Below are 288,358 nucleotides of genomic sequence, written 5' to 3'. Positions count from 1 at the left end.
GTGTTTCACTCAAAGAAGAGAACATGGGTTCTGATGCCCTTCTTTTGGGCTCATGAAAGAACATTCACACAGGGAAATGAAAGGTATCTTTAGCAGGGATGCCAGATTTCAACAAATATTCTACTTCATCAGAGCATTCTGCATCATTTGTCCCAGTGGAACAAATACCATGTGAGGACTTACCTGTCCCCTGAGGCAAAGAGGAAATCTAAGGGAAAACTGAGTGAAAAAAAAAGCTACTAATGGCTTTACGGCTGACAGTGGTTACACTCCAAGCTGTGTTCTGGTATTTGAACTGACATCCAGCCTGGATGCTGAGTGGTATCAAACATGCATGCAAGGATCTGCTGTGGCTGATGCAAACAGACCTCTAGAAAAGGGACTGCTTTTTGTCAACTAAAACTTTTTTGATCCTATAACATGAATCTAGTGAGACTATCCAAGCTTTTTTCCCTGTCAAATATTTCATTGTTTTTAGAGCCTTTACTCCCAGTTTAGAAGCGAGGCAGCCTTGATCTTCCTTACCAGTTCAGTTTATACTCTCTCAGCAGACAAAACTTCACTAATTCAAAGTATCAGTTAGAAATATCCATTGCTACTCAACAGCCACTCACCTGAACTAGCAACAGCAGCTGCTTCTTCTGGGAAAATAAAATGTTTCTGGCAGAAAAAACAAAGAAAGGCTCCAGCTCTGTCATATCTTATGTCTGGAAGAGGAAGGAAAAAGGTGTCTTAGAGGAGAGAGGCAGGGCATTCCCTTAAAGGAGTATGACTGGAAGTGCAAGTGAAAGGCATGTCTGCCTGGAAATCTTCCTCCAGGACAAGTACTGCATGGAGTGCTGGGTCTGATTCTGGGGTCTCAAGTGCAAGAAGGACAAGGATGTGCTGAAGCAAGTCAGCAAAGGACTACAAAGATGGTGAAAGAATTGTAGCATCCCTCATAAAAGAGGAGGCTGAGATGATTTAGAGTAGAGGGGAGGATGCCTATGTGCATATATAAAAATATATATATGTACACACATACCTCATGGGGAGTAAAGAAAATGAAGCCAGACACCTCTCAGTGGTATCCTGTGAAAGGCCTAGAGGTAATGGGTAAAAATGAAAATACATGAAATTCCATTTAAACAGAGGAAAATACCTTTCACTGTGAGGGTGGTCAAGTAAAGGATTAGGTTCAAAAGAAGGCTGTGGAGTTCCCATACTTGGTGATACTCAAATCCTCCCAGGAAACAGTTATGGGCAACCTTCTCTAGCTGGTCCATCTCTGAGCCGGGGCTTGGACTGGATGATCTTCACAAATGCCAGTCAGCCTCAAGCTTTCTTTGATTCTGTGAAAAAGAGCACACTAAATATGTTCAATTAATCCTACATGTGGACCTGCTTGTTCCAGAATACAAATATTTCTGAATGTTTCTGGGCATCTGGCATTTCAGTAGGAGTGGAGGGTTAAATGACACCAAGAACCTGTTCTCACTCCAAGATTATGGAGAAAAACAAAAGGAGGCGAGATACAGTTCAATTTTGCTTTTATTAGATCCTTGCCTTTTTTTTTTTCCCAGGTTTTTAAAGGCAAGAGCCTTAGAGCAAAAGAAGGAATGAGTCACTGCAATAGCTTCTCATTAAACTAATGACAGGACATATAAACAGAGGGAGCTCACTTGGCTAAGGTTCCTGCTGTCCACAACACTAAGCCATAAGAAATTAAACCAGAGAAAAAGTCATGTAGTGTGGCTTGGACTGGGTGTTCAATTAACCTTAAACTGGAAATGCTAACATTTGATTTAAAAGCAAGTTATTCACTTGCACCAGGTGCCCTGTAGCTGGATAGGGTAACAAAGAAGTGAAATCAAGTTTCAAGCTCTGCAGTTTGCACCTTTGTGTGTACATGCACGGGGTAGTAGCACCTCTGCTGAACCACATTTCCAAAGGCAAGGAGTTTGTCGCTGTTCTCATTCCTCTCTTTTTAATACCAAGTCAATTACACAGGCACCTCCCTGGGTTGGTAGGTGCTGAACACTTCTGAAAAATACCCTCTCAGTAAAAACCATTACTTGGCAGCCTGACTCCATAAAAACCAACCTGCCAGAAAAAATGAACTCTGAAGGGCCCTATGCTAAAACACTTATCCAGAGAATATTCCCTGTTTAGTACAGACATATATAGGAATGATCCTCATCCAAGGAGATTATAAAGGAACTAAGAAAACATCTTATTGCGAAACTGTTCTGGGTCCACAGTGCCTGCCACAGATAGCAGGAAGAATAAGATTTTTTGGAACTGAGAAAATAATGCTGAAATATTTTTTAGAATTGCAAACAGCAGTGTTCAAACCAGACTCATTTTCAGCAGTGTTTCCTAGCTAATATTTACAAGCTAATCAAACTGAAATTTTTAATTGACAGGAATTAAAGCTGCAATCATTACTTTGAAACATATTGATAACATTTTATTTTAAATGCAAACCTGCAGTTTCTGTTATGCTTGACAGAAAATGTGGACATAGCAGTATTAATATAAACCAGTTTTAAAGCAAAGATGTGAAGATCAAGTTTTTCTAGCAACAATTGTATGTAATTGAGTAAGATCTCAATCCTCTCAGCCTGATAATATTAAGTGTTCAAGCAATTCACGTTGAAGCCAGCTTTGGCAAAAGCATCTAGCTACAACATATCTATTTGTTTCATAAATGCCTTACAAGCAACTGAAGCTCCTTCAGCTCCATGGTTAATGTAAGGGAAATGAGCAAAAATATTCCTTTCATTTCCTCTCCTTTGTGCAAAGGCCAAGGTTTAACAGACAAAGAAGAATAATTTAGAGTTTTGCCTATGTTTGTAACAGGCAGTCAGGAGAGCTCCTCTGTACAAAGAATCTTAACAATAGAAAACAAAAAGAACAGAATTTTAAAAGCACTAAAATCTGTAAAGAAATGTAAGGCTGACACAAAAACAGGCCAACGCATTAAATTACACAAATATGGGATCTGTCCATTAAATTTATCCACTAAAAACCAGACAGCATTTCTATACGATAAAACATGACAGTCGAGCAATCATTTATTCCTGGCATGTCTCAGTGTGCAGTAGAAGTACAAGTAGAACAATTATTTTTTCATTGAGTAGCCTTTGCTAATAAACAAGGCATTATCCTGGCAATGAGAAAACTGATTGTAAATCACTGAAGTTGGGTGGGGGCTGGGTGGGGGGGCTGCCAAAAGACTATAATGGAGATATTTTTGGGCCTGCAGGTATAAGTAATTTTCTCAACTGGTTTTTAGAGAGAGATGTTTCAAAAGTAGCAGCTAAAAATAAAAGGACATCATTATTATTAAACACCATCAAGCTGACAGACACTTCTGTATTAAGATGCAAATAAAGTCTTCATGTCACAGATGATGACTCCTGTTATTTTCAGTTCTTTGCCAAACTTGAATGTTTTAGGCCAACAGTTTTCACAAGAAGAAAGTGCCTTAGTTTGAACACATTTGTTTAAGCTCTCTGTAATGCCATTTCGCCTTTTCGAAGGGACGGATTAAGGAAAATTAATCTTTTGTTTTGTTCATCACAAGTTTTGCAGTGCTTTTAAACTAAGAAATACTAGTATTGCCCCATGACATACCCCAGATGACACTCATCTCTACTGACTTGCTGTCAAAGCTGTTCTTCGTTCAATTCCCGTACAAGTTCATTGCCATCTCAGCTTCAGTTTCAGCCAAGCCTGATGTGTTCAACACCTTCTTTACTTCTGTCTTCACCATCTGTGTCTCCCAGACCTCTGTGCTTGGTGGAAAGGTTAAAATGGGAGAAGGAAGAGCAGTGCAGAGGAGTTGGAGGCTATTTCAGAGAACATGAGCAATAGTAGACTTTTCTCTGTCATATTTGAAAGACTGTGCAAACTGGGGGAAGCCTTTGATACCTGAAAAACAGCATCTTTCTCACCAGAGAGTTGAAATCTGCATCAAAACAGACATGCAATGTTGTACAAAAGGTCAAAAGTCTGGTATTTCCTTAGTGTGTTTGCCATTATCCTCATGACCATTTTATGATATTGTTTTTGGAGTCTGGATTGGTGAAGTCTTGCAGCAAGCATGGTGCTTTACCCAACTCGCAGAAAGGCATCCCAGTGAACAGGGAATCTGCATTGAACACAGTTTGATATGAACTGAAAAGCAGTAAAGTTCAAATAGTGGTGTTAAAAAGGTAAACACCTTCTAAAGGTATTTTAGTTCCACCTGGATTAAAATGAAAGAAAATATGCTGTTCTTGCTAAAAGCCCACAACTTTGCTTTCTTAAATGCCAGAAGAAAAAGGAATTTCCACCTCCTTTCCCCAGGCTCAAATTCTGCACAGCAGGACAGACCCTATTCCCAAAGGAAAGGAGGTTGACTATCAGGTATCATTCCAAAGGACATGAGAAAGGCCAATGCTGAAGATAAAAAACCACCACAGTCCATTATGCAGTGGGAAAGAAGAGAAAGATGGATCTCAAGAAAATAAACATGGAAAATTGACCTGCAGGCCTACACATGATAAATTCCAATTTCCCAATCTTCTGAACTGCAAGTCAAAGAACACTTTTGAACACTTTCTAAATCTGGACTTTGTCAACCAAAAGATCTGATCTATGCAAGTAGTTTATTCACAGGAGACAAAAAGAATGGATGCTATGCAACTAGTAATGCAGTTACTCACACGTCTTGTTATCCAGTGTCCCAAGCAGGAGGAAGTATGAAAGTAATTGAAAATCAAGCCCTTCTGGATGCAAATACCAAGGCAATTGTTGAAAAAGAAATTTATGGTCAATAACCAGAAATACAGTAGGTAGCTCAGAAGAATCACTTCTTACAATTCTGAATTTTAGTAACAGTGAAAATGTCAAAGACTGAGAAAACCTTTCTTCTACCAGTAAACTGACTTAAAAATAAATGACTGATAGAGGTTGAATTGAATAGTAATTGCAATTAAGTAGTCTAATATGACTAAAGACAATATGTTCTTCAACAGAAGAGTAACCCACTTATTCATTATTGTGAAAAGACAAATTGGATATAAAACCTGTTTCTCAACATCAGTAACATTTATATAAATAGAAAAATTCTCTAAGTTCAAAATGGTATTAGTAATTATATGCTTCTGTAAAGGAATTCTACAACAGATTAACATTTAAAATACATTGAAGTTTTAAAATCTGGACATGTTACTTAGTGTGAATTTGTAGATGAACTGAAAAATACCCCACCATGTTAAACACATTCTTGATTATTCATTATATTGTCTGACTGCTCTTGATAAATGTGATGGCCTAGTTTGAGATGATTTGTTCACGGGCATTATATCTAATCTCCCTTTATTTATGAACAGTTTTTCCCTTGAAATTTTTTAGGAAAGGAAGTGCTGGGATTGGAAATCTCCAGAAGTGGACTGACAAAAAAAAAAATCTGTGCCATAAAACATACCAGTTTTGTGTGTCTCTATGCTGAATCCTTACATCGACTCCTCAGTCAAAATGCATCTAATGGACTTGCAGGCCTGCAATGGCTCTTCATTGACATTTGATTCCATCTCACATATGGATTTTGAGAAGACAAGGTATGACCAAGGCAATTAATCAAACCTCTGTGATGTAGTGCATAAGCAAAATAGGCCAGTACCATAACTGGACTTCACATGAAAGTGTCCTGGTGTAAATTCCACTGGTATGATTACAGAGAGGCCAGAAGATCACCAAATGAGGCAGTTCATCGCTCAACACTCACCATATTTATATTCTGCAATAAGCTGTTTTCTTGCTATATAGGGCAAGAAGCTATTTTCTCTTTTTTTTGGTTTTGGAATATTTCAGATTCCTCTACCAAACTGGGACAAAACCCCAGAACCTGAAAGAGAGCAAAGTGAAACAAAAAAATAACCTCCTTCCCCTACAAATATAGCTTTAGAGCAGTGGAAAATCTTACTTTTAGATGCTGATCTTTTTGATTTAAAAAATCTTACTTTTCACTGTAATTACATTTCAGAAGGAAAGTATTTCTGAAATGAAAAAGCAAAGCGCTTCTTTTTGAAGACACTGGAACAAGATATTAAACAAATGTCAAATTTTTTGACTTGGAATAAAATACTGAAAGCAATCCTTTGTCATAAAAAAGAACGGTTTTGACAAATTGGCATTTTCAAACAAAAAAAAAAGATCTTTCTTGTACATCACTTTCAGCTCTACATACCTCCAGGATGCATTGCAATGAGCTGACTCTTGTGTGATTGTGTACATGCATTAGAAGGAAAATAAGCCATGAGCTGACAACCAGATGGCCTCCTATGATCTTTGGACTTCTAAATGTAAAAAAAATAAACAAAATGAAGACCATCAAAAGGATATCTCATACTGTAACATCCATTTTGGGGAGTTTTGAAAATGTTTGTCCTCTCGATACTGTCTGGAATATTATAAGGTGATTATCAGAATATGTTCCTTATTAAATAGATTAATTTCCTGCGCTATCCCCATTAACTTTTTGATGTATATTCAATTACCCATCTATTACTAGGTGTATTTCAATTTTGGAGGATGATACCACAACTTGAAGAATTATGAACTGAGAGCTTAATCAGCCAACTAAGTACCTGTGAATATAATTTGTAAGTATAATGAGTTAATTTTTTCTCCACACTTAGAGCTTCCTGCCCCCAGTAATTGCAGTGTTCAAGTGGAAATGGGAGCTGCATGTGGCCCTGTATCCCAACAGCAGCCAGCAGGTCACAGCAGATTGCACAAGTGCCTGGGCAGGTTATCTCAGAGTAAGCTGACCTCTGCCTCTTCTTGCTCTTTGGGAAAACATCTAACACCTGAGCCAAACAGGAGCTGGATTTTTCTTTAAAAGGAAACCTGGGGAAAAAATATCAGCCAGTTTTCTACCCTCCTGATCTTGGGACTCCAAGAAAGAGGTCAAAATATCCCAAACAAATTTTGAATGCAGTCCAAATATACTGTTGATGAGGTGGTTTCACAGTGACTACCGAACTCTGGTGCATCCCAAGGCAGATCCTTGACTTTGGCAGGGATGGGAAGGAGTTGGCATAAGGAAAGCTGTGCCCAAGACACCCTGTTCTCCCTCAAGCCACAGGGTACTTGGCTCTTAGCCATTCTTCTTCTATATGCTCAGTTTACAGAATTCAACTGCACGGGAAAATTGGATGTCAGAGGCTACTGCACTCCCTATTTTCCTCTTTCTGCAAATGGAAATTTCTTATCAGTCTGATGCACAAAATGGCAGGCAGGGCAGCTTGCTCTCAGAGCTGGCAGGCTGGAGGAGCTGAGGATGTCTTGTCATATGTCACTTTGGACAAGGCAGAAATGGCATAAAACAGCAAGGTTAAAAGGCAATTTTCACATCAAGAACTCGGGAAAGGAAACCTGGCTGACAACAAATGGATTGAAGGTAGGAGGGAACACCAGTCAGTCACCACAGACACATATTATCTTCCACAGAAATGCAGTTGAAGAGGAGGAGGGGATGGAGGACCAGTGTTTGCTGAGAGCAGAGCAGATGGGCAATGGCAATGCCCAGACTGGGCAATGACACCCAGTCATCAAGAAGACAATTTGCAAGGTAATTTTAGAGTATGCCTTCACATTTACTTGTCCTAGTCATGTGATAAAATAAGAATAGCCCTTCTTTGTAAGTGATGCTTTGTTGTCATTTATCTATTTGCTTATCCAGCACAGCTGACATGGCTCTATAAACAATACACTGTGGCAAGGGATGAAACTATAAAATGTGTGCCAAAGCAAGGGGTGAACAACACTTTTAAAGCCACTAAATCTTCTCCGTTGAGTCTTAATTTGGAACAAATTTCTTGTCATTATCATTTTTATTATTACTTTATGTTGTACATTGTTATTGTATCTTTATGACTGTGATGTATAGAGCTTGTCACAGGATAAAAGATGTCCCTCATCCCACAGAAGGTCACTATTTAAATTTAAGACAAGGGATTGTTAACAACATCAGAGAGATGAAGAGGCTTCTTCAAAGAAACAAGTTCTAATTGGCAAGATGTGAGGGAATTTCAGATTTCCAAAAGAGAAAGCTTTTTTCCACAGCTTTTTATAGATATTAGGTAAAGGAAAATTAGAAGACGTATTCTGAATGACAGCAAGATAAAGTAGATGTTTACGGCATTATCTCCGCAGCATGGAAGAGAATGGAAGAAAGTCATCACAAATGTGTTGGGAATTTGGCAAGCAGGATATTGGAAACAGCAGAGCAATCAAAGATAGCAGTGTTCTTCGAAGAACTGAATGACAAGTGACAGGCAGAGTAGGGCCTGGCCATGACAGACTTTGAAAACAGACATGTCACTTAAATTTTGTGAGATAAGAGTAATAAGATGTAAAGCCATGGGAAATAGTACGTAAGTGGGAGCACTGTGAACAGGTAAGGGGAAAAATGTGTTTTTCAATGCTGGAGGAAAATATGTTGCAACAAGTAAGACAAGCTGATGATGAGAGCTGTAAAAGATATTAATCATGTGGATGGAGATTGCAAGGATGAAATTGATGCAATTGCTGCTCAGGTAAAGTTCAGGATGTCAAGAGATGCAGAGAAGCTACAGAAGAAGTTGATGATCAGGTTAGGGACCCAGAAAAGGGTACTACCTGAGGGAATTAATAATAAAGTAAAGGAGTGATAAATGACTCTGGTAAGTATAGGTGAAAGCTGCATGTCCATGAAGAGGTGTCAGAGAAAGAGGCTGAGATCTTAGTCTGTATCAACAGAGGAAGGCTGGTTAGAGACATGGGCTGTCTTGGTGGGGACTGAAGAAAGATTCAAGGGAAGTCAGTCACTGCAACCAGAGGAAGATAACGTTTTTCAAGGAATAAGTCATGTCAAAGATGACAGCAAGTCAGGAAAGATACTCCTGTAGCACAAATGCCAAGCTCCTCTGTGAGCATTCATTGAGTTACAGCTTAAGAAAACGGTGTAAAAGACAGAAACCACCTCCACAACAAAATACAATCAAAATTTAGGAGTAAGGTTCTTGCCAAAGGGCAGGGCAAAGGGCAAAAGTTGAAGGAGGCAAGTGAATTTGAAAGAAATGTTTTAAGATGAATAAGATGAAAAGTTTTCTGCTTGTTGAAAAAAGATGTCCCGGGAAGTGTGAGAAGAAAGAGTAAGTGTAAATGAAAGGATAATAAAAGTTCTGGGGTCACCAGTAAGGACTTGCCAGGAAAAGTGAATTTTAGCATTGTCTTAGGTGCTCTATTCTGCCTTAGTGACTTATTAGTCATAGGTCTGTGAGCTGTTTAACTTGACTGCTATCCAGTTTTCCCCCTGCAGAGCAGAAAGAAACATAAAAGTTTTTTAAAAGAGTGAACGGAGAGCTTTGCTAACTCTCATTCTGATTCAAAGTCAAAGGGAAGTCAGAGGAAGAAGATTGTAGAATATAGTAGAACCAGAACATTTGATTGCATGTCACAGTTTAAAGGTCAGTCATGATGCTGGATTGTCAGAAGATTAGATCCTATACTGGAGAAATAGAAATGATAAAATGATATTTTTAACTCCACACAATAGAAATGACAGTGTCTTCCATGAGTGGAATGCCATAATTTTTCATAAAAATTTCTTTCTTGGAGAAAGAAAATAGGAGGGCTTGGATCAATTACTATGGTTTCAAAATCATATAAAGGCATAGCTATTTTGCTCTTGAAGACCAAGTGCTGCAACGATAAATTCAGGGGGTGAAATACTACTGATTTTCAAAAAAAAAAATTATCCTTTGTGATCTAAGGTAATGTCTGCATGTTACCAGATGATCTGGCAGATAGAGAGATCCAAACAATATGATTAATCTCTTTCAAACTGGGGTGAGTTTCCATTCCATGCTGTCCTCGGTATCACCTCGGCTCTTGACCATATGGAAGACCCATGAAGTAGTACCTCACATCTTTTTGACTGCTCTGAAGCCAGGACAGAAACAGGAAGTTTCAAAGGGAAATTGGAAGACAAAATACAAGAAGAGGTCAAACTTTGAGATGTCTGAATTAAAGCAGTTGCACCATACATTCTGGGTGTGAATCTCTTACCTAAACGTGGATATGTTTTGCCATTTGAGATGCCTTAAGTGCAACTCTGTCACTTACTTAGCTGGTGGCAGTGAGGGCATGTGCTTCCCTTAGGTATGATGCCACATTTGCCAGTCCTGATGGAGGTCTCTGATATTCTGTGAAGCATCAAAAATCTCCAGGGCATATGTGTCGACAATTGAGTAGACCTCCTTCTCTCTGCCAAAGGAGGGGAATTTGGATCTTTCATTCTGGGACAAAAAAAACCCAGAAAACCCAAAACCAAACTGTCGCTGTTGAGCCGCTAGCAGAGAAAAGAACTCAGTTCTCAGTGGCAAGAAGGAAAAAGGTCTTTATTGTTTTGATTTCAATATGTATATGTACAGTTTTTTCAGAGGTCGCCCCGATTGGTCAGCCTGAGACTTCCCCCTAGGCCTGATTGGCCAGGCCTGAGCTGTCCAAATCTTGGGATACTGTTTTAAAAAACATCCAAACTTTATCTTTGTTTATAAAACACAAAAAGAATTCTCATGAGAAAGACCTGTGCTAGCCACACCAAACCACTTTTTGAAATCAGATTTTTTTTTCTCTATTTATTTTCTCTGTCCTTTTCCAGAAAGAAACTGGAGATTTATTCTTTTGGAGACTATGTTGTTTTACCCTGAAATAAAATGGTCATCAGGATTCAGAGTTAAGAGCTAAACCAGAACATGATGTTTGTCATTTCAGTGCAGGTTTATTCTCACATTTTAGACACCTAACTGGTACTTCTGGAATGTGAGCTCAAACTGGCCCATTCACTAGGTGCCTCTCTGGTAGTGCCTTTCCCTGCCATTTGATCATAAGAGGAGCCTATGTAGACACCCATCTTACAGATGATTGTGTTGGAGCAGAAGAATTAAATCTGTGGGTTTGATTCCCTTTTTTTCCTTTAGATATCCTTTAGATATCCTAGGATTCCTTTTATCCTTTAGATATCTATGGCAGAGATATTTATTTCTGAATTAATTACATTAGGCTCCCTTTGTGCTCACTGGGGAGAAATGAGGACACAATTAATTTACCCTATTTTGCTCTTATCTCATTTGATTAAGACAAATTTTGTCCTAGAGGTGCCTATTAAAGGAGCTTATGGTGACAAGAGCAGAAGTAAATGCCCCTGCTCTGGATATCTGAAGTGTCACACTTTAAATATGTATATAGATCTGCCTGTGGCCAGATTTCAGAGATTCATTGGGTCATTGGTAAGATCTGATTAACTCTGATACTCTGGATGGTCCACAGGGTATGGTGATCACACATCAGCACTCACCATGGGCTGCCACTGGACACAGCTAACTTTTGTTTTCCCTTTGTGCCTCCCTATGGCATGTCTGGCTTGGAAGAGGGGACATAGGTGGGCAGAGGGCACAGTGTCCACAGGCAGGGACAGCTGCTGCAGGAAGGTAAACCTGCAGGTGACCATGTCCCTGATCACAAAGGGTTTGATTAATGTTGGCAGGATTCTCACTGTTCACTCCAACAGTTACTACTCGCCAAGTGCAAAGCACTGTCCCCCACGGGTAGCAATGAGTGCCTGGGACAGTGAGGTAATGGAAAGCCTCTGGCTTGTGAGAGAGGAGAGAGGACACAAGCATTTCATAATGCAGATCTGATGGCTGTGACAAACCAACTACAGAAGACTCTTAGTGTGTCCCCAGTTCCTTCCCCTCTCACTGGCTGTGCAGGAGATGCCTTTTCAGCTCTCCTGGCTCTGTTGTTTGTGTAGCTGCTGAAGGTCAGAAACTTCCAGCATGGCAGCAGAAGTAATCATCCTTCACTGATTTTTTCTTAATCAATTATCATTTGTGCCCATAAGACAAAATTAACAACTCCAGCCGCCAGTGGATGCGAGCTGGAGAAAGTGATGAGCACATTAAACTATTTAGACCTAAGCTGGAAACAGAGAATTTAGCCAGACTTAGGAGATCTCTGCCTCACAAGGGACACAGATATTATTGATTTGGGTCTCCTTTCTGTGTCTTTACTCCCATTTTATTTGTGGGCCTTCTCACACACAGAACTCAAGAGAAAACTTGTATGGAAGTACTTCACAAGGAAACACTTGGGGAAAAGCAGAGGTTTTAGACACCTGGATGGTAGCATTTGTTGTGGAACTGCCCAGGGAATGTCTCATTAATTGAAGTAAATTGAAGTAAAGTGTACACTCTCAGCGGTATATCTGTATAGATATAGCAAGTGACTAGTACTTAATTACTTTGCGTATTTAAAAGGGAGTTGCTAACAATGAAAAAATACCCCCATGATCAAGCTCTTTCCACTGTGAAATAAGCCAAGCCAATAGGGAAAATCTTTTGGTGTTTATCAGCATTCCTATGTGATATTTTTGCATTCTATTACCTACATGTAGTAATCAGAGATTTCAGATTAATTTCCTCAAATTCACACGTAGCAGAGACCCTGCTTTGTTTCCAGCTGGATCAGTTCTTGCACCGGGTCACTGTTGATGCTCAGAGCAGGACAAGAACAAGAGCTTGGTTTCAGCTGAGAAAGGGAGACATTTTCTTTTTGGAAACTGTTAATTGTCAAGGTTAATTAAACCTGCTAACTAAACCATTAATTAAGGGTGGGCTGCCCACCACAGCCCCTGCCATGCTTTTGTAAGTATGCATATCTGAAGTTACTCACTAGACTATGATGTGCAGGAGTACCAATTCTGGTGTGTGGGAATTGATTGGGACAGGGAGCAAAGGGAGAGGCTAATGATCACACATGGCAAATGTGTGATCATTAGCCCAGAGCCATAGCATCATTTAGGCTTAAAAAACCCTTAAGATCATTGAGACCAACCATTAAACATGGTGTTTGCAGCTGGTTTCAAACCAAGCTTATATCATAACTTGCTTATATCATAATTAGAAATAGTATTAGAGATTAAAACAACCCTGAAATTCCAAATGCAGTTAGTGCTGCCATTCTCATTTATAATTTTTGATTTTTTCATTATTTTAAAAATAATGGTCCAAGGGTTAACAAAGTAAGCTGAAGTTTGTTTAGCCTCCCCTGCCCAACCCTCTTGTTGATTCCTAGTCCTATTCCTCTAATCTTCTCTCTTTCTCTCCCAAATTGCTTAATGTGTAAGCAGCAAAATGTGCAGAATTCACCTTGAATGTTTCCTAAGCCACCCTGGGGGTTTGCATGCACAGGGAGTTATGTGAACTGCAGACTGTCACGCTGTAACAGTGCTGGAGATTAAAATATGTTTTTATTATAAAATATTGTAAATTGTGTGGGTTTAAGTTTGATTGTAACTCACTTACAGCTTAGCATGAGTGGGCCCTGATCAAAACATAATGCAGATCAATTTTAAATTAATTCTGTTTGTTAGCATGGACAGCTGAACAGGAGAGTAAACAGAGAAAGATGGATATCTCCAGATAAGAGTTGAGACCCTGGTGGGCCTCAAGGCTGGCCCAAGCTGGAAGTTAAGAAAAATTAATGGCCCATGTGGACACAGAGAAAGAATCCAACGAGGTGTTAGAAGACCCCAGATGATAAATCTTGACTGGGCCAGGAGGCACATGAAGGGCATGAGAAGAGCATGTGAAGATTGGGTGCACGGACAGTATAAAGACCCAGAGATTTCTTTGTTTGGGGTTCCTCTCCAATGAAACCAGCCTGAGCTGAACTAAACCAACTCACAGAACCTAGAGGCTGAACTCTTCCTTAACAACCTGAGTACCCCTGAGTGGGAAGATGACTGGGGGTAAAATTAAGGAAAAAAATTGGAATTTTTAGTCACATTCTAACAGGACTTTTAAAAGTACAGAAATAGGATAAAATGCAGTTCCTACACCATGGCTGGAATGCTGCTGGCATGCTCAAAACCTCTTCCACAATGACTCCCCCCACACACAGTCTGCAACCTTAAGCACATGTTAAGGGGGATGGAACGGGTGTGGAGTGGAATGGAGTGGAGACCAGCTGCCAGGCTCTGTTGAAATCCTTGCAGGAATGGGAACTCGATGGTACCACGTAGCTGATAAAACACATAGCAGCTGTGAGCCAAGGGATATAGGAGAAGATGTCTTGCTTCTGAACCAGCAACCGCAGTGAAATCACTCTCCTTGGATGAACTTGGCTCATTATAACCTGTTTGAAACAGTAACACACACCTCCATCCCAAAGTTACCCATCTTCAAGGTATGACCACCCCTCGCTGGGCATGCACTCCATATTTTACTGACTATAACTTTCAGAGTAAACTGAGAGAATTTTACACAAAGCAGCAACAAAGGTATGTGTGACTAGAGTCAGTCGAGCTCCACCTAAATGTAAAGAAATAGTATAAAAGAATATTAAGAATAGGGAGAAGTTAGAGAAGATTCCATTGTAACTTCTGGGACAAGTTGAATGGGCAGAATCTGTCTTTTCCCCCATAGGGACACCTCTTGGATAAGAACCATACTCTATGTGTGCTGAATGGTTACCTTGAGTTATTTTTTGTTGGTGATTAGAGATTCTCTGTGTACTGGTTTGAATGTGTTTTTGCAGTCATTTACCATCAATGGCAATCTTCAACCCTTAACCTGTCACCATTTCAGGGTGTGCATCAATAAACTGTGTCACTCTGTAAACTGTCACAGTGACTTCTTCAAGGGGGGCTACCAGGCACTGGCAGTGGATCAAATACTCAGCTAAAAGTGGGGACACCCAGAAGGAGGTTTCCCTTATGCTACTGGTGTGTGTCCCTGAACAGGTCAGTGGAACCCTCCTTTTGTGTGACACCTTGCCGACCTGAGTTAGTCACTGCAGGTGCTGTGTGAGGTGTCACTGCACTGCAGAGGACAAACTGCTCTCACTGCTCACATAACATCCATGTTGTTGCAGTCTGCTGCTAGAAGTTGTAATTAACGAGACTTTTATTTATTCTTCAAAGAATATTGGGAGGGAGGGAGAGGGAGGCTGCAGGAAGGGTCTGTAACTACAGATAGAAAAACTTTTGGAAGCTGCCTGGGAGGAGAGGCTTGGTGGATTTGCAGCCAGCTTCCCCAAGTTCTTAGTTCATTGCATTAGAAGTAAACTCAGAGAAAAGAGAGCTTTTCCAGTTCAGTGGCTGCTTTGGAGAAGGTAAACATGACTTTTGGCTCTCATTTTAGTTCCCAAAGAACATAGAAGAGAGAATGAAGGATTGCCATGGGAAGAGATGACAGATGACTCCCCTGTCACCAGGGCAAGTACAAGACTGAAGGAAAGAAAACTCAAAACAACCCACATAAATTATCCCTACACACTTGTCCCTCAGCAACATCATACCCTTTTAGCAGCTTTTATTTTTTTTTTTTAGCTTTCAATACCCATTAAATTTAGGATTTAAGTAGACCTTTTAAAAATAAGCTTATCTGAAAGTGAGTTTTGGTGCACAAGCAGTCAGTTGGGCTTCTGTGAACATGCAGTAAACTTAACAGGAAAGCTCTGTGCTAAGAGAAATGAATGACACAATGAGCAGGATTAAGAGTACTGATCAAGCAGGTATACATAAGACTTCTTGCTTTCCTTTATTTGTGAGGAGCTTTTCCCCTCTTCTTGATGGAAAAATACTTGCAGACATTTCAATAAAATGTTCTTTTAGGCTGCTTTCTATAGCAAAGCTGCTAGCAAACCAGGCAGTGGGTACCTTTAGAACACTGGTGGTACATTTCCTTGAGGCACAGAGTGCTTGGCTAAATTTACAGCATAGTCCAAGACCTTCCAACATACCCCTTTTTTGGTAATCACTGTATCCCAATATGCATTCATTGCCAATCTAAGCTCTCCTACATTGATACTGAATCACTACACTATATAAGCCAAAAAGTTTCTGAGTATTTATACCTGAATGAAAAAAGTTTCATTCCTTAGGTTATCTTTTCTATGACTGATTCTGAAGGAAAATTGCCAGATAAACAGCTTCTCATCAGTTTTTGTAAGAGTTTATAATATCTGTTTCACTTAACTATTTGGAATTTAGTAAAGTGAGGTCAGCTAAAGAGAGAAGGCTCCACTTTGTAGCACTGCACCATATGGTACATGGGATATAGGTCAGTGACACCATAGGAATGATGTAACTGCCCATTTATTAAGCTCAACCCATATTTCAGGAGGTCTTCAAGAAAGACAGAACCTGATTTATTCAGATCATCATTGCTTGCCAGTGATTTAGGTTATTTATGTGCATTTACATTTAAAATACACAGAGATTGCCACATACAGCCATATAGCTTCCAAATGCAAATTGGAAAAGTTTTACAGAGAGGCAATTCCATGTATTACACCAGAATAACAGGCTGGAAAGAACAGTCTCTCAGGTGTACAGGTTTTTATTCAAGCAAACTGTGCTGAACTCACATGCCCAAAAGCCTTTCTGGGTTTCACAACTGGTATTGATGGGTCTGAGATATCACACCTTACCAACCAAGGAATAAAAGAAAAGGTAGCATTTTTGGAAGGCATGCACGCGTACAAGTACTTACAGTCTTTTCCTTTAGGAACTAAGTTGATACTTTGGACAGGGAATCACTACAACATAACCTCCAAATAGTCCCATTAAAAAACTTTCTTATCAAGATGGGATGGTTAATATGAGTGCCAGGAAGAGGGCTTGAGAGCACCAGAAATACTCTTGAGGAGACAGACCTCATCTTTGCCTCCCCCTTGCCCTTAAAAGCCTTCAACTTTGATGGATTATCAACATCCCACAAGAGCCAAAGTCACACAGCGCTTTGTGGCATCTGCAGGACAAGCCAAGTTTATTTTTTTTTATTCAAGCAGGAAGAGAACAACTTCTTCCTGTAAGAACAAGAAGTCCACAGAGGGGATGGCAGCAAAAGTTAAAGGGAAATGAGTAAGCTGAGAAAAGACTGAAATTCAGGAGAGTCACAGGAGGTTCAATGTAGAGCTCTTCTAATGAATAGTACAAATAACTGGATGCTTGGAAAGTTGCAGACAAAGCAAAATTGTTTTTCAACAAAACTAGTTTGTTTTTCAACTTGATAATTTTTACAAGCAGTAGTCGAGAGTGCTCAAAGCAACAGGGACTTGTGACCAGCTGTTATTATCAAACTCGGCAGATAATACTCTGGGACAACGAATTCAGTACAACTGTGCTATATATCATATCCCTTATCACCCACAAACCTCTGGAAAGATTGTTATAATGGACTGCTGAAAACTATGTTAAAAGAATTTGGTATTGAGGCATGGAAAAACTGGGATGCAAATTTAGTAGGCCTAAGGCTGGTTAGCACTGGAGGATCATCTAACAGGCCTGCTTCTGTCCAAACAAAATCCTTTTTTTTGTGGGGGGAATAAGGTCCCCATGCTACTCAAAGGGAAGTGACTGGGGAAATTGGTGTGGATTTCTCCTCCCATGGGAGAAGGCAAACCCATTTGTGGAATTGTCTTTGCTCAAGCACTTGGGTACACTTGGTGGGTAATATGGAAGGCTGGGGAGACCCAGTGTATGCCTCAAGAAGATTTAACTTTGGGGGAAAGATAATTTGTGGTGTTATGTCGCAGGAGATTGTGACAGTGACCTGGGCTGGGCCAGTGCCAGTGCCCAATGAGCAAGTGTGCTGATTCTCCTGTCCTGAGCACTCATCCTGATGGAATGGGGCCCAAGTCATGGCCTGGTTTTGAACATCTGCAGGGGTGGAGGAAGCCCATGAAATGGGAAAATAACATCTGTGGAAGGATGGGGAATATTAATTCATGAAAATGTATTAATCAGTATGTCAGGTATAAAGATGGTTTATGGGCATAGTTTCAATTGTATGTGTGGGTAAGAAGGGATTTCAGTAATAAGAAAATAAATACAATGGAATAGTTAGAAAATACATTAAATTATACGGGGTCTGAATATGATGCAAATGATAAGGGCTGAAGTTTCTATTGGGACTGGCTGATATGGAGTTAATTTTCCTCCATTTTCCCTCTCACAGCGCTATGCTTTGCTTTGGCAGCTGGGAAGGTGTTGATAACACACCTTTGGCTGCTGCTGAGCAGTGCTGGAACAGCATCAGTGCTGTCTCCCTAATTCCCCCAGTGTTAGGCCTGGGGGAGAAAAATCCTGGGAGGGGACACATCTAGGTCAACTGACCCAAATTAACAAAAAGAATATTCCATACCATATGACATCAGCTCAGATATAAAAGCTAAGAAAAGAAGGAGGAAGCAGTGGGGACATTTGTCATTTACAATGTTTGTCTTCCAGAACAGCCATCACACACATGCTGAAGCCCTGCTTCATGGGAAGTGGCCAGATATTGCTTGCTGATGGGAAGTAGAGAATAAATTAGTTGGGTTTTTGCTGCTGCATGCACAAACTTTAGCTTTTGTTTTAGTAAACTGCTTTATTTCAACCTACAAATTGTTTTCCATCTTATTTCTCTCCCCTGTCCAGCTGGGAAGGGGGACTGATAGAGTGGCTTTGTGGGCTCCTGCAGTCCAGCCAAGGTCAACCCACCACACTGTGACTGATGAATACGTAAGCAAAGTTATAAAGCTGTGAAGAAAAGAAGCACAGACTTTGAATTTGTTCCTTCATGATTTTCTTGTCTTTGGAGAAAGTAGCAACTTTTAAAGAATACTGGAAGAGAAAGACACGGATAATGAACTCCTACAGTATGTTAATCTCTCCTGACTCCCCAGCAGGTACAGTGATTTAAATACAGATCTAGTCATTGTGATCACTGAAACTGTGGGTGGGAAAAGGGACAGCTGCGAACTGACAGAAATGTTGCTCTTATCCTTGAAGTGATGGCTTCAGTAGGTTTGTTCAACGAGGAAGCCATTGCACACTGGTCTTTGGCAGTGGCAGTGATTATTGAGAGCTGAACAGGTACTGCTGCAGCTGCAGAGCACTAGCCTGCTGGCCTTGCAGGGCTGTTTCCTAAATGCTCACCTCTGCTCCCTGGGCTTTTATGTGCTCTGCCCAACTGTGTTAGTGCTGTTGAAGCTCCATTTGCTTCCTGCCACACCTGGACCTGTTTGCTGCTTCTGGATTGTCTGCAAGCACATGACAAGGCACACTAGCAGCAGCTGGCTTCACTCCCTGCTGCTGCTTGTCCATTTCCTGAGATACCTGCACCTCGTGCCCCTGAGGCCCGTCCCTATGAAGTTCCCAAACTTTAAACTTTCTAGCAGCTCCCAGCACTCTCCCTCATCACTGTCACCACGGGGTGTGTGTGGTTCTTATTCACATGATGTATTTCCCATCTGGAGACTGAGCAAAATAAAGAGCAGGCCCACACTCCCTTGCAGAGGAAGGGCAGATAGGTAAAGAAAGGAAGAAGCTGGGGGAAGTGAGATAAGGCCTGTGCAGCTAAAGCAAAATACACAGTCCTGTGAGCAGCAGAACAAATTAAAGCTGAGCTCATTGAGGATTTACATTTTGAGGAGAGTATTCCTGTGTGGATGCTCTGGTTTCTAATCAGAGTTGAACTAACCCACCAGTCCTTCTCTTTCTGAAATACTTAAAAGTACTTCTTCACTTAGCTGCCTATTTTCATGAGATAGGGGGGAAATTAATATCCTTAGGAACTTTACTCCTCTTTCCCATGTGGCTGCAATTGGCCTATTCCTTCAAAACATTACCAGGGAAAGGCAGACACATGTTGAGAACACCATTATGTACACCACATTTTCCTTTGAAACTGAGCTAAAAATACATGGATCTTTGCTGCATTTGGATATTTTTCTGTAAGGAATCTGGCCCATGCTATTTCAGAGCTCTCTTCTTGCCCAAAGGTTGTGCAAAGGAATGTGTAAGTTTTTCAAAGACTCAATACTACAGCTTTGGAATGTGTGTGTATGGATGTGTCCCACAGAGTCAGTGCTCATGGAGTGATCACACCACCTATCCAAGCCCTTTTTCCTGCTCACACATCTGTGCCACTATTCACTCCTACTCTCTTTGTATTGCCCATGGAGAACACACTCTTACTCTTATCCTACACTGCAGGTGTGAAACCTGAGCACTGACCTTCCTTTACTCCCACTTAACTGTGGTTAGTACAACTCATCTGGTATTTACCTGCGTGGTTTTATGCTCCCATGTAACTTGTGAAAGGCCCATCTCACTGGGATAGTGATGCAGAAATGGAAGAACTGGCATATGCTTACTTCACAGAAACACAGAATCATAGAATTGGTTCGGTTGGAAAAGACCTTTGAAATCATATTCTCCAGCCTATGACCTATGACCCAACACTCCCATATTAACCAGACAATGCCACTGGCTGCCATGTCCAGTCATTTCTTAAACACCTCCAGGGCCAATGACTCCACCACCTCCCTGGGCAGCCCATTCCAATGTTTAATTACTCTTTCTGAGAAGAAATTCCTCCTAATGTCCAATCTAAACTTCCCCTGGCACAGATTGAGGCTTTGTCCTCTTGTCGAGTCACCAGTTGCCTAGGAGAAGAGACTGACCCCTACCTGGCTCCACCCTCCTTTCAGGGAGTTGCAGAGAGCAGCAAAGTCCCCCAGACCCTTCTCTTTGCCAGGCTAAACAATCTCAGCTCCCTCAGCTGCTCCCCACAGGACTTGTGCTCCAGACTCTCTGTTACCCTTCTCTGGACATGCTCCAGAACCTCAGTGTCCTTGAAATGAGGGGTCCAGAACTCAACACAGCACTCAAGGTGTGGCTTCACCAGTGCTGAATACAGGAGGACAATCACGTTCCTAGTCCTGCTGTCAACAATTTTTCTGATACTTTTGAGCATTGGTAGTGATTCTTTCAGCATGGAACAATTCTCACATTAAAAAGCCCCACAATGTGATGAGGCATACTTAGTTTTATGAATCTTGGGACCCAAACTATGATTGGGGTATTTTGCAAAATTCTTTCTTCTAAAAACTGACTGAAAACTCATTCCAAGAATAAAGACTCCCAAGATTTTTTCAGGAATAAAATTCTCAGTCATGTCCAGTAACAGGAAGCTGACTCCTCTTTGAAACTATCCTTACACTATAGGGTAGAAAAAGCCAGTAAGGCTCTGTGTCCACCCTAAAGTTCTGTCTGGGCTTAAACAACACTGTTTGAGTTCCTGAGAAGTCGCATCTTTTGGGACTTCACCATTGTCTTTGAACTCACAAACAAGAGTTTCCAGAGAAGGTCGAGGATTATTCAGAGCAAAGTTCAAATCTGCTTGATCACGTTTCAGCGAGGATGCCATTCCCTACTAGTAATGTGGATCATACTGTGTGTGCAGTAGTATGCATGTGATCTTGTTGGTATGTGCCAGCCTCAGAGAGTTACTGGCAAGAGACAAAATTAATGGGAAAGAGAGAACATGTGAGTAGCGAGTGATGGGAAAAGGGAGTGAGAAAGATCTTTGAGCGTGTTTCCCTTCATTCTTCATGTGGGAAATATGCCATTTCCACATCCCATCTGCTTTTGCCAGGAATACATAAACTGTGTTTGATAGCAACAAGTACCTAGTAGTTGTGTTTTCATTTCAGCACATCAAGAATAGGCATTTCTAAATATTTCACTGTCCAGAGCTGGCATTGCAGAAAATAGTTACTAACGTCAGTCAAGCATGTTTACATTCATTCTCATGTCATAGGAAATCACAGATGATGTGGTTGCACTGCAGGCAACTGCTCTGGAGCTTGGAGGTACTTCAGCTCAAGTCACGTCCAGTTGAGACAGCAGTCCAGCACCTCTGCAAAGAGCTCAATGCAAACAAGAAGTCATTAATAACACAGCTTCTCACTCTGAAGGGTGAGTCGAGTTCAAAGCAGTGGAATAAAACCACTGCGGTCTCTCCATAAGGCATTGCAGTAGAATCAATATGGATTCTTGGTGGATAAGAAACCACAGGGCTTGAAACATTGGCCACACCCAAGGTGGAGTCAGGAGAATTTTAGGGTTGGCTTCGCCTTGTTTTACCTTAAATAATTAGCAGTGTAGTGTCCAGGCTCAGGTAATCATCTGTGGCATGATTCACTTGCCTACATATAGACACAAATGATGTGTTAAAAATCCTGCTGTATCCTCCTGCAGCCATTTTTAGGGAGTGTGAATCCTCTGTGCAGACACAATGCATCCCTCCAGTCAATGAAGGCAGAAAGACATCTCTGATGTGGGAGTAATCCCTGGTCCAATGGGTGTCTGTAGCACGAGTCAGGGATGTGAACACAGACATCCAGTGCTATGTGAGATGCCCCAGAGTAAACCTACATTCTCACATACTTAGGTGTTCTAGGAAATCTCCAGTTTCCTAGAGAACTGAATTGTGTCCAGAGAGGAATGGGATGAGTTCCTGCCCACAGGTCCCTATTCTCTCATCTGCTGGGAAGGGAGACTAAATGACTGATTTAGATAGGTTTTGGCTGCCTGAAGTTGGGTGAGTTGAATCCCCATGCACATGGTAGTGCAGAGTTCAAGGGCAGAGTAGTGTGGGTGCCAGAAACTGCTCACAGCATGTGTGCCACCGTGGCAAGCCACATCCTCAGCTCCACAGCTGCCTTTAGCCTTTGAATCCTTTTGTTTAGCACAAGATACTGGGCAAAGAAGGCTCCTCACCCAATGAGTTCCATATAAGGGAGAGCACGCTTGCCTTTGGTTACACACACAAACACAGGGACAACTTACCAAGATCAAACTGTAAAGAAAGGGAGAACTGGTTTGGAAAAGATCCAGACATCTCACTAATGAGGCTATTCCTCCATTAATTGCATTAAATGCTCTCAGGATTCAGTTGTCAGGAGCAGAATTGGAGCTGAGGGGCTGTGCATGACACAGAAGCTGCCAGCAATTACAGTTGGACCCGTCTGGGCTCTGAAATTCTTCCCCATCAAACCATCAGCTGACCTATGGGGAACAACTTCACACCCGAGTAGGAGATAGTAATGAGTCCTATAGTTCCTCTGCTACAGTTCTTAGGAGTATATACACAATATTTACTCATTTTTATAATAATTCTGTTCATTTTATTGCTAACATACTAACACTTGCTAGTTTACCTGATATCTACAATACGCTCCTTCTTCCTGAACTAAGGTTATTAGTGAAGACCTGAGTGAAGTTTAAGGGTGAGATCCCAGCAGTGTGCAACACAAAACTTCTTTTTTGTTGCTCTGTCCATGAATTTTGCAGAGATTTGATGGTGGAGGGACCAGTATCTGGCCTGATGGAAGAAAATGCCAACGACTCAGACTTCCTGTGTCACCAGCAGAATCAAGAGGAAAGGAAATGAAGGAGAGGCAAGGAAGCTTGGCAATAGCAAAATGCATATTTCTCTATGAACCCAGATTGGACTGATTGGCATGTTGGACATCAGGAAAACACTGATGGTCGTGTCAAAACGTACTGCTAATGGTAGTTTTGTTCAAATGAAGCAGGAAGCTCCCATCCTGAGTGTTTTGTGTCATCTCTGCTCCTTGGAGGCTGTCTGCCAAAAGTCAACTCCATTGCTCTAAGGTAAATTTTTATCACAGCAATAACATTTTCCCCAGTGTTAAGTAGATGCAGTAGTTGCATTTATTCCTATTCTAAGTATCTTCTTTGTATTTCAGTGTGCCACTCACCACCATAGCATTCCTCATTCAGAAATAATCTGAAGGGAAGACTTCTGCCTTTGTCTCTCCACGCCTTGAGCACATTAAGGCTCCTTTGGGATAAAGATCCTGCTGAAAGCCACTATGTTTTCATTATTTCATTATATATTCATCATGCCTGGTTATCCACAGTGCTTTGATGTATGTCAGGAGGCTGCATGGTATGTCCCTGTGATGGTACCTGTCAGAAACATCCAGTTCACAGCTGTCACATGGAATATGCCATCTGCTTAGACAGCTGGGCACTGAGCTGATCAAGAGCAAAGCAAAGGACAAGGAAAAGGCAGTAAGATTTCGAGGAGACTGAGCTTTAAAGAATTTTCCCTGCTATACACATGCACAATACAGGAATACAAAAATATAATTCCAGTCTCTCCACCAAAACTGCAGATTATTCTTTCATTCTTTAAAGATTTCATGTGTGTTTGTATCCACATCTGTTCAGTACCTTAGTTTACTATGTTTACTGCAAGCAGTTAATTTACTCCTTATAAGCAGATCCAATCAAGGGACTACTTCAATTTACCCTTCAGTGATAGGACTAAAGCAGTGGCACAAAAAAACACCTAAGAGTAAAGGTATTGGTTGAAAGCAAGTAGATTCTGGGAAGAGTTAAGCATAAAATGCACATTTCTTATGGCCTGGGTTACAAAATGGCCCTTGGGTGGGGCTCAGCAAGTGTCATGTGTGTTCAGAAATGACAAATCACAGCACTCAGGCTGCTTTCCATGACAGCCAGCAAAAGCAGAGTGCATTAGGATAGCAGCAAGGCAGCACTGAGGCAGTGCAGGATCCACACAGAATGTTGCGTGTTGCTCATCCAAAGTGCTTTTCACTCATTGCACAAGCTTAAGGTGAGGGAACTTGAGGAGGTTTTTAAATAAAGATATGTATATATCTTTTTAGGAAGCAGCACTGGGTTGAAAATGTTTTCTCCCTTCTGCTAGAAATCAATTAAAATGAAGTCAACATAAAGAAAAAAGGCCTTGACAAAAAATTGAAAATCCATGACATTCATTTTAATTTTAAAAGTTGACTTAATTATTGTTATATTTATATGATTAGTGCAATTTGTTGAACTTCTAACAAAAATACATCTTTGGGATTTTTTTTAATGCCAGAAATATTTGACATTGGAACTACATTAAATCTTCTTCTAAAGGGGAAATTAATACATTTTAAGCTTCTTTCCTGAACAATGAGACTTTTGCCAAATCAGAATTTTCTGGGAGAAAAAAAACAAAAAAAAGAATTTTCTCACTAGCTTTACAAAGAACTTTTAAAGAAATAGTAATTCTGTATAGAAAAGAGGCCTCCAGTTTAAGGAGATCGTAAACGACATCTGGCACTGAGAACTGTCAAAATGTAGTTCACCTCAGGGGAAAACTGTCCAGATGCAGAGATATGTTTGAGTGTATAATGACATCTGGTATGCAAACCAGTATTACAAACTTAGATCTTTATCTGTTAATGAGTAAGACAAAAATTAAGCTGAACGAAACGATAAGGAACAATTTAAGATTACAAGTTTAATTAAATGTGAGATAAATTGTTTCTTCCTGAACAGTAGATTAAGAAATGGAATCTGATCAGAACAAAAAAAAAAAAAAAAAAAGGCAAACACACCAACACAAAGGATTTAGGAAAAATGTGCAGTTGCAGCCCAAAAGCCAGCTGTATCCTGGGCTGCAACAAAAGCAGCGTGGCCAGCAGGGCGAGGGAGGGGATGCTGCCCCTCTGCTCCACTCTGGAGAGACATCACCTGGAGTGCTGCATCCAGCTCTGGGATCCTCAGAGCAGGAAAGACATGGACCTGTTGGAGTGAGTCTAGAGGACAGTCACCAATATGGTCAGAGGGCTGCAGTACCTCTCCTGTGAGGACAGGCTGAGACAATTGGTGGTGTTCTGCCTGGAGAAGCGAAGGCTCCAGAGAGACCTTAGAGCACCTTCCAGTACCTAAAAGGGGCTACAGTAGAGCCTTAATTTGAAAGAGGCTAGGTTTTTATTAGATATTAGTGAAAAATTCTTCACTGTGAGGGCGGTGAGGCACTGAAACAGGTTGCTCAGAGAAGCTGTGGATGCCCCATCCCTGGAAGCATTCAAGGCCAGGTCTGATGGGGCTTTGAGCAACCTGGTCTAGTGGAAGGTGGGAGGCTGGAACTCAATGATTAAGGTCCTTTCCAACCAAAACCATTCTATAATCCTATAATCCTATGAAATATTAAATTAATCAAGCGAAAGGCATTTCTGGTGCATTGTAAGATGGATCAGTATGGATGTACCCTGATGGATCTCAATGGCACTGTGATATTTGCCTAAAGCTTTGTGGACTAGCTCATGTAAATGGGGGACATAGGTGCATGAAAGTTTGCTAGAGACTAAGATAAATAACTATATTTTTATGGCTATAAGTTAAAAATCATAGCAATAAAAATCTTCTGCTAGATCAGACTATGGAAAAATGAAAACACAAAAGTTGGGAGGATCCATACAGAGAGTGTAAACTTGAGATAGACAACAGTTAGGCTTAATTATATGGCTTATTTACATGGCTTATTTACCCTTGTCTTTAACAGTGGGACAGATGAGAGGATGCTTAATAGGAAGGAATATTCAAAAAGGAAAATTCCAACAGACAAGGATGAAAAAAATACCAAAGTTCAGTGTGCTGAAACTTTTGGGGCAGATTAATCTTCAACCATGAAGTTCTAGATTGTGAAATTGCAAATCCTGCGGCAAAGCTTTTCTAAATGATCCTATTCATCTGTGGCTAGTGCATTAGCATTAGAAATTAGCAATCACAGCAATTGCATTTTGAAAAGAGAAAAAGGACCCATGCAATTGCAGGACTATTAGCCAGGTTTCCAGTGTATGCAAGGTGTTGGAACAAATTTCCGAAGAAAAAACACCTAAGAAATTGTAGATAAGCAGAAAATGCAATACAATACAACACAAATTTACAGCAATAGATTTTGGCAGATAAACTTGGTATCTTTCTGTGATATATTGGACTATGTTCAAATGAAGGAATGTGATAAATACAACCCAACCAACCTTCTGCTAAGGCTCACATACATTCCAAGGACAAATTATTAGTGCTTAAGGCAAAGACATGGGAAATTAGTACATTTAGTTTTAGAAAAAGATCTGGCTCCAGGGTAGGTAACAACAACTAACACTGAAAAAAGATGAAGCCAGCAAAAGGCTGGTTCTGAGTGCAATATGATCCTGATCAGCCATTATGTCGATTGTTCACAAAAACAGGGCACAAAAACAAATAATCATCATAATAATAATGACACAAATCTGAGAGTTAATGTTAACAGAGAGGAAGGTTAGAGCACCATATAGGAGAGACCTGATAATCTTGAGCAATGAAGCAATAAAAATCAGATTAAATTTAACATCCCGAGGTGCTAGGTCAGGCACATAGGCACTAATAAAAAGATTTGCTGTAAGCTGGAGGCTGAACTCTGCTAATGTAAGGAAAGGAGAAAGCCCAGACTGGAAATAATCATTCACAGTATGGCCATGAGTCATCAACGTGATTCAGCCACACAAAGGCTGATGCAGTTTTGTGGCATATCAGGAATGATGTTTCCAGTACAGAGTTGGATGAGAACAGTAAATCAATAAGGATTATTCCCAGAGCATGACACAAACCAGCCACTTACACTCTATATGGTCAGTCACCATAAATATCAATGGGTAAGAGGATCTAAACAGACCTTAGCCAAAGAAGAAGGAGGCAAAAAGAAGACCTGGAAATTCTGGCTGGAAATGAGTAATCCTCAAAGATGGTGAGATACTGAAGAGACTTGCAAAAATCTGTCTGCTGCTCTTGACAAAAAAGGCTGTAAGACACTGTCTGCAAGGGAACCTCCTAGAGGCTCAGTGCCAGGTAACAAACACAGGCAGTCAGGATGTGCTGATTTTTGCTTAAAAGTGGATAGGATCTAGACTTTGAAGCCCTCATTCTCATCTCAGATGCTTTTCTGTGAGCTTCCTCAGGGAGGGAGCATTAGTCAGTCATTATCTTTTTAACTCCACTAGAAGTGAGAGGTTCAAGAATCATAGCTCAAAGTGGCTTTATGACATATGACAGAGTTTTAAACTTTTTAATACTTGCTCCAGAAAAGCCAGGAATCTCCCCTCTTGTTTATGCTTTGAGGATTAAATACTTCTCTTCTATGACCTGCCTCAGTCTAAGCAAATACTCTTGCATCAGCCAGAGGCAGGGACAAACTGGGCTTTAGAGCTATCGGAGCAGTTTTTCCTGGACTGGGGAAGGTTTTTGCTTGCAAACTTTTCCCACAGATGTCATGCCCCTCCTCCCAGCTTCTCAGCAGAAAGTTTGACACAAAGTTGCCATTAAATTGCCAATAATTAATTTTATGTTGTGTTCCCTGGACTCATTTTACTGATCGTGCTTTGCAAGGAGTTCATTTTGAGGCTCATGAGTGACAATTCTTGTCACAAGGAGCAGATTTCTGATTAATTCTTTCTGCTCTAGATTAATTTGCATGACAATCATTTGTGACAGAGATTAATCTTTTGAAAGATTACTGTGACAATTTTCTCCACAGAGACAAGCCATCACATTTGTGCTGCTTTACTCTGACCTTGTTTTCTGACTTTGGGAAAGTTATTCTCTTAAGATTCATTTTACCTATCTAGAAATCTATATAAGTCATCTGCAGAGTGTTTATTACATATCTCAGGACATGGGAACTTAATGAACTGTGAAATGATCAAAGGGAAAAAGATGATTGGAAAACAATCTGGAATCTTCAATAAAAAAAGGTAATAGCTGTAAACTTCACAATTATTGTGAAAAGAAAAACAAAACATAAAAGAAAAAATTTTGCAATTTTTCTCTCGAGGATTTATATTTGTTTCTAAGAACTGAGAGTGTTTTCATCAGCAATTTTACAAATTTTCATGAAATCCACATTCAAAACTTCATAAAAAGAGTTAGTGAAGTGATCAAAGCTCTGTCTCTGGCAAATAAACAATATTAATTACATTGGGCAAGCTAATCTGGTTTTTTTTTGGCAGAACTGCAATGTTGACTATGTAAACAGTATTTAAAAAAATATTAAGTTTCAAATAAACTTTTAATTTAGGATTTTTTTTAACATCTCGTAAACATTGGCCCACATGGTCACTTTTGAAGCCTGCAGAATCTCTTCTTTACATAAAAAGAAACCACTGTGTAGAGAGATGGGGTTATTCTCAGAAAGACACCAAGAGGGTGTGAGCAGCATGATGGAGAAGGAAATGTCTTCTGTTAACAGACTCTTTCTCTCTCCTCTCTTGTTCGTATTTGAATAAAAACATGCTGTGCAGTTGCCTTTCCTGTTCAAATGCTGGTATCTAGAGGGGTATCCAACCGTCTGCAACAGGTGCTGGCTCCACAATACATTTCACAGAACAGCAAAGTGTATGGGATTCTTCTCTACAAATTACATCCACAATGTTAAGGACTCTCCAGCGAGGAATATCTCTTGCAGGCAACAAACACCTTGTAGATTTTCTACATCTCAGTTTCCAAAGTATTTTCTGTTTTATAAGAGGTAGATTTCATTAAACTGCAGGGTAGAGGTAGCGAGACCAAAGCTCAGATTCAAACAAATTGAGAAGAACCTGAATGAATTTTGCCCAATTCCAGCCACATGGTGCTTTCTCACTGAAAAGTCCTGTCCAGGATGAGGGCTTGAGGGGGTGATTCCATGCCCTGGCCTTCAGGACGTTCCTACTGGTGCTGTGCACCCTGAGCATACAGGGCCTGGCCATGTTTTCTTTGGGGAATAAACTCCCATGCAAGAGCCTCATGGCCAAGGCTGTCTTTAACCCTAGAGAAGACCCAGATCCAGACTTCCTACATGACACACCAACCAGCTAAGGCGGATGACACCTCCACTGCAGACCACTGCTGGAAGGCTTGAACTGCAACTGGCTGCAGGTCCAGTCCCAAGGAGCTCAGGGATCCCAGTCCTGGATAGAGAGATAGAGAGATGAGAGATAGAGAGATAGAGAGATAGAGAGATAGAGAGATAGAGAGATAGAGAGATGAGAGATAGAGAGATAGAGAGATAGAGAGATAGAGAGATAGAGAGATAGATAATTGATAGATAGATAGATGATAGATAGATAGATAGATGATAGATAGATAGATAGATGATAGATAGATAAGGGTCCTAAATCAAACAAGTATCCATCCCATTAGCAGAGAGGCACCTGAATGCAGATGTTACATTTGCCTCTCTGTGAATCTCAGTAGCTTCAGAGTTTACCTGAAACCTTTCACAGACATGAGAATCTCCTCAAGAAACCTGGAGTTAGGGATAAGTGTTCCCTTCTTGCAGGCACGTGTTAGCACTGCTTTCCTGCAGTTTTTGACTGGAATAAAGCTATTACTCCCAGTAGTACAGTGTCACAAAGCTGGACAGGTACAGTAGTGGACCACACTCTGAACAGCTACAAAATATGTGGTCAGTTTTGTGTTAGCTGGTTGCACAGTCTCTTCCTGGGTTAAATATCCTCCTGCTGCTAATGGGACTGTGATGAAGTCAGAAAAATCATGCCCAGTTACAAACCATGCAAATGGTATAGTAATAACAGAAAATACTGTGATTTTTATGGTAGATCTGACACAAAAAAAAGCCCATGTTTTCAACAAATCAGAGGCTACAATCTGAAGGAAGCTATTTCTGTATCTCGGCTGAAAGTTAATGAGCCTGATGCAAAGTGTGAGCAAAGAAACATGGTGGGAAATTAAAATCTTTCAAGAATCATTAAGTGTAGACATCTGGGTTTTCTGAAGTTCATTTACACTAAAACTAATTTTCCAGTGTAAAGCCTTGGCAACCACTTTAAGCAGTAAAACATTTGATGTTGCTGATGTAACCAAGGCACTTTAAATGAAAACTCTTTCTGTGAAATATTGTCTTAGTCCTTAATTCAGTTAAAAAAAACCCAAGAAATACGTCTCATGCATTTGAAATTCTGTAAATCATTGTAAACTGCAGTTAAACGGGAGACTGCAGATGAAATCATGGTTTGACAGGAAGCTGCAATGTGGGACATGATGGGAAGGAAGGAGGAATTTCCTTCAAGAGGAAATTTTGATGGGATGGAGTTACTGATGGATCTCCTCAAGAACCAGCCAGAAACAGCAGTGATCAGAGCACTGTGTCCAGGTCCAGGGTGACTTCCCAGCTCTTTGTGAGGCAGTCACTGAAAGACAACTTCAAAGCTAAGCTGGATTGAAGAGAGATGATTCCAGAAAAATATAGGGAATTATCACTTCCAAAGTTTTTGGTAACAGTGACACATGTCTTGAATCTTGTACAGGATTAGAACTTCCATGCTTAAGACAACCAAAGCAGAACAGATGCTGGAAATTGTCCATGTACAAACTTTTCTGGGATGGTACTAAAGGTACTTCACAAGTAAAACATTTGTATGATTATGGCCTCACCCATGCAGAGTTAATATGAGCTGCAGTTCATGTAGAATGAATACTGAACTGAGACTTTGGTCCCACTGTACTGCTTCACACAGACTCAGTGTTCTCACCTGCAGCAGAGACTAGTCAGTCATGCCAGGGCTAGAATCAGTACTGAGGTCCAAGGGCTGCTTCCCAGAAGGGGCTGATTTTAATTGCCACGGGGTACTAGAGTTTGCCTAGGAAGCTGAGCAACATCCACCCTGTATGGTCATGGTGAGTGTACAAAGCCTGGGGCAAGGAATGCACTTTGCCTTGGCTGTACTTCAAGCAGTGTTTGTACGTCTGGCATGCTTAGTTTCTAAAAACAAAGGTTATTTTCTTTTATAAAGGAGAACACTTAAAATATAAAGAGAAAGCTGAGACTGGCCAGACCTCTTAGCCTACTAATCAATCTTAGAGGATCTTCAGTGACCAGAAAAGAGAAATTTGACTTAACTGTCATCTAGAAGATGGGCAGAGCAAAAGTCATGCCTTTGTCATGCCGTGCAGTCCTTCTTGCAGCCTGTCTGCTTTCACTTTGCAGCTGTTAAAATGTCCTTGTCTAGCTGTCAGTGATTTTACAGAGAAATAATTGCAGTCCCCTTGCAGTCCTTCAACACTAGACTATCACTTAGAAAATCAATTACCTCAAGGAAAAATCTGTGGCTGTCCTGAGAGACACAAAACAAAGATCGTGGTATGTCAGCCAGGCAGAATTTGCACAGCCCTGGCTTGCCTTGCCCAGCTGCTGGATGTGCAGTTTCTCAGGCTGCCCTTTGATTCCTTGACATTCTGAAGCTTTGCAAAGATATATGCCAAATTCAGAATGAATATAATGTTTGCTACCTTTCCATCAAAGTCTGTGAGAATAAGTCAAGGTCACTGATTATTAGGCCTGGTAATATCCCAGTGAAGAAAGCCCACTGTGGGAGACAATACCTCCATTGGATTTGTCACTTGCCACACGGCAAATGCAGTTCCATTATGGCAGGACTTAGGACAGGTTTAAGGTTCCCCCTAAGGCAGTGTTAGACACCATTTTATCTCCAAAGCAGCTCAGCTGTGCTTGATTTGTGCCTGCAGTGCTTGGAGCTTATCTGTGCCTGGTAGACCTTGGGCAGCAAATCCACCAGCATCAGGCCCTATATTGGCTGCTCCTGGCCCTCTGACTTTCCTTTCTTTTCTCTGGCATCCCTAAATAAATAAAGAAAAGCCCAAGGGAACAGAGAAGCAAGGCAGTGACTGCTGAGCAGAATGACTCTACTTCAAAGGTGGTAAGGGAAAGCAGAATAATAATTTGTGACCTTAAACAACTCCATTGTTCATTCTCACTCTTCTCTTTCCTGCCTCCTCCATTGTCCACACTGATTCTCTGAGGACCCAAATGCTCTAAATCAAACCAAGGAAATATTCTGGCAAATAGAAAGATTAAAATAGAAGAAGTCTGGTGGTTCTGTTGGTGGGAGTGGTTTTTTAGCTATTGGCTATTTGGCTCATTTTGTTGATCCAGTCTATGGCACAGCCCTCATGCAATGCTGCTGGGAAGAGGCTGGGGTCAATCTACATCAAATAAACAGCATGCAAATATTCATGCAACTGTACCTCGAGGTTGTCTGAGCAATTAACAGAATTAAGATAAATTCAGAGCAGTAGTTCCTTACCTGCAAAAAGTTAAACTTCTTTTTTCTTTTTTGAGTCCTAGAAAGGAAGCACACTGAAGAAAATCTTCTAGATATTTTCCCCAGTTACATTATTTAGTCTAATAAAAAAATTAAAAAAAAAAAAAAGAGGAAATAACTACAAAACCATCCCAGGAATCCTAATATTCAGAAAATCTTTAAGCTCATTTCAGACCTTTGTACTCATATTACTCTGTGGGCTTTGTAAGAAACTCCTGTAACTGAATTCTGTGAAAGATCTTATGAAAAGAAATGTGATTTTGCAATAGAGAAATCCCTAAGGAAGTCACTTTTACACACTCCTTCTCAATCTCTCACAGATTACATTCACACACTGTCCTCTGTACTCATGAGTACCAAGACACCTGTGCCCAAGCAGTTTTGGACCACTTTTATGCAACAAGGAGGACAAAGGACATCAGCAGCTCTGGCCTCAACATCCATCTTGGGGGTTTGAATTGTCTTTTGTATCTTCTAGGAGTGGATGCTGTTTTGGATTGCTTGCCTTGTGATTTTGACTCACCCTTTGTAAATGCTGGCAAAATTCCTGAATTTCACAACTTTTATTTTCCTTGCTTGATAAGCTGTAATCCTGTTTTTTATCCACTTGTCAGCTTTAACTTTAGTTCGGTTTGTTCACATGAAACCACAGATACTGAGCTCCACAGTGATTAATACATTCCTCTCCTTTTAAACTTTGCTCTGCTGTTTCCTCTGGTGCTTTTGCACACACATTTCCATTCTTCCTCCATTCATACCAATCTTCTTATTTCATTACAAATTCCCACAGTGCTAATGGAGTCAATCCTAACTTGGGACATTATAATGGACAACTCATTAGGCCCCCAGGATGACCAAATTCACATGGTGAGAATTGAGCAGAAGCCCACTGCTTTTCTTTTTTTTTTGGTTCAAGAATTATTAAAAATGTATTGAATATGATGAAATAAAAAGACTAATCCCATGCCTCACATAGCACATTAATTTTTTTATGTGCATGCATACAACCATTCAGATAATTTGCCCTTGGTTAATGCTGTGAGTGCTGTTACAGTCTTTTGAAAATGCATCCACACCTCTATGGGATTTTCTAGTTCAAGCACACCACAGTTCTGCTTGGTTCTGGTGGAGGAAAATCACTGCTGAAGCACTTCTGCACTCTGTGGTTCAGCTCTTTTCTCCATGATGTACAAGCAGGAGTATTAAACAGCTCTTCTTAATCTCTGACAAAGATGCTTTCTCCTAACAGCAGGCTCGGAAGCAAACAACAAAATGTCATTTTCAAAATGATTATGGTGGGATGACAGAATGCATCTCCATAGTAACGAGTGGGGCTAATGCCACCCCTTGCAGCATCTCAGGCAGCCACATGAAGTTTCTTTTCCTTTCTCAAAAAAGAATTCATGAAGGATCTCAGTGGCTGCTCAGCCCTGGGAGGTGGAGAGCCAGCAAATGCCTCTTATGGCTCTTTAATGCCTGCCTCGAGTGGGTAGTCAGATATTGTCACAGCTATGAGCAGCACCTGATGCTCCTTAAAACTGCTTTAAAGGAAGTAGCAGGACGTAATAGCTCCCTCCATGAGGCCTCTTCTGTTCATCCTCAATGGAGCAAACACTGTCATATCCCCTGCAAAGTACTCTTGGTATTTACAGTCACTTAATTTTAAATAATTCTGTGTTTAATTTTGGAAGTGAAATGCATTAAGTGACCAGGTGAGGATGTGAACAGGTAGCTTTTCTTAGCTGTCTAACTACATGCTTCATAACTATCAACATTTTGACAATTAGAGATGCACTATGCTTCAGAAGCATTGAATACTAATAACTATTAATTCCTTGAAATTCATGCAACATGAAGAGGCTAAAGTTTCAATCCTTAGTTTAGCCAAGGTTAGAATTTTGCTCTTTTGGTTCTGTTTAAATCTGTTGTTCATCTCCAAGTTAGCATTTCAGCTGGTATGAACCAGAGTAGCTTTAAAGATTTCAGTACATCCGTGCCATTTTCTCCCCTCAGTGCCTTGTCCTACTGTTTGTCTTGTTCGCTTTGTCTCAAATCTACAAATGCTCCTTGCAGTTCCCATGACAAAGCTGAGAAATACATGCATGCATTTAGGAGGAAACATATCCCCAGCATGCACAATTCTCCTCTCTGAACAGCACTACCAGCCTCTGGGTGGATATTTTGATCCTAACGCATACAAACAATTTCCATAAATGTCACCACTAGGTACCTGACTCATCCCCCCAGGAACAAAGCAGACTTTCCAAAGAAAAGTCAGGATGATGCTGAAGACCAGCACAAATTTTCTGCTAAGTACTTTTCTTTGTACTTTTCTGTCATTATACATGAAAGAAAGTTGTTGCCTTGAGAGTTGATTCTCCCTCACTTTGGTAGATACCTGCTGGGGCTAATTCATGTGAAGCCATGGCATTATGTAGCTTGAAAAGATTGTATGCTCAAGTCTCCCAGGCTCCCAGCTTTTAGGCTCCCAGCTTTTCTGGAGAACGTGCGAGGTAAAATGATTAATGGGAGTCTGTGAGCTCTTAATATAACTCCCATTCACAGTTTATGGCTTCTTCCCTGCAATAAATTACTTCCTCCACTTCCATGCAGTTTTTCAGGCAGAGAAGCCATGTGAAGAAGATTTACTTTTCTTTCAGCATGAACTTTGCTGAAGTAAAAGCAAATTGTCTGCTCTGCATTTGCAGAAATGTTTTCTGATACACATCAGACATAGCTATAAAAAATAACAGAATATATCTGAACAGTAAAACTTAGCAAAAGCAGCACCATGTAGACACCAAACTCAGTGACGATACTACTAACAAATGTCTGATATTCCTAATCTGTATTTAAAGCAATGATGCTATAAGGAGATGGTAAAATATTGATCTAGATTTTTTTTAATGTGGTCTACTTTGATAACAGGCAGGCTTATTTTCTAGGTAGTGATTTTCACCTTAATAGTTGTCTGATTTGTTTCATGGATATTTTATGACTGATGGTTTTGTGACTGCTATTATGGCATTACTTCTGGAAGTTAAACTAAAGTTCATACCTTCACACACTGTGAGTGCAGCTCATCATTTTCGCTAGGAAAGCACTGGTCTTAAAGATGGACCCTTTTACATTGTTTCTACTGCAATTTCCTGATGGTAGAATTATATATGCTTAGCTTGATTCTCTGCTTCTCTTTCTGCCAATTCACACTTACTGAACCCACTGTCCAATTTCTACCTAATTTGACAGCAAATCTGACATGTACAAGTATAAAATTTTTCAGATCTTCATGGACGTTGATGGCTGGATATGTCAGAGTCACCACTTAGTAACATCTCAGGGTAGAAGATGAAGAATTCACACATGATCCCTTCTGCCTGGAATCAAGCAGCCTGCCAGTGCATGGCACCTACAGCACCATCACTGCAGTCATTGACTTTATTTTACTTATTTTACAGGTCATTTTCCTCTACATAAATCCAGGAACAGACAAACTGAAGAAGTGTGTGGGGCAAATGAAGTGGGGACTGGAGGAAATACAGGTGGGTCTGGGAGGGCTGAAACATGGAGACAAAGGAAAAACAGAAAGGATGTGAAAGTGCAGGGAGGAGTGAGAATATAGGAGTGTTGTAGGGGCTGGCAGGAAGTTGGAAAGATGAGAACAATGACATCTATTGTTCTGGGTCTGATAGAAGGTTTGGGAGAGAAAGGATATTCTTGGGGAAAGACACAAAACGAAGCTGAAAACTTTATTGCATCCTTATTCATATTGCTAATCTGATTCTTCCCTCAAGTCTGCCTTTCCAGGAGGCAAAGTTTGAGGATATATGGAACAGATCCTGAAATCTTCCTGTCACATTCTATCTAAAGCATTTTAATTCCTTTTTAAAGCTGTGATTCAACTACACACTCAAGCTAGCTCTCTATGGCTGGTCCAAGAATGCTGACTTTCCCATAATTGTATTGTAGTGCTTTGTAGGATTTTCTCCTTGTGAGTAAATAAAACAGTAATTTATCATCTGTTATTGTTGACACATATTAGTATACAAAGAAGAAAGGATAGAAATATTTTCAAGAGAAGGGAGAGAACATATTGTGAAAGTAAAATGCAAAATTGCAGCCAGGCTAACTCTTGTTTGTGAGAGTCTCCAAGGAAGCATTTTATGCAAGCATGAAGTGTTCCCAGTGTAACACATCAGAAGCTTTTTAGGTGTTCTGAGAGATGGAGTTACAGTGACATTTAAAAACCAGATGCATGGCAGATCTTTTTTATACTGTTGACTTAGGAATGAAAAAACTTCTCAGACAAGGTTCTGAACAAGAAAGGCCCAGAAAATTATTAGAAAAATTTAGTAGAAATAGATAGGGTCTGGAGAAACATAAGGAATAAACACAAAAGACAGAAACAATATTTTAGACTAACTATAATCTGTCACACCAATTATTAGTGCCTATACTCCCATTTTAGTAATATAATCACAATTCCTGAATAAATTTGTTTCTCCTAAACAAACACTTTGTGCGGATCCACATAATTCTTTCATCTAATTATAAATTTAGCTTCTCCAGGATCTCTTATTTGGGAATCTGTTCATTGGTAGTAGTGGGAACAAAAATACAACTTATAGGAACATGTTGAAAGAGAGGAGAAATGAAGGAAAGGCACTGAAAGAGATTTCTTGCCTCAGTGGTACCAAAAAAAAAAAAAAAAAGTGACAGAATCTGCTAGCAGGAAACAACTGAGGCCTGGCTACTTATACCTAGACCTTTAAATTATTCGCAGCCAAAGCTGCTTCAAATAAGTAAAATTTGAAGGACATGCTCTCAAAGAATACACCCTTTACTTCTCAGCCATCTCTGTGGGATGCTTATTGGCCAGTGCCCTTAGGGAGTTTGGAGACCAGGCTGGAATGATACCAGCTCATTCCCAACAGCCTGGGAAAAAATTGCTTGAGAGCTGCCTTCCTAGAACTGTCTCCCCCAATTGTGAAAGAAGGATTTGACTATCTATGAGCTTAACCCAATTTTTCTGACAGGCTGAGAAAACAGAGAGGACTTTATGCCCTATGTTGCTGCACTTGTACCAGACTAAAGTCAGCCACACTTTTGGGTTTAGTTCAGGCTTTAGCTATTTTCTGTGTGCTTTTCCTCTCTCCCTTGATCTTCCTTTGTAATTCCTGAGAGTTCTGTGTACCTCAGAGCCCCTGGATCTGGCCCTATCTGACCTTAAAGGGGCCTGTAAGGCTAATATCAGATAAAATTTCATTCTGATGTACCTCACTGAGACTGCCAGTTTTAAAACTATTGTCTTCTCAGTTAAAAAGAGATGAGTTGGAGAAACAAGCAGGTACAGAAGAGGGGAATAAAAGTGTTTATTGCAGATTGTTCTTGAGCACTCTATAAATCCTATTTTGCATGTTAATGTGGGACTTTGGTGAAATAAAAGCTTTGTGCTTCTCCTCAGCACCAGGAAAGTTCACCCATTTCTCTGTCTCCTGCACAAACATCTCAAAGTATCTTGGGAGTGGTCAGAAACATCTTCTGGATGAAAGGAAAAATAGTTGTTTCATGGTGTTAGGAAAATAATCTCTCCATTTGTACAGTGTCTGTTCTGTACATAAGTCAAAATGACCCTGTGCTGTGACAAACCTGGAACAGAAAGTTGTCTGATGGTACTGCTGGACCTAATTCCCCTCCAGATTTTGCAAATGTGGAAAGCTGGCCACCTCTCTGTTCAGCTTGAGGATGGTGGATTGCTGGGTTACCTCTCCCTCTTCTTTCTCACCTTGTCTGACTTTCCATCAAGAAAAAACTTTCCCCATTACATCAGGAATATGCTGTGTAACAACCTCCAAATATTCACCTTATATATGCCCTGCAGTAAGTGCTTCGCAAGCTGTACTTAAACCCCTTCAATAGCATGTAATATTAAGCCTGCATTTTTTCAGTTTCTTTATGCAGGTTTTCTCTCTTCTTCCTAATTTGCCTCTGAGCATGATCCAAAAAGGCTCAGAAACAGATGAGCCTCTTGGCTTCAGAATTTACTTTTTATCATGAGACCCTTTAGACCATGCAAAGAGACTATTTATCACCAATCTCCCTTAGAAGTTTCTCAGTGCTCTGAAAATAATTTTTGAGGCCTGGCACCCTCACTCAGATAGAAAGAAGAAAATGTGGATGTTCTTCTAAATGAGAATTCACACTCAATGTGATAAATACACTTTGTGCTGGCATTCTGCCATTTTAACATGTGGGATGCAAGTACTTGCTACTTAGACAGACCACTGTGAAGAGGCTGATTCTCAGCCAGGGATACAGGAAAGCTGGTCTCAAAGGCTGTGTGCCTATACTTAGTGATGAATAGGAAATGAGATTCTCTAATCCATCCATCTCTGATTTGGGTTACTTTCCGTATTCCTAGTCACCTCGGGCATGTTTGAAGAGTGTGCATTATAATGAGATGTCCCATTTGCACTGACATGTATTACTTTGCATTAGAATTATAACAGTTAAGGGTACCTAGTTATGCTCCTTAACAAGTCTTCTCAGCCCATCTGAATTTCTGCAAGCTGATCAACTGCTCTGAAGGTCATGTACATCAGTCTGTGGCACAGCCTGTAGAGGGACAGCAGCAGCAACTGCAAATATTGAGATTATAGAAGTTTGTGGAGCATTAGGGGAACTTTGCTTCCCAGAGAGAAGGAAAAAAGCCTTTAAATCTCCTGTTTCTGTGTGGTTTGGTTCTGGTACTCACTATTGAAATGAGTTAGAGACCTCAGCAAATGTCTCATGTGAGTAAGTGAAATAAGGCTTCCTCCTGGCCCCACAGCCTGCCCAAAAACACACTTGAAAAAAGTGAGACCTATGGAGCTGCTGGAAGAAAGGGACCAGGTATCTTTAGCTTGAAAGTCTGTTGAGTTAGTAAACACCTCTACTTAGGATAAAACTGTGAGCCCTTTGTTATTTTTCTCTTGAAGATTCATGAGGCAGCCTTCCATATAATAAATGTGAATCTTTTTACCAAAAGATACTGTAAATATATTTGCACAGTAAAAGAAATAATGGCAAGTCACCAATACACATAATCTATTAATCTTGATTGCTCACATATCTGAAGTGCTTGCTTTTTCTTCTCCTGCCTTTGATGCTAACATATCTTTATGCATTATTTCAGGTGTCAGAGAATTACTATAATTCTAAAAATAATTTATTATCTCCCAAGAGCAAAGGTCATTTTAATTTGGAACAAGTAAATGTCAAATAGTGGATGATGTACAGGATAATAATTCATGGGCAGCCAGCCAGAGGAGATAGCTGTAATTACATTCAAGTTCAGAATAACACAGACAGCCAAAAGATGAACATCTGAATGTATTTAGGCAAGTTATCAGAGTTCATTTTGCTGCAGGATGTGCTGTTATCTGATCCCCTAATCCTGCCTGTGCCCTGAGCTGATCTCATAAAACACAGAAAGCCTGCAAGACGAGGGGTCCTATAGAAGTCCCTCTGATCTGGGAGCCCAGCAGCCACCAGGCTGGCTTTGTGTGAGGCAAATGCTGGTGCTGGTGGTCCATGCTCAGTGGGGCTGAAGCAGGTTCCAGCAGAAGAGAAGCTTCTCAGTGTCTGTGGAAGCAAATTTGTTAAGGAGAGAAGCATGAAGTGCTCAAGAGGACCAGAGCTTTTCCCAAGACAAAACGTGCTGGATAGTATGGGACACATAAACACACTCTTTATTTCCCCTGCTCTGCTTGTTTTATAATTTGCAGCTTCACTCAGTTCACTAAGACACCAATTGTAGTTTTGATAGACAGAAATTCAAGAATCAGTGGAGAGCAAGGCTTCCATGAAGTTGGCAGTCTTTGATTAAGCCAAATTATTCTCATGGATTCATTGACCATGGGCTCAGTGCATGAGTCCAAATCTAGGCATTTTCAGTGCCATTTGGGATGCCCCCAGGTATCTGAGACACCTGTGGCAGATACAGTAGAAGACCTTCATACCTTCATACCTTTGAATTTGGTTCTGTAAATCTATTGTACTGTTCTCTTTCCCTGTACTTCTGCACAAGTATGTAATGTCTGTCAGTGCCACAGACAGTCTCCAGAATGAGACAGCTGCCTTGCCTAATTCAAAAAGGCAAATGTTACTTCACACAGCCCTGCTACTAAAGCTGTAATAGATGCTTACATCCTATTATTAGAGCTGTGGAAGGGGATGAACTGGAAAATGCAGGCTAAGATAGGGCTTGCTCAGACATTTGGGGGCTTTTGGATCTGGGAAAAGATGAGCAGTAGTTTACTACATTACTTCACTATACAGAGAAAATGCTGTTTGTGAGGCTTATCTGAACATCCAAGATTTGCTGCTATTTAAGGATGTTCTGATCTAGATTTTCATTCAGCCCCATTCACAGCCACAATTGAGTGACCAATTAACTTTAATAGTAATTAACACAAAATAAACAGTAAAATACAGTCATCTGTACTCGTGTAATAATGGGAGACAATTCTTTAGACACAAGAAACTTTTCAGTAAATCTGATATTACAAACTCACTTCCATATTGTGGAGGAAAATTAAAAATTTCTGGCTTCAGTGAAGCAAAATCCAACCTTCTGAGAGCTTGGTAAACACAGATTTTTTCCTTTTATTAGAAGTCTGTATATTACATGTTTGATCTATTCCCAGGGCAGCAGAACTGTGCACATGAATAAGTAGAAAACTGCAAATTGCAAGGCAGATGTTCTGCTGACCTCCTCCCACTGGAATCTGCTAGCTGAGCTGCTTGGCCTATTCTCTCTTTCGGCCATCAATAAATCAGCACATCAAGTAGGTGGCAACAGAGGAAACTTTTAACTAAGTAGGCAGAAATTTAATTGCACAGTTCCCAACAGTGTCGCTGAGAACTGATAGTTAAATGGAACCACATGCATTGCAGAAGGATTGCAACTTAATCCCTAAAAATTTTTTATAATGTTCATCATTATTTTCTTGATATTCAGCACTTGATAACATGACACTAGAAAAAAAGGATTTGGAAGAAACAGGAAACCAGTGTTTCAAATGTGGAGTTCATTAAGCTGAGGAATAATGTTCCAGAGAAATAGGATAAGTTTTTTTTATTTAGTGGTATAGAAACTACCTGGACAGAACACTAGAAAAATGCAGACTATAATTGTGAATTCCTTACCCTGGCACACTGAAAGAAAAGGGAACTTTTCAAATGTGTAAACATGATAATCTAGTAAATCATTTTAATCCCTAAATCCTATGATACTTTTGTCAAGTAAAATAATTTTCAATTAACCGTATGGCTAAAAGTTGTGTTGGATATGTGCCTATCTGATGCCATGAATATTCACTATGGAGGCCTAGAAAGTATCACAATCTATCCTGCTTCCCTTCACTAATAATAAATAACCCTTGTGGCATTGAAAATTAGGGGGGTTTACTGCTTTGAGATTCATGCCAATTTGTGTCACACTATTGATTCAGGCCATATTAGCAAGAAATCTTTTAAATGTGCCCTGAGGTGACTAATCTGCTTTTGCATTGTATGTCAGGTCTTACAGCCCCAAAGGTGTTAAAACCACAAAACCACCACATTGAGATTCAGTGCTGCATAAGAAAGAGATTTTGTAGTCTGAAGCAAAGCTGGCCAAGGCTGCTAATCACAAAGGCAGGGCTGAGGATCTATCACCTTGCACACAAGCAATCCTAAGGGGGTATATTGAACAGGTATCATATTTGCATACTTGTCAGTTGCTGCCCTTTTGCTTTGCTCATTGAGCTTCAGCTAACTTGGCACATCTGCTTTTCCTCTCACTGTAAGCATTTTATCCAACAGGGTATCAAAGCTTGTGTTGCTGTAAGAAAGACTCAGTGAGACTATTTTCGAGGTGCTGAGACTTAATAAAACATTTTTGAGAGTAATATTAGTCCGTTGTTAATTTAGGAAGTTTTTATTATGAATAAACATTAGATTACAAATTGCAGCTTGCTCTTTCAGTGTTAGACATTCCAGATGGAGACTGTGTGCTGGAAGACTGTGAAGACTATCAGACCACTATATTCAAAAGTATTTTCTTTCTCAGAGGAAGGATATCTTTATTTGTTAAAAAAAAAAACAAAAACATGAAAAAAGAAAAGAGACTCTTCTGTGTCTCTTCTCCTTCTATCCAAGGAATTGAGACACCTCATAGGGTGGAGAGGAAGAACAGTCATGCTGAGCAGAAAGCAATTTCAGGGCAAGGAAATTTACTCTAAAAGTTGCTTTCTTGTCAATCCTTTATGTTCTTCAACAATTACAGGGTATAGAAATAACTCAGGACAGCACAAGCAATGGATTTTGAAGCCTGATGTTGCTATAGCTGCACGAAAGCCAACACTTTACACAAATGTTCCCTTTCAGTCGACTGTACTGTGTACAGAGGCAGGTATATGGAATGTTGGTAAAAATGTCAGAATTTGACCTAGAATTAATTCCTGTATTATTGGCTATGAGATAATATAAAGACTTCCGGAATCCTCTTGCAATGAAGAGCTAGATAACTGTCACAACACAATTAACATCTTCCTTTTATCCATGCCAATTTTTCAAATCTGAATGTTTACATTCCTGACTTCAGGCTTGCAAAGCCTGTGTCCTGTGGCATAGGGAAATGAACAAACTGTTAACAAAGAGGCAATAAATCCTCCTTGCTTGATGAACATTGCCTTTCCATATATCCCTGAGCTGCAGCAGTAAGTCTCTTTCTTTCCTTTTGTACCGAGATCAGTATTTAACTAGCAGCCTGCTACAGACCTTTCTGTGCTGTGACATGAATTGGGAAGCACTGAGAAGTGGTCTAACCTCTGTTACGTCCTCTTTTGCTTGTGCTCCTCTTTCCCCAGGAGGAATGCCCAGGTGAATTTTTCCTCCATCCTTCCTCTGCATCACTTCTCTGGTGCTCTGCTACAGGGATGAAATCATGCAAGGATTAAGGGTAGGGCTGGACTCAGTACTAGAAGATGTATTCCTAAGAGTTACAGTGATGAATGGTGGAAGAGACCACCTGATCCAAGGTGATCTGTTTCCTGAGCCAGGAGCTTTAATACTGTTACCTCCATACTAAGCTGGATCCCTTGGGCCTGATTAAACAGTCTTGGAGAAGGGCATCTATCCTTGGCAAAAAAGGAAGCGACAGAGAATTTATCATCTCCTTTGTTCCCAGCAGCTTATCACCCTCCCTGTTCAAAGTTTGTGTCTAATTTCTGCTTTGAATTTGGCTTCACTTCCAGCCACTAGCTCTTGATGTGCCTTTCTCTCTTACATTAAAGAGCCATTCAGTAACTGGTATTTACTCCCCATGAAGGTTCTTACATGCTATAATCAAACTGTCTTCTGATCTGTTTGATAAGATAAATAGATTGAGCTCTCACTGTTCTCTCTTTTTATTTCCCCTTCCAGACATCAAAACATATCTGTGGTTTATTTCTATATCCTCTGTAGTATTTCAACATCCCTTTAAAAATGTTGACATCAGGACTGTATACATTATTCCACATCAGTCCCAATAATGTCACACAGAAAGGAAAGTCAAGTTCCTCCTCCTACTCACTATTCTGTTGTTTATACTGACAAGAATTGAATTAGCACTTTTTGCCTCTGTATCACACAGGAGCTCCTGCTACTCCATTTCCTCTCAGAAGCCAATGCTATTTTCAGTCAGTGCTTTCCAGGGTACAGAACACCTTTCTGCAAGAATGGTTTGCATTGCCAGCTTTGAAATGAATGATTTGGTTTGTCTAGTGTTCAGCTAACCATACCAGTAGATGACTCTCTTTCTGGTTTTAGCAGTCCTCTTATTCTTGGCAGTATTTAGTACTGCATCACTGGGGAGTTTCTTTTATATTCCTAAACAGGTGAGACTGCTAAAGACCATGAAATTTCTCACCAAACTCTACAGAAGTTCCTAGAAGTAACCCTGTCTGGTAAAGACCCCCAAAGACAATTTTTTCAAGATCTTTGAGACAGAAATTCTCAAAGATCTTTAGAATTGAGACAGTATTAAGCTACTCATTATTTACTTTATTGATACCCTAGAGAGCTCCTTTGTTCTTCACCATATTGTGTGATACTAAACAGAACACTTTGTGGAGGTCTGAATAATACCACATCTGTTCAATTGCCTCTGCCAGCAGAACTTGTAATCTCATAAAAGAATGAGAACAGGGTTGTCTGAAAACAGCTAGATCCTTAACATATATTGACTGTCATTAATTACTTACATTCACTGTGTACTTATTCTTAGATCAGCTGGTCTGTTACTTTGCCTGCAGCAGATGTAGTTAAAAGGCTGTACAACTTTAAGTTCAGCCCACTGCACATTTGAATATTGGCACAGCAGAGGCCTTTCAGGGCCTTACACACTTCAACTGATGTTGCAAGATTAGTGGGAAATTACTCTGCTTACAAATGTAAAATATATTTATTATCTCTTGATTGCGTGTAGGACTGACAGTTACAGAAATATATGGAATCTACATCCATTAATGTCTCGATTTCAGCTGGTATAGAGTTAATTTTCTTCCTAATACCTGTGTTTTGGATTTAGCATAAGAACAATGTTGATAACACACTGATGCTTTAGTTGTCCCTAAATATTGCTTACAATAAGGACTTTTTCAGTGTCTCATGCCTGGCCAGTCAGCGAGTCCACAAGAAGCAGTGAGGAAACATGTCCAGGACAGCTGATCTGAACTGGCCGAAGGGATATTCCATACCAGAGAACATCATGCCCAGTATACAAACTGGGGAAGTTGTTCTGTAGGGGCTGATTGCTGCTACAGAATGGGCTCAGCATTGGTCAGTGAGTGATGGGCAGTTGTACTGTGCATCACTCATTTCTCTTGGGTTTAATTCTTTCTCTTTTTCCTTTCCATTAGTGGTGTTGTTGCTGTTATTAATAACATTAACATATTTTACCTTATTTCAGTTAACAAACTTGTTATCTCAATGCACAGGTTTTACCTTTTTCCAGCTCTCCTCCCCATCCCACTGGGCAGGGAGGGAGAGTGAGCAAGCAGCTGTGTGGCACTTAATTGCTGTCTGGGGTTAAATCACAACAATTAAACAAGGCAATGCAACATCCTTCAGCAACATACACTTCGTAATTCTAAGACCTCACTGCTCTTTCTGAACAGCATCTGTAAAACATTTTTTAGCGTCATTGCATTTTCAGCACCATTATTAAAATTCCCATCTAGTACGTAATCTATACCAGTGCCAGGGCTTCTTTTTTTCCAAAAATATCAGTTCCTTGATACTGTCCTCTGACTCAGAGAGGTACAGAGTTCCCCCAATGCCTACCACTTTCTGTTGGTTGCATATCCTTGTGACGTATTTCATGGTTTAGCAGTGACATGCATGAAAGCAAATTTCCAGACCCCACAGAACCTCATGATTGGACCTGTTCTTTGGACAAGGTGATGAATGATAGCACATCACTTTCAAATACAGACTAAAATTATCAGACAAGCACTAAAATCTGATACCTGTGTGTGTTTTGTGCATGGAGCCACAGCAAATGCTGGGTATTTAACTTAGTTTACCATCTTGTGACGGAGACTTGATCTAGCCAGCAACACGCTGCCACTCAGAGTTTTTAGCATACAACAGGAGCTTAGACAACTGACATAGGTGTACATATCTGAATCAAGGTGTTTTGAACATGGACAGCTAAATTAATATGCCTTGTTTTTAACTGAATCCCACACTTCTGGTTCCTTCATGACAACCTGGAACTGAACCTTTCTTGACGTAGACACCTCTGCTGAGTTACAGGAGTGGAGATACCCATTTGAACCTTTGTTCTTTATTTCCTTATATTTATTTTAGAATGTTGTCGTCTCATATTGAGTTGATTGCCAAGATGGGCTAATCCTCTGAGGCAAAAGTAATCTCTGTAGTCCCTTAAAACTTTTCAATCTCATAGTGATGGTATGGTTTGTTTTTGCTTTCAGCTAAACCTCTCATTCCCAACATGTTTTGAAGAATTTTAGTTCCTTACTTTTACCCTCAAGAGTAAAGGAGTGTTAATTTTACCCTTTTCCATCTCTAGTCAGCCATGCAGTAGCACTGCAGATGTTGAGGCAAAGTCCCATTCTTTAAAAATTCAGTTCTGTCTTTGTACCACAGCATGAGATGAAACTCAAAAAAAATACATCTGTCATTAAAAAAGAAGTTTGGGCTTCAGTCTGTAAGGCCACCGATTTAATAAAGCTTTCTTCAACACAATCTGACAATTCTTCAATTGTCAAACCATAATTTTCAAATTATCTCTTATAACAACATGACTGAAGAAGGGTTAAAGCCCATTTGATCTTCTTGATGTTGAAAACATCTTTTCAGTTTCTCATACCAAGTCTCCATCTTATGTGTGATAAGCTACTAATAACCCATTAGACAGTGCACTTTTTCTCTCACTAGACCTCTTTTTTGTGTGCTGTTTGTTCCCATTAGCAAGACAAGAACAAAGAGTTGAGCTTTTTACTTGAAATGGTATGAGGTGTCCTGTGCAGCCACTCATATTTCCTGCAGATTTTGATCTCTGTGCCATAAGACTGCCTTTATCCTCTTTACTCCCAAACAAGTTATGTCATCTGTATGATGGGATATCTTGACCTAACACCTCTGCTGAGCTACAAGAGTGGAGATACTTATTTGAACTTTTTGTGTTAGGGTCCCCTCAGCTCATAGGATTGAGCTCTTTGGAGGCTGGGATGAGGCTGAAAATAAAGTGGGACAAAGAACAAGTTTGGAATAGGATAACACGGGTTTTGATGCGGTTTTTGCAATCAGCATCACTGTTGCTATTGAGGGCTGAAGGTTTTGTGATCAACCAAAACTCGTTGCAATACTGGGATTCCATGCAATACAGCTGCATGTAAAAGGCAGACTTTCACCACCCAGATGAAAAGAAGATGTTGGCCTATTGCATTTTCATAAAACAAGGTGTAGCATTAACTTTTCATTTACAAGCAGATTGGTTGGTCATGTACATTGAATATGCCATGTGCACAGGAAAGAAATTTCAACACAAAGCCCTGTAAGATGGTTCCTGTTTCTAGCTTTTTCACCTAAACTCTCTGCCTCTGGAAAATACAGTTTGGCAATATAACTTCTATTTTGGTCTTGAGCAAAAACTGGGGTTATTGAATATTCCCTAATCCTGCATTCCTCAGAATCAATGGAACTAGTGATTGGCAGAGTTTAATCCATAATTTTATGTTCACAGTTCAGTTTTGCAGTTCTGAAATTATAGTTTGATTCTATGCCATATCCATCAAGCAATTCTCTAGTAAACTGCAGGTAAATCTCTATTGAGGACTATTGCCAGTGAATCTCACTAACCCAAATATTTATGCAGCAAGCTCATCTTGAGTCAATGGAGAATCTCTGGTTCTGTTCCCTAGGAGACAAAATACAAGTGAGAAAATGCATTTGAGGCAAATAAAATTAATTTGAAATAATCATTAAATGATAGGCTGTAGGGGTTTGACCTTGACTAAATGCCAGGCATCTCGACTCTTTTTTGCTGGAAAAAAAAACTGTAAAAAACACACACTAATTTCATGAGTTAAATGAGATAGGACATTGGTAGGAGGATGCACAGAAGAAAAGGGCAGACAGGCTCTAAACTTAAAGTTGCAAAAAGTGATTTAATTACTTAACAGAGTTGGAGGATAAATGCAAGGCAAAAATAAACTTTTCATACACTATTTTGTTCACTCATGCCCCTCCCTCTTACGAACCCATTTTATTCACTTCCTTTCTTCTTTTTTTAATTAACAAGCTTGGGTAGGGGGCAGGGTGTGAGGTATTTTCTCAGTCCACAGAGCAGGTCCATAAATCTATTCATCACCACAATTTTTCTACTACACATACTCTTTATTTCTACTTATCTCTCTCTTTCTCCAGACAGTTTTTCTTTGCTCTCACCCCCTCCTTCTTAAGAAGTAATCTCTCTGCTCACTCCCTCTCCTTCTTTCCAAACTAACAACACAGGCAGGGGCTAGGGTAACAGGTTTCTCTGGTTAGTCCATCAGGGAGAGGGGTTCTCTACTTAGCCAGGGGTCCCTCCCACGAGAGTTCCCTCTGGGAACTTCTTTGGCGTGGGTCCAATCTCATGAGCAACATTCCCGCCCGAATTCTGCTGCCACATGAGTCTCTTTGTCCATAAGGAGCTGTGCAGACTCTCCCAAGCTGAGGCCAGGCTGCTTCCATGCCAGGAGCAAGGAAAAGGCCTTTGTCTCTTTTGCAAGGCTTTCGCAGTTTTAACTCTTTAGATGAGACTCCTACTGGTTCACAGCTTCCTCCAGGCATCCACCTGCTCCTCTGGCGTGGGCTGTGGGTGAATTTCTGCACTCTTGTGAACTCCATGGGCTGCCGGGGAACCTCCTGCTCCCGCCATGGTCTTCACCACAGCTAGCAGAGAATTTTCAGCTCTGGCGCCTGGAGCACCTCCTCCCCTACTTTCTTCACTGACCTTGGCATCTCCATGCGGTTCTCCCTTCACATATTTTTACTTCCACCTCCTCCTCCTCTTCTAACTACCCTACAAAGAAGTGTGTGCCTACCTTGTTTTGATTTTTTCTTAAATATTTTTTCACAGAGGTGTAACTAGCACCTCTAATTGGCTTACACTTGGCCGGCAGCATGTCCATCACCTTCAGAGCCATTAGAGATTGGCTCTGCTGGACTTGGTGAAAAACTTCCAGACCTTTCACTCAGGACACACACAGGAGCAATCTTTGTGCCACTCCCCACCCTTCAGACACTTCCCCAGGCCTACCACAACAGCTTCTGAGGGGGTCTAAATTTTTCTTAGATGTTAAAAATACTTTACTGATGTTTTGGGCCAATCAAAACTACCACATAGGCTAAATAGACATATTTGACCATTTGTTCCTAATTTCCATTTTACTATCTCCATGGTCATAAAAGAAAAGTGTTCAACGTAGTAATCTAACCTTCCTTGTTACACTGACAAAAATGGTGATTCTGAGGCTTCTTTTGGGTCCACACTTAAATTTTGCTTCAAATGGCAAATTTACTTCATAATTAGAAGCACTTCAAAATCCTCTTACCTTTATGATTTCAAAATAGGTTCTACATTCCCTATAGATATGGATGCTAATTAGGAGAACTTTTAACCTCCCAATTACACAGAATCAAAGTTTACAGGAGGAAACATGCCCACGTAAGAAGACACTGATTAACATAAACTCTCTGTCAAGCATTTTTAATTTTTATTCATTATTTGCAGGACTCTGGTAAATCAGACCTTAGATTTTTTGCTTGGCTTTTCAGGGGGAAAAGCAGACTTATTCTCTGCATTTCTCACTGAGATTGAGAAGAGTACTGATTTTTTCTCACTTGAGTAATTCTTGAAGATTAAAAAATCAGTGAAATTCTGGTTGCTAGTGTTTAAACGTGCATACAAGTGAGCCTCATCACAAGTATTTTTCACAGATTTAAGGCTACAAATGAATGATTCAAAGGTAGTAATCATGACTTCTTACACCCCAGCCATGGAGAAGGAAGGGGCTCATCCTTGTGTTCTGCTCATTCTTCACCTTTCCTTCTGTGCTGGAAAAGCTGTTGGCTGTTGTTTCTCTGTAAGTTACCCCCTGCTCATTTTTTCTTATTTGCACTTACTTGTCTCTTTCTACTCTTCATCCAGACCTGCTGCTGTAATGCTTCTCAGGCAACATGAAATTGTGAAAAATGAATTCATGCTGTTTCACACCTTTCAGCACAGTTTTTAAACAGGAGAAAATCAAAACAAAAGCTCTTTTTCAAGTGAAAAAGAGATGAGTTAACTAATTACAATTTTTTCTTATCTTTTTACTGTTCACACAAGTTCTTTCTTCTCTCTTTAGCTCCCTCTCTTGAATTTCTCCCTTCTATCTATAATAACTTATATTTAAAACTTAGGAAGACAAATTGCCCAAACTGTTGGGCTTGTTCATGGGAATGACTTTGCCAAAATAAACTATTTTTCAGCCTTTTCAGAACATAAATTATTCAAGCCACATTTCAAGGCCTGGCCAAAATCCAGCAGGATGTTTATAAAAAAGTAGTCAGACAGATCCTCTCCTCTAAGTAAATTCCAGTAAAAAAGAGAAGTAAAAGAGACATTTGAAAAAAAAAGGTACCTCCAGCAGCATCTCTATCATCCTGCCTGAGATGTTTTCCTTATGCCATCCCCTCCCCAGAGACTCATGAACAGAAGACCTTACCATTCCAGACCCTTGAAGGTAGAAATTCTGAAGAATCCTCTCTTACCCCACAATGTTGTATTGGATTAATCAAAGTACAGTGACAAACTGTGACAGACATAAGTTCTTCGTCATAGCCCATTGCTATGTTGCAATATTTTCAACCTATTCTTAGGCTTCCTCGTGCTACTGACACATTTTATTATAAACTCTTCCTTTTACAAAATTTATACTGTGGTTCTGGCCTGTATCATGGTGAGTGACACATGGTTCCAGGCTCTAACCTGAGAGAGTTTATAGTCTATTTGTGAAAGAATTTATACTCCAAGTTAAATATTTCAGTTGTAAATTATGCCTCAGCATCCTTCAGGCACCACATCGACACACAACTGTGTTCTCACCACTGGTCTTCTCTAATTTCATTGTACTACAACCTTTTGAACAGAGTAAAAAGATGTCACAAGCCACAGCTTCTTATAAACAAGTAGCTGATCCTGTTGGATGGGATGAAACCTGTGCACTGTGCTGTCCTTTTTGCGGTTTTCTCCTGCAAAATTAAAATCTTATAAATTGCACAACTTTGGCATCAAGGGAAAAAAAAAATCTAGAAATCTGGCTTTCCTGCTGCTTTCCTGAAGCCATGAATGATGGAGCCTTTCACCTCTATCTTAATGATGTCTGTGAGTAAATGGTCCATGAGTTGTTTTGTGTTTTCCCTTCACTCATGGCCTTCATCAATAATAGCAGCTACCAGCATCCCTCCAAAGAGCTGATATGGACTCTAAGGATCCTCTTCCCTGCTCCAGCATGAAAACACCACCTTTAAAACACTTCAGTGATTCACAGTTTTTAATTTAAAGTTTGTGTAGCTCTTCTCCAGTGATCTGCATCCTCCTCAACACCTCTCAGACCACAGAGAAGGTCCGAAACCACTAATCTTTGCCACAGAATAAAAAATTCTTCTCTCAGTCCTTCTGGGCATCTGTCATGTGCCTGAAATATAATAGTGACTAGAGAGATTCTGAGTACAGAACCTAAGCTGAAAAACCTCTTTATGGGAGTTCTCTTCCCTTTCAGTCATGCTGAGAAGTACCACAGTGCTTGTACAGCAAATTTTCAATTTGCATTGCCATCCATAATGCCAGTAATTAACTCACTGGCTAATTTGTTGCATTAGCTGCAACTAATGGATTCATGATGAAACTTGCACTTCTTTAATAATGAGCTGGTCTTTGATATACTTCCTTCTTGCACAGAATCTGAACAATTTTGCACAAATGTCCATGTGTATGAATTCCTTACAGGGCAAAAATGAAATGTTGCATGCAGAAATATTCTCACCTTTCATAAGGTCTGATGTGTTTCTACTGCAGCTCAATTTTCAGGTTACACCTATTATTAAATGCTACGGATCCTCTTTTCCTATTCCAATAGAAAATTCTGAATGGCTTTGAAATGCAGAAAGCAATGAAAGGCAATTCAGTTGCCATGAACGACCCAGAATTTGTCTCCTCTTGTTGAACAGCAAAAGTGGGTAGCAATATAAATTTCAGAGGTCAGTAATGCCCAGGGTCAGGAAGGGGCAAGACCTCCTCAATTTACAGGAGGAGGCTCTTGATCCCACTTTTTCCAGTATGACCTTTACTGGAGCATTTATTTCCTCCTCTTTCCTGTACACCCCTAAGATAATTTTACAATCAGCCACATCACTTGAGCTGTATCAGAAACCTCCCCTCTGCCCAAGGTAAGAAGGAATCCAGGGAAGGGCTGAGTGGGTTCAACCAGAATTATTCAGACGTGCTCAGAAAACACAAAAAAAAATTACACTTGTTCCAGAGTCTCACATCCCATTGCAAGAGCCGGCCATGAGATGTTTTCTCTTTAAATGCCACTTGTGCCTTACAAATTAATTAACAGAGGAATTTGCTTGCACTTCAGTTGTTCTGTTCTTTACGTAAGTGACCTTAGAGGGTTGCATAACCCAGCACAACACTGTGATTCACTGCAATGCTCTACCATATTTAGTCTTATTAGCAGCTATTTGAGAAACGCTGCTGCTCACTCTGGAGAGACATCATTTATAGTGCTATATAAAGGTCTCTATATTTTTCCCTCATGAAAAGGATTACTGCAGCATTCTTATCTGTAATGCAATCCAGAATAGGAAAGACTCATTGATTTTTGAGGAGGCGTTTTCAATATGGTGACCTGTTCCTTACTTTCATTTCAAGTGTAATTATAGAACAAAATACTAGGATGGGAAGTGTGTGTTGTAGAGGAAAAAATCAAATGCACATTTTTTCTTGACATTTAATGAGAAAGAAACCATGCCTGTTTCCTAAATGTTAATGAACAGCACACACAAGAAGAACCAGGGCATTTTTTCACAGAGTTAAATACCTACCATGCTTACACCAATTGCAATGACAGTATTCTGAAAAATAGGGTGAGGGCTGAATTTTTGCTCCTAATGTTAGCTCTTTTACTGGAGAGGAACAACCAGAAGGGAGATCTGCACTGCATGAGCATTTTAACATCAAAGTCAAGGAATAAATCTTGTCGCTTTGTCCTCCTGCACTATGAGTGTTATTTTCTGGATTTTGACAGAGCTAGTCCTAGTCTTGTTGGTACAAGTGGAAAAGGAAAAGAAAGCTTGGTGCTAGTGTTAGTCTGTTTGCCAGAAAATCCATAATTTTTGCTGCTTTAACCTGTGCATTTTATAATTCCTTCTGTCTCCCAAAATTTGAGACAATTAATCAGATTTTACATGCTGCCGATTTTAACAGGAAGTTGTTTTTCTTGGAAAAAGGAAACCTTTGATTCTGGTTAATCTTGATTTTTTATTTATGGGGAATGCCCATTTCCTGCCCCATCAGAGCAAACCTCAACTAGGCTCTACAGACTTTATCAGAAGCAACGTAATTTCAAGCTGTGAGACATGAAGAAAATCCTGAGAAGTGAAGAGCGAATTTCATATAAGAAACCTTCTACCAAGAGTAATATTTAAGGGCATTCCCAGGAAGAAGCCATCATATTTGGATATTTGAATCTTTGCAGCTTTTTCCTTCTCCTGGAGAAAATGAAAAAATATGTATCTATATTGGATTATTTTAAAATAAGTATTTTTATTCTTTAAGATCAAGTTACGCCCCTTCTTCTGCTATATATGATCTACATAAAACCTAAAAAGCTACATGAATTGCTTGGTAGTTTTATGAAACTTTTAAAATGAAGTATTTATATTTCACAATTATTAAAATTTTTGTATTATTCCAGAATCACTATTGTTTTTCTGAGACTTGTGGAAGAAAGAAGCTAAAAGGGATTTTTTTTTTTAATAGGGGTAGAGGATAAAAGAGGTGAATGAATTCCTAGCCATTTAAACTCAGGATTCAAGTGCAGTAAAAGATTATGGCAACTCTGGAGTAAAGACCCCAACAGTACTGTCAAAACCATGAAGATCAATGATGCCACTCTGTGATATGAGAGATGTCAAATACTGCTGGAAGACACACACACACAAGTATGTCTTTTATTTTTTAGCCTCTCCATCTTTAGGGGGAATATACTTGTCAAAACCAGATAGTCTCAAGCCAGCAGGGCAACAGGGTTGTCACTGTCCTAATCACAGCTTTACAGCCACCTCCACTGCCGCTGTCACTCAGGAGATGTTGTCATGTGTTTCCACCCATGAGACAAGTACCAGACCTCATCTTCAGAGCTTCATGAGCTTCCTGCAGTCAGAAGATTGGAGTGTGTTAGCAGGTCTAGATGAGTCAGCCCGGGGGCTATAGAGATGACAGATAGGATGGAACAGTGCTCAATCACAACCTTTCAGATCAGAGTCCTGTGAAGCAACTTGCATTTGTTGTAACAGCTGCCATCTGTGAACATGTTGATTCTGTTCAGAGTCCAACACCCCCCTCCATCACAGCTTCCTGGTGCTGTCTGTCTCAAGTGGAGACAGGAACATCAGGGGATTGAGCCAACAGGACTGGACTTAAGGAAGTACTTGATTACTAGGAAGGTATCACAGAGCTGGAAAAAATCTCTGAAGTAATTGTACAAACTTCACCCTTGCAGCTTTTTGGGATTTGTCTGGATGAAGCCAGAAGTGCTAATTCTGAATTGGTGCCCATCCTTTCTTGAGTGGAAGGCAGGGCTATCTGACCTCCTGAGGTCACTTCCATTTTTAAGTTTTTGTGAAATGTACTTTAGGCGTCCTGTAGGAAGCCAACACTTCTTTTCACACTAATTTATAATGGAATTGAAGCTACTCCAAGAACTGATTGCATGTTGCCCATCCAAACCTCACAATGCTGGGCTAATGCTTTCAGGTAAAGAACAGGAACCACATCAGACTGCTGTGTGACTTTGGTGAACTTTTCCTTGCCCAGTGCTGTGACTACTTCAGTGAGGATTTACAACAGCTTTCTTCTTGCTGCAGATCTGCTTGTTTGGCAAAAATTTCTGTTAAATTTCACTCTTTAATTCAGTCCCCTTCCCACTGTCCCTTATACCTGCATATCAGACAGAGCAATCTATGAGATTGGAAAGAGAATGGAAAAGAAAATTACTGTGGGGTAGTAAAGAAAAGGTAACTACAACAGCAAGCTGTAAACATGCACATTTAAACTGAGCTGAAAGAGTAGTTACCAGTGTCTTTTTGTCACACTGAAAAGAATGGAGCCCTGCAGAAACCTGCTGTGACCCCACTCATTATGTATTTTTGTGGACTCTTAATGAACTGAAAGTACAGATAAATTTGCAGATAGCATGAAGGAGAAAAATGTGTTAGCACTCTGGAGGACAGGTTCAAAATTAAAATTAATCTGGATAAACTGAAAAAAAAATAGCATGAAATCTGAAGGGTAGAATTCTGCAAAGAGAAGAGCAAAATGGTGCACTAAGGAAGACATTAAATGAATGAGTCCAAAATGGGAAATAATGTATCAGGGAGAAGTACTACAGAGCATAACGGGTAAGTAAGAAAATAAGAGTCAGCTATGTGAACCTGCAGGTTAGAAAGGACAACTCTATATCTCTATTAACAGGGGAATTACACATAAAACACAGGAAGCAATTATTCTGCTCTATTAGTGATGGAGGAAGCTACAGCTGGAATAGTGGCTCCAGTTGTGATCCTTGTATGCTGAAGAAATGTGAAAATATTGGAGCCTACAAGAGGGATAAGAGACTTAGAAAATATGATTTAGGAGGTAAGAATTGGGTTTGTTGTAGGAATTTTTCATTATGTGAAGGATTGCTGCAGGGATGGTGACGACTCACTTTAGTGTTTGCAATGTCTCTACCAAAGAGCTACTGAAAAAGAGTTAAGATTTGATTCCTCCCCAACACAGATGGATGGACTGCATGATATCTTTGATGTCCCTCCTCTACTCTTCCAGGACACGATGAGCTGGACATAACTGCATTATGTTCTAAGGAGTTATCTTGCTAATCCTCTCTGAAATCCCTTCACCAGTTTTGTGGATAATTGTGTGAGAGCAGTGTGAATGAAGCAATTAAAACTGAGGACCAGAGGGGAAAGAAATATTGCCAGAAACTCCTGCTCAGATCAATTCTACTGTCTCTATTTAAATCCTTCTTCATCTGACACCTTGCACCAGTATCCTGCATCATTCCCAGAACACATATGTATTTCTGGGAACTGCTTAATTCAGACTGTCCAACTCCCTTCCCCTCACACAAGCAGCACATCATGCCATGCACACTCGGGTATCTCTCCTGTGGAATTCTTTTGCAAAACCTGAAGTGGCCTCAGAAAAGGGCATGTTCTTGACAAAAGGTTTTCACCTTGTTGAATAAAACTTTATTGCTGGGTAGCCATGGGAACATGGCTTTCTTCAACTCCAAGTCTGTATAAATGTACATCTCATTGTTCTAGCTCCTGAGCAATGAGTTATGATTTCAGAGGTAGCACAGAGGGTGAGAAACCTCTGGAAAAAGCTCTTTACAGAAAAAATGTAATCTTAATATTTGCACAAACCTCATCACTGTGGTTTTTCAGCAACTCTGAGATTTTATTAGTTTTTATATTTTCAGTACTTCTCTTAAAATTTCCCCACCCCATGAGGAAGAAAAGCATTATATTTTTCTTCAGACTGGGATTTGGGTTGGAAAACTGAGCAACGTCCATGACTCAGAAAACAATGGCAAGTCTCTCCAGCTGCAATGCTCTGCTAACATGTCCTACCCTTCCAGGGCCTACTGGTGATGTACATCCCTTCCACTGTGTTGTGTAATTCTGATCCCACGTTAAATTTCTTTCTTGACCTATTCTGTCTGCAAAACCAAAAACTGGTCTGTGAGAAAGCATCATTGTTTAATGGCTGTACCAGTGAAAAATAGAAAATAGCATCATCTATCTCCAGGTGTTGGAATCCTACACCCCTTTATAGACATCCCTGTGATATAATTCGGATTTGCTATTACCCAAAATGAAGCCCTTTTTCTCTGAGTATTCCCCCTGCATGAATTTTTCCATGAGATTTCCTGAATAAATTGGACCTTCACAGGGGAAACTTGACTGACTCCGACCCCCATGATGTGGATAGTTTTTGGAGTGTGACTTGTCTATCAGTGATTTTGAAGTTCTGTTCCTGGGAACAGTTCGGTGAGTGCTGTACTGGTAACAGGCATGCATATAGCTAATAAATAAAGATGGTATTTGCTGCTTACAAGCTACAGTTTCCTGGTAGCTTGTAATATTTAAATAAATACTAGCTGTTACTATTAATTACTGTTACTATTGGTATATTTATATATATACACACACTTACTTTCTGGCACTAACTTTGAATAACTTTATAAATCAATTTGCCTTATTAATCACAAGTATACTTGCTTTATTAATAATAATTCACAGCAATCTGTGATAAAGATATCTGGAAAATGAATCTTATATTTCCTTGGATGTTATGAAATCATGCAAACCCAGTGTCACAGCAACCCTTTAAATCAAAACTGTTGCCAAAAAGCAGGTCTACAGAAATTACTATCAGTACAAACAGACTTATAATTTTGATCTTGCTTACTTTAGTTTCTAATATGCATCAGCAAAGTAGGAATGACAGCTGTGGAATAAGTAAAGCATCATAGGAATACAGAGTACAGCCTGGTTACTGTCCCTAGCAGTGGCTGTAACTCTCCTGATGAGTGTCACCATTTGGTGTGTTGTAGCCATTACAGAACTAGTTCCCAAGGCAGGATTTTAGGGGGAAATAAGTAGAAGAAATGTAAGTTGAGGGGTGGAGAGAAATTTTCTGAAAAGGCAAGCAGTTCTGGGAAAAAGCAACCAAATACTGTAGTTTCAAAACAGACAGCAGCAGAGGAGAGGAAACTGAGGCAAACATGAGAGACGGGAGAGAGAAGAAATTAAGCAGCAACCAGTCAAAGGCATAGAACTGGGGAGAACAAGGAGCTTCAGACTAAAGTACCAAAAAGTAAGGTGGGCTGTTGTGATCCCAGGCAGGAGGAGCACTGCTGGGAGCAGGACTGGGACAATGCTGTCCTTCAGCCCTCCTCTTGTTCCCATCCTCATTCTAGCCTGGGAACCTAGTGGAAAAGTCTGAACCTCTAGGCCACTGACTCATTTCTTTGCACACAGAAATGCTGTCCATTTACTGGAAAGACCTGTCCTCTCGGATCTCCACATCTAGCTGAAGTGGAGATTTGCATCAACATTTGCATCAACAGAACATGACACATGAAGAACTTGTACATCTCTAGAGCTGATGTCAAATAGCTGATTTCATCACTGTTAGATACACACTAGAACTAGCTGTTCCATCAATAGGGAATAGCTTTTCTTCCTGGCCTCTTTGGCTCCTTTCCCTGTCTGTAGTGACATATCTGCACATGCTGGAGCTCATTATACTGCCTGTGGGTTTTGATGTAGTTTGGCAAATAGATCATTGTGATTCAGCATTTGTGCCCATTTGTTTAGAAGCACTGTCTCACCAACAATGCAATACCTCTCTTTTTCTTTAGAGGTAGTCATACCACTGTGATGGGGAATATAAATGATGTTTTTAATTTTTATGGGCTTGCAAAAATAAAGGAAGGTGGTAAAACAGGCTTTGATTTCCAAGTTCTTCTGTCTGGATGAGAGGAGTCTAAGAACACCTAACTCTACTCATTCATGTATTCTGGTCCCAACCGCACTATAGCCCTGCCTGTCAGGACATGTCCCAGGCTTTCCTCTTTTTCCATGCAGTGTGGTTCATCCCAGTGTAAGCCTAAGGTGAGCCAGAGACTTCACAATCCATGACATTGATTGTGAAGCTGTGGCAGAAGCCATGCAGAAGCTCACTCTTCTTGCCATCAGAAAGGTGGTGATACACTTTTCAATCACACAAATCTCCTTTCATTGATAAGTGCTTGTTTTAATTCCCACTGATCTCATGCATAATCTAAGCACTTCCTTAGGCTAGTCCACAGGCTGGTCCAGACAGAATGATATTTCCCTATGCTTTAAATGAGTTTTCCTTGAAGAGCTCATAATAAGGAAAAATGCACTGAGTTGCATTCACTGAAAGCCTTCAGCTGCTCTTTCTTCAATTTATGTCACCAAAACTAATGAGAAGTTGATCCAATTTCCCCTAGCTTCATCTCACTTCACTTCATCCCTGAATAGTACTAAATCATCAGCAGAAACTGCTTTAAGTATTAAGGTTTCTGGAAGGAACAACAGTTTAGCAGTGTTGCCACCTTGTATTTGTGGGTCTAGGCGTGAATGATGTGTGTATGCCTGTCACAGGACAGCAGTCCTGGCTCCTCCTCCAGATCTATAGCATCCTGTCCCCTCATCCTCATTCACCCACTACAGGACTTTATAGTCATCACATACTCTGGCATGTCAATCCAAGAAAAAATCTTCAGAGATCCTTCCATCCACAATCATATCTTCCCACACACTCAGTGAGGGATGATTGTTTGGGCCCAAAGGCCCAAAACCCCAAAGATCTGAGCATAACAACATAACACCATCAACTTCTCTCCAGTCTTGCACTGTCAGAGTCTCCAGTTCTGCAGCCCTGGGGGGAAAAAAATGGCTTAATAGGTCTCTTGGGCTTAGATTTGGGAGTAGGCAGCTATGTTGGGTATTGTCACTACAGCTGTGGTTGTGAAAGCAGTCACAAAATGGCTGTTTCTAAAAGGCAAGAACCAATGTTCTGAGGAAAGCCTTATGATATGAAATTGTCTTGTTAAATTTTTCTGTATGCACAGGGGAAGCTGATGGGGGCACTGGCAGAAAATTGTTTTAAGGATCCCACATTGAAATGCTAGCAGTGCATAGATTTGCAAAAACCACAAGTGCGTAACTTGATTTTGTGGACAAATTATGTAACTGTCTGCATTCTTGCTCAAACAGAGATTTCAATCATATATCTAAGCCCTGCTTTAAATTATTTGCATATGTATTTTTCTTTAGAGGTAGCCATACCACTGTGATAGGGAATATAAATGATGTTTTTAATTTTTATGGATTCCAGTTTCATTCAAATTGGACTTAGCTGCCTGCTCACATCTCAACAGATATAAATTTTGCTGGCAGGAATACATGCAGCTTAAAATTGTGTGATCTAAATTTGGCTTCTGCTTCGTTTTGCTCCTTGATTTTTAAAAACCAATGAAAACCCACAGGGTGATCATTAGGCATATATCTACATTAGTTATTATGGTCATCTTTGAAGTTATCTTCAAGGACTCTCAGGTACATAACAAACCTTTTACCCACATTACAGCTATCTACACAATATTCCTTATCAAAGTGGAGCTGTAATACAACTTTATCAAGGATGCATTTTCACTCCTTCTGGACAGGAGAGGAATTAAGAGAGGGGTAGAAAGGTGATTGATGCTGGTAATCTCCTCGTGCTACATACTCCCAGAGGGAGGTAAGTTCAAGAGACCTGCCAGAGGATGGCAGGGGAGACAAGGATGGCCTACACTCTGTCCCTCAGTGCATGGACTGGATGAGATTGGTCTGGGTGGGTGAGGATTACTATGAGCCCACCTGCAGAGCTCTGACCCTGATCCTATTCTAGCCCTAGGAAGGGATAGGGGGGCTCCTTCCCTAAACAGAATAGGATTGCTGGTCAGGGGAGACATCTGACTTTGTAAGCACAAAAGAGACAGAACTTTTTGTCCATGTAAAGACTTTCCCTTTCAGCTCTTGCAAAGGGTGAATGTCCAAAACTGGAGAAAATAAATGATGGCAGGAGAGTAGGGGGAAGATCCAATCCTTAATGCGATTCTTGTTTTTTCTTCCCTGGAAAGCTCAGGCAGCTCAACAGCTGGGACATGAGTCATATACTGCACTTCCATTTACACTGTCACATTCTTTTCTAAGGATGCTTTGCATCACTACTGTTCAGTAGTGCACCTTAATCTCTCTGTTAAACCCAAGCCCGTGGGTTTCTGGTTCATAAGCAAGATTTCTAAAAGCTGAAGAACTGACACTCATTCAGATGACTAGTCCCTAAAATAAGGTTGTGAAAACAGATTTACCACTCAGCTCTGGGTATATTAGATCAAGGAACTATTAACATTTATTTACTATTGCTGAATCCTTCTGCGAAAATTAGGCTATCACTTCATTCAAATTAATTGATTACTTTGCTTCAACCTACACGTCAGATTTCATTACATTCTTATATTCTTTACATCAGTGATAATTTGAAGGAGAAAAGTACCAAAGATAAGAGAGAAAGAAACTGTGTATGTCCAACCTGGCACACCTCTGTGCTGCTGTAACCCATAAATAGGATGTTGATTTAAAATAAGCACTCAGCCAAGCTGAGCAGGACTTGGGCTACAGTCAAGTCAAATACAAAACCAAACTGGAAACCCATTCACTGCCAGAGTCATAGTAATTTACCTTATTATTAGACCCAAATTCCTTGTATATGTCTCATTAAGTAAAGTAAATTTAAAACCATCTGTAATATGACAGAAAGGATAATTATTCAAATTGTTTACTTTTTTAAAAAGATCAAACAGTTTTTCTTCCATCTTGAAAGAAATAGGAAGTAGGGATTTAAATAAAGAACCACAATGTTGAATCACACCCGCTTGAGATGTGATCACAGAAATTAAACTGCAATTTGGCAAAAGATCTTCCCATATTTTTCTTTGCAGCATTTTAATAACAAGTGTTTCACAAGGCCAGTAGTGTTGCTCTGAAGGTGGAGAAGCCAAGTCACAGATGAGTGAGATTTGGGTAATTTCAATGGGTAATTACTGGAGATGCCAAGGGAACCAGGGCCTCACTTTCTAAAGGTACAGATAGGACATCTGCTTGTGGAGTGAGCAAAGGTCTGGACCATTGCTGGTACTGCTTGGAGCTCAGACTCACCTTCTGTCTCTGGCACAGCTAGCAAATGTGTCTTGCCCTTGAGTAGGATATACAAGTTGATGTATGAGAAATCCTCTGAGATTCCTTAAAGCACCTCAGAAATTTTGCACAGGTTTCACATAGGACCAGCTGTAAACCCTCAGCTATTGAGTGGTGAGTGCTTTTTTGGCACCTCTGCAACTGCACATCAGCATACGGAGTGGGAAAGCCCAGCTATATACACAGACTCCTGCGTGTGGCTGAGTTTAACACAGACAAGCCTGTCTTGCACTGGGGAGCAGGGAGCAGACCCAGCACTCCAGATGTGTCTCACCAGTGCTGAGTAGAGGGGATCACATACATAGTAAGTTGCAGAATCATCTTAAAAATCGAGTTAATCAAAAAATCCCTGCAGTTCACAGGAATAGGAGACATTTTAATAAATATCGGAACCCCATGTTTATAATTATACAGTATTCAATTTATTTTTGCAACACTATATGTTTGGAATAAATACTCAGAGGTTATTTATTTCAGAACGGAATTTTATACTGAATATCACGTTATTATTATCATGAAACTGAAAGATCAATATTACATTGCCTTCCTTTTTGCACAAACAGAAATTTAAATATAAATCCACTTAAAATTTAGTACAAAGGGTGACCACTGGGAAGGGAAAGCAGAAAAAAAAGAAAGCAAAACTTCTACATCATTTTCTAAATGTTGCTAAATCTCTAAATGATATTTGTCTGAATCATGGTCAGTCAATATCAGAGCAGATGGTGCCTGACAATTTCAATCCTTTTATGAACAGTATCTTCAAAAACATTCAGTCTTCTGTATTCTAAAAAATATAGCACACAAGGATAGTTGCTCCTAAATCCTTAGTTATCATCTCACTTTTGGTACATACAATATTTTTGAGACCACAGGGCAGAAATTAACACAGAAGTTCATGGTGTTTCTGCACTATGAAACAAAGTAATTTTATTGAGTGTTTGTCTACAGTAAAGGACCATAATGATTCTGAAAGCAACACCATAAATAACAGAGAGGTGATGAACTAGTGTCAAGAGGGTTTCACTTTAGCCAAAAGTAGATCAATGTATTTAGAACTTTAACATTGATCAAAAGATGAGATGAGACATCAGATTTTACTTGTTTTTAGCAGGTCAAAAGAGTAGAGTGTTCAAATTATTAGCTAGATAAAAGAGGTACACTTTGCAACATTGCAAAGAACAGGGAAATAGATACTGATCTTCACATTAGCACTGAGCATAGTTTTCCTGAGCCACAATGTGAGGAAGCAGCTCACATCTCCGAGGAATGTTGTCTGCTCATGTAGCTGAGGGAGATTCAGGCATATTCCCAGTTAGCTTCTTGCTAACAAGAGGTTAAAGAGATCCAGCTAACATTTTATGTCATTGCAGACCTCAAAACTGAAAGTAAATAATTAGCAGCTGATAATTTCATAGAGAGATTCCTGAGCAGTACCTGGAAGCTCTTTAGGAGGGATGCTAAGCTTACAGGTCATCCTGTAAATCTTACCCTAAAACAAAGGAGCAACCAGACAAAATAACAATGTGGAATGGGCATAATGGTGCTGATTCAATAAACTACAACATCCCAGAAAGAAGCTACTAAATAGAATATCTAAGGAATCCCATGAGATGGGAGATATAGCACACCCTTAATACTGAAAATTCTTTCACATACACTTGTTCAGAAAAGGAACAAGCGTGTATGAAAAGAAGGTAAATGAAGGCTCCCTAAGACAAGCCTCTTCATTGTTGGAATTCTAGTGTCATTAATAAACCCTAAGCAAACAAAATGACAAATTATTAAACCTTCAATTAATCACTCTCAGATATATTATACTTACGTGGAAGCAATACCACACAAGATTAATTGTTAAACAGCTAAGAGAAACAGTGGATAAAGAAAAATTGTTTAATATAGGGTATCATGAAATTACAGATGTTTCAGTCAACAGTAATATGCTATGTATGAGATGATCAGATGCTTTCCTGTCACTGGTAAGTGTTCTTTTTACTTTTGTATTCCATACCTAAGGATGCACAGTAATGCAAACAGACCACAGGGGACCTCTAAAATGACCACAGACCCCTTTGCAAGAGAGTTGGTAGCCCTCATAAGAGAGGATGACACATCCCATTCTAGCTAGACTCTTCTTGCTTTTTAAAGCTGCTCTAATTTATCTCTGCAGTTCGCAGGAAACTGTCAAAATTCAGCAGACAGCCCTCAGGCTAAAGAAATACATTCTCCCATCAAATTCCATTTAACTTTGTTTGAGTTATAAACTGTTAAAAACCACAAGCTCCCCATTAAACCTTGAAAACCTGAAGCAAAATTATTTCTGGCAAAGTGGCAAAACAAATTAAAAAAGAGGGAAGGAAGAGGATTTACACACTGGTTTATTGCACTGCCGAGAAGCACCAGTGGGTTGTGGGAGACACCAGACCATGGGAGCCTGTGCCAGGCCTGGTTGCTCTGGCCAAAACTCTCCTTACATCTACACATAGTCTCTTCATATCCTGGCACATCAAGGAAAATCTGTTTGGTCCATGCAGTGAGGTCAGGCCCATCTAACCAGCCTCCAAAGACATGGCATTGAGCAGCAGCCTCGTGTCTGGAATGACAATCTCTTCTGGCCAACAGCTGGAGCTCTGGACCACTGTGCCAGCAAGGCTGAGTCCCACAGGACAACCTGCTCCTGAGAAGGTTAAGGATAAGGCTACAAAGATTTATTTCAAGTTTTTTCTTAAAAAAAAAAAGTTAAATTTATAACCTCCTGAATAATCCTGGTTCTCTAATTAATTCTCCATATCCATCATTATATAGTCTACTTTTATTCCTCTGTGCTATTTTTTCCCATGTTGTGATCTGATTCATCCCACATAGTGTAATGATATTCCTTGCAAATGGGAAAGAATACTGATAGCACATGCAGCCATGATATGATTTTTTCCTTCATTTATTGTGGCCTTAATGCAATTCTGATCAGGTCTTTTTCCCCCCACTACAAGAAATATTGGTGAATTGTTTAGCATTTGATGATTTTTTTTTTATAATTTCTGACCATTTTTTCCTAACTTCCTGTTTGTGGTGTGTCACAGAGTTATTTTGTTTAATTTAATTTTGTGTTCAAAACTTCCTTACACTCAGAAAAATGATTGTGTCATTTAATCAATGCCCCTAGAACCATAAAAAATTATTATTATTAAATTTTTCTCACTACTAACATATTTTTAAATGTTGCAGCCACCTTAATTGATAAACTAACAGAATTTTGATTGCAATATTATTCCCCTCCTTGAGATGCTACTTATGGAAATTTTTGTCTGAAAAAAATTCTTTAAAAAACAATTAAAAATTTCACATTTCTGTCTTATAATTCCATACATTTGTTTCTATGTCTTTTTTAAGCACATTCACCAGGTTCACTGCTGATAATATTCAAAACTTGGCAGGCAGTAAAATTTTCAGTTAATCAGCATATACACAAGTTAAAGCTTTAATTTAGGTTTAAAGCTTTTAATTCAGCTCCTCAATGTTTTCTCCCAAGTACTAGGCATTTTGACAGTGATATTGCAGGGGCTCAGACACTGCTAAATTCTAATGAACAATTAATCTGAGCTATATAATTTTGCTTCAGAGTATGCAAAAATCTGAATTTACCTACAACTGAGTACCACAGCAACTTGCTACAACTGTTAAAAATGTAAAAGCAGATAGAAGATTATTACAGACAATTATAAGATAGCTAGTGAGTCCTAATTTTATGAGATTTTTTAGCCCTTTTGTTTCTTGTATCAGGGAAAGGAGTATTGAATCAATGATCAATGAAACCTAGCCAGAACAACAGACAGTCATGTAACTACTAAGTGAGGGTTTCAGAATAGAATTCAGCATCATAAAATATAGCTTTTAAATGAAAATTTAAAAAAAGGTTGGGGAATCCCCCTCACTGGAGATATTTAAGAACCATTTGTATGCAATCCAGTGTAATGTCCTCTAGGATGAGCAGGGAGGTTGGACCAAATGAGCCTCTGTGGTCCCTGTCCACCTGACCCATTCTGTGATTCTATGAACACAACCACAGGAATGCCAAAAAGGAAGTCTGTGTTGTTCTAACACAGCTCTGAAATGCACACTTGAAATTAAGAAATTGCAGACATGGCTTCATGTCTGAGAACATTTAGAACATTGTATGGCATTTATATGCAAAACATCCCTTCACTTACAGCTCAGGCAGATTGCACACAAGTGAGAAACTCCTAAAAAGACTAATGAAGAGCAACAGCTGCCCTGCATGGATTTCAGATCTTTTATTGCAAAGGTTTAGTACATGGTGTGTGCACAGTAGAGCTTTGAACTTGGGAATAAGCCCTTTTGCTTGTGGAAGTAAAAAACTGGGTATTTTTATCCAATTTCTTCAGCTTGTGAGGACAGAAGGACTCCAGCCCCATCAAGCTCTGTACACTGAGTGTCAGCCTGTCCTTGGTTGATGAGGACGCTGGAGCCAGGGGGCTCCCTTCACCTTCAACTTCCAGGTAAAGTATTTCAGAGAGAACTCAGGTGGAAGATGACATGAAGCACAAAAATTTGAAAAGTGTCTCACAATTTTGCTGTCAAATCAAGAAACCCATTAAAAAGTTAGGAAGAGTTGAGGGAATTATTACTCCACGGGGACTTGGTACAACTGGAGTGGAACTGTCTGCTCCTGAAGATGGCTTTCATTCCTCCAAACCACATTAGTGTCTGAGAGGAGGGCCTGTGGGCATGATCTCAAACATCAGTTTACATCTACAGAGCACACTTAAAACCAAAGGATGTAGCACTTCCTTATAAATTGTTTACAAAAATTATTCCACCTGCCATAGCAATGCAAAAAGCAAAGAACTACAGCTGAATTTATCTCACACATGCAACTTATCATAGCCAAAGAGGTTTTAACACAATTACATAGCACAATGTGTATCAAAAGCGGAGTTAACTATTGGCTGTATCACAAAAACTCTTTATTATCTCAACATACTGTGAACTGACTGATTATATTCAAGCAGGAATCTGCACATTCTTGATTTAGAAGTAGTTATGGCACTGCTTTGTTATGTGGCTGGTGACACAGCAGAGATCATGATAACAGCATTTTATCAATTAATCAAAATATAGGCCTTAAGCTGAATCAGAGGAACAAGCATTCCTGGAATGAGTACAGAAGTGACTATGCATGGTTCAGTAGAGAAAGCAATAGCTCCCGTAAGACTTACTGTACTTTACAGGGACACATTTTCTTAATTGCTTGTAAGCATGTGAATGATCATAATTCCTAACATGAGACAAAAGGAAACTTTTGAAACATTTAGCCAAAGAAAAGAGCCACAACAGATATCTATCAGATATTGCATACAAGTTTTTTTAATCAGGTCACTCTAATTTGACAACAAAATGAATAATATTATTCCAAGTTTTCCATAAAATGTTTTATCTTCATAAGACAACAACTTCAGGCATTTTTCACAGAATATTAACTTGCTGTTCAATTGAGAAAGACTTTAAAGCCAATGTAGAAAATGACAACATTTTTGTATGGCCACTGATGATGCAGACCACGGATATAAAAAAATGTTTATAGTAAACTGTTTCTTACCTACGTGATCAACATGGGAATATTCCATGATGTTCAAGACACCAATAGAACTGGAAGAAATGCTTGTAAATGTGAAGCATGAAGTCGACTACAGTCAACTAACTTGACTTTGGTCATGCATCATGTGTGACAACATTGCAACTCTACTGCTGATGATGACTTTGGGATACACCTTTCTGCCCACATATAAATGGAGAAGGATAATGAATGGCTTCTTGCCAATTGCCTTCATCTAAAAAATACAGCAAATAATCCAAAAGATAAATAAACAGATAAACTTGTGGACTTCATAGCAGTGATTTTGACCTTTTTTCTGGAATTCTAAGTTTCAAAACTACTGAAGATCCTAAACTGGGTCAGTAAAGCAGTGAGGTAGGGTAGCCTGCACCATGGCTCCTTCCACGTCTTGTGATTGACAAAATATAAAAAGGTTTTCTGTTATGAGAAATTCCTACAGAACAGTGGGGATTTCCACCTTGAAACTTATAAGTTAGTTTAAAATTATACACTTTGGGAAGAAGCAGACATATTTTTTGTGGCTTTTATTTCTCTCAAAAACTGAATACTTCTTACAACCCATTCAAAATTAGAACACTCCATATGTGCTGAAGTTTATGAACTCACTGAGAAGTAAAATACAATAAAAACACCATCAGGTTTGTTGGTCAAGAATGCCATTCCTATTTAAGAGCATGACATGACAAAGAAGGTAGAAGTGAAAGTGAAACATTATTTAGAGACATTAAATCCATATAAATTTTTGTTTGAATTGATGAATAACAGCATATTATCTTAATCTATTCACTTTCTTAAAAAAATACAATTACTTTCTAAGGAAATCATAAGGATTCCTGAAAGGTTGAAACCTGACAAAAAGCTAGAACATAAAAAATATGTATATAAAAAAATGTTGTGCACTGAATAATTAAGTCAGAGATTTATACATATTTCAAGAATATTATATTAGGACAAAGGTAATATTCTACTTTAAAATCTTAATGTTTCAATTGATTAACACATATGGCTTATGAACCACTTTATTATGTCCAGCTTAAACTATACCTAGACTTGCTTTTCCAGTTTTGAGGGGATTGTCTCAGTGAGCTTGTTTCATTCTAGTTCTTATATATCCAGATCATAAAGCTATCCACTCTATCCTGTTCTTTGTTTTTTACCATCAGTAAACCTTTCACTAAGATATTCAGTGAAATATCAGAAACCTTGTCTGTAGAGTTAACAACTTTTTAAAGAAATCCTATTTGTTTACTTCTCTCTGTAATGTATCTATGTTAGCTTTTCATTGCATATGGAGAAAAACAGGAACTTTTGTGTTGACAGGTTCCATATGATGTAGTGACAGTTAATGGAGTGTGAAACATGCAAGCATAAAAGCAAACTAAATGAAAATGGCTCATGACACGTGTATTTATTTTGCCAGCACATGGTTTGAGAAAATGCACATTCATTTCAATTAGTTGTGGAAAATATCACTGTTTTTGTTCAGCAATATTTAATCCTTGTTTACAGGTATTGAGCTTTTCACTTGTAGTAACACTATGGTATAGTTACTGTTGACACTGTAATGGACACACAGCTGCAGCAAGGAGAGAATAAAGGAGTGGCATTTGTTGTAGAATATGGGATAAAAACAGCAAATAGGATAATATTCGTTTTCTCCACTCCCCCTGCCCATCTTCCCTTTCATATATGTTAGCACACTTCTTGTATATAAACATAAAGACAGATCTATGTATTTCTTTGAAATAAAAATAAATAAATTAAAGAACCTGAACTTGGACTTCAAATTTAAGTTCCTCCAAAGGTGTTAGCAAACTCCATGAATAAAAACTCTGGCTACCTGGGACAGAGCCCAGTGCTGTGTGTCAGGCATGAGGAGCATGGTCAAATTGTCCTGCCTACCTCTCTGCAGATGCCACAGGATTCTAGCAAAAGTGGCAAGAAGAGCAAGTAGTACCTTGTAGTCATCCTTTATGAGAGACTTTACTGATGGCAGTCTGATGGCAATAGATTTTCCATCACACCTTTTACATAGCACAACAGATCTGGTACTACAGCTCTTCTTTCGGCTGGGCTTTACTTTGTGAGACCCCTGACAGGGATCAACATTGTCCTCCTTGACAGCGCAAGATCCCCAAGGAGAACTCAATTACATGCATGGAGGGAAGTCATTAAGAATGGATATTTCAAAGCTTTCTATGTAAGGAGTGAGGGATTCTCTATTTGCAATTGTAGGTTTCTTTTTTCCTCCCCACAGAAAAAGAAAATACAAAACACATTCCCAGATTCTGATAGTAACTACAGCTTGAATTTACTCAGGCTTTCAGAGAGGCAGGTAGCAGATCTATTACTTCAATCGAAGTACCAACTGCTCCCTGGACAACAGAGCAGTCAGGTGATATCAGAAAGGAGTACTTATCACTGCTTAGTTTGTACAGTTTTGCTTGTTTTCCCAGTAAGTTTCTCCATTAGACTTCTACTGTCTCTGCCTTCACTGCCAACTGATTATTTGCTGTCTGGGTTTATCCTTTCATCCACAGCCATGGCAGCAAAGCACGAAAAAAAAGGGTGAGAGACCAGAAGAACAGCTTAGGTGAGGGCAGAGTTTCTTTCTTTCTAAAAGGAAAAGTTGTAGGTGACAAAATAGTAATTGTAGGACAGTGTTCAGTCAGTGGAGCATAGTTTCAAGTGCAAATTAAAGCTCAGAAGAAAGTGTAATGTTGAAAACAGGCCTGAAGCCAATTAAATAGAAATGCAGCCTGAAACTCTCTGCAGAAGAAACAACAGTTCCACAGCTCTGTCACTAAAGTCTGTTTCCTTCACTAGGAGATGCCTTTCCCATTAAAAAAGCCACATTGCCTTGTTCTCATCTCAAAATAACTCAAATATTTCTTCCTTTGGTTATGACTGTTCAGTTCCTTGTCATGGCAGGAAACCAAGTTAAACTTATGAATTGCTGTTGTAATTTTCTGGAGTCAATTTGAGGTTCATGCACGCTCATCAGGGAGAAAAAATAGAGCTCTATGGGGTATTAGCATTGACTCTGTGTGTAATACCCCCTCTTCTCCACACCTATCCCAAAATAGTGCCAGAAACAAGCCAAGAACATTGTCAGTATCCACTACTATTGAATTTACGACTTTGATTTCTCAATTTACAGATGATTGAAATGTTGTTAACAGCTCCAAAATCCAGCCTCCAAAATTATCGCTGCCAATTTTGACCATATGTGTACTAAATATAACTTGTTTTCTTCTATGAAAACTATGATTAGGGGACTTAGTGAGCCCTATATTTTTAAAATTACTCCACAATTATCTCCCTCTGTTTGCTACTTTGCAGCCTTTAGTGTTTCCTGCGGTGTGAATCTCCATTCCCTGTATAGGGACTTCATTTTAGCTTTGCCTTTTGAGACCCTGACTGGAGATTGCACCAGGATATACAGCCAGGTAGGTCCAGGAAGCAGCTTGTAAACAGACTACTTGTTGGTACCTCTGTCACTGTCTCTGTTAACAAAGGAAGGACATTACAGGAAAAAAAAGAATATCAGGAGGTTATAGTAGGTTAGAAACTGACTATGTGTCAGGAACATGCTGCTGCAAGAAACTTCAATCCCATTGTGTGATGTACAAACAGAAGCTTCTTAAGTGGCAAAGGATGAAATCTTTCTGTCCCACACAGCACTGTTGAGAACTGTCTGGAGCACAAATTTGTAAAAATATCATGAAAATCACAGAAGAAGATAGCACTGTTTCTGAGAGCTTTAGAAAACAGACTGATGAGAAATGATTTTCAAGAATTTTGTTGCTTCTATCTAGAATAGGGAGACTTTAAGAAAAAGAGAAACAGAGGTAAAATGTTTTCCATATCTTCCAAAATTAACAGTTTTTATAAAAGACTGCAATCAATGTTTTCATGTTGCACCAGGCATGGAATGGAAGGTTCTTTGCCACAGAAGATAAATAATCCAATAATAAGAGAAAAACACCTTCCAAAGATAGTGATATAGGGAAACAGAGATACTAGGAATATATGGCACTTTCAATGCAGTGCTAAGGACATGCACTTAATCTTCCACAGAAGAAGGAGGTGGCTGAAAGGACTTCTTCAAGACCCTTACAGTATTTATATTTTCCTTAGTTCACATACTCATATATGCGCACAACAGAAATTCTATACACTCACCTTTCAGAGTATCCCACCAAGCTTCCCCCACAGCCAATAGAAAAATGTTACTGTCATCACCAGAAGCTCCTAGAGAGAGATTTCATTCATCAGATATCTGTTGGTATTAGCTGCCAAGTAGACAGCTGTCCTAGTATTGAAGTCCTCCCTTTCATGGTTCCTCTTTTGCTGGTAATGTTTCATGCTAGTCTAGCACAAATTGTATATAATATATCACTATTCTCTCCCCATTGCTGCTTATAGCAATTTGCTGACTTCATAGAACTCAAGCACCTTTTGTTTTATTTTATACTGTATATAATATAAATATATCATCTCTATAAACCGTATGTTAAGCTGACTTTTACAATGGAACAGCTGCCTTGGATTTGGTGGGATGGTTCAAAGAGCTCTCAAGAGCACTTCCTCTAAAATCACTGGAGCAGGTTTGTATTCCTCTGACAGTCCCCAGTGAATGTTCAGCAAGCACATACCTACTCATAATGTGATATGAATCAGGTGTTAAGAGGAAAACAGGATGGACATTTGAATGGGGAAGTGTTGTTTCAGTAACTGAGACTTTACGAAAATAAATTATTTTTAAGCAGGAGGTGTTGATTGCTGCTTCAGTCCCAGCCTAGATTTTAAAAAAATTGTGTCATGTGCACAGTATTTTCCTGCCTTAGCCTCCTGACTGAAAATAAAATGAAATAAAAAACCAATGTGTATTGTACTCCTAATGATTTGTCCTGTAAAACTGTGGTACCCAAGCTCAGCTGAGATCTATAGTCATCAACCTGAACCCCTTATCACCTATAGTGTTCACATACAAATTATATTCCCTCCAATCTCATAAATCCTAATTAGTTTTAACTCCGATGCCTTAGAGTCTCTGAGTAAGGAGATCATAGTATCTCACTTTGCCACAGCATCCCTCAAGAAGCAAACTAGAGAATTTGAAGGATAGTCTGATTTAAAGTTAATACCCTACAACATTATGCTCAGTCCTGATATCCTTAATTAAGAAAATTCCAGTAGTCCCATTTGGAAGTTCCTGCGAAATAATAGGACAGATAAAAGTGAAAAATTTTCAAAATGAAAGCAGCCATTTAGCAACGCAGTTCTGATGACTACCTTTAAGAAAAACTCATATCACAATTCAATTTTATACTGGTGTAGTTCACCATAGAGAAATCTGGGTGCTGACATCTGAACTATACACTTTTGTTTGTAACTGGAAGAGTGATGAAGGGCTTAGTGCATTGCTGGTATGAAATGTTGCCTGCAACCAGGGGAACCTGCTTTTCCTTGGGTTATTGTTTGGTCTTTCTTTATCTAATACTGCCTTTAAAGATACAAAAGCCAGTTGCTCCTCCCATTTTACAATTCTTTGCATTAAAGATAATCATCTGCCATGCTCTGTGCTTTCTTCCCTTCTGTTCTAGTCTTGTCCTTTTTAACCCCAGCCTTTATGGCATGGCTGCCAATTTGTTTTGTATTTCCTGCTGGAAAACTCTTGTTCTTTTCTTCACCTATGCAGACTTACTCTGTTTGTCAGATAGGCTTTTTGAGTGCAAATTCAATTTGAATTTCCCTGCATGAAACTCAGTTTCACTTCACTCATTGACTATATCCCCAAATACCTTCTGCAATATTACAGTGCTCTATCTTAACTCCAAAAGAGACCTATCTTGTGTCAACAACACCCATTTTCACTACTGTAACTTAAAGCTAAACTGCTTGCCACATCTGTCTGCACTGAGTCAAGCCCTCCAGAATGATTTAGTGTTCTTGCAGACATGTAGGGTGCCATATACACAGTGATGTGCAACACGTTGAGCTGAGTTTTAAAAGTACCCTTTCCATAGGAAGTGTTGACCAAAAATTTAAGAACCAATATAAATTGCCTTATATAAAGCAAAACCTATAATGTGTGGATTTCTTGCCATTGCCTCCCTCACTTAATTGTTTTTGTTCACTCCCTCTCTCTTTCTTTCTGCTGGAAAGAAGTAGGAAAAAGAATGAATAGGAAGCAGTAGAGTGAATTGGGCAATTTCTCAAATTTTCTTCCTTCTAAAGAGTCTCATTCTCTGTTTCCTTCCTCTCCCTTCCTCTGTCTATCACAAGCACACTTCTAAAATAGAAAGAAAGAAAGTAAATTTCTTTCTAATCTTCGCTCTCCCTTACCGGTAGGAAAGGAAATAAACCAATGAAATTCCCGTAAGAAATTAAGGGATTTTTCATATTTTCAAGACAATCTACTTCAAAATCTTCCCAAATTAAATCAGTTCCTGCAATTTCAATCATGGATTTTTGTACAGTGAAAAGATACAGTGGTTTTCTCTTAAGTGAACAACTTGAGATGTTATGTTTGAAGTTTTCCTTTGACTTTGATATTGGTTAAAGATCTTCCCCTTGCAAAGGTGACAGAGAAACAGCAGCTGTGAACAGTTTAGTTACAGCTGAATCTGCAGTAATGCCTTCTGCAGAAATCCCCCTGCCTTACATATTCATGGAGTTTTTACCCTCTGCCTGTCTCTCTTCTCAAATTTAATTTGCCCTCAGCCCTTTACAGCACGACACATCTCCCCAGGGAGTTCGCCTCCGTATTTCAGAGGGATATTTGGCTTCCCTACAAGCACAGAAATTGCATCTCCTCTGCTGAATCAGAAGATGTTCAGAGCTGTGTGTGAAGTGGATTTGTTGTGGATTCAGTGGCTGCTCTGTGAAAGCTTCCAAAACCATGGAAGAGCAAGGGTCAATATAGAGTCCATCTTCAGGAGAGCAGGGCAGAAATTCAACCCATGGCTCTCGAGATGGGTGGCTGACACAGCCACCTGCTCATGGCCACATCACAAAGCAGGGAATACTCTACCAGTGGGGCCCCACACAGCTCATGTCATCCTTTTCCCTATAAAACCTGCACCTGTGCCAGACACTCACAATACCAGACAAGCATAAGATGGAGACCTGCAGCTCAAAACCACAGAGCAGTGAGCTCTGGCTATTTATGGTCCCCTCTGATGCAGCATCTCCAGTATTGGGCAGTGCAGGTGTCAGGCACAACACACAGCTGGGTGGGTTATAGAGGGAGGTTTATGCTGCAAAGGCACAAAGTACAGTTTGAGGTCACATCTGTACTTTCCCCCAGGACTCCTCCCAGGATGGCATCTGCTATCTCCCTATCAAAACTTCAGCATTTGTTCTGTTAGCCAGTGTCAGCAAACTGCGTGGTGATGGCCACATTCCTCCTTACATAAAGTAGAAGACTTTATCACAATAAATGACTACAGTACTAAACCAAGTGTCATGAATTGGTTCAACCCCTCTGAAGAATTAGATCTTAGTTACTATTTGTTCTCTTTCTTGGAGGAAAAAATAGAAAGCTAATTCTTTAGCTGTGACAGAAAACAGAACTGAGAAAATTATTCTGGAAGTTGAGAGGTTTTCCTTTTTTGTAATATTATAGCAAACTTTCTCAAACTGAAAATGTTACATTGAAAACGTAATGTGCTTCTGCTTGCTATGCTACAATGAAGAGTAATTCCTCCCAGGAGAGGACAACAGCACTCCAAGAACTTTTTCTGTCCTAGATACAAGATTTCAGCTATCACCTGGCAGCAGTGATATATTAAGAAATATATTCCTTCCTATATTAAGGAATCATTGCTAGAAGGGAGAGAAGAGAGCAAACACCTAAGACTCCCATAAGCTGCTCTTAGCACTTGTTGCAAGGAATTAATAGGTGATTTGATCCCACAGCTTCTATGCTTCAGCTGAGTTGGCTGTGGTTTCCAAGAACTAGTGGGAACTGCATGCCTGGAGGGTCAGTGTGGCTAGCACAGGTTTTTCCCATGAGAAATTTTCTTGTGTTTTATAAATAAAGTTTGGATGTTGTTGGAACAGTGTCCCAGAACTTGGGCAGTGCAGGCCTGGCCAGTCAGGCCTGGGGGAAGGCTTCTGACTGACCAATCTGGGTGACTTTTGAGAACTCTATATATGTGATGAAATCAAAACAATAAAGGTCATTCCTTCTTGCCACTGAGAACTGGTGCCTTCATTACTCTGCTAGCTGCTCAACAGCGACAGGTCAGGGTTTTATTTACATTTATATTTAAGTTTATTTGCCTCAAGCATTTTTCCAACAGCCTACCTTAGACCACTACCAAGGGGAATATGTTCTGCCCAATAAATACCATCTGGTTCCAGCTGCTAGGATACAAGACTCAGGTCTAAGGCTGAGCAGGTCAGAGAGGAACAGCCACTCACTAACCCCAACACTAGTGCAGCATTTCTTGGGAGTGGAGCAGCAGCAGACAAGTCTGAGGTCTTCTTGGGCCTGGTGACAGTCAGAGAACTGGCTGCAATTACCATCAGCTCTTCCAAACTGCCTCTAGAACAGTTTTGAGCCTCACCTGGACTTGTGATCTGACCATTCAGTGAGTGAATTCATTTCTTTATGAGTCAGAATTGATCAACTGCTCTACAGAAGCAGGTACAGAAGCTGGTATACGTATCCTTCAGGTGAGCTCAAAAGTAAAAACTTCAGTCACAGAAACAGAGATCTCATAGCATCTACATAAGTGTCCTGGTATTAATTAGTGTCTGTATTCTGCACCTCTAGTAGCTTCCTTTTGTATGCATAAATTCCTACCTGAAGTTTCTCATAGAATGCAAGACTGGGGTCTTACTCTTTTATGGTCTCATAGGACAGAAGACTACTTAGTTCCACAGGCAAAGGAAGAAATGCTTTACAAAGAAAGGATACAAGGTCCCCCAAGCCACTAATTCCGAAGTTTGGCACCGAGAAATATTTTTCATATATATATATATATATTTATTTATGCAGTATGGGCAAACATACTATACACAGGATCTATTAAGAAGTAGGGTACTGATTTGGTATGCAACTAGGAAATGACAAATTTAGTTTGCAATATTTCATCAAGTTCAATGTTTGAAGAGACTTGACTTGATTAAACCCTAGGCCAGCTTTTTTTGCTAGACTTCAGTTAGCTGTTTTCTTAAAGCAAAGTGTACTTGGTAATTAGACAAAGGATTTATTTTGTTTTCATTGCAATTTCCCAGCTTTACCAAAACTGTCTGTTCTCAGATGCTATTCAGTCCTATTCTACATGCATTCTATTCTATGAAGCTTATTTTGTAAAACTTATTCAAAAAGGAAGGGTCCCCTCAATAAAAGTGTAATGGAAAAAATAAGAACCCCCAAACCACATCAACTCAACCTCCCTTATACACTTTGATTTCACCAATAAAACACCAGTACCTTGGTCATAACCTTTGCTCTGACTCTGTGTATGATTCAAAGAATATCCGTAACAGCCCAGCTGGTTTGTAAACAAATTCTGAAAGTTAACGTAGCAAAAACTATGGAAGGATTAGATGGTGCACAGTAAGTGTACTCTTAACTTTAAGGGGCGTTACAATTGCTCAGCATTATGCAAAGTGTGAATCAGCATAAAGTAGGTAAGAATTATTTTTGTTTTCACCAACACTTGAAGCTCTAAATTATGTTGAGTGCAGCTAATTATAGGATAGTTGTTTGAATACTGAACAACATATTGGTGCACAGGAGTGCTCCTATTTATTATCACCTCTTGGCAAAGGTTTAAAAGGTCTGCTTATAAAACGTTTTCTAGTTTCCAGTAAAAAAATTTGTCTTTGTTTCTTATCAGTCTATTCTATTTCTCTTTGGCAAAAAATTATATTTATTTTCCCCAAGTTGTGTCTGTTTTATCCATCACAGTAATCAGCAAGCAATTTCACTGCCCTTATCCTGATCTATGAGATTTTCCTCACAATTTTCTCTCCCTATCCTGGTGAGGAGTGGGACAAATTGCTCAGCTGGACTTGGGGGACTTGGCATGTAGCCAACAGAATGTCTGCTGGAAAGACACTGTCTCCTCTCAGAAATGTTTAAGGTGATTATCACCATACACCTGCTCAGAAGCAATTAATCCTTGCAGGTGATGACCAAGGTGGTCATGCAAGTACTTGCAGGCATAGATGAACCCATCAAGGAACTACATGGAAATAGTCAAGTTTATCATTTATTCCAAGCTGAGCACTCCATTCCCAGTTTACCTCAAAGGCAGAAACTCTGTTTCAGTTCACCCTTTATTCAATAAAAGTTATTTTGCTTTTCTGTCAAGTGCAGCAAATTATTTAAGCCTCAACTTCAGTGGAAGGGCAATTTAATTAATTCACAGAGTTATTCTTTTAATTGGATTTGGGTGAATCAACTTTTCTGAAACTTAGAAAAGGGGGTTATTGGCTTGACTTCACAGATGCTATTCTTACATTTCAGCTAGCACCAGAAACAAGGTTATTTCTCTCTGAGGATGTCAGTCTGAGACAGTGGCATCCACTGCATTTTTATTATCTTACTAAAACAAAAATTCAAGAAAATGAAAAGTTAAAATCAAACTCTCTCCTTCTGGATGCATTTTTAAATGGTGGAAATATTAATTAGACTGGCCACAAATTGATCATCAAGCTATATCCTTAACTGTCAAGAAAAAAAAAGTCAATTGAAGTCAATTAAAGGGGATCACATTTTGGTGATGAAATATTCTTGTCAACTTCATCATGCAACTGTGGTGATTGATCCACCTGAACTCAGGCTGGTGGATGACACTGAAGTAATGTGCATGCAAGCATTGTCAGTTCCCTTTGCTGTATTAAGTGAATTATTTCACAGAATTAAATTCATTGAAACAGTGAAGAACAACCAGACTAGTCTACACTAAAATAACAGTTGTTTTCTCCTGTGTTCTGGCTGGACTAGGTAGTTGAGGACATACTACAAAACGAGGACTGAAACAAATAAAAAACTCTCAATAACATCCTTCTAACCTAAATCCACCATGTCTTGAGATGCAAGACATGCAAGAGATGCACTCTATCAACAAGATATGCCAGGGGAAGTATTTTTCTTTATCTTTTTTAGCTGCAGTGAATTCTTGAGTCATTAGGAAGCACAGATCTATTACAGGCTGAGTTCCAAACATTAGGAACTTTTGGATAGTGCTGCAATCAAAAAAAAAAAAAATGCTCCTGCTGTCACTCTCCTTCCCAGTGCACACACAGACAGGAGTGGGCAGTGTGTTTGTGTTTATACACCATGTATAAGTCTCATCTGAGTTTGGGACTGAGCACATGGTCCCCGATGGCCCCAGGGATGGTGTGAGGCAACAATAGGACACAGCTCTTTCCTCCAGGAGTTTCCAAGTAAAATAAGACATGAAATACTGTAAAAGAAAACAGAATGCAAAGAGTGAAATCATGTCACCCTGGATACCCACTGCCAGAGCTGGGAACTCTGCTTCTCTTTAAACCAGGCAATATGATTTGCACCTGCTTCTACAGGATCAGCAATGGACAGTGCCAGATAAAGTCCCTCACAAGTGGGACAATCAGTGCTACCAAAGAGATTATGTATCTGAACTTCTTGAAAAACACAAAAATCCCCAACCCCACGTATCATAAAGTTCTTCTAAAAGCAATATAAGACAAAACTGGAATTCAGGTAAGGCAATGAATTCGCATTCTATGGCTGCACTTGTAAACACCAAGGTAGATGTTGACATTTAATTTTCTCCCATTTATATTCCTAAGAGGAATTACACATTCAGTTTACACAGATTTATTGCCTTAATTGCCTAGCAGCTCTTGGTATAATATTTAAAAGGTCAAAAAATAGCTTTTAATACATATTGTAAGGTCCTGAGTCCCCATGAATTACAATTACAAAACCTTCCTCTAAAACAAAGAGCAGTTTGGATGTGAATGTGCACAAATGAAATGGCTTCAGAGCAGGGAAAAGGAAGGATGTTTCAAGACGGACACAAAAGTATATTTATGAAGGTAAATGCTGTCTTCTCTGGGGGCAGAAATATAGGTGCACTGTTGCATCTAAAGTCTTCAGGTGTGAATTTCTCATTGACTTTCCTAAGCAAAGACCTTGAAGGAAAGGGAGCTTGTGGTTTTGGCTCTGAAAAGATCATCCACTCCCAGACACTGGGCCTCAACTAATGTTTTCCATTCATGCTTTGTAGCAATGGGAAAACTGGGGGGTTTATTTAAAAAAAAACTTTTTTTGCAGAAAGCTTTGCTCTCTTTTAAATGCTTTCAGATTCTGTGGGAAAAAAACCTTTCTTTTTTCTTAATCAAGTAGCTATTCCTTTTTTCCCAATGAAATGTCAGTATTTTTTTAAGAACATTTCTTTTCCAAACAGTTCTAGAGGGTATCTTATGCCAATGACTAATTACATAACCGATGATCATTTAGAGGTCACTATACGATCTTGTGTAGTGCAGGTTAGCTCTGCTCAAGTCCAACAAGCCATGGTCAGGCAGCAAATTTTCCAAGATACTGTGAAGTCTTTACCACTGCACCACACCATTCTCTCTCTGCTCATGCAAGCCACTTAACCTGCAATGATTAATGTACTGAGTCATACACATCTCCCTCCCCCATTCAGATCAGGGCTGCATGCACCACTGGCCATGTGAGCATGGGCAGGAGTGTATTCCTTCTTCTAAATTCCTTTGCACATTTCCCACTTGCAAAAGGCCTGAACAGCTTATGAGCTGCCCACTGTGGCTAGATAGGAAATTGCTCCAATCAAACAATTTCCCACTCTGTGATGATGATATGTACTGCAACTTCAGTGCAGGACTCCTACTGTTAATTTAGCTTAATATGAATGTGCAACATCACAAAATCATTTGGCAACAGCAGTGTTAGGATTCCAACTAGAGCTGTTGCCATGACATGATGGGGAGTTTAATCTTCTAAACCAGGGAATGATGTTTTAGCTGGAAATGCTATAGACTGTGAAGAATTTAATCTGAAAATAAGGATATTGAGTTTTTCAAACTACAGCATGTACATTACCAAACCAGTATGACATTACACTGATCGTACTGTAGTTTTTACAAATCCTATCTTAATACTATAATCAGTACCTTTATTTTGAATTCAGCTTTTCATCTGATTTTGATGGAAAAAGAAATGTCAGGAATTGATATTCTCTGTGCTTCCTCGGACCAATATCGTTCTGAACAAAATTCACTGTGACTGTACAAGTAGAAAATACACCTGGATTTAAGGTTTTGTTGCCATCTTCTAGACTATCACAGTTAGAGCTGGATGCTAGAAATTAGTAAAAAAAACTCTCCAGACATTGAGTCTAATTGAATGCAAAACACTTGCTGTCATCTGCCTGTTTTCTAAAACCCTCATTCACAAGGTTCCCTGAGGTAGATTTCTCCAGCAAGGAAAGGAGGTAAGATGATGAAAGAAAATTGTCTCTTTGCTTCAACCTGTTTTTAGTCTGCCCATTTCCTTGCTTAGACTGTGCTACTTTCATTTATTCTGTGTAGAGTTCTACAGACACTTCATGTCTCTGTTCCTTCTTGTACACCTCCATTAACAACCCTATAAATTGAATCTTTCCTATGAAGCCCCCACACTTGGGGTTTGTTTGAGATCTGGTATATTTTGCCTCCATTTTACAATAACACTAAATGGTGTATGTCTGCAGAGGGATACCACATCTTCCATCCACAGAGCTCCACTAGGTAGGAATGTAAGCCAAATGGGACACTAGAACCTGTAGTAATGCGATATTCAGATCTCCATGTGCTTCCTTTGTTTCCCTGCTCTGTACGGTATTGGTTCATTTGCTCTGTTGTACCTGAAAACCTATTGGTGTGTACCCTTTTGCCAATCTTCCCTTCCTTCTCCTGGGACTGGCTCTTAGAGAGCCAGGCCCGCCCCCTTACTTTCCCCTTAAAAGTCAGCACCTGGGTCTGAGAGAGGTCTTCTCTCTGAGCTGGCAGCCCCTATCCTGTCCCTGCCTTTCCTTCCCCCTTCTCCTCCCCTGCAACCCCTCTCCCCGTTACCCCAAATAAACCTCCCTGCCAGAACAGAGAAGGAGTCCAGGTTCATTCCTTCACCTTACTTCGTTTCCTGTTAGAATTTCTGTGGCTGGGAGACTCGCGCCATGCCATGGGACCCCGGGGGCTGCCCGCTCCAGATCCGATGGGATTATGAGGACCAGGGACCTGGTCCGGGGGGGCAGCCGGCTCGTGCCACCCTCCCGGTCCCTGATACATCAAGAACCAAATCTAGGTGAAAAAGCTCTACCAGCCACCACATCTACATATGATTCAAACCTGCTTTCGTCTTCACTAAGAAGCACCTTTGGGGGACCAGCCATCTATGCAGATGAAATGTAAAGTTCTATCTGTAACTTTCATTCCTAACTACTCTATGCTGAATTTACTTAGGAAAAAAAAAAAAAGGTAATATTCTGTATTGATAAACTAGTCAGCACCTCTCCATTCACAGTAAATCCTCCCTCTCAGGGCATGGTTGCTGCTTTATCACTACTATTTCTCAATGCCTCATGTCCTCTACAATGGTTCTTCAACAGCAGCACTGTCATCCCTATGTGGCTTCCAGGGCGGGCCACTGCTTGCCCAATACCACTGTGGGGAGAGGATGAGGTGGTATCTCTCTTTCCAACAACACTGTGGCCAAAGAAGGTCACAGAGGAAGGTCTTGCCTTTTCCTAGCCTGGCATCTGTCTGCTGTTCTGCCCTCCCCCAGATCAGGCTAGCCAGAGCGAAGAGACTGGGAATCTTAAATCCTTCAGCAGACACCATCTAAAGTGATTACCTTCCCTTTAAGCAAGAAAGTGCTCTGTTTTATTATCAGAGCTCTGTAGTTTGATCAGTTGCTGCTGCAGACAGAAGATTTATTCATCTTAAGTGAGAAAAGAGACTTGCTTTTCAAACCAAAAGAGGATTTTTAAAATTTTATTTAACACAAAGCTTAAACTATTAAGCTGTTCTAGTGTGGGTGTAAAATATAGTACCAGACCCAGTACAATATTTTGTAAATAAATCTGAGAAGCAGAGACATGGGACTCCTTGCAATTTCAGATCAGTTTTTGAAAGCAATTTCTCATGGCACTTCTGTGGCAGGGAGTAGATGCACTCAGAAAAGCAGCACAGTGAGTGAACAAAGGAGTCAAAGCTAGGGTGGCCAAATGTACAGACATTTGCAATGAAAACACATTCAGTAACCTATAAAACATACTGATAGGGCTGAAATCAGCAGGTGCAACAAATATAGATAACAACATACCACAGGCCAGGCCCCCCGTAATCTGTCCTGTAATTCTGCCCAGGCATAGGTTCTTTTTTGTTTTTTCCAGGAGTCAAGAACAATTCAACATTTCTTGAGGTTCTGGGACATAAACAAGCCATCAGAATTACACTTGGGGGCAGTCCTACTTTGTTTTGCTCATTTATTTTTATGTGTAGGACAAGGTAAGCACCTACAAATATTTTCCTGCCTGGATCAGGAAGGGGGATAGTTGCTGGTTCAGCAGCTTGGCTGCTGAATTGCTTCACATGAAGGAACTGCCCTTGCTCCTGTGCTCAAGCAGGCATGCAGTTAACCCTTATGCAAATGCCTGTCCATGAACCATGGAACTTCCAGCTGAATTCTATGAAAAGGAGATTGCTTGAACTGTCCAAAACCCTGCCTGAGCATATACAGCTGGAACAAGGGATGGTGACACCACTATGACTAATGAATGCAGGCCATTAAGTAATTAAGGAACTTCCGACCTCAAACGAGTTTGGGAAATCCTACCACTGTGCTTTAGGAAATTATATTCACATTTTGTCCTGGATGTTTATGGGTGTGGCAGTGCCAAAGACTTAAAATGAGAAGGGTCAAGTTTGCTTAATCCTTAAATACTTGTTTGCTGGAGACTGTTTCCAGCAGCAAAATCTGGATTGCATATTTAAAGAAAAAAACCAAACAAACAGGAATGTGGCTAAAATTCTGTGAGTAGTAGGGCAGCTGAAGAAATGTGTAAAAACTGCTCAGAAACAGAACAAAACAATCGTTATTTTTACTCTCTGATCTGTCCCCAGTGGGTTGTTTGTAAACCCCAGTAGGCTGCTTGATGCTTCTCTGGCTGTTACCTGCTGGGATATTCCTGTGACCATTCAGTATCACAGAGCTAAAACCAAAACCAGCTGGCAGATAAGGTTGCCTTATGCTAACTGTAACAGTGAGTATTTTTCAGAATATCTGTCATCCCGGAGGAACAGGCAGGATCCATGAAGATGAGGTGGTTTGCACAACTTTAACCAAATATTGTAGATCCAACTGCATCCCATGCACACACTTAGGTTTCTCCTCTGGAGGCTTTTTTCTGTAATAGCAGAATACTCCCCTTCTAGTGCTATAAACCAAAAGAGGAATCCTTGAATAGAGATTCCCCTTGGAGTTTGGAGTCCTCTAGCTCCCCTAAGGGGAGTTTTATTAAACTTATTAAAGCCCATACCTTTGGCAATCTTCTTTGGAACAGTGCCATAACAAATTAGGCCGGGCACATGCTGGTGGAAGATGTTTCCATCTTAATGTCTGTTCACTCTGCTCCATCTTACCATGCCACACCATCCTATATCAAGCCATATTCTCAGTACAGAAGAATTTCCCAGATCATTAACTGTCTTTCAAGCTGTAAATCTAGCTATCCCATGTTCTCTGCTGCACCACAAGGGTTGCTTTTCTCACCCGTCATACCCAAAAGGGGATTAAGTCAGTTGGCAGTGGTACTGGATCACTTCTTTTCCCCCACTATCCCTTAGCTGCCACTGAGGTATCACTTCCTGCTACCTACTTCCTACTTGGCCTCCCCAGTTCAGCCTTCCAATATAATCACTGCTACACCTTCTCCAGCTACCCTACCTATTTTCCACTGATCCCCAGTCCTCCAAAGCATTTGTCTTGCTTTATCCCCTTCACCTGTCACCAACCTCCTCTTGGCCATACCTTACTTTTCCCAAACGTTTTTAACACAGATAGGGCTAAGGATTAAATGAAACAGCAGAGAAATGGGAAGAGCAAAACCTTCTCATTTACTTCCTCTTTTCTTGTTCTCCCCTGTTTTAAAGGGAAATAATCCAAACACAATTTAAAGGAATGAATATGGCTGAAATTACACTGGAGGGGACAGTCTGTTCCAGCTCAGAAGGTGGTGGGAAGAGAGTCCAAGCAAAAGCACATTGTCTATCTCCTATTGTAAAATGGAAGAACAACAGTATTAATTGTCTTCCATTCTGTATGCAAGGGTTTGGCAAACCTGTCCTGGCTGCTGTATTACCATCAAAGCTGAAATGCCAAGATGTATGCCCAGTGAGAAATTGTAAAAGCAGAGCAGCAAAAAGGATGCGGGGGCTGCAGGAGGAAAGATTTAAAAGGCTAACTATGAATAAAACTGGGCTTAAACTTACCTGCAAAAGAAAAGGGACAGCGATTTTCTTATCAATATTTGAAAGGTCTGCACACCAAGGGGAGTTACCTCCTCCAGCAGAAAGGATGCAATTAGGAACAGGGGATGAAATCACAAGGTGAATTTAAACTGCCCATTGTGAAGAGGAAAAAACAAAATGTCTTTACAAAAGAAGATATTTCAGGCAGCAGGCATCCCATTGCTTGGAGTGTGAAGAACTGATCCAACAGAAGCACATTGCTTGCCTCAGTCCTACACTGCCAGTAACTGACTTAACTGAGTTTTTGCATCTGCTCACTCCATGCTCTGGATTAAATGATCACAAACTCAGTATTTTCATGTATTTATTGAAACAGTTTAAGACTGCACTCCCTGGCTGAAAGAGTTGGGGTCATTCAGCCTGGAGAGCAGACTTTATAGCACCTTCCAGTACCTGAAGGAGGCAACAGGAAAACTGGAGAGAGACTTTTTATAAGGATATGTAGTGATGGGACAAAGGGAAAGAACTTGAAACTGAAAGAAGGTAGCTTTAGATTAGATATTAGGAGGAAATTCTTTCCTCTGTGTGTGATGAGGCACTGGAAGAGGCTACCCAGGGAAATTGTGGATGCCCCATCCCTGGCAGGGTTCAAGGACAGGTTGGACGAGACTTTGAGAAACCTGGTTTAAGGGAAGGTGTTCCTGCTCATGATTGTCTGTACATGATCTTTAAGGTCCCTTCCAACCCAAACCATTCTGTGGTTCTACAGATGATTCTCTGCTCTGTGTCCCTCAGCCTGGCACTACTTCACTTTCCGGTGTTGCCAGCACAAGCACTGCTTCAATTATTAACAGAGGTGTGGGGTTTTTAAAGCTTTTCTTATCCAAATATATTAAATCTGTCTTGGAGTTGTACTACTGTGTAATTAAATTTAATGCATTTGAGTTGGAGGCACAAATAAGGTGGATGCTGTGGTAGCAGTGTAATGATGGGATTTTTCTCCAGCTGATGACACACGCTGGAGCATTTCCAGTTTTCAAATTTTGACTCTAATGGTTCATTCCTGTTCTTTAGCAGGGGGCATGTGTAAGACAGAGACACAGGGTGACACTGAGCTCTTGTTCTGTAAAAGTCAGTAGCCACACGGTGTAGGTGAACCCAGACCAATAGCCCACCACAGAAGCTGGGTGGGGGACATTCAGAAAGCAGACTTCAGGTGGTAATTTGCTGTTTAGTTTGGACACTACAGAGCTTACTGATCTCCCTTGTCAGCACACACAGATGTTACTGGAACTTGGAAAAACATATCTAAACATCTAAAGAGCAGCAGTAGGATGGGGAAATTAGGAGTCCTGTCCCAGACAGCTGCAGGCAGGAGGTTCATTGTTCTTCACCTTCATGTTTGTGTTTTCCTGGAGCTGAGGAAATTTCCAGTCTGGACAGTGAGGTGAGTAGCACTGACTTACTTATTTTGGAGAACTGCCTACAAGTCCCAGTAAGTAATGTGCTCCCATGCCAGGACTCGCTTAGAAGAGTGCATCCCATAAAAAAGGCCTGAATCACATATTTTTAGATTCACAGAGACAGTTCATGCATTTTGAAGCAGGAACTTCTGCCCCGCATTTTACAGATTACATTTTGTAGGAGCTCAGCTCTCCATTAACTTCACATTAATGGGAACATTAATGAAAAATCAGTGAATTCACTGTTAGGAAAATGAAGCTCTTGCTCTTAAAGAGTCTTCCTTTGTTTGTCTTGGATCATGCCATTTGCTTTGTTCACGTAGCACCAGCACAGAGTAAGTCAAGCCGGATGCACCAGTTCAGCAGCCTGGTATTTAAGCACATATTTACAGGAAAAAGGTATTCCCTGAGCAGCCCTTGACTCAGGACTCAGACTCTGCCAGGCTGGTTTCAGCCATTATCCAGAGCCACAATACAAGGCTCGTCTCCTGTCAGGCGCTTGGGTGGATGCCCGATTTACTTTCAGAAGCAAATTTCTGGCTTGAATCTTGCATTTTAATGCCATGCATTAAATTAAACACCACACAGAGAGCATCAAGGAAGCAATTCAGCTCTCTTGTTATGTACTGATTCCACCTACCATGTGCCAGGTATGTCTCACTGCCTTGAAATTTTCCAACACCACAGAACGTTTTGATTTGTGTTCCCTTCATGACGGGCTTCTTGGGGACAAGGTATAAAGCACAAATGGCAGAAGTGTCCTCTTTACAGCAGGAGTGTCTCTTCAAAGTCAACATGCTTTAGGCATTTCTGTCATTTTCACTCCCAAAATGCCCTTCACACAACTCCTTCACACAACTGACTTCAATAAACAGTATGTTGCTAAGAAGTGAGTTGTGTTCATAACTCTATAAGGCAACCAGGAAAGGAGATGCATTTTTCTCACTGCCCTTTCTCCCTTGGATTGTGCAATCCCCAAATGCCCTATAAATAAAAGTAGACACATATAAACATGCAGGCTCCAACCTCTGCCAAGCAGTCCATGATGGGACCTCAGTGGCACCCAGAGCCTGCCTCTGCAACCAAAAGATCAAGAATCCCTGTTCTGAATTTGCTCATCATTATAACCTGTGCAACTAATTATAACTTCTTGTCTACACATAGTTTATACTGAAAGCTCACCTGTCCAATCCAAGCCTTTCTTTACAAAGGCAGGTTCTTCACTGTTTTGTCTCAGATTGTCATGGGATTTCCATCATTCCAGGTATTAAAAGTCAGTCTCAGTCAGGAGAGTACACTGGCAGAGTGCCTCAAGAAATGGAAGTAAGAAGATCACTCAGGACCAGATTCTGGACTGGCAAAGATAAGCTGTTTTCCTCCTGGAAATGTGTTAGAGTGAAAACAGGAGATTTTCCATTTACATTGACATACCAGCGGTTTGAAGGACATTATGCTCCCTTGCCAAGCTCTCCTTAGTACAAACAGGGACATTGGTCTAAGTCACTTGGAGCAGTTTTCCTTCTACAGCATGCCTGACAAACATGTGGAAACAAAACATTCTAAGAAATATAGAAGATTAAGTGGGCATTCAAATTAGTATTTGATAGTGTATGAAAGCCAGAAAAAGACTAAAATTTTAAAGAAAGCCCCACAGGACCATGAAGACTCTTTTGGAGTTTTTTTTCTTGATGATTTTTTGCATTTGAATTAATGAAGTTCAAACCATGGATGTGGGAAAGAGTCATTCCTTGCCTTACAAGGGAGTTTTTGTCAAAGATTCATCTGACTCCGCATGCCTGATATCTGACATGAATCTGCACATCAGATCATGATAGATCTTCCTTCCCATCCCTTTCTTTCCTTCATCCACCAAACACCAAATCCTTCTCTATCTTACTATACACCCCTCACTTCCTGTTCTGCAGGTCCTGTCACTCTGCAGCAGTCCCTGCTCCTGGTATCTCTTCTCCTTATCAAACTGAATGTCTACTTTCACATCAGCATTTTGAAGTGCCTTCCTTTCTGCCCATGGCTCTCACCATGTGAGAGCTGTGGTACAGGTCCCAGTTAGTCACTGCTCACATCTCCCAGAAATTGCTGTCCAGGCATTCCAGGATGCCTCCCACCCTTCCTGTGGGCAGCCCAAGGATGGCCTTGCAGCCACAGCACTGCCAACCTTGAATGAAGTCTTTCACCAGTGGTACCTCCCCAGGCATAGCTGCCAGGGCTTCACCATGGGCCAGCAGCAATCCTAATGAGGAATGTGTATGCTTTGGGAAGTACTCTGATCCACATTAGTCCTAGGCCTAGACACACATATCTTCCTTGCTCTGGGTCATGCCAGCACATCTCTCAGGACTTTCTCACAGACGACCAGGGCAGAGCAGCAGCTAACTAGGATTTATTGGTGTGCATTAGCTCAGCATGTACTACAGAAGGCTGCAGTGCTCTGTAATGTATTAATAGACACTATAAAAACTTGTTGCTGGAAGAAAGGGGATAACTTTCAGCATTCAGCACTTTCATACAGTAATGACTATTCCCTCATTCCTGCCTCTCATCAGCAGCTCTCAAGGAAGCGTCATTAAGAAGGCATATTCCAGTACAAGAAAGACATCAGGCTCGGTTCATTTAAAAGACATATTTCAATAAAGCTAATTTAACATTCATATCAGAGGTGCCCTCAGGGGATCTTGTGTCTGCCCTGTATGGCTCTAACACTCAGCCATAGCCCATGTTTTCACGACATGGGTGTGTAGGATCTGGAGATGCCCAGTGCGTGTGGATTGTCCTAAAAGACCCTTAACATAAGTCAGACTTTTATTGCACTTCACAATAGAGTGGTATTCTGACATATGTTACAATGGTATAAATTAAATTACATAAAGCTATCAGTTCTTCACTTATAGTCCAATTTACAGTACTTGCCTCCCTGGCAGAAAGTGATAGTAAACTTGAAATCTGGATCCTCAGTGGACTCAAAGATGAGTCAGAAGAAAATGAAATCCAAAATGTTTACAGAGATATCAAACCTCGCTAGAAAACTATTTTATATTTTAGTAGTATTCCACTTGTTTATTTAAGTGATTCAGTGTTTTAAGTAAATACTTTTGATTACCTTAATTGTTCTAAAGAAAAACATTTGGACTCTAGTGATATTTAGGAACCAGAACACAGATAAAGCAATATCTAATAAACTAGATAAATGATAACAGCTCCTTTTACAGATCAAGTTGTTGAGTTTTGTGATCTCTCTAGGACCTTCACAGCAGAATTTTGCAGGCTCTTAAGAGAGTACTTGCTCACATATTGTGTCTAAAAAAGAAGGTGGGAATTAGTTCCATCACTAAGCCAAAAGGAGGCTACATTTCCTCCAGACGACCTTAAATTATATAGTAAAATCATTCTGTGAGAAACACGGTACTTAAAATACTTAAAATATGAGCACATTCATTTGAGTCAACTAGTTCAGACAGCACAGTGTCTAGATGTAAAAGACTATTTACATACCTGGAGATAACGTAATCCTTTCACTGTATTTTGTAGATCTGTCTTGGCTTATACTGTTTTGAGAGTGAGACATTACTATGAAGATACCATCAACAGCTTGACAAGTGAATTGCCACCTTACATGAAATGAGCAGAGGGTGGATCCAGCTGAGCAGCCCACTGAAAGACTGGCCCTAAATTCACTGCCACAGTGGAAGCAATTGCCTTTCCATGGAGGGAACTTTTTGCACCTGCAATTTAGGTGGACACCCATCTTAAGCAGGCAAATTGGATCCCAGTCTGTAATGCCAACCAACACAAGACAATACCATGACTGATATCTAAGGGCTCCATCAGCTGGTGTGTCTCTGTTACTTGTTTGCACCTCCTTGCCAGTCTACATTGACCAAACAACTTTTATTTAATGCTGGACTATGCTTGCATAAACAACTTTGCTTATTTTACAAAAAATTAGCTATATTGGGGATTGTCCTTTACAGAACTCCTGCATACACCCATTAAAGCTGTTCTAACCAGTTAAATATAATTAAATAAAAGCTGATAGCAAGATTCTTAGGTTTGCCAATGAGGAAAAACTGTATATTTCTAGAAAGATAGTATATATTCAATAACAGACATTAATACTGATGATAATTCATGCAATGGATAATGTTTTCCACTTTGATGGTTATAAATTATATAGTGTGACTTAGTAACTTAGAAATATGCTATCTCAGGAATAACAGAAGAAAAAAATAAGAGCAGTCACCTGCCAAATGTAACAGAGAGCTGTAACAAATAGCAGCTCTATATATATATATATATATATACGTATGTAAAACTTTAGGGCTGCAGCTGTTTGGTTCTGCCATATTTAGAGAGCAAGAAATGTAAAAGTAGAAGTATTTTAATCATCATTCTTGTGGTGCCCACCTATTTCACAGCTCTGCCATACACTAGTGAACCCTTGAGCCTCTGGGACGTACAGATCTATTGAGTTAATCCCTGCCACCACCCAATGCTGCAAATGCAGAAGAGATGACCCACATCCTTGGATACAAAATTGATTTTTTTTCCCTGAAATGCTTCTCCATCCATCAATGTCCAAGTGTTAATGTAGGAAGGTCCTTATGGATTCATTTTTACTCTTGCATTTCTTCTTACATGGTACTAGAGAAATAAGAGTAAAAAAACAGCCCAGAGAAATATGGACAAATCATTGTCTGGAACTCAAAAAGAAATTGCAATTTCTTTTGTCTTCGCTTTCTTTGTATTGATCATAAAAGTGATGGAAGTTTTTTGAAGAGAGGAAAAGAAGAAGTGCCCCCTCTATCTTCTGCAGGGTCTATCACCTGAAAAAAGGCTAAACTAGCTTTTAAGCTACAAGACAGGGATAATGCTGTCTTGGCAGAAAGTTTCCACAAAGCCACGTTTGCAATACGGTGTATGGTTTTGGTCACCCCATTAAAAAGATGTTATTTCACTGAGTAACAGCTGAGGTGAGACAGGCTTTGGATGATGACCAGTGTTAATAGTGGGCAGCAAGTGCATCTTTAAGAAGTAAGATGAAGCAAATCAAGTGGAAAATTGCTTGGAAATTTAAACTGAGGAAAAAAACAGTGGAAGAGATTCAGTTATTAATGCATGAAATATGGAGCTTTGTATCATGGTATTTGCTGTAATGTGGGTCTGGATGCAATAAAATTTTACCTACAGAAAAGCTGCCCAAATTGTAACTCAGGTGACCACATAATATTGTCTCAGAGCAAGTCAATCTATCAGCTTATTCCTGGAAGAGCTGAAATGAAAATATTCAAAGCCAAACAAGTTTCAGTGAATCATATATCTGCAGGTGCCTCTAGTGATATAAAAGGTCTTGTCAGGTATATAAATAGTTAATATTTACAGCTGAGAGCAAGACATGGAGAAGAATTTTCCCTTCAGGTTTCACTAAAACTAAGCATAGATTTTTAGAGAGGTTTCTTTACATAAGGCTGCAGGGTTCCTCCTTAAAGTATGAAGAGGCCATTTATTGCTTTAGCACAAAAGCTTAGGGACACTCCCCAACAGTTCAGCCTCTAGTGGGAAATCAAGTTTCCACAAAATCAACTTTCTATTCAAGGAAAAAATCAATTTTGCCCGAAGCATTCAGGTTTCCTTTGGGAAAATCAAAACAAAATATTTTCTTCTCTACATGAGCTTGACCCAAACCAAATGTTTCAGTTTATTTTTTAGCTGAACAAGAATATTTTATTTCAACTCAGTTCAGCTTGAAACCGCCTCTGGGTGTGCTGTCATGGTGGATATAAATTGCCCAGGAGAATCTGGGAATAAGACAATTTGCATCTCAGTCAGTTATCTGGCTCATAAAAAAATATTATTAATTCAACAATATTAAAACATCATATTTAGAACAACAAGACTGAAGCAAAATGTTTGGATACTTCCAACTGAAGTCCTTCATAACTTTTCCTCCCATTAAAAAGTTTTGATATGGGGAAAGAAATGTTTGAACAGTTAAAATCACACATGAGAAAAATAAATAATTCTGACTCAAATTTCCAGCCAACTAATTATTACATCAGTTTTATGCCACAGTAATTCCATTAAGCTCCACTGGAATGACACCAGCTAAAGGGATTGAAGGTACAATGTTACCAATCTGACCTCGGTGCACAGATTTAGACAGATAAAAGGTGTATTTTATGGTGCTCTGGGTTCTCTCTCACATTTAGCTTCCCCTTAGGACTGTAAGTATGCAGAGGGACTTGTAGATCCTAAAATAATAACATGTGGTTAGAAAGGATGACACCCTACAAATCCTCAGGAGTATGGCACATCTTTCCAAAACTCACAGATGACTGAGACAATCAGGCTTTTAAAATCAAGATATTAATTCAGCTTCACCTGGGATTGAGCAGTGATTGAAACTAGCATTAGTGTGTGGGATAGACATGAAAAGTTAGAGAACTTCAGTGATATATTATATATTCTTACTATTTAGAAAGTATAGTTAAACTGAGTTATTCCAGCTTTCCCTTCAGCCTCGACCTCTAATATTCAGTTGTGATTCAAAGGCAATCCAGAGCAAGTCAATACAGACAGCCACTTTCACAGAAAAGACCCCTACAACACCACACCAGTTACCTCAGGTTTACAGTCATCAGCACACAGGGCTCTGGTGCTGCAACACCCAGCTTGCTCGGGATCATCACCTGTGAACAGCAAGGCTGAGGGATGCTGCTCCAGAGTGGTTTTCAGAGGGCTCATGTCAAGTTGCTCTCATCTCACTGCAATGGCATGAGTCTCAAAGGCTAAGAGGTCCAGAATGAGCTCAACTGCATCAAAAAGAGAGTAGGGGTTTTTAGTTATTAGTTCTGGTTTGTAATAGCTAGCCTCTGGTTCATGTCCAACAGCCCCTGATGAATGCAAACAGAGACACCAAACTCAACCACAACACAAATTATTCACATTCCACTTGCCTCTCTTTTAGATATCAGAGTGATTGATTAACCTCTGCAGTTACTACTACATTTACTGATTACAAAATCTATTCAGAACACCAGAGAGCAATGGAAAACTCAGAAACCCAGGATTTTTACACCTGAAACAATCCTGAGAGCACCAAATTTGAATTATGTAAACCAGTAATTTTTTACTTCTCCATTTCAGATGAAAATTGTTGAAAAGCAGCATTTCTAGGAAGTGTTTATGTGCACTATGCCAAGCATAAAAACCCTGCCCAAGAGAACAGAATAATGTCCTACAAAAAAATTCCAAGCAGAGCTGGGCAGCAGGGGAGGGGCTGTCATGAATTTGATATGTTGGTGCCTTCCAGAAATTAAAAAGCAATATGTAGTCTGTTCCCATGCCAGCTGTGTTTCTAGAGACTGCTTTCTGTCTACCACAGACCACATTATTGCCATTTTAAGCTAAGATTTCACTTAATTTACATAGGCTGGGACAGACCACAGCTGTCTGCTGTTAGCACAGATGCTCTGCCTGGGATTGCAGGTCACAGCGTGTGAGGCTCTGCTGCTATCAGCTTGCAAGCTTGTTTGTTTAAAATGGAACATCATGGGACCTACATTTTTCCAGAGCTTTCCACCTTTAGGAAAAGCAGTGGTCAAGGCTGGCTTAGACATAACTAATCACCTAGGATTTGTTCCACACTGCACTCTTAAGGTAGAGCTCATGCTTGGTTTTGCAAAGGGATGAGAACCCTGGTACCTTCCTGTTGTTGAGTTCTGCAAAGGAATATTAGACACTTTTTTTGCTTGATACCTGCAATGATACTACATGGAAGGAAAACAATTTTCAGGTTCTTGGAAGGAGGTGAGATGACTTTTGCAGTTAAAAAAAAAGCTGAGATAAATAATACAATAAACTCATGACCAGTTGCACATCCAACATATTTTGCTAGAAGACATAAGATCACTGATTTGTTTCTGATAGATAAAGCTACACAAAAGAGGTTTCTGATTTATCCATGCTTCATGTGCGAACCTTAAAAAACTTTTAATATACCTATGCCTCAGTTTCACATATGGTCAAATTGTTTTCTGGGAGGACAGCTTAGTTTTCAGAAGGCTCTCAGACCATGTGATAGACACTTTGTGTGTCTACAGCTACACTAAAGTAGACACAGTGGTGCAGTCCTTATACAGAGAGCTTATGACTGCAGTTGCAAAAGTCTTAGGCAAGGAAATGTTCAGCTTTTTGCTCTTGATGTCTAGAGTAGATTTGCAGTCTTGAATGAGTCATTGTACACACCCAATCATAGTGTTTGTCAAGGTCCAACTCAGGCCAAGTTCGGAAGAAATTAACTTCTGTAGTTGGTATGCAAATATGACTATAAGTCAATTATCTTACTTCATAAATAGGGGACAGCCAAGGCTCATTGATCTCCCCTGCAGGGCAGTGGACTGTTTGCCAGGGTCCTTACTTTGAACAGTATCTCTCAAGGCTACTCCTCAAAGTTGACAAATTCCTTGACTCAGGAGATTCTCAGTAAGTGATTAGCGACATGCTAAGCTTTAAAATCTTAGCTAAGTGACACAAAGGATTGATTGTGCACATATAATCATTGGGACATAAACTGCTGACCAAGCCTGGGACTAACTTTGGAATTAGGCACACAGAAACTCTCTTCTGAGAAGGAGCTTAGAACACAAGGATGTTTTTCCTAAACATCATGACTCAACAGGAGAGTCTCTCTCCCTGCCTGTTTTGTCTGACCCTGTCCTCTATGCCACAAATAATCAAGTGCAGCTAGTCACATTTACGATTAAGCTTTGCAAAATCACTGGGTTATATCAATAAACATATTGGTACTTCTTTCTGGGGAGTGACATCCATGACACACCCATGACTGCTGCATTATAGCTGTCAGGGCCCAGATCCAGCCTTCTAAGAAAACAACAGGACATCTGGGCTCCCCACAAAGGTTGTCTGTAGCCCTAGCCAAGGGGTCTTGACTCTTGTTTTGGACAGTAGATGCATTCAGCAGAAGTGAAGCCCACCTCTGCATCAGATATGCACTCTCATGCTCATGGGAATGGTTGCCAAGCCCTCTGGAGCATGGATGCCGAATTCACTTGGTCAACACAGTAACCCATTTGCTTATTGTATGAAAGGAGAGAGGAAAGCACCTCTTCTGGCTCCTGGATGAGACTGCCAGGGCTGAAACATTTCTTGCTAAATTCAGCATTATCACCATTTTTTACCAGTTTGTGTTGTCTGATAGTCTTCTGACCTCACCCACGGGACTGGGAAAATTGAGTATTGGGATAACATATTTCCAAGTCCCACATGGGCGTGAGGGGGAGCTACTGCCTTGTCTTCCTTGTCTTGCTGGGTTTATCTGTGGGTAAAACTGGGTCCAAAGGAACTTTGCTGTGAAAGGCTTCCTGTAACTGTGCCACACTGATCTGAATGGGCTCCAGTGTGTCCTCTGAGACTCACTTTGGTAAGGTTTTGGTCCATGAAGAGATTAGCACATGTCAGCGGAGCTCCATGTGTTTGAAGCTCCCTGGGATCTGCGGCAGAGTTAACAGTGCTGCACACAGAGCTGAGCTACGGGAGCAGCCTGCAGCTCCCAAGGGCCTGCCAGGACCCATGGGTGCCCAGTGACACTGGCACCTCTCTGAGCTCTCACTGCAAACTGCCTGAGCCTGCTTGTACAAATCCATTGCCCTCAGCATGAGGGAAATCTGCAATATATTTCAGGATGCACAGAGGAGCAGCAGACCCACTCAGATGAAATTTTGACAACCGTACGTCTCAGAAAATCTGGGAGCAGGTTTTGTGTAAGGTGGCAAATTGAAGAGTTGGCTATTTCTTCATGCATGTCCTGGTAGCAGAGGTACAAGGCAGAAGCAGTGTCAGGCTGTTTTGTTTCCCCTTTGCTGTATACATGCTTTGCTTTACTGAACTGCTTCATCTGGGACACCCGCTTGGGACAGGCTCCTGGGATTAGCTGTTACATTTAGCTCCTGACAAATGAGCATGACATCAGAGGGACTTAAATTTTTTATAAATATCTATCGCCAATTTGATTCACACGTCAGCACAGACCTGGAGTTAAAACTGAAGGGGACTGAATATTATGCCTGCCTTTTAAGGCTGGTGGAATTTCCCCTCTATATGGAAAAAACTTCTCACATATATTTCACTAGTATCTACAATCGCAAGCCTTAGGTTTTGTCTCTCTCAAGCCTGCATCCTGTAAATCCCTGTAATTGCACGCAGCTGTTTGTGAGCCATCCGCTGCAAACTGAAAGCGTGCACTGAAAAAGCCCCCAAGCAGAGAACCTCTGAAATACACGCGGAAAAAGCTGCTGGTTTACTGAAAAGACCCTCTCTGGTCTGCCTTCCCCTGCCCTCCTCTGCTGTCGCTACCTTGCAGTTTATGACATCCAGATAGTGGGAGGTCTGACAATCCGAACAAGGCAGCAAGCAAGAAATTCCATTCCTGTTGAAATCAGTAATTCCTCCGTGGAGGCTGCTTTTTCGTGAGTGTGTGCGCGTGTCTTTCTTCTGTGTCACTTCAAGAAGGGGTCTGATATTATTACTACTTTAAATATAGCTTGCCCTGGGGCGGGGAAATGCACAAGGAAAGAGCCGGCAAGCAGCCTATCTCTCAGAAGAAAAGAGCAAGCCTCGCAGCACAGGAACTGGCTTCACTCAAGTGTGCAGTTTAGAAGTCAAAAAAACTATTTCAAATACCACCACTGTGGAGGTGACTGAAGAAAAAGGACACGAAACTGGCTAAACACAGTGAAGAATACGGTAAACCAGGGTGCAAAGTGCATCTAATTGCAGTTTGAAAGTGGGCTCTGAAGTGCAATGTAAGTCTTCCTTTAAATGTATTCTTTTATAATATCTAGTTGTTTGATTTCCATTCCGAAGCCATGCTGGGCCAAAAGGTACAATTAGCTACAAAAATCAGCATGGAGCAGAATGTGTAATCTCTGATATGAGGCTGAAAATGATACTGAAATACAACAGAAGACAGAGAGTATCAGCCATATTATGGAAGATGCACTATAAATAAGAGCATATCTAATTATTTCAAGAGAAAGATGCTGGATGGAATCATTAATCAACTTTCTTAATAGGGAAGCGAGAGCTCTGCTGTTTAGTACGGCAAGCTATTTTAACACTGCTGTGTTAAAAATTATGTGATTACAGTTACCAAGAGCAATAAGATGTAGCTTCAGAGGGGAGTCCTAGTGGTTGCAAAAGTTTTATCTCTTATTTCTCCAACATTTTGCTCTCTGAAGCCTCAAGTCCACATTCTCTATCCTACAGCCTGGTTTTACTTTTCAGCTGGGTTTTCAATATATGCCAACACTGGACATCCTATGGAACTGAAAACAAAACATTTCAGCTTTCGGAGTAATTCTGGTATGTTTTTCTACATCACACTAGAGGTAAAAATATAGTCGACAAAAGATTGTGCTCCCTCAACTTCTGGCATGGCGACCTGAGGAATACAATGCCCAATGGTGACAAAGGGTGATAATTTCCTGTTTTTCACTATTTATCTCTGTGGTTTTGGACTTAACAATGGATATTCTTTGTGTTGAAGAGAGCTCTGTGAACCCAACTGCAAACTCCTTCATACAAATAAATCATGAGAGAAGATTCTACAGAAATGTTTATGGAGCTGGAGAAATTAATATATCACATCTCTGCAACTTGACTGTGAACTCTGACAACCTAACCAATCTTTCATGTGAAAGTAACATGAGCCCATCGTGCTGCCCTTCACAGAAAAACTGGCCGGCTCTGTTGACAGTGATAGTAATTGTTTTAACCATTGCTGGAAATATTCTTGTCATCATGGCTGTTTCACTGGAGAAAAAACTACAGAATGCCACTAACTATTTTTTAATGTCACTTGCAATAGCTGATATGCTGCTGGGTTTCCTTGTCATGCCTGTGTCGATGTTAACCATACTTTACGGTGAGTATTAGCTGTGTAACCTACTGCATGTATTGACATGCCTTAAACATTGCATGCAATAACATCTTGTTGTTATTATGATTTCATTCTCCTACCACAAAAACTTGTTATCATTCCATATAAGTTAAAATATATGTTACTGGTAAATGGATGGAGCAAGTGAAGCACTTTAATCTTTCCTACTTTATATTTCCAGCTACAGGCATTTTAAACACAGTCCAGAGCATTAGTTTATTACTCAGTTGTCGGATGAATTGTCTCAAAGTGTATATATGAAGAGGCTTTGTTCTTTCTATTGCTTTCAGGTTTTTTCCCTGGCTCATAATTTTCACATTCCTAATGACAATGTAGGGTCCTGCCAGTTTCTTTGCTCTGCAAATACGCACTGAAGCACTAATGACTACTTTTAGATTCAAAGTAGGCAACCCCTTCAATTATTTTTAATGAAGTAATACAAATGTAAATAATTTTCTTATCACCAGTACCCTGCTTAGACATCTACTTACCAGCAAATGCTGGAAAAAATATTGAGGGAGTTAAGAAATGGATGGGCATTATTTCTACCTGTTTAGTAATATTTAAAAATGCAAAGCTATAATTTCTTAAGAGAAGTTATTTAAGTTAATAATGACTCACAGTTCATGCCCTTGCAGGTGATTAATAGCAGATCTTTCTTCCCATTTTCACCAAAGTCTTTTGCAGCAGAGCTCACATAGGAAAAAGCAGCACCCTGTGTGTTCAGCACCAATTTTGTCAGGCTGTTACTATCCCTAAACTTCAGAAATTAGTCTTCCAGTGCCACAACTGAATTGCTACAGTGCAAAGAGGAGCTAGACACTGTCAGGAGGGAAGTGAGATTGTTTGGAAAGATTTCTATTACTTCACTATTTTGGGGTATAAGGTCCAAACATGAGCCTGTGACTTAAGGGAGATTTAATCCAGAAACCTGGAAGTTTATTTTCCATTTTCAGTGTCTCTACACAGATCGCCCTCAGTAGCATTTGCACGCTGCATTTGGCATCCGTGATGCCGCAACACTGTGATTTACCGTATTAGTGTGCGATTACCTTTGGCGGCAGAAACAGCGTGAAACACAAATTGTCCGATGGGTGAGATTTAAGTCGTGCGTGATTCCCTGAGACAAGCAACAGGGACTCCTGCTGGCCAGGCTCCGCTGCCGAGGGAAGAGACGCCCGAGTTCCGTGTCTCGGAAGGGATTTGGGGGCTGGGGCTCTGGATGCCTTTCCCGCCCGCCGGGAAACCGGCGCCCTCGTCCCGGGAAAGGCTGCGCTGCCCTCCTCGGCCACGGCCGGAGCACAGGAGCCGCAGGGCACGCGAAGGCAGAGAGGAGGGGCTGGGTTGGTTTTGCCTCCTCTCCCTGCTTTTTTCCTTGCAAGATCAGGAATGGAAGCAACATCGCTTGGGGTGAAAAGTCCTCTGGTAGTGCACAGAGGTACCAGGGCAATCACTTTGGTGCACCATCAAAGGTTTCCAGGATGATCAGTGATGGCTTGGAGGGCAACACTGAAGCATTTTTCTTGGCCTCAGCTGCTCAACTTCAGCCACATTACTGATGTTGACAGTCTTGAGCCCAAACTGAAGGCCTTTGCACATCCCTGCTCTGCCGGGACACCCCCAAGGCTGTGGAATAAGTGTGCTTCACCACCCCTTCTCCAGCCCCCTGGAGGGGTATGGAGATTTCTTTGCCCAAAGGAAAGATGATTTTCTTGAGAGCTTTATAGCTACTGTGGGAAATTCTGCTTCCAGTGCCCAGCCATGTGCCTGTCCCAGTCTGCACCCTTTGGGCTAGGCAGGGTTCTCCATCCACCCAGCAGATCCAGACTGCTGGAAAAGGCAACATCCAGTAAGTCCTGCCAAGGTGGACATGTCTACAGAGCAGAAAACTTCCTGGAGGATGTTACCTACACCCTTTCTTAAGGGTACACCTTATTGCACCCAGAGTTTTCTCCGCTCATGTATTTTCTCCTTTCTTGAACCTGTAGTCTCTAAGGAAGTTTATCTAGCAGATGCTGTTTTATCCCTGCCCCATCCTGGTTTATAGCAAAGACAAGAAGTCTAGAAGGACATGACAAATGTGTTCCCAAAGGTCACTGAAGCAAGAGAACAGATGTGTGTTGTCAAGTGTAAAAATACTTTAATGGTTTTCCCTGTGTAAACTGGCCTGGCCTGACAGAGAGGTGTTACTGGGAAGTCATGCCCCTGAAAGCCAGCCATCACATAACACACTCCAGGGACCAGATTTCCCAATACAAGACCAGAAAACATTATAAAATACATCTATAAATGCTGTATGGCTTGTCAGGGTTAGCTCATATTACAGCAACCCAAGAGCACCAAAGTATAGGTCTCCTCAGAGCTCACAGAGACTAAATTTATTTAGGCACAGACCTACCTCCTCTGCCTCTCCCTCCATTCCTGCTGTTGCAAGTCTTGTACTGTATCTCCAAAGGAGACAGGCACTCCCAAAAATACTAGCATATTCTCACAATATGAGTTTTGGCATTGCCTCATGCCACACCATCATGGGCACCTTAGGTAATAAGCTCTAAATTAAATCACTACAAGATAAGGACCCTGATAACTGCAAAACTTGCTCCAAGGAGATCTATTAGTGGTTCCCTGCAGGAATAGAAGGGCTTTTGAATGGGGGTCCTGCAGGGCTCTGCTTAGCCTGGGTCTGCTCAAGACTGCTCCTAACAACTTAAACAGTGTATGGAGTGTGAGCTTACACAGCTTTCCAAAAGCACCACACTGGGAGAGGTTACAAGCACTCAGAGAGACAGGATGAGAATCATCAACAAGAATCTGGATACCAGAGGAGAAAGTCTGAAACCAACAAATAACATTCAGTGAAGATAAGTGCAAGGGTAAAGGGAAAATCATAAGTCAGGCTTTAAGAATGATGAACAAGATCTGGCTGTCAAAATGTATCATTAGCTAAACATGCTTCACTAGCATGATGTTTTCATACAAAAGGCACTTACCATTCCAGGTTGTATAAGACATTCCCTTCAAGAGCCATGAAGAAATCATGTATTTCACTTAACAGTCAGGAGGCCTTTGCAAGAGAACTGAGCCCTGTTTTAGTCAGTGAATGGTATACAAGATGCAGATAAATTAAACAGATTCCAGGGCAGAGAAAGTAGAAGTACAAAAGTTTTAAAAGCATGACCTGTAAGAATAAGATAAAGTACTTGGCTTTTCTTAGACTGGAAAACAAAAAAATAAACACAAAACTAGGCAAGATGTGATAGCCATCTCCCAACAGCTTCGAGAAAGGAAAGTAATCAATTAATCTTCATAGGTAGTGGAAAGAACATGGAAAAAGTAAGGGTTTAATTTGCAGCAAAGAAGCAGTAGGTTTGATATTGGTAAACACTAATGCATCTGGTTTGGATTGCATTCCCTGGAGGAGCCTATCAATATTCATCGACAGAGGGAATATTCTTATTTAGGTATGTGGTAGAGGCCTAAAGACAGGTGAGATAAATATCACTGGTATGCAACAATTATTTTTTCTTTAGCTGCCATTAAATCTGAAGTTTTACTTTCAGAATTAAGGCAGCTTGGCATATCAGCAGGTGTTGATAATGCAGTAATTACATGGATAAAAAGTCCAAAGACAAAATTGAGAACTTGCAGGTTTACGATGATAAAATTACTTCTCTTTCCATAGATTTGCTGCCAAAAAGGTTTAATTATAGCATCAAGCACTAGCATTATGCAAATAGAATTAAAAAGAAAAAACATATGCTGCCTGTAGCCTGGGAAAGAAGCAGAGTTAACCCCAAAAGCTACAGTTAAAAGGCTGCAAGCAAATAAAAATGTTTTCTTAAAACAGCGTCAGGCAGCTTCTAAATGTATCACTTACTACTACTTAGTACTTACTACTATCCTAGAAAGATAAATGCACTAAGACAAGTGTCACAACAAAAGATACCTTCCACATCTTTAGCTGATGCCAACTTTCTCTCGTGCAGGATACGAATGGCCTCTACCTAGAAAGCTCTGTGCCATTTGGATCTACTTGGACGTGCTCTTCTCCACTGCGTCCATCATGCACCTCTGTGCCATCTCACTGGATCGCTACATTGCCATTCGAAATCCCATCCACCACAGCCGCTTTAACTCAAGAACGAAGGCTTTTGCTAAAATAATTGCTGTTTGGACCATATCAGTTGGTAAGTGAGGCAATATTTCAGCATGTAATTGCAGATTTCCAGCTCTTGAGAGGATTTGACATATATACTGCAGTCTAAAACTTTATTCTCTGCCTGCAGTATTTTGCTTTTCACAGTCCAAGTGCTGTAATGTAGTAATTATGCAATGGAAATCAACAACAACAGTGGGAAATGGAGGAGAACTGAGCAGCACTGAAAGAATATATATCAGTGATAGCATGACTGAATTCAAGTTTGCTTTAAAGATGTGTTTATTTCCCAAACTGATTATCCATCATTTCCTAAAAATCTGAAAAGGAAAAAGTACATCAACTGAAAACAGTATTTCCCTGTTTTATGTAAGTCAGTTGTTCCCAATTTCCTATTAGGGTCATTTGCTTAGAGATTTTTCTCATGGGCAGATCTTCTCTGCCTTTTTCAGTGTGTGTGGTGGGGAATTTATGCATCCTATTTAGGAGACAACAGATACTGTGTATAGTGTGAATGAGAGGAGTCTCTCTAGAATACAGTTCAGAGTTACAGTCTACAATAGGTATTCTGAATGACCCAGTACATGAATCTCTTTCTGCACTGGCAAAACCCAGAGCCTCAAAACTAGGCATGGGAACACTGATCTTTCATTCCCATGGTGGCAGCCCATCCAGAGCAGTGTTATGGCATGGGAGTTGGAAGAGTCTGGCATCTGATGCCATTAGGGATCTCCTCATACACCTGGTGTGGAGGTTCTCAAATACTTTGAAGACACAGTCCTCCTTCAGCTCTTGTGGTTTTGTAGACTCTTGAGTATTGGCAGCCCACTTATTCAGAGGCAGGAAAAATTCACTGTATTGCTCTGGAAGAGATGTGAGATGTCAGCAATCAAAGGTAAATAGCCGCTTCCCTGGCTAATACAAATTACTGAAAGTGGTAACTGTGATCCCTCACCACTCTTCCAAGAGAAGGGAAAGGAGATGATGCCTAACACGCTGCCAGCCTGGCCCACAGCCTGAGAAAAAACAGCCTAGGATTGTTAGGATTTATAATAGCTGTATCTTCTGCTGCACAGGAAGAAATACTGGGAGTCCTCACTCAACAGGAGGAAACTTCTCCGTCCTCCACAACCTGATGAGGTTCAACAGTGTGTGGCTCTGGGGTGCATTCTGCTGATCAGATGTAGATGCCTAGCAAAGGCCAGGTGAATCCCACCCTAAAAATATCTAGCTCTCAGCTGTAAAGGATGTCTATGGGAACTCAGATGTAGATGTCTTCATTTACATTAAATGAAATATATCTTGTCTCTTCTACAGTCACATTTTAATTAATTCAGTCAAAAATGTATTACTCTGTCCATTTTTCCCAATTTTTGACACTGCTAAGTGCAAGTATTTTCAGTGTATTTCTATATATAAGTCAAGCATTTCTTAAAATTGTGCATACTGTGTTTGTCTGCACTTATGTGTGGTGCCTTGTGCTTGGTGTGTGTGAAATTACTGTCCTTTTTAAACACAAATTCACAGAAAGATCAGAATGACCATTTCAGGGGCAAACCAGTGGTCCACCCTGCTCAGCATCTTTTCTCAGACAGGGACTTATTGACAGAGTATCTGAATTAGCTCTGTATTAAAAGGAATCCAGGGAAAAAAAGTGTTATTTTAGCCCTATTAGTTAGAACATGATTTATGTCCTGTAGCGGGAGGGTTCATTTCTTTGATAGCTTGATATTCCTTTTCAAAGGTTATAGTTTTTCTTTGCAGTAATAACTGATATCATACCCATTGTAAAAACACCTTTTCTGCTCTCTGGAGAAACTTTCTTCTAACAGTGATGAGTCACAGATGTTACTTGTTGTTATTATGGCAAGTGATAGCAACGTGGTCCCTATTTATACAGCTCTGAAAAATACAACTCCTTATTTTATTGGAAATCACTCAAGTGTGGCATGAGTGAAGAGGATAGAGTCCTGCTTTACTGCAGCTGGATAAGGACATGTGTAAGGGAACAGTGGATGTCAGGAAAACAGGAAGAGTTATAGGGTAAACTCCATCTCATTCACACATCACGTGTCAGCAAAACAGTGAGAAGGTTAAATAGGTATAAATGAACGTAGGCAAGCATATTTAGGTGGGCAGGAATGAAGTGATGCTCAGATGGTTTCCAGTCTCATGGAAGCAAGGGGCACAGGGAGACCAGCTGAAGGGAGACTGGTCTGTTTCCAACCTGGCAGCAAGCTATGGCAAATGGGATGTGCTCCAGAGGACAGGTAAGAAAGCAAACACATAGGAAGCTGTAGGAAATTGATGAGCCAGTCACTGCCAGGCTGGACTGAGTTTGCACTGTGCCATATTGCTGTATCAACAGAATAAAGGAAAATTCCAGTACTATAAGGAACCTTGACAGATCCCAGATTGCCCAAGCAACCTGCTGCCAGTCATCAACCCTTATCCTCTGATCTGCCACCATCCAACTAAGAATATGTAGGAAATGGGTTTCTAAAGGTGCTTTCTATATCAGTTACTAATACGAAATGCTTTCTGAACAAAGAGGTACTCCATGTATCATTTAACAGCCTCCAGGCTCTCAGTGCTACTTAGAGTGACAGGGCTATAAATTATTTAACTCTTTGTATTGTCACATAGCTATGGCTGAGAACTCTCACTGGGATGAGTGAAATGAGGATGGTAAGACACTGGCATAGGTTGCCCAGAAAAGCTGTGGATGCTGCATCCCTGGAAATGCTCAAGGCATGGGGCTCTGAGCAACCTGGCCTAGTGGAAGGTGTCCCTACCTCTGGGGTAGGGGAGCTGGAATGAGATTATCTTGAGGGTCCTTCCCATCTCGAACCATTTTATGATAGCGGGCACAGGCAGAGCTGGTGTTGGGCACAACACACTCTCCACGGCACACGGTGTGCCTACCATCTCACTCACAGATTCAGATCCAAGGTTTTGCTCTCCAGCCTCAGATAGACACCCTTTGACTTCCCCATGCTCCTGTAGTTTGCAGCTGAGCTGGTAACCTGTGAACTCTCCTGATGTATGAGATGGAGTGTAAAAAGCAAGAGAAAAAAATGAAAGATGTTGTGTTCCCCCGTGTATAGGTTCATTTTAGCAGAGGAAAAGGGGGGGAAACAGCCAACAGCTGTGTGCTGGCAGCACATTTAATCAGTTCCACTGACCATGCAAACAGCTCAGGCTGAACTGAACAGCACTGATGAACACACAGGGCTGTCAGATACTGCCTTCTACTACCCTCAATATGGAAACAAACTGCTTAATCCTACTACTTGTCTTTCAACCCATTCTTTTTCTACAAGAAGATCTTTCTTCTATTGTCATTAGAACTTAATTACACTAACAGCCTTTGACAAAACAGTATTTTCAGAACTTTCTGGAAATCAAGCAACATTATATCAGCTGGATTGCCCTTATTCACCTGCTCACTGACTCCTGAGTTCTAGCTGGAGCTAAAACTCCAGCAGGGGTTCTAGCTGATTTGGGGGCCTGAAGAAGCTCTTCTAGTGCTTCCCAACCCACCTAGATTATAACTTCAAGTGTCCCTAATTATTTACACTTTTGTTCACCAAATTTGTAATTTTCCTTTTATTCACTAAATACACAAATATATTCAGTAGATTTTAACCAAAGGCAGTCAGTGATCTTCCTTCCATTGGCTTCAGTGACATATGAAGCATTTAAAAAACAGCAGAAAAAAAGCACAGATAGTTTCATTTACTTGACTTCTGCAATCTTGATTTTCTCAGTTTAAAAAAACAATTGTGCTAACATTTGTTTTTACATTTAGTGGAAGAAGAGCTTTTAGCCAGAAGCCTTTGTTTCACTAGACCATGTAATGCCACAGGCAATTGGTTTAAAATAGATTCTAATTACTGTAACAGATTCTAATCATGTCTTTAAATCTTAAATCATCCAGTATGCACAGTGGCTAGATAATTAGATTATTTGTAGCTGTTGAAGGCAAAAGCTCATTAAACCCTGAAAATTATTCAATTTGTTTTAAAGCACAGAAGTCATTATTGAGAACAGGTGTAAAAAGCCCAAGCATTTCCCCCTGCTAGAAAAAAGTAGAATTTTGAATAGAACTGGAATCTATCGAATTGTAAATAGAGCCTATACTAAAAAATACATGTAAAATATCTTTGAGTCCTAAATGGGCCTAACAAACGCATTGCTCTGCAAGAGACCAACAGTGCATCATTTCCTCCTTAAAAGGGTAACATAAAAGAATTACAGGCATGAATGTTAAGTCCTTATACATAACATTCCTCAGTTCTTATTTCTCTCTATTCCTCTGTTAATGGTCTAAGTGATGTGAAGTCTGATGAAGCCCAGGCACTCTAAGCTTTCTCTTATCATTTCTCACTCAGCCTACACATCTGTTCACTGCCTTCAGGCAGTCTCTGCACTCCCCAGTCACTAACAACTTAGATTTATTCAGTACTTTTCATGCAGAAAAAAAAGCCCAACATGGATCTGGATGAAGCTGGTAAAATACCTCCCACCACATAACTCTAAAATTTTGCCATTGCTTTTGAGACTTCACAAATGAGAAACACTGTAGCATGTGAAACAATGTACTTTAAAGAGCAGAGTGAAGTTAGCTCCAGGTGTAAAAATCAAGTCCAGTGCAACTGAGCTCACAGATAATTTGGCAGTGTGATATTTCATGCTGACACAGAGGCTTACACCTCCTTCACAGGCAGCCTACAATTTCTCTGCATGACTTCTTACTGCCTTACAACTTAGGAAGGGCCAGGGAAGCAGCAGGGGTAGGGAGAATTCAACTACCAGTGCCTCTGGATTGTGTTTTGCTGACAGCTTTGGCCTCCTTAGGCTCAGTCTTCTTTCTGTGAAGGACAGCTTTCATTTGAAAATCCCTTTACAGTTTTCAAAAGGCACAAAGAGCCAATCAACTGCAGGCTCTGAGTTCCTGTCCCGAATCTACTACACATCACTTTCTTCCAGATGACATCATTTGCCACTTGAGTCAAGTCTAATTTAAGGGATGCTTTGGCATAGGAAAAGACCATTTGTTATAACATGGAATATACTGCCAAAATATATAAAATTGCAAATAATTACACACTGACCTGTACTCTGACAATATAGATTTAAAGCTAAGCACCTAAATTTGGAAGTGCTGGAACTAAACTTTAAATATCTGCTACACTACCTTCTTTCTCATCTAGTCATTCACTCTGCTTATATTTCTTTTTTTGAAGACCTGACTTTGCATTCTTAGCAGTTTTTATAATAATTTCCCTAGGGAACATTCCTTTTATTTTTATCATACTCATGAAACCATTTCTCAGAGAGTAAACATACTGTTTGCTCACTCCAGCTGCAGGATCTCAGGGGCAAACATTGTAGGTTTTGTGTTTGGGCAGCCCTGGGACCTTTACCATTCGTGGATGTAGATGCCACCATAAAAATAAAATGAAGTTGTAAAAAATCATTGCACAACATATAGAGAAATTTGCATAAATTATAATGAAGGGTGTCGGCATGAAATTTCATGAATAAAGTATTAGACCTTCAGAACCATCTCAGAAATGGAATCTTCATTGTATTTCTTCATAGACACACAATGTATGAGGCTCAGTAGTAAGCAACAATTACATCAGCAGAAAGTTCATTGCCATACTAATGACTCCTTCAGTAGTGACAACTAATGAGAAAACAAACCCTTCATGTATAGGTTGTTTGGGGGAAGGTAATGTTCAGTTCCATGGGAAAGGAACATTCAGGGCTGTGATGCACATTTCTGACTTGACTAGCACATGTATTCTGGTTATGAGGCATTACTTAAGATTGTTCTAAGAACAAGACATAAATATCCTATCTACTTTCTTCATTGATGTAAATTATTCTTGTATTTCCCATGTAACAGAACCCTTTGCTTCATTTGTTCTTCCCAAAAGAGTGAACACATCTACCAGACCATCAGCTTGCCACACATATCTCCCTCCCATAACAGTGAAGGTTTAAAAACCTTGCATTTTGAACTTGTATATGTTTTTTTCATCTGACAAGGAGGTGTTACTAACATTATACTTTTCATTATGGAAAAAATGCTGAAAGGAATATTAATGATTGAACTGCTTTCTAAATTCTCCAAATACAGAAACACAGAGATAAAGAAATGAGTCACAGGCATGTGTCCATAGTGACACATTTGCAAACCAAAGACATTGAGCAACCAGACACTCATCTGGATAGGGGGAACACATTATACAAGAAAATATGTGTCATCAAAGGAAGAATAATTATTATGTATATATTTACCATATTCATGGAGTAATTACACCACAATGAGATGAACGGTTTTGTCTAAAAAGGCACATACTCATTCTGTGAGAACTTCTTTTGCAAGAAGTCATTCTGCCTTACAGGTGAAAAAAAAAGGAATGAATAGTGGTCATGACATTATTGTGTAGCATCTCTTTCTACGTTGGTTTTATTTTTACAGGCAAGTTATAAATGGTAAAGCTGTATTTTTAATAGCACATCTATGTGGAAAGAACCTGGTTAGTCAAAGTGCTAATGAAAGAATTTGTTGTCTTTTTTTTTTTAAACTGGTCTTTGTTTTGAAGACCATAAGGACCATGTTCTACTTCCTCTTTAAGCTACCAGGAAAGAAGCATTAAGTTCATTTGGACCATGCCTGTCCTATTATCAGGGTTTTTGAATGAGTAAGTAACTGTTGGTGGGTGCCCATATGACCTATAATCAGCCAGACTCTCTCTGTAGGGTACATCAGTGTATATGGAACATTTTAAGAAAAAAGGCAGTAACAGCACAGTGTCTATTATAAATTGCTCCCCTTCTCTGCAAGGTTGTATTTTTTTAGCCTGTCATGTTCCCGGCACAGTGTGCAATACATACAAGTATTCAGAATGGATTCCCCATGCAGAGGGGAAAGGATGAGACTGGGTCCTGCCTCAGGATACCCTTTTCTGCAGGAAGTGCAATGTGAGGTGTTGCAAAGTGAAGAATGGACTTGTTCACAAGCTTGCTCTAGTCTTTCTCCAGTAGGTCTCTACAACAATACATACTCAAAAGAGGATGCCATATTCACCAAGAAATTACTTGAGCATTTCTAGTCAGAGGAGTTGGGATTTCTGCATAGACCACATGCAATACAAATGAGAACAAAAGAAGTGTACAAGGAATTATCTTGAGATTCATAAACTCTGTCATCTGTACACTGTAATTGCATTTAATCACCTTCCAAATTAAAAATTGTGCTGTTAAAGTAGCACTATGTTGCATAAAAGAAAATGTCAAGAAAAGAGAAAATTTCACTCATTTTAAAATTATACAGAACCACTTCACAAGTTCCTTTATGTATTAAATTTGATTAAGCCAAATGTTATGTTTTATGATGTTAAGAAATGTTCATGTATCACAGAATTCTTTAAAATTAAATCTTTACATTTATCTTTATCAGCAGGAACATTGCAAACTATTGAACATTTAGGCTGTGATTAACTTTCCCCACACATTACCTGGCTGGTGCCACTGGCATTCCTTCTAAGCCCAGCTAATAAAAGCCAGGGGTTTTGTCAGAACTGAAATAACATATTCCTAGTTACCTGCAACAAATTTAGAAACACCTGTCAGGTGATTTTTCATATGATGTCCTCCAGGGTCATTGATGGAAAATAGCTTGTTGAGCTCCTGTGATGTCCTGAAAGCAGGCTGTAGCATTGTGATAAAGGCTCTCTTTTCTGCCTGATCAAAATTGGAATCTGTGTATTTCACAGTATTCAATCCTGCCTCTATGATGGAAGTAAATCACACCCAGTGGGAAGAGTTATTTCCTTTTGGCAGAACATAGCCCTTGTTACAATTTTTTGTATTTGATCTGAGTTTTGAAATGTCAAATTGACAGCTATTGCCAGGATCATAGACTGAGCTGAACTGTGAGTATCCTGAGAGAAAAACTGTGTGATTTTAGGTCCCAGGTGCACTGAGTGAGCAGTGTAAATTTCCCCTTACAAGCACAGAAGTACTCAGAAGTATTAGATTGAAAGTTCCCCAGTTATATGCAGATCCGTCTTGCATAACACTGCAGGACATGAGGAGGTCACTTCTGCATTTCTTGTTGCAAGGACAGTTCATATATTTTTTTCATTTTCAAGGTGCTTTGTGACATTTAACAGAAAGATAAGCCTAGGGATCATGCTGTAGCACCCACACAGACACCAGCAGATGGGAAATATGGGCTGATACAATCCCTTTTCATCTTTTCTTCAACGCTGTTATCTTGTAAATGTGACCAGAGCCTTGACTGGTTTAACAGAGTTCAGAAAGGGTGAAGGGCATTAGCTGCAGGGCGGAGAGTGAAACATAAAGCACAGGATCCTGACTCATCATATTCAGACCTGTGCAGGTCTCTAAGCTGCTTCTCATTCTGTTTTTCCTTCCAAATTATCCATCACATCAAGACATCTATTCCAATAACTGTCCAGCCATTGCTGCAGTCTCCTTGTATAACTACTAAGAAGCTGACCATTTGCTTATTAAGCAGCTTCTGCAAGCAACCACAAAAAGAGGCATGGAGAAACAACTGGGACATGATCTGAGGTCTAGAAACTCCAGAGGAATTACATTTTTTGTTATCTGTCCCTTCAGATGGAGTGTGAAATTACTGTAAGAAAAAAATTACAATAATTAAAAAAATTATCTGATAGCTACATTCAGTCTCCTTTTAAACTACACAATGAGGCCAAGTAGCACTGCTGAGGAAATCTCAGAGATACTAACAGAAATCTCTATTCAGTTCAGTGAAGGATTAAGGCAGAGTTAAGTAAATTATCAGCGTTCAACAAATCACACCATGTAATAATTAAAAGACACAGACATAAAAGCTGGGATATTAGGGGATCTTGTTACTTAGACTGCTCTAGGAGGCATCACATTATTTGCTTATGGTAGTGGAATAGCTAAGATCTTTCCATAATTTCTAGCTTATTGCTCCTATAAGTATTTTTTTAAGCATTACTGTGCATGTAGCATGTATAGCACACAATAAATTAGCCCCGAGGATCCTTTAGGAGCTTTATAGCTAAACAGACAAACTGATAATGTGTGATCTAGGAAGATCCTATAACAAAGGTTTGGTATTTCTTTCTTCTCAAAGCACTATTATCCTCAAATCTGCACAGTGAACACTGCGAGGACATCTGACATGGAATACATAAAGGTCCTATGCTAAACAGAAGGGATATCAGAGGTTGCTGGAGTTGATCCTTCACAGAGGCTATTTTCCTTTGCAAATTAACATATTTACCTAGGCCAGCGACAACCATAAATTTGTAACTTCTTTTGAGTAGAAATGAAGCCATTGATACCAGGAACTTAAAAACACCAATGCAATATAAACAACATTAATTGGGTATGCAGAAACAAAAAGAGTGTTTGATGTCTTTTGTTGCATTTTGCTGAGCCACAGAAGTAGCAGCCTTAAATAGAATGAGGAGAACCTTCTGCCTCTGTGCAGAGATAGGCTGGAGACCCGGAGATAGGCTGGAACCCCTTGGAAATTTTCAGATTAGATATTAAGCTCCTTGTTGTAAGGTCAGTCACTTTTCATCACTTCTAATCGCCGTGGATGAAGGGGTTACACAGCTGTCATCAGCCTCCATCCCCTGGAGGAGAACATCAAGCACAGCTTCCTTCCAGCTCCCAAATGGCAGCAGAATTGTAGCTGCTGTCCACCTTGGACTGGGCCAGCATCCCCCAGGCAAGCTGCTTCCTCAGCTTCCTGTCCACACTTAGCCAGACACCACCTTACTTTCCACTCTTTCCAGATTCAGGGACAATCCTAAGTCTCAAACTTACCAAAGACCAGACTGCAAGAGGAGCAATTTCATCTCAGATGCGATGTGGCAATGAGGTGCAAAAACATTGCCAAATCACTCCCATTAATGTTTCTTTATCCCATCTTTAAGGATGGGCTAAGTTTTCACAGGGGGAACAGAGGGCTGGTGCTGTCTCATGTGGGTAAGTTGGCTCTGCATGGTGTGGTAGCATGCTTCTTACCAGAGATCAGGTTGAGTGGGTTCCTCTGGATCAGTAAACAAGAAAAGGAATTTTAGACTCTCTCTATTATCAGCTTTTAACCTTCTAGACATCCTGGAGCTTAACAGCTCTGGCTCACCATCTGCTACAAAAGCAGGCCCAGATGTCTTCTTGTCTCCCTCTTCTTCACTGTAGATGCATTTATAATTACTTGTATTTACATAGTAATCTACACAAGGCAAAGACATTTACTTTTTGTCTAAATGTTGGCATACTGAGTTTAGGGCTGGAGTCTTTTGACATCTTTCTCCAGGTTTAATGTCACTAAAATATTCATAATCAGACCATGAGGTCTAACCAAGCACAGTAAAAAGGAGTTTCAACAAATCCATGGGAGACCTGGCAAAAAATATGGCATGTGGTACACATTGTTTTGTCCTTTAGCCATATTGTAAGAAATTTCATTTACTGGGCAGTTTGGTATTTCTTACTTATCTAGGAAGAGTTGTGTCTCTCAGTAGATATAAATGTTATAGTAAATTAGCAGTAGATTGAACGTAAGTGCATATCATCTACAAGAATATTTCTCTATAAATTGATAAAATCATTCAATTTTCTGAGGTTTCCACATATTCTCTCTATTTTCTGGCCCTAGAAGTGAAGGTTTTCCTGCAGGTGTCCCTTACAGAAAGTGTGCTAAGTCCAAGCAAGACTACTTTTACTCTGCAAAGATAGAATCACTTCAAAGCTTCAGTCAAAATGAGGCAATGTGCAATCATAGGTCAAGGAGGTCATTACCTGGGAATAACTACAAGTACATTAAGAAATAAATAAAAGAATTTATAAAAAATGAGATATGAAGACTAGCTTTGGGATATGTGACTGCATCCCTGCATATGAAAAAACAGACCAGGCAGCAGAGTTTTGTCTGGCAATTTCTTACCCCTGAAGGCCTCCCCTCTGCCCACTGCAGTCAGCAGACAGTGAAGGCAGCCTGTGCCAACCTGTGCTAGCACCAAATTTAGAGGGTTTGGTTGCAATAGCAAAATTTCCTCTTTGAGCTTGTTCAGTTGAAACCACCAGCATCTGAACACCATTGCTCCCTGCTGCACACATGAATGGCATCATCTGAAATCCCCAGTCCCTAAATCCTTTTTCAAAATAAATTTCTTCAGGACGTTTATAAACCTTTTTTTAATTTATTTTTAGCTGTTTGATAAGTGTAGACTTCTGTACGCCTCTGCTACTCCCTTTAGTGACTGGGTAACCATCTTAGACAGAGGGATAGCAACTAATCTCAGTGGGAGATCTCTGTGAGAAGCCAGTAAATACCTTGGAAGAAGCCTCTGCCCAAATAAAAAATAGTATCACTAGTTGAAAAGCAAAGACTATAGTGGGGAAGAGGCTCCACTGGAAATTGCTATGCAAAAGGTTATGTCTTCCTCAAATACTCAGAAGGCTTGAAAAATCCAACAAGAAAATTAGAAGAACCAGAGCATAAACAAGTCCTGCAGCATAACTAAGAAAGAGAACTTAAGGAGTTTTCCTGCATAGGCAGGAAAAGCACTTAAAGCCAAAAGCAAAGAAACTGCTTCCTGCTGTTGGATTCTTGGTGCCTTTAGGAAATAGGGCTGTGTGCACATTTTGAAGATTATACCAAAGCAGAAAGCAACTCCATCAGCAGCTTCCTCTCTCACAGCTCAGCCCACTCTGAAGCCTGGGGTTTCTAATCAGTTGGGTCAAAAAGGGGCACCTGTCCTTCATTTCTTTCACTGTCCTCCCTGTAATTCTCCTCTAATCCTGTTTCTATTTAATTTATTATCAGAGTTCTACAAATTAATTTGGAGACACATATTTCTGTTCTTGTATGAAATAGGCTTTAGAACTGAGGACATAAATGAGAAACATTAGGAGACACAGACTTCTCTGATCTTGTTTTTCTAAAGTGAAATAGATGATTTATGGTATAAATTATCATTCACCATACTTTTCTCACATAAAAAGAATTGAATGTATCTCCATACTTTTCTCACATAAAAAGAATTGAATGAATCTCCTACTAGGCTAAATAATATGTTTCCTCAGAGATTTTCTGAGCTGTCAAGAACAAAGCCATTTCAAAATTAATAGAATAATCCAACTGTTACCTGGCACCCCCCTATGTGACGTTAAATTTAAATTAGTTTTCCTTTCACTTGTATTAAATAGAACATGTGTGACCAAAAGAAGTGTTCCAAGGGAAAGATACATAAATTCAGCTCTGTGTGTGCCCTTGAATAAAAAACTAAATTTGGTCTATCAGCAGTGATAAGGAAAATGCCTCGATGCACTCTGATTCCAGTCCTGTGAGTACAGACTCTTGGGATGCTGAAAGGAGACAACGCTTCTCCAGCACTGTGACTCATTTAGCTCTTGAGGAAATCCATCTAAAAACAAGTCTTATGTGGGGATTTGTGAGAGAAAGCTCCTCATCCACTTCTGCCTCTGCCAACACATGTACCTGCCACTAGGGAAGAGTTCTGTGCTGGTCTCAGATGCGAGGAGAAATTCTAGCCCAGGACTTTGGGGACACTGCCACGCTGATTAGGAAAGGTGGAAGCTTTTTAAGATTCATGCTAACTAGATGCAGCCTCAGATGGTGATTCCCAATCCACACAGAGGTTTGCAACATCCTCTTTTCCCAGGTGGAAATTTCTGCCTTTGTACTGCCACACATCAGCAACCTGCACATATTGGAAGTATGGCTGGCACTACTCTGGGAGCAACAAAATTGTAACAGTGAAAGGTTTGTCATTATTAGAGATGGGTCAATAGGGGAATATCATTTTCAGGTGCATGCAGAGAACAGCTTAGTGTTTGCAGGTCTGGGGAAATGATGATGTAATGACGTAACAAATAAATGTAGTGATGTAACAACCATAATAGTGAGTGTCAAACACCAAGCAAACACAAAGCCAGACCTAGCAGCTCCTGTCTGTATTTTCAAGTGGAAGTAGCTGTTGCTAAACTCCAGCTCCTCATATAAGATCCAGTCACATTTTCATCCCTGATACTCAGAGGAGGACATAGCCCATGGTCCCCCTGCCACAAGTGGCTCACTGTGGCTCATTTTCCTCGAGAAAACATCCACACAGGGCACCACAGTAGCCCGAAGGAATAAATATTATTTTGTGTGGTTAATTAAGTCAAAACTATTGAAAATAATGTGATGGCAGTGTGCAACAAGGAAATTTTTATACAACATGAAAAGGAAAGTATGCATTGTGTGCCTTGAGATGTAGCAGGCGAGTATACATGGACAGCTGTTTGTTGTTTGAATGTGTAGATGTACAAAAGAAGACATTTTCTGAGTACAAAATGGTGCCAGATACCAGCAGGGGCTTTCCTAAAGAAATTAGACAATATTGCCACATTGAGCTGCTTGAGGAGACAGAGACCTTCTCAAGCAGCAATCCTTTCTGAGGTCCCCAGTGTCACAGCACATCTCTATGCAGTGGCCCATGAGCTGGCCTGTGACCTGGTATGTCTGAATCAAGGTGACTGCTAAAACCTAAGATGGGGAGGGCTTTTTGTTTTTTGTGACCAGGTGAACAAAGGTGCCAAATTTTCTTGAGAAACTGTAATGACATTTCTAAAAGGTAGTTCCTAACCCTTGGACATTTATTAAGGCAGAGAGTAATGCTCATTTATATTAAACACAATTGAAATGGATATATGCGAGGTGAAAGCATGTGACTGACAATTTCGGCTTGAAGGAGACTTCACAGAAGGCACCTTGACCTTAGCAGTTCACTCCCCGCTCCTTGTCTTCACCCAAGTAATACAAGTGTGCCACCCTGCACGCATATTGTAAATTATGGCTTTGATTTATTGATAGTCTCAGCAGCTCAAGGTAGCTGCAAACCCAGTTTACCTGTCTAGTTAAAGTAGTTTTATAGCTGTTGTATACCTCTGAAGCTAGCAATGTGTACCACTATATCAACTTCTGTCAATTTTCCCAAGCTCTTTGAGAGAACAAAAAGAAGGATGCCATTGCTTTACTTCTTAACCTTTGGTGTTTTCAAGAGCCTTTTGTTATTCTGAAACTGTGCCCAAATGCGTGAGGTTTAATGCAGACTTTATTACTCATCTTTATTGTTTGGGATCTGTTGTGCGGTTTATTAAAATCCACAGTTTGAAACAGCCACATGTGTATAAATCAAGCCATATAAATAAACCACCTTGTACCAGAGCAACATAATATTTAGGGCTTGTCCACAAGGGAAAATGTTCTAAGTGGGAATGTCAACTAGAAATGGAGTGGCTAATGTACCTTCAGTGCTTGAATGGATGCTTCTATTCTGTGCTGGATACTTCCTGGTGTCTCAGTTTAGTTTTTTTGAAAGGTGAGAAAGATAAACCATGAAAAAGCCTTCAGGGGATAACAAGATTTTTTCCAGACTGACCTTGAGCTATTGGGAGTATGGAATGGGCAGGATGTGCAATAGCTGTTTTGTTACAGCCCTTCTAGGTTGTTTCCTCCAGATCTACTGTTTGCACATGCTTCATTTCCCAAATACCTGCTTGTCTCTACCTGGCAGCTCTGCATGATCCTTACTTGTGAAGCTGATTTTCTTCTTATGATGTTTGAATGCACAGGCACCATCTGTGTTTTCTTAAACATCCAGTCACCAAGAGCAGGGAGCTGGAAAGCAAGGACAAGTAAACCAGCAAGGAATTATACATCTGAAGCATCAAGGTGAAATAGATTGTTCAGCTTCAACTTTTAAAGAATTAATTCAGTCAGCTGCAATAATGCTAATGCAACTTTAGACCAGGACTTTTTGTTATGGGTTTACAGGAGCAACTTGATCTTGATCAAACGTGAGTGACATGTGGGTGATATTTTTGGCCATATGTGGTGCTTCCTAACAATCCCATCAAAATAGTGGATGTGAGTTGCACATGGAAGCTCCTTTACTTACAGTTTAAATGTGACTGCCTTTGACTCTGGTCCTTGTGTCCTCATGGAATTCACCACACTTATGTTGCAGAAGCCAGAAGCCACCTGGGACAAACCCTTTCAGGAGGGGAGCAGAAAGTCTAGTCCCTGCAGAAATATGAAAAGAGAAAATTGGGCTGGACATTGATTTATTCCATGCAGGAATGCCACAATATAATTTGTGGAATGCTCTGCATCAGCTGAACTGAGGTTACACAAAAAGCAGTCTACAGCTGTCAGGGTTCTCTGCCAGAGAATGGGATATCTCTGTTTCCAAACTGCATACAGGCCACTTCCCTGTGTCTGTAGGGGAAAGATGCCTGGAATGGTCACTCAGAAAAACTTACACAATTAGCAGTGCCTGGTACAGCTCTACTGGCTACAGCACTTTAGTGCTTCTTAAAGGAATGACAAAGAAATGCAGGAACTTCTACACGCTGAAGCCTATTCCCGTTTTTCAAAGCCAGAAATCTAGATTGAGAAGCCAGTCTTCACAAGCTGCTAAGAACAAAACAAAGCAGTTGGGGAATTGCTCCTCTTGTTTTAGGTGAGAAGCTGTAACAGACTTTGGCCCTTGACTTGAAAAAGCGTGCAATTACGCTTAAATTTTCCTCTTTCTAGTGCTGCTGCTGCCTCTGCTCCCATGCCTCCTCATGTAGCTGAACCATAAAGTAGTAATGAAAGGCATCTTTTTACTCTGTCAATACCATTGTTTATTTTATCTCTGCAGCTCACACTGGGCCTTTGAATGAAATGAAAAAACAGCCTCGCTGTTATCAGAACCAGGCAGAAGCAGACGGGAAATTTGTGGTATTGCTCTGACTAATGCTGTGTCTTCGTGCAGCTGAAGTATAATGCTGGGGGGTGCTGGATGCCTTCAGCATCCCTTCAACTCATCCAAAAAAAGAAAAGAAACTTCAAAGCATTCCTCATTTCCCTGGAGGTGTTCAGCACCCCAGATTACTCAGCCACAGCTGGACAGTCTGGCTTCTGATGGTGACCTCTTTCTTTGTGCTCGCAGTGAGACCGACATGGACCATTTTAGCCAGCAGATTTCCTGGGGTCACTGGAGGTTTCCATCAGCTCAACTCAGGAGGAGCCACACATCGCATGTTTGTGTCCCACTCACTGGTTTCTCTTAGCCCAAGTTCATGCATTTAGAGCTTGTGCAGGAGAAACAGAAAGGGTAATACCACAGGCTCTCCACCAGCTTCTGCCCTGGGCAGATAAGAACAGCATTTTTCTAAACTGGCCTGAGGCAATGCCATGACTCAGTTCAAAGTTGCAAAGACAAAATAAGCTACAGTGTTCTTAGGAAAAAAAAAAAGAGAGATATCTTCAGTAGCTCCAGAATAACAAAAGAATGAAGCACTTGAATAGAATAATAATAATAATAATAATAATCTAATATTATTATTACTGTTATTATTATTGTTTGGTATTGAGCCTGTACTCCACAGCCTTCCTCCAGGACTGGAGCTGTTATGCTGGGCACTGGCTATGTGTGAAATGAAGAGACAGACTATGCTTTTAAAGGGCTCCCAGTCGAAGCTGCAGAGAGGCAATAAGGGAAAGAAAGAGAAGTAGAGGAACGTACCATTGAAATTATGATGTTTTAGGACTCTGTGAACCAATAAGGACATTCTTGGGCATACACTGAATGAAGTAGGGCAGAGCATCCTCCTCACCTCATAAGAAATTCTTCTCTAGTTAATTTTTTTCTTTCTCATAAGCCAAATACAGCAACTGGGATTTCTGTTCAAAAATGCAAACAGGACTGAAGCTCCCAGATTATGCTAACCTTCCACAGGAGTCAGACTCCTAGCTACTTTATCCAAACAGCATTATCACCCCCTGCTTTGTAAATTCACTTTTATTGTCTTCACAGCACATAATTTCTGTCATGGTCTGAACACTGCCTCTATTGGAGAGACAGCATCCATTTGGAGGGGAAGAGACAAATGCTGAAAAAGCCCCAAAACCAACAACCAAAGAAACAGCAGCTGTTTGATTTTACCCAGACTCTAGCAGCATTTGCAGAAATCCCTGAGGAAATGGCTGAGTAGGCTTGAATCAGACAAAGCAGCCCTAGGAAAATGGACTTCATCACCTTGCCTTGCCATTCATAAAAAGGCAAGGATGCAACACGTGCTTCAAGCGAAGACAAAGTTTGAATGGCTGTGCACAGAGAAGGCAAACTCTAGCAATTGGAAATACAGTGAAAGGACCTCTGCAGTACTGCAGGGTAAACCGCATCTCAGGCTGCCTCATATCCGTGTCTCTCAGTGTCCCCATTGCTCATCTGGCCATTGCCATGTGGGAAGTTGGATTTTGTGAGCATTTAGCCTGTGTTGACTATATGGACATTACAGCAAGAAAAGAGAAAGACACAATGAAAGATTACTCTTAGACCTATGATAAAAAATTATCTTTCCTCCTAAAATCAGTATTTCCCAGGCCATTCAGAACCCAGAATACTTTTAATCCTCTACGGAAAAGCAGCCCAAGATCACTCTTAAGCCACTCCAGAAAAGAAATACATAGTTCATAGTTCATAAAAGCCTTTGCCAAGGTGGCAGGGACCAAGAAGCAGGTCTGGAGATCATTACAAGGGGCCCAAGATCCAAGAACATATGCTTTTATAGCCATAAAATAGGTATAAAAATGGTCTATTTTATGACCAGATGCCATAGGACAGTTGGATGGAAGCAAATGTGCTCTACTATGACTGAGGTAAAGTGTATAGCTCAGATCACCTAAACCACAAGGAGAACACAAGCAGAGGTTTGTTTATTTTTTTTTTCTTGGAGGCTGGAAGTGTTTTTCATTATTGTTTAACCTCTTCTTTCTCTCATCCACCTTCAGGTATCTCCATGCCTGTACCAGTCTTTGGACTACAAGATGACTCCAAAGTATTTAAGAAAGACATTTTTAAGAAAGATATCTGCTTACTTGCAGATGAAAATTTTGTTCTAATAGGCTCTTTTGTGGCATTCTTCATCCCTCTAACCATCATGGTAGTCACTTACTTTTTAACTATCAAGTCTCTGCAGAAGGAAGCTATGCTATGTGTGAATGACATTGGCCCTAAGACCAAATTTGCTTCATTCAGCTTCCTCCCTCAGAGTTCCCTGTCCTCAGAGAAACTCTTTCAGCGCTCCTTGAACAGAGATACGGGGACTTCAGGGAGGAGAACCATGCAATCCATCAGCAACGAGCAGAAGGCTTCCAAGGTTCTTGGCATTGTTTTCTTTCTGTTTGTTGTGATGTGGTGCCCATTTTTCATCACCAATGTGATGGCTGTTACTTGCAAGGAGTCATGCAAAGAAGAGGTCCTTGGAGGACTACTGAATGTATTTGTTTGGATTGGCTACCTTTCCTCGGCTGTCAACCCACTTGTATATACACTGTTCAACAAAACCTACCGCTCAGCTTTCTCCCGCTACATTCAGTGTCGCTACAAGGAGGAGAAGAAACCTTTCCAGCTGATTTTAGTGAACACTATTCCGGCACTTGCATATGATTCCAGCCAGCTTCAGCTAGCAAAAATGAAGAGTTTGAAAAAAGAGGCCAAAATGATGGCTAAGGATTACTCAGCGGTCACGATAGGAACACATCGTTTAGACGGTACCTCTAAGGGAAGTGTCGGCCCAGGGAACGAAAAGGTTAGTGGTGTGTGATGGTCAGCAGCTGCCATGACAACCACTGAGCGTGTACTGAAAATTTCACCTGCTGTGAGAAGCTCTGATAGCTTAGGAAAATCAGCTGTGTTCAAGAGACCTTCCAATAATATCATATATTCCTCACATTATCCTGTGGATGAAAAGCAGGGTTGAAATGGTATCAAATGTGCAATTTTTTTTCATACAGTACTTTGGCTGTTTTAAGCACAGGCTTTATTAAACTTATTTTTTTAATATTCTAAAGGATATATTTCTTAAAGAAAAAAAATGCAATTTCTGGTATTATAATATGGGCTGTGAAGAAACCTACGCATTTCTTTTCTCTTTGCAAAGAAAAGCTAAGCTGTCCTTTCATGTTCTTGCAGAGTAGGCTCCAGCTAGTTTGTCTTGCTAAAACTGAGTTTTGTTATCACTAACTGAATGAGCACTTTACAGAATTTTAAATAAAATGATGGTTAATTTGCTAATATATATTTAAAATAAACCTAAAAGTATTAAACAAAACCTATTAAAACTGCTATAGATTAATTATATGGGCATTTTGTTAACTGGTTTTATGCTATTTTTTCTTCCTCAGTAACCATTCTGAAATGTCCCTGGGCTTTTCTGCCATTTGTTCTGTATTTCAAATAAGCAATCTTCACAGGTAAATTATACTTGAATAATCCTTTGTTTCTACCACCCCTTGTAATCTTTATTTCAGGACTTGTAGTTTATTTCCATTAGAAAATTTCATGTGTTCAGCTTACAAATTGAAAGTAATGTTTTCAAAATTATTGGTCTTAATTCCCTGCTTCCCCCCCACTGGTGTTGACAGGGAGGTGAAGTCAGAGAAGAGTGGAAAATCAGGCACAACATTGCTAAATAATTTCTGGACCAATTCCAGATCCATGTCTCCGTTCCATTCCAACAAAGTCTGATTTAAGTAATGTCAGAGGAAGCTTTGCATGAGTAAAGCCTTCAGTAGAAGGCTGAAGCAGATCCTCTCTCTTTTTTTTTTTTTTTTTTGGTTAAAAAAGACCATTTTGAAGAATGTTCTGGTTTTGTTTTAGGGTTTGCAAAGCCAGAATTATTAGAAAACTGTTAGTTGCTAAAAATTGTTTTCCCTGGTTTTGCTGTATTGCTGTTAAGGCAGATTGCTCAGGAACGGTCAAAAGATTGCACTACTAGGACTCAGCCTTAATGAAATATGTATGGGCAAATAGGGCTCACTTGAAAAATAACAGGACCTATAAACAACACTGCATTTCACCTGCATAGATCCAAGGGCAGAATACATTGCATAAAGAACATAAAATACATTGCTTGACAGACATGCCTAGTCATTAAACACTTTTTTTTCAGGCATCATAAGCATTGTCACTGAAGCCAGTGGGACCTTGCTGAAGAGAAGAAATATAGATATTGCATTCACCTGCAAAGCTTAAATCCAGTCATTTGATTCATTCCATTAATTTTTCAGCCATAATCTCATCAGAACCAGGATGCCCATCCAGAAGCAAAACTCCAATGCCTTCATCAGTCCTTCTATTGAAGTTGTTCAGTTTTTACAGAGCAATTAAATTTTCACTAAGTCGAAAGAGATACAGAGAAACTGACTCTTATTCAAGCCTACCAGGTAGGAGTCTTTGGAAGAAGAAGGCCTTTATCTTCAGATACTGATCTATGGCAGACAAGGTCTTACAAGTTGGCAGGGTACTTGAATGATTTCCATGAAACTGTTTTCTTGTCATATGTATATTGTATACTTAAATCTGCTAGTTTAATGAGTCTTTTCCTCTGCCATGGGACAGGTAGGAGCCACTGTGCACTGGTCACACAGAAGCTCCACATGCACATGCTGACACTGATAACCCACAGACCTCAACCTCCATGTCTGGGTCAAAGTGTCATGCTGTAGCCCAATTTGCAGTGACGATGCCATGCATGTCTTCTATCACCTCGCAGACATCCATGGTTTTACCCCCAAAACTGGTAATTTGAGATCAGCTGATAAATCAAGTGGAATAAATGCTGTGCTCACCAGGTGCTTTCTGTGGTCTCTCTGGCTCTGTGCACACTTGATCACCACAACAAAACTGAACAGCTTCAGCAGAAGGAAGAATGATGTCGCTGCTCCTATCTCCCTGTGCACACACCCTGCTCCCACACAGCACTGTGTGAGGGGTGCCACACCAGCACAGAAGGGATTCCAGAGGGAATCTGCTAAACGCAGCTGAGCATGAGGACTACCATAGTAGTAGGTGGGAACAGTGACTTTCCACTGTTCCTGTCAAGTTTGATATAGACCCTAAATCTGGGACTTTGAACTAAGGATCATGTCAAGCTTGTATCCCACAGACCATATGTCCAGATGTCTCCACTCCACAAGTGGGGTGAGAATTTGCCCTTGGAAACAGGTACCTCAGGGAATAAGTAGGCAGGAATAAAAGCAAAGGTCTTTTGTGAGAAGAGGTCTGAGGCTCAAGATCTGCCACCAAACTTCATTGCCTTCATATGATGAATATTAACAGGGGACTGAAGGTCTCTAAACCTGTATGTGAGGGGAAAGCAAACACAGAAGTTCCACCAGTGGAAGGAATTGCCACATTTTTTGCCATTTATGCCTGACTTGTTGCAAGTTTATTTGGCCTTGCAAGAGAAGGAAGTAGGTGGGAGGATAGCTTGGCTCTTATTGTCCACTTGTGCCAGGGAGCAAAGCCTACCTGCATATGGTCTGATGCATATGGCACCCTGCACTTCTCTGGAGCTCAATTCCTCCCAAACCTCCTGAAGGTCCAGTTGCTGTTCTGCATGATCTCCTTCACCAGCTTGCAGCTGATAAACTGTTACTGAACATCTCACATTCAGTGTTTTTGCTCTCCGCTTACTGTCTGCATTTTGCCCACGTGGGAGAGCAGATCAGCCCTCTGTTTCTCTTGCTTTTTACCCTCCATTCCTCTTTCACAATGCCAAATTGCTCAGGCTGCAAATACTGACAGGGAATGTTTCACTACAATCACAGAGGGTTTCAATTATTGGCTTGAAGTTTCATTACAAGATGACTCTGAACAATCGTTTTTCTTTTCAGTTTATTAAAATAAAACCTATGTTTTGGACATAAGAGACTTGACAGCATTTTATTAATTGACAGCTGGAGAGACCATAACACTCATTTCTTGCTTAGAAGCAGGGAAAACTGATGCCTGACATTTTGATTCTGTGAGCACTCAGATAGGTGGTTTTATTGAGTGATCAGCAACTTTTGCCTAAGAAGCCTCTCAAAGCCAAGAATGAACAGCAGATAAAGACCAATATCTCCAGCTCTTTATAGATGTTTTTGACAGCTTAGCAAGGTCTGATTCTGCCACCTTGCTTCAAAATATTAATATATTTTTGTGCAGTTTGCCTTAGCGAGGATGACAGAGTCAGGATAGGAATTTGTTCTAGCCACCATGCCAGATCTGCTAGAGGTTGTTCATCAGTAGACAGCAATTAACGGACTCATTATACTGCGGACAAAGTTCAGCTGTTTTAAACTAGGATTTACAGCACTTGGCCCATGCTTGGAATGATCACCATGGTTTAATATGACCAGCTTCAGAGCAACACTTCCATCTTCCAAAAAGATGTGTTTTCATTATGCATCAGACTGGAATGGAAATTTTTGTAATTTTTCAGGTAGAAAAAAAACAAAGAGAAGACATTCATACAGACTGGTTCAGAGGTTAGAGCCTTCCCCCACTTCACAGGAAAAGCATGCTGAGTCAGTCTGTCGGAATCCAAAAAACCTACATCATCTGAAAAAAATTCTAAGCATCAATTTTTCAAGTAGATTGACATTTTATTACTGTTAAGACTGCATCTGAAAAATGTCCAAAGACATGAAGCTCACCATGTATCTCCTAAGCTGGTGTGCATCCTTTATACACTTCAGGGTAAAAATTCCTATGTATCTATTCCATTCAGTCAACCATGCACTGTACTTATGTAATTATTGCCAGACGGTGAGATGCATTCTATTTTGAATACCTACATGTTTGCTTATGTAAATACATAGAGAAAAAAAATTGCTGTATTTTGTAATGTTAATGTAAAATGGTGTTCCAATGCTTTACTGTTTTGTCTGATCGCACTGCTAGTAAAGCAGATTAAAATATTCAAATGCCATCAGTTGTTTTATAAACTGGAGGTTTGTCTTAAGTAGCTAATTTCATTTGGTTCTATTTCTCCCATAAATATTCGGTGCAATGTCTGCTGAAGGCTAAAATAATTTTAAATATTTTGCTGGACATGAAAAAAAGAGCATGTTGCAGATTTTAACTATCTCGGTAAACTGGTCCAAAATGCATGGTCCAAAATCAGCCATTGTAATCATTCTCTTTTTCTAAGGACAGCCATCCTTCTATTGAAGAGGTACTCTTTGGGTAAGTACATACAGCTTAATGCATTTCAGTCTCAGAAACAGTGTATTTGCAATACTCCTAAGACAATTAAATTAATTTCACTAAGAAGTAGAACTATAAGATTAAAATTAATAAACTGTTGGTTTGCATGGTAAGGTTTTAGTAGTGGGGAAGCTACAGGAATGAGTTCTGTGAGAAGCTGCCAGAAGTTTCACCCATATCTGACAGATCCAACACCAGCCAGCTCCAGGATGGATGAGCCACTGGCCAAGGCCAAGCCCAGCAGCAACCATGATAGTGATAGTGCCAGTGGGCTAATAAATTTAAGAAGTGGGGAAAAGCTGCACCAGAGCAGCCAGAGAGGAGTGAGAATATGTGAGAGGAACAGCTCTGCAGACACCAAGGTCAGTGCAGAAGGAGGTGCAGGAGGTGCACCAGAGCAGAGATTCCCCTGCAGCCCGTGGTGCAGCCATGGTGAGACAGCTGTGCCCCTGCAGCCCATGGAGGTCCATGGGGGAGCAGAGATCCACCTGCTATCCATGGAGGAGCTCATGCTGGAGCAGCTGAATGCCCAAAGGAGGCTGTGACCCTGTGGGAAGCCAGTGCTGGAGCAGACTCCTGGAAGGATCTGTGGGAAGTCAGCAGAGAGAGACCACTCTGGAGCAGGTTTGCTGGCAGGATTTGTGACCCTGTAGGGACCAACAGTGGAGCCTGTAGGGACCAACAGTGGAGCAATGAACTGCAACTCGAGGGAAGGATGCATGTTGGAAAAATTCATTAAAGGCTGTTTGCAGTCACACCTCATGCTGGAGCAGGGGAAGAGTGTGAGGAGTCTTTTCCCTGAGGAGGAAGGAACAGCAAAAACCACATGTGACGACTGACCACAGTTTCCATTCCCTTCCTTCTGTGCCACTGCAGGAGAAGCCCAGGAAGAAAGGAGCAGAGTGGAGAAGTGAAGCTGTTTTAAGATTTAGCTTTTATACCTCTTTAGCCTAGTCTGATTTGATTAGCAATAAATTAAACTAATTTCCCCAAGCTGAATCTGTTTCGCCCATGACAGTAATTCGTGAGGGATCTCTTCCTCCCCTCCTCTTGACCCACGAACCTTTCCTTGTATTTCCTCTGCCCTGCTTGGCTGAGGAAAGGAATGGGAGTTTGGTGGGCACCTGGTGTCCAGCCAGGGTCAGCCCACCACCAGAGCAGCACAGTGTGGCACAGCTACAGAGATAGAAATAACCCCCGGGTCACAGATCCACAGTGCCATCTATTGACGGTATTTTCTTTCACAAAGAGCATTGAAATTAGAACCCTGGGTGGATTTTAATAGTTTTAATTTTCTCTGTCTTAAAACCAAAATAAATTTATTCCTCCAACCGATCTTACCGCATACAATCTCCTGTTTACAATGGCAACACGTAGCAAAGTAGTACAGCTGTTAATAAGTAATCCCTTCAAAACCTTGCTCTAATCTTAACGTTTCATCAAGCCTTACAATGTGTAGAAAAAAGCATACAGAGCTGTATTTTTCAGAAGTTATCAGACATAGGGAATCAGATTGTTTTAGCTGCAAATATGTGACATTCCACAGGGCAAAAACTAAGTGTATTTTCAATTCAGGGATCAGATAAGATGCCTGAATTGAAAATCCACTCAGTTTTACCTCAGTACTACTAGACTACTTACTGTATGTAGACACCAGTATATCATAATTTCTTACGTTATTTGGAAAACTCCCTGACAGATTTGCCTGTTTCCACATAATTTGCACTGATCATTGAAAGGGAATATATTTTGTTTATCAATATGGCACTTCAAGACATAAAAGCAAAGATGTTTGGAAAAGAAGATTCTAAGTTCCACCTACAGATGTATTCTCTGAAGGGAGTCAGCACTGTATATGCATCAACACAGTCCCTTATCAAAGGCTCAAAAAAACCCAGAAGTTAAGACAGTTTCTTGTCAGTATAATCAGTTGTCACCATGAAGGCAGGATACCCACTCTTCCATAAATATTTCTGCAAGTGCATTTGCAGCTGACATTAAAAATCTCTATGAGTTTATTTGCAGATTCTTAGGTCACAATCCACTGACAATATAAATATTAGCATTTTGTGAGTTCACTTTTATTCTTCCTGTGTAACAGTAGAAGAGATTGTGAGTTTCAGAATCCTTAAACACTTCTTCACAGCTCTCAGGAACACAGTAGTAAAAATTACATTCCTGCAACCACACAACTACTGCAGGAAATGGAAGCAAAGAATCAGTAGTTAAAATGATGGTTGCTGAGTTTCCAAGCAAGTTTACAACACCCTTTTATAAAGTCTCTCCTGCTGAATAATTTGAAATAATAAAGATGTTTGGGTGATCCATGTCTCTTTGCAGAAAAAGCAAAAAGTGTGCAAGTTGAAAAACTTGTGTTGTCATTGAGTCATTTAGACTGGGAACTGCTGACAGCTCCTAGTTAAATGTCCAGGCCTAAACCAGCTGAGCCAGATCCTAAAGGCAATAGAGAAAGAAAGGCAGTCTAAAATTAGTTTTTCAAGCAAGTGGAAAGCATTACCCTTTGGAATTGCCTACTGAAGAAAATCCCAGTCTTCAAATCCCACAAGTATAAAATATATCCATTCACAACTAACAGCAGACGTAATGTAGCCACATAAATTTGCTTTCAAAACTAAATACTTGGGGCTTACAGGGCTAAGGCTAAGCCTGGAGATAAGTATAGGGAATAAACTGCACCCTGAAAGGGGACTATTAACAGTCACACTGGGGATCCCTGAGGAAAAACAGCTTCTTTGCTGAATGGGTCTTTTGAGGTACAACCACCTGGGAGAAGGTATAAAGACTGAACTGTGCCATCTTCTGATCTGCCCAAGAAGCCAGTGGCTGATGAAAGAGGAGCACACTGCAACATATTAAGTCAGGTTTCACCTTACATATCTACATCTAAGGATAAAAAGGGGGAAGGAAGCATGTTAAACACATTACTGCAGTCACTGTCAGACTACATTCACTTTTATTTATTCTTACAGTTGTTTTCAGGAAGAGACAACTACTGCTGGACACTTATTTGCTGATGGGCAACTGAGGTACAGTGACATAAAATCAGCAAAAGAAGCCATTCAGTGAATTAGGAACAGAACTCAGAAGTTAAAAGACACAGGTGAAGATCCCCTTCCTATAAGCCTCTACATTCTGATGCTGGGGAAACAGATTTCCAAAGCACATCTGCAAATCTGCAGTTCTTATTGACCCATTAAAAAACATTCCTAGCAATGCACAGTTATCACAATTGAGATTTATGAGTTTGAAATGAGCCAGGTTTACTTTAGGTTTGTAGAACCAGCAAAAATATGGATCAAAAGCAGTTTAGAAAGGCACTTTCTGAGATGAAGTACAGCAGCTTGAGACTCTGAATGACCCAAAGAAAGACAGATTATCCTAAAATTCCTCTTAGATACTTCCCATGAGAAAAAAATGATAGCCATTTGGGAAGCAGCACACAGGGACCTGAAAATCAATCCAAGGCATGATATCTACTTCAGAAATTTTTTGAAAGAGATGGAACTATTCAGGGTCAAACAAAGGTGGAAAATCTCAGGATTCAGAAGAAGACTCATACAACAGTTACTCCACCAAAATATTTGGAATTGCTGCCTATAACTATGCATGAAGTAAAGGATGAAGTTTCCACTGGAGCATAACCATCATGGCTGCACTCTGGAAATCTACATTTCTGCTCTCCCCATTAGAAGTGTAGATAATATTTTTCCCTCTTTTTGTCTTGAAAACAGTGGATCCTTCAAGTCAGAAGGTTTGCTTCAACAGGTTTTTCTACAGTGCTTTGCACTCTGGACCCAGTCACTGTCCTGGCAATAAACTCTTCTCTTTTTTTTTAATCACCTGTATTACCAATAGTGCACAATAGCACCTCCCTTCCTTACTGCAACTTAGATTTTTTTCCCAAAACTCCAACATATGTTTCTGAATTGAAGTCTCTTCACAAATATCTAGTATCCTTCCCTCTTGATCTGTGTTACCTCAGGTAGTAATATACACTGGCTTCTTCTTACCTACATATCTCAGATTATACTCCATCTCATCACCCAGGTCATTAATAAAGACACTCAACAGTCCTGTCTCTCTTATCGATTTCTGAGGGCTGTCACCCTGACAGCTGGACTCTGTACTGCTGATCAATACTCTTTGAGCCCAGCAATTCAACCAATATTCCACCCACCTTATTATCCACAAATCAAGCTCATGTTTCTCCAATTTTGTTAAAAGGATACAAGGAGACTATTAGGAGTTATTTCAAGGCCCTTGCTAAAGTACACAACTTCCACTGCTCCTGCTTTGTCCATTGAAGCAGAATTCTCTTCAGAAGGTAATTAGACTGGTCAGGTGTGCTGTGCTCTGTAAATCCATGTTGGCTATTCCTAACCACCTTCTTGTTCTCTGAATACCTGGAAATGGTTTCCAGGAGGATCTGTCCCATTACTTTCCTGGGAATAGTGGTAAGGTTGACCTGCCCTTAGTTTGCTTGATCTTTTAGACACTAATTGTAATTAAATATTCTCTGTATTAGTGACTGAAAACTTGTTCCCTTCAAGGTTTATTATTTTTTTAAACCTTCAGAAGACTGTTATCTTTTCTTAAAATTCAGATCAATTAAGTTTTTTGCCAATTGTGGTTGGGCAATATAAGCATCTACTTTTTAATCTTAAATGATGTTTGGAATCTTCTGACCCTTTCATTGCCTGTACTTCCTCCAGGAATCAGATACATTATTGAAAAAAATAATCTTTCTGCTGCAGATCATGCCAGTTGTTCCAAAAGTCATGTAGGCATGTTACCATACTCATCTTTGACAGCAATAAATTACTGCCTTTTCCTCAGCATTTCTAAAAGCCATGCTCTTTAAAATAATCTTTTATTGTAATTTTGCATGACTCTCTTGTCTTACCTCATTATAGATAACAGATTTAAATAACACTCACAGGAGAAATTTATGATACACCCAGAAATTCTTTTTGCTAGTTTGACCCTAAATTTGACAAATGACTTCAAGTCTGTGGCCTGAACTGTACACCAAGACCAAGAAAGAAAGTCTACTGTACATGTATTACTTCAAAGCTCATGTAGGGATCAAGGAATTGTAGGAATGCCAGCTGGTGTTGCTGATCTTCATTCATTCCATAAGACCTAATGAAAAGTCTGCCTCCCTTGGAAAGATAACCACAGGCCTAAACAAATGGCCTTCATGCCTCCACCTCTCCTTGCAGCTCCCATTAATAAGACAAGCCCTAATGTTCTACTATATTATTTATTGGCTTAAATTGAATTTAAATTTGTCCTTTGGCATTTGCTAAATCAGATCTTCACCATTACATTCCTGTCAGCCAGTATCTTTCCTGAGCTGCAATTATACATCAAAGTTTACTTAAACATCTGAATTCAAAATGCCAGCCTCAAGGGCTCAGAAAATACATGAGAAATTTAAAACTGTATGTGGAAAAATTTCTTAAACAATCAGACTCTTCCTAAGCCCAAAATTAATCTGTACTAGAAAGAAATTGAAAACAAAAGACATAATACAAATATGTGCAGTTAATTTACTATGAAAAAGCAAGACTGCTTCATTTTTAATTACAACACATTAAGAGGAAAATCTTTCTGTCAGAATTATCAGGAGCATATTCTTCACTGGATTTAATATCAGTTGTAACATGCTTAATTTTACTTTTTTTTTAAGTGATATGAAAGTATTACTAATATTTCTTACATTACTGTAATAAAAGAAGGATGCTAGGGTTCTTTCCCTTGGAAAAGTTTTAAGTGTTTTAACAGCTCCAGGGACAAAGAATTTTTCAAAACCCATTATTTTTCTATTTTCTTATCACAAATGACTTGTTTCTGCAACTGCAAATCTTCTGTGTCCATATTTTCCGCAGCCTCTCTGCAAAGAGGATTTATGAACATGCTCAGCCTCATAGCAGCTCAGAGCTATTGAGGCCATTCCTGGCCACCAGTGCAGTGCTGCAGAAGCACCAATGCAAGATAAAGCCAAGTGAAAGAGAAGCCAGGGGAGCTACATGACTTGGATTACAGTGCAAGCAAGACCAAAGGACAATGCTGAGTCCCCAGAAAGACCTAGGGACTCAAATGACACATTAAGTCTCTAACAAACAAAAAGGAAATAATGAAATCAAGAAATGGAACAAAGAAGAAAAAACCTCAATGTACATAGATAAAGTAAGTGAGGGTGTTTAAGAAAGAAAGAAAATGAACTCAGATCTAACTTTCATCTAGGAATAAAAGGTAAGATAGCTGGATGAAGAAAGAAGGGGAAGTGTAATTAATAACAATGCAGTGTCAGAAAATTCTCCTTTCCCCCGTGAAAAGCTTTTCCCTTGAAAATCTAAAGACTTGAAACAGGTTGTGTCAATACAGTTAGCATTAAATATACTGAGCATTTATGTTTCTTGAAAATGACAGACAGCATGGCATAAGACAGTTTAAGGTAGTTTAGATAAATATCACATTAGAATTATAAAAGACTAAATTATAAACAATTGCTATAAAGAATACTGGAGAAGTTCTTTACAGAAAAGAACAGCATACAAATAATCTCCTGGGAGAGTCGACAATGAAGTGTGAATTTAGAGCTCTGAATAACTGAAGATGAGATCACATACAAAAAGCTGAGAAAAAATTACTGAAAAGCAGGCAGGAGGAAGTTAGTAACCACTACTCTTAATTCAGACTACCACAAAAAACCATTAGAACATTAGAAAAGTGTGTACCCAGATGCATGGCTGAGGGAAGCACTGTACTTACTAGAAAGAAAACAGGAAAGGAAGAATTTGGTGCCATAACCTTAAGACATACAGGTTGTTTGCAATTCAATGTGGAAGTTTCTTGCTGGAAACTTTAGCGCAAATGTGTTTGAGAGTGTTGAAGCTAACAGTTTCCCCAACTACAGTAAAGATGGTGAAAAGGCAAAAACCTGACAGAATGCAAAGACTTTCTTACTGATACCAAAAGAAATTCTAGGTAGGTGATGTGAAATCGTTTCTCACCACTGGATTAGATCAGTGGTGAGATGGTAAAAAGCACTATCAGTGTAGGAGGAACATACAGAAAATATGTTGGAATAGAATGTGCTGTACTGGAATACAACAACAAAGTAATACATAAAGCAAGAGTACATAAATCAAAAGATTTTCTAAAGTATCTGTCATTCTTTTCCTTTAATATCCTTATTTCTACTGGTTGCCCTGCTGCACCATATAAGAAGCCTTTTGATGATGAAGAAAAGGAAGCCTGCTTCACATCTGGTATTTTTTAGAGAATCTGAAATGATAGGCAGAATGCTAACAAAATGAATTCACAGGTGAGAACTGCAGACACTGTCTTAAAGTATACAGAAATGGAATTACAGGTAAACAAATGTGCATAACCAAAGATACTAGAAATAACTATACCATAGCACAGAAGAGACTGCACCAGCTTGGCTCACTCTGCCTTACACTGTTCTTAATACTGTCCTGGTGTGCTCACCTTACATCTTGACATCATGGAGATGTGGGGAGGCCAGAGAAACTCATCAGCAAGCTGTCAGGTGGATCCTTCTGAATATATCACTATGAAATGGGAACAAAGAGGGCAGAGGTTATCTAATGAACTCCGATAGGAAGACCAGGAACACATCAAATTCTTGCCAGTATCACTGCCTGAGTTAGGCAGATTTTATACTGACAGTTGATAAATAGATAAAAACAATTGCAGATACCAGGGAAAAGAAGATCTGAATAACAACTTCTGTCTATATATACAAGAGAGAAAACAAACTGGCTACAGTTCAGCTCAAATAACTACCTGGGCAATATCTTGCTAGTGAGAGACATTTAGAGAGCTACAAAATGCACACAGAGATAGAAAGAACAACCTGAAGAGTACTTGAGAAATACTAGTGAAGCAACAAAATTTAATTTGATTAATGGCAACTTAAACACAGCTTGAAAAAGAAAAGCTGAGACAAGGAAGCTTAAACAGCTCAGAGACAAACTATTTATACCAACTACTTCCAAGTAGAGAGATAGGATCCAAAAGCTGCTCTGGAAAACAGGATGCAAGGCCCAGGTCTGGCATCCAGCAGCTGCAGTCCAAATGGATCTGCTGGGGAAGAACAGAAAGTAGTGGGGGGGAAAAATTGTCAGTACTGTGCTTTGGTGGTATTATGGGTCAAAAATATAAAAGGAATTACTGCCACACTGGAAAAGTCAAGACTGCAAAATGTTAAAGCCAAAATCATTAGTGCCAATGTAGTACGTAGTACAGGATTACAAAGCAGGAGCAAGCCTTGCTGAGGACAGTTTTTGATAGCTGATAGGCAGGTTTAACTGCAAATTAATAAATAAACAAAGAATAAAAAAAAACAGCATAAAATGGCATAAATTTGGTTATTAATAAGATGGAAGTGCTGCTAAGTATCTTTTTTACTTCATGATCTTGCAGGTCAGGTGTAAAATACCTACACTAGAATTTGGGTTTATTCTAAAATCATCAGCCTGTCTGTTGGCAGCTGCTTGAAGAACTCTGAAATCCTGAGGGCAGGAAAAAAAGCATTTGGAATGTAATGATGCAGTAGTCCCTGCTCAGGCCACTTTTTTTACCAGCAAGTTTTTACCCCCTTAAAGTGATCAAGGGACAACAACACTAACAGAAACCCTGCTTTGAATTGTTCACTATTATCAGATTCTCTGGAATAACTTTTTATTTCCTTCTTCATTTTTTACTGCTCCAGATTTTCTTCTGCAGAGCTGGGAGAGCCACCTCTGCAGCATGGAGCTTTGGAAGTGCCCAGGGCACAGCTGCTGAAATGGAATTCACAGGGCTGAAGCGCTGAGAAGCAGCTGCAGAGGTGGGAGCAGCACCACTGCTGTCCCAAAATAGGTTCTTTTATCTGGTGTGCAAGAGGCCAATCCACACACAAAGTCCAGGCATTTGATTTATTTACAGTTTTATGCAAAAAGGGGCACTGGGCAGTAAACCCTCAAGACCTGCCTGATAACTACCATAATTCTTCATTATTTATACATTTTAGTTGACAAAGGCATTAATGTTCATTGGCTACAAGTTATTTAGTTCTCTAATCAATAAGTATTTTATCTTCTCTTGGTTAATGGCTGTCTTGCTTCTCCTGCTCATTAGCCGAATATTCTCAGTCTCAAGATCTTGAGTCGGTGGGTTTCTCGAGTCACTGGGTTTAGAGTCCATGGCCACAATCTTCAGTCACAATTATCTCCTACCCAATTAGAGCTGATTACAGCACACTTGATGGGTTTTCTTTGTTATTTTCTTCCCTGTCCCTGGGAGTTCTGCCAAATGTCCCAACGGCCCGTAAACTGTGCATTCCTTGTGCCCACAATCAGCAGCACATCCCTGTCCCCAGGCTTCGCTAACCTCCCCCTAGCTCTGACACCACTGAAGCATGTCGAGCCCTGAACTTTAATGAGGCAATTCCACCGACAAGCAATTTGTCTTTCTAACATTCGGACATCAATTAGAGCTTGTTCGCTGCTGTTTCACGGGTTAAATCTCCTTTCTCGATTAGCCTTGTACGGATATAGAGATCAAACATCACACGACAACGTTCCTTGAGGAAATATTTAAACATGTAACCTTCCGCAGGCCCGGCGGCCCTGCTGAGGAGGCCGCGGCCCTCAGCGCCATGGCGAAGGGGCGGTGCGGTGCGGGCTCAGCCCCGGGGCGGCGGGAGGAGCCGCTCCGCTCAGGGCCGCCCCTTACCCCGCACCGCCCGGCCCCCGTTCCGCCGCGGTAAGGAGCGGGAACGGGAATGGCAGCGGGAGCGGGCTGGGAGCGCTGAGAGGGGGGCGGCAGGGCCGTGCGGCCCGGCCGGAGGGGAGGGATCGCCCCCTGCGAGGGCGGCAGGGTGGAAATGGAGGCAGAGCAGAGCAGAGAGCTGCGGCGCAGCGGGCAGGACGGGCTGTGTGGGAAGGAGCGCCCGAGGCGAGCCGAGGCGAGCCGCGGCCTTGTGGCTGCCGTGCGCTGGGGTAACGCTGCTGGGCGGGCAGCCCTCGGGCTCAGCCCCGCGGCGGCGGCAGCAGGCAGCGGTGTGCCCCGAGGGCTCTCCGGGTCCGTGGCTTTTCCTGCCCGGTGCCCCAAAGGAGCGCGCAGGAGTGAGCGGTGGAAGGTTTTCGCTTTGACACTTGTTACCTGGCCTGATGTTTCGTGCGTTCTCCTCAGGATTTTCCAGTGTGCCGGTGGCAGGAGCCCAGGGCATGGCCTGCAGCTGTGTGAGAGCAGCTTTAGGTTGGATATCAGAAAAAGGCTCTTCACCCAGAGTTGACTGGGCACTGGAACAGGCTCCCCAGGAGAGTAGTCACAGCACCAAACCTGGCACAGTTTTAGAAGAGTTTGGCCATCACTGTTAGGCACATGGTGTGACTCTAGGTGATGGTGCTGTGCAGGAGCAGCAGTGGGATTTGTGAGTCGCTTCCAGCTTGTCCTGTTGTGTGGTTCTGTGACCCTGCAGGCTGTCCCCTTTCAGCTGCCGGCTTGGCCTTGCTGCCCCCATGCCAGCTGAGAGTGTCCACTTTTGTGTCAGCCTTCCCGAGTTTCCTTAGCACATGTGCTACACTTGCACCACCAGCTGTTCTAAAACTCCCATGACTCTCCTTTGCTTGTATTTTTCATACTGGTTGCCCTGGAAGTAAGCCTTCTGCTCCTCTGTTTCTGCTGTCCCACAGGCTGTTAGAACATGGTAATTAATTTCCATCAAAGAGGAGAACAACACTCATTACTGTGGTAGTCAGTGGCTGGATACTGTCACACACAGAGAAGGAAAGGTGGGACAGGTTTTTCTCCTGCACAGTCATTGTGGAGGTAACAGCCTGACAGAGGAAGCTCCAGGTTAACCACAGCACATGGGAATGCTTGTTTGGTAGCCAAAGAGCAAGCCACACAGTTAGTGTGTAACACAGTTAGAGCTGAGGTAAAGGTCCTTGGAGATGTGGGTCTGTAGGAAAGCAGGTAGGCTTTGCCCATTCTGCTCACAAGAACTCAGCCTCCCCTGTCCCTTTTCTGTGGGGAAATAGGAAGTTAGTGAAAGATCAGAAAGTGTTTGCAGGAAATTCTTCTGAGAAACTATAACATTGAGCAAAGATACTTCAAGTTGTATTCAACTCTTCTGTTCTCAAAACTCACTCTAAGACCAGGACTGTTTTATTTTAAAATTTAACTTCCTCTTGTTTTTTGCAGTTAAAATCATGGCACTGAAACAGGTTTCCAGCAACAAATGCTTTGAGGGTTTTCAGAAGGTGTTTGAACATGACAGGTAAACACCACTAAACCAACTGAGATGTTTAGGTTGGGGCAGTGAATCCATACTGTCATTGCTGTCAGTGTTTTCAGTCTGCAGGAAAATAGCATGTTCTCACTAATATCCATATTTCAGTAAGGAATAATGTCTACTGCTGCTTTGGCTGTGCTCTTGAATTTCTGTGTTAATGTTTAACATAATCTAGTATACTTAGTGCTGCAGATCTGAGGTGGAAGCCAGTATTTTTATCTGTGAAAATTAAGCTCCATTACTTTGGGTTGTCCTGTTTGCAGCACAGAGAACCACTGTCTGTGCAAAGTTCCACCGGATATCATTCTACTGGATATCTCACTTTTGTGCATTCTGGAAAAGTGCTATGTGCAGACAGATTCAGTAAATGGATTCTTCTTTGATAAAGTGAACAGAAAAACAAGCTTTTAAAAATTTTTTTATTCAAAATACAAAGGAAATCATTAGTTGTGCTGAGATAAGAGTTTATTAACAGTTTTAGGCTTTAGTATTAATTGAGTACCTGACTGGTCTGTAGACTTAGCAGCTTGTAAACCTCCCTTTCTATGGCATGCTGGGCAGTGTATGTTGTACAAGTCACGTGGGTGTGATCTTTAGTAAAAATTACATTGCAATTTAATAGCCAGAGCTCAGTCTCAATATTGGTGGGATTCAAAATTCAATTTTCAACCTGTTCCTGGTTAGCAGCACTGTGAAAATGTGGCTTATTTATAAATCTCTGTTTTAAGTATGTTCAGAACAAGGTTGGAGAGTTCTCTGTGGCCAATTCTAGAGTCTAAACCTGACTTAAAAAATTTATTCTCCATTCTTTTAACTAAGTTGTTACAATTCACTGACCGGATCTCTCTTTGAATGAAATGCATTGATCCAACTTCTTTTTTTTAACGTTAGTGCCATTGTTAATTGAGTAGTGGTGATAACAAGAAGTATTTTATTAACACAGTGCAGAGCTAAAATGCAAAATGAAATTTGGAATCTACTTGCCTCCAAAAGCAGAAACTGGAAAGTGCCCTGTGCTGTATTGGCTCTCGGGTAAGTAACATGAATTTTAATAACATAAAAAAATACAACATTAAACATGTTTAAACTACTGCACTACAGTTACTGAAAGCCTAATGTAGAGGTGCTGCAGTGGCAGCTCTTGAAATCTACAAAAACTCATCTTCTGGCAGGTGCATTTAGTTTGAAGGTACTGTGATAAATTAGGATGCAGCCTGGGGGTAGCCTACCAGATTGTGTTCTAAAATGCTCAGTGTTCAAAGTGTTCTACCCTTTTGTTCTAAAATGTTCATGCTTTTTGTTTCAAAGCTTGTATATATAAAGGTTCTGTAAGGCCTTCCCATTGGGACACCTGTTTCTCTTTGTTTTAGAGAAACTGCTTCAGCTAACAGGGTAGGGATGTGAAATAGGGACCATGCAAGCCAGCACATTTGTCCTGTGGACTCCACCTTATTCCAAGTGTTTTTTTGCAGGGAGCAACTGGTGAACTTGAAAAGAGAGGGGCTGAACAGGCTTGTACAGCAGGAGTGAAGTTGTCTCATCCACAGTTAATTAATTAAATCCTTTCTTTTTGTATTATTCAAAATAAAAAGCAGGAACTCTGTTCTGTAATTCTAGGAGTTGCTTTATTGACAGTTGTGTTTAGAAAGCTGGAGACTGGACTGTTAGTGTGGAGACTTGTCTTCTTTTTATGTATTTATTTCACAAAATAGCTGGTGGGTCTGATTTGTATCATGACAGCAGGTTGGGTGAAAATGTTTATCCTTGAAGTTTGGAACATCAAAATTGCCTGAAGAGCTCTAAGCCATGCAGCACATTTATTTTACTGAAGGTAAACCATGTTGTCTTGGCTATTATATGAGTCAAATTAGGTTACTGGCAGCTTGTTCTCAGAGAAAACTAGAGTCATTAACGCCTCTCAAATTCCACAGTGAAGAAAAATATAAATATTGGTGTGAAGTATAATTTATTTGTAATTGGACTTTATTTAGACCTGCTGCTGTACAAAAGGCATGTGTTGCTGTGGGTTTTGGGCCCAGAGTGCTTATGGGCCCTTTAGCCTGTTTAAAGGATGTAGAATTTGTCAGACCACATGTGTGATTCTGTAATGCAAACAGCTGAGATGACAGTAGAAAGAAAAATGTAGTTGCAGGGTTAGGTGTCAGAAATTAACAGTGTCTAGATGTGACAGTGCAACTCTGTTTTCTCTGAACTGTTAAGTATTGTTGAGCCTAATGAAAGGACTTTTCCCTGTTTTTGGAGATAGAAATTTTTGTTTTTCAAAACCTTTTCTGTCAAAAAGAGTTTTCAAACCAGTATGCTGTGAGCAGTGAGTAACCAATGATATTTTTATTTCCCCAGGGTTAACCTGCACAGAACAGAATTTCATAACGAAAGCTGGGTTTCAACAAGCAGCAGCTGAGCATGGCCTTATTGTAGTGGCACCAGACACGAGCCCACGTGAGTTTAACAAGGGACAGGATGACAGTCATTGCACTGAAGTGACTGTCTCTGTTCTCAGAGAATGGGGTGCTGCAGTGTGCTGACAAGTGTGTTGCCCACCTGAGTCAGAATATGACCTCACCTCTGCATCTCGCATTGTTCACTGGATTATATTGTGTATGTTCTTAATAATGGGGTATGAGGGTTCTACATTTGAAACTCTCCTATTGTTGGGGCACTAAAACTAGAACAAAGGGGCCCTGGGGTTCAGCACAGATGAGGAAAGGGAAGAAAAGTGAAACAAGAAATGTGTTATTAGAATTCTTGCTGACATTTTGTGGCTTGCTGAGACCCTATAAAACCTGCAGAACTGTGTTGCCACACAAAGCTGCAATGCTTGCTCTTTATTGTATTCTGTCCTCTAAAGCAAATTAAATACATGTTTTCAGAGAGTTCCACTGCTTGGAAAAGCAAACCAGAAACCTTTCTCCCCTGCAGCTACAAAAGACTACTGATGAATGGATTTTTTAAATGATGTGCTGTTATTTGCATAAGGCTGAGCTTATGTTATGGGAAACCTGAAAATGGTGGATCTGCAGTTATTGAAAATACTGTTATTTGGGGATTCGCAGTTTTGTGTTCCATATTCATTGGATTCTGCCAAAGTCTCATTAGGTGGCAGCCTTCTAATATTTCCCAAACTTCAGTGGGTCACATGTGACTACAGGCAATATGGGAATGAAGTGATGTTCTTTCCATAAAGTATTTGTTACATCTAGGTTTGAAGTTGTGTCAGGTCCAAGGACATAAATAGAAGTTTCTAAGGAAGAAGAGGAACAGAAGAGCAAAACTTGTGTATGAACTTTACATTTGGTTGTTGCTATTTGCTGCAGGCTAGAGATGGGCAATTAACCTTTGCATTATTCACATTTAGTAGTTGTGCTGGAATTTGGTTTTGTGTTGTCTGTGTAAGTTGTCTCTATTAATGGGTAACTGCTTTTGCATAGGTCATTGCTTTGTCCATTTTCTTTTAAATCCCTTGTGGCAGCTTCTCTCTTGCCTTTTAGTCTAAAAACTATAAAAGGATTGTCTTACTTACTTAGATAGACTTTTTGCATCCAACATGTTGTTAAAGCACCCCAGTCCCTGTGATTGCTTTAAGTTACAAAATCACTCAGTGTTCAAGGGCATGTTGCTGGAGCAAAGTCAACTTTGATCCTTGTACAAACCTGATTGCACACTGTGGCAGGGTGGCAGCTGTCTCTGCACAAATTGTGAGGCACTGTCGAGTTACACATGCAGTGTAATCTGACAGGGGTAAAAGCCCAAGTAATTTTGGATTACAGAAACTAGGAATGTTTTGGAGAAACAGGGGACATTATTTCCTATTGCATATACCCTGAAATATTACATTCTGTACTGCAAACCAGGCTGGCAAATCACAGACTAATCAAAGGGAGGACTGGATGGGATGTACTTACTTTAAAAACACATCTGCAAATTTAGTTTGAAAGTGTAGCCCTAGAAAAGAGGATACACTCCTGCAGTTATTCAAAGAAGAAATTATTTAAATTTCATGGAGTTATAGGTGGGAGCCATGAAATGAATTGCAGAAAAGGTAGAGGTATAGATTTGCAAAATTATAGGGACAGTGAATGTTATTACTCTGGAGAATCTTAAAAAGGGAGATGTAGCAGTCATTATTTGAAGCACATAAATTGGCTTGGACACACCATTTGGTGTACATGGTTCTGTCATTCTGGGGGAAAAAAGAATTTTCTTCTGTTTCTTACACAGTTTCTTTGTACTTGATAGGATGAGGTCTAATGACTGTAATAAGCTGATAGCACCAACTAACAAGTGCCAACTTTTGATTAAGTCCTTGGATAAATTGGACAACTGGACAGAAGTAATTTAGGAGGCATCTGTTATATTTATTTATGAAGAGGTATTGAAACTATTTAGAAATTGAATTATGGGTATTATATAAGTGACATTTTGAAAGTGTTGAAATAACACTTGAAAACACTGTACTAATGAGTGAAAATCTGAATTGTCTTATAGTTGGAGGATTAGAAATATGATTGAGAAACTTGTGTCCAGAGTCTGATTTGTATGGCAGGTTCTCCAATTTTGAACATGCAGTAAAGGGAAGATTTTTCATGCTAGGTGGCTGCAATATTGAAGGAGAAGATGAAAGCTGGGATTTTGGCACTGGTGCTGGTTTTTATGTGGATGCCACTGAAGATCCTTGGAGAACAAACTATAGGATGTATTCCTACATAAAGGATGAGGTAACTGCTGTTGGCTTCTCCTGGTGTTGCTGGGTAAGGTAAGGGGGGTGGCTCAGTCATAGGAAATTCCCACATCTTGTGTTACGAGGTTGTGGTAAATTTCTATAGAGATACTTCGTGTTACTTGTTATCAGCTGAAATGTTTCCTTCTGGTTTCACATCCCCCTTCAAATTGCTGTCAGGCCATAATGAGAATGTCAGGCTAGAACCAGAGATGTGCCTTTGGTTTCATTTGCATTAAAAGGTGATAGTTGATCAGTTGTGTGTTTTTTCTTAAACACATACAAGTTGCTTTAATATTTTTATTACACTGTTGTTTCCTTTACAGCTGCCTAAACTAATAAATGCCAATTTTCCCACTGACCCTGAACGGATGTCTGTTTTTGGGCATTCCATGGGAGGTCATGGAGCTCTCATTCTTGCTCTGAAGAATCCTGGAAAGTACAAAGTAAGATGAAGTATAGCTTATATGTAGTATACTAATGCCTATATAGGTTTCTATAGATGTGATGGAAGAAAACATAATAGAATTCTTTTAGGGCGTTAAATGTTTAAATAATTTCAGTTGCAGCAGTTTGTTGTTACATAGTATTTTTTTTCCTGCTGTCTTTCTGTACAGTCTGTATCAGCATTTGCTCCTATCTGCAACCCAATTCAGTGTCAGTGGGGGAAGAAAGCCCTTGGTGGATATCTGGGACCAGATACAAGCAAATGGGAGGTATGTGTTGCAGCCACAGTTCTTTAATAACAGATGAATGAGTGACCTGTAAATACATTGCAGCAGGAGCCTGGAAAAATACTCTGGAGTGCCCATGAGCTGGTATTGTTGTTTTGTTGCACCCCTAAGCACGGAAAAGCATTGTTTGTTTCTGGCAGGAGTGACTTGCTGTTGCCTTGTGGTGCTTATGAAAATGTAATGAGATACAGGTCTCTCATCAAATCAACTACATTCCTCTCAGTTTTATGAAGATTTAAAAATCTGGGCTAAGAAGAATTATGACCAGTGTATTCTTTACTAGCCTGAAGAGAGAGACTGCTACAAACTGTTCAGACTGATGAGCCTCATGACATTTTGTAGAGGTAGCCTGTGGGAGGCCTCCAAGGGGAGCCCTTTGGATGCTTGGAAATTAGTATCCTGCAGAACACCATTAAACTAGACAAAGTTAGATTGTAGCTCCAGGGCCCTAATTTTGAGCTGTCAGTAGCCATATATGAATGGCTAAGATACAAAAATGATTGTCTGCATGGTTGCTGTATTATTTGGCCAGCCCTTCAATATTTGTAATCTCAACTTAAACATCGCACTGTATTTTTAGAATTAAGTTAGAAGGGATAGTTGTGCCATGTACTCAGATTTCTTTGTAAATAAGCACAAACTGCAGTTCAATCCCTTGTAATTTGGAATAAAGTTTCTCTTAGGAAAATGTCCAGGTCTGATTAAAACTTTACAGGATTGGAGAGTGCTCTCTGCTTTCATAATTGCTAATAGAGTAGTTTGTGCACGTGGAAACCACCAGTTAAACTTGTTCTTTTAAAAGGAGTTACTTATTTTGAGCATGTACCAAGCACAGGACCTCATGGGTAACATGTTCCCCACCACAGTTACATTTTGATGCATGTCTTTATAGACTTTAGTTTTTGTTTCCCAGTTGCACCAAGTTTTCTTGGTCAAATTATCGTGGTAACCTTCAGGTTAAATGCCTTCTCTTAAGCATAGTTGTGTTACACTGGTGTTTTGACCTTTGGTTGCCACAATGATTACACCAAGACACCAGGGTTTTTTAGCAGAGTCTAGTTCCTGCACAAAAGTGTGAATTAGCACTAACTGTATTGCTGTTCTTCCATGCTGTAGAAATTTAGCCCTGGGCTGGATGTTCTGTTTGGTCAAGCTGCCAACTTGGTATTTCCCTAGCTCATACAATTTGCCCTTTTTAAAGCAGTGGATATTACTTTTCAGTTGCCTGGAATTCTCCTTGTTTTTTGCTCTTCCAAAATGCAACTTGGTGTCCTGACCAATGCTGCCCAGGACTCTCTGTGTGCCATTCTTTTCCTGTAGTCAGCAAACTGAAACCAGTTGAACCAGTGTAACTGAATGTTGTTTCTCTTTTATTTCTGCAGGCATATGATGCTACACAGCTTGTGAAGTCCTACTCAGGCTCTCGCCTCGACATCTTGATTGACCAAGGCAAAGATGACCAGTTCCTGTCTGCAGGCCAGTTACTGCCTGATAACTTCATCGCTGCCTGCACCGAGCGGAAAATCCCAGTAGTCTTCAGACTGCAGCAGGCAAGTGGCTTCTGCAGTCCTTGATTGTGTGATTCTTGTTTGTGATTTTTGGTTCTATGGAGCAGGCGGTGACGAGAGTGTCTGTAATGTCTGGGCAAGCTCTCACTGCGGGTCTGTGCCTGGCCACGTGAGGAGGGTGAGAAGTGACACTTTCCCGTTGCATCGCCAGCAAGGTGTGCATCAGCCGCCCGATTCAGCCGCCCGATTCAGCCGCGCTTCACCACTAGGTGCCGTCGTGCTTCCAGCTTGGACAGGCTGATCCCTTCATGGGAACTCGGGCTGCCGGTGCTCGGTGAAGACACAGTATTAATCACTTTTGATGACTGTCACAGTCGCTGTACAGCCAAAGTGACAGATGGTCTTTTGCTGCATCCCTTATTTGTGCTGTGGGTTTTATGTTTACCATAAAACTTCGTGATTTAGTTTGCATGTGTTTGTGTAAATTAGGGAAGGGGTGGAACTGCTTGACATTCCAGATTCATTTAAAGACCAGAGTGGAAGAATTGCTCTTTCCTGTAGCACAGTGACCCAGAACAACACTGCCCTGAGAGCACTGGAGTCTTTGTAAGCCACTGGCAACTTCCACCCAGACACAGTGAGGGGCCCAGCTGTGGAGAGGGAAGGATTGTCCTCTCTGGTTTATTTATCATAAAGCTTGCACCTAGAGTTGTTGCTGATGAAGGGGGCTGGGTCAGAGGGTGACATTACAGCACCGTGATGTGAGCAGTAACTCACCCCTGGCTGTGCTCTCCTGATACCCTCCCTGTGTTTTACCAGGACAGTGCCCGTGAAGGCAACTGTTCTCTCAGATTGCATCTCACTCTGCAGCTGACACTTGCTGTTACCCATCTCTAGTGTACAGGCCCAGATTTGGGCAGGTTAAAGTACTTGCTGTTTGTTTGGCTTCCTAGTGCTCATCCACACTTAGCCTGTAACATATCCCTTGCCATTTTGTATGTATTCCAGGTATTTCTCAAAATGGATCAAATCAGGAGAGTCACTACCTTTCCTTTGAGAGCTTAGCATGATTGCTTTATCACAAACTGTATGTTCTATGCTGATTTCTTTGTTGTTCTTTCCTAGGGTTATGATCACAGCTATTTTTTCATTGCTTCATTTATTAATGACCACATCAAACACCATGCAAAATATCTCAACGCTTGAACCATTTGGATGTGAGTGTTGCCTGGCCAATATGAATCAAGGACAGAGGTGAACTAAACAAAAATCATTTGCTGAAGTAATGTTTGTAAAATGAAGCTCTTCTGATTGTACTTAGAAAAATAAAACTCCCACTTAATTTGATGTGTGTGCTTTAGAGTAAGTATTTGGAATGTTCTTGTTCTTCTTGATGCCGTGAAGTTATATCTGCTGCATTTTGGGTCAAAATGTAAGCCAGCAGAGGAGTGAGTTTCAGACCATGAGTGTGGATGTGTACACAGGACCTCCAGACAGCTTCTAGTGCAACTGTGATTTAACAACACAGTCATTAACAACAGAGTGCCCCTCCAGCTAATTAATTACTGGGGTTTACTTTCCAGTAACACAATCAGAACACAATCCTTTAATTGTGAAGGAAATTGTTAGTGGCCAACAGATCAAGCTGCTTAATTAATCTGAAGCAGTAGGTGTTTTTTTCCTTGGCCTGTATAATTGCCTTCCAAGGACCAAGTCCAGTGGAGAATACAGACAAAAGCCTGCTCTGCACAGTAGGTTACTGTCCTGTGCATTACCAAACAAATGATCTGGAGTATTTAATGGATGGTACTTACAGAAAAGACCTATTAAAAAACATGTGAAGGAAGCAGTCTGTAGTAAAGGGGATTTTTTTCTCTACTTGCCTTTGATTCTTGCAGAGTGTGAAAGTCTTATACTGTGTTGCTTAGATTTGACAGGACTGAGAGGAAACTGCTAAACAGATCTGAAAAAAGCAATTGCTGTCTAGATGATCTGATATCTCACTGCTGAAAATCAAGTGTGCTTATTTTACAAAAGACGGCAGAGTTTAGTCCTGACAGTTGTAGATCTAAATAGCTCCTGGTGGTATAATTCTGCCATCTACCTTGGATAAGAGGACAGATTGTTCCCGTGAGCTGCTTATCATACATGCAAGTAATCACTTGTAAACTCAGCTTTCTCATGGTTCAGCTGGACCTGAATCATTGCTCAAACCTTGACTCACTATTGCCAGAGGAAATACTTAAGAGATGTAGGATGAGTTGCCTTTTTTAAGCACTGCTGAAAGCTCTCCTGTCTCTGGCTCCTGCTGGATTTGAGGTTACAGGGACGCTGGTGCTGATGACAGGCTAAAATTATGCATTGAGTTTTATCAATCTTGCATCTGTTTATTTAGGAAGAACACTTGCAGTTACCCAACAGTTACCAGCTGGATCTTATTCCTAGTTCAGCTGTGAAATTCCTTTATCTGCATCACATCATCATCTCTCATCCCCAAACCCATCATTTCCAGTGTTCAGCTCTCCAACCACCCTCTCTTTTACAAGAAATCATCAGTCACAGGGTCAGGCAGTAAAGGGTTTCTGCAAATAATATAGTTTAATTGTAACTACAGTAAAGATTTTCTATATACATTATGTTCACTGTGTAGGGTATTATAGATTTGCCATGCATGTTTTATTGCACATACAAATATTGTACAAAGGATCATGATGATTCTCTTTATAGCCGTACAGGTTAAGACTGCATTAAAAAAGCTGTATTACAAAATACTTAGAGCTATTTATTTACAGCAAACTTCAAGCAAATACTGAAAGACACTATCAGGAGAAAAACAAAATTTTAATTATGAAAAAACAAGATTTGTCAAAATAATAATAATAATTACAAAGCTTCATGTTGCCATATATACATTGTAAAAAAATACTCAGGAAACCTGCATTTTATCGCTCAAGATGCAGAAATCAATATTCCTATTTTTATACTTGATCCTTGAATGCTTTTAAAATTTGATAAACTCTGACTTGAAAACTTATTTTCTTTACATTGCTCGTGCTTTTTGACAAAACAGATATTTGTGCAGCTCTGTAAAATATTAAAATACATTTTCATTTAGTGTTAAAGTGCACAGTACATTTTATAGGAAACAATATGCTAGCTGCCAATCAAATTACAATTTAAGTCAATGTTCCCTCTATAAAATGAATGTTTTTGCTTTGGTTGAAGTAACTGGATATTCCACACATATTCTCTGTCTCATTGTCTGCAAGTCCACTTTCCTCCTCCTCACATGTTGCTGTCACTACCTCCCAGCCCATGAGCAAGTGGTGGTGTAAAGTGTGTGGTCTGCACTCAAATACCCTATGAACCAGAAAAATCTGCTGCTAGAACATTGGTGGGTTTCATGCAGTGCCTGTGAACATGGTGTAACTCCTCGAGAGGTGGTAGTGACAAGTATGCCTCACTCAGCCCAAAAGTCCTCAGACAATAGTTCTCTCCCCATACCCTTGCTTAAATATTTAGTCCTCCCACCCCCACCCCTTGCCTCTTTGTTTTGCCACTCTACATTTCAACCTCCCTGCTTGTGTGCCTCCAGCCAGCTTCCCTTTTCACCACGTGCAGCTGCCCTGTCCTGCCTGCCCAAATCCCATCACTGGCTTGTGTGAATGAAAATGAGACGTTCCAGATACCACAAGAATCACTGTGCTGGAACTTTTTTGATCTAAAATGCATGATGTCTTTAAATATATTTTTTAAAAATGTAAAGTGGTGATTAGGAGAAGAACTTTATTTCCTATTGCTGATGTGGAAGTAGAGGTCTGTTGCTGCAAATGTGCACTACAGAACATTGTGCTTAATTCTGTGGAGACTTTGAAAGAGAAGCACTGTACCCAGGCAGGTTGGATCTGGAAGATCAGGTCTGTGAGACTGCCTTAGGCAATTTTAATCATTTTATCTCCTCTTCAAGGAATCACTCAAGAAAACAAATTAATTTTTGGCTAGCTGGTAAATCTTGTTAATGTTCTTGTGCTATTTTTTATTATATGTTCTGTAGTGCTGTAATCTTTAAAAGAAATCAAGTTACAGTGCAAAATTACATTTCAAGACACATGATCCTAATGCACATAATTAATTTTGTTGTGGCAAAAGTTAAATGTCTTGTGCATAGTAAAATAAGCAATCAAAAATATTTGTTCACATTTATTTTTCAAGTTTACATATTTCCTTTTGTTTTTAAACTTCTATATACAAATACAATGTGTGTGCTTTCACTTTCAGCCAATTTAGTCTAGTGAGGGGAGAAATGTTACTGGAATGTAGGAAACTCAATGGAATGCAGACAATTTTTTACCAATGTTCCACAGATTCGAGAAAAAAAGAATGCCATTCCAGCTAGCTGTTCTTTTAATAAAAGCACCTATTTTTTTTGCTTTTTATCTTACATATTAGAAAATACAATTTACGGAGATCTAGAGCTACTGCACACCAAGTAGAATAAAAAATAACTAAGTATTTATATTAAAATAAAGTGTTTAACCACAAAAAAAGCAGTAATAAAATACAGTTTCCTAATTTACATTTTGCATCCAAAGGATGAATAACAACTCACTAATAAATAATATTTATATAAATATTTTATGTCTGAATATTTTTAAAAGGCAATAGCCTGAAGCAACTGCAGAAAAACCTAACATGGTAGCAGTCTGATTTACTCTCCCTTCTCCCTCCCCCCAGGTGATTACAGTGATTCTTAGTTTAATAATACAAAGGTATCTTGCTGCAAGACAGCTGTGTACTCCACACATTTTTAAGTGGCAGAGAGGTGGCTGTTTTAGTAAGTACTGTACAAAGTGAGCTATAAAAGCAGTGAAGCGCCAACTTCCTCTAGAAAATGTTTCTGTTCAGTTTCTGCTTTGTAGTTGGACACAAACGTACAGCCTGAAACATGGGTTTAAAATCATAAGAATACTCTTGGAGTACTGGAGTTGTTTTCAATGCAGTTTGAAAAGATGGGCAGTTTTTTGATTCTTTCATGGCACAGTGTAGCTGGTAACAGCAGAGAGAGTAGTTTCATGTGAATAAAGCTTGTTTCACTGTGGTTACATCTAGCAATGCTTGAACTGTTATGCTCACTTTTACCAAGCCCTTTTCTTCTAGGATGTGATGTGGTAGGCAGAGCTTCTCCTAGAAAAAGACAAACAAAGGAGTAAAAATTAGAATATTCAATACTCACTGCAGAACCTCATTTTACATGAACACATTTGGAACACAAAGCCCAGCAAGCAGGAATCATTTCCTATTTTTAATTAAAAAGAACTTCCTGTGATTTTGACAGAAAGTCTCTGATTTTGCTCCCATTACACCTAAGAGTTAGTGAGAGATCTGTTAATATTCTGGGCCCCAGAAACCAAGTTGTTGTGTGGTCACTACAGCATGTAAACATCTTAGCTAAGAGTGAGGGCACACACCAAACTTTCACCTACAAAGTAGGACAACATGGCATTTGCCTTGTTATGACAAGTGTGAGATGGGGGATGGAAGGCTGACTTTAAAATAAAATAAAATAAAATAAATATATCCCATTCTCCCACCGAGCTTTAGACAGGTCCCAGGATATGCACCTTGAAAACCATGCACTAGCACTTACAGGGAAGTAAGTGTGTGCAATGTTGTGCATTCAATGGGCAAAGTGTTTCATTCTGAGTATTTGCACCTTATTTGAAACACCCAGGAATCAACTTTATTCCCCATAAGGACACAGCAGTCATGGCCAGGATGGAGCTCACTAGCTGTCCACAGAGGCTGTTAGAGCAGAAGACAGTCAAGCAGTAAATACTATGTCTCCTACAGGGACCAAGACACCAACCCATGAATAACTAGAGAAAACCTTTGAGGGGCAGCTTTGTGTCATGACTGGCCCTCTCTTTAAAACAAGCTTTTCTCAATGTAACTGTATATTGTTGTAAAGGAATCAATACAATTATGGAATCGGGCAGCAGGTTTATAATAAATAAATGGAAAAGCCAGACTACATCACACAAACCATAATTACAACTGTGAGACTCATTGCCACAACATGGAAGCCAAAAGTGTAAGTGGGATGACAAAAATATACAGCTAAGAGAAAAATCCAAACAATGCTATTAAACACAAACACATGGAAACAGTGTCTTGCTCACGAAGTCCTGAAGTTGTATGTCAAATTGTTATAAGCTTGAAAAGGCACCATCTGTGTGATCTAACCTTTTCATTCCCTATGCATCCATACATGATCAGCAGCAGCCTTGGGATTCCATTTTTTTGGAGAGGGTGGTTTTGATATTCTCCCTACTGAATATCTTAGTTATTCAATAAACTTTAAGCTTTTTAAACTACTGATGCATTGAGATTCTATTTTAATTAATTGCCTGTCTTCTACTGAATATTCTTCTTGCTTCTGTAACGTTAACTAAGAGTCCCTTATTTTATCTTTATACAATTCATTGTCCTTTTCCACACTTCCTCATACTGATTACTTTTTCAGTTTAAACCTCACTGATCTCTTCAACCTCTCTTCTCATGACATATTTTTTCAGATCTAGTCCTTTCCTTGACTCCTGTGGATCCTTAGAACTCAATATACTGGAACTGGTACAAACAAGAACAATTCACAGTCTTTATTACATTTTGTACCTATGTTTCACTCCTAAAAACTCCTAAGGAGTTTTTATCTCCTTCCACTGTTGTCCAATCCTTACTCAAAACACCTCCTCCAGTGGGCCACAGCTCCATCAGAAAAATACCAATATTAAACAGCTGTTCCACTGTTTCTGATTATTACTTTCTTTTGTTAATGAGTATTTCCTTTATGCATAACCAACATTTAACTTGCTTAAATTTCTTGCGCAGTTCCTCACACCCTGCTCCAGCCTGAATGAGAGGAAAAACTGCACAGCATACCTATTAACTACTGAATTTAAGAGCCAAACTTCTTTCACAATCATGGCATCTGATACTGGTAACTGTAATTTACTTGTATTTTGTTTACACTTTCTATTTACTACAGAAGTTGTTTTAGTATTTGTTATTTATAAGATTTTTTTTTAAGAAACCAAGAAACAACTTCAAACAGGTAATTTTCAAGGAGCTTGGCTGAGTATGTCTACAGGAGCTAGACAACACACATTTCCCCACATGAAGATGCTGTAATATTCTTGCTAATGCTGGGTTACCACTTCACTGAATTTGTGGATTCTAATTCTCTTTGACCAAACTATTGTGGCAATTGCCTCCTGTTCCTGTCTGCCACCCTGCCCCTCTCTGCTCCAGCTATGTGTCCAATCAGGCCAAGGAACTGCCCCTACCTTGCAGCCATTCCAGGTCATCATCCATATTTCTGTTCCAAACCTATCTACCATAAATTTATCTTTTAAGTTAAGACACTGAATTCTCAGTTCATTCTTGTTTGTTCTTCTGACTGAAACATTGACCTGCAAGCTGTCAGAGATGGTTCCCCCCAGCTTTTATTCCTCTAGAAAAAAAGTGTCTTTCCCTGAGAAATGTATATTTTAGGACGCAAACTCCTAAACTGATACCCAATTAGCACTGGAATAGCTACATAAGAAGGTAGATATTGTGATATGAAATAAAAGGGGAAAAAAACCCCCCAATATTCTTCTACTTCAGGTGTGTGCTCTCTATTAGACATTTTGCCAATCTATTGTCCTGGGGACCAGTTCATCTAAAAATCCACAGTGCTCTGATTCTGTTTATAAAGCAAAAAATTAATCTTATTTGAGAATCCAAATCAGACACCTGAAGTGAAATGTTATTTTTTCCACTCTCTTCTAGTTCTTTCCACTGTCCTTGCACAATAAGCTCTTGTTTCACAGATTTGGTGGCCCTTAGCATGCCAGCATTTCATTATTCTTCCATGCTAGACAAAAGGCGTTTAATAAGAAGGCCTGCTGAATCCAGTATCTGAAAACTTAGGGATTGATACTACATGGCTGAAAGGCAGGGACTGAATCCAGAAAACCAAACCTAAGAAAACCTACCTTGCTAGATATTTGTTTGAAAATATTCTACATTTTGCTATTAAAGTCAGATTTGCTTGAACCTCCACAGTTAAGGATGTTTGCTTAAGAAAATTCTAAATTCCAAACTCACCATTTTTGTGGCACCTCACTGAAATATTGTCATACTCTCTTGCTAGGATTTTTGCAGATGTTCATAAGCATATTTTCACTAAAATCATAAAGGAATCCATGTATTTCATATAGAAACCCCATCCAATATGAATTTTTTCCTGATTTTAAAGGCAAGCATTCTCTAACTTGTTTAAATACAAGTAATAGTAATTCCATTTGTATACAGCAACCTCTCTCCACCTGCTGTATTTACAAGATGCATACTCCAATCAGGAAAGCTGTTCTAGGAGGCCTGTAAAAATTAGGACCATACAACTGTGTTGTAGGAGTGAAAAGTTTCCCAGCATGTAACTTTTTTATATATATAATTCTATGTTAGTGCTCAAAATATACACACTTGACAGCCTTCTCTTATGAAGCAGGTTGGAGTTGGCTAATATTTTATAATTCTTCAGCTAAACATGTGGCTACAATGAGCTTACTAAACTTGACATTGAGACCAATGCCATCTCCTAAGAATGATAAACTTCTCCTAATGTGTCACAAATCAATTCTGATATCTAAGCCCTAAACACTACCTTAAAAGCTTTGTAAATGGCTTTCATCAACCGTCTCACATACTTTTCAGATCAGAGTCTTAGAGTCACATATTTACTTCTCAGACTAAGTCAAAGCCTTTTAAGGATGGAATCCGAAGTACATACAACAGCTTTCCATACCAGCAGTTACATGCCAGGTGTCTCTCTACATAGGTTCAGCCTGTCCCTACTTTTCCATGCTCTTCCTCATTCCCTAACCAGCTACAGCTGCTCTCTGGAAACCACCACCAGCAGAGCTGTGAAGCTGCAGACCATGAAGGTTTCAAAGCTTTTCTTAAATCCTGACATTTTGAAGCAAATGCCTGACCAGCCAAGAGAAGTTGCCCCTGACTCTGAGGAGACTCAACCTCACCACTTCTCCCCACATTTAATAAAACTTTTGTCCCTTTTACAACAGATTCAAACCCATAACACTTCTGTATAAAAGTGTGAATTCTCTCTCTAAATTAAACACCCCTGTTGAAACCATCAGTGAACAACCCCCAAAAGAACAGACAGAAGAACTGGCTACTAATTCTGCAGATCAGCCTAAAACAATTGTGGTGGGAAAGCAGCACCAATCTCTCTATTCTCCATCTACTATAAATATGAAGATCTAATAAATTTTAATGTCTTTTTTTTCTCTCTAAGAACACAAAGGAACTTAATTACTTGTTGCAAGCAAACCACCTTCTACAGACACACAGCCATTTTGAATGCATAGGGATGTTTTCAAACTCATCATGAAGCAAAAGAACAAACTCCTCCTGAATGAAAAAAATATTAAGTGCACAAAAAGGAGGCAGCGCAGGAGGCCAAATCACAAAGCAGCACAAAGAGACAGCACAACAGGTGTACCCACAAACATGCACGTGTGCATGTGCTTGCCAGAGCAAGTTTCTAATCCTGGAACAAAATGCCTGATTTAAGATAGAAGAAAGCCAGGAATACACAGCGACACTAATTCCTCAAAAATATGTTACCCACTTCACATACATATCTATTTTCTTTGACACCAGATAACTACAAAGTCAAGACAACTGTTCGAACTAGTTTATGGCAGGGCAAGCAGCTTGGCAATTCAGATACAGTAAGTATTTATAAAAAAGACATTTCTGCCATAATATCAGATTGGTAAGTGGTAAAATGACCATGTCATGATCACAGCAGGGCCCAACTGTCTGTATTTGTTAGTAAAAATACACAGAAATGGAGTTCTACAATTTGGAAAGAGCCTTTTTCTTTCTACCTTGTGTTTGTAGAATACGAGATTTCAGATCTACAGGGGGAAAACATTAATAAAACTACAAATACTGGAATGTTCAATTTTTCAAATTGCAAATTAAAAAACCTAAGTCCATGTAATGCCCATCATTTCATGTTTGAAGCCAACTACTTTGATGTGGGAAGTCACTAAAAGAAACTTCAGGGCATTACACTTGAGCAAACTTATGTCCAATATAGTCTAACTTGACATTTTGTCAGGTCAAGGCCAGTTTTGTTTCTAAAGAGTAGGAAAAGAAAGCTAGCAAATATTTACTTATATCTAACGCAATTTAAAATGATGTAATTTTGTATTTTTTTTCCCTTTTCCACTATTACTGTTGATGTCTGTATATGGCCAGATGCCCTGGACTACCATTTCAAATACAAATGAAAAGAGATACAAAAAAGCACAGTAATTCAGGCTATAGTGCAGCTGCAAAATTATGTATCTGGGATCATAGCCAGTTAGACATCTAGATATGTGCATATTCTGAGTATTTAATAAATTGGAAATATTTATAAAACTGTAATTGTGGTTGGTGGGCTTTGGATTCTTCAAGAAATATGACCTTGAGCCATAAAATTTTAGAAGTAGACTATATATTTTACAAAATCCTTCACAGTTTTATTTTAACATGTTTAGAAAACAGTGACCTGAAACTGCAAGGAACAAAAATCTTAATAAAGACAAGACACACATGAAACAGTAAGAAAACATATACTTACAAGGGAAATACCAGTCATACCATAAACTTATACATTAAATTCTGAGAAAGTGATATAATGAGTGTTTTGTATCATCAAAGCAGAATAGATCATAACTTTGCAGTATTTTTCCACTGCTCTTTCTGCATAATACAGTTTATGTTCTAGAAATGAAGGAAATGGCCAAGATTCACAAAACCAGCTGTAACTTTTTTTTTTCCAACCAGCAGGTACAACTGGGTTTTGGTTGGTTGGTTGGTTTTTTTTTTTGTAACAGGAGTAAAATGTTTGTGAAAAACAATGACATGGAAATACTTTGGAAACTTACTAATGGATATTGAGTAGAAAACTCTATTGAATATTTGCTCAGATCTAATTCAGTCCCCATTCAAACAGAGTTCAACTTGCAGAACACTTCTTAGGAGCACAACGGGATCTATATTCAGCTTTCAGCTGTAAAAACTCGTTAATATACAAGAGGCATTTGAAAGACTACTACACCACATTTTGCTGCATGTGAAAATATTTCTTTTTTCTGGATCAAGGAAAAAGAAAGCCAAATCCTCACATCAAAATGTCTCTTGTAATCCAGTGCAAACACATTTTACCTGCAAATATATCCACTACAAGCTGTATTTATTATTTTATTGCAGTATCGATGAGATGACCTCCACAGGATATAAGAATAATTAATATGATGGGTACAGTACAAATTGGAAACCAATTTATTAAGAAATCATTGTTTGAAAATCTCTGATGATCACTGAAATGGAAAAAAAGTTGAATGGGAAAAGAAAAAGAAGAGCAAATATAATTGATGTTATTAACGTATACAGGGGTGAACTACATCACACTTTTTTTTTTTAACTCAAGATGATCAACTTAATTATGTGACCAGCTATGAGCAGTAAGTACCAATTTTATCTAACTGGATGTCTCAATATTGGCATCTCCTCAAAGGTGAGGAACCTCTAAAGAGTTAAACTGTTTGTTTCACAAGTACTAAAGCCACAGAACAGCAGCACAGAAACAGGACACTGAATTTAGCAAAGAACCCTTAGAATAGATTAATAATTTAGTTTTCAGTTCTCCATTTAGTGGAAGAATTACTGACCTCAGAGATGGAAAGACAGATATTTTTCATATTTGCACTACATTCAAAATATATGTTGAGAAACTTCATTATATTCTCACTTGAAAATGTAAGGGTAATTTCACTATTTCTTTCCCTATAAGATTTATATATATTTGGAACTGTAATCAATAACAAGCCCAAAAAAATACCAAACTGGATAAGCTTCATGTATGGTAGCACAACTGTACTTGTCATGAACCAAGGATGTTTGGTTTATTTCCCAGTTGGTTATAAGATGGCTTCACCATCTCTAACTACCAGAAACTGTACATAATGCTACTCTTTAAATACCAGGTATTGTCATAGCTGAGAATATAAAGAAAAGGTCCCTAAGTAACTGTCAACTCTGTTTGCATGGTAAGCATATGCAAAGTTAGGACTTCAGATAAGTTTGAGTCAAGTGTCACTGTGAGTGGGGGATGTTCACTTGGTCTACGCTGGCACAACAGTGGTTCAGTTTCTGAGTGTCTGATCTGATAGAACATTCAAAGCCACTGAAGACATGAACTTCCATTTCTGCACACTGAAAACGCCAAACACACTGATCTACTCCTCTTACCTCCCTCCAAACTACTGGATACAGTGGATAATCAGATGTGATATTAGACAATGAGACAGACGTGTACTGTATGATGGTAGCAAAACCTTTCCCCACATGATTTTTTAAGTGCAAAAAATGTACTAACACATGTAGTCCAGTTCTATATAAAGAAGGCACAACACAAAGCATTGACAGGAGACCTGTTTTCCACTTATGGGAGCAAAAAAAAATCCAAGCCCTACAGAAGACATCACTTTTGTCTCAAATGCCTACACTGGATAATAGAGAAACATATAATAAATAGATTCTGAACTGATTCAAGCTAAATGTCATTTACTCAGTTTCATTAGAAAAGTAAAATAATTAAAACAAGACAACCAAAATCAAAACAAAGATCTGTTGAAAGTGGAAGCTTAAATGTCGGGCTCTGAGTAAACAAAGTGTCTAGTGTTGGAATTGCTGAAACTAGGCACACAGTTAAAAGACAGGCCTGCACAGGATGCGGGCACAAGTCTATAGCTACATACCCCAAATAAAGAGCTTCAAAGCACTCACTGAATTCTTGCCTGGTCACAGATGATACTCTTTACAATAAAGTTGTTATATGTATGCACTGGAAGTTTCTGGACACCAAACTCTTTAAAAATTTTGATTTATCCATCATCTAAAATTTTTTTTGCCATCTTAAAATATGTATCTAATAGTACATTTACTACTTTTTATCAATGTGTCTATGTATATGTATGTCTCTATATCTATGTATTTAAGCCACATAAACCAGGAATAGAACTGCATTTAAAAGTTTTGTAATAAAATTTTACAAGTATCTGTGGAGTGGGAATATTTACAGTGCGGCATTAAATCATAACTGCATGGCCAGAATAATCAGTAACATACAAATTCTCACCATAGTAATATTCTAAAAGTCTATAGCTAATTTTATCATATACTAAACAGGGGGAAATTAATGCATGGATTTCCAAGACACAAAACTGAGGTCCTTTGGTTAGCTAGCCTGAGACTGAATTACAAATTTAGGGGACAGCATCTAGGCCAATATTGCAATGTCAAGAGTAGATTTATACTCGAGGGGTTGTATTTTTCAATCACTTTTCATTTGTATATTTCATTTCAATAAGGAGTAAAACAAAAATTGTCTTACTTTAAGTTTTAGAACAGATGAACAGAACACAGAACTGGAAGGGAAATGGAGGTCATCAGTCCAGCAGTCTAACCACAGGCAGAGTTCAAACATACCAAAATAGCTCCTGGCTAATGTATGTCTAAGTTGTTCTCTAAAACTTCCTAGGATGGAAAAGCTAGAGTCTTCCCAGAGGATCTGTTTTCCTACCTATATAGTCTTTGCTCCATTGGTTACACAAACAAACGAACAGCATCTGCAATTTCACAGGTGATGAAACAGAGAAGATAATGATGTGACTTGCTTGATGCCACACAAAAGAATGGCAGGCACAGGAATCTAACAGCTTATTCCCAAACTATCTCACTGTACTGCATTATCTTCATCCTGAAACATTCTGAAGTCCCTTGGATTCTATGGCTTACTCACACCCACTGCTAATTTACAGTCACCTTCGGGGTGCAATGTAGCAAGTGTTTAAAAGGAGTTCAACACTGTTTTGTGTGACAGAAGATTATTCAACATAGGAAAACATAACTACTCTAGTATGGAATTTAATCAGAACAGTACAGACGAACAATAATCCTTAAAGTTACAGTACTCTAGTTAATATATAAGAATTAAAAAATAACAGTAATCTGAAAGATAGTTCTCTAAGTGTTCTTAACACAGTATGTGCAGAGATAATTGGCACCCACTCAGAAAATACTATCAACTGCTGGAAGTGCCACGTGAAGCTGTTTCAGTATCAGCAGCGTTCTTGGATTTTCACAAAAAGTAAGAGGTTCAGTTCTGTTTAGCTTGTGATACACATCTAGCCTTCACCCAAAAGTGGAATAAGAGGAGCTTCACTGCTTTAACACATTTAGTGTGTAGTCCAGGCAACGTGGAAGAAAAACTATAAATAGAGGTACATAAGTTCTTTAACTAGAGCTGGAGGGGATAGAAGACATGGGAGTTGCCTTCAAGATGCTACTCTTCTTTTCTACTTCAAGAGATTAATAAAGATATTACAAGGAAGGGAAGCAAGGGAAAGGGAGAAGTTTGTAAGGCAAAGGAAGGAAATTAAGTACCTGTAATTTGCCAGAGACAAAGCAGAAAGTTTGTGCGCACATGCGAACAGGTTATGCTGTTAGCAAATTCCAGTGATAAGTTATATACATCAAGACTATAAAAAGTATATGGAAAAGACAAAAGCCTAATAGATCCCAGGAGCGAAAAGTAGAAGTTGATTGTGGGGGTTTCTCCCCGAGGGCGAGCAGAGTGTCAACAGTCTTTCGAATGTGACGAATATCCGACTGCAGGATGTCATACGGAGAGCAGAGGTCAGCCTATCCCGAAGGGCAGCCATTAGAACAGAAAAAGAGTGCAAAAAATTAAAAATACAAAAATAGAAAGATATTGATAAATTATCACAATATTCTAGCATAAACACGTAGGAATAGTTTCTTCCTAGTATTGCCTTTGTCACTAGACATCTGTGTTTTTTTTTATTTCCTCTAAATACTGAAGCTATCACATAACATCAGAATGTTAAGATAGAAGAGCTCAGGCTTTCTAATCCTTCCAAAATTATGCCCAAGTTCACAAGGGTGAGGAAGTGCATGTGATCCGCTCATTCCAATGAGGTCTGCACACCTCTGTCCATCTGGACTTTATTCAAATGCTTAAATGGAACCAGCTGTAAAATCTACCTTATAAAATAGCAAACGGTGGGTTAGAAAGCTGTTAAAAGCACAAGCAGCAGCAATATGAAGTCTCAAGAAAAAGTACTTACAGAAATCATGAGAAGTATGCAAAATTCTCTAGTACAATAATCTAAAGCTTGGTATTCACAATCACCTCACACAATACCCTGGGATAAAGACTTATAAAGTAAAATGTAGCACTAACTATACTTACGTTAAATAAAGTGTCTAAACTGAAGAATTGGACACTAAATTCCTTATGCAGCATTTTTGAAATTATTAGCAGTTTAGATTCCCATACCTTTTTTGGAAAGCATCAATGACTTGATGTGGCAATTTACTCTAGACTAGCTATACAATATGAAGTGTACTATGTAATAATATCAATATGCTCACATGATATTTAACATTAAAATCAAACCAAGAAATACTAATACTTTTGAAATGCAATCTAAGATACACTATTTTGCATAGCAAATAAGGCCTTACTGAGATAATGAATACTTACTGAACAAAATTACATGCAGTAAGAGTTTGAGAGAACACTGTGCTCCTGTGGAAGCTTTTTGCACTCACTTCCTTAATGAACTGACAGTACACCAAATAAACCAAGACATGGAAGTTCAATGTCTGTTTTCTGTTAGTGCAAAGTTTCAAGGTACAGTTTTAAATAAATTAAACTTGAAAATATTTAAAATATCTTTCTATCCTGAAAAGTGGCAAGTGAAACTGGAAGTCAAAATGGTCATTCATACACGAATTAAAAAATGACACTTTTTTTTTTTTTTTTTTGCTTACCATGACTGGTTCTAGCTTTACCAGGAGTCAAAAGCTGCAAAATTTTTTTACTTAGGCCAGCAGATACAGAGCAGGGAACCAACCTGCCTAGCAACAACACTATATTTGCAGTCATTTTACAGAGTTTTGTTTACTCAAAGCTCTAATGTGATAATAAATTTCAATGTAACTGTCATCTTTTAAAGTATGAAAACTCAGAGAACAAAATACACTGATCTTGTTTAAAAATGGGAGAGAATTCGGACTGTATTCGAGAACACCTACATCCACAAGCTGCTTACCAGAGAAACAAGTTTTGGTGCAAACTATTCATAACTACCAACTACATGATATATTACACTTTTACCAAAGACACCAATAAACCCAGTAAATGCTGGATTAATTTCGGAACAACATACAAGACTCAATTCCTACTTAATGCAAATACATGCCAAAAATAAATATCTAAGATACATTCAACTTATATTTTAAAAACAAAATGCCAGAACTTTATAACAAGGGCTTCTTTTTCTTTTTTTTCCCAAAAAGCCCCAAAACAATGCCAATAGTACCTAGTGCAGTCAAATGGAAAAGGGAGTAATTTCAGAGTTGAGAGATTGAGAGCTGCTAATAGGCTGACTTTTTACAGATACTGATGAACTTGCTAACCCAAGATTAACAACCTAAGCAGCGTAAGGAGAAGCCAAAGCATACAAAATCAGCCAACACATGCAGAAGAAACTTCCTACAGAAACTGCCATGCTGTGTTTTAGTTAAATTCAGTGAAACCTGGGGCAGCCTTGGGAATGCCTGACTAGTTTTGTGTGTTCTGCGACAATGGATAATTTGGTGTTTTATTTGCACCTTATTATAAAATATGTTTATATTTTATATATTTTAAATTAATGTAACTGTAGATGAAAAAATACATAGCTCTTCTGTAACAGTAGAAGTATTTCCACTTATTGCACTGATATTGTGCAATAAAAATACAAAACTAAAACATGACATCATGAAATAGTGAAAAAGCACATGACCTCCACACAAAGTCTCAAAGATAACCAGCCACCCACACACCCATCTATGGACAACACTGCCCCTCTCATTTAGGGGACTGAAATAATTGCTAGTAGAAACTACAAAAATACATCTATTTAATCATTACATTTATGGACTGACATTTTAAGTCTACGAAGCTGTATGATTAAATCATACAGCTGTCAATCATGCACACAGAATAAACACAGTAAGACAGAAATGGGACAGCAAAAGCATAACCAGCTCTTTGTGTGCACAAACCACCTGCATCCTGCATGCCCCTGGAGTGACTAAAAACAGCATTTCAGAACTGACCTCCTCAGATTTAGACTCTGGTAAAAAAAGTCAAAAGTAAGTTTGCAGAAGTGCATTAAAGAATGAAATCTGTAATTCATATGCACTATAGTCAAGACACAAATAAAAGGAATCTCAGAATTCTGCTTTCAGGACTGTAATTGAGAGTGCATTGAACCACCTAACTCCATACCACAGGTTGAAGAGTGTCCATTACCAAGCCCAGAAAAATAACGTGGAGAAAGGAGTCATACCTGATAAAACTTACTGCAACTTCATGGATGTCTCATGATGAAACTATGGAGAAGTAACTGATTATGTGAAGTGATTAGAAAACAAGCGTAAGTGGCAATGATAATACACCTTGCATTAAACTGAGAAACATGATTACCAGTTGAACAACTACCAGGTAGATAGAAGGTAAAACATTTTCTAGTCACTCCTTGGTTGCCTCCTTTTGCTTGTTTTGATACTTTCAGAATACAAAAGCCTCCTGGTTTTGCTTTTCTTTATTATTGTTTTACTTAATTTGCAATTCCTGCACTAACATGAATCACACAGATTTTTAGAAAAATGGTCTGACATTGCCACATAGTGGACCTTGTTTTCAGAGGAGAGGTTGAAACACAGTAATTGGTCCCATTTGCAGGACTCCAAAGTCACTCAGAAGGGGCACAGCTAGCCCTTTTGTAATCTGCATCTCCATATGATGACATGAGATCCAAAAAACCATTTCTTATCATCAAACTCTTTTCTGCTCAATATGTTTACACCATGTTAATGACCAAAAATTTAACATATCTGGCAGAAGTCTCTCATTTCCACCCAAGATATAATTTGTCCCACTAAGTCATGGTGCATCTCTACTGATGTGCTGGAACACAAATGGTTGATAAACCTGCTGGAATATTTGGCTGTGAAAGATTTCAGTTTTTCACTACCTTTTATCAATAAAAATTACCATTCTAGTACTAATCATGATCAGTCTACCATTTTTTTTACCAAACTACATGAAGATTGACAAGGTGTGTTATGCGGGGAAAGTCTTTCTTTCCTTTTTAAAAAAATAAATCTAACTTCTCTGACCTAACCCCATGTAAGGTGAAAAGACACTCAAGTGCCTCAACTGTTAAGCAATTAGTGTAAGCTGTGTATCATAAAAATTCATTCATTGGTAAAAAAAGCTAATTTCCCAGACATTAAAATTACTTCATTTTCTTTTTCAAAAAATGCTTAGAAGATCCTACTTCTGATACACCTAGTTTGTTCATAACTGAGAACCAGAGAAAATGCAGACCAGAACTTATCACTTTTGTCTTTCAAATAACATATTCCACGCACAGCTTTGTTTTGGTCTAAATTTTACTTGTAGTTAAGTGTCATCCATCCCACCACAGATCAATTACTTTTATTTTTGGAGAGAAATATTTGTTAACACTACTGAAAGTGCATAATACTCTGTAATATGGATTATCAGGAATAACACTGACCAAGAATAAAAGCTCAAGTTTAGTTAAGTTATTAATTTGCAAGTTAAAATGGGAAAGTCTATATTTTTGCTCTGAGTATGAATACTGATGTGGCAATGACAAGTTGAAGAAATGTGAATGAACACTTTTGCCTTTATTTAAATATATTGTTACTTGTTTTATGAAAGAGCAGTTGTAAACAAATACTTCCACAACTTCACACACAAGATAATGGGAAGATAATTCATTCTTCTGATAATTTTTAATACCCCTGGGATGAGATGTCACTAAGAAGAGTAAAAGTGTACTAGAAGTGTTACATGTGACACTTGGGTGGCCACAATTCCATGCAAAAGAGAAATTAAAAAAAACAGCTTTATTATTCAAACCCACAAAGTATGAGAGGGTGGGGACAATACAGGTGACCTGAGTAAGCAGTAAGGGTGGTATCATTTATTTTAGTAATTTAAATCCGGTGAATGGCACCATCAAAGTACTGCATGTCACTGAGAAATGCAGCAGGACTGCAGCCCTGCTTGTCATGCATCTACTGCCACTTGCTTATTCCATCTGTATCAGCCAAAAAGGAATGCTTGCCACTGTTGCTACAATAGAGGAAATTAGATGGATTTTAGTTAACAATGTAAAATAAAGTATTCTTTTGCAATTTTCTAAGAGACAAAATTGTGCCTTTTTGTTATATAACTCCTGAGGGGCACAGCAGACATTTTCTGAATCTTCAGGCTTTTAGATACTTACCTGACAACATCCCTTTCTCACATCAAACAAAAAATGTTGTTTTGTCTCCAAAAGTGATCTACAAGGTTGTCTGATAAGGTGCTATAGCAAAGCTCAGTGGCAAAACTGGACACAGCTTGATTGTCCTACACTTCTCACACTTTTGACAGCCTCCTGGTGCAGCCAGAGCACTGCTATTTAGTTTCTTATTAAGGGTCAGACTTCAAACCTCCTGTTGGCATATGATCCAGCACGTCCCTTCGGCATACAATCAGGAGCATCATGTGGCTGTTAACAGAAAGTGATTTCAATATGTCCCCCATTGTATTGGAATTCTCACCGGACAGGTAATGGCTTTTAGAGTCATCTACACACCACATCATTATAAAGACACTCACGGTCCTGAATTTTGTATTTGTGACTCTTTGGTCAAGATGTCAACTTCAGGTGTTCAGTGTGACACATTTAGATACCAGCTGCATTGTTCTACATTTGTATGAAGTTTCCCAGGATCATTCTGGGAATGTCATTTTGGTCCAAGAATTGAATGCTGAAAACCACAGAAGTAAGAGACTATACACATGCACAGCATAGCAATTACTTAGCTATTTTCTTGTTTTCATTTTACATGACCAAACAGGATATTTTTCCAAACCTGTGGAGTTCAGGAAACAGCATGTATTCTATTCCTTAAATAACTGAAAACAAACCAACATGAATTATGACCATTTTAATTCCTTTTCAAACCCATTCAGCAGAATTTCAAGTTAATTCTTAGGAACTAGACATGGACATAACTACCACAGAAAAGCCCAATACCATGGGTATATGGACCCAAAAGTAGAACCTATCACTTTCCCACATAAGGTGCTTGTTTAAAAAAAAAAAGAATTCATTCACTGCAGTCCTTTTCCTGGTTTCTCCAGATAGTTAGGCACTGTACAACTCATCAATCTGAAGCAGCATAAGCATGCCAGCTGTATTTCTTTAAAAACTTTGACAGCTGATGTCATATTTGCTATTACACAACTTTGAATTCCTAATCCAAGTCCCTGCAACATACAGCAAAGTTCTAGCATCTAGAATTCTAGTTCTAGCTAGCTCCACAACAGGATGCATTTTCACAAAATATAGCAAACATATACATTTGCAAATTACCAACGGCTAATCAAACAGAATATCCTCAGAGTACTTAAAACCTATTGTAAGTTTACAATTGCAAGCAATTCATTTAATGTTTAAGTGAAGGAGTTTTTCCCTTCAAGAGAAGTTAATGCTTATTCAGATACATAAGGATGGTTAGTTTACAAATCAGGTGGGTAAGATGTGGGCTTTGAGCCCAAGCCTCCATGCAAGTCTTCAACAAATAGACTTTATTAAAATTTTTTTAAGTCTTGAAGAATTCAACACTAATTTCAATGAAAGGATTAAAAAGGAGGGGTAATAAATATGTATATTGAAAGACGTATTTATAAAATATCAAAAAGGTATTTCTCCAGAGAGCTTACTTATAGAAATCCAAAATTTTAAAAAAAGTAAATTTTTCAGAAAGATCGCATAACAGCAATGAAAACAGCTCTTGGCCTTTTCTTTCCCAATAGGCTACAGCCAAGAAAATCTGACTTGTATTCTATTCATAGATAATTTACGATGCATCAGAAAAATTTGGGGGTAGCTTAACAAATACTCCATGTCTGCAAGTCCACAACAATGAGACTTTAATCTTCTCTGAAGTGAAATTTTACCTTTAGTATTAAATCATTCTAACATAATAAATTACGTAACTACAAGAACTAAGTGAACCATTACAATTTAAGAGACCCAGCCACTACATTGAATTGTCAAATTAAATTTATGATTAACCATTCATTTGAACTGTAAGAAAGTCTCCCCCTCAAAATTCCTACAAATAGCAAAAATGATCTGTCACTTTTGCTGTCATCCAAATCAAGTGCTAAAATATAGATAAAACAAAGAATTCAAATTGGAATTCTTTCCCAATGTGAAATTTTTGCATTACCATCTGCTCCCAAAGGGGATGGTGGTAGAAATCACACAAAATATCTTTTCATTCCAGCATTCTTGAAACAGACTAAAAAGAACTCAGCCTTCATTATACTATCATATGTAGGCATCAGTGAAAATACATAATGCAATTTTCCTCTGTTCAGATAAAAAAAAACCTTGTATAACATTTTACCTTCTTTTAAGGATCACGTATTTGAAATTTAACTTTTTCTTAACAGGGTCTTCTATGCCATAAAGGAGTCTTTGAAATAACCCCAAGGCAACTCCAGTATTCATTAAATTAGTTATGAAGATGAGAATAAATTATGAGTGCTACCAGTCTTAAATGAAAAGCAAAAAACATCAAGCACTGCAATTTCCCTGCTTCCATCTCCTGAAACACTTATACCTACATTATAGAATCTTCCATATACGTAGTTTCCATACTTAACACACAATGTTTTTCTTCAATTCATTGCAGAAATGTTTCAGTACAAGAGATGAGTCTGTTATTAGTCACCAATGCATAGAGTACTTAACATTGTAAAAAAAGGAAATATTGCAAAAAAAAATAAAATAAAAAACTAAAAGGAATGACATTCATATTCTAAAAGCACGAGGTAAGAAGGCAGTTATGTTGTGCAATGAAAAAAATCAGCAAGCTTTCGGCTACTTACATAATATCTTATATTATCATAATTACCTATTTTCCATGGCAAAGATAAGAAGGTATTAGAGAGAATACTGAATTACTTCTTTAACACAAAACTTGCAATTTTTAAATGTTATGAAATAAGCCATTTAAGTGCACTAAAATAGTATGAAACAATACGATTTAAATCAATTTTTAAATTCTGTGTCCTTATTGCTAAAAACCTGTAGTTCACAAAGTTATTCTTCAGCTTTCGTGTAATTAAGGTGTTTTCATTTTTGAACATCTAGAAATGACAGACTTAATTAAATTACCTCTGGTATCCCCAGTTTTCTACATGCATCCAAAAAGTTTTCCACATTTCTCCTGCATTTGGCCATGCTAAGTTTAGGCTGTAAAACAAACAAACAAAAAAGTCTATGGCAAAAGAAGTCAAAAATATTCATTTGGTCAATTCACCTATTGCATTATTCTTGTACAGATGCATCATTTCCACATTTCTCCTGATAACAATGCATAAAATTCGCCTCAACTTTTTTTCTACTATTCTAAAAAACATCTTGCCTACAAATACAAACTGAGTACATACATCATGGATGCCACGTGCTTCTACTTAGCTCTAAATGTCACCAGCACATTTAGATCTCCATTTGTTCAAACCCAGCTAATGAGGTTCTAAAACCTACCTATTAGAAAGATTTGTAACAGACATCATTGATGCTCTGGACAGCAAAGTAACTGATGAAGGATTTTAACATACATCATGGAGATCAGACTTAGCTGTAATTAACAGGCTCACTCCTTTTAAATGTTTTATGTGCTCACAAATTTATAGTAACTCTACACAATATTAATGGCTCTGAAGAACAAATTTCCCATTACTTTAGAATCTCAAATTCTTCTGTAATTTGTCTCACTCAGGACTATTCACCAAATACTTACAGGATTACCATGTTACTAAAAAGAAAAACCAAAACTCCTCACTGTTCTAGTTTTTCAATACCGTGAAACAACAACATTAATTCCTGAATAATCACTTAAAACAAGAATTCGCTATAGAAGCAAGGAATTCAAAGAACTAATTTTCTCAGCTAAAATAATTTGAAGGCTGTTTCAAGGAAGAGAACGCCAATATAAAGTTGAAACAAAATGAAAAAGAAATTAAAGTATGCGCTTTTTGTTACAGTAAACACCACAAAATATTTCTTTTAAAACATCAGCATGAAGAGTTTTTACCCCAGAAATTCAAGTTTGCATATTTTTGCAATGTCACATTATTACCAAAGATAGAAATTATTTTAAATCAAGGAACAGCAAGAGAAATTCCACCAGACCATCTGAGAAAGTATCTTTTTCTTCAATCTGTCTTCTATGGAAGTTCTTACAGATTGCCTCCAAAATCCATATGGTATTCTCAGAATCAAGTATCATGGGGTAAATGGGAAATTTTTACCAACATGTACTTTAAAAAGAGAAAAGGCAAATAGTCTGAAAACACACAGAACCTCTTCAGAACCAGACTGTTACCAGAAATTTGGAGCAATGATCTAATCAAGAAATAGACATAAACAAGCAGAGAACACACAAGTGTTTTCTTAAGTTTCAAGAAGTACACACAGAGATTACATCAGTTTTATGTCCTGAAATCTTCAGGTCCTTAGATTTAGGCAAGCCAATATTAAATCACTACAGTGAAATTTTCTGTTCTGTCTGCAGGCAAAAGGAATCATCTCTACATTTAACTCAACAGGACAAATATGCTAATAAGTGTTTTAAGTGCTTTAGTAACATGACATCTGCAAAGCCAGACACTGCTGAAGCTAACCTCTCATTTTTTCAATCAACAAATGAGGGGCTTATTTTCTTTTTAGAAGGTACACTAGAATAAAAATTTGTAATCAAAGAATTTCAACAGTTCTGAACAAAAATGCCATTATGAAAATATCTGATCTTGTTGCTATATCAGAGAAAGGCAGGATAACTTTATTATCTGTAAATGTGCTTGTATGTATATGCATGCATACACAATATACATATAGATGTATCATATATAAAAATTAATGAGCATTTGAATTTGCAAACACAACTTACTACTGCTGGTGAGGGGACATGAATACTCCCGACAGACCGAGGGCGAACATGATTTACCAAATGGCAGAGAACAACACCATCCATCAGAGCTGATCCCAGGTCTTCAGGCAAACAAATCTTTAGTCTTGTTTCTATGTTCTGCAAAGGAAGAACACATGCACAGTTTGATACAGAAATGGATGAAGTGGAAAAAAAGGGAATAAATATGCTTATTTCTGGCACATAGCCAGTTCTGGAGTTTTGATTTACTGAGAAACACAATTCCTTTATATAACTCATTTTTTAGAAACTAAAACACAACCTTCTTTATTCTGTGTTGGTCGCTGAATTACATAAACTTCTTTAAAAGAACTCAACACTTCAATGTTGCTGCCACAATATGCATATTCTTTTATATACAGATGTACAAAACCACATCTGTATCCAAGTAGCCATGTGACTGAACTGCAAGTCGCTCCTTCCTTTCACTATTCCCCCAAGTCTTCTACTTATCCGTCTTAAATTATCAACAACACATCGAAACAGAACTACATTGTGTTAATGACTGTCCAAGCAGAGAGTAAAAGGCAATCTTTTCTTAGCAGCCTAAAAATTACTCAGGAAGCATTAGTTATCAGAAAAATAGGTAAGGGAAAGAAAAACATTCAGGTGTAAAACAGAAATTCTGGATACCTGCTAAGAAAAACAGAAGTCTTAATGAACAGAATTTGATATGACAAAGTAAAATACTTTTGAAAATATTTAAGAATTAAAAAAAAAAAACCCCAAACCAAATAGATTGTTATATATGATGAGTTTCCTGAATTGTGTTCCAATCTTGAAAACATTCCAACTCTCCACTTAAGAGAAAATTGCTCCCATTATCTTTAAATAGATATTTCTTATCCCTAGTTGAACCTTTTAATGTCCTATTCTCTATTAATATGTTACCTCAACCTATACTGGTTGGATATGAGTATCTATAAATAGAGAATTCTTTTTAAAAGAAAAGTAATAAATAGGTTGGAAGGGATTTTTGAAGGTCACATAATCTAACAAGTGACACCGGAGGCCTGGTTAGTTAAGTTTTGGATATCTGCAAGAATGGAGAGCCCTCAAAATCTCCAAGTAACTTTATTCAGTGTTTCACTGCCCTTAAGGCAAAGAATTTTCTCCATCTAACTACTTGAAATGTCTCTCTCTGCAATTTGTGCCGCTGTCTTTCATGGGTCCATTGTTCATCTTGGTAAAGCCTGGCTTTACCTTCTCTTTTACTGCCCTTCAGGCAGCTGAGGACAGTCATATGATATTCTCAGCACCCTAAAGCAAGAAATCCAGTCGAAAGGAATCCAGCTCTTTGCTTCTTCCTCATACATCCTTTATTTGAGTGGCCTCACCATTAAATAGCTTCCACTGAAGCACTCTGGGGTTTCACTATACTTTCCCATTTTTTTTTTACTAGACACACTACTGAAGTACTTGGATGTAGGTTTCACAAGCAGTAAACAGGGGAGTGCATGATGTTCATTAATATAATGTTTTGTTTTCATCTTGATTCAATTCACAAATCAGAAAACATTTTTGGTATATGAGATAAGTACATAAATTAATACACTTTGAGACTGTTTTTCCAAAACTTGTTACAAAAAGATTTGTATAAATTAATGAATTAAAAGTTTATCTGTTGGAACACTGACTTGTCTGTTGGGAGACTATTCAGCATAGATCAGGGTACGCTTCTTATAAGAGCACAGTGCTTCTACAACACCAGCTCAATGCCATTTCATACTGGAGTTAACGTCTCTATGGAATCTCACTAAATGCTAACTTACCATGAAACAATTCAAAAGCAAAATTTAATAATATATATATTTATTTATTGAGTAAAGTATAAACTTAATGACTTAGATGTTCTGGGCTATTTTCTTGTGCAGTACATAATAAAAGGCTCTGGTGGTTACTAATGTCACTAAGGGAGCCAGTATAACTCAGTAAACTTTATTAATTTTAAAATCTCACTATGTGCTTTCAAACACGGTCACTCTTCTCGCTCCTGTCACCGCTCTTTGACTTGTAATCAAACTTCTCACGTGAAACAGAAGCATTTTCATTCCAGGACATGATGTTTCAGGGTGAGAGCAAAGAAAGATAGTGCATGGAGCTGAGGGTCAGTAACACATTAAATCAGTATTACAGGTAATACCTAATACTGTGTAGAGACATCCTTATTACTTCTCCACAATCATACCTGACATGGTGAATAACCTTGTTCCACTTTTCACTGTGAGGATTTACTGAACTAATGCACAAGGCAAGAATCTTGGCTTTTTTAGGAACTAGGGGACTTGCTACATACTTGTGGTAACTCTCAAATGAAATGTTAAAAATCTGCATTGATGCTGCTGAATACACTAGGCTCAGAATAACTACACACTAGTGCAGTTTATTACTGCTACTTCTATTTTCTTCCCCATTATCAGTAAGTCTGTCTTATCTAATTCCGGCATCTTATCCTTCTGGCATCATTCAAGTTTAGAGTTTAGTATTAACTACATTCTATCAGCTATGTTAAATCTTCAACAAGATCTGTTCTGTTAAAAAAAAAATCAGTTAGGTTAATTCATAGTTAAAACAGGTGAGGGCCTGAGGTAAGACAATGAAAATCCAAAAGACCACATCATTCTACATTAAAAATCCCACCTTTTGAACACTATTGGGTAAAGAGAAAAAAGTGAACCCTCTTGCTTTAAAATTAAATAATAGAAGACACGCTATTGAAAACAAATTGGTAATTTTTCAGTTAGCCATTCCATGAAGTTAATGAGACAAGAATGAATTGTCTTGTAATTCAGCTGTGACGTGAAAATCACCTATCACTTTCAGGATTTGCAGTGATACACTCTGTTCTGTTAACATAACTGCAAATGTTGACAAGTTATGACATTGCTTGCCGCAAAGTTTGTCATGTTTTTAAGCACAATCAGGTGTCACACAAACAGTTCTACTAAGGCATTAGTTGTGTAACACAAACCCTATGCACCAATTTTTCCATCAGGCTCTAGATTCTATGTTAAAGACAATGTGTCAGGAAACCACTTCTGTATTCAGATGTTCCAGCAATGAAATATTGATTTCATTTCTAAGAAAGACATTTCAAGCATTAGTTATCTACTTTCAGCTTTAACTAATAAATTTCCCTATGCCTTTTACAACCAAAACTGAAGATTTCTCCAGTTGTTTGGAAAGTCTTTGACCTCTCTCTCTCTCTTAAGTGTTTCTGATTAAATTAACTAAATCATTAATTCCACCAGTGCAAGGCATGTTGATTAACTGTATGTTGTTCAGGTAGCTCCCATTATTATTTACCATTTTTTACAAAATCTTTTCTGAAGTACAGACATCTGATTGTGATAAAGCACTTCAGCAATAGTCTCATCAATGTGATTTGCAGAGGCAATATTGCCTCATTTAACCTTTCTTATATTTCTCCTACTTAGACAACTTTCCCAAAAAAAACTTCAGAAAGACATTCCATCAGAATAAATTAATTCCACCAACACTCACATACCTCACGTAGCTGTTCCACAAGCTCTCTCTCTTCTCTCATCTGCTCCATTTTCCTTCGAATTGTGAACTGCGGGTCTATGGATTCCAAATTTCTTTGTGGTCTTAAGAACACTACGATTTTCAAAAGGAGAGATTTTAGCTTAAGAAAAAACACTTAGATTTATTTATTCCTAAATTGAGCAAAATCCTTAGGCACTGTCTCCAAGCAAAACCAGAAAATTTTTTTGTCCTTAGGAGGACAAAACCTGAAAAATCTGATTTTGGGTTACAATCACGAATGGCTATTTTCTGGATATTGCTCTGGACAGCATCCTGAAGCATCAGTAGCATGGATAATTTGTCATCCAAATCCTAATCTGAACTGGCAAGTTTTGTCAGATGGTTAAGCACTCCCAGTGTCCCTTCGAGAGTCCAATCTGTACAACACTTTGTATTTAACAAGGTGGGAAACACTTCTTATTCTTTTAAGAAGAACTCTCTCCTAACAAGATGCTGAATTGTGTAACAAGCTGGGACAAGCTTCCTACACAGAACAAAATGCTTACTAGATAAGGTAGTCCTAAAAAAAAAAATTACAAAAAAATCACCCACCAAACAAAGACAAATGTAGGAAGACTCATCCATTCAGTAACTGCCTACACTAAAAAGCTGTATTGCAAATGCAGCACTGCACAAACTCTTGGCAGCTCTCCTTCCTGCCAGTCCTGTCGACGCTATCACTTTGCCCACATATAGTTTCTTGAAATAATTACATGACATTTCTGCAAATACGCACCTCTACCCTCTATTTTTGTGATCAGTGACTGCTTGGAATGGTTTGGAAGAACAAGAAGACGTACAGTCAAAATGCAACTGTCACCTGTTTGTGACTTTGTTTGCCATCTCAGACGAATCTAGTCATGAGGAATCTCACCTGTGTGCAGGCTCACCTGCATGCAGGCTGCTTAAGGAATGAGATGATTGACCTAAACTACTTCTCTAGCCAAAGGGACAGACAGAGCACCTATGGCACTTCAGCCAAAAGGCAGAGAGTTCTTTCCCCTAATTACTATGAAAAGGAGCTTAAGGCAACAAATTCCTTGCATATCTTTAGGCTACTCATCTGAGACATCAAGATAGAATAAACCATGGCCAGTTACCAAACTTGCTTCCTTCCAGTATTTGACTCACACGGTCCTAATTTAACTTTTCTCAGGCAACTGAAATTTGCTACATTGCTGTTAAATCAGTGATTTCTGGAATGCCATATTAAATGCTATTTGACAAACAGAACTGCTTTTAAATAAAAAACCTAGTATTATAGTTTTATATTAGTAAACTGTATTCTTCATAATGTCATCAGGAATCCCCGTGGCAGTGGGAGAGCATCCCGCAGAGGATACGCAGGAATGAGAACTACAGAGAGTAACTGCAGCTCAGTTCCCTTCCCTAGGTGGATTACTCATCTTCATCAGTGTCACCATTCAGAAGGATCTACACACAGGTGCACACATCATAAATAAGAAACCACTCTTTATACTGACATGTCACACAATGCATGAGAATAGCAGAGCCATGCCTTCAGATGCAAAATGCTCACAGTTGTAGTGACATTTAATGTTTGGCTTTGTAGAAGGCAAGCTGGACATTTGGAATTGAATTCTATATTCAAAGTAGAGTGTATGAATAGATCCTTGTTTGCTAACATTTTGTAGAAAGGTTACATGTGACTATGACTGCACGTGCCCAAATATATAAACACTGTTAGAACACACATATATGGTGAAAAATACCTAAAATGTTATTTAATTAATTGTATCATTTAGGAAGGCTACAACAAAAAAAATCAAATCCCAAGTTTTTCAAGAGCAGAAACCCTTCTGCTCAGGACTTCTATTAACTGCAGAACTGTAGTGTATTTTTGCATTAGCAACTCTGTAATAATTTACTGGAGACTGCTTCTAAATTTTTAAGAGGTGAAATAAAAATCTCTTATCACATTAATTAAAAACAGTAGTTGCGATTTCTAAGATTTTCTAGTTCATTGTACAAGTCTAATAATTGAGCTTTGCTGCATCTCACAGATGAAATAGCTAGATAAAAATCCTTCTTGAAGAGTAAAAGCATATTTACTTTAGCACATTCTAAAGCATTAAGTATAAAAGTATTAATTATTAACTAGATTTTTTAAAAAGTGTTCCCATACAAGAAGTTTTGGCAGTCCTAAGTGTTGCTTGCTTCTCAGCATTACACACAATATCCAGCAAGGGGAGCTCATACCTCATAAACACTGGAATGTCTTTTTTTTACTGTTTCAAAGAGTCAGTTTCTGCTTTTTGAACCCATGGTCAAGCCAGGTTACTATGTAATGCTTGTTCCAATAATTTTGTCTGAAAGTATTTTGCACAAGTGTCAACAAGTTAGATAAGTAATAGTTAATAACACAGTATGTATTCAATGTATCACTGTCAAGGACGAAATTCCTTGTGAAAATTTTCATTTCTACACTGAGTTCCAACGCACTAAGTGCACTGTTACTTTCCACATCAAGGAATCAGTGTACTGACTACTTAGTCTGACAACAATATCCTTCAGGCAGACCACAAAATCACTTAACCTGACTAAAAATAACAGAAAAAAAGAAAGTTGGACTGACAGGCAGAGATTAAATCAGGCCAAAAGTTTATAGTTACATTTCTCTTTGATAGATTTATCTAAATTTAAGTCATAGAAATGCAACAGCTCCAATTAAAAAAATATGCAGTTGTAAAAGCACTGTCTACCGTAAGAGCCCAAGATAAAAAACACTAACATTTACATTTGGCTTAATTTGAACGACAGGAGGCATCTATCTGTCCCAAGTCCACAAGCTAGTCTGTGTCATTCCTTTCATTTACAAGATTAAAATAGTAACAAATGTAAGTTAACACAGGTCAAATTCTGTACTGATAGAAGCACCTCTAGGTTTCTCTGTTATATCATTCATCAGTGAAATGTTAGCTTCACACCACCATGAACTAAATTCAGTTTCTTCGACTTATCAGTATCAGAATTCTTATATTCCACTCATTTCCCTTATGGAGCTGATTCCTTACATATGCTGTCTTTTATGGTTTTATAATCAAGAACAATGAGGCAAATAGTAAATATTGTCAACTAAACAACTGAACTAAGAAAGAAATGCCCCGTGTGAAGGGGCTTCAGTCCTGATGTCTTAGGTGGTACAAGTGTGACTCCCGGAGTGGTTTCTGAATAGTCAGACAGGAAAATTTCATTAACAGTAAGCTAAATGTTTGCATTTATCATTCAGTATTTTTAGTCTTGGTTTCAATCTGATGCTTTTGACAGTTTCACCAACTTTTAATACCTAAACACCCTTCTAACCCACAGCAACTGGAAAAACATGGTCCACTTTGCATATTAGTGCTATGTCTCAGTACACTATGACAATAAACCCCTGAAGAAAAACAAAAGCAGCAGTAACAAAAGTCCACTAATGTGCTTGACCTTTACTATGAACAGCTTACTAACAGTTTCTATTGGACAGAAATCACTGTTTTTGCTTAGCTGATTGTTTCAGCTTTGTTTCTTTATGGATTCTTCTATTAAGTTAGTTATGCACCTGCACCAATAAATGCAGATAGAAGCAGGATATTTTAATAGTCAGTATCTTTCAAAAGTAACAAATTTAAAAAATGCAGAAGATATGGCAACAAAATTAACTGCTGTTTGAGTACAACTTTTATAAACTGTTGAAAATGGAGCAAGTAAATAAACCTACACTGAAAATAGTTCTTGGAATTAGTATCATGGGAAAAGTTGCTTTGCCAGAATTGAAAACGATGAAACTTTACTCATTGACTTTTGACACTACACATTCCAGAGTTAATTAAAGTACATCCTCTGAGGTACTTAGTCTTATAAACATCCCCTGAAGAGTACTGTATTTTGTCCTTTGCCACGTGGGGCATTCACCACATACTCATGTTTCTGAAAACACAAAATCAAGGAAATGATATACAGAACACCTACCATTGTCACTGTCTCCTTCAGATGGGATACTGTAGCTAAAGTTGTCCCATGTTTGTGCCTGTGTAAGTGTGTTGAAGGAGATAGGAGGAAAACTGAGGGATGGGTCTGCTGGAGGGGAGTGATAACCAGTCCAACCACGGTGGTAATAAGGACCGGAGTGGGGATAAAAGTGGGCAGCAGCATTTCATATATGGCGTTAGGATTGTATGGTAATGGCAAAGATGTAATTCAAAGGTGATTAATACAAAATGCATAAATTTTGAGAAAAGAATGAAAGATGGTGCAGAATAAAAAGAACGAAAAGTTAAATGTTAGTACTTGCAAATTATACATTGTATGTGCAGTTAAGGCTGTTAAGCTTAGCAAGATCATTGTAATTATAGCACTTCACAAAACTTGTTACAATCAAATTTTAAGAAAAAGTACCCATAGATTTTACATTATAGCCTGAAAAAAACCTTGACTCTGAATCAGAAAGTAAATATACCAGCTGCAAAGTTTCAATATGAAACTTCCACAGAATAAGAATTTTGACATATTTGTGTAACTACATAAAAAGAACAATTCTCACAAAGACAAAGAAAATTTACACATCCCAATGGAAATATTACTACAATTTCCCAGCTGATTTTGGAAGTTGCAACTACATTGTCATTTGGATTCCCATTTTGTTGAAGGATCTTCTGTAAGTACATGTACCACAGATGTCTCCCTTTCATTTTAATTCACTTAATAATAAATAAAGTACTATTTATTTCTTGTTAACTCCCCCAACAATATATTCAAATCTACAATGGGCCCACCACACTATGTAAGTACTGGTCCTCCACAACTTTTACAGGCTTTCCAGGGACTAGAACAGGCATAGAATCCCCACAAAGGGTGATTCTGAGTTTGTCAACAAGCCTTGGCAATCCTGCACCATGGATGGTCTTCTACCAAACCTAACTTAATTAATGATTTGAAGGGGGTCCCTGAAGCACACAAAACTGTACATTTCCACAGAAGATACAACAGTCTGGAAACTATTCAACAGATGACTATAAAAGCATGTCATGTCTACAGTTCATGACCACCCATGAGCTCATTATGGAACTAAACTTGGGCAGCAATACAGCCCCTGTTCTCCCTATCCATTCTGCCTTCTCTCCTTCAACTAGTCACGACAGCACTTCTTACTGTTCCTCAAATCCTTTGGAGGAAATTTTTATTCCTTCCCCACCACATCTATTCTGCACTTCCGTCTCTTGTCTTGATTGTGGCAAGGATTTCTGGCCAGGCTTTCCTCAAACCTGCATTCTACAGTGTTTGAGAGCTGGATACTGACACCCTTAAAATATCTGCTTCCTGAATCTGCTCAGCACATCATTCACCCTTTCAAAGCTTCACACTAGTTTCCTATTTTTTGACAGAGATTTAAATCTCTTTTCTGCCTTTCACAATGATCCTGCTCCTCAACAAATTCTTCTTCTATCTGACCATGAAGTTCCTTACCACCTCTGCAATAAAAATTATGAATTCCCTCATTTCTTGTTTTCCTACATGTATCTCCATGTTTATCAACTGAATCCTACACATAAGCAACATTCATGATCTTCAGACTAAACTAGAGATTATAAACTACCTCCGCTCAAAATGCTAAGCCGTAAACACAAATAAATTTAAGATTATTGCGTAATCTTAAAAGCAACTAAAACCACTTTATATTAGAAGAAAGTCCAAAGTAAACTTTCAGTAAGCACACAAAGTCCCTCTTTTCTACCATTCCAAACTAATATTCAGAAGGAACTTAATCATGTAGGATTTCTCCTTCCCACAATTTTGGAATCTGTATTAACATGATGATAACTCAGATAGTGCCACATAAAACTTCACCTTAAACTTCTTTTCAGAGTTCCACAGCTCTCTCTCTTTAGACTTTTCCCAAGGCTGGGTCACTGCTTCTGGCTATTGGGACACCAGATCAGCTGAACCCAAGAGTCAGCACAACTTAAACTCTGAGCAGAGTCAACACTGGGTAACAGGACACAGATTTATGGCAAAAGATAAACAGTCTGACTCTGGTAGCAATTGGGATTCTCAACTATTTTCCAAAGTACACAGATAATGCAGCTGGGGAAGAAAACAAATGGAAGGAATAAATATCCAGAGACTAGAAAAACAGTGACTAGCACTCAAATGAGAGAAAAATACTGTCAAGTTTCAATGATCATTATGTGTTCCAACTAACTTGAAATACAAGCAAGTCTACCATAGATACTAACATTGTGCTTCAAACTCTCTACAAGTCACCCAAACTGAAGGCTCTAGATTCACAAGTAATACTATGCTATGTAAACAGTTGCAAGGGAACAACTTCTCACTTCAGAAAACAAAATGCTTTGTGACTTCGAGTTTTGTCAGTGCTTGTTTCAGCCTCTGACAGTTCAAATTTTTTTGTCTGTATTGCTGTCACTTTGTTCAGCAGAAACTAAGAAACACAGTGACCTAAAAATGGCACAGAACAAAAGCAAAAACTACTCCAGATTGCAAGATGTATTAGTAGGTGTTCAGACTTGAAGATCTGGCATGTTAAAGATACCATAACAAGACCTTGGCAACACTCAATTTCAACCATTAGCACCACTCTGAACATTTTAATCAATTCACGGATGAAGGAGGGAGAATTTAAATCTATTAGCTATTTTGAGTGGTTTGTTTTTAGAAAATTAATGCACTTCCTGAGAGCAAAACTACAGCACTAAGAAAATTATTGTTTCTTTTCAATGGTATTTTTTTAAGGTTTCCAAAATTAATGTGAATTTGAAAAGTCCATACCCTCTGAAAATACTTAAAATACAGAAGGAAATAATCTGAAAAATTTAAAAAACTTCTGTTTATTTGCCTTCAATGTAAACTTCTGACCCTTGAAAAAAATCTTTCAAGAAATCTAAGAAATCTTCCAAGAATTCTAATCATTACCTTTCAAAACATTTTCTTTGGGTACTTTGGGTTCTTTCTGTCAGCCATCAGATAAGTATAAAAGGACCTTCAGTCCTGAACACATATCAGTATGTACTAACACAGAAGTTTAAACCACTGTGGTTTATCCTCTGGAAGCATTTTCATTTGTGTGTCTAGCTGAAAAAAACAGAATCTTTACCAGAAGTCTAGAACAGTTTACTTTCACCTTTCCAAGAGATATAAACCATTATGAAACTATGAGGAGGGAAAGTCAAATAGAAAGCAACATTCATTTTAAAGAGATGAAAATTAACACAGTGAAAATAAACTCTCAAATTTCCAAAAAAAATATGGTTGCATATATTTTCATTGAAAATTTGCCACTGTTTTTTCCACAGAGCATGATGGACTCATTTCAGTTAGAACACTTCAATGTTCTTTCAATGTTGCACTTTGATTTAAGATATTTATAGAAGCAACTAATTCAAATGCAAGCTCTAATGAATTTAAATAGTTAAAACTCTTTAAGGCTATTCAACTTCATTAGAGCTTACATTTCCAGTAAGTTTTAACATTTCCCCTGAGGCCATTAAGAACTGAAATGAAAAAACCTATTAAAATAAACTAGAAACTAAGATGAAAAACTTTCCTGGATCACAGAATTCTGGACCTCTGCATTAGCTCAGGTCTATGACAATAGAGCAGCATATAATTAACAAGTACAAATTCCAACCAGTGATAGAATGGCTCTAAAGCACAAAATATGCACAAAGTTTTCAAGCAAATACAATGAAGAAACTACAGACCTGTCAAGCAAACCAGCTTTAAAAGGAAAAACATGCAGGCTTCACAAACATGCCAGTATTTTCAGTCATGTACTACTTCTATCTGTAAACTTTTCTTACATGTTAACAAAACAGAAGATGAAACAATATGCAGCTTTACTATGCCTTTGCAAGGTTTCATTTTGCTGCATGGTGCTACATAACTAATATACCGTATTTTTATCTGAAACTGGATATAAAGTTTTATTACCGCCAAGTTCCCCTGTCTTATGTTATAAATTTAAGGTAAAATGGCTGAAAGTAGATGTGATCAGGTGAGAAACTGCAGTTATAGGTCTCTCTTAGTGACTGTAGCATCTCATATGGAAAAGAAAATAAAATCAGGGGAAGAACTGTAGGACTTGTGCCCATCTGGTCTTGAATCCTGTCACTCTGAGGTTTCATTGCAAAGGACAGCAAACATTGCAATCCAGTCTTTCAAGAAATTCTCTTAAGAATTACTAGGCTATTTTGCCCTGAGCTATTCTAGTCATTAAGTACAGGAAATCTGGGCATGGATATGACAAGATTCAGAAGTGCACGTTAAACTACTAACAGTTGAACAAGAAGTCAAAATCTTGCATATTCCTTCTTAAGGCAGCTTCAGCAGATTTCACTGGTAATGGCAGCTGAAATCTTCAGCAGCAGATTTCACTGTGGGCTCAGAACAGTGAGCTCAGAACAGCCCACATCCCGTGAAAGCAGCAACATGGCATGGGGGCCCCTTTGCTTTCACACATCTTTTTCCTAGCAGTGATATTGCAATATTGCCTCTGGACTATGCAATGTTACTCAATGCTTTATTTTCAACAAATCCTGAAAGGACCTATTTGCTTATCATTTAACCCATATTGTAAATACATGTAGAAATATCAACATTTCTAAATCATCAGGAACAAGACACAGCCAGAACTTAGTATTCCAACAGCCTAAGTAACGCAACTCAACAGATCTGTCCAACTCTCTATCATAACTATATGACAAACTTAAAGTATCTTCCTTCATAAAAAAAAAGCTTTCTACCACTTTAAAAAATAAACAACAAAAAACAACTAAATCTATGGGTACAATTTCAAAAACATTTTCACAATGTTTCACAAGCAGTTTCACAAACTGCTGCCATTATTGCCAAGTATTTTGTTATGGAAACTATAGGCTTGTAGGGGTTTACCAGCACTTGATTAAAAGCACTCATGGTGAATGATAGAAACCTGAACTATGGTCTTAGGATGCTGAAACATACTGAAAACCTACAGCTATTTTTTAGAGGTGACATAATATGACTTATTATTGAATACCTCAGCACAGAGAAGATAAAAACTATATTAAATCATGTAGCTACTCCTGTTTTTAAAGGAAGCTGTTATCCAAGTCATCAAATACATCTCTAAGTTTGGGAGTTTTTTTGTTGTCACTTGCTTTTAGGTTTTGCTGTTTTGCTTGTTTGTTTTCAAATCAACTGCTGCTTGTTAAAAGTCTGGTTATGCAGATACTGTGCATTGCAAATTCATTGAACTCAGTTGCTGGCTGAAGTAAAGATCTAACCTTCCAATAAAGCTTGATCTTTACTCAAGCAAAAGTACTGACAGAGTCAATGAAGTGAAAAATTCAGAGCAACAGAAGTGTCTTCCAAAATAACCTAGTTATTGAAATATATTATTCAACAAATCTAAACTGTACCACTACATACCAATCAAGCAAAAATCTTACTTCAATTAGTATGTCAGCAGACATGATAAATATGTATATATACAAAATATGTGTAGTTATATCCAAACACATATTTTTAAAAATATACATACATATAACTTTATAAAACAACCAATTCACTAGCAATGGATGAAAATTGATCCATATATAATGTGCCAAATACATACTCCTTACAAATTCAATCTTGATTCAAAACTAGAAAACCTTAAAATGTTCTAAGCTTCTTCTAACTGTTGCACAGAAAATGTTACATTGCTTACTTCTTAAGGGGAGAAAAATAGAGATATCTAATAATAACAGAGATGGAAAAAAACCCAAAACCAATGGTTTCTCACTCAAACACAAACTGGTCTCTCATATTACCTGATCGTGGCTTCAGGCCAAAAGGGATTGTGGTGTTTGTAGTAGGAGACGTTGGACTTTTATCCTTATTCTGTGTAATTCAAGAAAATAAAACAAAACAATAAATCAAACAAACCCAGAATGCTTCAGCATATTTGACTACAGAAAATATAAAAGTTAACAACACTGCACACTACAGCTATTCTACCATAATCTGATGACAATATAGCCACGAACCTATGATAATCTCCCTTTTTTATTGCGTCCTATTCCTCTGCTGGAAAAGATGAGTTTTCGACAAAAGACAGCAAGATATTTCCCCTAGTTATAAATAAGCTCAATCATTTCTCAGTGTTCTCCTATGTCATCACTTGGTTCCATCAAACATACATTTTGTGGCAGAGTACATTAACAAAAACAAAGCAAAGGCATGTTTTTTCCTTAGACACGTTTGTTTCTTTCACAAAATTAACTACCATTCTGCACGGTATTTTCAATGTAACACTGAATTCTGCATTAAAAAGAGGAAATTAGGCATATGCCTCCCCTGACCCTGAACTAGGCCAAGAGTTGCAGTAGGAAGGATGAAGCAGCACCATATAGGAAAAGGGGAGGTATAATTATCATGGTAACACAGCAAGTGTCCTATGACCAAATGCCATAATGGGAATCCCAATTAAATAGTGATTCCACTGGGAGCTGGGACCTACAGAAGTCCCATCAGCAAGACTGGTGGAAGGCAGCTGGGTGCTCACGAATTTGCAAGATGCTTATGCCTAATGCCATATAGAGGGAGAAGCCCTACTTCTGCCCAAAAAAAAAAAAAAAAAGTCTCTATAAGGAGCTCCATGCGGTTTTTCCCTTTCGCACTAGAAAGCTACAGGATCAATAAAATCAGATTTCTCTCTGAAAACTAATCAAGGACATGACACAACTGTGCAAAAAGAAATTGCATCGAAATCAATATAAAATCTTGGTGAACAAGGAAGAACTAAAAAAAGAAAAATTAAAAAAATGTGTCAGAATGAAGAAAATGTAAAAAAATTAAATGTTTCATACTAAAGTGCATAACTCAGAAGCTGATCAGAATGTATATTTTTATATCCTAGTAAATCTCTGAGATGACAAGATTAAACCACATGCCAAACAAACCACATACACAGTTCTGACGTGCTCAGTTATATATTCTGAGAATTCAGTCATGTTTCATTTAGTATATGAAACATTCATATAAAATAGATAAGAGACAAACAAATGACATCTTACCTCATTGTGAGAGGTGTGCCCACTCGTGTTCCAAACAATTAGATCATTCTGCATGTTTGGAAACCAAAAAAAAAAAAAAAAAGAAAGGAAAAAAATGCAATGGGATATTTTACTAATTATAGTCAGATACACATTAATACTTAATTCTTTTTCTCACTGAAACCATTAATTTGCATGAATAATAATTTTATTGCTAGCTGAAGAACATTTTAAGAAAAGCATGTGGAAACTATTCACACAGATTTGTCATTAACTTTTTAGCTTCAATACTAAGGGATTATATCTGCATTTATAACATTTTAACGTTTGTTGGTTAAAATGCAGCATATAATATTTTAAAATTAAACTATCACAAAGGTTTAATTTGCAAATATAGATTTTCAATACAGATTTGAAGAAAGAAGTATTCTGTAAGCAATTAAATTTCTAATTGCAACATAACATACCTTTTGTTATCACTTCTGTATAGTTACATTGGAAACATGTACACCACATCGATAAATACGACAGAAAATCATTAATTCAGCATCAATCATAACTCAGCAGAAAGGCAACAGGCATAAGTAAAAGCAGATTATAGTTCAATTCAAACAATTTCCTTAGGGCCATTTTTTTTTTTAATTCACAAAAAATGGAAACAAAAGAGAGTGCTTGGAACACTAGGTCCCAACAGTCACAGAGCTTTCCAAAAGTTAGCAAGATGGGAAGGAAGATTACCCACCCATTTTGCCTCATGAGCTTTCTTGGCCACTTTTCAAGATTAAAAAAAAATTCTGCAGCTTTAGACATCTTTCATAATATTACCTCAACCACTGTATTACCTCGAATAAACTGAGAGAAATCTTATTTATCTGATCCCAGCCGGTTCTACTGGGGGACTTGCATGGTTGAGCATTCCTATTTTATTCTAGTCAGAATTTTGAATCTATGCTGAATTGAATTCATTTAGTAACACAAGCAGCAACACAAGTGCTTACTGTACTGCACAAAACATAGCGTGATTAAAAACTTGCTCTTGCAGGATGCATTTCCATTTCACAGAGTGTGCCTAGTATTTTCACCTGCATAAGACAGTCCAGATCAGACCCCCACAAGTGTTAGGAAGATTTTGCTTCTTTTGAAAAGGTGAATTAGTGGTGTGTCTTTGCTAAACAGCTCATAAAAACACAAAGACCACACATTTTGACACTGAATTAGCCTTATCTGTTAATCTCAACAATGAAGCAAGATCTGCTCCAAATAAAGTGTGCTAAATCCAATGTACAACATTATAACAAAGGAGATTAATGAACTCAGTTTTTTGACATTTTAAAGAAAAAGAATGGACAAGATTAACAAAGTCACAAGTTTATCACAGGAGTATTGGATAGTAACGATGATTATACATAAGAATATTTGAAAACCATCAAGATAAGCAAAAAAAATATTTCTGGACACAACAGACAATATTATGGTACTGCCAATATTGGCAGCATCTTGCTATTTTGTTGTCACAATCTGCTTTTGCAAAGAGCAGTCACAAAATCCCTATATAGCAAGTTCTGAAGTAAAAACATATGCCCCAAATATTTAATTATTATTTTAGTTCTTAATTTCTGGATCACTACAGTGTACAAATCTTAAAATATTTATGAAACTTTAAAACTATCACCTCAACCTATATACAGACTGTTTGCAATATTAAATAAAATAAAAAAGCTGCTGTTAACATAAACTTAGAAGCTTATATAACTATTAGAATATTTGGGGTGAGAAGGGAAGAGGAATAAGGTATTTCATTTTCTTGAAAATCTAACTTTGAGATAACATTTTTTCCAAGGGAATGAAACCCCTGCAACTACTATCCTTTACATTGGATAAAAATACCTTTATTAAATGTATTATATCAGTTTTTTTCCTAAGGGATAGGTCTTAATTAACTTTCTATTTACAGTCAAGCCTTGAGACCTTGAGATGCATGCTAAGGCAAAAAAAAAAAAAGGAAAAAAAAAAAGTCAAGCTCACTCCCTGCAGTGGGCCTAAGCCCATTATCCCCACTCACAAATTGACAGAAAGCAATGATTCATTCCAAATGTTTCCATATTTATTGTGTCTGGACACCTCCATACCTGGCTCAATGACCATTTTTCACCCTGTTCACAAGTTCTCACTTCAGGCTTTGCTTTCTCCATAATCAACTCCCTTCTCCTCTGGAATTCTAGCTCTTCTTCAGCATTTTCTCTCTGTAAGATAAATAACTATTCCATCTGTGCACCACTGGAAACAGACTTTTTTTTTTTTTTTGCACAGCATTACCTTGGAGTATTTCTTACAAATACTGTGATGAAAAGCAGACAGAGAAGTAAATAGATACTGTCTAAGCACAGTTTCGGCACTAACAGGTGGATAATATAAATCTAAACCAACTACTTCATAAAAAAGATCAGTTCACAAGACAGGACACAGAGCAAATAAGCAACATATATCACACCCTGAAACTCAACCCCCATAGTTTAACTCTTTAACAATAGTGACAGTACCCTGGAAAAACACTAATTTTTAGCTTACAAAATATTTTGGGGTTATCTTTAATGAATATTCTGTTTTCCTACACCAAAAGGTGAAGAAAGGGGGTACAATGGTGGATGCTGATGCATAGCTGAACTGGCATACAGGGAGAGAGGAAGGGGAAACTAAAATAAAGAAGTTAACTGATAAACACAGAAAAATTTTACACATACAGAAACACACAGACAAAAACCCCCAACTAACAAACAAACAGAACCCACAACGATCCCATAAATATGTTAAAGTATTAGTTTTGTCCTTCAGCCTACTTACTTTACCTTCCCTACTTTGCAGATTACTAATTGATAAAATTTTCTGTAACAATACACTGGTTAACATACCTGACCAAGAGAAGACATCTCCATCTGCATTTGACAGCTATGTATAAAGACAAAGGTAAATATGTAATTCATTGTGTAGCAACTTGAACATGATGCATCTAACAAATACATTTTTTTTCTAAAGAATGCACATAAACACACTTTACTGTAGACTCCTGAAATTCTAAAACTGTTGCTGGTTCTGTGGGATACAGATTCACAGCACTGCTCTCTGAAATATCCATGCTTAATCTGCAAGATTTGAAATAAAAAAATTGCACTAGGCTATAGCTTTGGAAGCATTCTGTTCAGTATTTAATTTCAAACAAATGGATACATGAAATACTTTCATAGTTATCATTTTAACCTGTTCAGTGCCATCTCTTAAGAGCTTTTGGAAATGCCTCCTGATGCTTCAGTTCAGTCAAAGCAACATTCATGGTTTCATCTGCAAAGTGTCACCCTGAGCAATGGCTTGTATCAAAACAAAAGGACCTGTTTACTACCAACAGCCACGTCATTATCTACAAGACTGCAGATTTCAGTATCTAACCTCTGGAACCCAGAGTCCACAAGGAAGCCACAGCGCTGCCTAGATATTCCCACTTAATTTACAGTGGCCGAAAATAAAGCAGTGAAATGAAAGAAACAGAAAATGAAAGAAAGAAGAAAATACAGGGAAATGAATAGAGAAACACAAAGCAAACATCTGAAATGTTAAAAAAAGGTTGAATCTGAAATCTTCTCCCTACCCAGAAATCAAATGCTGTCTGTGTGCAATAGGGTATGCGTATTTTAAATTCTGCAGAACACTAAAACAACAGTAACTGGACAAGCATTTTACAAGTTTAAGAATGACACCCACTAGCAAAAACAGCTTGAACAGAATTTCAGTCAGTGCACATTAGGTGTGCCAGCATCACCAACTGCTTCAGTCCCCTGCAGTGTTTTCTCTTTAAAACTCCCAAAGAGCCTTCAGTGTGAGATAAGGATAATCTTGGCTAGAGTTTGTTATTTTAACTAGGTTATCCTGAGTAGGCCACCAGAGTTATATTAATGCACAAAGGAAATGTCTTTGGGAAAAGTTGTAATGCTTGACATGCTCTAGGTTTAAGTAAAAAAGCAACTACCAGTTTTGTGCATCTTAAACTAAGCAGCAACAGAAGCATTTAAATCCCTTCATGGAGCTGGATAAACACTAAACCTCCTCAGTATGAAAAAAAAATCTCACATTGCTTTATATGAAAGCAAGTGTAAAACAAAATGCCATCTAATTCAGTAATTATAAAAGAAATTATGAGGAACCCATGGCCCAGAGGACTGAAAGTCTATAGCATCATTTGACAAATACTGGGTGCCCAGATATATCTTGGTGCTTAGGTCTGGGTGCTAACATACAGGAGGCATATATCAAAAAGCCTATGTGGAGCTCGGAAAATTAAAAATAAATGCTCATATTTTAAAGTTAGAAAAAGAAAGTGAAGCCACATACTGTAAAAGAAACAGAGAAATACAAACATGCATGACATGATTAGCCAAGTTTAAAAGCCATTTTTTCAAATTTACAGTAGTGTTACTTATGAAAGTACATCTACACACAAACAAAACCCCAGATTTTCTGTGTTTTATTGACCTTTTAAATTAAATAGAAGTATTTAAATAGGCAGGAAATATTAGGGCGATGTTTGGAAACAAAAAAAAAGACATAATTTATTAGGCTAACAACTAAAATATTTTTGCTGGTGCTTTTTTCCACAACAAACTTTTTCCTTTTTAACTACAACACTCTTCCAAGTAATAAGCCTCAGATAAGATACAGAAACAATGGTACTAGGAAGCTAAAGGAACTAAAGAGATTTCCTAATCCACATTTTATTAAGCAAAAATATTTTTGATTCAAATATTTAATATATGATTCAAGAATTCAAGTACTCTTTACATGATGCAAAATAAAGCCAGCTAACTCTGTCTCTAGAAATAACAGGACTTAATTTCTGTCCTAAAAGTACAGAAGTCTGTTAGGTGAAAAAGCAGCTCAAAATAGGCATTTAAAGTAAAGAACAGTGTAGTCATGAAAGCAAACAACTGTCAAGGGAGGAAAGAGAAGCAAATATACTTAAGGCTGAAGAGACAAGGAGGTTTCTAATGTTCAGAGAAATTAAGCTGTAAACCAGCTACCTCATAGAAGTAAGAATTAAAATAAGTTTTGAAATGAACTTAATTTCTGAAGGTGATTACACTAAGAAAAGCAATAGCAAGCATCTGGACAGACAGAACTACTGAAAACACTATTGTCAGACTTTTCCATTAGGGCAAGCACGCACTTTCTTTTAAACACTTATTCCTTTGTTTAGCCACAGATCCAGATTCATTCCACCTGACTTTAGCCACTTAATACAGGCACCTGAAATACAAAATCTTGCTTTCTGTAGACAGGGGAAATCTAAATAACTTTCTGTGCCTCTTCCTCTTCCTCCTTTGGATTTCAGAAGACTAAAGAAACTCCACCACTAATTCAGGCACTTCCTTTATGTGCTTCATTGAATTGGCATGAAGATGGGTTAGACGACCTTCTCATTCCAACAAAATATACCAAGCATGACTAAGGGGAAAATTTATAGTCCCTAAAACAAATGTGACAATCCCAGGCAAAACTTCAGAGGGTAACAGTGGAGTACACAAGATGAATGGTTATGGGGTGTCTCCACCTCTAATTTTAGGTTTCTTTTATACCTTCTTAATTTACTGGGAATCTTGTCTAGATACTCAAGAGAGAATGCGAGTTTCCTTCTTAAGTATCTTGCACACAATGGTATGCTAACAAAGCACTTAGTAACTCCAGAGAGTTTCCAGTTGTCTGTTAAAAGAGAACTCTAATGTAATTCACAAAAAATTTAAAATATACTACATTATATTATTATATATATCAGCTATTGTAAGCATACCTGCTGGAATCTTGTAATAAATCTACTGCTTCTCTTAGTTGTTCTATCATTGCTATATCAATAGTTTGTTCTTCTGATAAATTTATTCTATAACAGAAAACAAAAACATTAAAAAAAAAGGTACAATGGCAATTATCAAGGGTAGTCTGAATATCAAGGTGTGAGCTACACCATCCAACTGGCATGCAAAAACTATAGGGGGAAAACAGCCTCTTTGCACACTGGTATGTGATGAATTTATGGAAAGAGCTTCTTCTGAAAAAACTCTCCAATATTTGGTTCTTAACAAAGCCCCCCAAAATAATACATACACAAATAAATGTGATGGAGTAAAACTTTTAGCATTCAATTAAACAGAATGACTTCTAAAATTGCAATTTAGCTACCAATACCTGACTCTAAAATGCTCTCATCACATGTATTGTTTCAGCATGAATAGCAAGTACTATGAATTTTTGTAAGGGCCAGTTTGCTTTCTTTTGCTTTTCGACATTTCTAATTCTTTTTGTGGAGTAGAAATATAACCTCCCATTAGTTCTGCCAATAAGGCTCTGTCAGAAAGTACTTATTCTTTCCTCCCTTCAGGTTTGGGGGGGTTTATATCATATAGGACTACACTGTTCTGACAAGTGACAACTTCACAGTACACTGTCATGTTGAATTTCCTTTCCTTATGCACTTGTCTCAGCAACTGATCTTCACTTGTTCTACTCTGGAATTAACTTCTATAAATTAATGATTGCTTCAGGGTTAAAATTATGACAACTAAGAAAAAGACAATTGTTTTCTATTTAAATTGATTTCTTATATGTACAATAAATTTAGATCTTGGAAGTTTTGATGATCTTTTTTCAGCAATGCCTTTAATAAACAAAATATCAAACTAATACAAAAAGATTGCATTCTAAATAGATTAAAAATTATTGGGGGATACAAATGAATTAGTTGTAATATAACATCCACTCTATTCAGCAATAAAATGTAAAACACTGAGCAAACACAAAGTGCAAGGTTATGCTTTTGTCATGCCTCCAAACCTAAAAAATTATTAAACACCAAAGAAATACCAGTCCTGGTCACACTAATTAAATGACACAGCTAATTATTTATAGATACATAAAAATACTCACATTTCGTCTGCCGGCCATTGCGTGTCTTCTTCTATTCTCAGTAATTCATCACACTCTGCTGCTCTGCTCTGTGAGTGAGTGATAATGAGAACTGAACTTTGCAAATAAGTAGGCAGATAAATTTTGCTTTCTGACTCAGCACTGACCTAATTTATGTAACAGATTAGGCTGGCTGGTTGAAGCAATCCAACACTTCTGCTCCATTCCTCACTCTACTCCCTTTTAAGACACTGATTACAAGATCTTCTATTCAGAAGATTTTATTGAGGTCAACAGCCCTTACCCTCCTTTAACGGTAAAAAAGTCAAGCAGCACAAGAATTCTTTGTTCTATGTCCCAGATTCCATTTGTGACTTTCTGGCATATAGAAACAATGCTTCAATTAACTACAACCCCGAATCTCCTCCTACTTGCTCCTCTACTGCAGGCAGATTTGTTTACAAAGCAAGGAAATTCCAAACATGCAAACAGTGGCAATCATGTACTTCATGTGTAATTATTAACAGCATTCATATTTGACAACTCTGACACTCATGAATCATTTCTCTTTTAAAAGGAACAAATTGGAACAAAAGTTGCATCCAGGAATTCATATCAGTTAGCCAGTTATTTTGGGTTCAGTGTAGTCATAAATTAGATCTCCCACACCTATAAATATGAAGTGATACTTATTTGAAAACTTGAGTCTCTTATGTCAGTGTTTTGCAACACTTTCATCTCAGACAGGGAGGAGCACTGATGTAGTTCAGCTGCCAGTAAAGACAGAAGCCCTCTGAATGTGTATTTGTATTTGTAGAGAATGAGCAGCAGAAAACAGAGGCTTAATCCTCTTCTGTGTCATGTATTTGGCACATCAGTTGCATCATCCTGTACCAACAAATTCTACCCAATTTTGCTGTATGTGACACTGAAGAGTGTACAAGCTTCTCTAACATTCTCCAGTGATGGCTCATTTCCCAATGACAATCCCTAGTAGAACGAATAAAGCCATTATTTTTCATCTTTCTTCACCTTACAGGAATGAAGACCGTGATGCTTTCCTATAACAAGGCGACATACCATAAGACAAAAAAAATGCAGCACTTATTCTAGAAGGTGATTTGATATAACCTGTCTTTATGGATCTGTCAACTGTTACTATCATGTTTAAAAAATTAACAAAATGTATTTTATCACCATAAAATTACTTCAAAACTTTAGCCACCACAGCTAACACAAAGTCATTTCGCATTTGAACAATGTAACAAATATAATAAATCTCTCAATTCAAAATATAAAGCAAGTAAATGAACATACCTGCCACTTTTTTCTTAAAGCCTTAAACATAGTTAAGGGACAACTCTCACAAATCCTAGAAATTGTCCTAGATCAATTGTAATAATGTTAAACCTACCTGCTTATTTTTGCTTTCTGTATCTTTTTCAAACAATGAATATCAGCTGCAGTCTCTTATTCCTTAAAATATTTGCTGTTTATCCTTCCTGTTTGCTCTGCACTTACAAAAGCAGTGAAAATATTTTCCCCCACTTAATATTGTCACAAACTTGCCTTAATGTAGCTCATAAATTCAGTAGTAAGAGTATCTGATTCATCAAACTGGTTTCCTGTTTCTCGTGATTTATCATTGACAAACACATGAGAAGATCCTTGATGGAATTCCACTAGGAACAGCAATGAAAAAAGAAAGATAGAAGAATGATTTCTGGTTCAGCTCAACATTTGTTACGCAGCGTATTTTACTTGTATTAAATTACAGAGTTCAAAAACAAAGTTTAAGTTTGAACCACATTAAAAATTTCAAACAGGTTCAGATCTTTGCACTGTAAACAGTGATGCCAATTCATGTCAAAGCTGTAAATCCATTCCATAAATCCATTCCCTGGGCATATACAGCTGTATATCAGAAGCACCACAGCAGGCATTGATTGAGCCAGCTTTGAACTACACCAAGTCTGTCTTTCCTGTACCAATACAAGAACACAGTTAGACCACTGTGTGGTGTTTTAAGACATTCAGATGTCTCAGGCAGTGACTAGCAGTTGAATGCAATTTCAGAGTTACCATGCGACACTAAACCATCTAACTAACCAACTAACAAGTTTTTTGGAATTGCTGTGGAAAATTACTAGACAGACTCAATTCAGTATAGTAAAGATTTTCTAAGTAGCATGCTTTTTTCATTTTTACACAACTGTATATGCATGCCCAAGGCCTTCTGGGTAGGTAGGCAGGCATAGAATCAACAAAAGAATTTCCCTGTATTTAACTTCCATGTTTTTTACATTCCAACCTTTTCTTGAGTTAGCATGGTGACCTGAATCATCCTTTATAATATGATCTTCTTCCACAATGTCTGACATAGGAACATTAAAGCCGATAGTATCTTCATCAGATGGCTAGAAAGAAAATAAGAGAAACACTAGTTCCTGCTCAAACCAAGAACGATAAAAATGCGCATATTAAGAAGAACGCTCACTGAAGAGCTACAAATTAACATGGGAGAGGATACCAGAGCATCTAACATGACCACATCCTGTTGTAAGAAGTTGTAGTCATGCTGAATACATCCTCACAGGAAGTTTGCCAAGCAGAACAATTCATATGGCTTCTTTTCCTATCTTCCTCACTGCACTAGTCCTCTCCTGGCAGTGACACCACTACACAGGGCTGCTCTCTGTGCTTTCCTGGGGCAGCTGAAAACAGGCGCTCCTTGTAGCCACTGAGGTCTATAGAAACACTGAGCCTCATATCACACTCCTTTATTCTTTCCCTGCATGACTTCTTCCCTGCTTTACCATGCAGTTTCTGAACTGAATGCCTAAAGCAAGCAAGACTAACTTTTTAGACCAAGGCAACACCTTTAACTATATTAACTGATAAAGCTGATAAAAAAGCACAGGCTCTCGAGTACACTACCTCTTTCAATTTAAAAGCTCTTCAATTTTTTTTCAGCTGTATTATCTGGTGCACTAAAACACATTACTTTTATCTACAAGCCTATCCTCTCTATGACTTTACAGGCAACAGTTGCACAAAGAAGCACTGACACACTTCTGTCCCAGGCCACTAGGGCTCTGTTTCTCTGCAGGGCCAGCAGTGACCTGCTAAGTGGGACCTTCTCACATCCCTACCTGAGGTGAACTAGAGCAAAACCACAGCTTGCAGAAGAGGCCAAGTTTTGATTCTCCCTCTCTTGAGATAGAGAACTTGCCACTACAACAGTCTCGGAGCTTTGCAAATGTATTTCCCAGCAAACCTGTGGGTGTTGCTCTTTGTTTAAATGCTCTGTATTTCTGTAACTTGCTGATCTGTGCATACATTTTCCATACATGTATTCTGTAATTATAACTGCTATCATACATATATCGTAGTTTGTTCTCTATCCTTGAAGAACTCACATTTTTAAGGAAACTATATACCCCATTTTATTAGTTCAGACCGTTGCAACAAAAAAGATCTGCCATGAAATAGGACTGTTACATATAACCAGCTATTTAATTCTAGCTAGCTTCTAATAGGAGTTTGCCATTCTTGCTACTCTTATATGCTCATATTCCAGGTAGAAAGTATTTTTTCTAACTCCTGAAGCTAAGGTTTGTGATAAAGGATGAAGCAAATCTATCCTGCTCTTAAAAACTGTATCAAAGATAGATGTGGTTATTCCTATTTTCCAAGAATACCTTGGACTTAAAACATGTTGTAAACATGGACCACAATGAATATTCATTCTGATGAATAATCTGCATGTTATTAAGTCTATGAATTCACTGGCAGTATTCTTCTGTTGAAGGAGCAAAAAATTCAAAAAGGTGTTCAGAGGCTTCATAAAGCCTTTTCAAAATAAATTTTAAAATTAATGATATTTTAAAATTAAACAAATTAGTATCTCAAATAGAAAATAAACACTCCAAGTATTCTAAGCACAGAAGTCACTGTTCTTTTTGAACTGAAGCAATGACAGTCCAACAGCTTAAAGTAAAGAAGATAGGTACAGTATAAATTCATTCAGACAACTGAAGTTACAGTGAAGTTCCTTCTCTTTCTTTTAGGCTGTATCTCCTGTGACATTTAAGCACTAAATTTAATTATTCTAGACCAAAGTTCCTGTTGCATTAATTTTTCAACCATCCTTTGAAAATAGTACAGTAAAATGTTCCTACACACATTATTAGAAGTTCTGGATCCTAAACGGCTACTTTTTTTTTTCTCAGCAGAGAACACAGGCTTTGAGGAAAATATTTTGAAGTTTTGGTGTAAAAAAGGGAATGGGCCATTCAATTTGGAAATAGAAAAATATTCCTTTAACAGGCTATGTCTCACTTTCAGGACTTACAGAATTCTGCAACTGATTTTCCAGGTGTTTCCTGCCAGTATAATATGAAACAAAAACTATCCCAATAACTAGCCTTGAATAATACAAAAGTATCACTCTTTCACAGGTATCCAACATCCTTCTTTATTTTTTATTCAGACAGCAACAGAAGACAATAGACATACAAGCATCAAAAATACCTAACATTAATCTAAGATTCTTCATATATGTTACTGCTGGTACTAATGCATCACTCATATGTATAATAAAGCAGAGACACCATTCTATTCTCATTCTAATGAATTTCAACAAAAGAAAAAATAAGGCCAAAGGGATGGGGGAAATTATTCAAAATTATACATTTCTCATAAAAGATGAGGTACATGCTACACTGCCTTAAGGTAGAATTTGCCTTCAAGTTGCAATGACCAATTTTACAGCAACACTACATCTTCCACTTAAAATGCCCAAGATGGCTATAGCTGTGAAAATTGAAGCTGTAATGACCCCCCCAAATCAGAGAGAGATACATAAACAGTTCATTTCATCAAGTACTTCATCCTATGTGTATTCATCCAAAGTCAATTAGCAAGCTTCCTAAAATTACTACATTAGTGTTCAAACAGCTGACTTACATTATTAAGTCACACACAGGAAAAAATATGTTGTAGTATATTCCGTAAATGAGTAGAAACTCAACATCCACTACCCTTCAGACTAAACAGTAGTTTGTATTCATAAAAAAGGCCCAAAAACATGTTTTAATGATGATTTTATGACTGATCACTTAATCTCTATCCAGTGTTTGGTATGTAACTTTCTGACTGTAATTAACAACGTATGTGAACCTGTGCTTGCATCATGCTAATATTTCTTGCACAATTATCATGTCACACAGGTATTAAAGGTCAAATCAGAAAGAAAGTGAGTGGTAAATTTACTACCAAATGCATTTGGGATTACTGATTTCAGCATCTATTTCTCCTTAATAGTAGAGCAGCAGTCAGGTGGGGATGGAATGAGTAAATAATTCTCATATAAAAAAAGGTTTGTGCTATTAAAAATGTATTGGTTCACTGCTGGTAGTCTTTAAAGTATTTTTTGCAGCATTTCAATTGTTACATTTTGATCACAGGTAAGATCTGTTTTCTAAAGGTGATATTTATAGCTAAGGAGGAAATTCTGGGAAAACAGCTTCGTTAACAAGCTAACTGAGCTTTAGGATGTGTTAAGACTGGCAAAACAATTTGTAGGCGTCTCTGAACGGACTGCATGCTCTTACAGCTACAGGAAAAGCATTCGAGATTTGGCTAGAAATCATAACAATTCTGCTTCACTTCCATCTACCAAGAAACTTGCCCAAACACTTGGAAATTCACATGGGTTTAAACTGCTATTCTATTTAAAAGACCAATCAGTATGTAAGCGGATTCATGTTCAATTTGCTTTTTAGTAACTGTAAATTCAGTACCTAAGCTTGATTCTTCACTCATTTGTTTCAAAAGAAACAGAATCCCTTTTCCTCAAAGGAGGAGAGAAATACTAAAGAATCAGTGTGAAATTATTTTAAGTAGCAAGAAGGTCATCCTTTTACTGTGACCTAGGTATTTCCCATTAGGTCATACCACAAATCCCATAATTCTACATTTCAGAAAGATCATAATCACTGATTTATACTGCTAATTATTCACTCATTTATCATTATGCATTTAGTTCAGCTCCACCTAGATTTAGTGCCCTGTTCAGCTGAGCAGTGCCTCAGAAAAAAAACCACCCAAAACTTTGTGAAAGTCAGTTCTAATTGCTTAGGACAACACTACTCCCACAAAGCTATCCTTTCTCTTTGCTCAGTCAGACAACAAAGTTCAGGAAAATATCTGAAGGTTTATTTTCAGCATTGCCTAGCTGCCAGAACATTTAAACACATTAAGATCTGCAAAGTTTCTGAAGTTTCTACACTATAGCAATCTGCCATAAGCACATCACAGAACATATTGGGACTGGGCACTGTTAATTCCCAACAGGAAAGAGTAATCAGTCAAAGAGAAAAATATGCAAGAAGTCATCAGCTTGTAACCTGTTAGCATAGTTACTTTGTTGAAAACAGCAGATGTGAATTCTGGTTTGTTTCTCATTCTCTAGTTTATGTAAACTGCCTGAAAACTGTAGAGGATTTTCACTATTGGTAGGTCTGTAACCATTTGGAAGCAAGTATCTCACTGCCGTCTCCAGACAGCATACAGAGAAAACATAAAAAAAAAATCCAAAAAGTCCCAGTCTCCTTTTATCTTTGTTTTATCCATTTCTTAGCGTAAAATTCATGTCAAGGATATGGTTGCAGAATATTTATGTCTAAAAATCTACTCACATTATTACTCAACTTAAACACAGTAAAAATATGAGTGCTGGAAGAGGAGGTGGACACAAAACGCAGGTAACTTACCTCTGTTGCTGACAAACGTTTATCACCATTATCACTACCAACACCTGAATCTGAGTCCTTTTTACTTGGGTAGATATCATCAATGCTAGATGTGAATAAAAAAAATTAAAAATCAGTAAAAAGCTATCATAGCATTAACATTCAAATTCTGTCCTGGTTTCACTTAAATCAGAGCAAATTTTGAACCATTCTTAATGGTAGAAGATGAAATAGCCTAATACAGTCAAATACTAAAAATTTGCAAACTGATGATGGTAAAATAGATCATATTGAATGGCTAGTTAGCCTAAGGATTAATCAAACAACAGAAGTCATCTGCTATCTGCTTGCTTTTGTCTATATGCTAGGCAAAACAGCTTAGTTACTAGATAAGCAGCACAGGAATCCAACCGAAGCAATTTAGCCATGGGAGAAGCAACTAAAATAGTACAACTCAAACTGGAGTCAACTGATTTAATTGTAACCATTGACCCATTAAAAATGAACTAATATCTCCCTGAGGCTTGAAGTAATTATTAACATAGAAACCTCCTTTTGATGCCTTAAAATAGACTTTGGAATTTAGGTTTTAATGAAAATTACTGTAGTAGAGGCAACTGCTCTCTGTTCTGGTTTCATTACCCAATATGACCTCCACTCATTTTAAAGTGCACCATTAGATGCAATACTGTCATCACCTAACTTTTTTAAAACATAGTTTTTTATCCCTTTATTCCTTATCCTGAAAGCTGTAATACTGAAATTAGCTTTACACAGCAATTTAAGAAAGGAGCTTAATCAGTCTTCACATGAATAAAGTATTTGATTAATTAATCCTAATCTTAAATTACCTCTTATCAGTAAACATTGAGGATTTTTTTGTAGAAATTGCCTTTGGAAATCTACCCTGTACATCCCCTTACCCTAACCTGTATTCTTCAATATGACCAATATATCAGACAGGACATGACCTCCCAGTCAATTTTCTTGTATGCTGAAAGAACAAAACAGAAAACCAGCAGGTGTTTCCTAAATGGATCTCCAAGAGTACATGGAGAAAAACAATTTGAAACCTTATTGCAATGACTGAAAGGGAGATTCCAAAACAGCTCTTGGATTTTTTCCCCCCAGGGTTTTAGCAGCAACATCTCTACTGTTATTCATATCAACATTTTGTTTTCATTAAGTACTTCTCTTCAAAGATATCATAATTTCTCTGATGGTTATATTACACTACCCATGTTAGCAAAGAAAGATTGGGCTAAAAGCTGATTTCCAACCAGCTATGGATATTCTCATAGAAAGGAGCTGCTTTGTATTTAGTTCCTGTCCTTAAACCATTGTACAAGATAACTTTTCCTACAAGTCTGAGGCAAGATACAGAAGCTTTTGCCTTATCTCAACATTCACGTGATCCTCTTTGTTTGCTAGATGACTTTGGATGAATTAAAAAAGATTAAGATAACTATGTCACAAATCTATGAGAACATATAAATCACAAAATAACGCACAAAATTAAAATTTATTTAATGTGTAGATAGATAGATAGATAGATACAACACCTAATGTAACTACCATCCGATTATTTTCAATGTATTCCAGGAGTCCACTAGGAAGAGGTAAGATTTAAACTAAGGTTCACTTTGAAACTCTAAATTAATGCGCTGCTAACTTTAATCAGAACTGATTTTTAATTTTCTAAACTCTTACGCGGATTTCGTTAGAATAAAGGAGAATTTGCTTAAATTAAATCAAAACAAACAAAATCTCTGTGCGAAAAAGTACACTCCAAATAAGAAACAAAACTGTGGAATATGAAGATAAATACAATTTCACTGTTTAGAAGTGTTACACAAAAAAAAACAAAGTGAGATTTTCACACATACCTCTCTTCCACAGGTTGTGGCAAATGCTGTGGTTCTATGGCATTAAGATACAGTGAGTCTGCTGTTTTAATCTGACAGGCTTGTACAGTCAGATATTTGAATATATGCACCTTACCCTTTGTACAAATCTGTCAGACAAGGAAAAAATTAGGTTTATAAATGAGAATGAAAAAAGTCATTTATTCCAAATGTCACTTAGTGTAAACCTTCCTGAAATTCACTAATATTACAGATTTCATTTAAAGGAAAACAAATGTTACTATTTTTTTTAAATTACTAAGTATGTCAATTATCTACTCAATTATTTGTGTGTACCAGTCTAAATACCCTCAAAAACTAAGACAAAACAAAAAAATAATGTATTCTACTTTAAAAAAATTCAAATGAGCTTCTAACGCCAAAAAAATACATTTAAATATACAGTAAGGCCTACTTCTAACTATAAATTGAGTAATTATTTTTCAAAATTAGTGTAAAATGACATTTAATTAACCAGCTCTTTAAATTCTTGGTCACATTGTTTTTACTAGCGTCCAAGCATACTTACAATGCAATTCATCTTCACTTTAGAATTTTCTTGTTCTTTAAGTGCCCATTTCAATTTGCTTTATATTTTTTTAGTTTAAAGGCAGCATCACTATCCATTATGAAAAGCATTTCTCCAATGTAAGAAAAATTTTTAAGTATTTCAACAGCTGTTAATCTGGAACAACTGTAGCTTTCAGAGATGCAGTTTGAATCTACTGTCTAGTAACTCAACAACAAAATTGTCCTTAAGCAGCAAGCACAGGTTCCATGCACTTAACTTTATTACTCAGAGCGGCCTACAGCTCCAAGGAGGAGTTTTACTTCCTTCCGTATCAGAATCTATAAACTTACACTATAAAGTGAAATAAATTTCACAGGGATTATGTTTTAGACCATCTGCATCTCTTTTAAGTTAGTAGCAAATCACTGTAGAACCTTTCAGAATTGGATTCTTTTTAACAGAAAGAAAAATTACTCAGGAAATTTATCACTACTCTTTTTCAAAATCATATATATATTCCAATGTTAAGTTTCATAAGGAGATAGCAATTACACAAATAAACAAACAGCTAACAGAATGGACACCTTCTAGATATGTGTTAGTTTAAGTGGCATACAAATTCATACGGAGAACAGAGGATATTTTTTATGTTTTATTTAGATACGCCCTATGTCTTGTTTAGATATCAACAACTAATGCCTGTGATGGCTGAAATTCAGAAGACTGCAATTGCAGAAGGTGACATTTTATAGTCTAAAATGTGTTAGCAGTCATCCAATATTAAAGCACAATTTCAATTATAGCTGTTACTTACTTGTGCTGGTGGAGATTGCAAAGGATTATTCTCAAGCAGTAATACTTGTAACTGCCCCATCTTTCTAAAACAAATTGGAATCACAAGCACTTTATTGCAGGAAAAGTCAAACTTTACCAAGGGAAGCTGAACTAGTTCTAAAAGTAATAAAAAGGAGAGAAGGTGTTATGTCTGTTTTTATTTTTGGCATAAAATAATAATGCATTTCTGAATAACCCTTCTTTTGCATTGAGGAAAAATACAAACTCAGGGAGGAATAAGATCAACATTTACTCCATTCTATACTGGGAAATAAAGGAGTGTTATTGTTATACAAGTGATAATAAATTTTAAAACAAATACTTCGAAATATTCTTTTTTCCTGAAACTCAGTTGACAGTTCCCATACTGCATTCAGACAATAGCTCAACTTAAAAGTTGCCTAGAATCATAAAGATACATTGAAGAAACCTCATCCACTGTTTTGAAGTGGATACCATTGAATGTTATATTCTACAGACTCAAATGGAATAAATTTGAACACAAAGTAATTACTATTTTTTAATCATATCTACTTATATGATTAAAAATACTTTAAAAATGATAATAAGAGCCAGCGTAGAGATATTTTTTTGTTCATTTGCTTTTACCTTGGGGTAAAACTTCGAGGTAATTTCTTCTGACATTCAGTTCTTTTAAAGATTTCAGCTGGCCTATCTGCTGTGGCAAAGCTGTGATTTCATTACAGCTGACATCCTACAGCAAAACAGTAATAACAAATAATAATGAACTTTCAGCTCCTACATATTCCATAATACAAACACAGGTAATTTGCTATTACTGTTGTAATATTTTATCAACCTGAAAAAATTGCAACAATCTATGTCCTGTAGTCACAATGCAAAGAAAGATACATGGGAAACTGTTTGCACATTAGTTAAAACCAGACCAAATTCTTATTTGAAGAACAAGTTAATTTTGAAAATTAATTTAATTTCTATAGAAACATCCAAAACTATTTACTTAGGAAGTTCTACTTTTTTGTTCTTTTCTTCATATGAAAAGCTCAGTATCGTAATTATATAACCAAACATTTTAGGATGAAATGTAAAAATCCTAGCGTGTGGATCTGAGTTTCTAAATCAGTTCTTGTTCTTCTAGATGGAATGTTTAGGCAAAATAAAATAATAATAACAATAACAGTAATAGAGCAATAGCATTCGGTAATGATGCTCAGTAAAGGCATATATTTGATCATCATAGTACATAGCAGGCCATAATAAAATAGGGCAGATCTTGTTTAGCATTATATAACTATTTCTAACAAGAAACTGCTCTGAATGTGCATGGAAGATCAACTTCTTGGATTAAGTCAGTCTGCAGTGAGACAATTGTTAAATACTAGCTGTCATTCTTGCTGCCAAATGGACACTGAAAGCTCTGCTTACATCCCAGGCAACCTGTAAATTTGAGTAATGTCCCAATTATGCCTTCATTTCTGTATTAAAAGAAGGAAACACTATTTCACAGTATGAAAGCTAAATGGGGTAATGCCAAGTTTTCCTAAAAAGCCAACAAAATACTTCTGCTCTCTCAATTGTTTCAAATGGATTTATAAAGTATCTAGGAGCGCTTAGACTACTGAAGTTTCAGGAGTAAGTCAGATTTCCAAGTCATGTCTTTGAAGAAGCTAGCTTTAATACCAGTAAAGGCATTACATTAACTCTCTATCTTTAAGCCTAAAATCTAGCTAACAAAAAAATGGTAGTAAAAGCATCTGGCAATGCTGTTCCCTGTATCCGACAAGTTTGTTCTTGTAATAGAATCTTACTGCTGCCAAGACTTCCTTCCCTTCTCAAAACAGAGTCAGGAAATTATTGTAGCTTTTAGACAAGGAAATTAAAAATCCTAGCTAATGAGTGCATTTTTTGCCCAAGTTGCCACAAAGTTTGGTCAATCGCACTGTTCCCAGATCATTTATTTTTAAAGCTTTGCTGTCCTAATTTTAATTTACAGTCTTTAAATTACTTCATAATTAGATACTTGATTTTTAGAGCACAGAATTTAAAGTCACATTGTGGCAAAGAAACTCTAGACCAAGTGTACTTAGGCACACACATCAGAACAAATCAGGGAAAGAGACAGAGAATTCTAGAGGAAGTACCAAAAAAAGAAAAAGAAACCTGGCAGTGCGTAACCTAAAAAACAAAGTCCACTTCCACTTACAGCCTTTCAAAACATCCTCAATAGGACTGATCTGTTGTGACAGCATTGTCAGCATTCACAAGATCTCTCGAGACAATATTATCCTTTACCCTACCAAACACTCTAGCCCAACCTGCTTTTTTTATTACTTTGTTTGAATAGCCATGGAAAAAACAAAGACTTGTAACATTACTCCCAGTTGTGCTCTTGACTATTAGACCTCATGAGAGTGTATGTGACAGAGACAATGTTTAACTTTCCCATTATTTTGGCAGTAATGGAAGCAATACTATCAAACACCTATGGTTTCCAAGATAATAATTTTTTAGGGAACTATGCAACCAGCAGCTTGGAACTTGGCTTCAGGGACATTTGCAGGTAACTGAAGTGCAAACACCTACTCATCAAGTTGCATGGGGAACTACTATTTGCTGAGGTCAGATTTCTTGCATTAATTCTATTTTGTTCTTACCAGATAGGCCATGTCCTGTCATGACAAGACAGTTTGGCAAAATCAGAGAAATGTAAGGTGCATTTAAATTTAACTTTAATTTCTGTGGCATGAAAGAAAATTAAAATCATCAATTTTTTTTCCTTTGCTAATGGTAAAGTTTAAATGGTCTTAAACCAATCCAATTCAGCATATATATTCAGCAATACAAAGAGAAAAAACAGTATGGTACTCTGACTCCATATAAACATATTTATTCATACACAAATGGAAGTTTACCCAAACCATTCAAATTAAGGTGAACTTCCTCCTTACATAATTTTAAATTCTGGACTCCTGACAGAGCCATTATTCCTAAAAAAGCGTGTGGATTCAGTCAGAACTTGTGACATAGAAGCCAAACTGAACAGTAAAAAGAAGTTACACAGTATGTGAGCACATGAAGCCTTGCAGGAAACAGCAGGCAGCAAATCCCACATGGTCAGGCTGTTGTCCCTGATTAGATTATTGAAGTGAAGGACATAAACCCCAGGTGAGAAATTTGAAGGCTTCCAACATGAAACAGGAGCATCCCAGAGATGGAGAGGGCTGTTATCTGAAGAAGGCAGAAGTGCAATACTGCCTGATAGAATGAAGAATAGAATTTTACTGTACATCTGATAGTTTTAGGTACAGTTACTGAGCCTAATTACTTTTCCTTGGCAGGAAGTAAGTTTCAGATTATCTTCACACTAATTTTGCACTCTCCTGGCTGACAGTAGAGGTGTGATTCAGTTAAAAAGCTGCAAATAAAAGTAAAATTTCCCAAACAAATTTTGCAAATAATGGCTACGTGTTCTGCAGGAAGAAAAATTTGTTACAAGCACAAAGTATGTTAGCTGTCAGAACCCTAAATTTAAAAGAATATCTGAAAGTTTTCTGCATATAATATCAAAGTTATCCTATGTTACAGGTATGAAAGTCATAAAAATACATACCTGTAATAGAAAAACCATTACCTGTCCCATTTTGGAGGAGAGGGGGGGAAATGCAGAATTTATTGGAAAGATCTGATCTAATTTGCAGCAAAATATGTGTATATTGTTCTACAGCGACTATAGAGGTAAATTTTGTATTAAAAAGGTAGATTAAAAGAATCATTTGTCATGTACACACAGATCTCAGTGCATGCAGCTTATGAAGCATTTGGGGAACCTGAGATTGCTTAAAAATGTCCTATTTATACAAGAGCTGCATGGAGCCAGGTGGCATCTCAGGACTGACCCCCTGGCCAGGCCAGCACCAGCACTGTGTATACACCAAAACAACAGCATTCCCTGCCAGAGGGCTGAGTGATGCTTCTGCTTGAATCCCATGCTATTCAGGCTGGCATTGCTCTCACACAGCTGAATTTTTTGTGCAACTGCAATATGACTTAATGTTTTTTGTTTGTTTCTTTTAGTCATTTTAGAACAATGATCACCTTATTATCTAAACCGCTTTATATTATACATGCCAACACAGATCCCCACTCTCAATCCTACCACTATTTGCTTTTCCCAATACATCACAGTTATGTCATTTCCAGTTAAATAGTGCAACTCATTTCACTAGAAATGCACCAAACACACATGGTGGCATCAAACTGTGTAATCTGGTCATCTGAACAGAATAATTTAACAAAATGGTCAATTTAACAAAAACTTGTTCTTCATTCAGCTTCCCCCCCCGCCCGCCGCCTTCTAATCACAAACAAGCATCAGACCTTTTTCAGTTTTCATGTATCTTCTAGGCTACCAAAGAGATATGCAGCTAGAACCTCTCATAAGAAATACTTTTAGAGCAGGAATTGTTGTGGTCTTCATGACAGAGTAACACTGAAACTACACTGTGAGTGGAATATAATATGGAAATCTAGTATTCCAGAATTTAAATACATGATATATTTGAACTAAATAAGCCCAATCCACTTTGGGTATAATCTACATTGACTTTCAAGCTTCTAGGTTTTTTACAAATTTTTTTTACTATATTTAACTCAAATTATTTATAGAACTGGAACCATCACTGTTTATTGTATCTATTTTAAGCACAACAAAACAAGTGCTATAGCCTAACACATTTTTAAAAGATCAATTAAATCAGAACCATCTGTGTAATCTTACTAAACCCATGAAACACACACAAAAATTTAACATATTTGGTAAGATAAATTAATAACACCAAACAAAACAAACTTGCTAGTCTCTAGCTCAGTCATAACCCAGTAAAGAAAAGGTACTCTCTCCCCCCATCCTCATCAACAACCATATCAACTGTAATCTATAACAGAAGCCTGATACCACAGGATGCTGTTCAAGAATATGGGGAGGAAAAAAGCCCCATAGTTGCCATTTCATTCCATATATGAAGAATCAAGAGCTGGACTGGGGCCTAAGCAAGGTTAGCTCAATTTTTGTAACAATTTATTGGATGAACACTATTATAAAAACAAGAATATGATAAGGCTCTTGCAGATACAGAAAAGATGTGCAAGGTAAATGCTGTCAATGGAGACAGCAGCAGCTGAAAGGAAGTTCAAATCTGGTTGTTTTAATATTAATAAAGTAGCAGTGTCAAAATGTGGTTTATTTGTCAATTTGTATCTCAATAGATCAAAATTAACAGAAATAACCAGAAGACTCATGTCATAAAGAATTCAGAGTCTCAGCCTGCAATATATGGTACAGGAAGAGAAAGGGGCAGAAAGGGAAGCATTCTCTTATATTTTCCACACAAACTTTACAAAAAATGTGCAATTAAATTAATTTTAAGCTATAGTACCAAGTAATTTTTGCTTTTTCAGACTGTCATTGACTGGACAATACAATACAAATTATCTACTGCTTGCAGAAACAGCATTCATGTGGACAGCTTTGAAAACAAGGGAAGCACAATAATTTTGCAGATCTGTTTAGATGGGTGTTCCAGGAAAGGATGGTTGCATGACAAGTGTAGTGAAATAAAATGAAAATAGACTGATAAGACCAGTGTCAGGAGTGGAATGCAATGTGGCAGGCAGATAGTAACAACACAGAAAGGAAGCAGGAGGAGAGGGTGCTATGGGTGCAAGGCCCCAGCCTTGCAGGGCCTGATGCCAAAACTTATGAACTTGATACAGTGAAATGGAGCAAGAGCAGGCAGTGAGCAAAACCGGCAAAGGCAAGGAACTTTGAAACTGAGTTTTGAATGAACCGAGGGCAGTGATGTTGTTTAAAAGAGTCCTGAAGAAAGTAAGAAAGGAAACTCTTATTGTGTTACTATGCAGCAAACTTGAGAAATTAAACACTGAAGTTTTTCAATCTACATTATAGTATAAAGCACTTGTTCAAATATGTGTGAAAATATGTGAAAAGTCAAATATGTGACTTTTACTGTTTCTATTCAAACTCAAAAGAAGTTAAAATAAAAAGTGAAAAAAAAAAAATCAGTAACATACCAATTCCATTAACTGTTTTAGCTGACCTATCTCTTCTGGAAGGGAACCTAGCTTATTGTTACTTGCAATTAAGACTTTTAGAGGAAGACCACACAGGCAAGCTGGCAAAGAAGAAAGCTGATTTCGACTGCAACAAAACAAAAAAAAAAATTAAATCAGTGATGTTCTACTGTATACTCACATCAACTCTGAGAGTTGCAAAATTTCTTCATTTTCATGGGTTAGATTTTATGCAGATAAAATTTAAATTTTCAAATAGCAATCATTGATGAAACACTTGCACATCAGAAATACCTGATTATTGACTAAGCAATATTGTGGAATTTACCATCCTGGAAAAAATGCACTGTATCATTTTAACAACATTGTAACAGATATGTTTGCCACCAAGAACAGTTGTTTCCCTTCCTAATGAATACAGGAGAGTCAACAGAGACAGTATTTTGCAAGTTTTTAAATATTCCTGTAATTTTAACATGCCATTAAACTGGATGCCTTTTGCTCCAACTGAAAGACAAATATATAAATACTGACAAAATGGCTATTTCCTCAACTACTTTAAAGCACATTTATAGTTGAAGATTACTTGGTACATTTTATTTTATGATTCTATGATAGCAACCCAGGTAAATACAGCAAAAATTTCTGGGACTATCAATGGTTCATTTCTTTCCAATATTCATAAGCTGAAGCTTTAGGATGACAAATGTCATGACCCTTTGTGATGTCCACATGATAAGAAATACTGATTTGTGGCTCAATTCCCAGAATAAACTTTAAATACATCAGAATAACATAGTAATTACTCTTTCCTAGAATATTTAAAGATTTTCTTAAAATATAACTTTTTCTCCCTTATGAGTATTAACCTGTAGTAAAACAATGAACGGTAACTTGAAGTGGTGCTCCAGTATAAACCATTTTAATTAGCTCCTGCCTAAATGTTAAGGCTTCAGAAAGCAAAGATGTGTGATTGAACTCTGGAAACACGTGGCAAAAATTGTCATGTGTAACGCCAGTAAGAGTTGCAATATTAAAGTGAAACAAAACCAAATAAAAATCAAAATTCCATAAATTGCAAAGCATTTCTTCAGCTGCCAATCTAGCACTGTGTTACCAGGCTGCACATAAAGATGCATATTCACGCTCCACATAACAGTCTCAAAATGTTGTACAAAGCAAACTACCATCATATATCTCTGTAGGCCAGGAGACAGATGAGTATCAAATAAACTCAAAGCAAATAAAAATGAAAAATCCAAATATTAACCAGGAGCAGCTGGAAAAAAGTATCAATGCTTATTGTGGAGCCAGGTTTCTTATTCTAGTGTCCCTACACAAAACCAAGACACAACTTCTTTGAAAAATTATTAAAAATATCTTTTTAAGTTCTAAATAACTCAAATTGAGGAAGCCTAGACCCTAAAACAGTAACCCTATGCCACAGATCAGCAGATCAGACACAGACAAAAAATAAGTAAAAACAATTCTTAAGCTCCACGGAACTCAGAAGCAACGCAATAAGAGATAAGGAACAGAACATAACTAGGGCAAGTGAGTAATAAATCATCATTAGTTTAAAAGGAATTTCTTTAAATAAAACATGAACAGTATCCACCAAGGCCCAAAGACCTATAAATAGATCTCTTGGCATCACTTTCTAATGCTATTTAACATATGGGCTCTGCTGGTAACAGGCAGAAAAACATGCATTTTAAATCTATAATGTATTTCTTGCCAAGAAACAACATGGTTAGAAAATCAAGGATGTATCTCCTTCTTCAGACTGTTCACTACATTCAGCTAACGTGGGGAAGGGCACATCCAAGTGTAGAGGGGATTTAAAACTAAGAGAAATGACCTTACTTAATAAAATGAAAAAATCTCCTTTTATTTTTTCCAATTTACTGTCATATGTAATGTAAATCTATCCTAGATTTGTGACGACTCAAATTCTATCACTACACTGAGCTCTAATTCACTGTTTCATGACATTGAGTTCCGAGTTAATTCTAATTCCTACATTTATCAAGTTATTTTATATATATTTAATAATTTAATCCATTTTAAGTTTTTTTTATGTATATCTAACAAACACTAAATCAAAATCTGAAGTCCTATTTCTTGTATGTGTATAGACACAGTATTCCACTCCAATTTTTAGAGCCAAAATAGTGTTCCACTGTGGCCAAAACTGCAGTACAGTAATTATACAGAAGGACTTGAGAAAGACCCTCACTGTTGATAAAATTGATGACCAAACCTTCATACCTTGAATTTAAAAGATCAAGAGCCACTTCAGCCTCTATTCAGACCTTATTCTCACAAAGACCAGGCTGTTATATCTTCACTATTACAGTTTTTACACAGTTAACTGCAAAGAAAACTACACACTTTGCCCCAACTGAAAAAGAGCTCACCTGCCCTCTCATCAAGAGCACATATGTATTCACCTTAACTTTAACTAGCAGCTATTCTCTACTGATTAGTATTCACACACTACTCCTTGAAAGGAGGCAACAGTGTGCCTTTGCCATTTTCTCCTAAAAAAGGTAGCACCTGTATTTCTTTCACAATATGACTATGCTAGTGATATAGTATTATGTTCTTCCACTCCATTCCCCATGGAGAAGAACATAAATCCTCTGTCTCCATCCCTCCATCTTTTTAACTGCAAAATGTATGCCAAGCTTTACAAATTTGTCATCAGAAGTGAATTAAAAGAAGAAAACTGTGCTGATGTGATCAATGTTCGGAATTTGTTAGAAGAATAAGGGAAAGAGCACTGGATTAGTATTGTTTTTTAATTATTATTTTTACATTTTAGCATTTACGATGCCTTCATGCAGAGCTGTCTCTCCAGCCAATGAGCTTTAGCATTACTGTTTTCAGTAAAATGAAAAATAAGAGTCAATTGTTCCAGAAACTTACAAAGTAAAGACAAAAAAAGCTTTATACATTTCCAAATAAACAAAAAAATGTGGCGGAGTTACACTTACCTCAAATTTAAGTAAGTTAGCATTTGCAAGTTTATTATGGCATCTGGTATAACTTTAATACAATTGTGGTATAGATTTAGTGTTTCCAGTGACACAAAATGGCACAACTCTGTAGGAACTTCGGTTAATCTATTCTTGGATAAATCTGAAAAGAGGAAAAAGAGAGAAAGTAAATTTTTTGACCTATCTGAAAGATGTACTTTGAAAAGCTGTGCTCTATTAAGTGAATAAACGTAATTTACAGGAAGGCAGCAAATTAGACCAATATTTTTATTATGCAAAATAAAACTAGTGCAAACTTTTACAATTTTGAAATGGAACAGACCGCATATAAAAGAGCAAACATTCAATTATGATTTATTTGGTGAATAAAAAGTAATTATTTGCAGGACTCAATATGCTGAGGAAATACTTGCACACAGATTCCAAAGCTCATATAATATACCCAAAGATCTAGCCAATACACAGCAAGACATCTGCAAATAATGATAGCCCTGAGAGAAAAAAAGCAACCAGGATTATATCTTTTATTTCTATAAATAAATAAATAAATCAGGTAGCTCTTCAAACTGACCTCTATTTCCTGGGTTTAAACCATTTATAAATGAATGCAACCTATAGAAACAGCAGAGGCCTTCAAGAATGGATTTAAGTACATACAAGACAACAACGATGTTCCAATCCCAAGCAAGTGCTTATACCCACAGAACAAAAGCTTCTGACTTTTGATTAGTTATTCTTCATTTCCCATTCTAAGCACACAGACACGAAGGAAAATAAGGAGAAAGATATGTTACTGAGCTTTGTTACTTAACTACCACTGCATGAAGAATGAAGTATCCTAATACTGGTGTGAGCTCAAGTAATAAAATAATGCATGCCAGCATTCAACTGAATCAACTGGCAATATTTAAATCATTGTTTAGTGTTGCAGAACAAACATTTTATCCTCAGAAATTACCAAATGCTACCTACACATGTCACCAGCCAGATAACCTGACCTGAAGAATAGTCACCTGCTAAGTGGAAGGAACAGGAATGTACCTAGGCAAAAAGTGAAATGAAATGGCTGATGGTAAGGAAAAAAAATAGAACTTAATGATCTCCTCACTTCACTGCTGCTATTTTAAGCCTACTGTCTGATGCTTCAAAGCTTACTTGAACTAAACAAAGGAAAAAGCAGCCAAAGTACAGCAGATGTATTTCCACAGGCCTGATGATCTGTCTCCTGTCTTTAGGGCCATAAAGCAAATTTTTGCTTTTTGTCAACAAATAAGTAATAGTCTGAAAAATTATTTAACTTCTTTTGCAGTCTGCTGTGCAGAAGCACAGCTTGAATTCAAACCTATCACGAGTCAGAAGGACTTACTAGTTTTGTTCTTGTCTCCTGCAATGTGAGCTGAAATTCAGCACATTCTAGTCTTGTCAGCTTCCACTTTGCTTCATCTCATAGCTTCTAAAAAGAAGTTGATCTCATTATTCCATCCCTACCAAGACAATTGTGATGACCCACAGGCACAGTAACTGAGAGCAACTCTGCTGACGCTAATGGCAGCATGATTGAATTGAGCACCTCAACCAAAATTATTCACTGCTAAGCTGCTATGCAACAGCAACTCTTGAATTGCTCTGCTTTCTCTTACCAGGCTCTGACAGTGGTTAGACGCAGCATCACCTCAGCTTCTCCTCCCTTTGTTTCTGACATCAAACTACAGCATTCCCTGTTGAGTGAATCTTACTACTGTTTCAAAGCAGGAGAAAGCTCTTCAATGTTCCTCTGGTTTAGTGCTTTAATTCTCTACTATTTTCTATTTATCCTGAGAGCACTTGTTTACCAGCATGGCATTACAAAAGAATTCTGCTGCCTTTCTTACTATGTTTATTATCAAATATTAACAGAAGACTGCCATGCTACAACTTTTTGAATCATGCAGGGGCTATTCATATTTTGCAATTCAATTGCAAAGAAAACCTTAGTTTTTTTAAATCACGCTTTTTTGTGTTGATGTTGCCATGAATATCCTGCTCCCTTTCTCCTCTAAAGTGGAAGGAGAAGTAAAATCCAGATGAGTGAAGTGAACTTTTGGTCTAGAGTGAAAGCAACCTGTATGGCACTAGATGATAGATGGAAAGTGACAACCCATCCTTCACCTGATCCCTCTCCAGTGATACACAGATCAAAACCTGTGAACACTAAAATTTTACTTCTTCTCAAGCTACTAAAACTGCAGCCTGCCACCTTAATTCCCTCTTCAAACCTGTTCTCATTTATCTTCACATCAAATAAAAAATAGTGTTGCCACAATATTTGACTCACTCTTGAAAAATTCTAGTACCTCAAAAAAAGCAAAAGAGCAACTAGATTGACTCTGCTCCTAAATTAGACATTCCTATGACAGTTAAACTCCTTTAATATTTTTTTTTACATTATTTATTACTATCTTTTTTCTGCAAGGTTTTAACTCTGTTAAACTGAAGAAAGACAAACAAAAACCACCCAGGCCATAACAGAAAAATCCCTTCCTGTCATCCTCAGGACTATGGGTTATAGGACACACTGCATACACCACAAAGAAAGTAAATTAGTTGTTGCTGTTATCACAGAAAGATAATTTCAACACTTGTATCTAATGCTGTTTCTTAAATAATGATTATGATGGTAATTTTTAAAAATCCAATCTATTCACAGTATAAGGCAGAGGAAAAATTTTATTTATCACTGTTATAACAATAGAAAAAGGAGGAGTTTCTCACTATAATTTACTCATAAAAGGTATCATTAATAGCAAATCTGAATGTCATAGTGGAACACAGTACTGGAATGGAGTCTGACATAGAGAATGCCTACCACATTTTCAACTAGTGGTATAATTTTTGCCAAAAAAATAGACCTCCCTGATCATATGGAAGTAAAAGAGAAAACAGATTGCTTTTATTCAATCCTAGAATGAATGTTACCCTCTGAACATGATGCAGCTGTGAAGAAAGCTTAGCAGCTTTCTGAAAATTCCATACAGGATAGCACATTGTCTTCAGAAACTAACAGGAAAACAGCCTGCATAACAATTTTATACTGTACATTAAAAGCTCATGCAAACATGTAGAGAAACCTCTGAAGTTTACGTATTTATTTTGATACTATTTTATACAAAGGTATTTTTGATTCAAATTTCTGCATCTTACAGTAAGTCTGTACAATACTCAGACTAAACCTGAAATATAAGTTCTAGAATAAAATACAAGGGTTAGGATTTTAGGAAACTGCAGAACCTTTTGAACATACTGAGAAAAACAGTATGCATGTATCTGGGTTTTGTCACCATTCATAAACTTTCTGAAAAATATTTTGCAAAGGCATTCTTGGGTTATTTAGGGAAAAGGAAGAATGCAGAAACTACACTTTTAAACAACTTGTGAAAATACTTTTAAAGCACAAAAACAACTAGTTGGCAAACCTTTACTTTCTTCCTGTAATTTTTTAACTCTACATTTCCCAAATTGCTAAGCTACACATCCCCCTCATGTCACTAATTTGAAGAATAACATTTTATCGTAATTATTAATAATGAAGTTACTGTACAGACCGGCTTTTGCTACAGAAATGAAAATTAACAGAAAGGTGGAATTTGCTGGTGTTTAAAAGAATTTTGACCAATTTCCTTGTACTGCGTAACACAAGGGAGATCTAACAAATTAATGAATTTATGACAGCAGAAGGACATTTCATGGTTGCCAAGACAGTACAGGTAGGTTTCACCTGAGGTCACTATTTCCTGTAACTTCCACTGTGAAATAGGTGACACAAATATGAAACAATGGGGCAGGGGGAGTCCATGCAATGGAGAGAGCTTCCTGTTTTAAATGAAATACACCATTCATTCATTATTTGTCACACCAAGACATTTTCAAACTACATCTGGCTTCACTTCGCCTTTCACTGCCAAGAACAAGTTTGTTAAAACTCCAAAATAAAGTAACAGAACACAAGAAAATAAGCAAGCCAGTTTAGAAAAATATTAGATGGAATCTTGATCTTCAAAAGAGTCAGCAGAATTCTGGCACAATGACATGGCTTTTGTATGAGAAATTTTACTATGTTGGAAGCCAGACAGGAACTACACAAAATAAGCACTTCCTTAGCTCGGAAGGAACAATAAAAAGCAAAAATGTTCACACTGGTAAATAAGCATTTAACAAGCCTTGTTTGGTGGCTGGCACTCTGCATAGCCAGGAACCATGCTGCCATTACACCAGTAATTACTGGCCCCCCATCCCTGGGGCAAAACCTTTTCATTCCTACAGCTCTGACTACATCCATCACAATGAAGTGCCACCACTGAGTAGGGGACCCCCCTGACTTCACACTTTACAGTCAGATAACCAAGTGCCATCAAACATATATATATATATATATTTATGATATAAAACACTGCCACTGCAGAAACCAAAATTTTTTTGTCAAAATAACCAGAATAATATTAGAAGTCAGATAGTTACATTTCTTTTACTAAAGCTACCAAAGTGTTCCAATTTTACCAGTGATTAATATATTATTAAATATCAGTTATTAGTACATTAAACTGCAGACTATTCATGGGAGAGCTAAACAACTTAAGACTTTGAATTTTAACAGTAATTTCTTACATAAATATGCATAGGCACTACTACATCATAAATATTGGCCAAGAACTTTAAAGAAAGCATTTCAGATGTTAGACAAATTCACTATAAATTTATGTTTCTAGCACACAAACCTACAATAGACAAAAGCTCAAATTGTGCCAAAAGTATCTATCCACCACTGAACAGGAAAATATATAATTATATATGAAATATCTGTTTAGCTATGAAGTTCTGAAATCAAGAAATTGAAAGGGAAACAGTCGCCCAAACAACCTTAATTCCAGCCCACCAAGTTCCTTTTCTATGTAGGACTCAGCAGTAACTGAATAAAAAGACAGTAATCATTTCAAAGAACCTATTTGCATTTGTACTAAGATACCATTCAAGGTATTCAAATGAGATGTCTGAAACAGATTTGACAAGGAATTCAACAAGTTCACTGTAAAAGTCAAAAAACCACTAAGTTCAACCCTAATTTCATAGTGCAAATAAGAACGTTAGAAAATACATAAAGAAGTCTATAAAGACAACTACATGGTGCTCTTTGTTTTAAACTGTAAGCTACCCATAATTTTACCAGGCTTTTAGGAAGACTGTTCCCTCACTAGCAAGGTAAATCCTCATTGACAAATGAAGCAACAAATTGATGGCTCTGTATACCTTTTGGAATATCTACTCACAGTGCACCACAGATCTTTGGCAACACTGTACTCAACCTTGACAAAGAACACAAGTCATCTACACAATCAGTGTAATTGCACCTCTGAGAATCAATCAAATGTCAATGCTCTCTAACGAAGCAATTACTTTGTTCTAGCCTTCAACCTATTTTTCCCCCTAAATGGTAGGAAAACACACCATTCCAGAGACAAATGTTATCCATTAGTCATGAAAACACTAACGTAACTGTAAAGGGCTAACATACTTTTAAGACATGCCCTACAAGTTGTCATTGTCTCTGTACTCATGGCAGGATACCTACTTGCCCTCTGCCTCTGTCAGAATTAATGAGTAATGTCCTGGGTGTACAGCCAGCTTTTACTGCAGTCAGCAGCTTCTAGGACAGTGATACTACACAAGTGAAAGAGCAGCAGCAAGACCCCCACTGCCTCTGGCATCAAATGCATTCTGCTTTACTCATGACTGTTATGCCACAAAGAATGCATGGCATTTCTTCACTAAGAGATATTTCCATTCCAGTTATTTAGCAAACAGAATAACAAGTAACAGAAGACAACATCCAATAAAGTAAAAGCAATTCTGCTTCCATATAAGAAAAAAATATGACATAGTAATGCCCAGGCTCAAAGTTTTTCCTTCTGAAAGTACAACTTGTATCAGATTGAAAAAAAGGTAGCTCTAATGTTGATTTCTATCAAAGTCATAATTACTGATCCAATAGTATGTAACAACAGCATGTGGACATGGATCAACACTACTGAGTCCAGATGTACAACTGCTGACTCAAAACATGTAGAAAGTGCATTTGTTTCAGGCAGATAGACATAAAAACATACAGACCTTGCAAGACAAGTATTTTGAAAAGATTATGAATTTACTGCCATCTCATACACTTGGTAAGCACTACTTCTGAATACTTTCAGCATGTTTTCCATTTCCATCTGTCTCCCATTGAATAATTTAAGAACTAACTTTAAAAATGTCCACCTCAAAGCCACAGTTAAATTAAGATTACACTTAAGAGATGTAGGAAATGTCGAAGTGATCATATGTGGACTTTTGTATCCATTTTCTTTTAATCACTAGCTTTAACACATCAAAAGTTTCTCCTTCACCACTGTGTATAATACGTGGGCAAGTTAAAGAGCTAACAGAGAGAGGAACTAAATGTGGGATTTAGAGGAAGGGGGATAAAAAACAGGACTCAAGAAAAAGAGGCTGAGGGTAGCAACTCGTAGATGCTGGCAGAGGTGTCACCACTAGAGGGGGCCCCGACCTCACAGACTTGGCCAAGACCCTGCTAGGGCGCTTCTCTCACTTCTTTCAGAGCCCGTCGTCCCCAGCGGATGAAGGGGACAGAAACAGGAAGGGTCGCTTTAAAACCACCCCGGGCACTACTATGAACCTGTCACCCACCACAGCTTCCAAAATACTATAAATGTGGCTGCTCAGTTGCAACCATTACTTCAGGAAGCAAATAAACACACTGATTTCCAAGCCCTGAAATAAAAGTCTACTTTGAAAAAGTCACATTGAAATACTTTTCTCCAGCCTTCAGTCAGATTATGAAAGAATATGAGGCATCCCTGAGCTCTCTGTAGTACAGCAATAGCAACGTTTGACCAAAATGATAACATTTGACAAAGACCCTCCTTGCATTCCACCCCAGCAATCCTTATTTACTCTGTTCCATCCATCACTCCTCAATTGAATACATGGCTTACTTCTCCACAATGACCTCCCAATAAAGTACAGCTAAATATAAGAAACATGCATCCTACATTCCTTCTCAGATAGTGCACTAACTAGCCTGAAGCAATCCAGCAGCATAAATTGGCTCTCCCAGTGACCACAAAATTTGGTGCAAGCATCATTTCAGGGTTTTTTGTTTCCTCTGTGTGAAATAAGAGGGGAGGGAGGGAGCAAAAGGCTATCATATTCTCATTATTAGCTGCATAGCACACTCCAGTTCCAAGGAGACAAAAGGAAATTTCTCTGCAAGAAAAATGTTGAAAAGAGTATCACGAGTCTGGAGGAATACAAAAAAGAAGGTTAATACAGTAGTCTGCTTCATTATTGCACCTGCTTTTAGGTGTCAACATATAACATTTAAATTTCACCTTTATCTTCTATTTTTTTGTCTTTAAGACAATAGTTTGAGGCTAAGATTGACAGAAAAAACTGTTGGATAAGAATCTGGTGTGAAAGTGAATTTTCCTAAAATTTCCTAAAAACATATTGTAAGACAACAGGATTATTCCTGAAGACCTCCATGTAGGTACAAACAGATTTGGACTGTGGTGGACTGACCCTGGCTGGCCTCCAGCTGCCCACCCAGTGGTTCTGTCATTCCCATCCTCTGCAGGACACAGCAGAGAAAACACAGTAAGAAAGCTCACAGATGGAGAGAAGGACAGAAGAGATCACCAATCACTGTCAGCAGCAAAAAACAGACTCAGGCTGCGGAATTTAATTTATTGCCAATTCATAAGAGCAGGGTAATGAGAAATAATAACATAACTAAAATCACCTCTTCCTTACACCCCTTTTCCAGGCTCAACTTCTCTCATGGTTCTCCTATTTCTCTCCCAGCCCCCATGTCCCTAAGTGGCACAAGGGAATGGGGAATGGGAGCTGTGCTCAGTCCATAAACACTTTGTTTCTGCCACTCCTTCCTCTTCTTACTCTTCCCCTGCTCCAGCACAGGTTCATTCCATGGGTTACAGTCCTCCATTAGCTTCTCCAGCATAGGTCCTTCCCACAGCCTGCAGTACTCCAAGAACTGCTCCTGTGTGGGTCCTCTTGCCATGCAAACCCCACACAGGTACCCAAACACTTGTATCATGAGATGGAAAAAACATATCCGGCAGCAAACATGTTCCATCAACACAATGACCTCTAATAGCATGGTATGAAACCCAGTTCATGGCCCATGAAGAATTCCTCCTTCTCCCACGCCTTCCGCACAAGAGGGAGGATACAAGCCATTAATTTTCACTCCTCAATGAACAACCAGCCCTAAGGAGGATCAATGGGTTGTATCATGCCAGTATTGTATGCATCAGCCTGAGCAGGACAAACATTTCAGGTGTTTCCTCAGACACAGTAGCGGTAAGAAGAAATCTTCATCCAACTTCATCCAGCTCTAAAAACTTTAAAAACTGCCATCTATCTCCCATTTTTAGCCCTTGTAGTAGGTAGACTCAGGGCACTGGAGAAAATAACTGAACTGTTTACATCATACACTATCCAGCTGAATACCTTATTGTATGGAACGACATTTCAGTCATCTGCCTGAACCGTTCTTATTGGCACATGGAAGAAAATTTCACAGTGAACATCCAAAAATGAGGGCAGGGCTTTCCCTCAAGTATATCCTGATACTGAAAATTCCTCAAAATTAGCTTCAGCCACCACAGATACACCTTAATTATTAGCATGGAATGATGCAAGATCAGGTAAAACTGTGGGCTATAAGGAGCTTCCAGGTACATTACTGATGTCTCATAGAACTAAAACTTGGATTATGAAATTCTTTTCTGAAAGAAGAACAGTGACCACTACTTTCATCAAATTCAAAAGAAAAGTTGAAAAATATGTAAATTTCATATGCATAGACATAAACATGCAGGCACCCAACCTTATTTCATTCAAGCAACTTCTACCTATTGGAGTACTGGAAAATATGTGAAATAAACCAGAAATTACATTCTATTCCAAAGAAGGCAGTAGATCCCTGCACAGATGTACTCTTCCAATAGCTTCTAGTATGAATCTCTTGTTTCAGCCACATAGATCTTCTTTCTTAAAGCTGTCTACTTTGGAACTCAACACCTTCCACCTGCATGGGGGAATTCCACATGATGTTCTCAGAAATGGCAAGATGTAATCTAATGATCTAGAACCTTCTCCAGCCCATAGACAGCACTACTAAGAAGAAACAACCTGAATAAAATGTCCAAGTTTGTTTTTCAGTCCATTCTCTCTTTCAATAGCTATTATTTTTTCTCCCCTCAAGCTGTGAAGAGAGGACACTATTTATGCTATGCATTATCTGCCTCAGTGACCTGCTCAGAGAGGAGTTACCTTACATTTAATGGTAAAAGTAGCACATAAACCAATTTCTGTGAAGTAGCTCACCTGCCTGCACTTTGAGGATGATTATTTTTCACACCTGACAGACTTAAATGCAACATTGACTTATTTAAATAACTCATTTTATACATGAACAGTCTCACTGTTCTGTAAGAAAATTTGCTACAAACATGGAAACGAACAAAAGTTATTTGATCTTTGGGTATATCAAAGGTATGTGGGCAAAGACATGAGGAGCTACCTGATGCTAATTTACAGTGGCATGGAAAGCAGAGTATTACTCATCTAATCACTTCCTTTTCTGTCTACCCATCTCCCACAGATGTCAGGGTTAATCTCCCTTATCTACACTATTCATGTCCTTCTCCCAAAATGGTTCTTGAAGTCAGCACAACATAATTGTAATAGTTGATCAACACAAATCTGTTTGGTATCATGAAAGCTCGCTTACACTATTCAGCATATCCTTAAACAATGAAGCAATTATATGGCTGTTACACAGGAGGTACAACATCTGAAACAATGGCTACTAAGTATTTCAGACTTCTAAAAAGAACAGAAATCCATGAAAACACTATCCAAAAGTAAGGTACCAAGAAAGAAAATGCCTGGAATAAACAAATTAAATTGCAATAAATAATGAAAAATTGGATGGCTATTCCTAGATATAGGGGGGAAAAATAAAAAAAATTAAAATACTTCCTTGAACTGAAAACAAAATGAGCACATTTCATATTTTATCCATCCTTAAAAAAACCCCATGCAAACTAAAAACCACGTAGCTGGAACCACTACAACTACAGACTTGTAATTTTTGTACTGAGATCTCTATCCTGTGTAACTGTTCCCATGGCTCTTCCTTAAGTTTAAGACAATGTTTCTCAACCTTCTAATTTTTCTTTCCATCATAATCAAGGAACCTGGCCTTCTCTGGGGAAAACAAAAGCAAAACAGATATCCAGTATAATGTTTGTTGGTCAGGGATGGGCTGGGTTGGATGGATAACATATGCAACTTCTTTTTTTAACTTGTTTTAACAAGTCATAGTTTACAACAGGATTTTAATCTAACATCTTTACAAGATGAGACACATGAGATACACAGACTCTGAAAAGACTTAGGAAGGGGAATTAAATTCACACACACAGCCTCTACTTACAGACAACCCAGTGCCTGTGACTGGGCAGGCAGAAAGTGCCTAACGCTTGCCGTAATTCTTGCTGGGGGATACAAGTGGGAGTAAGTCGGGCAGGCACCAATGGTATTTGTGGGGCAGCCTGCAACCACAGGCATGTATCAGTGCTGTTGTTGTGTAAAACTGCATGGTAATGTGTGCTCTGAAGGGACAAAAGAAAGTCTCCTTCTGGTCTAATTTCTTCAATTTGGTGTTTTTCTTGGGAGGACACTTCATAGTCAGTCTTCTGAAATGCACAAAACAGTTTAGTGCTCATCAGTATAGCCTACTAAGCCTGGCCTACAGTTTCTGCTTCTGGTGTAAATTCATTTCTACTTCGTTACTTCTTTTCCTTTCAAACTACCTTGCAAGAGGTCTAAGGTCCATCTTACAGGCTAAGTATGACCATAATATTTTTCCATAAGAATGACTGTGGGCTGAGTACTCTTTCTGAAGGAATTCTGTTTTGAATGTGCTTTTTGCTTTTATGTGGATCTTACCTTGCACCTTCCTGTTTGTTTGATGGCAAGTGTGCTCTCAGTGTGGTAACAATGGGTTATCACAGACACAGAACAGGTTGCATAGAAAGCAGAAAAGGGAGTGTAAAGTGTTAAATAACTACGCCATCCCCATCAATAATTAAAACAAAATGTAATGAACTACAGACTCTGAGGTCTGATCCTGAAGAGGCTACAACAACCAGTTTATTTATGTCCAAATGAGACCCCTGCAGGTAGAAAATGAGGAGTCCTGTGAAGAGCTGATGGACAACATTATTTTCCTTTAGTTATCGTAGCCTCTGGGTAGAAGCAAAGTGTAAGCAAGATTTCATCAATCTCAGATTTAAGAAAACCAGTAACTGCAGTTTTGTAACACTGTTGTTGTATTTAAAAAAATAACAACAACCAAAAAAACCAAAAGAAACAAACAAAAAAAAAACCACACAAAAAAGCCCCCCACGAAACAACCACCAAAATCCTAACCTTCTACTCAGCCTCCTTTCTTCCTCGTGATAAAATATAATAATGTTTTAATGGAACAGTTGTGGTTAAATTACCCTTGTCAGAAGACAAAAGTCTTTGTTGTACAAGCTGTGAATCTGCTCAAATCAGTGACAAATAATGTTTTGATACACATGCTGCTGCAAATCCAGGTCAGGTTTTGTGAAAAAGAGAGTCAAGCTAAAAGCTTCAGGACTAGAACTTGGAAGATTCGGAGAATACACCTTAAACTGTGGCAGGAAAGTGCAAAAGATTTTTTTCAGGGTTTTTTAAGAACTTCTTGGCTTGATTTGTTTATCCAGCATATATATTTTAAAATCTTTACAATGAGATGAACGGTGAACTTTTAAGTTTTCCACCAGTGGAGGTGCTGAACCTGTTTTTTCAGAATGCTGAACCTGCTAACCTTATACAACCACTACTATTACTCAGTAGCTAAACTTCTGATATCAAGAATTCCAAATGTACAATTTTGAGTTAATTCAGTTTTAAAATCATTATTGCACTGCAAGACTCACTGATTTAATAACAGACACTTTTGTAGTTTCTGGTACCCTCTAAACATTTTGACTCAGTAACTGATATGTTAACTGTACTCCCAACAAGGTCATTAATATACAGGTAAAGTGATTAACTGGTGATTTAGACAATTTTCTGACTTTTCAGACAACATTAAAAGTCATCCGGTCACGACTTTGACTCTTACCAAATCCATTTTCATGACTAAATATATCAGTGTCAAGTACTTCAGTCCATGCCTAGAAAGAAAAGGCTACACCTAATGAGAAAACAGTGGTTTTAATAAAAAAATTGCCAGGTACTCTCAGATTACAATATCTATTCTGCATTAGAAAAACAACAGTCACGCATTCTTATCTAACTCATTCCCAGTTCAGCCTCTTTTAAACTCAGGGAAAAAAAAAAACCCAAAAACCAAGAGTTCACAAGAGGCTCTAAAATTTTCATTTGGACTTAGTCTAAAACTGGGTAATTTTTGTGACTGACACATAGTCTCCTCAGCTCACATCCCCTCTCCCTCTGCCTCATCAAAACATTTTGATAAGAAAATCATTCTTTTGGGAAGAACTTCAAAAGAGATTCACCAGCAAATACACAATTATAAATGCATTTTACTTCAGAAAAAAAAAAGGCTCTGATTATGCAGAAATTATGAATCATTTCAACCAGCAGTTTTTTTCTTTGCAGAGATAACAATACCACATACCCCATGTGTTTCCTATGCTTACTTAATGTAAGTCTCATCTCTGAAGTTTGTTTATTCCAGATTAGCAGATAGCAGAAAATCAACTCTAACACAAAAAGCTTCTAATGTGGCTTGTGCTGAGCCCTCCGCCAGCACACCTGCAGATATACTGAAGGTGTTATTCAAGACTATTATTCCAGTTATAAACTCCGTACAACATACAAGACAACTGTTGTGCTATAAACTGTCAGTTGCTCTGTTTTCTGTATACAACAGGATTTGATTTCACAGAAAGCTAATTTTAACTCTTGACTGAGAATAGAAATATCTATTTTATACCATGCTGTTGTAACAAGTGGAAGAGGTTAAAAGGTTATAAATATTTGTTAAAAGGTTAGTTTACACTTTTAAATCAAGCATCTCAAGACTTTAAAATGCCAGGAAGCTTAAGATATATTCTGTCAAGGTCTGCTGTATCATCTGAAATCTTTTGCCAGAAGCATTTGTGAATAAGAAATTCTCCTACAGCTTTTCCAATGCCTTACATGCAAAAGGCTTTTTTCTTGATTCTACAGCTCACTTGCTATACAACCACCCACGTGGATATGTAAGACTAAGGACAAAGACTGTCTTTTTAATAATCCCTCCCTGCACTTTTTGGCTGTGATATTCATGAGAACATTATTTTCTCCCAGTCATTCTTCTAAAAGACTAATAAGCAAGCTGACTTTTTCTAGTTTCCTCTTGTAGCAGCTTTCCTGACCATCCAAGTCCTTTTCTGCACCTGTTCCAGTCTCAGGTCATCTTCCTTGAACATGAATGGGATAGAACCCACCATAGGAGTTTTATATTACACCATTGCCATGCATAAAATCATTAGGAATTTCTAGTCTGCATTGAAATGCATCTTCTGATAAAGCCCCAAGACAAAATCAGACGGTTAAGATTTGTCGTACTGGTGGCTTGTGACCATCTTTAAAAGTATCATATCCAGGTTTTCTTCCTTTACTAATTATCAGTGATAAACTCCCAGCTTAGAGCAGCCACTTCATTTTGTGACTCTTTCAATTTTCTTCTGGACCATTCTTCAAGAGCAATGAATGTTTCCAATGCTTAGCATACCCTGATTGTTGTCATAAATCAGAGGTCTCACCACAAAGCATCCTTAAGAAACACAACACTAGGTGGAAAAAAGCCCCTAAACCTTGACACTAGAAAATATTTAGTTTCTATAACAAAGTTTCAGGTCTCAGAACTAAGTTACCTACTTCAGCTGAATTAAAACAGAGAAACAACCAACATTATAAAAATAAAGGGAAAGAATACCAACTTTTTTGCTCACAAGTAGACTGCAAACAACAGAATTTTCTACTTCAAGTTCATAACAATGAAGTGTTAGGCAAGTATCTGCAAGCCTACATGGCATTACAAATCCCCATTTTAATTCCAAAGACAAAAGCTATGATCCTTTAGTAAACTATGCCAACAACCAAACTAGTGGTTTATCAGTAGATTATCTGAAAACATGTATTGCCATTTGTTACTAAGTTTCCCCAGACCTGCATTTATCAAACATCTGAAGAGAACCTTGCCATGCCCTTCCTTCCCACCAATACATCATCCATATCTTAATCATGAAACAAAAAACAGTTCTTGACATTTTCCATTAGCAAAGCCCATTTCTGAGGTTAAACAAACCTCTAAAAAAGAAGAAAAATTTATTTAGGCTTCCTTTAAGGTTTGTTTCAGAGGTTAATAAAGATCTAAAGCAATATTTATTATAACAAATCTCTTTCACAACATAAAAAATGCTTGAACCAAGTATGAACAGATTAAACTTACTTTAATAAAGTATGCATATGTTATTAAGAAATACTTTTATAAAGAAAGTATATATAATTTATAAATACACTTTATAAATTAAGTATACTACACTCATGGGTGAGTTTGCTGATGTGAAATGACATCAGTCATTTGTCAACAACTCCCCATCAACAACTCAGAGGTATGCACTAGCATTTCCATTTCATGTTGCATCTTTTCCAATGTGACAGAATCGATGCAAACAACCTCAGCAACTCCCATAAGGGAAGGCTCATTTATTATCCCACAATTCATTTTTTATTAAGAAACAAGAAAAATTGCTGCAAGGAGGCAAGTCCGGACATCATACCAAAATTCCAAGAACATTATTTATTAACTATATACACACTGGATTTACATGCAAATATTTTCCAAAGAGGAAAACAAATACCAGCATACACAGAGGGAACTTGGCCTTTCCTTCAGGCATGATGAGCAAAAGCATCATTAGTAACAGTGGCACAGAAACTGGGCAGTGTGGGCACACCAGTAGCTCCCTGAACAAACACAGCGACTGTCAAAGAGAGCACTGGCAGGAGCAGGAAGAAGCTGGCACAGACCTGGACCAGCATCCCCTTCATCAGGCAGCACTCTAACAAAAAATACAGCCTAGTCCTGCTGTAGTCCTGTTTGCAAACATTAGAGACAAAGGAGTAAGAGGGAATAAGAGGGAGTAAGAGGGAATAACAGCACCCAAGATGGAAAACCTCTATTCGCTTAGCTCTAGTGAACAAATGATCATCAGCACCAGGTAGCACACAACACCTAAAAACATTTCAGGGCTGTGTATCAAAGAATGACTCAATCAGATTTATTAACAGAACCGTGAGATCACTGCCCTTGACAGAAAAGAAGGGAAGGCACAGCCAGAGTTCTGCTGCCTTTCTTTCAGCAGGTGAATGACCAATGCAGACCGTACTCAACAACTCACTTGCCTTTGTTTTTCCAAGAACGTAAAAGCATAGATTTTTTCCATTTTTTCAAATGTAAAATTTAAAAGATAACAACAGAGAAGCGTTTTCTCTTCTAAATTCAGTTCTACTTCAGATGACCGACGCATACAGACTACTTGCTTCTCTACAGTAGTTTTTTTAAGAGTTGATCCTCCTACATTATTTCATGCCACTGACAGTGAATAGGTGAAAAAAATTAATCACTGCTATCTATTTATTAGCTCTTGAATGCTGAAAGACAATGTCAAAGCTGAAAGCAGAATTTTCCTTCTAGGATAATAAATTAATAATAGGATAGTCTACGACCACCGTGTAAAATGCATCTGGTTTAGGTAAAGCCTGAACAAATTAAGAGTCCAACACAGATACATGCTTTAGAGGAAATAAAATCCTTCTACAAATAAGACTGCATTATTTTAAGGAGATATAAAAAAGGTTGGTCTAAGGTGTGGGGTGTTTTTAAAACATTGTAATTATCATACTTGTTCCACAGCAGACACTATCATAGCCTAAATGTACCCAACTGGTTTTGGATTTCTTTAAAAGGCAGTTTCAATTCAGACATTGCATGACTCTTACAGGAACAATTTGTCACTGACTGGAACAAAAAAACAGGGGAGGAGGAAATTTCAATCACTGTGTATTCTACACTTATAAATAAGCATGGTTTAAAAACCCTTCTCAAAAGCACCAAATGTCACTAACATACCAACTCTTTAGACTATAATAGTCTAAGTATTATTATTACACATGTAATATTATATGTATTTAAGTGATGGCATGAAAAAAATCTCCTTAAGCACAAAGTAATTACTTTAAGTCTAATACATATTTCATTTCTTTTCTTTTGGCACATGAACATAAAGCAACTGATAAAAAGCGTATCACTGAGTTGCCTCGAGCTGCTTCTAGATGTAGACAGGCGAATTTATTGCCAGCAGGAGCAGTCTACATTTTTAAAATTGTTTCTGCATTCTCTGTATACAGATTGTCAAATTATTTGCATGTGGTAGACTCATGACATTTCCAGCTGCTCTTTGGTCCTTACTGTTCTGCACCAACAAATAACAACTTTCAGTACAGCATATTGAAACTTGGCCACCGAGCAACAGTATCTTCCAAAAACCACAACCAAACATGCAAAATCTCTCTCCCAGTCATTAAAAGGTACAACAAACAAGAAATATAGCCCTTGACAGCCAAAGCAAACAACTCAGTAGCTTTCATTCATTGTGCTTTAACAGCTTTCACTGCCAAATCTGACATGCTAAAAGTTTGCTTAAAACTAATTAAGCAGTAGTGTAAAGTGCCTTTTGAGACTTCCACTGAGTCCTTCATATATTTTCAGTAAGTGACATACTGATTTTAAGAAATCTTACAACAAAAACCTTGTAACTAATAAATGAACTCCAGTTTCTATACATAAGACTGCACTACAAAAGCAGCTGGTGAAAGTTTTTCAGAGGTCTTAAAAATTTATTTCCAGAATTTAATATAAATTCTTTAGCTGTTCCTTTAAGTTTTCTGGTCTTAAGTACTTTTAAGAAAATCCAGCTGAACAAGGAACTATATATTCTTTGCCTTCTCATGGGTTTCCAATGTTGACGTTGAAACATGACTGATCTTGCACTGACTTAGGAAAATAGTGTCCAAATAATTTATATACTCATTATAAATAATAATTTTTCAGTGTCCCAAGTTTAGTGAGCTACAAAGTTCCCCTAGCTCCACTGCAATGAACTGTAAAGTTGACTAAGGCGTTAACCACTGTCTGGGTACTGTAAACATGAAAAGGACCACTCAGATTGACAAGTAATCTATACAGTAGTCAGATTAAGAATTCAATCAAAAATTCATGCAGAAATGGAGAAAATACTCCTGATTTTAGACTCTGCTCTAAATTATTATCCTTATAGCATAACAGAGATAAGCTGGTGGTTATCCTCTTTGTAAGAAATGGATGAGGTAAAAAACATTCTAATTAGCAATCTAGAACACTTAAGGAAGAAAGCACTGTGATTTCACATTCTCTTTCAGAATTAAAAAACTTTCTTAAATTTAGTTAAACCATCCACAGTATTTCTCATCCATATTTCTACACAAATCCTCTGCAGTTTGCTTTGGCTAGATTCCTTGGCTGAACCCTCTTGACCAAGGTTACATGACCCCCAGTACTCTCCTGCCATGGCAAATTCCCAAATACATCAAGCCAGAGACTTTCATTCCCTAAGATTTTCCTACCAGCTACCCGAACCACTATTAATACAATTTATTAATTCCCTTTTGATTTCTCACACAGCTTTTGGCCTATTTTTTACACAGATAGAATTACCCATCCTATAGGCAAGGGAAATAGTATTTTAACATTTTTCTTTACTAAATTATTTGAAGTATTAATTTTTTATTTTCTTACCAGGAGTTTTACACATGTGCACTATCTAAAAAAAACCACCACCAAATGACCAAAGTAGTTTGGAAATGTCATGGAACTGTAAAGATTAATGTATCCTCTTCAAACTCAGTATGTAGAGCTCACAGGATTTAGTTTTCATAATTTGTTTATAATTTGGTCTAGAACTCTGGTATGCCCCTAGCAGGGACACACATAACAGAGCAAGAGGTCATAGGACTTCATCATACTCTTGGTCTACACAAAATCTGCATTTTTATATACATGTGACAGCAAATTACAACACTCTATTTCTATTTCACAACAGCACTGCTCTGATTCCTCTTCGAGACAGTTTTTTAACTCGCTAGCGATTATTCAGGTATCTTCAATAGAGAAACATAGCCCATCAATATTTTCCTAGAATACTGCAAACTAATAGAAGTCTGAAGACCAGAAAACTTGCCCAAAATAAAAAATCGAAGAAAAAATAACCAGCATCTTTTTTCCCAGCTTTTACCAGTAAAAATAAAATTTCACAAACATGCTATTTTATGGCTACAGGAGCAGCTAAATCATAAGCAGATCAAAGTGGCTGTCCATATGAACACAATGTACAAAATTCAGAAGGAGTTTAAATGTTTCACTGTAGATCACAATAAGCAGTGAGTGACTATCACTAGACAGGAATGAGAACAAGACCATTATGATATATAGTTTTCAACTCAAACTTCTTAAGTTATTTTCCAAATCTATTCAAAGTGAGTTTATGAAGGAAAAGTGTTGATTGTGTTATTATTAGTAGTACTGCAAATACATTTATGCACAGACAATTGAACTGTCTCGGGTGTTGTGATATGCTTAAGCATATAAACTATAGCAAACACTTATGGCAAATCAACAGCTCAATACAAGTAAAGAAGACAGAAACTGACACTGCTTAAATTCAGTGAGGCAAAGTTAAAAAAAAATAAAAACCACATCTGGAACTACATAAGACACAACAGAAGTCTAGCTTTATTTTTGTATTGGTGTTTTCACAGTACTACAATTATTAGTAAAGTGTACTGTGTACATCCAAAATATACTGCATTTTACTCTACTGAACAAAGAACTTCTTAAATAAAAATTCCAATGTATTATTATTCCCTATAGAAAAAAAACTTCAGTGTCCCTACCCTTGCTGGCAGGAGGTGTGAAGTTATTTAGATATAATACTCACTACAGCTAAACCCAGCTGAATGAATTCAAATTACACTGACATATAACATGCCCAACCATCTAAACTGCTTTAGCTGGGAGTCCCAAAAAGAATGTCTGAGTTACTGTACTGTCTATGTAAAAAAACTTAAATAGTACTGAAATTAAAATTAACATCACAGAAATCTAACACAAATTTCTCTGCAGAAGTTTAAGAATCTAAATTAAGAAACAAAACAAATTTGAAAAATGTTATGAGAAGAAATGACATGTATTGCTTTTTCTTACCATTCCATCTTAGCCTGAACTTAAAATTGAAAAGTTCTCACCTATACGATTTCCAGCAATGTCTTTTACCACTATAATAGAGAGTTTGTTTATCCTCCATGAATTTAGTTCCAGAACTTTTAGAAGTTAGGACTGCCCCAACATTCCCCTTATTTGTAATCATTCAAATTGGTAAGTGTTCATGCATGGAAGCCAGTAAAGGAGCAGACCATAAGGCCTTTAGCTTTATTTCCCTAGAACTACAACATGAAAAAAGGACATTAGACAAATCAATCTGAAGAAGGTATGATAAAATTATCAGGGTCAGATCAAAGCAGTTTTATAGTCTTTTATCTTTCTAAATGAGCTCAGCTTTTAACATTTATTTTGCAAGCTGTAAAGTAATTCCACCCTGACTAAAGGGAAAAATTGAGAGCAGCTGTTCAACTGTACATATATATATTTCTCTAGATTCTTGGTAAGTCAATAATGCTGCTTGCATTCTTTTAGTCATTGACCTGCTAGATCATGACCTAGTTAACCATTACAACTACACAGTTGATAATACTACACTTTTCACGCCTGTAAAGACAACAGTCAAATGAAGTGTTGTCAAACAACACTAACACTGTGCAACCAGTGCTACACGGGAAGATGAATGAAGCATAAAAATAAATGCATAAGGTGGGTGGAAAACTGATTTAACATGTCAAATAATGGGATTTAAGGAATGGGAAAATAAAATCTTCACCCAATGCAGTATATCAAAGTGAAGTAGAAAGTTCCCCCAAAGATGGAAAGTACTGATAGAACATTTGCACTGTTTGAGGCATGTTTAATAGTTCTCCAAATCCTAAAAAGAGGCACTCAGCAAGCAAAGCTAGATGACACTTTTTCTTCACTGTATGTTACTTCAGAGGATAGAGATTCTGAGTTAAATAGGTTTATCAAAGAACAGCACAGTGCTCATTATCAATTGTAAAAGTAATTAAAACATCTGGAAAAGCAAGCAAAGAACAATGCATAAACAGACTAAACGCTAACAACTATGGCACCAAATAAATCCCTAGCTATGGATCTATTTTGAAGACTGCATCTGGTTCTAGCAAACCTTGTACCAAAAGAATATGGTCAGAACTAAAAAGGTCAAAGACAAGAAAAAAATAACAATGAAAGTGTTGGAACAATCTACATGAAGAGAAAGACTGAGTTGTTTAAGATTGTTTGGGATAGAGACAACCTGGTGGAATAGATATGAAACTCAGGAATGGAACCAACACAGTCAGTAGGGAATGGTAATTCAAACTGTCTCTCTTGTCTGTAATACAAGAAAAAAAAACCCCAAAACAAAACAAGGCATGGAACTCCTTACAAGAGTCTACTGGGATTCAAAACACAAACTTTCTGAAAGAAATAGCCACCAAGGACTTAAAGGCGACATTTCTGCCTCATGAAGTCCCTCAGTTGTAAAACACAGCCCATATGCTCTGGCAGGTAAGAACATGTGCCTGGCTAATCAGTTCCCTTCTCCAGGCACATACAGTGGGCCACTGAGACAGCCTATTGGGATAAGCAATACCTAAACTCTTTTTTTTCATCAGCATGTAAAAAAGCTCAGATGAAGTTAAAGCCTGCAAAAATTCAGAGAAATGGCTTTGTTAAAACTGCCAGTTGACAGCAGCACATTATGATTAATGACTCAAGTTCACTGATTTGCTGTAGCTCCTTTGCTGCACAATAGAAAGAAAAGCTATTACTCTCTGTTTCATTGCCCAAATCACACTTTTGTCATTTCACTGTGCCATCTGCACTGCAAACCTGCTATACAGCACTTTTTTTTTCAATGTCAGTTACTTTAAGGTTAAAGCAGACATTTAATATACCTCAATATAGTTCAAGACTTTCAACCCTCAGTTCTGTATGCACAACAGCTTGATATTTTAAGATGATAGACAAATGAAAAGAAACATGAATAAGACTTTTAAGGGAAAATGGTTGCACTCCTCTCTCACTGTACTGATGGCTCATGAGTTTGAATGGAGTATATATGCAGTTTCCTAAACACAGACTTGAAAAGAGCTTCTTCACATCCCAGCAAAATACTCATTAAATAAGATAATATACAGTATTGCTATAGGGGTACATCACTATAAAACACCCTACAACCTCTATGGAATAACTGTTAACTTAATATGAAAAATGAACGTGTTACACAAAGAACAAAATTTTTTTTTTTTTCCAGAAAAGTTATTAAATCTAGATGTAGACAACACGCAGACCTGTAACATACAGAAGTTTAGAGGCAAACTTCTTAGTATACCTAAGTTCTACATGAACTGTGCTTTCCAACAATAAATCATCCTCATCATACAGCATTCCATTCAGAATGTCACTAAATTACACAACATTGGATTTATGAGCAATTAGATCCATAACAAAAAAGCAAATGTCATCCACCTGTCTTCCTTCACAAAACTGGCAGATCCCTGTTAGAGTTAATTTTACTAACAGATAAAGGGCAGACAACAAAAAGTGCTAAATAAGACATGTTTCTTATAGGACCTCACATCTGACAACAAATGAATCACTGCATCAATTAGGTTGGAATAGAACTCCAAGATCATGAAGTCCAGCCTATGACTGAACACCACCTGACAACTAGACCATGGCACTAAGGACCACATTAGTGGTCCTTACATAGCTCCAGGGATGGTGCCTCCATCACCTACCTCCCTGAGCATCCACTCCAATATCTAATCACCTTTCCCATTAAATTTTTTTTCTGATGTCCAACCTAAACATCCCTAGTGCAGCATAAGACAATGTCCTCTTGTCCTGTCACTGGTTGCCTGGGAGAAGAGACCAACCCCAACCCGGCTCCATCCTCCTTTCAGGCAGTTGTAGAGAGTGGTAGGATCTACCCTGAGCCTCCTTTTCTCCACACCAAACAACCCCAGTTCCCTCAGCCACTCCTCATAAGACTCATGAAGTTAGATGCTGAAATTCCCAGCTTTGTGAGACTTCAGAATAGGAGTGAAGTTGAGAAAAAAAAAAAAACACTTATGTTGTTTGAATCTCTGGTTGAGCAGTTGAGATGCTTTCTCCAAAATTCTCTATAAATTACTTGAGATGAAGCAAAGCATGCTTTATTCAATTAATCCAGCAATTACACCCAAGAAGGTGATGAACCCAAACTTGCATCTAACACTTAAGGGGGCACTGGCTTACAAGCACAATGGTGACAGTGAGCTTAACATAGGAAACTGAGTTCCTATGAAGAAGCAAAGGTACTCTGATTTTATTATGCCAAATATTTGACTCTCAATTACAGTATTTCATAGCTAACACATTAATAATATATTCACCATTCTGCAAACATGGGAGTTCAAGTGTAACTATTCCCATTTGCTTCCTCCTTTGGCTTGAACATTATGTAAATTTAGTCACACGATGCTCTTCTGTCTAAGGGAATCATGACCTAAACAGCATAAATTGGTTTGACAGAAAACTACTTCCTTGGTAATTTTGGGCAAAATCAATCAATCCCCTGCAACTATTTTTTCTCAGCAGCAGCTGATGAAAATGCAAACCTCACGATGGACCTATGAAGGCTGACGAATTTGTGTAAAGCTTTTCAATAAAACAGGGTTGGTAAAAATTTCAAGTATTAAAATCAGGAACAGCTAAGAGCAAGGTCACCTACTGACAAGATCTGAAATAATTTAAATTCAATTGTTGTAAAATCTATTTTTATGTAAAACGTTGCTAAGCTTGTACCTATGATATTAATTTTTATATAAATTTACTTCAATGCAGGCTGACAGAAGAAATTGCCTAACAGAGTTAAAGTAAGTCTACCTGGAATGGAACTTGATCAACCTGGAAAAAAATCCAAACCAGATGTGAATTGTCACTTTACTCAAAAAACGCATGATGTTGCTTAAGAGATGCAGAAAGAATGCATGTCACATATAAAGACTGATTTTAATAAATGTCAAAACATTTAAAGATATGTGCCTAGATACTTTAGGAGACCAAATTCCACCTTCAGTAATTTCAAAGTCTAAAATCACTAAGAAAGCTGATGCTTTGAAAAAGTCCACTGCCACATATAAGCAATTACCATATAAATAACAGTCCAAAAGGCTTTCAAATCAGAGCAATCTTTATTTAACTCAGCATGTTGGAACATTCTGCATATTAAGGCATGGGGAAAGAGAAACTCTATTAGATTACTTCAGAAATTCATTACCAAACTACAGCATTGAAAGGACACAAAAGCAGTGTGCTTCATTAAGATGTTCCAAAATCAGTTTGCTGTAAAAGCAAGAAGAGCAAAGTAGAAGAGCAAAGTAGACTACATCATTTTAACAGAGCCAGAACCATGCCCCAGATGTAACATTATTGAAAATTCTGGATATAAAATAACCACACAATGAGAGCTTAAAACAAAGGGTCATCTTGAAATGAAGGACAAACATTTGTGCTTTGGTTATAATGTTGGAGAGGAAGAACCTCATAGTGGCAAGAGAGAATCACCAAAGCCTGACCAGAGGATGGAACAATCACCCCACATCCTCCCCAACGCATCACACCCTCCGCAATGCCTTGGGGAGCAGCCTCCCCATGAGTGACACAGGCAGCCACACTCCAATCAGCACGGTGGCACTTAGGAGTGCAGCAAGTGGGGGAATCCATGGCTCAGGTGGGCTGTGTGACTTGGGATGGAGAAAACACTTCACTGCCAGCCTGCAGCTCAGCGGGTTGTATATAAAGCTGGTACAAAGCTGGAACATCCATATTGCCAGAAGAGGTGTGTGCAATTACATGAACTCACATTCCTACAAGAACAAGTGCTGCTTGTAACCCACACTGCTCATGGAGCCTGTGTGCCAATAACTGTGTGAGGGAAGAAGGGGATTAGAACTTTTCATGATAAGTTATGAGAGGTGTTTAGGTATTTGTAGATGTTTACTAGTTTTTCTAATAGTCTGACATTCTGGTTTATCTGTTCTGTTTCAGATATCAATCCCATGTATACAGTTTCCTGATTGTTGTTTACAATGTGTCAATAAATCAGTAATCTGCTTTTTGTGGTTTAAACTACACGATCCAAGCAATTTTTCCCTGCAACAGTGAGCAATATGAGTCTTTGAAGATATCAATCTTTACATTAATTTCTATTGTTTCTTAGCAGCTACTGTTCATAGATAATACAGAACAAATATGCTTGTTTTGTAGGAAAAAATAAAAACCCAAACATTTCCTCAGAGACGATTCATTATTCAGCAGCATCCATAGATACATCTTGTTAAGTTAACAAAACTTAGACCAAGGAATACAACCCAAAAAAGGCATTCAATACCTTTCTCAACTCTCCAAATTCCTTCACCTCTGATGAAATTCAAAGTGGACCCCTCCATCAGTTGAGTCTTTAAAAATCTTATGCTAGCCTGTTTTCACAGCATGATATTGCATCCAGCATAATCAGAAATCTGACACGTGTGCATGTTAGTTAAATAGAGTTATAAAAGAACAGGAAAAATATGTTGAAAATGACTAGACAGCAACCCTGAAACTTCACACTGCAGAATAACAGCTCATATACAAACAAACAAACAAACAGGCACAGTTCAAACCACTTACATTTTAACAACTTAATTCCAAGCTGGTTTTACAGCCTCAAGTTTTCATGTTTGTTCAACACTGCTGAGTAAGGTGGCAAAATTTTTACCTCTAGGGAACTAAACACAAGGTTAGTCTCAGAAATACAGGTCTTGCCTCAGCAAGTTTACCTCAGCAAAACAGAAATACTTATCCTAGCAAGTTCTGCCAGCACTGCCCACGCACAGTTACCATGGTTAAAAAAATTTGAGCCTATGCCACTCCCATTACTATTTTTCTCTTTTAACTGTGAAAGCAAAGCCTCAGGCTGACCAGATGGCTTCAGGTCTCCTGAATCAAAACGTCTCTCCCCTGAAGAACTACTTCATTACATACGTAATATCAGAAGAGAATTAAACAGGAAAAAACTTCTGCTTGGAGAAGAAGGACATATGATACTTAACAACACCTTTACCCAATTATCGTCCTCACAAATGGAAATTAGGCAATGTAAGCAAGGCAGACTGTTGCACAACCCACACCTCCCAGATCACACAAGGCTTTATTTCTCACAGTCATGTACCTCAGAAGAGCCTGGCATGAACAGAATGAGTTTAAAATGACATGCCAAGAAAAAAAAAAAAAGAAAATAATGACTCACAGGAACAAATCCTGATCTAAAGAAAGAGATAGCAGGTAGTAGGTGACCAGGTAGTTATAGAAGTCATCAATATTTTTGGTAGTTTGTACTGAGTGGTCCATCTTACAAACAAAACTAAAGCAGAAGAAGAATAAATAAGCCCTAATTTACAACTGGCTTTGTATCTTCTGGTACAAGCACAGTGCTCAACTCCACCTAATAGTTCATCAGGCAGTTTCTTTGAAATACACAACTTTTAACAAAAAGCTAATAATTTCCTTGATGCAAAAATTTTAAATGGCTGTGTCTTGAGAAACAGCCCAACTCCCTTCTGAATTTCTTCTCTGCACTTCTAAAATTACAATCCTACAAACTCAGCTGTTTCAAAATCCTTCCAGAAAAGGCTACACCTGAATTTCTAACACGAAGACAGAAGGGCAGGAGGACAAAATCATTCAAGGCAGATGTAAGGAGGTATTTCCATGTTTTGCATCAGACTGGTTAAACTAAAGAAACAAAGAAAGTGAGCAGCTACTCTAAGCTATTAGCAGTTTACACATTTGTATTTTGAAGTAATGACTGGAGTAAAGAATTAGTTGAAAAAAATCCACAGAAATGAATTTTTTCTGCACAAAAAGTGCAGTATTTAATGATATATAATACATAAGCACTTTGCAAATCCATAAGAAGCACATAAAATCTAGGTGTATAATGCATTAAAACATACATGCAGTATTTTATGATTTACAGTTGGGATATGAACTGCACACCTACAAATCTTTTTCCTTCAGCTCTTTCCAAATAGTGCAACTGGCTCCCAGCAAACTTTTTATGAACTTTAACCAAACAGTCTCAATGCCAGTTCTAGCTAAAAAAACCCAGCCAAACAAAACCCATTCCTTCATGGTCAAATATAGTTGTACAACAAAAATACAAAATATTTAAGGTTTTGAAATTCTAGGATTTGTGCAAGGTAAAAGTAGTTGATGAAAGTCATGATTTAGTTATTTTGTATTTGACACTATTCCAAGTATAAGACTCTCATTTCCTGAGGAATGTAATTAAGTTGTGGAATTCTTGTACCACAGCAGAACAACTTCAGTTAAGAGAACTATAAACAAAACTGAATAAACAAATTTTAAAAAGTAAATATAGTACTATAAAGATTCACCAGTATTTTAAAACCTGTGCTAGAAACAGAAGGATGCTAAATGTTAAACAAGAATCGAATTCATTTGTGATTTGCATTCTCAGCCCTAAAAGTTAGGGGAAATTGCTCCTGCCAGTTGCAGATAATCAGAGGAGTTTTCCATGGAAAAAGAAAACAAAAAAAAAAAAAAGAGCAACGAAAAACAGAAACAAAAGCAAGGATTTACAGTAAGGGAATTCCTCACATCATTTTACATGGCAAAATAGGTTTCTTATACTGTTATGAACAAAGTTCTTTAAAATTAATTTCTTAAAAATCTGAAATGGTTGGTGGCTATTCTAAAAAATAATTTTTTGCAATTCCTTAACAATTCCACGTTTTATCATCCCACTAGAGAGAAAAGTCAAAGAATCTGTGGTATGCCACAAAAAACCCCAATTATTTACATATCAAAAAATTAGTTTCTAGAGTGCCTTATGGGCTGTGGATTATTGATTTTTTTTTTCTATTTTTACTTCTAATGAAAATGTGGGGATTTTGATCAAATTCAGTTATGGTTTTAAAATTCCAGGGCATACAAAAGTAAAATCAACTATATCCTGGCAAAAAAAAACCGCTATTTTTGTGCCAGTAAATTCTGACTCTGAAATTCCATCCAAACCAACAGACTTGAATTCTGCTAAGTAAAAAAGATAACATGGTAACAATATGACTATTCCAAAACCATGGGGGAATGTTACACAAAGGACAGCTGTGACAGGAAAATGATGAATGTCACCCATTCATTAGAATTTTAAGCATTTTCAGAGTACACTGAACAAGCTACAACACACCCACATAATTTATTTCTAAGAGGTCAATATGGTTGTTTGTTCTATTATTGATTGTCTTCACTAAGTATTCAATAAAGAAAATATGAAGAGATTGAATGTATAATGTACAAAATAAAATGCAATATATGCAACATACCCACAGGAAATGCCGATGGGAAACACATTGCCTAATTCTTGGAATTTTGCAACTACCTCTGCAAACATACTATCAAGTCAGTAAGACAGACTTGATAAGTAAGACCATCCATCACACTCCCTTGGTTACACCAGTGGGGGTGTCTCTCTACACTAGCTCATATTCATTACATCCAGATTTGGTTGTATTAGGCCAGTCAGTAACCTCATAATATAAGCAACATACTTAGCTCAGAGGATACACAAATTTTGCAACCCATGTTCACTTTCTATCTTCTTCCATCTGATAAAATATCACACTTTACACTTTAGGGACTTCTTTTTTCTGTTCTACATTTATTAAAAACTTTGGAAGATCTTGACAGGGCTTTAAGGCAATGTTAGTATTGCAATGCTGTGGACTTCCAAAAAAAAGTAAATAAAAATAGATAGTACATAATAGGAGAGAGCATTATTGCTGAAAACTTAGTTTTGAAAAATTTCCAGTCCTTCCTGGCTGGAAAAGTGACACCACATAATAAATAAAACCAGTGTCCTCCTTTAAAGCAACACCACATATCATGCTTCTGATGTGCCTGTATTGTTTCAATTTTGTTGGCTGCAATTCCAACGGGTGACTGAAAATCAAGGTTACCTATTATCTGAGAAAGGATGACCTATAATAATGCTGAAGTGTTAAATACCATTGTACTGAAAACAAAAGGTGACCCATACTAGTCAGAAATGAGATCAAACCTTGGGCTTACATACCTACTAGAAGATGAGAAATTCCAGAGGGAAAAACCTAAGGGAAGGCTTAAACTCCTGACTATATGCTCATGAAGCAGAGTTCATGAGGCACAGTGTGACTGCACGAACTACAGGAAGGCCAAATTGCAATCTCAGGTAAAAGCATGCTCTGGTGAGTACATCCTTTAGGAAAAGGAACAGCTTGAATTGTCCATGGCTGTCAGTGCTATAACTAACACAGCTGTGCAAGAACCTGGTCAAAAGTCAAGTTCATTTCTAGAACAAGTTGGGGATTTTTGTTTTTTTTTTGTTTTTTTTTTTTTTAAATATGGCAACAGTGCCTGCTAAATTTTAATTTCCTCATTGTCTTTTTGGGCCCTCTTTTTTTTTCAGCCAGCTGGCCAGATAGCAGTCACTTTCAGGGCAATACCACAGCTTGTCTTCCATCAGCCATTTCATAATGTAAGGATTATGTTTTGTTGCCTACAACAATCACTGCATCCACTGTTTATTATTGGGCCTACAGCTTATACATTGGTCTTTTTAAGTATCAGAATTCTGTATCTTTTACTACTAGTACCTTTTCACACTCTTTATAAAGCAAGAGAAAGTGGTTGAATTTCTCAACCTAACAACTTCAAACAGCTGTCACACAACAAATATTTTAACAACTGCAGAAGTGATAGCTGACACAATCCCCCAGTTTTTTGTTGATTTTTTTTACCTGCAGTCACACACACAGTCTTTCAAAATCTTTACTATCACTGGGGAATATATCCTTTTCACCCAGGAATCAGGACAGTATGCAATACAAACTTAGGTAAATGATCACACTTCTTGTTGGTAAAATGTACCCAAACAATGAAGTTACACCCCATACAGAATGGTAGGAACACTGATAAGTTCAATTTCTTTGCTTTAAACTGCAAGCGTCAATTAATTGTCAAATATGCCATCCCTGCCAGAAGGAGCTGCCTTACATTAGTAAGACGCAAGGAAGACATTATGTATCTTGGCAGTCAGATACTTCTACAATGTTTCTAGATCACAGTTACTCTGTCAAATCCATAATAAACAATGTTTTATGTCTTAACTAGAGCTGGTAAAACTCATGCAGCCTTCCAATAGTACTTGGTAAAGTTGTAACACAGTTTATTACAGAGAGTCTAAATCTAGAGGGAGTAACCTGATGCCACACATATGATCCTGTCACAGTATTCACCAAATGGATCTGGAGATGACAAATGAGAACTCTCTTCACTACTGCATGAGAACAGTCAACTAAGGGAAAGTAAACAGTAAAACGGAGCAGGACAGCCTTGCATTTCAAGCTAGAGAAGGAGCAGATGATTAAGAACTAAGTATTCTAAGAATTCAGAAACAGCTTTCTAAGAACACTGATTGGCATAAAGCTGCCATAAAACAAACTGTTCAGGCTTCTGAGATTAAAATCACGTTACAGAATTTCTCTAATTCAGCCACTGTGTTTACTAACACAACTGGCCACAAATCTACCAGGTAGCTTTTGATAAAATAAAACCAGAACATTATAAGCAGCAAAGCTTTCTGAAGTTCCCACTACACTACTTCTAATCACATCCTGCAGTGTGTGGAGGCAAGCTTCTCTCAAACAAGCTGTGTCCCCTACTTTCAGCTATGCTTGCAACAAATTAAACAAAAGGAAATAAGATTGCTGCTTGTTCCTCTTCAAACTGATATTTAGAGCTGCCTCTGAAAAATCCAACTATAAAACCAAGAAAACCATTACAAAAACTCACCTCCAAATACATCTTGCAGATTTTCTTTCCCCTGACATAAATGGTGCTTCATAAATCAGCTGTATAGCAGGTCAGTCCTTAGAATGGCTGAGTTAATCACTTGGCTTCCTTGTGCTTAAAAGGGACAACTGAACTGGGATTGCAAGGAAGTCAGGCATGCCCAAAAGAAAATTTATTTACTGAAGTTAACATTGGAAACAAAGTTTTATATTAACAGCAATTCAGGAAACATTGGAAAATAAAGTTAGGAATGGGAGCAATCTTAAAACACGATTAACTGCTCATATTTACACCTTTACCAGTGTTTGTGCTAAAACAGTTTTGCAGAGTTTCTCATACGCTTTTGCACAAAAATCACTCAGTCTCTCTCCCCCTCACTAATACCTTCTACTTGTTTCTATAAAATAATTTTATAGCAATAACAGAGGACAACTTAAAAAAACCAAACCAGAATACTTAGCTGCTGTGTTAAAAGATATGCCATATAAATAAACTAGTGTCTATTCACTTTTATGGAAAGCAAGTTGTCAGGGCCCTGCAGGGACTAAAATCCAAAAGTGAAATTACCCTAACTTTCAGAGGTGATAATCTCCCAAAGGACATTTCAAATTCCAGCAGAGTTCATGATGTTAACCATTTTTTGCATACAAGACCTCCAACATGGAAAATTTTGTTCTGTTTTGTGCTGTTGGGTGCAATACTGATAAAGAAAACTCGCCTTGAGGGCAGCATCAAACCCTGCAAAGGATCCCTCACAGAAAACTAACAATTGAATACAAAAGCTTATTTGTTAGGGGTAGGTAAAGAAGGAATACTGGGGACTCACAGAAGCTCTCCTCTCCTGGCCTGCTCAAAAAGAGCTGTTGCTCCCCAGCACCTTTCCAAGTAAGAAGGTGGAGCAATAATTCCAAAGGACAGAGAGACACATTGCAGATAACACATCTCACCACAAACACATAAATGAACAGAAGGGAGCAGTACTGTATTGAATGCCTACACAAAACACAGGCACCACAGACAGATCCATCCTCTTCCTAAGGATCAATACTAAGAGATAAAAAACCTTCACTATTGTCTCCAGTAGCTTTTGCCCCTCCACTTTCTCTTACTCATTCTACTGGCTGCCTATCCAGCCTGAAGCCTGGCAGATGATCATGCACACATCCCATAAAGACATTCACAAGGCAGGGGGATGGGAAGAGAAAAAGAATTTTAAAAAGAGTTTAATAGGTCTATCCATGGTAATAAAGCAACAGAGCTAACCAGGCAAATGTACTAGCCTCCTTTAAAATGCAACTATCCCTTTTCAACCCTTCTCTCCTTTTTCCACACCCCTTCATCCCCACTTCACTTTGATCCATTTCGACTTCTGAACCTTGCCTTAAATATCCTGTAACAGACCTGTACAATCTCAAAATTCTTTCACTCAGTCCCCAATGCCACTCTAATACATCTTATGTACCTTTATTCAACAGCCACCCCTCCCCAGTTTGCCTGGCATTCCAAGGAGTTTCTTCCAGTGAATCACCTCAGCAGGTTTTGCAACAGAGATAATGGCTTCAGTGGTCACCTTTGCTGGTTGTAGGAGCAGCTTAAGTGGTGCAGTTTTCCACCTTATCACCGTACCTCTGGTAGTTATTGGGCTATCTGAATAGCCACTAATCAGATATTGTTACACATATCATCTCAAAAAGCAACAAGCTTTGGAGACAACTTCGTTATTATTTCACCAAAATTTCAGCTTTTTCATTGTACTAAAAAGCTCTATATTTATTTAAAAGCCTTTAAACATGATTTAACAAATAAGCATGATTAAACACAATTTTTCAGTATACTGCAGTCACTGAAAAATAAGAGGCTAGAAGAAAAACTTAATGACAGCTTAATGTAGCTGCAAATTATACCAAACTGTTAAAACAGCCACAGGTGAGGGGCAAAGCTACCCTTTCCTACTATAATACAACATTTCCCCCACTCCTAATCCCAAACTTTTATCCATCTTTCCCTATTCATTCCAGCACTTCTCCTTGTATCTTGCTGACACATTTTAATGAGTCCTGAGATATTGGTGTATTCCTCTTTATTACACTTGCTCTCATTATACTTCCAGTATGTAAAAATTGCTGCTATGTCTCTTTTACAAGGGACTGGAGACACAGTAACTTCTTTGAAATTAGCTTTTCAAAGATACCACATTCCACTTGCTTCAAGTGCAGTGGGAGTTGTATTATCCATATTTAATAAGGAACACAAGCCAGCAAGGCCAGACTAATAGAGGAAAGCCAGATTTGTCTGTCTTATCCTAGATGTACATTCTAAGATGACATCTTATTTTCCTAAGGGAAAATTATCAGGCACAGAGCCTGTAAAAGCATTCAGAGAAGGAAAAAACTGCACAGTAATACTGGTGCTGAAAGCAGCAGCGAAGGAGTGAAAAAGACAAGGAGTCTCCATCTTTACCATACACAGTTCTAAAAACCTGGGGAGGAAGCCAGCTTTTGCCTGAAGAATCCCAGATACTTTCAGTTTATTTTTATTTTTGCTGAAGACTGAAGAGTTCCATCGCCCAGCATTTACTAAATGTAAATGTTAAGATTCAGAAAATATGCCTACTTGGCAACATTCAGATTCCTGGTTAGTGCTGATGCAAGAACACTAACAACAGCAAGAGTGTAAACCATAAGCTAGTGCCAAGATAGACGACACTTTTGCCATGTCTAATGATATATGACATTACAGGTCTTTTTACCTAAACATTCCAATGGTTTTAAGATTGGTTCCAACAGAGAACTTTCACACCATTTTTAAATAAGGCACTATTGCTTTCAGAATTAAAAAGTGATTTGCAGTGCTTTATATATAATCAAGGGCTAAGCATTCATTTAAATAGCCAGATGCTTTCTTCTCTGCTTTTCTGGTGTGCTCTTACATAGCAACTACATTCAATAATAAAAAAGGCTCAGTTCTACTGAGAATTTAGGTATCACACAGTAATTGCACGTCAGAAGATGGGTTTATGTTAGCATTTGTTATCAATATCATCCAGAAACTGTGTCTACACTGTTGCAAGTCTATTTAATTAGGGCAAACCACCAGCTACTAATTTGCTAAGTTACTTATAGGTTTTCTTATCTTTTTTTTATTGTGTGCCTTTATTTGCTTTTCCCCCTTTGCCCAGTAGTCCCACCTTCATTCACATTCATTTCAGACAAGGAACCCACAAGCACTGCCAGTGTCAGGGACCTCAGCATAACCTTTAACAACCTACCTTCTTTCCTACCTTTCTTTTGTTCAAAGCCTTGCAAATTGAGCACCTCAACTACAAAGGCACAGAAGAACTCTAATAAGGCACCATACAAAAATACAAGCCAGAAGCGGATTTTAAACTTATTTCTAGTTCTCAAATAAAAAATTAATCTGGAATATTTCTAAATATATTGGAAAAATATACAATATGTTTAAATTAACACAGAGTAGTTCAGAACTCGAATATAAACCAGGTATTTAAATCAAGGATCTCTTCTAAGAGCATAGAATATTCAAACAAAGAGCAAAAAAGTTACCCAGAGAGATGAAGTTGTTACATCAAAAAAATGTTTTTTCCAGAATCTCTGGATTGGGTTGTTTAGCTCTCCTTTAGAAAACTGCTTAACATAGAGAATTCCAGTTTTTTTTCTGGTTACTGCTTGTATTTTTAGTATTCATATGGGAAAGAAGACATTCTTCAGAAAATCCTCAGGTTTCATGTGAAGGATATGCAAATAGTTTTAATGGTATACCACTTTCAAGCTTTTATGCAATCAGTGTTTTTTCCATTTGGAAACCACTGTTCCAGAGAAACTGCCCAAAGTGAAAAATCAGTACAAGCTCTCTTACACCTGCAATTCCAACAGATCCAAAACACTTACACAGAAAGTCTCTCTGACATGAAATTTTCAGCAACACAAGTTCAAAGGGAAACGTTTTCCATACCTTTGTTTCAGTAAGAAATTATAAATAACAACCAAGTGAATTTTTACATACACTTGAATGTTACATATCTGATAGGATTGTTAAATGCTTTTCATGCCTTTAGCTATTTTTTCAAGTCATGTAGTCTACATATATCATACATCTTCATTTGACAAAGCCACAGGGATATGCTGGCTATTACAGTGATCCCCATTTCTGCAGCTCCAGAGCATCAGGACTGTCTAAAGAGACTTTAAGCATTTACTGCCACCATAGTTAGGGACACACCTGTAGCGGCATTATATTACTCTTCTCAGACCCTAAGCAATCCTGGAAATAATGATTAAAACTTAAATGAGCATACGCAGAGAAATCATAAAATCATGAGTGAAGAGAAGGGTAAAATACTTTTTTTCTTGCTGAACTGTAGCCAGACATACTTAGAAACACAACTGCACAAGGACACAATGAAAAAGAGTAGGCTAGAACTATGAGGTGCTCACACTCTTCTACTACTTACTTTACCTGTTAAAATAGAATTGGGATTTTAAACTAGTAATCAGCTGCATCCTTTACATAAGATTACTATGTAACATATATAGTTACAAACAAAATAGCTAATGTTACATTATCACCTAAACACATAAGTGTTTAGATATGAACAAATTACTGTAAAAATAGCATAGAGCATGTATTTTGACTAGCAACCAAAATCAGAATGAAATATATACAATTTCTTTGAATAAATTTTATATAAATGACAAAAACTTAAAACTGATCTGAAAAGCTCTACTGATTACACTAATTACCTCTAATTTTTAAGTTATGTACGTAAAAATGTGACTTTTTTTTCCCAGCTAGAAGAAACTGAAAGTCCAAATTTTCAGTCCATATGCCTGAAATGTGTACATATGTTTACATCATGTCCCACATGTCTATGGACATGTGTTTGCACATACCTGCAAATAAGAGAACACAATGCACAAAGACTAAGGCAGTTCTTTATTCAAATACATCCTTGTTTGACAAACTGCATTATACAAAACTCTGGTTAGCAGTAATTTCAATAGCTAGTATGATTTGAAATATTTTGCCTGCATATACTTAAACTCTAAACAGCTGTGTCTTTATGTGAATAGTTACCCAAGGGAACAGTCTTTAAGGAAATACATTCTCCTGGCTTAACTGTGGCTTTATCTGGCAAAAAAGACACCAACCAAGGTCTCTTAGCTTCTCTACCAAGGCTTAGAGAGGCCATACCTGATTAAGCTTATATTCACACTCACAGAAATCACAGGACAGAAAGTATTAGTGGTATAAATTTAATTTTCCCCAAAGTCTTACAAGCAGATATGAACTATATACAACGGTCAGATAGTCTCCCCAAACCAAGGAATCTGGTAACCTTCATCAATTTTGACTCAACTAGCCATTGCAAAGTAAGGTTTCACTATAATAAAACAAGCACAAACAAGCCAATTTATTTATTCTGAAATTAAAAATAACAGGTAAATATGGTTATACAATGACTCTTGCCATGTGCTAGAAGTACGTAATATTGTAAATTATTGGTCAGAGAGATATTGGGACAATGGTTTCCTACATAAGACTATTTGTATTTACCTTGTTAACTTGAATTAATTCATATTTGTTTTTCATATGCATCTTATACACTTGAAGCAAGATGGTAAGTAGGAAATTACAGATCACTGTCCACACAAATAAGGTACACAACAACTAGCCAAATATTTTCCCATACAGTCATAAATTAATAGATTCAATCAAAATTAAGAAACTTTAGTGTGCAATGCAACATCTTTCTGTTAGGAGGTAATATAATATTTTTAAAACTATTTTTTTCAAGTTTCCCTTGCAAGTAACATAGGTATTTTTGAAAACAAAACTGATGAAAATAAGGAAATTAATCACACATTCATATTCATAAACTTTACTAAAAAAGCATTCTGAATTACAGATCCACTTTCTTGCACTATTAAAAAGGAAAGCAAAGTTCTTAGAGGATGCCCTTTTCAAGCTGTTACACTTAAGATTTTATTTTTCTGCAAAAAGAGAAGGTGGGTTCAGTCTTCTGTTCCCCCCATTTTTCCTTGGCACAGGAAGGAGGCCAGACAGCATTTGCACGAAAACTCAACTCTTCTGTGAACAAATTAGTTTCATCGCTGTAAAACAAGGTTAAAGCAAAAAAGGGGAGAAAAAAATTCCAACATGTATCCTAAGATTCTGTGTTGCCATCTTACTCTCATATTCAGTACAGCTCTATTTATTCTGCCACTCCAAGTTAACTACTAAAATACTGGGCAAAACAATCGATTCATGCTACATAACTTAAAATTTTGCTCCAAACTAGAAAACTGCATGAAAATGGCTAAAGGTGTAAAGGTAATTCAGTGTTTACATAGTACTTTTATGAGACCAAAAGTCAAAGCTTCTTTAAGAACAACAACAAAAAAAAGCTGCTGTCTAAAAAATTACCTTTGACCACAGTGGAAATCCAGTGGAAAGTCCCTAAAAAATTTTCAGATGAAACAGTCAAACAATATCATATTTAAACACTGACTTCCTCCAGTTAATTTACTGCCAGGTACACTGAGTGACAAACTTTTTAAATGAAAACTGAGGAACACAGAGCAATCCCCCAAAGGAAATACTTACATGCTATTGAACTGCATACAGGATAGTATAGTGGGATATATGCTCAGTTATTATTCTCACTGTACTTTTTCTTTAACGCTTATAGCTAACTGCATTTATGAGAACAATACAAGAGACAGTTACAGATTTAATTGTACTCAATGTACTCATTCAACACACCTAAAACAGTAAAACCATAACTTTACTTGCCACTATTTTGCCAGTGGCCTAACACACTACAGTTAATCCTTGTTTCTTAACCTTCAGCTATAACAGCTAACAGAAAGCACAAAAAAAACAACCAAACAAAAAAGAAGGCATTCAGAGGGCTAATATTCAAACATTATTTAGAAATTTGTCACTTCACAATACACCTGCTGCCTGTCCTATTCCTCATCAAATTCTCCAGTTACAAATGGAAAATTCTCACCAGTTGAAATCAATTATTCTGAAAGGGTGATAACCCTCGATGGTTGTTATGATTTTAAAAATCATAAATACTGTTAAATGCTGCACCATTATTTTATGAGGAAGAAAACATACTGGTAACCCTGTTTCAAAATAGAAAATTTAATTAATGGAAGAGTTTTGTGAGAATAACATTCTAAGACATCATTTGATTAAATGTTACTGCTCTTCAAGAAAATATTATACAAAAATACCCCAAAAAACCGAACAACAAAATCCAACATAATAATAGTGACACTGAATAGCACAGTCCTCAGTGTATTTCATTACCTAAGCCATTTAACACCAATATATGGCTGAATCATGAAAGTAATCTGGTATCATTTTGCCACAGATGAGTTCTCCTACAGATTTTCATATGATTAAATACAGAAAACAGGTTCTGTCTTCTTTTTAACAGCTACAGTTTCTGGTGGTTTGTTAAAGAAACTAAAGAGAAGAAACCAAAGAGAAGAGACCTAAGAAAAACAGGTGATTGTCACGTATCATAAATTCTGTTCCTCCATCTGGGTCGGAGGAGAACTTTCACATCTTAAATATTTAATGAAATGATATAGTAGGCACACTGCATACAATGGAAATATATTGGCAGTTAACATAAATATCAAAAATTATTTTCTAATATTCAGATGCTGGAGTATAAGAACAAATGCTCCTAATATTTTATTGTTTACATTCCTGGTGATGCAGATTCCCCAAGAGAATGCAGATTCCCCAAGTCAGAAAGAATGAAAACCATGACATGCAAGATCATACACATTATCTAGTGAGCAAGAATAACCACCTTTCAACAGCTGTAACTGCACTACAGATAACTTCTTTACCGACACCTACACTATTACAGTCACAGTGACACAGACAAACTCATCCTGAGCTAACCAAACTCAGATGCTGAGAGCAGGCTAAGAACAGCAGCATGACAGGAAACCTTGCCCAGAAAGCAGCTTGAATAAGCCTGTGCTGAGATTTATGGAGATAGAAGACTGGTAACCTTCCTTACACTGCTCTAACCTAGTCCGAAGTGTCATTTGTTTTAGAACATTAGAACAGCGAAGCTCCCACACAAGCCAGTCAGAAGGGATTCTGACAACATGCCTACATTTCATGCTACCTGCATCTGCATACCAAATTTTCAAAACAAACAAACCCACCCACAACTTATTTTGCTTTGCTTGCATGTGCAGCCTTTTCCTTACCTATTAAATTCACTATCTCAGCCCACACTTTTAACCCTTCTGACTCATTTCTCCACTCCACTGTGGGGAGTGAGTGAGCAGCTGTGTGGGGCTTAGCTGCCTAGGGGGTTTAACTCGTACAAATAAGTAAAATTTACTGCCATACAACTTTAAACAGTTTAGCAATTTTAAACACAGGCATTCCACAGCTGCCATCAGAACTTAGAGGAAAAAAAACACCACACACTTTCTCAACATAAGCAAGTCTGTATCTGAGTATTTTTACTGAGAACTCCAGTCTTGAGTACTACAAGCTCCTCACAAACATCTTTCTAATGGAGAAACCCCAATGCACACAAAATAGGATTTAAAACTAACACCACACCACATTCACTTTTAAAGTGTTGTAAAAGCACTTCCAAAATGCATTAAGCTAGGTTCTCTCTTCAGTATTTCCTTAACAGATTAACAAAGAGAGTCAGAATTTGGTAATAGATGCAAAATATGTCAGAATTCATGTCAATACACAACTGGATCAAAACTCTGCAAGTAGGTCTGTGGGTAAATATGTCAGCATACAAAAGGCGTCTGAAGAGTGTATTTTGCATAGCTGCAAAGCAAGGTTGTAAATCAAATCTAATCACCTTGGGTATTCTTTCATCACAAAAATGCTGGGAATTCATAACAGAAGGAATACCTGGGACTTCAAGACACTTGGGAATGTCTCAGCTAAGTGAAATACGCTTCAGCTGACAAGAACAGATGGAACAGGTTTAGAATTGACCCAGCTTTGCTCTGGTTGTTGGACTAGATGACCTACAGGGGTCCCTTCACTAGCATCTTAGGTCTCTTCATAGTTATCCTGTGATCCTATAAAATTTAGATACAAAAAAGTCATAATAAAGTTTTTATTAAATTAACTGCACACTTTAACCGATACTTACACTTTTATTTACAAACAAATATTCTCTTGAAGCTGTTTTTGTGAAGTTGTAATTAGATCTTAACGAAAAGGTTTCAAAGGGACACTTCAAATGCCAGTGGAACCAAAATTATCACAAGTGAGAGAAAAACACATATAAGAAATCCAAAACAAGTGAGCAACACAGCTTTGTCATACAAGAAAAGCAGTGGAAGGGTTATGTTTTAGATCACAAAATGACCTAAAGTGGAACTTACAGTGCAATTATTTATGGTATTTTAAAAGGTTTAGGTAAAAATCCAAGCCACCTACTACTCCACTGACTTAGATTTGATCACCTGGACATCAATACCACCAATTCACCTTAAATAGTAAGAGTGTTTAGAATGCAATTCCTTTTATGTCACTGTTACTTCTAAAGCTGGTCTTTATGTATCCATAGCACCAGTACATAAAAAATTCTGATGTCATCTGCATTCCACCAAGGGTGGAGGCAGGCAAACACTTTCTCAAAATGAGTTCCCAAGGAATCCACATTCATAAAACCAAAACATCCTGTTTCTATAAATGGAATTGTCAAGCAATCCATTCTACTCAGAGAGGATTTCTTAATTATAAAGCAATTTTACCTGTATTTGATTTAAAACTTTCCTCAACATTACACATAACCTTCATTTTTATGTTCCTAATTCATATAGCAAAACACAAAAGGACACACAAGTGAAAAATTATCACAAGGAAAAAAACTCACTTTGATATCTCTAAAAAGACAGGGTCATAAGATAGGATTTGTACACTACTGAAACAAATCATGTTCTGTAATCTCATATGAATATACTATCTACTAGAAAAGTCTTCTTTATTAGCTCACACCAGAACATTAGTCATTTTGATGTGATTGTAGAGTGTTAATCCAACATCTACTCAGAGAAACTGAATGATACCCTCAAGGAAGTCATTAACTGTCTCATATGAGAAATTAGTTGTATTTCTTCACAACTCAACATCAGTCAGGAGTTTCAAGACTTTCCCCCTTACCGTACAAAGTCATTGCTGACAAAATCTGCAAACTACTGATGTTAATGGTGCTACAAGTAACAGCAAGGCCAAATTATAGATACATGGGGACCTGGAGCACATGGGAGGTCAGACACAATCAAGGGCGTACTTAACTCTGTCATAAGACAATTTGAAAATACAACATGGAAGAATGCAATATTAGAATCACAGTCTTAGGAAGTGATAGCATAAGCTTGGAACAATGTCAATCATGAGCTCCCACCAAGTCTTGAGGTGCACATGATAACAATGAAAGCTGGGGGCATTAGCAGCAGCTATGATAAATAAGCTGAACACACATTACCCCACTGAAGGTAGCAAAGCACCTCACAAATTGCTATGTCCAGTTGATAATAACGAAGTAGAAGACAATAAAAATGTTGAAGAACCCAAAAACTTAAAAGATTTCATAAAATTGCAAGATTTTGGATCTGAAATCATATTTCACACCAAATATTCATCTGTTTAGGACTGTCTTACAAGCCCTTGCAACATTCAGTACAGCAATGTAAGATAGGAAAAGCCTCAGCTCTGTCCCAGACTCCTCTGATGGTAGTTTCCTCCCCAGGAACAGGCACAGCAGGTGAAATCACATGCCAGCTCCTCAACACCACAATTCCAAGCCTGTCCTAGTAGCTTAAATCCACAATCATCACCATTTAGGTTTATCACCCTATTTACATGGGCAATAGCTTTCAGCAGGAAGCTAGATGGACAACTGCAGTGGCATCCCAAATTACAGTAATTGGAATTATCCATCATTAAACAAATATCTTAGGTTGTTAAACACAATGGTAAAAAGCAATGTAGAAACAACTGCAGAAGAGTAAATGTCTGCTACAGAGGATTAGTTCATCTAGCGAAGAAAAAAGAATAAATGACCAGAAATTGAAGCTAAAATACAAAATAGCTGTATCATCTCTTTAATTTGTTTCCAAAGGAAATATATAATCAATCATACTATTATCACTGGCATGCTTTAAAATTGAGACAGCACATATGAGCCATAAATTTCTGATCTAGATACACAGACTCAGCCAGGGAAATTGATGGCCAGCATCAGGCAGAGGGACAAACTGTATCAACATAAAAGTCTCTTTATTGCTTCAACATGTTTCACCAAGTATAGTCCACTAGCATCAGAATGTAAACAGCATCACAAAATAAGGTGAGACATCTGGCAAAGAACAACAGGACTTACTAAATATTCTTGGAGTATCAGAGAAACTCCTCTAAAAGCAAGCGGCTTCTGTTAATAAAGCAAAAAATCCTGGCAGCTTACTACCATCTACTATTTTCTTTCTAGCAAGACTGCTTCCCAATGATTTATTTACACTGTTTCACAGGAAAAACAAAGTAATTATGCTCACATAACCTTAATAAAATAACTTAATCATAATAATTACAAATAAAGTAATATATTTCTCCCTGTGTTGTGTCTTTTCACACATATTGATTGGGTTATCCTGGGGCTATCACTGTTTCATGCACCAAGAAAGGGTGTAGAAACATATGAAGGACTAGAACTGTACCACACAAAGCAGAGCAGGTGAAATATTTTTATATATATAATCCACTCAATATATTTAACATGCACCCAATGACATAATGTAAACACACTAAGACTGAGCACAAGCAATACCTGCTTTTTTCCAAGCTGAATCAGTTACAAGCAGAAGAATACCGCCTGACCACAAATAATTTTCATTTTTTTTCTATGATGATAACATTGAAAAACAAGATGGTTTTGTTAAAGACATGGAAGAAAAAAATTTTAGACACAGACTAATTCCTTCAAAAACTGCTAACCAAGAAAATTATTTATCCTCAATAAGTACTTCATCAAAAATAATTTTTAAAAATAGCAAACTTTCTATAAAACTATTTGGCTGGAGGCTGCACGCAAGGAATGTAACCAGCATATGCTACATAGCCATCAAAACACAAAAGATTCTGTTTCACAGGGACACCTGTATTTAGGGAAACTGGCAAGGTTTCTGCTTAGCCCAGTAAGCAAATTCGAGCTTTCTGCAGACTAAGCACAGCTCTTCTACAGAAGCTGGTCTGGAACTACTCTTTTTCATAAATTGTTTAGAACAAGAGGACTTGTATTTTATACACTGTAATTTTGGAGGTAGGTAGCTCTCTGAGACGCTCATGCTTCACTAACCCCATACCAATACCATGATTTATTTCTTCATTTTAGAACCTTAGCACCAGTGAAGAAGTCTGATAATTGTCTTTAAAGAGCCATTCACTAGACCGGTCATCTCAAATTCTGATCAAAAATTTGATCAGAACTCATTTTATTTTGGCCATATTTCCAGATTACTATGTTAACAAAGCCTTACACTGCAAAGTCAGAACACAAAACCCGCGATACTGATTTCTTGGATGTTTTTAAAATGAGGGTTCTATGGATGCTCATGAGCTATGTCTAGAACAACTCAGTTTCTCTCGCAGAATTTGTCCATGTTGACTTCACCCATTAAAAAAAAAAGACAAAAAGTGTTTTTTAAAATGAATTCTATTCCTGAAAACTTTACTTTCTTATGACACCATGCATTATTCCTGCTTAGTCCAAGCAAAAAAACTGGGGGAAAAGTTAACAGATTTGTGAGGCACACAGAGGTAAGCAATCTCCAGCCTTTTTTGCAAGTTTTCAGACCCCTTATTGGTGTAAGATTTTTCAGATTTAAAGAGTCTGTTCACTATTCTCCTGACTATTTCAAACTCCGGGTTTGAAACTCCAATCAAATTATTTAGAAATCATTCAGAAACTTACATTTATAATAAGCACCTATTCACATCTAGTAGCTGATACATTTGTTTCTTTAGGGAAGGCAGTGCTAAGTTTGGGGTGGCTTTTTTCCCATCTAAAGCCAAAACTTACAACACTGGACAGAAACACAAGGAAACTTCACACTCATTCTATCGCCTACATGTACCACACAGTGTACATGTACAGTGTACAACTGCCTACAGTCTCAACTGCAATGCTTGTGTTTCACTGTTCCCAAAGCAATACCATGATTTATTTCTTCATTTTAGAGACTTTCCCTGTAGAGGCTAAATCTTACACTGTCTCTTACTTCCCTTTAACAAGTACTTGTAGAAAAGCCTCTTTTTCTACAGGCTAGCATTGCTACATAGATAAACATGGCTTAAATTTTTCTGATAAACGGGATGCTGGAGTGATCACAGAGCCACATCTCCCACAGCTTAACATTTAAGTGCATAACTAAAATGCTTCAGCGAGACTACCAATTACTGCAGTTATGTTACTACCGCACAGAACTGCTCAACACCAAACGGAGCTATGAGATTCCAGAAGCCATTTTTAGCCCAGGGCACTAGGCCAAAAATAACCTTTTCAGTTCTCTAGGAAGCCAAACGTACAAAGATATGAAAACTGGCAGAAGGAGTACAGCACTTCTTGCCAAAATACTGATTTTATTTTCATTATTGTGTGAAGTTACTTCTCTTTCATATTACCTGATTCTTAGCTGATTGCAAATCTATAGCAATATTCTTTTAGAGACTATTTTTGAGTTGTATCTGTGTGTCTGTGCCAGAGACTACTATAAAGTGAGTTTCTGCATTGTGTTAATACATTTAAAACCACTCCCAGTACTTAAGACCTTAATGGAAGCTTCAAGTCTTTACTGCTATCCCAACATTTTCCAGAACAAAACCAATGCCTCAACACCCATTCTTCAAGATATCAATGACATTTAAAAAAAAAACAAATGAACCCCTCCCCCCCCCAAAGAAACTACCATAGAACCAAAGTTGGATTCCTTTCACAGTTTTGTCTCTGATCTGTTCTGAGATCTGGATTAAGCCATTCAAAATTCCTGCTTCTCACTTTTTTCAATCTGTACAACCAGGGATAACCTGCATCATTCTACGACAATGAAATAACTCACTGAGCAAAGTTTGCACAGTAATTTTACATGGAAACAGAATAAGATCTATGCTAGTAACAGCTAAAAGTAGAAATCCTAAAGTCATTATATTAATGACTTAAAGACTTAAGCTCTTAAAGTCATTACATTAACAATCAATATAATTACATAAGAGGTTTTCAAATTACAAGAAATTCACAAGACTACTTTCTCTACCCTTGAAAGTTCCTGACTGGTTGGCTGAATGTCAAAGTGATACACAGCACACTTCAGCGTAACAATAATAGCTGCAATACCATGATACAAAAGTGTCTCATGGTCTACATCATGATAGTGTCTGTCTTATCTCTGAATCCCCTTACAAAAATGTTAGCAAATTGAAGTTACTGGTTATTTTAAATTAGTTCATATTTTCTTTCAAATCACAAGATCCACACCACTTGCATGAATTTTGTGGAAAGCCTGCCAGACTATCTTTGGTTTTTATAGTGAATTTGAGACAGCACATGGAAAAAAGGGAAAAAAAAAAAAAGGAGAGCAGTTGTAAAGATGGAGAAATTTGCCATTTTTTTAAAATTAAAAACAATTTTAGACTTTGCAGCCTCTTTTGTCCCCCCCAAATAAAACCTCAGAAAAATAACATATAAAACTACACATTGCCAAATTAACATAATAGTTTTCCATCAAATTTGAAAGTTCAGACAATGAATGGCAAAATCCATTATAACACAGCTATAATTTAGTAAATCAGTCTTAATTTCTGCACATTGTGACTAAGAAACTGCATCATCATGTTGATGCTGTATAGAAACTAGAAGGAACTGGTACTGATGGGTCTCAAAATAAGACAAAGTATGGAAACATTTCAGATGGATGCCACAAGGATATTCTTGGTCATAATATCTTCCTTCAAACACACTAGTAAGCAGGGGGAAATAAAATACCGTGTCTAGTAAACCTTGCAAGTGACAGGACGTGTGAGTGAGGGAAAAACCTAGTCAGTAACACAAGGCAATCTGAACGGCTGCTAAGTGCAACACAAGCAAGGAGTAGGCATTCAGCCAGACTGGAATTCAGACCTTGGAATGGGAATCACAGGCAAAACTTACCAAGCCGGGAAATGACACTGTACAAAGTGGAAGGCAAAAGGAGTTTTCTTGAACTGGGATGAACTCAAAAAAACAGCAACAAAACAACCAAACAAGCAGCCCTAGCAACACAACATAAAATCAGCTTGGGAAACCTCGGGTTAAGTTGTTCCCCTTGATCAATCACAGCTGTATTTAGTAACCAGGGCATCCTTGTCCTGCCCCAACTGCTGAGAAAGCTCCTTTCAGCTTTGACCAGACACCCCATTCCAGAAATCTTCGTAACTGTCTGCATTTTTTTAATTATATAACATATGAATGACACTATGTTCTTCCTCCCTTTTCACTGAATAGACAGACAGCTTTGTTGTTAGTGCACTTGCCCTGCCTTAAAAAGGCTGAATTGAATGAATTCAGCTAAGACTCACTATTCTCAAAATACAGTAATATAACAGCAGCAATGGTACAACCTGTCTGGAGTTCAACAATCCCAATTTCTCCTACAATTAAATCTTTAAATAGTTAAAAGTACAAACGGTAAATAAAGCCATTTTAATATTAAAAGCTTCTCTTACCGTGGTAACAATTTCATTATCTTTAAAGTCTGACATAAGGTTCTTACTAGACAAACTGTTGCATTTGCATTTTTGGTATCTTGCCTTACCTCTGTAAAGGTTATCCAAGGGTGTATTCTGCCCCACTTCTTTCCTTGGCTTAACCTCTGATTCAATTCTTTTCCTACCCCATTTCTTCCCCATTTTATAAAACTTCTCCACCCGTGATTTACCTTTGCACATACATTTTATGAACCTGTTTCTTTCTGTTCACCAAACAACAGATCCAACTTCTTATTCACGCTTTTCTCTTCACAGTTAAATGTGGAGGGTTTTTCCCCCATCTTCTTTTTCTTTTTTACTTTTTGCCTCTCTAATGTAATGCTACAAAGGACAGGTGTTGCTGCAAATAGTACAACCAAAAATGCAGACTTTAGATGCTGAAAAACCTCACATCTGTACACACACCATAAATGGAAGTGTCATTTGTAGTTACTTTGCTACTTTTGAAACACACTACTTTAGAATATAAACTAGTATTATAGTAGTATCCTACTGTTCTTTATAATAAAAAGAAATCAAGTCACATGCTATGTTTAAATATACTTCCAAGATGTACTTTGCTGAATTTTGTTTCTTTAATTCAAAAAATTATTTGCCTTAAATCCTTCACATACATATTAACACCAGCTGCTCCAGCAATGTCACCTCCTACCAGAAGTATTTATCAGGGTACAGTAGTAGAAAACACCTAGTTTATATAGTTAAATCCAAACCCCAGAAATTAAATTGTTACAAATATAATATTTTAAAGCACCACAGTCTGGAAAGGAAATAAAAATATTACAATTACTGCACTTCACACCAAGGAATACAATCACCCACCCTACAGAAAATCAACAAAAAACCTCATCCATTCTGCAGCACAGGTCACTGCTAACAAGGTACTCAGCTCTTTTGCCCTTGTTCTGCTTCTCACAAAGATCAAGAACTCTATTCTGATACTCAAAACTGCCAGCTACTTCCAGTAATTTCTCTAACCATTCCTAGAAGAGCTGCCTCGCATAATCATCATGAAATTATCAGTTAGCTTTTAACTAAATTCACACAAGCTCAGCTGAACATTAAACACTTCATGCACCTTCAAAAGCAAGTGCAAACCTCCAGCTCCAAATTAAGTGCAAAAGCAACCCCCACTTGGCTCTGCCAAGATCATCAGCTCACAAGTTTTGACTTTGTTTTTCCCTTTAAGAATATTTCTCCTTCAGACTGGGATAGGAGGACAAAAGACTGTTATTGTTACTTCTATTTTTAAGTAGTTAGGAGGTTTACAGGCATTAGGGTGTTCTGAACCATACAAGGAAAAAAAGAATAAAAAGCTGGCCAGCAAGACACCCTTAGAGAAAGAAGCTGGGGAGAAAGCATTAGAATTTCATAAATGAACTCCTCCCACAAGGACACGTCTATGCACAAATTTAACAGGAAGGAATTATTCCTCCAGAAGCTTAACTCCTCAGTACCTTTCTAAATAACTGCTCTGATGTATGTGCAATACCTTGCACAACATGGCCAGCAGAGAACAGTCACAACTCAGGAGACGTAACATCCATTTCCAGTTTTGACAGCGATCCGCTTGCTGAACACAGGGATAACATTTCTGCCATTTCTTTCAGTTTTACACATCAGAGAACAATAAATGGGTACACCTTCCATAATCCTGGTCTCAGCAGAACAAGTTAAAGGTCCCTCTGTTTTGAGAAGTGCCCTTTCAATTACTTCAATCATACTGATTTTAACTGTGAATTAGCAATCTAACCAAATTGGGAATGTCCACAAACTTAAGAAATGCTTACTAACAGTAAGCAAGAACACAGCAGGCAGAATGATGAACAGTCAGCCTATGGCCTGGAGAAGTTACTCATCCTTCCTAGAATGGTCATTTGGATACACAAAACAGTAGTCTCTCTATCTTGGTTGATCTTGTAACTCTGCAAGCAGTAAAAATATCACTGGTTTTTCCTTCTGCATGCAAATGGATGCTAAGCTTCCCAAACTTAAATTCAACAGTTAATATTTTAAAGTGTGAATTAAAAACTATTATTTGTAGCATACAGTCTGTAAATATCATGTATCTTAGAGCCAAACAATTTTGTCTATGTTTATCTAATTCTCTATTCACAAAATTCTAATCATCATTATTAACATAACTGGCATTTTTCCTCAGTTTTACAGATCTCAGAGAATTATCCCAAGCCATTACACTCATTTCTCTTCTCTGACTTCATGTATTTCCATTCAATAGTTCATAAGTTTTCATTCTCTATGACATTTCTGCCTTTAATAGTATCTTCTTTTCATCCATTTTCTTGTTCAAACCAAGATTATATTGGCATTTGCCCCCTTTCTCTTCCAAGCCACAGCTCTACTGGGCAAATAGTCATTCTACTTTTTCATAGCTGATTGTGCCCCCTTCTTCTCACAAAAATATTTAGAGTTTTCAAAACTCTATGTATAGTAACTGTCTTAAGATTCATACAGTGTCTCCTGTTTAATAGATGTCTAGACCAAGATGTCTTTTTTGCTGAAGACAAAACCAGGAAGGACTAAAAGGAGGCTCACAAACAATATTGGAATATTTGGGTTCTACCTCCCACAAGGCCTGTGGTCACAGGTGAGTGGATCTTCAAATCTGTTCATCTAGAAGCATTTCAAAGGGAACACGTAGTACTTTGACTACCATAACAGCACTTCTGGAGCTCTGAGTCAGTCTTTTCCAAGCAGATTGGTCAAGGATGAACAAAGTGACAATATTTCTACAAAAACATTCAGCTTTTATTCATTTACATGTACAGCATGTCCAAACATGGCAATTCTAGGCAGAGCAATTTAGAAAACTGTCACCCTAAATGGGAAGTTTGTTTTGGTGGTAAAGTTCAACCCACAGAAGAGGCTACTCCTGCTGACTTTTAGGGGTTTCACCTTTCCTCCCATCCTATGATTTTTAGGCTGTCATCTCTCCTACCTCTTAACCCTTGCACTAGTTTTGAAGCCTCTCTACAAAGCAAGCAAGTCAAAAAGAAAAAGCAAACAAGCAAATACGAGGGAATGGCACAAACACAGTCAGCGGTAGAAAGCCATTAATCTGCTCATGCCACATTCTGAAACAGTAACCAGGCAATTGTGTACTCATAATTTGTTCCATGCAACAAAAACACTCCGAGCTAATTCACTTTATTTTGTGCTGAGGAGAGTCTAACAGCACCTGCAGTGTCACTGGCTGTATTTCAGCTATGGGGGCATAAATCTCTAGACAAAAGAGGCAACTTTCAAAAGCCCCACTGACTAGACTCTACAGCAAGGGAACTAATAGACTCTTTTCAATAGAAGTCAATAGCCTTGATGTTTATAAGATCCACAAGCAAGGATATAGTTAGGCTTCAGGAAGAAGAAAAGGGCCAAGGGGGTTTAAATTGGAATCTGCAGTTGAAAGTTGCCATGCACATCAATGTTTCTAAAATACCTCTTTTGGTTTGATAAAGCTCTTTCCCATAGCATTGCTTATGAGTAAAAACCAGAAACTAGAATATGTTGGCACAAAAATATCGAGACAGACCACACGATCAAGTGGTGTCAGAAACTGTTAAATACATAATAATGCTACATATACTGCTGGATTCACAATAATAAATGTAAAATTGATTTATGTTCATTTTTTAGCCTTAAGAATTACATCTCCTAAGTTTTGGCCACAGGGTAATATTCAATTCATTTGTGATAATAATCAAACATATTTATTCTCTCTCCCTGTCCTAATATAATTAATATATTATTTGGGAAAAAAAAAACCAGTAAGTAAGGTTAGAAACCTTCATATAAACACAGGAAGGCTGTAGGAAGGGACTAACTTTTGAACTTGAAACAGAAACGGAATTTTTTTTTTTAGCTTTATAAAGACATTATTTATTGAGACGAGTTTAGATTAAATGAGCAAAATGAAAGGCTCTCAGCCTCATTCAAAAAAACCTCACAATTTAATCAAAATATGAATTCAAAATGATAAATTATTCAAAGTAATTATCAGAGAGAATTCTTAAAAGGAGAGAGGCATATCAAATATCTTTTTCTCTAGTGGCCAAATAACAATCAAATTCTAAACAAGAGTCCATTTGGTGGTCATATTTGACAGCACAAACAAGCCAGTCTGTATGTGTGACATTCTTCTCAGTACCACCTGCCTTTAGAATAGTTGGAACCAATTGCACATCTGCTGTAATTAGGAGAATTCTCAGAAGTGAAGGAAGAATTACATTAATAAAGCAGGTGGAAAAAATAAGAGAGAATAAATTATGGCAATCCAATGTACATAAAATCATAGAATGGTCTAGGTTGGATGGAACCTTTAAATGCCATCTAGTTCAACCCCCCCTGCAACAAGCAGCAACATCTTTAACTAGATAAGGTTGCTCTGAGCCCCATCCACATAACATTTATTAAAAAAAAAAAAAAAGCGGGAAACAAGAAATATCACTTGTTGTTTTTGTTATTAGCAAAGAGGAATGAAAGGAACATATTTCACCTGGACCAGCATCAATGCCCACAGTGACACTGATTTTTCAACCATCTTGAAAACAAATCCCTAGTTATACAGTTGAAACAATTATTTCAAAGATGTTGCCAGGCACAGGCGTCTTCACCACAGCACTGTCTGGCAAGCACAGTCCCCTTAGAAGGACTTTTACAAACAGCAGGTAGGAGCTCTTTTGTCAAGAGAGCATTCTACTGCACAAATAAATATATATTCCTTCCAAAATTTCCTACTGACCAAATTAGCAAATACTTCAATTTGTAATTATTTTCTAATAATCTAGCATGTAATTTAAAGAATTTATTTTCTTCTCTGCCATGTGACTACCAGCAGCAGCAGCAATACTCCCTCCTCATGTGCCTAACTCACCCAACAGAAATGGATGAAGCAGGTATTCATCAGAAAAGGTTCAGAAGATCTGTCTTCAGAAATACAATCAAAGCCCACGGAAAAAGCTCGAAGTACTACAATAGGCAGTCATGGTTACATCTTTAGGGCCTTCTCTTCCTCTTTTATAAAGTAACATGCTTCCAGCATTCCCAGTGGTTTGGAGGAACATAATTGCATGCTATTACTTAAGAACTGTGTGATTACTGTGCCACTGCCTTCTGCATAACCCAGCCTGTAATAAAAGTGATAAGAATAGCATTTATTATTTTTGAAATGTTCTTTGCATTGCATCCACACTGATGTGGTTTAAAATGCCTGACTATACTCAAGGCACTTTACATAGAGGTTTTATTTTCTTCTAACAGTACTGAACACCATGAAAACTCTCTTCTGTGTGCAGAGATACTGCCTGGAAGTTCCATCTGACCAGCTCACTCAGCTCTTAAGCAGAACTATAAACAAGATGTATTTAATGCAAAGAAAAGTCACAGAAGAAAAAGCATAACAAGAAGCCCCACATGAATAGAAAGTGACATGTACAGTTCAGCCACTGTAGTTACTGCAGAATGTAACTGCAGTAAGAACTAGAAAAATCAAACTATCCCATCCCAGCTGCTAAAGGCAAATAAGCCATGTCCCTTTCATAAATGCATCAAGTGCTATATAAAATCTGACTTCTATCTTCATAAAAAAAAAGCACAGAGAACTTAAAGTTGAACACTTTTTTCTTCCTCAGACCTACTAAAAGCACTCAGATCCTTTCTAGAAAACAAGTTTGATAATATTTTATTTGAGAGTAGCTGTAGACCATCACTTTCTGAAAAAAATATATTTTCAGTCTCTAATACTAAAACACTGTCAAGATGCAGACATGGTTTCAGTTTTCTGGAAATTCCCTACTCCTCAGACCTCTAAACTCAACCCCCCTTAACAGACTTCTCTACATCAAGGAGTATCTTCATTTTTCAGTGAGACTGGCAATCCCCTCCTTTCCTCCCCCCACCAAAAACAGTGAAAATCTACCCCTACCCCAAACCCCAGAGTTTCAGGGCTTCAAAGACATGTCAGCACATCAGATCCAAAACTGTAAGTCAGTCATTTCAAGGATATATTCTAAGTAGTACAAGAAAGTTTTACACTATGCACATTTATGGAGGAAGCAGGAGAGAAAAATCCCATCCAGAGTTTGCCCCAAGAGCTTCAGAAATCTGGGCTAAAGCCAAGCATCTCTTCTGTTTATATATTTTCATTATGTAATGTAACAAGTGAAAAGAAACATGGATTTTTTGGAAATATATCAACACACAACTTAACTCACAAAGCAGTTCCCATTAAACAATTACAACAAGCTGTTACAAACAAAACCATAAAGCAACTATAGATTAACACAGTGTTCTTCTAAAAAGGGACAATGATAAAAAGGGCTGCTGTTGCCACAAGATTAAGACATGGGTTGATCTACACTGCTGTTTATATCAAACAAAAAGAGAATGAACACAAAATTCTACATTCAATTTTTATATTGAATGTTTTCCATGTAAACTCTGACAAAAGCACAATAATGCTTGAAGATAAAAACTACATTTTTCCTAGAAAAATCATTAGAACAAGCAAGCATATAACAAGCAGGTGCTACCTATACATACTACATACAGCTCATGCTTGTACAGCATACTTACACAATGCATAAATACTAACATGCAATCACTACCAATCAAACAATTTTCTTCCCAGTATATAATCTCCTCAGTATATAATTTGGTCTTCCAACAGTTTGGTTCAATTAGGTCAAACTAAACAAGCTTAATTTTTGGATTTGCAAACTATTTATCTTACATCACAGCATGTCTGCTAGACTTCAACTTTAAAAAAGAATGAGATAAAAAATGCCTTGCTTGGGGATGACAAGACAAAAGGCATTATTGCAACCACATACAGTTCCCCCACCATGCCTATCCCTTTTACATCTGCTACTGAGTCAGCTAATGGTTAGTATGGTAATTCATGGTAGTTTCATTCATCAAGTTTCCTTCATATTTCTCTTTTACTGATATGATGATATAGGTGCTCACACAGACCAATGTGAAACCCACTCAGCAACTGCCATCAAGTGACAAAGCTAAACAACAATAACACGTGACACCTACTACACATCAGGGGCATTAACTCTGGGACAGATCCAACAAACAGAACATGTGTCTCCACATACAGGGAGGCATAAATATCCTCATGTGCAGGAGTAGCTGAGAATTTAGATTTGTGTTATCACGTTTGCGTGCAGGTGAAGCACCTGCTGTTTTGTGGGACAAGAACAAGTGATTACACATCTCCTGCTCTGCTGCTACAACACAACTATGTCCAGCAGGCAAATGGGGACACAAGGGCATGTGGAGGCCATACACTGAAGACCTTAGCAATATGCTAACATATTCTTTTAATGCAGGTTTGCACTGTTCTACCTAGTGACACCATGTAAAGAAAGGATTACATTCCAACACCTGGGAAAAATAGGGGCACAAAAACTGATATGACCCTTTGAGGTGGGTCTACCTCCCTAGGTGAGAAAAAAGTGTGACTTTTTCATGGTAGAAGGAAGGTGTGAGGTCAAGTTAACACAGACTGAATACACCTCCCCTCACCACTCCTGCCTGCAGGATTGTCAGGACTGTCCCCTCTGCAGATTTATGTAATGATGGTGTCCCCACTGTAGAATGCATACAGTGCCTGTGAAGACAGGGATTCCTCTCCACATTTGCTGTGGAAGATAGCATTGCACAGAGCTGGCACTTGTGGCTCCATGACTGTAAGGACACTAGGGTGGATATCAACCCCAGTGCTGAACAAGTGGCATTTGTCAGAGGCAGCATGCTCCCTGGGGCAGCCAAGTGCAAACGTCTTCCTGTGCACATGTCTCCACCTACGGCATGCAAATAGGAGACATGTTCAGAAGCACATGAGTATCTCAGTGTGGTTACAGACGGACTTGCATCCTCTCCGTACCAGGTGGGTTCACCCACGAGCAGCAGGACAGCAGCAGCAGGTATCCACCCAGGCACTGTGAGTGCATTCCTCCCGCAGCTGAATGAAAGGCGGGCTGGCTGCCACCGCAAACCTCAGCAGGCAGGGACAGGGTGGCACAGAGACGCAAATTCCCCAGAGGGAGAAGAGGACAGGTGCGAGCAAGAATTCCCCACATATTCCCGCAGTGTGCCACGGGAGAGGCAGCTCTGCCTCACCAAACGCCGAGCGGGGGGATGGAGGGGAGCGTGCACAGATCCAGCCATATGGAAGCAAACACCTACCTCATACACCAAGGCGGGGGGAATAAAGAAAGCACAGGGTCCGCGGAGAGATGGGGGTGGGCTCAGCTTCCGTGTGGGGACGGGCCCGGGGGAGGGCGAACGAAAGGGTGGGGAGTGGGTGTTCGCCTCACAGGGAGGTCGGGGGGCACCGATGTGGCCCGAGGGGGCGGGACGGGGTCTCGGGCGATTCAACAAACCCACGTTCCCCGCTCCCCGCCCGCCCCCGGCCGCTCGCCCGGGCTCACCTGCCCGCACCGTGTCGGAGAGGTCGTGGCTCAGGGCGGCGGCGCTGCGCGGGAACTCCTTCAGCTTCCTGCCGCTCAGGTTGAGCCCCCCGGAGTGCGCCGCCTCCTCCAGCGCCCGCTCCAGACCGCGGTTCAGCGGAGCCTGCAGACCCAGCGCCCCGCTGCCGCCGCCGCCGCCGCCCACCCCGGCCGCCGCCAGAGCAGCGGAGGGGAAGGGCTGCGACTCGCCTCCCAGCGTCGCCATCTTTCCCTCGCCGCTGGGGGTACCCGAGAGGGCCAGCGGACCTGCCTCCCTCCCTTCTTCTCTCTCTCCCTCCTTCCTCCTCCTCCTCCTCCCGCTCGCGGTGGCGGCGGCGCGGCCAGGGGGCGGAGGCGCGCGGCCCGGGCGAGGCGCGCCCACTGCGCATGCTCCGCCCCTCCCGGCACCGCTCCCCGCGGCCGCGAGCGGGGCGGGGCGCCGCGGCGCCACCTAGCGGCGGCGCGCTGGTTGCGGCGCTGGAAGTGCCAGTGGGAAGGGAGAGAGGGGGAGGCTCTCCATTGTTTTCTTGCCACAGCATTCCCGTGTAAAGCCAGCCCAGGAGGCCTGCCCGCCGCCTCCTTGGGCTCCTTCTGCCGGCACCGAGCAGAGCTGTCCCCCGCGGGGGCTGCTGGGTGGCGATGGGCGGCGGGGCGGTGTGAGCCTGCAGGTGTGCCGGCAGCAGCGGGCGCGGGCTCGGCTTTCCTCGGTGGGAAGTTAGAGCTGCGGCGGCTTTTGCCACCGAGCGAGGCCCTGGGGAGCATCTGCCCTGCAGAAGGGCGTTCTGTACCGTGCCTCTCCCGCAGGGGCCGGTTCACAGGCCGGTCTGCCGGTGGCTCCTGGGCACAGCCTGCCCAAGAGAGAGCCTCGAAGGTTTGTTCTTTAGTGACAAACCACGCATAGGAACCACCATCCGTTCAGTTTCCGATGGGATAACCTTTCCGAGAGTACTGGGTTTGGTTTATTTCCCCCTCCGTCTCTGCAGCTTGGCAAAGCTGAGCCCAAAAGACGGAGAGGAGCGAGGCCGAGCGTTCCCACAGGGTTTCCAGAGTTCAAAGCTAAAACAGGACTTGCGCGTCATCACCCCTGACCTGCACTTTACAGCCCATTACGTTTCACTCAGTTACCCTGAGCTGTGAGCAGTGGTTGACATTAAACCAAAGTCTTCCTAGCTCCAGGAAGTTTTGTTCAACAGCTCAGTGCTACGGGGACAAGGGAGACCTAACTGCTACAAGGAAATAACCCCAAGTTTCTGAAAAACAGGAGACATCATAGTGAGTTTAGCAGTCACAACCAGAAACAGCACTGAGGAACAAAGGTGTTAATAAAAAGGGAGGAAGGATGTTGGAGGCTGACCTTTTCCCACAAAGATTTCATAGCGTCCATTAAAAACTTGTTCTTTATAATTAAGATACGTTCTCAGTATCAGCATCTTTCATTAAAGTTTTATATGCATTGTATCACTGCAAAAGTGTCAGCAAGCAGCACAGTAGTGTTTTTAAAGAGATGCCTTACATTAAGGAAAGAGCTGTAAGGTAGATGGGTAGGAGAGGGTTATTTTACAGTAAGTACATTTATACTACACCTAAAATACAAGCCCTGAGCTTAATCTCCAGTGCAAATTCCCCTCATACCTACTATTGCCAGCTCTTCATGTTTGATGCAGAGATCTTAGTTTTTGGTGTGACTAGTTCAGTGTACTTCCAGTTCAAGAAAATTTTGGATGCGCCAGAGAGCAATTCTTGACAACATTCCTTGGAACAGCCCCTAGCCAAAGTTTACCAACAGTTACCACAACATTTGTGCCCAGATATCACATAATTTTTTGACAGAGCTTTTTGGTGGGTTATTAAGATTGTATTACCCACAAATTTCCACTAGTCACAGCATGTTTTGGTTTTGTTAAAATGCTTAATTCCAGATTGCATGCAATCTTTGCATTGCTGCTGAAAAGCATAAAGAAACAGATAAATAGCTACATCTTCTCAGCAATTTAAATAAAAGTGTTGATAAACAGAAAGTAATAACGTTATTCAATTCAAGTTGAATACACTGTGAATAAGAAGAACTAACTGCTAGGCTCCTCCTATATTTTTTTTAAAATGTAATTTCTTAAATGCAAGTTTAATGAACTAAGTACTATATTCTTATACACTTAGAAAAATAAGAAATATTGTAGGTTTTATAACAGTAAATTACTTTGCTTGGGATATTTCCCATGTATTAAATTACCCAGCATTGTGGAATTTTATTTCGAAATTTTTAATATAGAGCTAAACATTCAGGCAGCATAGATGAAAAATTCCTCTTCCAGCATCAGCTCTTTAAGTCAGGTAGTGGGTCTGTCTTGTGGTGAGGTTTGGGAAGTTTTCTCACCAGTGTAACACCATGTCTCTTCCTCCCCCATTTCTGGTAAGACAAAATTGTTTCTAATGCTGATTTTGATTTAAAAAAAGAAAGAAAAAACATGGTTTTATTTTCCTCTTCTTTGACCTCACACTATAACACTAGTCCTGGGAATTGATTCACAGCTGAAGGGAGATTAGCAGCAATACCTTTCTCAGCCTCATTTGAAGGACAACTCATCCTCCTTTGCAGGAGGTACCCAAAGCACAGAGGAGCCATCAGGTTACACTGCTGGCAGGCAGACATCGTGTGCCCACCTTGGCTGCCCTGTTGGGCTCACATGAAGGACCTGTGGCTGGCAGAGGCAGACAAGTCAGCACTTAAGCCTTCCCCTTAAGACATGCAACATCAGGACAGCCAGGATTACAGAAAGGCTGGGGCTACGCAGGCACTTTGTCTAGCAGGGGTTAAGCATGTAGGTTTTACTTTATAGCAGTGCAAGGGCACTCAGCAGTAAGCAGGGATCAAGTCTGATTTAAACTGCTTTTTGATCTGAGCAGCTGAAGGTGCAATGCAGGCATGACCTGTGCTTATCAGATACTGGGTTGAAACTTCTGGAAGTAACACTGTGAAGACTGCTAATGTTCCCAAGATTGTGGAAAGAAAAAAACCCCTACATAGCACTGCAGCTGTACATTGCCTACACTTTCTCTTGTCTCTGCCTGAGCACTGTGCCAGATCTAACTCTGTTCCTATAGATACAAAAGATTAGAAACTGGAAGCATTACAGAAAACAAAAAGATCAATCACACCAGCACCAGTTTCCTATCTATGCAGATCCATGTAGAAGGTCACATTATATATTGATTTTAGTCGGATCAGTAAGTGAGCACATCCTGGCACAGCAGCTGAACTAAGCTAGTAGCAAGCACCCTTCCATTCCTTGCCCCCACCACTTCCTATGTGACAGTATTTGCATTTGTTTCACTCTTCAATGAGACCTAGAACAGCTTAAAAGTTAACTCTAGGAGGAAAACAGTGGATACTATTAAGCAAGCAGATATGAATGTAGCAGAGGAGAGAAGAATGTAGAAGGAAGTCTTATGGATGGTGTCTGAAGAGAGGTGACTGTTCTCCCAGTTGGGTCACACATAATGGCTGTGACAACAAAACTCATATCATAGATACATAGAAAGTACCTCAGCTAAGGGAGACATGAGTCTTAAAGTTTCAGAATGAATTTCCATGACTCTAAATTGGCAGAAAAAAGGCAAATGGCAAGGCCCACGTGGCTTGTGAAGATCAGAGTTGGGTGGGGACTTACATGCAGGGAGTTGGTCCCTCACAAGGTAGTGCAAGACCTCAGCATGCATACCTGTCCTGTACTAGACATGGGACTATCACAACATGGAGCAGAAGAGCATCACTTTACTTCAGTATAAAGACATCCATTCACCTCATGCTCCATGTGCTCTAAGATAATGCTGAAGAAGGAATTGGATGAAGTAGCTCAGAGACAGTCAGGGGACGCCAAGGCTTTCTTCATGTGAATATTGGAGATATTTAAGCTGTCTGGTCTGGAGACAGAACCAACACACACATTTAAGTAAAATGTCAAACAGAAAGTGTGTGCCACTCAACTTGCAAGGTTACCCTAGTCTGCTGCCACACAAAACAGCAGCTACAACTCAGGACACACCACACACCCGTGGTAGCATGACCATAAAAGCACCAGGACAAAGAAAATTATTAAGGGGATGTCAAGAGAAAAAGTATGCAGAATGAAGCATCAGGTGGCACAGAACGAGAGATGCTCCTGTCAATTAGGGCACAGACTTCTGACCCTGCTCACAGCATTCCTGGGATGAGCAGTTCATAGCAGACACACCAGAAGGATGAGTAGCCTACACAGAGCAGACACACCAGGAGAATGAGAAGCCTACGCAGAGCAGACAATGCGCTGCAGCTTCCTTGCAGCAAAGCTGGTGAAAAGAGTTTGAAAAGCAAGGAGTTTGAAAGGCAAGGAAGCTATATCAGGAAATAGCTCAGAAAAATCCATATACAGAACACCCACCTCTCAGAATACTCAGGAAAGGAAAAAAAATGGTGAGGGGAAGAAGAGAATAATTAATTGATAGGAGACAAGAGATCAGGGGAAGCTTATATATAAAGCAGGGGCTCAAAGTATGGAAGAAGCATAGTCGTTGCTCAGAAGATAAACAAGGTTCATCCTGACATAGATTCAAGCAAGCTCACTATAAAAGGGAACAGAATTATTTAGTTGCTATAGAAAAAGAAGCACTTCTTGGTCCTCATCACTGATTGTGACAAGCATTGGGAGCTCAGGAAAGGATCACCCTTGTAGTGTTTTGAGACCTGAGACCACAATGAAACTTAGAATCACTGCAACACTGTAATTGACTAAAGAGTTAAAGGCAATGTATTTAAATGCCCATACCTGAAATACTAATTTAGTTCACATTATCAGTTGTAAACTGGCAGAGTTTCTTCTAAGTTTTTCAGATGACCCTGAAATATGCAATTTGATAGAGTGATAACTATAGCCATTCTTACCCTGTATCAACTTCTGTGAAGGTTCAGGGGATTGTAACTGTGATAGAAGCCTTGCTCTTGAAATACAAAGACCTGATAGGTGTTTGAACTCTGGAGAGTAAAACAAAGATATACCTAAGCTGGGAAAGTATTGTCTTCCAGGATTTTGCCTTTGTGAAAATTTGAAACCACATCTGGTAGGGGAAGTAGCCATCACAGTAAGAAAGAACCTGTCTTCTAATAAAAATAGAGAAGACAAGTGGCTATTGTCTATAGCAATGAGACAACATCTATGGAAAGACATTGTTGGCAGCCTTGCAATGCCTCCAGCGTCTGCTGTTGAAATAGTACAGTTTATATGTCTGTTGCAAAAAAAACTACGCAAACATCAGACTATTAGCACAGACACATGAAACAAAAACAGAAATAGAGAGTACTCAGTCTATTGCAAAATTCAGAAAATGCAAGGAGATAGAAGATGTCAGCCAAGCAGCTGAATTCAGGTTTCTAGGTGGAGCACACAAGGCAATGACTTTGCTAAAATCCATATTAATGATTATGGGAAAGACAGCAGGTAGAATGCTTCATATCCCTTTAAAGAATAGCAAAAACACTGCACCAAATAGAACTACTGCCTGTTAAACTCTTGTGATATAGAAGGGGAAAGTGAAGGCCAAAAGGTCAAAAGCAGCACTGGAAATGAGAGAGCAGCTCTACCTAAATGAAAGCTCAAATATTTTCCCTGAAAATCACACAGATAATCTCTCTGGTATAAATAAGTCCTTAAGACATCTGGAAATTCAGTAAGAGCTGTGAACCAACACAAACCTAGTGGCTGCAAACCCCTCAGCTGACTTACGTAAGTAATTTTAGTTGACCAGCACTGTGTTTAGGCCTTGTCCTCACTCAGTCCAACCATGTTGCTGATAACAGTCAACTGGCAGCAATAAATGTGAAGGTGAAATTGCAAAGAGGGTCCCCTGCCCCTAGGAAAAATCCCACACCATACATCCAGTTCTTGAATGGGGACTTGTATCCAAGAACATGTTAGTAGCTAGATACACTTTGATAATGTGCACAGATAAGGATCCATTGCAACCACCAGCACCTCTCTGCCCGAAAAGTGTTCCACCGCAAGGGGTACCTTTGTTTTCCAAATACGTGTCCAGAGCACTGAAACAAAAGTTACATGCAATAACAGCACCATCAGAATAATACATGTACTAGCGAAGAATAACCTTCTCCTTGGTTGTCCTAATAGCCCCCCAACATCAGCAAGGATAACAAGATGCAATATTTTATGACGAGCAAGTCTTGTGGACTCTCAGGTTTAATCACTTAGTTTAAATCACTTTCCACGGAAGTGGCCCATATGGGAATGCCACCTTGGTAGATGGCCAAGTGCTGGACTAGGAGGGAATACTCAGTATACTTCTTATTTCAAGAACTGTGGCTGTATGGCTACAGAAAAAATGCATGTCTTGGAGCAACCTTAATTCTTTTCCTATATGATGCTAGAGCAGCTGATAATGTCTTGCAGGTTATCAAAAATAACTTAAGTCCACATTTGCTATGCTGCAAGTACAGGTCTTGAAAATCAGTGGCAAAGAATCAAGATCAAAATTTACCATTTAATTGCAATTTATGTCCTCATCCCTTCCACAGAGATCAAGGCACTCAGCAATTCATATTAAACTTCCCAAAACCAGTAATTTTGACATAACTAGCAAGAAATTTATCATTTCCTGGTTTCTTTGAAAGAAAAACAGCAAGTTACCGTTTCATCATAAATCACTAACACATCTATAACAACTATAACTCTATACCAAGTAAGTTTGTAAGCAATATTTTAGAGGCATTTTACACACAGTTAGTTACAGAATACACCACTTAGTATAGAGCAGCCTTATCTTCCAGCACATAACAAAGCCTCCATCTTGAAGTCACTTGACCTTAGTTCCCAGCTTGTAAGCTGGATCACTGGAGCCCAGCATGGGGTGAGCTGGGCTGCAGTGGATATGTGGAGGTGAGATGGCTTTTCTATGTGTGACTATGTTGCTACACCTGCATCAGGGATCACTTCCCAGTACTGCATCACAAGTTTGAGGCATCTGTGAGGGGAGCAGAATCCTCACACAGCAGACCCATGGTGCTTTCCAGTGAAGTCTGGATCTTGCAATCACAGTATGGGGATGTAAACTTTCCACCACTGCAAAATCTCATCTGCTAGGTACGAGTGAGTGACCAGACACAGCAGGGGCTGGGTGGGAGCCACAGGCAATACCAGGTCTCAGATGGACCCTGCTAGAGAGGTAGCACTTTTTACTGCAGCCTACCTCCAAATTTCATCATGTAACTTGTCCCTTTTCCCTGTTACTTTTCAAATCACACCACTGTATGACAGAGATACAAAGACTGTATCCCAGTCTTTGCCAAAGATGACACTAAGTGATGGTTTGTTGTTCAGGGCAAGTTCCTCTTATTTTTATTAAAAATGTGCAAGAAGACAATTACTGCCAAAATCTCTTGCATTATAAAAATTGAATCATATTTCATATATACAGGCCTGCATGTTTTGACTGAGTGCATACTGTGAAATAAGTGGCATAATATCAAGGATCACGATGGAAATAATAGATTCCTCTTGGGAAGAAATACATTTCCTTCTCGCTGGCAGGTGGAGTTACAGCCTGCTCCCAGACATGGAGAAATAAAGGCAACCCTGTTAGCTGCTGACTTTCATATCCTGCATGTAGTGAAGGTCAGGAAAGTGCCCGGGTATGGGTGGTGCTCTGGACAATTTCTCCCAATGGTTAGGCTCCTGGGAGATGCCAGAAGAACCTACCATGCTGCAGGAGCTGATGGCAATGACAGGTGCTCACCTTCATGCAGAACCTGCCTGTAAGGGCATGCATCCTTACATCTCAGTGTGCATCCCTTTAAGGGAAACTACATGAATGTCCTTTTCTGCTCTCTCCCAGTTTTGTTTGAGCCATCTCCCCTACCTTGTGCCTTCAAGTGCTTTCTTAGAATTAATGTCTCACGCTCTATTTTTAACAATAGGAGCTGAACATTGAAACTGCAGAGCTAATTGAAGTGTATGTAGAGAGAAGGGGAAGGAAAAGCAATTCTTCACCCATCCCCCATCTGTGATCCATACATCTCTGTCAATAGGTAAAACATGGAGCAGCCTGTAAAGCCTACATTATATGTGACTGTTAGAGTAGGGATGTTTTTTCCATGTGTTGCCTATGGCACTGAAAACACTGCTATTACTACAACACCCAAGCAGTAATGCAGATTTTTTGTCCTCAGTGATTCTAATAACTGACATGGAAACAGCAGGAGTCCCTGAAAAATCCTTGCTACCTTTTCCTGAATTCATTTGGGCATATATTTGGGCAAGGGTATATCCTTTACCTGATTCATGGGAGCCTAGAGAGCTGTTTAGACAGAATAAAAATAGCTAACAAATAATGTGAAACAAATGCTCTTAGTACTCTGAAGAAAAATAGAAGTAAGAAGGAAAGTGCTGGTCAGGTAAAGCATTCATTCAAGGCCTTCCATGACAGGAAGGGGTAGGGCATAGAGATTATTTTTTACAGAAAAAAATGGAAGTAGAATCTAGATGTTGAGACCTGTGCTTTACTGGTTGGTTGCTTGCTTGCTTGGAGTTTTTTGGTTTTGTTTTTGGTTTTTTTCACAAAAAACCATTCTGAGTTCTCCATCCTTGCAAAGAAACAATTGATTTTTCCAATATATTAAGCTGGGAAATTATGAGGATGATTGTTACTATAATGCTTCTATATTGGAGAAGTTTCTACCATGCTACTATAATATTTTGTGCTCTGATGAGATAGGACCCTCTGTAATTACAGTCCACAAAAATGAGACATATTTCGTAAACCATTTTAGAAGTTTAATTCTGAACTTTATAGATTGCCTTTCTTGTCATACATACAACACAGCTCAAATTCACACAAACCAGCAGCAAGTTCCTCACACCTTTCATCTATGGCCACTTCCTTGTCCTTCAGGCCAGTGAGTCCTTCTGCAGCAGCATCTATTAAGTGACGAGTCACAGGGCTCCACATCTCTCTCAGCAGGCACTGCCCACCAGCACTGGAGCATGGGAAGCTTTTGGCCCAGTCCCTGAGTGAGTTTGCCTTGCTCAGGGCAAACCTCTAAATGCCTGTAGGACCTCCTCAGACTGCCTTTGTGTGGATGATTATGCCAAGTGTGCCTAATTTTGGACACTGCAGTTTGTTAAAACTAGGATTCAGGATACTCACATTCACATGAAACTTATAGAACGTCTTTCCTGAGCTTTGTTGGAGATCCTAGGCACTTATTCACAGCAACACTGCATATTTCATTCACAGACAGTGTCTCCAAATAACCTGACTTGTGTAAGGTCATGGATATTTAACCAGAGATGTGAAGAAGACTGATTTCAGGACAAACATATATTTACAACCTAATTACCAGGTGCACTTCATATTTGCAACATATCTGCAATAAAACCTCTGAAAATTGGCCAGCACTCATGTTTTTAACAGAACACCACCCAGTATTAAATCTAAAGCCTTAATAAATCTAAATATATTACTGTACTTTTATCATCTAACTATATAAATTCCTCAAGCGCGAAATCAGGCTTGCTTCATAATAACTCATTTTCACTGAACTATATTGATGGCAATAATTATATTTGTATGTGTCAGTTCCTTTGAAGGCCCATGTCATTTTTCTGTCATTTTGCCTACAACTGATGTAAGCTAACAGGCCTATAATTAGTGGCTCGTCACACCCTCTGAATTCTGGCTCAGACTCAGTATTTTCCCAGTCTTCTGGAATTTTCTGATTCCAAGGTGTTTTGTGAGCATCTTTAACTGCTGATGCATTGAAAGTTGTATATGATTCTGCCAGAACACAAGCATATCCTGCTCTATTCTGAACAACAACAACAAAAAATTAGAAGTATTTCTGCCTGTTCTGCATCACTGATATTGGTTTTGTCTGCTTTTTCTAGTGACAGGTGTAAACCATCATTATTGTTCTCAGTAATTGAATGATGTCATATTATCATTGTCATTTGCAGATTTTTACTTACTTCTTTTCACCATGTGATGATTTCTTACTTTTATGGATTGTTCTTTTTTTTCACTATAGAAGCTATGTGTTTTCAACAACTGATTTCCCTCTGTCACTGAGTCATGACTGATGTTTAGTCTCTCATCGACAAAGGGGAAAATGTGACACTTTTCCATCTGAATACACCCTTCTCCAAAATAAATTTCCATACTTATTTTCATTTTTCTACCTCTATTTCTACCTCTCTTAATTTACCCTGCTTCAGGAGTTTAATTTTCAGGATAACAAATACTCACACACTACTGGTGACTGGTGTGCTGCACTTGCCCATATTGAATATAGTCAGATCATGGTCAGTGACCCTGAGGCAACCAAAACTTTCTATCACAGCCATTTATTCTTTTTTATGAAGAGAGACTGTAACACAAATTCTGAGCCAACAGCTAAATTAAAGTCATAGAGATTCTACGAATTCCAGGAATTCCTACCTTTTGAATATTTGGTTTTTACAACAAACCTGCATGTGCTTCTAAAATAATGCCATGGAGAGGAGGTAGAAATGCAGAGACATTGTTTCCTTATTCTTCCTTTTTTTAAAAACACCTGAAAATACTGATTCCCTGCTCCCTGATTTTGCCTGCAGTTGGAATGGTCAGCACCAGAGCTGGAGCTGACTGGCTCAGCAAGTGCCAGAGGACTGTAGGACATTGCAAAGTGCTTTGCAGGTGATTGTCTTCTCAGTGACCCTGCTCCCGAGAGGACAGGCAAGAGTCAAATCTATCTGTGGACTAATCAAAGTCTTTGGCCTCCTCATGGATTTCCCCTCGGTTTTGCGGGGATCATGTATAAGCAGCCACATGTTTTCCTCCCAGCCCTTCTCAAAGTTGACCTCTTTTGCTCCCAGCCCTTCCAGACTCATCATTTTCCATTCCTGGTTTCCCATTCTCAGTCCCAGCCTCCTACATTTTCTTGCCCAGCCTAAATCTCCCCTCATTATCCCATTCTCCCCTTGCTCTATCCTTGTCCAAAATCGCTCACATGTGTCCAAGCACTAACTCTGATTTTTCTTATATTTAAACCAAACGTATCTCTCCTTACTACCACCTGCCAGAAAAAGAGGGACATTAAGAAGCCAGGAAAAACAGAACCCAAGACCATGATAGCCTGGAGTTGCAATTACACAGTCCAGAAGGAATGGTGTCCAGCTCAGACAGACTTTTCAAGGTATTTAGCACACAGCTGCAGCAGAGATTTACGAAACGTGCTAGCTGGTTTTTTTCCCCCCTAAAGACTGTAGACTAAAAGGTCTACAACTTGTCCCTCTTTGGGTTCCTTTTTCTGGGGATGGAAAGTATACGACACTGATCTCCAGTTGGTTTCATGTCCCTCCTATAAACACAGGGACCAACCAGAGTTTCCAAATTAAAGACAGAAATTAGCATCATAAAATAATACATATTTTCTAGCCACATTGTTGGAAGGGACTGAACTGTTTTATTTCTGCACTTAAATTTCAGCTAAATGAGCAGATGCCCAGCAGGGAAACTTTTATTCGCTATTGTTACCATTTGGCAAAGTTATAGGCATAGTGAACAGGAACTCATCGTGGGAAGCATTGGACAAACAATAGACGGTGCCACTATTAATACAAATATTTTTATTTTTAGATTTCCTATAAAATCTTTATTAAGTATGCAAAGAATTTGGTATGCTTCCATTCTCCAACTGCAATTACATGGACATTTGACTGAAAGCTCTGGGGAATCGATGAGAGCTAATAGCACCAATAAAGTGCAAACCAACTGCTGAGATGGATACAAGCTGAGGATATTTTGGAGACAGCTTTATAATAACAAATGGGATGTTATGAAATGGAACATACTGGTTTAAAAGTACTGGTGGAAAACAAAAAGAGAGAATATGCACCTGAAAGCTAAGGGAAATAAAGCCTCAATACCTTTTACTTGAGTTTGCATATCCCTCCCCACTACAGTAACCAAGAATTTATTTCTAATGCATATAAGAAAATGAATAACAATGGGAACAGTATAAGGTTATGAACAAAAAGATAAACAGGGAATGTGAAATAAGAGAAACTTATAGAAATTATCAACTTGGGACAGTGCATTGTATCCTAAGATTTATGGACAGACAGGTGGACAGACAACAGTGAGAAGGGATGGAAAGTCCCCTTTCTGTGTTCCACTAATCACTAAATAATAAGAGCATTAAGGCAGCAGATGTGCACCAATGCAGTTCTCTCATGTGCTCTAGTGCATCAGAGCTGGAAAACTTCAGACAACTGAGAATTGCACCAGGCATGGCCAAGTACAGCCCTCACCCCATGTTGTGCAGACTGAACAGGTTACTCTTGTCTTGATTTTGGTTACTATATTTATCTATCTTAGGAATTCAGCTACCTTTTGCCATTTGCCTCACATCACAATGCATGAGTTCTTGATAGCAGCACAGTGAGGTTGGGAAGCCTCATTTAATAGTAAGAAATCTGGAAGAGCAAGACCAAGATATTGTATTAGGAGGCCTTAAGCAGGAATTAGGCAATACTTTCTGTATTTTGTTCCCTCTGACCTGAAATTACTTGCCCCAAAACACAGAATAAGTGGCAGAATCCAAGTCTAGAATGTCCTACCCTAAGGTTGTAGTCACCATCTTTCCTTAAAACATAGGCAGTTAGTTGGCATCCTGACACTGCATTTCCACATAGAATGACAGTGTTTCAGAGTGTGTAGCTTCAGGAATGTTTGGGAAGAAGCCTCTTGTGAAAGTATTGATTTGTCAGAACCAAAATCTTTTTCTTGGAAAAGGAAAAAAAAGGAGCATGGGAAGAAAATTTGCAGTTGAGACTCATTCAAGGATCAAAGTCATTAGGCCTGGGATGGCTGCTGCTGTAGCTGGGTGATTGCAGGCACCTCAGCTGTTCTTGGCAATTCAGCACTTCTGTTCAAGGTCAATTCAGTGCATCTGCATTGCACTTATGCCTCTGAATGCAGCATAGGCATATGCTCTGAAAGTGGGTCATAGCTTTCAAGATGATGAAAGCTAAATCATACAGCAATTATGCTCAGGATCTAATCTGTTGCACTAAGAACTTCAGTACACTTTGACTCTTAAAATAAGAACCTTTAAGTAGACTGCGCAATACTAGTTCAAAGAGATTTGTGCTTTACCTAGTCCCAGTGCAATTAGTTTTAAGTAAAACTTCAGGAAACCATTCAATCTGCAGCTATTACCTAAGGTCAAGTGTAGTTTAGAAAAAAATAAGACTAACTGGGGACAAGTCTGTGGTGATACTTGGTTTTGCTGAATATGTCTACAGATCAGACCCCTGCAGAGCTACTGCTTATTGCAATACAAGCCCTAGTGTCAGGTGCTGCTCATCCACTACCTGGCTACCCCGGTGACACATAGATGTGATAGTCCACAACATCCCTCCCTGCAATGACAACTCCTTTCTCACTACATTTCCACCTTCAGAACTCCCAAGGCAGTGGGAGTGACATCCCACCTGTCCCAGCAGCATGGATGTCTGTGAGCTGAACATCTTCTGCAGGAAAGAGAGGCCAGAGAGCAGGGCTTTTACACAACAGAACTGCAGGGCACAGTTTATAACATACAAGCAGGGAGACATTCAGTTTAGCTCTGACTCATTACTGCCAAAACACATGGAAACAATGTTTAACACTCCCATTTCCATAATATATAATTCCACTGTCTGGGCCTTTTATCAGTAATGTAGGTTATGAATAAGATAGATTCAGAACAATAGAAATGTGAGCCTGGGAACTGATAATCTCTTGTTACTTTTTAACAGACACAGGAACATAGCATTTAATTCCTCAATGAAAATGACTCAGAGCCCATTTGTTTCTAACAAGGCACCTTAAAAGATGTAATAGAAATAGGTGTTCCAACATTTAGTACCTTGCAAAAGCTGGGTTATGTTCATGCTTCGATATAGCTGAATACATTAGAATTTGAAAATTATGGCAGAAAGTTGTCAATTTAAAAGCAGTCTTCTTCTATTATCCTTTGAATGCTTGGAGATATATATACATAAATATATGTTTAATTAGTGCTGTTATTGCAAAATTATGCAATGTGACTGATTGGGCTCTTCTTTACACATTGCTACTGATAAAAATTTCCTTAAAATAATAGGAGTCAGATGCTTTGAGAAAAATACCCATTTTTTGTTTGCCTCCAGTGGAGCTGTGGGTTTGCACAAGCAAGAAATAGACAGAAGAAATTATATTCATGCTGCTGTTAGCCAGAATCAAAAATATTGCTTCCAGCTTTGAGAGCTAGAGCATCATTTCCATATTCCTCTCTATACAAAAACAATGGTGGTTCAATAACCCTCACTAATAAAAAATGTAATTCCTTTCTTTTTTTGTACAGCAGCCAGTAGTATGGGGAAAGGCTATACAAGGGTTATTCTCATTATAGCAAAATTTTCAAGGTCTAAAACAGCCATAAACTTGCTTTTTGTGATGATCTTCATATTGCATAAAAATACTAGCTTGAAACTTGAGCTAAAGTCATTCTGGAAGAAATGGTCTCTGTAGTTCATGGATCATTGAAATCTTAAGTGTAGCAAACATTCATGGTACATAAAATACCTCTGCACTAAGATAAGATGCAATCATTAAGGAAGGAAATTATAAATTTAAAGAGAACTAAAGGGCTTAGGTATGAAGTGGAAATTTTTGTGAGATTCCACTACAAAACAATGCATCTCTGGAGAATCTGCTGCACACCACATGAACCAAGTATTGCCAGAAAGGAGCAGAGCAGCTTCAAGTCCTTCTACCTTCCTATATCTTGCAGTTGCATACAGCTCTCTAAATCCTTATTTTTCTTACACCAATCAATACCTGTGCCAACTTTGCAGGTCTCCAATATGTGGCAACAGATTGGTGTTTTATTACCTTTGGGGTGCTGTAATGCAGGTCAGCTATAAGGAAAGCAGGACACCTTGCCCTCTGCAGAGCTGAGCATCACCCATGGTGCACATCTTATCCCCTGGGGATTAGGGTGCTCAGGGCAGCTCTCATGGCAGGAGCTACAGGACTGAGAAGCAAATAAGGTGTTCTTGGGAGGAAGGGGCCTGTCTACCTTCAGCTTTACAACAACTATCGTAGGGCTCTACCAATACTGGGGGGAACTGGAGTTTACTGATATTTTCCAAAATCATTCCCCCAGGTATTCCTCATCTACCAGTTCTCAAGGCTCATTTGATAGCTTGTGAGCAGGGAAGAGAATCAAACTTCAACCCTTAGGTAGACATAGCACGATATGATCTGCTCCTATATTTAATACAAGTCACAGCAAGGATTACCAAGGGACAGGGGAATTCTGGTAACTTTCCAGCCTTAAAAGCCTGTAATGTTTGCTTTTAGCTGCAGTGCTCAAAAGAGCCATTACAATGACAGAGTGACTTGAAGAGCAGCTCCTTAGAGTGTCAGTGACAGCTTAGTCCTATTTATTCTGCCTTTCCCCCAGAGTTATCTATGCAGCCATGCAGTGAGCCACTCGGGGAGATGGATTGGAGTTTATAGTCTGGGGGTTTTTTACCTTTTGTTTTTGAGGTGAGGAAGTCAGACTGGGTGTTGGGACTGGAAGAGAAGATAGAAAAATTTGTTTAGGGAAGAACAAAGAGCTAGCAGGCTGGATGAGAAGGCTGCTGCTGGCTTAACACCTCCACACGTGTCAGTGCCACATGAGAGATCAGCATTGCTGGCTGCAATACCTAGTAGCTTCTCTAACAGATTAATTTTATCTGCAGAGTTTGGATTTTTTTTTAATCTGGATTTTTATAGCCCATTAAAATCTCCAAATGAGTGGTTAAACTGCCTTAGCTTAGCATGATATATACAGGACACAAAGAAGGAGAAGAACAGTCTGTTTTGATTAACAACTAATTTGATATTTCTTGGACCAAAGGCATTGATCTGCAGCAAACGTTGCTGCATTTATAATTCATAAGCACAGGGAGTGCCAAGTCCCACTATGAGGACAGAGGTAAGATTAATTAGGTGCCTTTGCTGTAAGTTTCCATATGGTACCATATTTTGTTTAGGTTGTTTTCTGGTAAGTTTATTCTTTACTCTAAATTTTCTTGGTTTGCTGGGTACACTTGTGCCATAAGGAAATTACTTGTGTATTTCATCTTAACCTTTTGTAACTTATTTGTACTCCTGATCATCACATCAAGTGTATCTAATCCTTAGTTTTCTCTTTGGCATCAATTTTCCAAGTAATTTCCAATTTTTATTTTCAAATAGAAATGACTCCGCTTAGAAAAGCTTCAGCTGCCTGAATTTTGGTTAAAGACTTCCTCTGCCTCGACACTGCCCTGCAAATATTTGGTAGCACACAGAAGGAAGTGTCACCTCCTTTGCGGCAAGGATGCCTAAGACAGACCATGAAAAGCTTTCTGAAATTCATTCACCCTTCGTTGTTTGGGTTTTTTTAAGAATGCAGTGAGTAACAAAAGAGAACCAGTTGCTTTGTTTTACTGAAACCTCTTTGAACTCCAGTAGGTTTACAAGTACACATGAGAGCTACTGCCAGCCAGCAGCTCTAGCTTTCCCCCAGGGCCTTGTGCCTGTGGCTGGAGCAGCCCTGCAAGAGCTCCCGCAGCACACAGAGGGGCTGGAGGGGGTAAGCAGTGATGCTTGGTGTCACGGCTACACTTCAGCCTCAGGGATCTTCCACCAGAAGATTTGTTGCCAGGCTCCAGCTTGGTGCCAGCTCCAAGCACCAAGATCACTTCCAGCAGCAAGTTGTCCCTTGTAGGCAATGCATTAGCTGGGAAATCAAAAGTGGTTCCTTTGGCAGTTCCTTGGCATTGCCAAAAAGAGGATACTTCTTGCATGGTATGTTTTGCATACATATACATATACATATACATATACATATACATATACATACACATACACATACACATACACATATATATATGTTATAATATGTTTATGTATAATTTATACATTCTGTGGCAATAAAGACTCAGAACTGAGAAACTTGAGCTGTAACTTGATCAAAATAGTTGGACTCTATGATCTTAGAGGTCTTTTTCAATCTCAACAGTTCTATGATTAAAAAAAAACCCTCAATTTTTCTCAAGCTGCATTTTGAACTTATTATATATTTTTTTTAATTAAGTCTTTTTTGAACAAGAAATGTAAATGGCTGAAAAACAGTATCTATATATTGGTTCAACGTCATGGTTCAGTGAAGAATTATTTGATATGACAGATAATTTTGCCTTTTCCTTGCCCTTTGCCCTGCCTCTTTAAGCCAACCACAAGTTAATTCAACAAGCTGAGATGTACTGATCTGCTTATTAATCATTATATGCCCATGTCGAAACAATTTCAGCCACAGCTGAAGCTGAATCAAGGGTTCACACCTAAATTTTGCAGGCTGCTATGGGAACGTATAATTGTCTGCTCAACAAACACAAAGTGAGAATGTGCCATGATATTATTATGCCTCTATGAAATGGGCTATCCAGATGGAGGATACTTAAAAGGCTTGCTTCACCTCCACTAACTGAACTCCACTGGTCTCCATGAATTTATATTACCATAGATATGAACTAAACTGGATTTGTAAACATTGTAGGCAGAGGGGTCTATTGGTTACAATAGGTCTTGTCCCAGCTCAACCACTGAAAACTGCCTTTCTGACAGCCTGCATTGCTCATCACTACTTTTTCACCCTCTAAATCTCCACCATTTAAATGAGAGGCTGCTGAGAACATACTCCAGTCTATGAGACAAAGTGAAAAATTATATAAAGAAATGCCAGATCAAAAAATATGAAGTCCAACTCTTTTTAAATCCTGGTACTTTTGGTTATTTTACTTAGAGACTGGCTTCCTTTGTAATAAAATATTCCTGAAGTTCACTCCTCAAGAGCTCTCTTTTTTCCTCTACTGTTAGCCGCTTATGGGCTATTGCTCAAAAATTTAAATTTGGGTCTTTATTTGCATTCAACAGGTGGCAAAACTACACAGATCTAATATTATCTAATCTTAGCTCAGTACCAATTAAGATTTACTTGTTGAACCCCCCCTAAATTTTGCAAGCTTCTGTAGAAACATATTATTGTCTTCTTAGCAAGCCCACAGAAAGTGAAAATTGAGCCACTGATAGAGACTAGATGCAGTATACAAAGGTTGGTCTATCTCATATTGCCTCATTATGTATCCAATGACAGACCCAGAGGAGTCACAGATGTCTAAAACTGGCCTTTGTTACCCAAACCCAGAGCAGCAATGCTGGAAACAACTGGTCAATTCCAAGTCATCCTGGGAGGATGCCAGCCTGTAAAGGGGCTGTCTGCAATGTCAAAATTTCCTTGACTGACTGAAGTGCTACATCTTTACATGAGCAGCAGCAGCAGCAGCAATGCATTTTGGCAGTGCTGAACGGATGCTGGAGAACACTCACCATCCTGGAGTAGGGATTTCTTCCAAGCCCTGTGAGCAGCTGGGTCAGGAAGTTCTCCTTTCTCTGTTGCTGGCATAAGGTTGCAGGGCAGCTTTCCACACTAAATGTAGTGAGATGCTGATTTCTTTAAAACCTGGCTGAGTACTTCAGGTCCTTTGTCTGGACCCTGAGTGACCATTCTCCTCATTGTACTTGCTCCCCACTTTTGCTGCCTGGTGCAAATGCCAGACAGGTAAATTGTCCAGAAGATTGTTCCCTGACAAAATTCAGACAAAACTAGCTTCATTAGCTTAAAACATAGCATAAATAGGCCTTTGCTATTAAAGCCTGACACACTTCATCTGAAAGAAGATTGATTGGGAGTGAATGTATGAGCAAACAAACCATCTGTCGAGAGATGGCAAGGACATGGCAGAGACACAGAAGCAGACAGAAGTCTCTGTTTACACCAAAAGCAAGGCAGAAGCTTTTGATGGGTCTTTGTTGCAAAACTAGGGCCATATCGACCTCCTCCCCTGGGAGCTTGCAACAGACTGGGGACAAATCAATGTCATCTAACTTGACATCTTTATGGAGAGATGTCTGTATCAAAAATGGCATCTCTATAAGCACAGGAGAAAATAAGACATTTCTCAGACACAGATGATATAATTTTATAAGCTACCATCTGTTTCATCCCAATTCTCACTCTCTCTGTCTCTCACCATCCCTTTAGCCCTGCCTGGCAGGGTAGCCAGAGCTTCACAGTTTCCCTGCTTGCATATAGGGCACAATATTGACCAAGGAAAGAACATGAAATACATCCTGAAACAGCTTCCTTATACCTGCTGCCCATCAGAAGGGTCCAAGTATTTTTGGTAGCTTCCACCTATCCCACCTCACCATTCTTGTAGTCCTACATCCCTTCATCCTTCACGCTTTTTTATCTTGCTGGATTTTACCTGTTCAGCACCTACTGAAGTCTAGTGGGAACCAGTTGTGTTTTCAACAGTTGCTCACAACCTGGTTTTTGTCTTTTAAGGGTGTCTTTTATCACCCCCATTCCAGATTATTCTCCCCACCACCTTACCTTTATATTGCCCATCTTGAGCAGTGTATTGATGAAATTGCAGGTAAAAGTCTTGCCTTTGCCTGTTAGGCTCAACACATCTACTCAGAGTCACTTGTAAATGAGACATGAGATGTGTTTGGTGCTCTGTAAAGACCAAGATACTGCCAGACTGTTCCTAAAATGGCCTGGAAAAATGCATGTGTGCACATGTATTAAGGACTTGCTATATTGCTATCCCTGTTTTTGTTCACTCTTCCACCTGGTAATTAATTTTAAGAGCCCATTAGGGAACTGACAAAGTCCAAAAAGAGCCTGCTTTTCCTGTCACCTGACATATTTGTCTCAGTATCTGCTCCGCTGTACAAACCCTCCCCAAGCCCCAGCCCCAGTGGAGGCACCCACACACCCAGCAACTCTGCGATATTTTTATCCCAACAAGAACCCTACATCCCATCAAGCCTGCACTACCCAGCTCATACCCACAGCTCTTGGGGATCTTCATTCTCTGCCCCAGAGGTGGTAAAGGGAGAAAAGGCAACAACAGTGTCACAGCCAGCTGCTCCCCCTTCCAAGCTGAGGAAAGCATTTAAGATGTTTTCAGCGACTCACCTTCTTCCCAAGTGAGGTGATGAAGGGGAAGGGGAGTGGTGAGGACTAACAACAGGACAGGGAGGAAGACTCCTCTGGGCTTCCAATGGGTTTCTGTTCTCCCTTCTCCAGGAAAAGCTTGGGGGACAGCACTTAACCCCCCACCAGAACCATCCAAGGAAGAGAGCAGGGTGGTGGAAAGCAGTGGGAAGGGTGTTTCCTCTCAGAGGGCCAAAAAGGTGTTTAATACTAAGTGATCCTCAGAGCTATTTAAACATTTTCTCTTCTCCTCCAGAGAGCACGTGCACTGGGTGGTCTTGGATCAGGCAGAAAAGGCGCCTTTTACAGAAATAACTGTGAAATGATGGGCAGAGCTGAGGTCTTCACTGAGGCAATGGTGTGTGACTTGTATGTACTTAGAGAGCACTGCTTTCCCATGGCAAGGAGTGGGGAATGTGGCCCTCCCCAGGAACTTGGGTGGCAGTGTACTGACTTAGTGGGGTGATGCCAGGGTCTGGAGCATCCCAGCAGTCCTTTGCCAGAGTGAACACCTCCATGCAGTTGTCCTGAGCTTGTGCAGCTCAGAGCTGACATGTTGAGCATCACAGAGCCATGGCTGCCCTTAGGGTAGTCACTGAATAAAGGCTCTTCCCTGCTGCCCCTGTCCTTATCCTCCATCGACTGTACACTCCCGCCTGAGCTGCTTCTCCTGTGCTGCATGCTCCCAGGGGCTCACAGCTCCCTGGTGCTGGCAGATTTTGATCTGGCTCTTCCAGTTTTGCCACATTCCCATCAGAAGCACAATAATCGCAGCAGGTGCTATAGCACGATCTGTCACATGGGTCGGCAAACTCTGGATCCTCACATCCTGCTGGGCAGAGGCTGCATCTGTCTGTCACAGGACAAAGAAAGCCACTCTGGCTCTCACAACTGCTATGCAATTCCTTTGCATACAGCTTTCATCTTCTTTGGGCCATGCCCTGGTGGCTACATTTAAGCAAAACTCTGTCTGAAGCTGATGGGAGTTTTCCCTGTAGAAAGTGGGATTTTTCCATAACTTTCCACCCATTTCAAAGCAAACATGTATCTAGCCCAAGCTGAACCAGACTGGTCAGCTAGAGAAACCCTGGTTCTTCTTTAGTGTCCCTCTAAAGATCATTCCTGCGTGCCTTCTTATCCCAGAAAAAAGATTATTCCTTCCCCCCTGGGGGCATGGGAGCAATCTTATGAAACTAACAGAGAAAAAGAAAGGTTGTCTTTATCTCCCTCTTCTCTTTTTTTTTTTTTTTTTTTTCCCCAAATAAAGAAGGATGGACTTGGTAGCAATCGTGGGGTTTACTGGACAAGAACACAAGTGCCTCAAGCATGGCATCATTGCCCCATAGTTGCAGAACCTGCTTCCCTGATCAGATTAGGGCTGTGCTGGCTGCTGGGATAGAAGGCAGGATTAGGCGATATTGAAAGGTTTCCAGGCAATTTTCTTGGAGGAATACCCAGCGTGACTTCAGCACTGCTCATTTGTCAGAAAAGATCAGCTCTGCAGGTTTCATCCCACAAGAATCACAGTGTTGGTCCTCCACCAAAAGGATGAAAGTAAAAATTGCCTACTTGATCCAAGTGAAACATGCATTGAAAATGGCTGTAGGTGAATTACCATGACTTCTCCATCCCAGGGAAAGACATGACATCTCAAAAATAGCTCCAGTATGTGCAGGCTGCATCTGTACCATGAGGTGGTGATGTCTATCATGTGACCTGACAGGAATGGCTGCTGGATTTCGGGGTGAAGTCTGAGAGCTGCTGGTGAACAGAGAAAGCAAATGACTCTGTGGCAATTTGTTACCAGAGTAAAGATCATTCCTCCTCACCCTACCCAGGACATATAACAGCCTTGCTCCTTCCAGCTTGGGGTGAGAGAGGAGGCCAGGATTGCCATTTAAGGGAGGGTTTTTGGTGCGCTTGCTGATTACCAGAGCACCTCTTATCATCTTTTGCTAAGACTCACACAGAGCCCACCTGCATTTTGTGCAGAGGAGTTGCTTTCAACATATCAGAAGTGCTTCACAGCTTCCAGGAACCCATCAGTGCCTCAAAGACCCTCCTCCAGATGAGCTCAGGGGTCTCCAAAGCAGTCCCTACATGACATGCTGGCATGGCTTTTTCCCTACCCCCTTCACAGCTCCTGATTCACTTGCTCACTAGCAGATTCATGTTTTCCTGCTATTTTTACACACAACAGTCATCCTGGTTGTGTGCTGGGGTGCATGATGCACACTAACATGACCTGACATCTTTCCCCATATATGTGCATATTTGACTAGACTTCAAGTCAATGCAGGCAAAATCACACAGGCTGGTCTTTTGAGTGTCAGCCATGCATTCAAAACCTCATCTATGGGGACCTTCTATTAGGATAAGCTCATGTGTGTATTCACAAGCCATTATGTGATGCTCTATTATGTCTGGATGAACAAGACATTAAAATTAATTTAAATGAATCTATCCATATGGTAGTGCAAATTCTTGTTACAGGAAGAAAACAATGCACATAGATATCACATCCAAATTTTTCCATGGTGACCCGTGATGCTGGGTGCCCACCATCCAAGTTTTTTCTCTTGTGTTTGACATGTCTTTGTTTCCCTATTTGTTTGCTTTGAGGACTTTGTTTTTTACTGTATTTTGAACATAAAGCTCCAATTAATGTCAGTAGAACTTCTGCTTGCAGATAAGGGAGGAATATTAAATAGATCTGCAGTGCAGAGAGAGATGATATTTTAGTTCATCTCATGCATTCGAGTTAGAAAATAACACTGTAGTTGGTTGGTGCCTTAAACTCCCAGAGATTTCAAAATACTCTGCTCAATACCCAGGCAGAAAACTTCCCATCACTGAAGGGAGGCTCCTCCTGGTGTGGAGATCAGTGGCTAAACAAAAGCCTGCCTTTAAGGAAAAGACATGGGAAAGAAAAAATAGCACAATACAGGTGAATCAGAGTAGAAATATAGAAGGTCTTCCATGCCTGGATTAAACAGGCAGGGCTGCTTGGGGCTGGCAGCCACAGCAGAGCGAGAGTAGGGGGCTGAGCTGAGGGCACAGGAGCAGAGTACAACACTCCATCTAAGGTAGAGGTTTGTAGAGATGATCAAACATTTTTTGCCTCTATGGGTAATGAGCATGGAAACATTTAAATGTGGGGTTTTTTTTCAGATATTCAGTGTCCCACACTGAATATATCAGGGAGTAATTCAGATGTTTTTCAAGTTCTGAAAATGAAATGGAATTGGACTTGTATGTGACTAGAAGAGGAGCATGCATTTCCAAACTCACTTATTGTTGACTGCTGCATTAGTGAAATTTATTTGAACTGGAGACTTTGTCTGGAGCAGTGGGGATGTGCTTTTAAACAGTATTGCCTTAAGACTATCTTCACCTTGGCCCTACAAAGCACCCTTTGTATGCTTAGTTGTGGAAATCTTCACCATAATGAGTAGTTGGATCTGGTTTTGTCCTCAAACCTCATTTCAGGAAGTAATCTGGGGCTTTTCGTGCCTGCTCCCACTCACAGCAGGACATTCTTACCCTCCTTTGAGAGGCTGAAAATCAGAGGAAAGCAACATTTTAGTGATAAGCATATGCTGGCAGGAGTACTGCTATAAAACTTGCAACAAAGACTTTAAGAAGCCAGAGTCATAGCAATTAGATTCACAGCGTCTATCAAATTATAATTCCAGCAGCACTGAGGGTGAGAGAGATTGTCACACAGAGCCAGCACCTCCTTCCACCTCTCTGAACATTTTTTTGCTTGGGCAGTTTGACTAGTTATAGAAAGGGACCTTGATATGGCCAAAACCACTCACTTAGAAAGTTAAGACAAATATTTACAAGTGTGTTGCATCAGTTGTCTACATATATCCTTCGGTCCATCTAAGCATTTGCCTTTAGTACTGTCATCGAACATTTATCGGGCATAAAAGCTTGGGAACCAGGGAGACGGCACTTCCTGCGGGAGAGGCAAGGGGCTG

At 38.7% G+C, this 288,358-nt stretch overlaps 3 protein-coding genes and 2 long non-coding RNA genes across 16 annotated transcripts; 2 read left to right on the top strand and 3 right to left on the bottom strand.

The window, feature by feature from the left end:
- Nucleotides 1-18,489: 18,489 nt before the first annotated feature.
- On the bottom strand, nucleotides 18,490-20,195 carry LOC146444729 (uncharacterized). The gene is made up of 3 exons (XR_014850656.1): nucleotides 20,135-20,195; nucleotides 19,004-19,107; nucleotides 18,490-18,604 (listed from the first exon to the last, which is right to left on the bottom strand). It is a non-coding gene; the product is annotated as an uncharacterized LOC146444729 (long non-coding RNA).
- A 39,232-nt stretch (nucleotides 20,196-59,427) lies between these two features.
- Nucleotides 59,428-134,020, bottom strand: LOC146444727 (uncharacterized). 2 transcript variants are annotated; one of them, XR_014851976.1, is made up of 6 exons: nucleotides 133,831-134,020; nucleotides 118,259-118,383; nucleotides 117,868-117,978; nucleotides 94,756-94,895; nucleotides 93,748-93,938; nucleotides 59,428-60,160 (listed from the first exon to the last, which is right to left on the bottom strand). It is a non-coding gene; the product is annotated as an uncharacterized LOC146444727 (long non-coding RNA). The 2 variants fall into 2 exon arrangements; XR_014851982.1 differs by having other exon boundaries at nucleotides 94,756-94,847.
- On the top strand, nucleotides 97,520-126,107 carry HTR2A (5-hydroxytryptamine receptor 2A). 3 transcript variants are annotated; one of them, XM_085059881.1, is made up of 4 exons: nucleotides 97,520-97,949; nucleotides 98,431-99,070; nucleotides 103,072-103,272; nucleotides 121,141-126,107. In XM_085059881.1, the coding sequence occupies exons 2-4, from the start codon at nucleotides 98,671-98,673 to the stop codon at nucleotides 121,953-121,955; spliced, it is 1,416 nt and encodes a 471-aa protein (XP_084916007.1). In that variant the 5' UTR covers nucleotides 97,520-97,949; nucleotides 98,431-98,670; the 3' UTR covers nucleotides 121,956-126,107. The 3 variants fall into 3 exon arrangements, with proteins under 3 accessions (XP_084916007.1, XP_084916006.1, XP_084916003.1); XM_085059880.1 differs by having other exon boundaries at nucleotides 98,413-99,070; XM_085059877.1 differs by having other exon boundaries at nucleotides 97,520-99,070.
- Nucleotides 134,021-136,705: 2,685 nt separating the features above from the next.
- Nucleotides 136,706-146,047, top strand: ESD (esterase D). The gene is made up of 9 exons (XM_085059867.1): nucleotides 136,706-136,856; nucleotides 137,630-137,705; nucleotides 138,664-138,752; nucleotides 140,082-140,180; nucleotides 142,332-142,456; nucleotides 142,785-142,904; nucleotides 143,076-143,174; nucleotides 144,575-144,742; nucleotides 145,826-146,047. Exons 1-9 carry the CDS (start codon nucleotides 136,826-136,828, stop codon nucleotides 145,904-145,906), a joined length of 888 nt encoding a protein of 295 aa, XP_084915993.1. The 5' UTR covers nucleotides 136,706-136,825; the 3' UTR covers nucleotides 145,907-146,047.
- Nucleotides 146,048-147,279: 1,232 nt separating this feature from the next.
- LRCH1 (leucine rich repeats and calponin homology domain containing 1) lies at nucleotides 147,280-264,568 on the bottom strand. Of its 9 annotated transcripts, none has more exons than XR_014851933.1 (21): nucleotides 264,206-264,568; nucleotides 209,588-209,732; nucleotides 206,589-206,715; nucleotides 201,126-201,231; nucleotides 200,497-200,633; nucleotides 199,154-199,281; nucleotides 197,289-197,373; nucleotides 192,824-192,929; nucleotides 192,082-192,194; nucleotides 190,534-190,601; nucleotides 189,404-189,490; nucleotides 186,480-186,516; nucleotides 185,700-185,813; nucleotides 183,592-183,639; nucleotides 182,347-182,416; nucleotides 176,507-176,614; nucleotides 172,497-172,606; nucleotides 168,950-169,087; nucleotides 167,173-167,250; nucleotides 159,269-159,526; nucleotides 147,280-149,884 (listed from the first exon to the last, which is right to left on the bottom strand). XR_014851933.1 is itself a non-coding variant. In XM_085059853.1 (21 exons), the coding sequence occupies exons 1-21, from the start codon at nucleotides 264,447-264,449 to the stop codon at nucleotides 149,771-149,773; spliced, it is 2,250 nt and encodes a 749-aa protein (XP_084915979.1). In that variant the 5' UTR covers nucleotides 264,450-264,567; the 3' UTR covers nucleotides 147,280-149,770. The 9 variants fall into 9 exon arrangements, 5 of the variants coding, with proteins under 5 accessions (XP_084915979.1, XP_084915954.1, XP_084915962.1 ...); XR_014851934.1 differs by having other exon boundaries at nucleotides 176,507-176,611; XM_085059853.1 differs by lacking the exon at nucleotides 159,269-159,526 and adding an exon at nucleotides 186,621-186,710 and having other exon boundaries at nucleotides 176,507-176,611; nucleotides 264,206-264,567.
- Between the last annotated feature and the right edge of the window lie 23,790 nt (nucleotides 264,569-288,358).

Source organism: Lichenostomus cassidix, chromosome 1, assembly GCF_008360975.1.
Source record: "Lichenostomus cassidix isolate B80296 chromosome 1, HeHo_3.0, whole genome shotgun sequence".
Taxonomy (NCBI): Eukaryota; Metazoa; Chordata; class Aves; order Passeriformes; family Meliphagidae; genus Lichenostomus; species Lichenostomus cassidix.
The sequence above is the reverse complement of the archived record's forward strand: the minus strand, read 5'-3'. Positions and strand labels throughout refer to the sequence as shown.

Bases quoted from the DNA above. Each gene is read 5' to 3' on its own strand.
- HTR2A (XM_085059881.1), top strand. From the start codon at position 98,671: ATGGATATTCTTTGTGTTGAAGAGAGCTCTGTGAACCCAACTGCAAAC. The intron at 99,071-103,071 runs GTGAGTATTAGC...TCTCTCGTGCAG, and splicing joins GATGTTAACCATACTTTACG to GATACGAATGGCCTCTACCT. The intron at 103,273-121,140 runs GTAAGTGAGGCA...ATCCACCTTCAG, and splicing joins TGTTTGGACCATATCAGTTG to GTATCTCCATGCCTGTACCA.
- ESD (XM_085059867.1), top strand. From the start codon at position 136,826: ATGGTGCTGTGCAGGAGCAGCAGTGGGATTT. The intron at 142,905-143,075 runs GTAAGATGAAGT...CTTTCTGTACAG, and splicing joins AGAATCCTGGAAAGTACAAA to TCTGTATCAGCATTTGCTCC. The intron at 143,175-144,574 runs GTATGTGTTGCA...TTATTTCTGCAG, and splicing joins CAGATACAAGCAAATGGGAG to GCATATGATGCTACACAGCT.
- LRCH1 (XM_085059853.1), bottom strand. From the start codon at position 264,449: ATGGCGACGCTGGGAGGCGAGTCGCAGCCCTTCCCCTCCGCTGCTCTG. The intron at 192,930-197,288 runs GTAAGTTACCTG...TTTTCTTTCTAG, and splicing joins AACGTTTGTCAGCAACAGAG to CCATCTGATGAAGATACTAT. The intron at 186,711-189,403 runs GTATGCTTACAA...CAAATCTTGCAG, and splicing joins TTATTACAAGATTCCAGCAG to ATTAAGCATGGATATTTCAG.